Source organism: Gymnoscopelus braueri (assembly GCF_963280865.1).
Source record: "Gymnoscopelus braueri genome assembly, chromosome: 8".
Lineage (NCBI taxonomy): Eukaryota > Metazoa > Chordata > Actinopteri > Myctophiformes > Myctophidae > Gymnoscopelus > Gymnoscopelus braueri.
Genome location: NC_137609.1, coordinates 29,965,838 through 30,254,195, shown reverse-complemented (window position 1 = coordinate 30,254,195; position 288,358 = coordinate 29,965,838). Strand labels below are relative to the sequence as shown.

Genomic DNA, 288,358 nt, shown 5'->3' with positions numbered 1-288,358 from the left:
GAATGCCCTGTCACCTTCCGTCACAAGGTTTGTCTGGGGGGGGACAAGTAAAAGTTTGTGTGCTGATCTAAGATTGCAGGTGGGTTTGTGGGGAGACAGGAGGTCAAAAATATAAATAGGAGCAAGTCCGTTCAGTGCTTTAAAAACAAACAATGAAATTTTAAAAACAATTCTGAACGCCACTGGTAGCCAGTGCAGTGAAGCAAGAACAGGGGTGATGTGGTCATACCTCCTGGTTCTTGTAAGAACTCTAGCTGCTGTGTTCTGAATTAGTTGAAGGCGATTGATTGACTTTTTGGGGAGTCCAGAAAAAAGTGAATTACAGTAGTCCAAGTGGTTAGTGACAAAGGCATGAATAATGGTTTGTGCGTCGCTAAATGAGATAAAATATCTGATTTTTGAAATATTCCTAATTTGGAAAATGGCTGTTTTTGCAATGTTGGAAAAATGCTTTGTGAAGTTTAGGTCTGAGTCAAATAGGACTCCCAGGTTCCTTGCTTCATGGGTGCACTGTAACCCCTGTGTGTAATAACTGCGTTACCATGTCTCTACGGGTTTTTGGTCCAAACACAATAATTTCTGTTTTGTCATTGTTTAGCATAAGATAGTTATTTGACATCCAGGATTTTATGGCAGAAAGACAGGCAATCAAAGGGGAGACAAGAGAAACCAGAGAAACTGTGGCAGGGTCTGATGGGTCTAAGGAAAAATAAATTTGTGTGTCGTCAGCATAAAAATGGAAGGAGACGTTAAAATTGCGAATGACTAGGCCTAAAGGAAGAAGATAAATACAAAATAATAACGGACCAAGGATTGACCCTTGGGGGACGCCACAAGTGACATCTGCATGGCTAGAGGACGCATCGCCAACTGAGACCGTGAAGGTTCTGTCGCTCAGGTAGGACCTAAACCAGTCCAGTGCAGACCCAGTCACACCCACCCAGTTTTCTAGTCTGTCCAGTAGGATATTGTGGTCTATCGTGTCGAAAGCAGCGGAAAGGTCAAGTAACATCAACACAGTACAGCAGCCAGCATCTGTTCATCCTGATGTCACTTAAAACTTTCAGAAGTGCAGTCTCTGTACTATGGTGTGTTCTAAAACCAGACTGAAACATTTCAAAGAGTGAGTTGTCGTTTAAAAAAGTTAAAAGTTGAGAATAAACCACTTTCTCTAGTGCTTTGGAGAGAAAGGGTAATTTCGAAATTGGTCTGAAATTGTTAAAATTGGAGGTGTCAAGGTTTGATTTTTTCAACAGGGGTTTTACTACAGCTGACTTGAAGATAGAAGGAATAACACCGGAGGATAGTGATTTATTGAATATTGCTAAAATGTCTGGAGATAAAAAGAGGGAAACCTCTTTTAAAAATGTGGTGGGTAGAGCGTCTGCAGGGGTGGAAGAGGGTTTCATGCTATTAATAATGTTCAAAAGGTCAGGCTGGGAAACTAAATCGAAGGAATTTATGTATTGAGATACCTCCCTGTGTGGTAGAATGCACAAAGAAGGTACAATTTGGGTTCTAATGTTTGAGACCTTGTCTAAGAAGAAGGCCTGAAAGGCTTCACATCTCTCAGTGGATATAATTTCACTGGAGTCGGAGGGACGACGTGTAAGAGAATTAATGGTGCTAAAGAGAAGTTTGGGGTTATGGGGGTTCGAAGCAATTAGATGGGAGAAATATTTTGATCGTTCCTCTCTCATTGTGCTGTTTAATTCTTTTAAAAGTGTCTTCATGGCATTGTGATTAGAAAGATCTTTAGAAGCTTTCCATTTACGTTCTGCCTGTCTACATGCCCTTCTTATGGACCGGACTCTGTCATTTACCCAAGGAGGTTGTAATGTTGACAAGAGTGAGGGTTTAGATAGTTTAGTCCTTAGTAGTGGGGTAGATGGTGTACACACCACTCTCTGTGGAGACTTTTTTGTAGATTTCCTCACAGTCCAGAACCAGGTTGAGTTCACCACGAGGAGCAGAGTGGACTGTTACAGCCAGAAACAGAACTGCCACAACAAGTATCATCTTGAAGTCTTTGAGTTGTAGCTCGTTGTTCAGATCAAAGGACTTCTGAGTGTGTTGAGTGTATGTTCAGCTCCAGTAGAAAGGTCAATGCATTCTGAGTTTGAGAACCTTCTTTTATAGTTAAGAATGATGACGTAATGATACTGAAGAGATCGTATGATAGCTTAAAGTAATCTGCCACCAGACCAGTCTGAGCATTGTGGCTGCCAATACATTTTAGTTACATAAGTACACACACACACACGCACGCATAAACGCACAAACACAGGCGCGCACGCACGCACGCACGCACGCACGCACGCACGCACGCACGCACGCACGCACGCACGCACGCACGCACGCACGCACGCACGCACGCACGCACGCACGCACTGCTCCCCGAGACACTGCCCTCTAGTGTCCACTGCTCCTGTCACTAAGGATGGGTTAAATGCAGAAATTGTTTTTAAAAATATCCAGTGACAAATACCACAAAGGTTTGTGAACTACATTATTATTATTATCAGACGCGTTGCTACAGTAGGTCTCTACTAGGTTGGGGGCTTAGCGGATTTGGGAACTTTTCCCACCCGTTTTTTGTTACTTTATTTAGGCTTTAGGGGTAGGGTTAGGTTAGGGTTATAGATATGATTAAAAAAAATAATATATATATATATATTTTTTTTTTGTATTGGTGGCTTTGGATAAAACATTGGTGGTTATAGCCACCGAAGCCCCCGCGTAACGACGGGGGCAGTACCCCACTTGTACCATCAGTTCTTTTTCTTTTTTACTGAACACACCAATTATGTTCGTATAGAGAGACTCTGGACAAAGCTGGATGTACCGCGGTGGATTCGAACCCACAACTGGGATCTTTAAGTGAGCTAGGGTTGATGTGTGGATGTACTCAGATTCTCCCTCAGATGTCTCTGCTACAACAGGGAATGACGACACTTTTTAGATATTGTCACTCACTGATAGTATTGCTGTTCTGATGTGGTTCTAGAAATTAAACATGGCAAATATGTATATTCATTATATGACATTAAGATAAAACATTATTACAATAAACAAAAAATCATTCCCACAATAGGAATGAAGTAGCTGTATACTATTGACCCTGTGCCTGTGGTGTAAAGTAACTAAGTACATGTACTCAAGTACTGTGCTTAAGTACACTTTTGAGGAATGTTTACTTAAATGTTTACTGGAGTATTTACCATTTTCAGTACTTTGACTTCTCAGAGGCAAATATTGTACTTTTACTCCACTACAATTATTTGAAAACTTTAGTTACCAGTTACTTTGCAGATATAAATGATTACATTATAAAACATACATTAACCACTTTAGCCCTATTTTATACATAGGCTATTTTCAAATATTTTAGTACTTTTACTTTTGGTACTTTAAGTACATTTTGACACCAATACTTTTTACTTTTACTCAAGTACATTTTGAGTACTTTTTCCACCACTGCCCTGTGCATATTTGTAACAGCAAGCTTATTCTGTAAAGGAGTCTCTCTGCATCACATACACTCTAAACACTTAGACCCTCTACTTATAAAACAAGCTACAATACAAAAGTATGGTAGTTATAATATGCTGTTCTTCTAAGCATAATAATGTAATTTGACCAACACGGAAAATACTTCATAAACCTTGTTATAAGTTGTTATGTATCGTTATGAACATGTATAACGAGTGTTATGAAGCCTTATAATGCATTGTAAATGTGATTATAATGAATTATAGACCCGACCTTTAAGTAAAGCATTACACAATACACCTTGCTTTGTCTTTGCATGCATCTCTTTATTCATGACGATGTTTACAACATCTTGGATTATGTATTCATTTAAAAGCCTTGACAGGTCACCACTGTAATAATATGTGATACAATACAGATATCTACTGTATGAGTTTAGGATTAAACAGAGTCCCAAAGAGAGAAAAACCCAAATTAAAAGCATGAAAAAGAGTAAATATTGCATCATGCCTTTTATACCACGGCTGTGCTTTTCTAAAATATATGCATGCGAACCTAAACATGTTTAAGAAACACGTCTGATCTTCATCGCTACAGCCTTCAGGGAGTATTGACTACGCTTCCATTGATGCCAGACTACACCTGTTGCATAATGAGTCGTCTTTCCCCAAAGGTAAGCACCATTGAGGTTAGCCCGGAGACACTTCTTGTACCAAAATGCACCGTACTTTTCACTTGCACAGTTCTTGCCCCACTTGTCCTGATCTTTGTCAAAGGTTGAGAATTTCATTCCATTGCTATAGGTCAGTGCGTTTCCTGCTCCCCCATTCTTGAAGCCAGCAACGTGCAGCTTGTAGCCAACAGCCTCAGAACCCACAGAGAAAGAGGAGTAAGAGGCAAACGCTGTGTTTCCCTTAAAGTCTTCCATGTCCACCCTCAGCTCATACTGTTTGTTCGCAGTAAGGAGATGCATGTTCTCCAGTCCCAGCCAGTACTCGCCTGATGCGTCTCCAAACCCAGCTCGGTACTCTGCCCAGGGTCTGTAGAAGTTCACAGTGCCGTCCACTCTTCTCTGGATGACTGTCCACTTCCCTCCATCTGTGTCCATTTCACAGTAGACCTTGGCAGGTGGAGTAGTGGGGTAGATGGTGTACACACCACTCGCTGTGGAGACTCTTTTGTAGATTTCGTCACAGTCCAGAACCAGTTCGTGATCACCATGATCACCATTGTTGTCGATTTCCACACAGTCCGGATCCAGGTTGAGTTCACAACTAGGAGCAGAGTGGACTGTTACAGCCAGAAACAGAACTGCAGCAACAAGTATCATCTTGAAGTCTTTGAGTTGTAGCTTGTTGTTCAGATCAAAGGACGTCTATGTTCAGCTCCAGTAGAAGGTTCAATGCAGTCTGAGTGTGAGACCCTTCTCTTATAGTTAAGAATGGTGACGTATTGAGTATTGACACCAAAGAGATCGTATGATAGATAAAGGTACTCTGTCACCAGACCAGTCTGAGCTGCCTATACATTTTAGTTACATAGTACACACACACACACACACACACACACACACACACACACACACACACACACACACACACACACACACACACACACACACACACACACACACACACACACACACACACACACACACACCAACCAACCAACCACATTATTCAAAGCATGCACTTCTCAAGGTGCGGCCATAGTTGAATGATTAGAGAGCCCGCCTTGGAACCCAGAGGTCCCAGGTTCAATTCCAGGCCCTGCAGCAATGTGTCAAACGGTGCGTTTTAACAGCGGGCGATCAGGATAGTATTTTCCGGAAGTGCTTTATATGTCTATGAGAGCCGGCAACTACTGGCGATAGGGCGAAGTGGGCGGGGGGGGGCGATGAAAGATGGATTTTCTTTATCTTTTGGACGATGTCGCCCGGGGATCGCCCGAGAGTCGCCCGCTGTTAAAACGTACTGTAAGTGTCCCTGAGTAAGATACTTGACCCCCAACTGCTCCCCGAGACACTGCCCCCTAGTGCCCACTGCTCCTGTCACTAAGGATGGGTTAAATGCAGATACTGGTGTTTTCCAAAATATCCAGTGACAAATACCTCAAAGGTGTGTAGACTACATTATTAGTATTATCATTATTGTTCTGAATAAACATAAAAATGCATGACCGTCTGTCTAGGATTCTGTGTAAACAGTCTGTCAGTAATAAAGCTATGCACGATTATGCATTATGTGAATTCATATTTTGAATAAGAGCTTGGTGAAAAGAAAAACATTGCTCAACTCGTTAAAACCGGATAAGCATCTGTGTCATTTTAACGATTTTATCGTTGGCTATTACAAAATAGCAGATATACAAGCTCACAGCTTGTATATCTGCTATTATTGAACATTTTTTAAATTTTGATATATATTTTTTAACACAAATCTTCTCTTCTGGTGGTCCCTGGCACAAAACATTTTCAGATGGGGGGTCCACGTCCAAATACATATAATTATGGGGGTCCTTGGCACGAACATGTTGGAGATTGGCACAAACATGTTTGAGAACTATAGGGTTAATAGTTCCTGGCAACACAACATATTTACTATATTTAATGAACGTCCTTACTGGAAACTAGCTGCTGTGTTTGGAATGTGAACTGACAGAGGATTCCTGTAGACTGACAGTAAACAGTAAACAGTTCTGCATCATTATAAACATTTATAACGAGTGTTATGAAGCCTCATAATGCATTGTAAATGTGATTATAATGAATTATACAGCCAACCTTTAAGTAAAGCGTTAAAAAACTACACCTTGCTTTGTCTTTGCATAAATCTCTTTATTCATTCAACAGCTTGGATTATGTATCCATTTAAGAGCCCTGACAGGTCACCACTGTAATAATATGGGATGGGATACATATATCTACTGTATGAGTTTAGGATTAAATCAAACCATGAAAGAGAGTAAATATTGCATCATGCCTTTTATACCGCGGCTGTGCTTTTCTAAAATATATGCATGCGAACCTAAACATGTTTAAGGAACACGTCTGATCTTCATCGCTACAGCCTTCAGGGAGTAATGATTACCCTTCCAGTTGTACCAGTTTACACATACCAGTAAACACTTGCACAGTTCTTGCTGTGAGTGTCCTGATCTTTGTCAAAGGTTGAGAATTTCATTCCATTGTGCTGGGCCAGTGAGTTTCCTGCTCCTCCATTCTTGAAGCCAGCAACCTGCAAGTTGTAGCCATCAGCCTCAGAACCCACATGAGAAAGAGGAGTAAGAGGCAAACGCTGTGTTTCCCTCAAAGTCTTCCATGTCGACCCTCAGCTGATACTTTTTGTCCTTGGTAAGGAGATGCATGTTCTCCAGTCCCAGCCAGTACTCGCCTGATGCGTCTCCAAACCCAGCTTGGTACTGAGCCCAGGGTCTGTAGAAGTTCACAGTGCCGTCCACTCTTCTCTGGATGACTGTCCACTTCCCTCCATCTGTGTCCATTTCACAGTAGACCTTGGCAGGTGGAGTAATAATATAATAATAATAAACTTTATTTATATAGCACTTTTCAAAAACAGGTTTACAAAGTGCTTAACAATACAAATACAATACATACACAGGGAATATAAAGGCAATTCAATGATGGAAAATGTAAAAACAAAGGAACCATACAAAAATAATAAGACCAAAAATAAGAGTGAAAGCAGAGAAATAGCTGACTATTCCTTCTAGCTATAGGCCATTCTAAAGTAATGAGTTTTTAAAAGGTTTTTAAAAGTGGACACCGAAGTGGCCTGTCTAATTTGCAGGGGGAGTTGGTTCCACAGAAATGGAGTCCTAGCAGCGAATGCCCTGTCACCTTCCGTCACAAGGTTTGTCTGGGGGGGGACAAGTAAAAGTTTGTGTGCTGATCTAAGATTGCAGGTGGGTTTGTGGGGAGACAGGAGGTCAAAAATATAAATAGGAGCAAGTCCGTTCAGTGCTTTAAAAACAAACAATGAAATTTTAAAAACAATTCTGAACGCCACTGGTAGCCAGTGCAGTGAAGCAAGAACAGGGGTGATGTGGTCATACCTCCTGGTTCTTGTAAGAACTCTAGCTGCTGTGTTCTGAATTAGTTGAAGGCGATTGATTGACTTTTTGGGGAGTCCAGAAAAAAGTGAATTACAGTAGTCCAAGTGGTTAGTGACAAAGGCATGAATAATGGTTTGTGCGTCGCTAAATGAGATAAAAGATCTGATTTTTGAAATATTCCTAATTTGGAAAATGGCTGTTTTTGCAATGTTGGAAAAATGCTTTGTGAAGTTTAGGTCTGAGTCAAATAGGACTCCCAGGTTCCTTGCTTCATGGGTGCACTGTAACCCCTGTGTGTAATAACTGCGTTACCATGTCTCTACGAGTTTTTGGTCCAAACACAATAATTTCTGTTTTGTCATTGTTTAGCATAAGATAGTTATTTGACATCCAGGATTTTATGGCAGAAAGACAGGCAATCAAAGGGGAGACAAGAGAAACCAGAGAAACTGTGGCAGGGTCTGATGGGTCTAAGGAAAAATAAATTTGTGTGTCGTCAGCATAAAAATGGAAGGAGACGTTAAAATTGCGAATGACTAGGCCTAAAGGAAGAAGAAAAATACAAAATAATAACGGACCAAGGATTGACCCTTGGGGGACGCCACAAGTGACATCTGCATGGCTAGAGGACGCATCGCCAACTGAGACCGTGAAGGTTCTGTCGCTCAGGTAGGACCTAAACCAGTCCAGTGCAGACCCAGTCACACCCACCCAGTTTTCTAGTCTGTCCAGTAGGATATTGTGGTCTATCGTGTCGAAAGCAGCGGAAAGGTCAAGTAACATCAACACAGTACAGCAGCCAGCATCTGTGTTCATCCTGATGTCACTTAAAACTTTCAGAAGTGCAGTCTCTGTACTATGGTGTGTTCTAAAACCAGACTGAAACATTTCAAAGAGTGAGTTGTCGTTTAAAAAAGTTAAAAGTTGAGAATAAACCACTTTCTCTAGTGCTTTGGAGAGAAAGGGTAATTTCGAAATTGGTCTGAAATTGTTAAAATTGGAGATGTCAAGGTTTGATTTTTTCAACAGGGGTTTTACTACAGCTGACTTGAAGATAGAAGGAATAACACCGGAGGATAGTGATTTATTGAATATTGCTAAAATGTCTGGAGATAAAAAGAGGGAAACCTCTTTTAAAAATGTGGTGTGTAGAGCGTCTGCAGGGGTGGAAGAGGGTTTCATGCTATTAATAATGTTCAAAAGGTCAGGCTGGGAAACTAAATCGAAGGAATTTAAGTATTGAGATACCTCCCTGTGTGGTAGAATGCACAAAGAAGGTACAATTTGGGTTCTAATGTTTGAGACCTTGTCTAAGAAGAAGGCCTGAAAGGCTTCACATCTCTCAGTGGATATAATTTCACTGGAGTCGGAGGGACGACGTGTAAGAGAATGAATGGTGCTAAAGAGAAGTTTGGGGTTATGGGGGTTCGAAGCAATTAGATGGTAGAAATATTTTGATCGTTCCTCTCTCATTGTGCTGTTTAATTCTTTTAAAAGTGTCTTCATGGCATTGTGATTAGAAAGATCTTTAGAAGCTTTCCATTTACGTTCTGCCTGTCTACATGCCCTTCTTATGGACCGGACTCTGTCATTTACCCAAGGAGGTTGTAATGTTGACAAGAGTGAGGGTTTAGATAGTTTAGTCCTTAGTAGTGGGGTAGATGGTGTACACACCACTCTCTGTGGAGACTTTTTTGTAGATTTCCTCACAGTCCAGAACCAGGTTGAGTTCACCACGAGGAGCAGAGTGGACTGTTACAGCCAGAAACAGAACTGCAGCAACAAGTATCATCTTGAAGTCTTTGAGTTGTAGCTTGTTGTTCAGATCAAAGGACGTCTATGTTCAGCTCCAGTAGAAGGTTCAATGCAGTCTGAGTGTGAGACCCTTCTCTTATAGTTAAGAATGGTGACGTATTGACACCAAAGAGATCGTATGATAGATAAAGGTACTCTGTCACCAGACCAGTCTGAGCTGCCTATACATTTTAGTTACATAGTACAAACACACACACACACACACACACACACACACACACACACACACACACACACACACACACACACACACACGCACACACGCACACACACACACACACACATACACACACACACACACACACACACACACACACACACACACCAACCACATTATTCAAAGCATGCACTGCTCAAGGTGCGGCCATAGTTGAATGATTAGAGAGCCCGCCTTGGAACCCAGAGGTCCCAGGTTCAATTCCAGGCCCTGCAGCAATGTGTCAAACGGTGCGTTTTAACAGCGGGCGATCAGGATAGTATTTTCCGGAAGTGCTTTATATGTCTATGAGAGCCGGCAACTACTGGCGATAGGGCGAAGTGGGCGGGGGGGGGCGATGAAAGATGGATTTTCTTTATCTTTTGGACGATGTCGCCCGGGGATCGCCCGAGAGTCGCCCGCTGTTAAAACGTACTGTAAGTGTCCCTGAGTAAGATACTTGACCCCCAACTGCTCCCCGAGACACTGCCCCCTAGTGCCCACTGCTCCTGTCACTAAGGATGGGTTAAATGCAGATACTGGTGTTTTCCAAAATATCCAGTGACAAATACCTCAAAGGTGTGTAGACTACATTAATATTATTATCATTATTGTTCTGAATAAACATAAAAATGCATGACCGTCTGTCTAGGATTCTGTGTAAACAGTCTGTCAGTAATAAAGCTATGCACGATTATGCATTATGTGAATTCATATTTTGAATAAGAGCTTGGTGAAAAGAAAAACATCGCTCAACTCGTTAAAACCGGATAAGCATCTGTGTCATTTTAACGATTTTATCATTGGCTATTACAAAATAGCAGATATACAAGCTCACAGCTTGTATATCTGCTATTATTGAACATTTTTGAAATGTTGATATATATTTTTTAACACAAATCTTCTCTTCTGGTGGTCCCTGGCACAAAACATTTTCAGATGGGGGGTCCACGTCCAAATACATATAATTATGGGGGTCCTTGGCACGAACATGTTTGAGATTGGCACAAACATGTTTGAGAACTATAGGGTTAATAGTTCCTGGCAACACAACATATTTACTATATTTAATGAACGTCCTTACTGGAAACTAGCTGCTGTGTTTGGAATGTGAACTGACAGAGGATTCCTGTAGACTGACAGTAAACAGTAAACAGTTCTGCATCATTATAAACATTTATAACGAGTGTTATGAAGCCTCATAATGCATTGTAAATGTGATTATAATGAATTATACAGCCAACCTTTAAGTAAAGCGTTAAAAAACTACACCTTGCTTTGTCTTTGCATAAATCTCTTTATTCATTCAACAGCTTGGATTATGTATCCATTTAAGAGCCCTGACAGGTCACCACTGTAATAATATGGGATGGGATACATATATCTACTGTATGAGTTTAGGATTAAATCAAACCATGAAAGAGAGTAAATATTGCATCATGCCTTTTATACCGCGGCTGTGCTTTTCTAAAATATATGCATGCGAACCTAAACATGTTTAAGGAACACGTCTGATCTTCATCGCTACAGCCTTCAGGGAGTAATGATTACCCTTCCAGTTGTACCAGTTTACACATACCAGTAAACACTTGCACAGTTCTTGCTGTGAGTGTCCTGATCTTTGTCAAAGGTTGAGAATTTCATTCCATTGTGCTGGGCCAGTGAGTTTCCTGCTCCTCCATTCTTGAAGCCAGCAACCTGCAAGTTGTAGCCATCAGCCTCAGAACCCACATGAGAAAGAGGAGTAAGAGGCAAACGCTGTGTTTCCCTCAAAGTCTTCCATGTCGACCCTCAGCTGATACTTTTTGTCCTTGGTAAGGAGATGCATGTTCTCCAGTCCCAGCCAGTACTCGCCTGATGCGTCTCCAAACCCAGCTTGGTACTGAGCCCAGGGTCTGTAGAAGTTCACAGTGCCGTCCACTCTTCTCTGGATGACTGTCCACTTCCCTCCATCTGTGTCCATTTCACAGTAGACCTTGGCAGGTGGAGTAATAATATAATAATAATAAACTTTATTTATATAGCACTTTTCAAAAACAGGTTTACAAAGTGCTTAACAATACAAATACAATACATACACAGGGAATATAAAGGCAATTCAATGATGGAAAATGTAAAAACAAAGGAACCATACAAAAATAATAAGACCAAAAATAAGAGTGAAAGCAGAGAAATAGCTGACTATTCCTTCTAGCTATAGGCCATTCTAAAGTAATGAGTTTTTAAAAGGTTTTTAAAAGTGGACACCGAAGTGGCCTGTCTAATTTGCAGGGGGAGTTGGTTCCACAGAAATGGAGTCCTAGCAGCGAATGCCCTGTCACCTTCCGTCACAAGGTTTGTCTGGGGGGGGACAAGTAAAAGTTTGTGTGCTGATCTAAGATTGCAGGTGGGTTTGTGGGGAGACAGGAGGTCAAAAATATAAATAGGAGCAAGTCCGTTCAGTGCTTTAAAAACAAACAATGAAATTTTAAAAACAATTCTGAACGCCACTGGTAGCCAGTGCAGTGAAGCAAGAACAGGGGTGATGTGGTCATACCTCCTGGTTCTTGTAAGAACTCTAGCTGCTGTGTTCTGAATTAGTTGAAGGCGATTGATTGACTTTTTGGGGAGTCCAGAAAAAAGTGAATTACAGTAGTCCAAGTGGTTAGTGACAAAGGCATGAATAATGGTTTGTGCGTCGCTAAATGAGATAAAAGATCTGATTTTTGAAATATTCCTAATTTGGAAAATGGCTGTTTTTGCAATGTTGGAAAAATGCTTTGTGAAGTTTAGGTCTGAGTCAAATAGGACTCCCAGGTTCCTTGCTTCATGGGTGCACTGTAACCCCTGTGTGTAATAACTGCGTTACCATGTCTCTACGAGTTTTTGGTCCAAACACAATAATTTCTGTTTTGTCATTGTTTAGCATAAGATAGTTATTTGACATCCAGGATTTTATGGCAGAAAGACAGGCAATCAAAGGGGAGACAAGAGAAACCAGAGAAACTGTGGCAGGGTCTGATGGGTCTAAGGAAAAATAAATTTGTGTGTCGTCAGCATAAAAATGGAAGGAGACGTTAAAATTGCGAATGACTAGGCCTAAAGGAAGAAGAAAAATACAAAATAATAACGGACCAAGGATTGACCCTTGGGGGACGCCACAAGTGACATCTGCATGGCTAGAGGACGCATCGCCAACTGAGACCGTGAAGGTTCTGTCGCTCAGGTAGGACCTAAACCAGTCCAGTGCAGACCCAGTCACACCCACCCAGTTTTCTAGTCTGTCCAGTAGGATATTGTGGTCTATCGTGTCGAAAGCAGCGGAAAGGTCAAGTAACATCAACACAGTACAGCAGCCAGCATCTGTGTTCATCCTGATGTCACTTAAAACTTTCAGAAGTGCAGTCTCTGTACTATGGTGTGTTCTAAAACCAGACTGAAACATTTCAAAGAGTGAGTTGTCGTTTAAAAAAGTTAAAAGTTGAGAATAAACCACTTTCTCTAGTGCTTTGGAGAGAAAGGGTAATTTCGAAATTGGTCTGAAATTGTTAAAATTGGAGATGTCAAGGTTTGATTTTTTCAACAGGGGTTTTACTACAGCTGACTTGAAGATAGAAGGAATAACACCGGAGGATAGTGATTTATTGAATATTGCTAAAATGTCTGGAGATAAAAAGAGGGAAACCTCTTTTAAAAATGTGGTGTGTAGAGCGTCTGCAGGGGTGGAAGAGGGTTTCATGCTATTAATAATGTTCAAAAGGTCAGGCTGGGAAACTAAATCGAAGGAATTTAAGTATTGAGATACCTCCCTGTGTGGTAGAATGCACAAAGAAGGTACAATTTGGGTTCTAATGTTTGAGACCTTGTCTAAGAAGAAGGCCTGAAAGGCTTCACATCTCTCAGTGGATATAATTTCACTGGAGTCGGAGGGACGACGTGTAAGAGAATGAATGGTGCTAAAGAGAAGTTTGGGGTTATGGGGGTTCGAAGCAATTAGATGGTAGAAATATTTTGATCGTTCCTCTCTCATTGTGCTGTTTAATTCTTTTAAAAGTGTCTTCATGGCATTGTGATTAGAAAGATCTTTAGAAGCTTTCCATTTACGTTCTGCCTGTCTACATGCCCTTCTTATGGACCGGACTCTGTCATTTACCCAAGGAGGTTGTAATGTTGACAAGAGTGAGGGTTTAGATAGTTTAGTCCTTAGTAGTGGGGTAGATGGTGTACACACCACTCTCTGTGGAGACTTTTTTGTAGATTTCCTCACAGTCCAGAACCAGGTTGAGTTCACCACGAGGAGCAGAGTGGACTGTTACAGCCAGAAACAGAACTGCAGCAACAAGTATCATCTTGAAGTCTTTGAGTTGTAGCTTGTTGTTCAGATCAAAGGACGTCTATGTTCAGCTCCAGTAGAAGGTTCAATGCAGTCTGAGTGTGAGACCCTTCTCTTATAGTTAAGAATGGTGACGTATTGACACCAAAGAGATCGTATGATAGATAAAGGTACTCTGTCACCAGACCAGTCTGAGCTGCCTATACATTTTAGTTACATAGTACAACACACACACACACACACACACACACACACACACACACACACACACACACACACACACACACACACACACACACACGCACACACGCACACACACACACACACACACACACACACACACACACACACACACACACACACACACACACACACACCAACCACATTATTCAAAGCATGCACTGCTCAAGGTGCGGCCATAGTTGAATGATTAGAGAGCCCGCCTTGGAACCCAGAGGTCCCAGGTTCAATTCCAGGCCCTGCAGCAATGTGTCAAACGGTGCGTTTTAACAGCGGGCGATCAGGATAGTATTTTCCGGAAGTGCTTTATATGTCTATGAGAGCCGGCAACTACTGGCGATAGGGCGAAGTGGGCGGGGGGGGGCGATGAAAGATGGATTTTCTTTATCTTTTGGACGATGTCGCCCGGGGATCGCCCGAGAGTCGCCCGCTGTTAAAACGTACTGTAAGTGTCCCTGAGTAAGATACTTGACCCCCAACTGCTCCCCGAGACACTGCCCCCTAGTGCCCACTGCTCCTGTCACTAAGGATGGGTTAAATGCAGATACTGGTGTTTTCCAAAATATCCAGTGACAAATACCTCAAAGGTGTGTAGACTACATTAATATTATTATCATTATTGTTCTGAATAAACATAAAAATGCATGACCGTCTGTCTAGGATTCTGTGTAAACAGTCTGTCAGTAATAAAGCTATGCACGATTATGCATTATGTGAATTCATATTTTGAATAAGAGCTTGGTGAAAAGAAAAACATCGCTCAACTCGTTAAAACCGGATAAGCATCTGTGTCATTTTAACGATTTTATCATTGGCTATTACAAAATAGCAGATATACAAGCTCACAGCTTGTATATCTGCTATTATTGAACATTTTTGAAATGTTGATATATATTTTTTAACACAAATCTTCTCTTCTGGTGGTCCCTGGCACAAAACATTTTCAGATGGGGGGTCCACGTCCAAATACATATAATTATGGGGGTCCTTGGCACGAACATGTTTGAGATTGGCACAAACATGTTTGAGAACTATAGGGTTAATAGTTCCTGGCAACACAACATATTTACTATATTTAATGAACGTCCTTACTGGAAACTAGCTGCTGTGTTTGGAATGTGAACTGACAGAGGATTCCTGTAGACTGACAGTAAACAGTAAACAGTTCTGCATCATTATAAACATTTATAACGAGTGTTATGAAGCCTCATAATGCATTGTAAATGTGATTATAATGAATTATACAGCCAACCTTTAAGTAAAGCGTTAAAAAACTACACCTTGCTTTGTCTTTGCATAAATCTCTTTATTCATTCAACAGCTTGGATTATGTATCCATTAAAGAGCCCTGACAGGTCACCACTGTAATAATATGGGATGGGATACATATATCTACTGTATGAGTTTAGGATTAAATCAAACCATGAAAGAGAGTAAATATTGCATCATGCCTTTTATACCACGGCTGTGCTTTTCTAAAATATATGCATGCGAACCTAAACATGTTTAAGGAACACGTCTGATCTTCATCGCTACAGCCTTCAGGGAGTAATGATTACCCTTCCAGTTGTACCAGTTTACACATACCAGTAAACACTTGCACAGTTCTTGCTGTGAGTGTCCTGATCTTTGTCAAAGGTTGAGAATTTCATTCCATTGTGCTGGGCCAGTGAGTTTCCTGCTCCTCCATTCTTGAAGCCAGCAACCTGCAAGTTGTAGCCATCAGCCTCAGAACCCACATGAGAAAGAGGAGTAAGAGGCAAACGCTGTGTTTCCCTCAAAGTCTTCCATGTCGACCCTCAGCTGATACTTTTTGTCCTTGGTAAGGAGATGCATGTTCTCCAGTCCCAGCCAGTACTCGCCTGATGCGTCTCCAAACCCAGCTTGGTACTGAGCCCAGGGTCTGTAGAAGTTCACAGTGCCGTCCACTCTTCTCTGGATGACTGTCCACTTCCCTCCATCTGCGTCCATTTCACAGTAGACCTTGGCAGGTGGAGTAATAATATAATAATAATAAACTTTATTTATATAGCACTTTTCAAAAACAGGTTTACAAAGTGCTTAACAATACAAATACAATACATACACAGGGAATATAAAGGCAATTCAATGATGGAAAATGTAAAAACAAAGGAACCATACAAAAATGATAAGACCAAAAATAAGAGTGAAAGCAGAGAAATAGCTGACTATGATGATGTGGTCATACCTCCTGGTTCTTGTAAGAACTCTAGCTGCTGTGTTCTGAATTAGTTGAAGGCGATTGATTGACTTTTTGGGGAGTCCAGAAAAAAGTGAATTACAGTAGTCCAAGTGGTTAGTGACAAAGGCATGAATAATGGTTTGTGCGTCGCTAAATGAGATAAAATATCTGATTTTTGAAATATTCCTAATTTGGAAAATGGCTGTTTTTGCAATGTTGGAAAAATGCTTTGTGAAGTTTAGGTCTGAGTCAAATAGGACTCCCAGGTTCCTTGCTTCATGGGTGCACTGTAACCCCTGATCACTGGTTCTCAACCTTTTTGGTGCTGATGTACGTACGTACACCGATCGAAACGGCAAAAGAAATCCCACCACAAATTAGCAAGTGCTTGCAAATTTCATACATCTTACAAGCAATTATTGATTGCATGTAAATGTCATGTGAACCTTACACCATTACACAAGAGTAGAATGATCAAGCAGTTAACTCTTTGGTATATTCTTTGTTTTCTTTAACTTTAACTTACTGTACTCTGTACTGTAAATGCTCGGCTCAAGGCCTGTTCATTATAAGCAATGTACTTTTGTTTGCGAATGCAAATATTTCCACGCCAAGAACCCCCAGATAGCCATAGACAGACATGGCATTGCCCAATCTGGCTAAAACAAAAAATAATTATGCTATGTGCTCTTAACCCTATAATCACAGTGTATAGATCAGGGTTCCCCAATAGGCGGCCCGCGGGCCATTTAAAAAAAAAAATCTGTATTACTGTTCAAGCAGACTGTAACAAACACATCTGGAAGTAAATTGTTGATTCTGGATTTATTTAGATTTTCAGTATGTACAACTGGCTGTTGTTAATCTGACTGTAACAACCAAATATTTTAAGCGAATGGTTCGTTCTCAACTTATTTTGTTTCCAGAGTGCACAATGCCCCTGGCCCTCAGCTTGGTACCCAAACATAATTTGGCCCTTGGGGAAAACTAATTGGGGAACCCTGGTATAGATAGATACTGACTACCCCTAATGTGTGCACCTTCTAGTACCACAGACAGCAGCGCTTGTCAGGAAAGCTCTCTGCCCCAACAAGCAGATACACAAAACAAAACAAAACAAACACCTGAGTTCAACAGTGGCCCACACACTGTAAAATCATGGGTGTTAATTTGAGTAATTCTGCCTTAAGGGTCTGTGATAGAGTTAATCTCGTTATCTTAATTATCATAATGTGTCTAGGGTCCATAAACCTGCTTAAAATGTCAATTTAATATAATGGTTTCATATTGGCCTAAATCAGTCATGTTAAATGTTGCTTCTGTATTCCCAGTCTCTCTGTCTATGCAAGGTCAAACTAGCTACAGGCTTTCTGTGGCTATCTGTTGTTTTGAGAACACTTCCTATCGGTGTTCTTTTCTACGCTAACCCTTCCTTCAGAGTCACGAAATCACCACTGACCAGTGACGGGTCAGAGCCGAGGTCAACGTGTTGACCCAGACATGTGGACGCTGTTTGTCCAAAGATAAACTGTCACACCATCATCATCATCTTCATCATCTACCATCATCATCCTCATCTGACGACGACGTAATCATCACTCTCATCCAATCCAAGAAGTCCACCTTCGCCCGGAAACTCATCTATGTCACATCCTATGATGTCATATGTTTATGTTAACGGACGCTGTTAAAGTTCAGTGCTTTCTCTGTTAAACTGGAGAGAGACGACGACCGATGATGCCTACCACACTGTAACCTTCCATTCTCTCTCTGTCTGAATACAAGATATTTCATTATACCCAATGGCTGCCTGTGTTCGGAGTCTGGTTTTTCTTTGTCGCCTCTTTATGAAAGTGTCTGGTACTTTGTGTGGCTGATAAGGAAAAACAGCTCCATCAGTCTGTGTTAAATTGTTACTCAGGATTTGCATCAGTAACCCTAGAACATCCTATCGTACTATTAAATTAACAAAACTCTTGTTAGGCTGTCATCCTCTATCCCATAGGCCATGGCATCTGCGGTCACGGTCCTATAGCCCAGATGGACAGTGGGTGGAAATGGTGGGAGGAAGGCGGGTAGGCCTGTGTGATTCTAAATGAGAGATACTGTAGAGAGATGGAGTGAAAGAAAGAAAGAAAGAAAGACATGATATGAATGAATGAATTGGATACCAAAAAAAGTTTTGTTAAAAAGTTAAAGGTGAGCTTGAACTTAAAGGGATTGTTGGCAACATTAAGCCTAAATTTGAAAAATATCTCTATATATATATTTTGCATTTTTTCCCCTCTATCAGCCACTATATAATGATTTTGGGGTGTTTTCCTGCATTGAAACACAGTCCTCTTTCTGAAATCCGTATTTCCCTACTGTTTATGTTTGTGTCGGGCCGTAAATTAACGCACGCATGTGCGCATCCGTGCGTGTCCGTGTCCGTGTGAACTTTTTACTTTCGGTTTGAAAACGCTCTCAAACTTCGTTTTTGAGGCACATAATTTACTTTTCAGATAGCGTTTGGATAGAATTTAGTTGTTTAACTTCATATATGTGGTCAATTTGTCATGAAAGAGCCTATTTAAAAATAAAAATTCAGAGAACCGGCAGGGGCGGGCAGTTCCGCGAATTGTATCCGAATAAAGCAACCTATATTCGGCATGGCCCGTTTAGAAGTCCCCTTAACTCTATGGAAGTCCTCCCACTGTCACCCCCTGGTGGTCGGGGAAACGAACTGCTGGAGTTTTTTTCTTTGTTTATCTCTGAATCGCCTACAATCCCTTTAACAACTCTGTGTCCCACGGAAACAAAATGACCACCGGGGCAATGGCCTTCAAATGGACGAAAATAGTGGTGGACATGGGTTATTGATAGACGTGTGTGTGTGTGTGTGTGTGTGTGTGTGTGTGTGTGTGTGTGTGTGTGTGTGTGTGTGTGTGTGTGTGTGTGTGTGTGTGTGTGTGTGTGCATCCGTCCGTGCGGTCATGCGCGTGTGCGTGTGTTGCACGCATGCGGAAGTACAGGTGAATGATGAACTCGTCCTGCTCTGTTTCATTTGATATGGACACAGCCCGCCCCTGGCTAGGACACATGCATACACAGACACACATGCATGCCTGCGTGTACACACACACACACACCAGGTTGAAAGTGAATGAGAGGGGTGGGATGACATGCTAAATGAGCAGGTCGAGATGAAGGAGAAAGAAGTGAAGGAGAACGTGTTGCATTGCGATGCCATTATTTGCAGCTCTGAGATCCAGTGTGTAGACACTTAACCACGTGTCGTAAACCCTCGTAAACTGGACCTGAGTTGGCTCTATACTTGGACCGTCTACAGCAAATCTCTTCATCAAAAATGTATTTTTGGCTAATGTTCCCCCTAGAATATAAATGCTGCGGTTCAAGTCGTCTGAATTATACTTAGTTGCGCAACATGGCACACGACCAAGTATAAATCAGTCATTATTATCCGTCATTACATCTTGTGAGCACTCAATCTGTACTAATAACAGTATAACAGCTGACACACTGACATCTAGGATACTGTACATAAACATGGACACACATACCGTACATACACAGACACACTGGTATGCACAGATACATGCACATCATACACGTGCGCAATAGATATAGAAAACCCAAGAGACGAGATGAGATGAGAGAGATGAGATACACTTTATTAATCCCAGAGGGTATTACAGCAGCATAAATCAAATAGGCAAAGGACAGTACAAGAAATACAATACCCACACCACTCGACAAACACCATCACAACCATACACACACACATACTCACAACCACAAACAAACACACATCAAAGACCCACGGACTCACCCCCACGTGCGTGAGCAATGCCACCACACGCATTGTTTGTTTAAACAACTAGTGTCTTTATAATCCTGTTGAGCTTGTGCAGCTCCCAAGAGGCCTTAATGCCTTCTCCTCAACATGCCACAGCATAGAACAGTGTGCTGGCTACCACAGACTGATAGAACACCCGCAGTAGCCTACAACATACATTAAAGGATTTAAGCCTCCTCAGGAGACACGCACATTGGCAGGCATGTGCATGGTCATACTGTGCTGAGATGCTAGTCTACAAGCTCACAACTTGTCGTATCACGAAATTCTATTTTCAGAAACCTTGAAACAAATTTGAAGAAATGTTGAAATTTTTCAACATTTACCAACACATATCTTGTATGGGTGTCGTCCCTGGCACAACATATTTTCAGATAGGGGTCTGTGGCCAAATACATTAATTTGGGGGTCCTTGACGCGTTATTATGGATCCCACTCTAGCTCTTGGCAAACCCCGCTGTGATTGGTCAGTAGTCGCTGTGATTGACAGTTCTCGTTTTTGCAACTATGCCTAAACCTAACCTTAACCCTAACCCTAACCTCAGTAAAACTATGCCTAAACCTAACCTTAACCCTAACCCTAACCTCAGTAAGACTATGCCTAAACCTAACCTTAACCCTAACCCTAACCTCAGTAAAACTATGCCTGCCATGGAGCCAATCAGACAGGTAAGGCGGGTCTAAATCCTGGAGCGTTGGTGGGATCCATAATCAGGCGTCCTTGACATACTGTAGAGACATTTGAGAACCTATAACGCATCTTCTGCCACAGTCTGAAAACTCACTTGGAGACCTTTTGGAATGCATGCCCCTTCAGTTATGCAATATCCGTTATACCGGTTGTCAGAGTAGGCTACTTTGTGCAGTAAAGCCATTACCATAGCACTTTGAGGCCAGTCCATGACGTCAGTACTATGATGATGCCCGTCAGAATGCATGCCCCTTTGGTTATGCAATACCTGTTGTGAACGTTGTCAGAGTACTTAGAGGCCAGTATAGGACGTCACTATAACATAAAGTAAATACATAATGATGACATCAGAGATCTCCAAGTATGGGGATTTGTAGATATTTTTGGAGAATCGCTGATCTGACCCGACTTCATTCTGGGCACCGCACTCCCTCGGGTCCTCTGCAATACACTCGCCCCATTTGAAGTCGATCGGTCGGACAGTTCTCAAGATACGCAAAGGACAGATACACACGCATGCGCTGAATCTCTGAATCTCGCTGGTTGTTCGGAATATCGATAAACAAACAACAAATCTCCATATCATATGGGTTCAATTCCGAATGAATGCTTTGGGTCATGTAAACAAGGAATACTTTTATTCAGGTTCCATGTAAACAGTTGGGTATGAATCTCTGTTTGGAATGAGTTAATTCTGAATGAATAAATATTGTCCATGAAACGCAGCCAATTGTGAGTTTATTTCTGCTATGAATACAGGTAGGTGCCTTTTGATTCTAATTTGCCCGCCCATTGGTGTACATTGGGCGGTGTAGACAACCACATGCATACTCTGATCCTCTGATGCACATGAGTCACCAAACACCTGGCAGTGAAGAGTTAAAAAAAATTAATACAAAATAAAATGTATACTGTATATTTTGTTATAATCATGTTAACAGCAACAGAATAATGTTCACCTCTTTGAGGGAGGGAAATAAAAAGAAACATAAAAAGGTGACGCTTTGATTTAACAGTGTTATCATTGCTCCCTCTTTTCGTCTCTTCCAGCTGAGAAATCTCCTCACACTTCTGTCCTTTTCCTTCTTTTCAAGTGCAACTCATTAAAGCTCTGCTTCATCATCTACCTCATCATTAAAGCTCTGCTTTACATTGCGTCCATCTTTCTTTTCATCATCCGATTCATTTTTGTTGCTGTTTTTGATGAGATCCAGCTGGTATTCGAGGTGTCCATTCTGTGATGCACAGTAAAAGTAACAGACCCGTCTGTCCTAGCCATCTGAAGTTGCAGACTTCAGGTATGCTACAAGATCATCACGCTCCTTCTTCTTTTTGATGCCAGCAAAGATCATTTTCGTTCCTGGAATGTATTTCTTGGGGTTCTCCAGGTAAACATTAAGTGTTTCCTCTTCCCAGACAACACCTTTGCTTTTGTTGGCAGCGGTGTAAGCATACCCTTTGGCCTGCCCTGACGAGCGTCCAAACAGGCCCCACAGGTTTGGCCCGACCTTGTGCTTTCCATCCTTCTCTACAGTATGGCACTGGGCACACTTCTTGATGAATGTTTGCTTTCCTTTGTCAATGTCACCAGGCATGGTTTCCGAGTGATAGCTGGTTAAGGGATGCGTTATAATACGATGGTTCTCATCGATGTTAACGCACAAAGTGTTGTGATTCTGTCTTTTATACTTGTCACGTGTCACTCTGACACATTGTAAAGAATCTTGATCACATCACCTCAAATCCCTGTGAGTGGCTGTTGTTTTCAGCCAGAGTTGATTCAGCCAATGAGCTTGTTGCAGTTCAGGCCAGTCTATGAAGTCAGTACTATGACGTCATACTGATGGCAGACCCGTTGTACGCGTCTGTCTGTGTCCCTTTTATGCCCATATATGGTGATCTCTGTATCTTTCTGTCTGTGTCCTTTTATGTCCATATCTGGAGTTCTGTGTAAGCCATGCCCGGCCAACTATGGAATGCAGGTCAGTCTATGATGTCAGTACTATGATGTCATATTGATGACATTATGGTACTCCATATATGGGGATTTGCGGATGTATCATTATTCTTCGGACAACTGCCGATCCAACCGACTTCCCACTCGCCACATCACGCCTATCACTTGCCCTGGTGTCCACATATATGGGGGCAAGTGTTTCAAGAGACCTGTGTTGGAGACCCTTTGTCTCCAGTCTATGACGTCACTGACGTACCAACTATGGAGATTTCCATATATGGGCTTTTCAACAGGAATCTCTTGTCTGTGTCCCTTTATGCCCATATATGGAGATACCTGAGCTTTCTCAACCTAATCAGCGTAGGCCGGTTTGGGGATAACTATGAATATATTTGATCTTGTAGGCCTAAGTGTGGGGGTGGTGTCTTACTGCTGGCAGAGTAAAGACTTCTGGTGATTAGTAGTTTTCGTTCCCTACCTATGTTGAATACACTTATTGTAAGTCGCTTTGGATAAAAGCGTCTGCTAAATGACTGTAATGTAATAGTACAACAGGAGGCGACATTATAAATGACCTGGATGTACTTTTTAAACCGTCCGAGCCAGCAGAATCATTGGCGCCGTCGCCTGTTTAATTAAAAGATACTTGGTCCCCATATGATTCACTCCGGTCCCATTGTGGGGAATGTATAAATCATTGCATATTGGCTGGCTGCTCAGACCTGTGTCACTCGAGTTGCTTCTTTTTAAGGGAAATTGCTATTACAGATATCTTATCTTCAATGCACAATATTGACTTTCTCATCAATTAATATTCACATTTTGATATTCCGTTCAATGATTGATTGATTGATTTGGTTTGTATTGACATTTGACATAAAAAAGTATACACATGACCATATATTTTCACATATCTGATGTGATGACAGAATTATCTGTCATCAATTGTTAGGTATAATTTTGTCTGTGAGATTTTGTTAAGATTTGGGAGTCTAAAAAATGTCGTACTGGATCAAAGACCGAGCTGTCTGCTGTCTGCAGTGCACTCTGCAGTGGTCTGCACTCTTGAGAACTGCGCAAGCAATTCACGGCTCGCTCCCGCGATACTCACTAGTTCATGTTCATTCTAGCCGGCACAGAGAATTGGTGTATCTTTCATCCTTCCCAGTCAACTTTGTAAAATGTTTTAAAACCACTGGTAACCGACCAAACGACAGGTAAAAAAAACAGATTATAAAGAAAAAAAAGTCATCAAAAGAAAGGGAGAGTGACAGGCAGTATTACGAGTGGATAACAGAGAGAAAGTTTCAACCACAATAAACATGAAACGAAGTACTGGATGACACGCTTGGTGTTCACAGTCTTTCCAGCACCGGATTCTCCACTGGTTATTAATGCAGAGAGAAATGCAGTTAGTGAATTCTATAACAATGTTTGTTTTTGTTTTTAAATGCCTAGTAGATGAGAAACTTACGTGACACAACAGACTGGTTCTCCCTATCTGTTTACATTATTCTGACCATACTGTACATACCATAAGCATGAACTGAGGCGTTGTCAGAGCCAGAGAAGATGTGGGGTGGAGCCTCCACACGCTTCTTGCCTCTGTAGGCATTTACAACCTCCTGACCAACACTGGGAGCCACTTTTAGGGGTTCACAGTTGCACAAAACAGGCCAGAGTAGGTCTGAAGGGGACAGGGAGAGAACATTATATCAACATACAACATTAACAGTGAGCACAACACACATCTGGGACAACAGATCACTATATCTGGGAATACTGTCACAGATTACAGGTGGCATCAAATAATGAGAATCTTAACTTCAGCACCATGAGCTTTTAAAGTGTGTGTCCCCTATGAGGCAAACCTTCTAGAAATATGTGTCACATTTTGTGAATTCATAATGTCAAAGCCATTATCCCGCCATTTAGTTATTTTTGCCAGACCCATGGGGTCGGCCTACATGAGGCTTTGTCGGTCGGTCTGTCCCTCTTTTCCTCTCCTCTGTCCCTCTTTTCCTTCCTGTCCCTCTTTTCCTCTGCACACACGTCATGCGAAGTCCGGCCATTCAGATTTCAACCACTAGGGGTCTGGCAGTACCAGGTGTCCTGGTTCCCTTGTTTTCTTTGGTATTGACAAGTCAGACCAGAATACTGTACTGTGCTCAGAAGGCAGAAAATCTTACATAGATCATCCATGCTGCATAACGTTCTTTGAGGTTATACAGGACAGTGGCTTCATTGAGGTGGGTCATCATGGCCATGTCCTCAATTTTGTTTTACTTGGAAGGGTTCTTGGGGTTAATATCGGACTCCTTTACAGTTCCTTCCTAAAAGTTCAAAACACAACTAGATTAGAAATGTCTTTCAATCACAGTTGTACTAAGTAAGTGTTACTATTTGATTTCAGTTACACATCAGCCTACCTCCTTTTAGTCCTGTAGCAAGCCCTCAAAAAAGGCCTTAGTTTTTGAGATACCCCCACCCGAGTTAGAACAAAACACAACCATGTTTTTTCTCATCTTTAGGGTCTCCCATTAATGAAATGGATTGTTGTGAAATTTTATTTTGGGGCAAAATTTGTTTTTTTGGCTATTCTTTAGAACTACCTCAATCTCTGAAAAAGGCAAATCCGAATAGGGCAAAGGTGACCAAAAATGCTATAACTTGAGAATGCTCACTCTTATCTTCATCAAATTTGCTGAGGTATGAACCAGGTGTCTACCCTACATCACCAAAGAGTCAGAATGTGATTTACCTAAAGAAATACTGAAATATAGTCCTTTAAACATACTTTTAGTTTAGGCGGAAATGGTACTTTTGTAGTGTGGACTCCTCTACTTTCCCTCATTTAGAAAAAAAACATATATTTATGTCAAATAAGCTGTTACTGCATAGCCTAAGATGCTATTAAACAATTACCAGTGGTTGTGTGGAGAGATCTAGTACAGTGTTATTGCAAATGAGACTTTAGACATACCCCTAATCACAGTATTCCATTTGTGTAATGCTTCTCTGTATTGAGGCCTGCAATTCTCAACAAAATGTATTAATCTATGCACCTTTGGTTTGGATGTGTATATAAAAAAGTTCTTACTACTGAAATCATAAAATCATATTTCCATTAATTAATGACATGGCTTCATGTTGCCCCTGCCACACACAGCAATCATGTGTGAGTGTGATTGAATATGGTGATGTACTTTGCTCACATACATAATTGCCTCAACATTGCCCCAAAATCACAACAATAGATATTCAGGGAGGGTTAAACAATGCCAACTGAGAAGGAATTTGACTTTTAATGTGGTTTGGACTTTTATTTGGTATATATAAAGTACAAAAAGTAAAGTGTTATTCCAACATAAAAATAATAGGCGGGTGCATATATGAAAAAAAGCACCGTACCCTAAAAAATTGGAACAAAAGGTTTCTCAACTGTTTTTTGTAGTATTAGGTGTCCTGAATAACACACTAAAAGTTTTCCAAAGTTTGACCACTTTTAAGGTGTTATTTTCAAGATGGCGTCCAAGATGTCCAAAAAAACATTAAAATAGCTTAATTCCTTTATTATCTATCCTACACAACTACGTTTTGTGTCTAATCCCATGTTTTGGGGGCCTGGGAATCCATTGGACTTGTCCAAATTGCAGAGATACAATTAGATAATTGTGAAATCCAATATTTTGTTTGTGACTCTATTAAAACACTCTGAAATGGTCACCCATTTAACTAATTATATAATAAATGTCCAACTACTTATATTTCTTTTTTACTGGGCTTCAAGATATCCTCAAAACACAACAAAACTAATAGTCACAATTTGCAGTAATTCAGAAGGTGGTGGCAGAGAATATTGTCAGTTGATAGATAGTATTGTTTTCAATATTGAAAGGTTTTGGATAGCTCTGTGGATCAAATTTAGCCCAAACTAAATTCACCTTTGACTATACACCCCACCCCCAAAAAAAATCTTGCATTGTGAACCAATCTCTCTGCACCCCTCCCCTTACCCACAGACACAAGATTTTGAAAAACATTAAATAGATGTTTTAACACATTAGGAAGGCAATCAGTGAGTGTGCAAAGAGGGGTGGGGGTGGTTATGGAGGTTAGTGTAGAGCTGTCAGAAACGTGTATCTACTGGGTGCCTACAGGGGAGTATGGGGGGTGGGTCTGGTCTAGAGTTTAGTGGGCCTAGGGTTCCCCTCAGGTGGGTAGAGGGGAGTATGGAGGTCACTGGATTGCTCCCTGGGCACTTGGAGCGCAGAAGAGCAAAGTTAGGAGCCAAGGAGACCCTGAGCTTCTCCTCTCCCCCACGTCCGACGTGCAAAACCTCCAACAGAAATTATACGCCATTTCAACGAAGACAGTTTTGCAAACAATACATGAAAGATAAACTTGTATCTTTGCCAGATCTCACTCCAAGTGGCTTAGGGAGCCTGCGCTCTCCTTGTTCTCAGCTCCTCCAAAAGCAAATTAGCATTTGGGATACAAACAATTTCTAAGTCACGGCACGCTGGAGGACGGAGTGAGGAGGAGGCAGAAATTAAGGTATTGGAATTTAGCTAATGCGTGAGGCTGAGAGGAGTGTCCCTATGTTGCCTGGCTCACTGGATAGTCCCACTGGTCCCAAGTGGACCTCCACGCTGGCTCCAGAGATAGGCACTCCCGAGATAGGCTCTCTTGAGTTAGCATAGGTAGTGAGGACAGTCCCCAGTGGTGGTGGTTGTAAAACCTCCACATGTTGCAAGATTGTGTCATATACAAATGTATGTATGCTGGCCCCAAATGGACCTCCTGGCGGGACCTCCTGGCGGGTCTGGCTGGCTCCTATGCCCGAGATAGGCGCTCGTGAGTGGGCATAGGCGTTCGTGAGGAGGGTCGGCCCCCCTCCATAGTGGTGGTTGTAAGACCTCCACGTGGTGATGCATGACTGTGTGTCAGGCAGACAAGGGTGTATGTCGGACTGGCTCACAGGAGAGTCGGTGGTAGCTGACCATTAATATTCCCAGGGGCCCCCAGTGACTTATCATTATGGCTCAGAGCGTCCTCTCCCCTCTCCAGAACAGCTCCAGAACAAAAACTTGGTGTTTGGCGAAAGCAATGCTTGTTTGTTGGATAGCAGCAGAGACACAGCCCCTTATGGGCGTGGAGGTTGGTTAGATTGGGATTCTATGGGGAGACTGGAGCCCAGGGTGTCATGGGCTGTTCCCTATACGTACCTTCTTGCTGTTAAAATTATCCAGAAAAAAAGATCAAGGTTCAAGCTTATTGCCAGCAGTACCAATCTCAAAATAAAGACTAATAGCGCTGTCGCCTCACAGCTAGAAGGTCCTGGGTTCGATTCCCGCCGGGGACGCTGTGGGCGTGTCTTCTCCTCCGCGTCATCAGCGCCCATACCCTAGGTGGGGTTGGCGAAAGGGCCTACTCTGTGTGGAGTTTGCATGTTCTCCCCTTGTCTCCAAGGGTAGTTAATACCCTCACAAAAACATGTAGTAATCCTGGTCACTATACCGCCTCCCCCATGACAGCCGGGGTGCCTGATGGAGGGGAAGGGAACTGGTTGGAATAACGTGATCCTTCCACGCGCTATGTCCAACAAGGGAAACTCCCCCCTGTCAGGTGACAAGAAGGTCAGTTGGCTCTCATGCCTGAAGGAAGCATGAGCTCGGCCCTGGCCTCCCTACTGTGGGGGACTGGTGTAATGCTGGTGTAGGGCTGGTGTAGCGCCCAGGATCACTTAGGAAATTGGCACCGGGTGAAAAAAATGGGTTACAAAAATCGCGGGATAAAAAATTAAAAAAAGAAATATATATAAAGACTAATGTTGCACTAAAACCTCACACAACTACTAGTCTCAGAAATAAGGCGATGTTTGTGACAAGCACAGCTGCACCTTATCCACGCCACACTCCTCCACCACCCCTGCCTAGACATTCAGACACTAGATACATGTTGTGATAGCTCTGTACTGACTTGCACACCCTCTCTAGGCCCATAAGGGGCCATTTCTCTCCACTGTATCACCACTGAGGAGTCCATCTTCCCCATAGGGGAGATACAGTAATATTGAGTCTTAAGAGTAATTAAATTGTAACTTTAGAAATGTGCAGATACCCTGTATACACTTATACTGTATGTTGGTTTGTTTACTGTTGAGTGAGAAAACAATGTTGCACATCAAGCTAACCATCTGGGGACCCCCCAAAATCATTTGGGGGACCCCCAGTTTGGGAACCAGACACCTTTACAAACAAATTGGTGAAGACATTTCTCTGTAAGGAATTTCTTCCAAGATTTGTGTAATATTCCCAGTCTATCACATTGGCAGCCATGTTTTTACAAATGTCACAGTACACCCAGTAATAATTAATTTATCCCTTATTGGTATCAAAAGAAATCTTGAAAGCTTCAACAGAATGTGAATTACATGAGATGAATTCACCAAGCCTGGGCATTATGGCATGTAGAAAAGGGAGAAATGTCAAATTACATTGTTAAATATGCTTATAACCAATTGCTTTAATATATAATTGTACTTATAATCACTTGACTATAATTTATATATGCTAATTGGATTCCTAGATCACCAAAACATGGGGTTAGGCACCAAAATTACTTGTGTAGGGCAAATAATGAAGGAGTAATGGTCTTTTAAGGAACTGGTGGTGGCCATCTTGGAAATTTTACATTTCTAATGATCAGATTTTGGTAAACTTTTGATATGTTATTAAGTACACCTGATACATTTTGCATTAGGTGAGAAACCTTTCGTTCTACTTATTTTTCGGTCAAACCATATTTGCACCCGCCTATAATGTTTTATTTCCAGAGAAGGGGTATGTCTAAAGAAGTCTCATTTGCAATAAAACTGTACTAGATCTCTCCACACAACCACTGGTTATTGTTTAATAGCATCTTAGGCTATGCAGTAACAGCTTATTTGACATAAATATACGTTGTTTTTCTAAATGAGGGAAAGTAGAGGAGTCCACACTACAAAAGTACAATTTCCGCCTAAACTAAAGGTATGTTTACAGGACTATATTTCAGTATTTCTTTAGGTAAATTACATTCTGACTCTTTGGTGATGTAGGGTAGACACCTGGTTCACACCTCAGCAAATTTGATGAAGATAAGAGTGAGCATTCTCAAGTTATAGCATTTTTGGTCACCTTTGCCCTATTCGAATTTGCCTTTTTCAGAGATTGGAGTAGTTCTAAAGAATAGCCAAAAAAACTAATTTTGCCCCAAAATAAAATTTCACAACAATCCATTTCATTAATGGGAGACCCTAAAGATAAGAAAAAACATGGTTGTGTTTTGTTCTAACTCGGGTGGGGGTATCTCAAAATCTGAGGGCCTCTGCTACAGGACTATTTGTGTCAAGCAGTTCCACAGTGACTTTGCCACCATCCTTCTTTAGAAGTGTACACTTGAGGTACAGCACCTTAGCATCAGCCACATATGCTGCAGTTTTGGCATCAAAGGGTGCACTTTGAGACTCAAGTCTCTCCCTCTCTGGCTTACGGAGATAAATGGCAGCCTTGCCATAAAGCTCCATCTCTGCGTCTGTACTCATGGTGGCGGCTTTCTGTAGACAGACAAATAGATGTGTTGGTGCCTTTGCTGACTTCAGATTTGAGCAGAGAACTGTATGACTCTGTAGGACTATTCTGACATTGTGAAAAATAATGAGCACCTACTTTTTCCCACTATACGCAGTAACTGTGGAACCTTTCAGAAGTGCAACCCCTAATTGTGGAATAAAACACATCATGTTGATGACTTACATGAGTTGAATGATAGTTTTCAATACACTTATTCATATACATGAATTAATATTAGATTATATAACATTCTAATAAATTAGGCAATGTTAATTATTGAACACCACTTGGTAATGGAGAGAAAAAAACATCTCTCAATAGTTCCACATCTCAGTCGTGATCCATTTTAGTATGTATTTGCCGTGAAATGTAATTACTATTATTGGTTGGTCAGTTAGTCATACCGCCCCCAAACTTATCCTTAACATTTTTGTATTTCTTCTTATATATACACAATTCATATTCTATTCTGAATTAAGGTCATTATTTGTTTGTCGAAGACACATTTGCAGTATTTAAACTATGAAAGGCAGCTTGAAGTCACTGACCACTGAATGGAACTCTAGAATCCTCTTTACTCAACCATGTCACCGTAAGCCCCCTTTATGTGCGTGCGGGGGCACGGTCCCAAAATAATCAGGTCCACCTAATCTTTTGTAATGCGAAGAAGGGAAGCTGAGCTGACATTATGTGGGTGAGATAAAAGAGAGAGACTGCAAACTCATTGTAAAAACTAAACTAAATTGTACTTTATAGCACGTCCGCAAAGTCCTACAGTATATATAAAATGAATTTATGAGGTCAGATTAACCCGGAATGTCATAAATGTATATTTCTGCTTGTAATTTCATAGACAACTGTTCGTCTACTAAAACCTATAAACATAGTTTTACTATTGAGGGAGTCATTCCACTGTGTTCACCAACATCTTGGTGCTGGTGCACGCGTGTGCACACACACACACACGTGCGTGTATGACATGTGTCCATACACTTAATTTATTGTTTGATTACAGCTAAAACAATAATATGACAATGTTTTTACTGTACAGGATGCTGCAAGGCATTTGTTCATCAGCTCATTAAAAATGTCTTGTCCCCCTCTGAGCCAGAAACCACCACAATATTTATTAAAACAGATGAACAAATCCAAACCATATGACTTAGGCCTACTTGAGCATAAATACAAGTCAATGTAATAGTAATCACTGTTAATAAAAACCACACAAGGATCTATTAATTATGTCAAAATGCCACGCCCGTAGAATCAACCCCTCAGTAATATGCCAATATGCCACACCCCTGGAATCAACATGCAGAACCCTGCCCCGCCCCCACCCCAAAAAAATAAAAAAAAATAAATTTTTTTTTAAAAATAAATTAAAAATAAATTAAAAATAAATTAAAAATAAATTAAAAATAAATTAAAAATAAATTAAAAATAAATTAAAATGAAAGTCTCCCCTCACACATCACTAGTATCACTATGGCAAGAGGAAATCTTAGATGAACCAGGGCGGAGCATTTTTCCTTTAATTTTTAATGTATCATGTATGTTTAATATAATTGGAATTTCTAAGTTATATAAATGGCTAATATAAATGCAAATAATTATAGTAACCTAGTTTTGCCATAAATGTAGGCAATGGTAGAATAAAGGTTAATGATGCAAAGCCTGCAGAGCTAGTTCAGACAGACAACTCAAAGGAGTGCCTGATCAGCTGATCAGTCACATGCTCTCCATCTGATGGGGCGGGCTATTTAAACCTCCCTGCTCACAGCTCATTCTTCCTGCTGCTGCTCTGCCATCTTGCTGCTCTGCCATGCTGCTGCTCTGCTGCTGCTGCTTTGTGCTCTGCTCTATGAAGTTTTTTGTGCTCCCACCACCACCCCAGCATCTACCTGTGGCCTCTGTTTCCATGATTCCATTATGGGGGTCTATTTCATTCCATTCCCTGTGAAATCTAGTTGGCAAATCACTTATTATAATTCATGCTTAGGGACAGGTCGATTTTTAAAGAAGGGTACCCCTGGAGAAAATGTATGTGCCCTGATCTAAAATGCCATGACCCTCCCCAAGTGATTAAAAAAAAAGATTAACCCTCCCCGCCTAGGAGTGTCACGATATATTGTCCGACGATATAGCCTATCCTGACATTAAAATGTGACGATAGGTATTGTCATGATGTCATACTGTATCGTAATATATATATATATATATATATATATATATATATATATATATATTTTATAAATAGGAGTTCTTAGTTACTGTATGATGTATGAAATGTAAGCATAATCACAGTAATTATTAATCATGTCTTCCATCATATTCATAGTATTTTGGAGAGAAATGTAACAGACTCCAGTCACTTTCAGATTAAAGCACTGCAGAGGGGAGGTGTTGTGTGTCAGCTGATGCTCGTTGACGCTCGTTAATGTGACATGCATCAGAGCAATTAAATTAAAAAGTCCAGATGACAAAAATATGAGGTTTGTGGAATTTATAGTTATGCAGTGTTATATTATATTATATTTGTTATATTAGTGTCTATCTGTCCTCTGAAACAATGGGTTTATAGTTAGTGAGAACTTCACTTCTCCCTTAAGCTTGCACAAATGTATTTATTTGTGTGTACAAAGCACTTTGTAATTGTTTTTTAAAGTGCTTTATAAAGTTATTTTAAACTAAAGATGATGGCCAATGTTGATGATACATGAGAAAAGAACATTAATAATGTATCATATCGATATCATATGCCCAACATCATGTATCGTATCGTGACATCTTACATCTTGACACCCTAACCCTCCCCATCAAATACAACAACATGACATTTAAAACTGATTATGTGACACGTCTCCTGATTTTCTCCTGGATTATGTATCAAACTCCCAAAACTAGATTCATAGAAATTTGTATTATTAAGATTCAAGCATATCTTGACACTATTTTAGGGCAAAAAGTGAAAGAAACTGAGCCAAGAATGTTCAGATTACATCTATATTTGTCATTTTACTAAATACTTGTGTGCGTCAGTCATTGATCATTCTAAATATGTTCCTCGTTGACTTACATTATACGGTGAAACAGCTCTCAAAGTCACTCTTTTAGCATGTAAACGAACGTAAACAAAGTTGATTCAGACAATATAGAGCATCACCAAACCCAGTACTGTTTGTTTTTTTAATAAAAAATGATAACTTCCTGTTGATTTTGCTATTTTTATTAGGAAGAGAGGGCAAAAAAGGAAGTATACTATTTTTCCTGTTAGACAGACGACCCCCCCCCCCTTTTGTACTATAGCTTTATTATTATTTTTTCCCTGCTTCTTTTATTTTTTGTTTGTACGTAGTGCTATCTTTTTCTGTATTTTTGTATTGATATTTGAACTGTGGTGCCACTATATATGACTATGAATTGAATACCAGGGACCCTCATTGGAAACAAGAACGCAAAGACTTTTTTGAACAGACCTTTTAGACAAAGTATTTTAAATGTAACTGTGCTCTTTTACATTTTTGCCTAATAAAATATTCAACCAATCAATCAATCAATGACCTGCTACAACAATATCATGTGCCCAGCAGGACCCTAAGGTCAGCCATCCAGAGTCTATTGGTCATTCGCTCCCGGTTGTTTTTAGGATTGATTTTAAAATAATTGTACTTGTTTATAAAGCTCTCAATGGTCTGGCACCTTCCTACCTCTATGACCTCCTCCCTAAATACGTTCCAAACCGCCCCCTCAGGTCTTCTAGTGCAGGCCTACTCGAAGTGCCTGAAATGTCATATAAAAAACACGGCGAAGCAGCATTCTGCTTCTACGGTCCGACGGCTTGGAATAAACTCCCATTACACATAAGACAGGCACCCTCTGTGGACAGTTTTAAAGCACAGCTCAAGACGTATTTCTTCACTCTTGCTTTAGTTGATTTTTCCTCTTCTAAATCTCTGTGTTGTTATTCATGTCTTTACTGTTTTGCTTACTGCCTCACTGCCTGTTATGTATTGTTTTAGCCATTAATTTTATGCCACTGTTTTATTGTGTATTTTATACATTTTTATTTGTGTTTGTTTTTGTTTTGTTCTGTAAAGCACTTTGCGCTGCATTTGTGTCATGAAAGGTGCTATATAAATAAAGTTTATTATTATTATTCTTCGTACCAGGTTGGCGGCCATATTCGAATGGTTAGAGAGCCCGCCTGGGAAGCCTAAGGTTCGAAGTGTCCCTGAACAAGACACTCAAGCCCTAACTGCTTCCCCCTCCACATTCCCCCACAAGATGAAGAAAGATAATAAAAAAGAAAGTAAAATGTATGGAATGTCCTTCCACAGGTCTTGAGAGCTGGAACGAAAAAAGGTCAGCCTTTTTTTAGAGCCACTTACAAACATTACTGTTTAAACACGCATTTGTGGAATATCTTATATTTTCCCCCGCGGGACGAAAAAAGGTCAAGGTCAAAAACTAAAATGTATGGAATGCCCTTCTACAGGTCTTGAGAGCTGCAGCCTCTGGACATTTTTAAGAACTACTTGTGGAATGTCTTAGATTTGTTTGTGTGTGTTTTTGTTGTTTTGAATGTTTCATGCTGTGTTTTTATTTCTGTTGTATGTTAAGCACTTTGTGAGTTCTCTCTGTGAGAAGTGTTATATATACTGTACAAATATAATGTACATACTTACTTACTTCACCTCACCACACGTTCAGAAGAGTTGTTGAACATGTTTCACCAGGCAGGTCATGTCATTTGTTAATGAGGTAATCAAACGTGCACTGCACTGGCTATGACGACATTAGAGACTATGGATGATGATGGTGCTGTTGTTCCGCAAATGGAAGGAACGTTTTAAGCCTAGCCTGCTCTTAAACGAACAGTGTCTGCCTCCTGGACCAAACCTCGAAGATGGTTTCAACAGGAGAGCAGCCTGATAGTTGAAAGTTCTCTCTAGGTTGAGATTCTAGGAGCCACAAAGTAAGCCTTCATAGCCTACTGGGAATGCAAGGACGCAGACGTGTGCACTCACACTCACACACACGCACACGCACGCACACACACACACACACACACACACACACACACACACACACACACACACACACACACACACACACACACACACACACACACACACACACACGCAATCTTTAAATACACACTCCAAGGATTATGAGAAAATAGTCGTCAAGAAAACTATCAACAAGTATTTAGTAAAAAGACAAATAGGCATAGATGTAATCTGAACATTGTTGGCTCAGTTTTTTTTTTAATGCCCAAAATAGTCAAGATATGCTTAAGAATACCAATTTTAATACATTCCTCGAGTCCAAATTGTATAGAATATGTGTTTTTTTGTACTGTATGTTGAATACTTCCAGATATTTGCTATGTTTCCCTTTTTGGGTGTAACATACTGTAGGGTTAAAAATTAACCCTGTGGGACATTATTTCAGTCTGGTACATGGCAGAATTTTAAATACACACGTCAAGGATTAAGAAAATGCAGTTGGTAAGAACTATTTAGTAAAAACAGAAATATATGATATGAACATTTTCAGCTCAGTTTTTTTTGTGCTGTTTTTGTCCTGTAGCCTAATATAGAGTCAAGATGTGCTTGAATCGTAATAATAACCACTTTATTCCTTGGGTCCAAATTGTATGGGATTTATTTTATCTTGTCTCCGGATGTTTCCTTCAAAAGTTATGGGCGTGTGGCTCCTGGATTCTGACAGTCCAATGTTGGCAGCCCTGCAATTATGGGCCTGATGATTCTGGTTTTACTTATGGATCTAGGCTGGCATCTATCCACAAGTTTCCCAGGGCGTTGTGGGCATCACTTCCTGTCGATTTCATTGGATATCATTGGATTCATTGGATCAAATCGACAGGAAGTGATGCCCACAACGCCCTAGGAAACTTGTGGATACACAACTGTCCATATAGGTCCAAATTAATCACATGCACAGAATTACTTCAAATGATTATGAATATCCAGTTATAAATTGGTCATTGTAACCTACCTGGTGTATGTAATTCTATGAGCAACAAAAACACACTTGAAAGAGGATATCTCTGTGTTGGAAATTGGGATAATGCATCTCTCCAATATGCCTAATGCCTTGATTTGAATTCTTTGTATCCTTTGAAATAGAGAGGGGTCATTGACCACTGTTCTGCTGTACTTAAAAGGTATATAAAAAACGGACTATTTTATCAATTCAAAATTGCATGACCCTCCCTTTGATTCAAAGTCAAATTAGCTGACCCTCCCTTGGACTAAAATTAGAAAGCCATGACCCTCCCCTATTTTCCTCCAGGGACCCCCTTCTGTAAATTTCGACTGGTCCCTTACAGGGATTTAATTAAATGAGACAGAGCCGTGACGTCAAATATGCTTGAATATTTATGCTCAATAAATATTTTATTCAATCCAAGAGTTGTCTGTCTGAAATAGAATGATAACAGTGTGCGTCTGTATTGAAACATTATGAGAAGAGAGGAAGGCTAAACGTTACGCTGTCATATACGTTGTGGTAAATCGGCTGTGTTTACCATGGGACACCGTCGTACAAAGCATAAATCAGGCACCAGTACACAGCACTAGAAGCAATAAAATTGTCTTTCCACTCTCTTCTCCTCTGTGTCTATTACTGTCATATATAATATGATGTATATTTAACAACCGCATACTCTTTCACAGATATTGTTATATCTGCTGCTCTTTTTAGTGAGATTTTTGTTCAACCGTGCGCCTACATCTGCTGCTATTTTAACTGCCATTTTAACCACGCACCATGTACAGTATGTATATCATGTACACTGCCCATATTGACATCTGACCTGTTTTTTCTGTTTCTTCCTTTCTCTAATCGATTGAATCGATTAGTTTGATTAAGTGTTGCGTCCTTAAGAGAGAGTTTAATCAGTGCTCCTTCTTCCCATCACCTACTGTAGTCCACTGGATCTCAACGTCGGGTCCGGGGACCACCAGGGGTCCGAATGGACCCTTACGGGTCTGTAACTCAGATAGTGTACAAATAGAACCAAATGGAACATTTGATTGAATTAACACTAAGGCTTGTACCATGTAGATTGAGGTTCCAGTAGAGTTTAGTTCAATGATTGTCAACCTTTTTTTCTTTTTCATTTCAAGGACCCCCAGTTTGAAATACAAAGCCCCTGTTTGATGCAAATCTTTATCTCTGGGACCCACACTTACACAGTAAAATCATCAGTGTTAATGTAACTGAGAGTTACCCATAAGGGTCCATTTGGACCCGTGCTGGTCGCCGGACCCCACGTTGAGAACCAGTGACCTAGTCTGCCACACCCCATCTAACACTACTCTGTTGCCTCCACAGGGAGGGCCAAGTGTAGACCCATTCACAACCAGAGGAAACAATGCAATGTCAGAGAATCCAAAACAAACACAACACGGGAAATAAAAGTCCACACGCACGCACGCACGCGCACACAGACATACACACACAGACGCTCTCTTTTTCAGACGAAGGAGAAGGGTGGAGAACAGCTGTGCAGTCACAGAGTGTGTGTGTGTGTGTGTGTGTGTGTGTGTGTGTGTGTGTGTGTGTGTGTGTGTGTGTGTGTGTGTGTGTGTGTGTGTGTGTGTGTGTGTGTGTGTGTGTGTGTGTGTGTGTGTATACCAACAGCTAGTGTTTAGTATTGTCTAGTATTGTATGTCATCAACATACAGTAGCTCAAATCAAAATACACCACTTGCCAAATGTTTATTCCAGTATACTGCACACAAACATGACAGCATGCCTTATACCAATACACCCCCTCCTCCTCCTCCCTCTCTCTCTCTCTCTCTCTCTCTCTCTCTCTCTCTCTCTCTCTCTCTCTCTCTCTCTCTCTCTCTCTCTCTCTCTCTCTCTCTCTCTCTCTCTCTCTACATCAGCTGTTGAGAATGGCCTGTTGTTCCTGTCTTCCACAGAATAATCTTTCTAATTTGTTGGTGCTTTCTCAGACCAGCTCTAATAAAACATTGTTCCATCATGCTTTTGCTCTCTTTCATTGAGGTTTTTTTTGTATTATCCTTCTGCACTGTAATTTCTACTCTTATTTTTCAGTCAGTATTCTCACTATTTTATTATATTGTGTTTTTTGCTCTGTGTCCTGAATAGGGGTTTTCTATAAGAGATAAAGGAGATTTTTCGTTCTTTTTACTGAATTCAAATGTTATGTTTTGTGAAAGCACATAGAATTGCTTTGTTGTCGAAATGTAAATACATTGCCTTTGTTATGTGTGTGATTTTTTTTTGCCTGGCCTACTTGTTGTTAACTAGTTGTACGAACGCTTGTTTTATTGTTGTATTGTTTTATTGGATCTTGTTTAGTCGATACACTTATTTGTTTTAGCTCCTGCTCATTTGATTTTGCTATTTTGTCTCATCTGTTTAAGGAAATAGGTAGCTGACTAACTTTTACCTTAGCGCTAGGTATACTCTTGGTTGCTTGTTTTTGCAGAAAATGCACTTAAGACTTCTGGTGATTAGTAGTTTTCGTTCCCTACCTATGTTGAATGCACTTATTGTAAGTCGCTTTGGATAAAAGCGTCTGCTAAATGACTGTAATGTAATGTAATAGAATTGTTTTATTTTTTATTTTGTTGTGTACTTTTCACTTGTGTACTTTTCACGAGTCGCAGCCGACTTGACAAAGATGGTTCAGAGGCACGTTTGACCACACCAGAACCGAGGAAAACCGTGACAACCATATCTAGAACATAGATAAGGTTGTCATGATATGGTTTATTTTATAAACGCTGCAAACAGTGTAATCCACTGTTTTAAATGCACCTGTAACACTTAACAACTTTGAACTTGCCATCTCGGGCATAAGCAACATTTTTCAAAAAGTTTCAAGCTCACAACAGGTTGCATGGCAATGTGATGTGAGCTTCTAAAGAGGCTACTTTCACTGTGTCCTGTTGTATGCTTGAGGTAGGAAATAGAGCTTAAGGCATTAACATAGTCTCTGCATTTTAAAATGCACAGCTGTTCTTCCGCTCCAACATATCACATTGTTTAGTCTAGTTGCCACTAGACTGTATGCCATATACTGCCAACTAGACATCAATGGTTACATATGTATTACTGTAGCTGTCATGTACTGGTGTATTACTCAATTAACACAGCACTCATGTGGCAGCCCTGCAGTTGCCTTCCTCATTTCTGCACAGCCCTGTGCTGTGCTTTAGTTCTGCACCGGTGCGTTCGGCCCCCATAGCACCCATTTTGCACTTTTGCACTCCCCGTTGAGAGGCTTCTCACACCTCTTCACGTGAAGGTTTAATACACAGCAAAATCCTCAGTGTTCGTTTAACTGTGCAAGAGCAGAAATGGACCTGTTAAGGGACCGTAGCGACTTGTGAGGGTAATTTTCACACCTTCAGTGTTAAACGGACACTCTGGATTGTGTGTGTATGTGTGTGTGTGTGTGTGTGTGTGTGTGTGTGTGTGTGTGTGTGTGTGTGTGTGTGTGTGTGTGTGTGTGTGTGTGTGTGTGTGTGTGTGTGTGTGTGTGTGTGTGTCTGTGTGTGTGATTATATACACGCACACAACTTGACTTCAGTTCTAGAAGCTGTAGTTTCAAAACTATTCACTCAATCTTATTAACCAATATATCATTATTTTGCTATGATTCCCTGCTCTCATATGACATGAAAATGCCAGATGACTCCCAGTCAAATGTGGTCATATATATAAAGACTTATTTTTGTCAAGTTCAATTTAAATTTCAACTTTATTGTGACATCACAAGTTAAGATATAAAAGACTGGGTGAAATTACTTCGTGCATGCTTCCCACAGATTGCAGTTAAATAAAGTGTGTGTATAAGAGTAAAGTATCACATATGAAAAACAAACTAGAAAAAGTGCTCCTTGGAGCACAGGTCTCCGCCAGGTCAGGTACTTATTGTGGCCTCCTGGTGGCGCTATAATAGGCCAATGTGAAAAGCGTGGCATTTCTTCTTAGGCCTTTCACGGCAATCGGACACTGCATTCATGATTTGACAGACAATTGTTCAAGTCGCTCCGGTCCGAGTCCAAGTCGAGTCCCAAGTCATTTGGTCCCAAGTCCAAGTCGAGTCCCAAGTCGTTTGGTCCCAAGTCCAAGTCGAGTCCCAAGTCATTTGGTCCCAAGTCCAAGTCGAGTCCCAAGTCAATCCAACCCTCAGGTCCGAGTCCCAAGTCGAGTCCCAAGTCATTTGGTCCCAAGTCCAAGTCGAGTCCCAAGTCAATCCAACCCTCCGGTCCGAGTCCAAGTCGAGTCCCAAGTCATTTGGTCCCAAGTCCAAGTCGAGTCCCAAGTCTTTCTGTTGTGGGCAAGTCAATAATGCATTTAACTTGAAGGTTAAGGATGATTGTATTTTAATATATTATAAGAATAGTATAACTATCTGTGAAATATAACCCATTTATTTCACAAAATAATGTGTTGGCAAATGACCAATATTTAGTTATATAGGTCTCAATATGTCAGATTCAGCCCTGGACTTCACTGACTGAAGTAGGGCTCACATTAATCACATTAGATTCACAGAATGAATTTTACCCACAAGTTATTTTTATTCAAATGAAATGTGAATGAACTTGCTCTAATATTGACTTTAGTTGATGTGTCAGTCTTTAAAATATAGTATTTCTTAATTATTAAATAATTACAGCTTGTAGATTGGCTATTTTCACGATTTCAAATTGTTTTTAAATAATAATGAAAAAGGAACATACAAGATTTCCACCCGACAGCCATAATAAATAGCCAATATATGGTTCTGTATCAGTATATGAGTCCGTTTTTGCAGATTTCATTCTAATTGGCTACTATGCCTGCATATGAATTTCATGAGCCTGGGTAGGTCACCCTGGCTTGGCGGAGATATGCCCTGTAGGTAGCGCACACTCTGCACAGCAGCAGCAGGTGAAAGCAATTCACTTAAACGAGGGTTGTGTTGCGCACCAAAAACGGACTAAGACTTTATTGCTGTTACCATGGATAAAGTCAATTCGACAGTGGTGAGTGACTTTCATGTTTACAAGTAGGCTACGTATATCTCGCTGGCTGGTGCTACTGTTGTTGTTGGGGTGGCTGGGGTCATAAACAAAACACGAACTAGTTGCATCGCCAGGCGTTGTGAGCTTGTAGATCTGCTATTTTCGCTTGACTCGCTTCTTTTGGGCTGGTTTTCCTAGACCTGGTTGCTTGTTTTTCCTCACAACACTGGCACTGATGATAACTAGACGGCAGCCGTCATAGAATCAAAATGACCCCGCTGGGAGCGGTGGTGGCGTTTGTGGTAGAGTGAGCATGGATTTGTATGAAGAGAGATTGCGCATTTGCGGTAGAGTGAGCATGGGTTTATATAAAGAGAGAGAGCACATTTGCGGTAGAGTGAGCATGGGGTTGTATTAAGAGAGATAGCGCATTTGCGGTAGAGTGAGCATGTGTTTATATAAAGAGAGAGAGCACATTTGCGGTAGAGTGAGCATGGGGTTGTATGAAGAGAGAGAGGCATTTGCGGTAGAGTGAGCGCATTTCACACACAGATCATTCATAGGGGAAAAAACAAAACGAGTCATTAGAGTCATCTTGCCTCGAGTCGAGTCGAGTCGGGAGTCATTGGCTAGCAAGTCCGAGTCGAGTCTCAAGTCTCGTTGGTCTTTTACCTTCCAAGTCCGAGTCGAGTCGCAAGTCTTTACCTTCAAAGTCCGAGTCGAGTCGCAAGTCATCAAATATGCGACTCGAGTCAGACTCGAGTCGAGTCACTATGACTCGAGTCCAATTGTCTGTGATTTGAAGCATTTTGTTCCAAAAATGTGTTTTGCTAAATTAGACCTGCTGGTGGCGCTATAACAGGCCAATGGGAAAAGGGTGGCATTTCTTCCTCGGCCTAGTGGGAATGTGCGTGTGAAATTTCACGGAAATCGCAAGCTGCGTTCATGATTTCAGGCATTTTGTTCAAAACGGACCAATCCTACAAACTTTGGTAGCCAACCTTAGCCAATCAGGATAGAATCTGGGAAATTGGACAGATCCGGGTTGATCACATGACTATAGAGATACTGTGTACCGATTTGCATGACGTTTGGATAAAATCTGTAGGAGTAGTATTAAAAAATGGGTTTTGCACAAATCGGCCTCCTGGTGGCGCTATAACAGGCCCATGTGGAAAAAAAAATTGCAGCGGCCGGGCCAACGGTGCCGGAGATTAGCTGCTCACAGACAGATGGACAGACGGACGGACGGACGGACGGACACACGGACAGGGGGTAAAACATACTCTCTTGCCATGCCGAAAGCCATGCCTTTAGGCCTGGCGGAGACAATAATGTCAAGTCTCATGTCTCGTGTCAAATACACATAAAATGTAAATGAGTGCATTTAAGACTGACATGGCCATCTAGTGGCCACACTGAATAACAGAACAGGTCCATGGTCAAACGTGCAGCAGGGAGGTCAGACATACTATACAAAGTATAGGGGAGAAAAGGTCCAGACATGTGAGGCAGGACTCAGAGCCTGTATGTTCAACAGCCTGATGGCCTAGCTGTGGAAGACCTTAGTCTGTTTGTGCAGCTGTGTGGTGGTGAGTTTCTTTGATGATCCCCTTAGCCATGGCTACATACTGTACCACTAACCACTTGGCTTTACTGCATGTCCTGGAGGGAGGGAAGCTCACATCTGATTATGCGCTGGGCCATCTGCACCACCCTCTGCTGCGCTCTGCGACCTTCAGGATGCTCGTGATGGTGCTTTTGCGGAACGTCCTGTAGATCGGCTATTTTCAAATAGCCTAGGGATAAAATAGGGCTAAAGTGGTTAATGTATGTTTTATAATGTAATCATTTATATCTGCAAAGTAACTAGTAACTAAAGTTTTTTTTTTAAATTAGTGGAGTAAAAGTACGATATTTGTCTCTGAGATGCAGTGGAGTAGAAGTAAAAGTATAGACAATTGGAAATACTCCAGTAAAGTAAAAGTGTCTCAAATGTGTACTTCAGTACAGTACTTGAGTAAATGTACTTAGTTACTTTAGTTTACACCACTGGAGGTACGTACATTGTTAGGCCCTTTTGACCACGTGCGTGGTGTGTGTGGCCCATTTGAGGTCCTCGGAGATGTGTACGCCGAGTAACGTGAAGTTATTCATCCTCTCCACTGCGACGCCGTCGATGGAGATGGGGGCATGCTCTCTTCTCTGCTTCCCGAAGTTGACGATCAGCTCGACCTAAAGAATGTGGATTGTTGAATGCAGAACGCTGTGCAATGTGCACTACTTGGATAGGTACTGACTGTACACGGTGCATCACGGTGTTTCAAGACGGTATCTCAGGTAGGCAGGGCTCCTGTGGCAGAGTTAAACCAAGTGCAGACTTGCCTTCCTCTCAACAATCAAGATAATCAAGAATCAAGAGGGGTTTATTTGTCACTCACTCACTCAGACAGGTACAAGCAGTGAAATGTTGGAAACACAGAGTCTGAGACACCAGAGGTGGTCAGATCCTCAGCAAGATTTCAACCCTCCCTCCCTCCCTCCCTCCCCCTCTCTCTCTCTCTCTCTCGCCCTCATTTTCTCCTCTCGCTCCTGTCTTCTGACGGGCTTGCAAATGACTTCCTTTCTCTTCCCTTCCTCTCACTCCATCACTCACCACTATACACACTCTCTCCCTCGCTCTCCCCCTTGAGATCTCTCCCCTTGCATATGCTTGGGGCATAGGGGGTCTCGCTCTAACTACGGCCCTTCACCTCTCTCATCCCTTTCTATCAATCTCTTCCCCGTTTTCCACGGCAGGGGGTATCTAGGTCTCCTCTCTCTCTCATTCTCTCTATCTTACATCTCTGTCATGTTTCGAGCTTGTATATCTGGCAGGGGGTATTTAGCTTGTATATCTGCTACTTTTAATGCATTTGTTGCTGTAGTATGATCAAGTAGGGCATTAATTTACGAAAAAACACAAAAGGTTAGAATATGGAAATGAGAGGTTTTCGCCCAACAGCAACGTTATGCTTCAGGCACGTACAGAGACCCCATACTGAGACCCAAGCAAGCCCACCAACCTTCCCTCCCTTGCACAAACGCACACCCTCACTCCTGCATTTCCATCCCTCCTCTTTCCTCCAACCACCCTCCATCCCAAGGGTTTTGCATTTTTCATATTTTTTTTTCTTTCATTTTGACTTTTTGAGGGTTCGAGGCCTATAGGCTCGAAGCCTCTTTGCATCTCTTGGCTTTCACTATGCTTCCGCCGTTTTTTCTGTCCTGGCCTAACCGTGTGGTCACTTTTACGAAAATCAGCAAAATGGTAGAGGGCTATGCCAAACGGCCAATGCACAAAACTCACAACCATTGGCCAAAGGGTGGCGCTGTAGCACTCAGTTGAAAATGCCAACTTTGAATAGGTACAACTCATGCCCTGTTTGACCTACAGCCATGAAACTTTTGACCTCTGACCTTTAGATCTCCCACCATTTTGAATTATATGAAAAGCAGTTAAAAATCAAACTCCTCCTGGGATTTTTGAGCAATCTGCACGAAACTGTCTACACATGTACTTTGGACCTATGCCGACAAAAACATGGCGGGATTTTTTCTAAGTGAAAACATTAAGCTTTTATGAGCCAATTAATATTGCAGTTTTATGAACATTATTCGTCTGCCCTTAACACATACATGCAGACTCACATTAAACAAACACATTTTGTTTGAAACTTTGCAGTAATGTAGAAGGTCAAATATCACTGAAACCAATTGGTCAAAGGGGGGCGCTATAGCAATTTTTTGAAAATGCAAACTTTAAACAGACAAAAGTCATGCCTCGTATGGCCGACAGCCATGAAACTTGCTTACACATGTGCCTTGACTCATGAGGAACACATCTATCACTTTGACCAGTAAGCTCCGCCCTTAGATTGTCCGCAATTTTGAGCAGTTTGAAAAACACTTAAACCCAGGATTTCTGAGCAATTTGCGTGAAACTGTGTCATCTGTGTGAGCTCCTTTTTCACCAGTTCAGATCTGTTGGTCCAATGGTTGATTGCTAAACCATATGCCTTGCAACCATAGGGACGTCGGTTCAAGTCCCACCTCATGCAGACTTCATTTCAATTGCATTGCACACAACATGACTGTATCAATGAATAAATGTGTAATTGTTAAATCTAACGCTTATTTGAGAGTAGTTATTTTCAATGTATGACGTACTTCATTCCCCCTTTTGTTTTGTTGGATTCTCCTTTTTCACTGACCAAGGCTGTGGATTGAATAGCTTGATCAGTAAAGCCTTAGCCTCATCTTTCGAAGGTCCCCGGTTCAAACCCCACTCATTACAGTTTACATTTAAATTTCATTGTACAAAACATGACCCTGTTAATTCAGACATGTGCAATTTTTAAGAAGAACATGAAAGCCAAGGAACGCAATAAGGCTTTGAGCCTTACAGGCCTCGAAACCTTAATAAGATAAATGCTATTTCATCTTCAGGATATCAAGTATGTAGGTCATTGAAGAAAAACCCACGATCATGAAGGCAGCATTTATAACAACAGCCTATAAATGGTTCATATCACATATATATTAATTTTTCTACTAAATACTTCTTCTTATCAACTGCATTTTCTTAATCCTTGAATATATATATATATATATATATATATATATATATATATATATATATATATATATATATATATATATATATATATATATATATATATATACACACGATATATGTATATATATATATATATATATATATATATATATATATATATATATATATATATATATATATATATATATATATATATATATATATATATATATATGTATATATATATGTATATATATACGATATATGTATATATGTATATATATATATTGTATGTATGTATGTGTGTGTATATATATATATATATATATATATATATATATATATATATATATATATATATATATATATATATATATATAATGTTACAGGACGATTGAAGAACCAGGACGATTGAAGAAAGCGCGCTCGTTTTTACCACCCAACCAGCAATTCTGTAGAAAAAGCACTAGAGGGAGCCACGAGCCAGGCTTTCCAACTAAAGTGCACACACACGCACACACAGTCCACACACACACACACACGCACACGCACGCGCAAGCCAGGATTTTTTCTTCAATTTGGTTTATTGAAAGCATGACTGTTAAGATACTTTATTGTGTTCTGGCTTTTGTTTTAGTTTCTCCCTGACACACACACACACACACAGACACACACACGCGCACACACACACGCACGCACGCACACACACACACACACACACACACACACACACACACACACACACACACACACACACACACACACACACACACACACACACACACACACACACACACACACACACACACACACACACACACACACACACAATGATCCATGAAAAGAACTATTCTGTCCCTATCGGTTCACAACTCGGACGGCGCTGATTCGACTCATCAGAGCATCGGCCGGTCAGCGCGGGCACTCGCGCCTGGAGGCGCGAGGGCGCGCCTCCTCGGCCTCAAGCTCTGATGAGTCGGCGCGCCTCCGTCATGGACAATAACTATTATCACGTGCGTGTGAACGCGTGTTCAGCGTTCCCCTAGCGTAGCTTCCTGGTTGCTACGTGGGGGGGAACAACAACAGACAGGTCCGCGTCGCATCAAAGCCCCGCCTCGCCCCGAAACCCCGTGCCTAAAAACGAGCGCTCTGTCTTCAATCGTCCTGGTTCTTCAATCGTCCTGTGACATATATATACATATACTTTTACTAGGCTTGCAGGCTAGGCTTAAAACTTTCCTTCCATTTGGGGAACGTCAGCCCCATCATCATCATCATCATCCATAGTCTCTAATTTTTTCTAAGTGAAAACATTAAGCTTTTATGAGCCAATTAATATTGCAGTTTTATGAACATTATTCGTCTGCCCTTAACACATACATGCAGACTCACATTAAACAAACACATTTTGTTTGAAACTTTGCAGTAATGTAGAAGGTCAAATATCACTGAAACCAATCTTACTCCAATTGGTCAAAGGGGGGCGCTATAGCAATTTTTTGAAAATGCAAACTTTAAACAGACAAAAGTCATGCCTCGTATGGCCGACAGCCATGAAACTTGCTTACACATGTGCCTTGACTCATGAGGAACACATCTATCACTTTGACCAGTAAGCTCCGCCCTTAGATTGTCCGCAATTTTGAGCAGTTTGAAAAACACTTAAACCCAGGATTTCTGAGCAATTTGCGTGAAACTGTGTCATCTGTGTGAGCTCCTTTTTCACCAGTTCAGATCTGTTGGTCCAATGGTTGATTGCTAAACCATATGCCTTGCAACCATAGGGACGTCGGTTCAAGTCCCACCTCATGCAGACTTCATTTCAATTGCATTGCACACAACATGACTGTATCAATGAATAAATGTGTAATTGTTAAATCTAACGCTTATTTGAGAGTAGTTATTTTCAATGTATGACGTACTTCATTCCCCCTTTTGTTTTGTTGGATTCTCCTTTTTCACTGACCAAGGCTGTGGATTGAATAGCTTGATCAGTAAAGCGTTAGCCTCATCTTTCGAAGGTCCCCGGTTCAAACCCCACTCATTACAGTTTACATTTAAATTTCATTGTACAAAACATGACCCTGTTAATTCAGACATGTGCAATTTTTAAGAAGAACATGAAAGCCAAGGAACGCAATAAGGCTTTGAGCCTTACAGGCCTCGAAACCTTAATAAGATAAATGCTATTTCATCTTCAGGATATCAAGTATGTAGGTCATTGAAGAAAAACCCACGATCATGAAGGCAGCATTTATAACAACAGCCTATAAATGGTTCATATCACATATATATGAATTTTTCTACTAAATACTTCTTCTTATCAACTGCATTTTCTTAATCCTTGAATATATATATATATATATATATATATATATATATATATATATATATATATATATATACACGATATATGTATATATATATATATATATATATATATATATATATATATATATATATATATATGTATATATATATATATATATATATATATATACGATATATGTATATATATATATATATATATATATATATATATATATATATATATATATATATATGTATATATATATGTATATATATACGATATATGTATATATGTATATATATATATTGTATGTATGTATGTATGTATGTATGTATGTATGTATGTGTATATATATATATATATATATATATATATATATATATATATATATATATATATATATATATATATATATATATATATATATATAATGTTACAGGACGATTGAAGAACCAGGACGATTGAAGAAAGCGCGCTCGTTTTTACCACCCAACCAGCAATCCTGTAGAAAAAGCACTAGAGGGAGCCACGAGCCAGGCTTTCCAACTAAAGTGCACACACACAGTCCACACAGTCCACACACACACACGCACACGCACGCGCAAGCCAGGATTTTTTCTTCAATTTGGTTTATTGAAAGCATGACTGTTAAGATACTTTATTGTGTTCTGGCTTTTGTTTTAGTTTCTCCCTGACACACACACACACACAGACACACACACGCGCACACACACACACGCACGCACACACACACACACACACACACACACACACACACACACACACACACACACACACACACACACACACACACACACACACACACACACACACACACACACACACAATGATCCATGAAAAGAACTATTCTGTCCCTATCGGTTCACAACTCGGACGGCGCTGATTCGACTCATCAGAGCATCGGCCGGTCAGCGCGGGCACTCGCGCCTGGAGGCGCGAGGGCGCGCCTCCTCGGCCTCAAGCTCTGATGAGTCGGCGCGCCTCCGTCATGGACAATAACTATTATCACGTGCGTGTGAACGCGTGTTCAGCGTTCCCCTAGCGTAGCTTCCTGGTTGCTACGTGGGGGGGAACAACAACAGACAGGTCCGCGTCGCATCAAAGCCCCGCCTCGCCCCGAAACCCCGTGCCTAAAAACGAGCGCTCTGTCTTCAATCGTCCTGGTTCTTCAATCGTCCTGTGACATATATATACATATACTTTTACTAGGCTTGCAGGCTAGGCTTAAAACTTTCCTTCCATTTGGGGAACGTCAGCCCCATCATCATCATCATCATCCATAGTCTCTAATGTCATCATAGCCAGTGCAGTGCCACGTTTGATTACCTCATTAACAAATGACATGACCTGCCTGGTGAAACATGTTCAACAACTCTTATGAACGTGTAGTGTGGTGAAGTAAGTAAATACGTACATTATATTTGTATAGCACTTCTGACAGAGATAACTCACAAAGTGCTTAACAGCAACAGCATGAAACATTCAAATGGAAAACAAATTAAAGGGGAAATCCACCCATTTTCAATATTTAACTATGTCATTAATATAGCATAAAGGAGTTGTGTGGAAATAAGAAAAAATTTAAAAAAAAATTAACATTGCAAAAAAATTTAACATTGCAAAAAAATTAACATTGCAAATTACACCATGATGAGTCATCACAGTGTAATTTGCAATGTTAATTTTTTTGCAATGTTAAATTTTTTTGCAATGTTAATTTTTTTTTAAAATTTTTCTTATTTCCACACAACTCCTTTATGCTATATTAATGACATAGTTAAATATTGAAAATGGGTGGATATCCCCTTTAAGAGAAAAAAAAAAAGACATTCCACAAATACTTGTTTAAACAGTATTTTTTAAGTGGTTCTTAAAAATATCCACATAGGCTTCAGCTCTCAAGACCTGTGGAGGGGCATTCCATTCCTTTATGTTTTTGACCTTCTTCAGTTTTAAACTTCACCCAGCTGAGTGCTGCCCACAGAGGAGTGTGGAGGTGGAACCGGTTAGACAAGTTTACACTTAAAGGGATATTTCACTTTAAAAAAACTTTGGGTCATTGTATCGTCTACTCAGGCTTTTGTGAGCCCCCCAGACCAGAGTTGCTTGATTCAGTATTTATATATTTGATATTAATTTTATCAGACACGCCCCTTCCTATACAAACCCATTATAACTTCAAACTCCATTTTTAACATGTTAGATTAATCAAAAACACCCGTCCTTGGTTCTGGTGACTCACCCTGCCCTCCTAATACGCGAGTGGGCCGTTTTTTTTTCGATTACCTTTTTCATTTATTTTATATATTTTTTTTTATTGTATTTCATTTTTTTCATTTTCTCCAAAAAATATTAAAAATAAATGAAAAAAGTTATCGAAAAAACACGGCCCCCTCGCGTATTAGGAGGGCAAGGTGAGTCACCAGAACAAAACACGGGTGTTTTTGATTAATCTAACATGCTAAGTTTGAAGTTATAATGGGTTTGCATAGGAAGGGGGCATGTCTGATAAAATGAATATCAAATATCTAAATACTGAATCAAGCAACTTAAACACTGTCTGGGGTGCTCACAAAAGCCTGAGTAGATGATAAAATGACCCAAAGTGAAATATCCCTTTAAGCCCTATTTTTTTTTTTAATTGAAAATAGAAGATCTACAAGCTCACAACGCATCACTGTGAGCTTGTTGAGCTGCTTCACCATTGTTTATTATTTTATTTAAATATCTGAAAAATCTTTTCTTTTGTTAAGTGTCTACATTTAAATACAGCATACTTTGATATCAAAAAATAAAATGTGCCTTTGAATACTTTTTAAAAGCACCTACTCCAATACTTAAACTCGAAACTAATTTGATTGAGCAACTTTCATTTGTAGTTGAGTAAAGTTTTACCAGGAGTATCTATACTTTGACTAAAGCACTGGGGTTGAGTACTTTGGTGCACCACTGCTGCCAGTAGAGCCTCATTTTGAAACGTATAGTGATGTCCAATTGTCCAGGACCCTTCACTGACCTGCTACAACAATATTATGTGCCCAGCAGGACCCTAAGGTCAGCTGTCCAGAGTCTATTGGCCATTCCTCGTACCAGGTTGGGCGGCCATAGTTGAGAAGCCTAAGGTTCGAAGTATCCAGTGGTGGAAAAAGTACTCAAATATCTTACTTAAGTAAAAGTATCAATACTGCAATGTAGAAGTACTCTGTTACAAGTAAAAGTCCGGAATTCAAAATTGACTTGTAAAAGTACAAAAATATTGGCATCAAAATGTACTTAAAGTACCAAAAGTAAAAGTACTAAAATATTTGAAAATAGCAGATCTACAAGCTCACAACGTGTCGTGATGCGATGCGATGCGATGCGCACGCACACACACACACACACACACACACACACACACACACACACACACACACACACACACACACACACACACACACACACACACTCTCACTCTCTCTCTCTCTCTCTCTCTCTCTCTCTCTCTCTCTCTTATCTCTCTCTCTCTCTCTCTCTCTCTCTCTCTCTCTCTCTCTCTCTCTCTCTCTCTCTCTCTCTCTCTCTGACCTGTATTTATTTTTTCAAGTTAGATATTCTCAGTTAAAAAGTTACTTTTATAAATAGTAGTCAATGTCATTTGTCTCTGTCTTGAAGGTAAATCCAAACTTCATATAATTCTCTTCATATTGTCGGATCTTGTCTCGTTTTGGGTCTTGTCTCTTGGTTAGGCTAATACTGCGATTACGCAAAAAAAGGAGGAAGAATAAAACCTACAATAACAAGAAGGTCCAGGGGCCTGTTCCTCAAGAGGTGAATTAGAGCTAAAGCCTGGCTTTACCACCTATCCTGGCTTAATTTAGCCAGGATTAGAGCTGAGTCGGTTCCTCAAAAGGTGAATTATCTTGAAGATTAGTTTAGCCAGTTCACCCTGGCTAAGTTTAGCCTTATCCGATTCCTCAAAAGAGAATTGAAGCAAGCCTAGCTTAGTTACCATGGCAATTTAGCTGTGAAGTTAGCATGGTCAGGAGCAGGCTAACAGCCAAGCTTACTTAATCCAGTGTCTTTGTTCATCAAGTTTTTCCACAGTTAATTCAACACATGTGTTTGTATATGGACTCATTTATTTGAATGACCCTGCATTCAAATAAAATGAAATCAATACAATAAGATATAATCAATGTAATTATATTACTGAAATAGTGTGTGACCATGAATCATAATTGTTTCACAATAACTCATGTGATATGTCATTGTCACTCTGTTAACACTATAGTTCATATTGTTGTTATAGATGTTTGATAATATATTACAATTTTTTTTAAATATTATAAAAAATGTCTAACACATACATACACACACACATATATATATATATATATATATATATATATATATATATATATATATATATATATATATATATATATATATATATATATATATATATGTATTTAAATATATATATATACATTATTAGTTACGGGTTTAAAGGAGCCTCTTTGTAAGTCAATAAGGAGCATATTTTAAATTATCAATTTCTAGTCAATGGAGTTTTTTTTTCTTTTTCTTGTCCACCTTTGGAGTTACATCATGATGGCAAGGTAACTACACAAGAGCTCTTCACCAATTGAGTCCTGGCAACTGTCCCCTCCTGTATCACAGAGTTCTTGATGCAGTGTATTTCTCTGTTCTTGTTTTTTCCAAATGTTGTTTGTGTTTCTATTTTGTTACTACATATTTATATGTCTTAGAGCCTCCCAGTAACATGCATTTTTTTGTATAGTGTCATTGCACTGTTTAAATACAAATATGAACAATGAAATGATATGTGCACCAGTTCACTGGCACACTATAGCAGTGTGTCGGTCAGTATTGGGTATTTTTCCACTACACCCATATTGATTGGTTGATTGAGGACACGCCCATGTAAAGAGCACACCTTTGTCCCAGTCCCTATAAAAGTGATGTATGCACTCATTCCCTGTTAAACCCTGAGGAAGACTGTATAGGTCGAAACGTTGGTTTCATTTCATCCATATTAAAACTTTCTGCATCGTGGCTAAGAGCTGTGCTGTGCAGCATCCTTGTCAACATTATTATCTGCCGTGGCCAGCACCTCATCAACACAGGTGTGCGCTCCTCACTCTGTGTTTTCCTTACTAAGGTAACTACACAACCCAAATTTCTACCAAAGTGGTCTTGCAAATTTGGGGTTATTGCGTGTCTCGTCCCGTCCCCCGCTCATCCCGTCGCGGTCAACCCCCCCGTCCCCCCCCCCCTCCCGTCCCGTCCCCCCCCCCCTCCCGTCCCGTCCCGTCCCGTCCCGTCCCGTCCCGTCCCGTCCCGTCGTCCTGTTGCCCGTCCGTCGCAAACACACACACACACACACACACACACACACACACACACACACACACACACACACACACACACACACACACACACACACACACACACACTGTGTGTGCTTGCAATACTTTGCCACGCTTTCTCCCTGGATCTATTTATTGCGGTCGCGTTTCCTTTTCTGTTGATAACATGTTTCACTTCCTCATATGCTTGCATGAGCTGCTGCTGTTCGGCCACAGAGAAAAACGCTGCTCGAGTTTTGTTCCCCGCTGCCATGATTGGTCAAGTTCAAGGAATCTGCGCTCGAGTTCATGGTCTTTTATAGAAATACGTCGCCGGTGAATCGCCGCCCATTCAGCCTGGCTTCATTATCCTTGCTGGACACAGCCTGGCTTGACATAGCCTAGCTCGACAAAGTTGCTCCTTTTCAGCCTGGCTTGGCGTCTGAGGAACGGAATAAACTAGGCTTTTCGGACCCGACTTTGTCAAGCCTGGATTTGGCTTAAGGCCAGGCTTTTTTAATTCACCTTTTGAGGAACAGGCCCCAGGTCAAGCACAACTGGGCTTGTCTCACGGCACCACTGTTTGGAGACCACTGCTTTACACCAAACTGTTGTTCTATTCAATGGGCACTGCTTATCAACACATGCAACCTACTTTGGGCATGTCATTATACTGTAGAAAAAAAACATTTCATTTAAATTAAAACAAACTATATGGCCATCACATAATTTTGTCAGACGATCTGAATTGGTTCAAATTGTCATGAAAATTTAAAACACATTCTACTAGAAACTTACTGCAGCGGTAATCAGATCCAGTCATGATCCAGTCAAAAAAAGATTAAAAATAAATGAAAAAAGTAATTGAAAAAACACGGTCTCCTCACGTAATAGAAGGACAATATATCAGTTACCAGAACCAAGGACGGGTGTTTCCGATGAATCTAACATGGTTAAAATGGAGTTTGAAGTTATAATGGGTTTGTATAGGAAGGGGGCGTGTCTGATAAAATGAACATCAAATATCTAAATACTGAATCAAGCAACTTAAAAACTGTCCGGGGTGCTGAGTGAAAAGTGAAATATCTCTTTAACCCCTAACTGCTCCCCCCTCCGTGTTCCCCCACGAGATGAAGAAAGGTAACATTTGTGGAATGTCTTATATATATTTTTTTTGTTGCTGTTGTTTTTAAGCTGGAGGAGGCGAAGGAGGCGGAGGAGGCGGAGGAGGAGGCGGAGGAGGAGTTCCCCCGCGGGACGAAAAAAGGTCAAAGACATAAAGGTATGGAATGCCCCTCCACAGGTCTTGAAAGCTTAATAGTTCAGCAGACGTTTTTGAGAACCACTTAGATTTGACAAAATTTCAGCCAATCAGCAGAGAATACCCATTTATCAGCTTCATTTTGATAGTGATCCAGTTCCATTTTTGTCTGCTCATGTATTTGTGTCATCAATTCCAATTTCACTAATCTGTATCCTGACTGAGTTCTCTATCCTGATTGGATAATATTGGTATCCCGACCTGAAAATGTATTTTCTGAAATGCACACTCTTAGCTATTTAACACTTATTTTAGCCAAAGAAAATCACTTGCCCTATACCTTTAATTCACTCAGAGAGACAATTATGTTTACTTCTATTGGACAAGCACTTTATATTTTACACATTTCAATTACATTCTGATTATTTAAACAATAACTGAGATCTTATGAAGTAACTCAGTAGTTGAGAAGACTTTTCACTAGACACTTACAAGAGTAAGAAAGTGTCTACTCTAATTATTTTTTATATATGAAGACTACTTTTAAGTCATTATTCTTTTGATAATAATAACGACTAGAAATGTGCGTGATTGTTGTGTAAAACAAACCGATGAAAGAATGGATTATAAGTAGTGGGCTCGCTCAAGCTCACTTTTTTACAATGTGGAAACCATGCACTGTGGAAGTTCTGATTGGATCTTTGCAGTAGCCTAGTGATGACTGGTGAGCCTTTATATTTACGGTCCATTCATGGATGTGTTTACGTTTCAGGCCGGTTGAGAACTCTAAATGGTGACATGTTCTATTGTATTGATTTATTATGAAGTTATATTGTCATCTAGGAGGGCGTTTGGCTGTGGATGATATCCTCAGAAACAGCTATTTTAACGCAACAAAATTAATTACCACCATTGCAGTTAATTCTTTATTAAAAAAGTGACATCTGTGGTGTTAAGGGTCAAATATGATCCGACAGAGAAGTGTGGCTCAATTCCCCCAAAATTGTCAATATTCAATGTTTACATGTTTGAGAGTGAGATATACTTGTCCTCAATTTGCATTTGCTATTAGGAGTAAAATAAAGTTTGTGTTTATGAAAAATAAATGACTTTTTACCTTCTATGGTATGCAGCTAAATTTTTACCCTTTTGACCCCACAGATGTCACTGTTCTATTGTATTGATTTATTATGAAGTTATATTGTCATCTAGGAGGGTATGCGGCTAAATTTTTACCCTTTTGACCCCACAGATGTCACTGTTCTATTGTATTGATTTATTATGAAGTTATATTGTCATCTAGGAGGGCGTTTGGCTGTGGAGTGACGGTCGCCCAATGAAATTCACTGACTGGGCCAACGGAGAACCTAAAAACCATGGGGGAAAGCAGCACTGCATGATGATGAACCATGGAACCATGGAGGTAAGTCTCAACAATCTGAATTCAATAAAATAATAATAATTACAAAATAAATAAATATATATATATATATATATATATATATATATATATATATATATATATATATATATATATATATATATATATATATAAATAATGCAAAAAAGTTCTGAATTAATTAATTAATTCTTTTTTGTATACATGTTGAATAGCTCTATAATCTGATGGCTATCATTGCTTTAGAGCAGGGGTTCTCAAACCTTTTTATACCACGACCCCATATTATGAGGGAATGTTTTTGGCGACCCCATCAACCTTAACCTTTAACCCCTCCGTTGTGTTAGGGTAATTTTTTACCCGTTTTCAAGTTTAAATAGGTAAAAAGTACCCTTTACATTTCTTTATTGGAACAAGGCTTCATGATATCCTCAGAAACAGCTATTTTAACGCAACAAAATTAATTACCACCATTGCAGTTAATTCTGATGGTCTTTATTAAAAAAGTGACATCTGTGGTGTTAAGGGTCAAATATGATCCGACAGAGAAGTGTGGCTCAATTCCCCCAAAATTGTCAATATTCAATGTTTACATGTTTGAGAGTGAGATATACTTGTCCTCAATTTGCATTTGCTATTAGGAGTAAAATAAAGTTTGTGTTTATGAAAAATAAATGACTTTTTACCTTCTATGGTATGCGGCTAAATTTTTACCCTTTTGACCCCACAGATGTCACTATTTTTAATAATATTTAAAAAATGTAAAGTCAAAAAACCTAAAACAAGTATTTTTTTTAAGTGTGTTCTAATATTAGTCTATTATAGCTAGATAACATCATTATCCATTGTCTTCATTATGGGAAACGTGAGTGAATTTTAACATTGTTATGATTGAAAACTATATTGAAAGATACCTAACCCTAACCAAAAATAATATTTTAAAACGTGTTTACATGGATATGAATGCATAACAAGTCAGCTAAGAATATTTTTTTGAGTATTTTGGGCTGAGTTAAATCACAGGTAAAATTGTACCCGCTAACACCAAAAGTGTATGCAGGTTTCTAAAACAATGCAAGGGTTAACCTTTCAACAAAACAATTTCATATCACTAATAACGCCTTTAACAACTCAATATAATACTTAATGTGTCTGTAAACAATTTAATGCTCAACTTTATCTTTGCATTTATATAACAGCTGATACCTTTGGGACGATGGAGATTGTGATTTAAGAGCTGCCTCCGTCTGCAAAAAACAAGCTGGAGCCCAGTGAATAACATGGAGATTACACACATGCATGCACAATTACACACTATTACACATTATTGCATGTCTGTCTGTCTGTCTCTCTATGTGTGTGTGTGTGTGTGTGTGTGTGTGTGTGTGTGTGTGTGTGTGTGTGTGTGTGTGTGTGTGTGTGTGTGTGTGTGTGTGTGTGTGTGTGTGTGTGTCGCGTATGTGTGTGACTCCTATATCTAAAAATATACTCATGTCCAATATACTGCTTTGCTATCGCTGTAACGCTACTGAAGGAATGAAGAGACAAGTGACATTAACAGGTGTTGTGGTGACATTAACAGTGACATCAGCTCTTGTGGTAATACTGAAAGGAACATGAATGGAACAGATGGTTTGATTTAAGCTGCTTATAACTTCAATGTCTTTACTTGCATCAATAAAAGAATAAAAAAGAGTCATTCATAGTGAATCTACAATGTTGATGTCCTGTAAATTTTTGTACTGGATTCTGCTAGAAGGTCTATTCCAGTGTTTTTAAAGTCAAGGACCCCTTGTTTGGTATACACAATGGTGGAAAAAGTACTCAAATGTTTTACTTAAGTAAAAGTATCAATACTGCAATGTAGAAGTACTCCGTTACAAGTAAAAGTCCGGAATTCAAAATGTACTTGAGTAAAAGTACAAAAGTATCTTAAAGTACCAAAAGTAAAAGTACTAAAATGTTTAAAATAGCCGATCTACAAGCTCACAACGCGTCGCGATGCGACGTGTTGTGAGCTTGTAGATCTGCTATTTTCAAATAGCCTATGTGTAAAATAGGGATAAAGTGGTTAATGTACATTTATAATGTAATAATTTATATCTGAAAAGTAACTCGTAACTAAAGTTTTCAAATAATTGTAGTGGAGTAAAAGTACAATATTTGCCTCTGAGATGTAGTGGAGTAGAAGTAAAAGTATAGACAATTGGACATACTCCAGCAAAGTAAAAGTACCTCAAAATTGTACTTAAGTACAGTACTTGAGTAAATGTACTTAGTTACTTTACACCACTGGGTATACATTAGGCCACAGACCCCCATAACTCTCAAGGTGCATTCCCACCAAAATATGAAATATCTTTGTAGTCGCTTCATCACTCCACTTTAGTCAGTGAGAGGATCTGGCAACCCTGACGTAGCCCTGACGGTAAGCGTGTTACGTCACTTCCTATACTGTCTGAGCTAGCGAGACGTGTATCGTTTAGCTGCGCAAGATACTAACGTTGATATTATTGTATTGTTGTGATTTAAACACACACTGCCACTGCTAACTACTACCCTATTTCTCTACTGTGTGGCGACTTTATCGCTGCTTGAGCTGATTGTCTAGCTAAGGGACTAACTTTACCGTTGGCTGTTGGCTTTACAATTATCCTAGCTTTAGCTTTAGCTTAGCGGCTACCCTTGGCTGCTGGGCTATGGCTTCCCACTCCTCCCCCCCCCCAGTTCCCGTCTCGCTCTCATCCTCTCCACTGTGCTGTTTGCCACATGTATAGTTACAACTCCGACAGCTTTGAATGTACGGATGTATGTAACAAGTGCTGTGTGTTTGCAGCGCTGGAGGAGAGGCTCTGGCGGCTAGAGGAAACCATAGCTAGCGGTGCTCACTTTAGCCTAGCCTCTGCTCCCGTGCAACAGGGAACAGGGGGACATTACCAGTCACGGTCACCGATCGTGACTGATCATAGTCCCCACACGCACCCTACGACCCAAGATGGTTGGGTGACTGATCCTGGTCGGAAGCGTAGTAATAAACAAAAGCACACGGGACACCAACCACTTCACGTTTCAAACAGATTTTCCCCACTCGCTGCTACACCCGTTGAGTTTAGCAGTGAGACGTTAGCCCCACTCTGTGACACGCCAGAGTGGGTTGTATTCTCAGTGTGTCACTGAGAATACAACTCTGGTTATTGGTAGTTCTATATTGAGAAACGTGAAGTTAGTGACACCAGGGACCAAAGTCAAATGCATCCCCGGGGCCAGAGCGGGCGACATCGAATCAGATTTAAAAATGCTGGCTAAAAGTAAACATAAACGTTATGATACAATTGTAATCCACTGCGGTGGCAATGACACACGACTTAAGAGATCAGAGATCACGAAGATAAATATTGAGTCTGTGTGCACATACGCAAAGACAATGTCGGACTCCGTAGTTTTCTCTGGTCCCCTGCCAAATATGTTTGGTGATGAGATGTACAGCCGTATGTCTTCATTCAACCGCTGGTTATCAAGGTGGTGTCCAGATAATAACGTGGGCTTTATAAATCATTGGCAAACTTTCGAGGGGAAAACTGGTCTGATGGGGAGAGACTGCATACATCCAACTTGGGATGGTGCGGCGCTCATCTCTAGAAATATAGACGAGTTTATCAATAAACAATGACCACCCAGAGTTGGGATCAGGAAGCAGAGTTGCAGTCCTACACGCTTCTCTGTGCTTCCACCAGAGCAGCCACCTACCCTACAAATCAGAACAATTGAAACTACTCGACCCCCTAGGTATGCGAAACCAAGGGTTCGAGGAGCTGTGCATAAAAACTTGGCACATATCAAAATTAATGCAGTAGTGCCACAAAACAAAATGATTAAATGTGGACTCCTGAACATTAGATCTCTACGCTCTAAAGGTGTATTGGTAAATGAAATCATATCAGACAACCATCTTGATCTACTTTGTCTTACCGAAACATGGCTGGGTGAGCAAGAATACGTCAGTCTAAATACAGCCACCCCACCAAGTCACACAAATGCTCATATTCCCCGAGACACAGGCCAGATTGGAGGTGGAGTTGCAGCCATTTTCAACTCAAGCTTAATAATCAGCCCCAGACCCAGGCTGACTTACAAAACGTTTGAAAGTCTAGTTCTCACTCTTTCGCACCCAAGCTGGAAATCATTACAGCCTTTATTATTTGTTACAGTGTACCGCCCTCCTGGGGCCTACACTGAATTTCTATCTGAATTCTCAGAGTTTCTATCACGCCTAGTCCTAGACTCTGATAAAATCATTTTGGCTGCCGACATGAACATCCACGTGGATGTAGTAACCAATAGCTTCAGTAAAGCGTTTATTACATTAATTGAGTCAATCGGTTTCTCTCAGTGTGTAGATAAACCTACTCACAAATTCAACCATACCCTCGACCTTGTTTTGGTCTATGGTATTGAAATTGAACATCTCATAGTTTTCCCATATAATGAGAACCTCTCCGACCACTATTTAATAACCTTTGATTTTACATTAATTGATTACTCACCATTGGACAAAAATGTATTTGGTAGAAATCTATCCGATAGTGCTGTGGGCAAATTTAAGGAAGCAATACCATCAGCCATCAACTCAGTATATTCCAACACAATTGAAGATCTCTATACTTATAGCCCCTCTCAGGTCGATCACCTTGTTAATAGTGTCACAGGCTCCCTTCAGACAACGCTTGACTCTGTTGCTCCTTTAAGAAAGAGGGTAATAAAGCAACAGAGGCTAGCCCCATGGTATAACTCTGGAACTAAAAATCTCAAGCGAACGTCACGTAAGCTTGAAAGAATATGGCGTTCAACCAAACAGAAAGAATCCTGTATAGCCTGGCAGAACAGCCTTAAAATATATAGGAAGGCTCTCTGCAATGCCAGAGCCACCTATTATTCATCTTTAATAGAGGAAAACAAAAACAACCATAGGTTCCTTTTTGACACTCTAGCCAAATTGACAAAAAGTCATGACTCTACTGATCCGCGTATTCCTATATCCCTTAGCAGCAATGATTTCATGAATTTTTTCAATGGTAAAATCAATACTATCAGAGATAATATTGATAACCTACTGCTCTCGGCCCCTGCTGGACCACCCTCCGATGTGGTATCCTCAGAAGTGGCTGTGCGACACAGTGTATATTTGGACAGTTTCTCTCCGGTCGAGCTCTCCGAATTCACTTTAATGATCACATCTTCCAAACCAACGACCTGTCTCTTGGATCCAGTCCCAACTAAATTACTTAAAGAGGTCCTGACCCCGGTTGGTGCATCCCTACTCAATATAATCAATATGTCTCTGGTGACGGGCTACGTACCACAGTCCTTTAAGGTAGCTGTCATCAAACCTCTCCTCAAGAAGCCTACTCTCGACTCAGGCATTTTGGCTAACTATAGACCTATATCGAACCTTCCATTTCTCTCTAAAATCCTTGAGAAAGCAGTCGCCAAGCAGTTATGTGACTTTTTACATAACAATAAGCTATTTGAAGCTTTTCAGTCAGGATTCAGAGCACACCATAGCACTGAGACGGCATTGGTGAAGGTCACAAATGACCTCCTGATTGCATCCGATAACAACCTTCTCTCTGTACTGGTTTTGTTGGACCTCAGTGCTGCATTTGATACTATTGATCACCATATTTTGCTACAGAGACTAGAGCATTTGGTTGGCATTAAGGGTGCTGCATTGAACTGGTTTGAGTCCTATCTGTCTGACAGATTTCAATTTGTAAACGTTAACGATACACCCTCATTACGCGAAAAGGTTAAATACGGAGTCCCACAAGGCTCTGTACTTGGACCAATACTATTTACTCTATATATGCTTCCTTTAGGTGAGATAATTAGGAAACACTATAAATTTCCACTGTTATGCAGATGATACACAATTATATCTATCGATGAAGCCAGATGAAACAGATCAACTGGCTAAACTTCAAGCATGCCTTATAGACATCAAGAGTTGGATGACCCGTAATTACCTACTCCTCAACTCGGACAAAACTGAAGTTATTGTACTTGGCCCTAAGCACCTCAGAGATAAATTAGCTGATAAGAATTTTACCCTAGATGGTATTACCTTGACCTCCAGGGCCACTGTAAAGAATCTGGGAGTCACGTTTGACCAAGATATGTCCTTTCAGTCCCACATAAAACAAATTTCAAGAAATGCCTTTTTTCACCTGCGTAATATTGCAAAAGTTAGGCACATTCTGTCCCAAAATGATGCAGAAAAACTTGTTCACGCATTTGTTACTTCTAGGCTGGACTATTGCAACGCTTTATTATCAGGCTGCCCAAGTAAGTCCCTAAATAGCCTGCAGCTAGTCCAAAATGCCGCTGCGCGCATACTGACAGGAACCAGAAGAAGAGATCATATCACTCCTTCATTGGCCTCTTTGCACTGGCTCCCGGTTAAATACAGAATAGAGTTTAAAGTTCTCCTCCTCACATACAAGGCTCTCAATGGACAGGCACCAGTATATCTCAAAGAACTCATCGAGCCCTATAAACCAGCCAGAACACCATTGCGTCCACAGTATGAAAAAATGCTTATGGCTCCAGGAAACCCCCAAAAAATTAGAACAGGAGGCAGAGCATTTAAGTTTCAGGCACCTCAGCTGTGGAACCTTCTCCCAGTCTCAGTCCGTGAAGCAGACACACTCTGTATATTTAAGACTAGACTAAAAACCTTTCTCTATGATAAAGCCTATAGCCGAAGTGTATAGACTCAGTCACCCTATAGTCTCCCCCCCCCTCCCCCCCCCCCCTTTCCTCTCTCCTCTCGTCCTCTCCTTTCTCGTCCTCGCTTTGGTTGTGTGGGTTTGTGTCCCATTGGTACAATCGTAATTAACCCTGTACGGATTCACGCTCTAGTAAGGCCTGCCACTAATTCTACAACCGGGGACCCGCTCCCCGGAGTTTCTTTTATTTCCCACGTCGCAGGTCCATGGACCCCCCAGCTGCGGCTCAATACTGTGACTGCGGACCGGGCCTCTCCATGGAGCACGACCGTGGATTTCTACAACATTACACTATACCACTACACTATACTGTATATTATCTTAACATTATTTTATTATACCATTATATACTGCATACACACTATTGCTGTACTATATTATATTATCATATACTATCTTACACTATTATATTTGCTACTATTGTTATTGTTACTACTTGCACTGTATCTCTTTCTGTCTCTCCTCTGTCTGTCTCTCCCTCTCTCTCTCTTCTTTCCCCCGACACGGTCGAGGCAGAAGGCCGCCACCCTAGAGCCTAGGGTCTGCCTGACGTTTCTTCCAGTTAAGAGGGAGTTTTTCGTTGCCACTGTCGCAAAATTGCTTGCTCAGGGTGGGATGTAGGGTCTCTTCTCTACATGTAAAGTGTCTTGAGACAACTTGTTGTGATTTGACACTATAATAAAATTGAATTGAATTGAAATAGTCACGCTGGTCAGCGTTGGAGGGGGGGGGGGGGGGAGTGAATGTCACCTCAGTTGGGATTTTACATCTGGAGCGAAGTTACCATTATAACAAGGCTGTTATGCAACGTAGCACCAAGTGACTTTGTTGCATTGACTCTGTATGTAATTGTGCCGCTCGAACAAATATTGTATCTTTCTGTGGGAACGCGCCTTCAGAGTTACACAGTGGTGGAAAGTAACTAAGTACATTTACTTAAGTACTGTACTTAAGTACAATTTTGAGGTAATTGTACTTTACTTGAGTATTTCCAGTTTCCAATACTTTTACTTCTACTCCACAACATCTCAGAGGAAAATATTGTACTTTTACTCCACTACATTTATTTGAAAACTTTAGTTACTAGTTACTTTTCAGATATAAATTATTACATTATAAAACATACATTAACCACTTCAGCCCTATTTTATAGGCTATTTGAAAATAGCCGATCTACAAGCTCACAATGCATCGCATCGCATTGTATCTGCTATTTTCAAATATTTAGTACTTTTACTTTTGATACCTTAAGTACATTTTGATGCCAATACTTTTGTACTTTTACTCAAGTAAATGTTGAATTCTGGACTTTTACTTGTAACAGAGTATTTTTATATTGCAGTATTGGTACTTTTACTTAAGTAAAGAATTTGAGTACTTTTCCACCACTGGAGTTACAGACCTGTAAGTGTCCATTTGGTTCCATTTATACACTCTCAGAGTAACTAACTATCAATAATTTAGCTGGAGACCCCCTGGACCCCCTCAAGGACCCCTGGGGGGGTTCCCAGGCCCCATGTTGAGAACCACAGGTCTATGTCTTATCTAAATGAAACTTGTGACAATGACATCCTAAATGTTGACGTTCATGAGTCAATCAGAGTAAGCTTGTACCCACTGTCCTTGAAAAGGTCCAGTTAAAAATATCTAAGACAGTGGTTGCAGAACGCAAACCCAATAATATAGCTGCAAGCAGCAACAAGCGGTTTCGAGAGAGAGGGAGAGAGGGAGAAGGAGAGAGAGAGAGAGAGAGAGAGAGAGAGAGAGAGAGAGAGAGAGAGAGAGAGAGAGAGAGAGAGAGAGAGAGAATTGAATTTGAAAATACCTTTATTAACTTACTGCAGAGTACAATAAAACAGCAAAGATAGGTTACCATGCCTGATATTAATGACAATATACAATCTTACACAAACCACAAACCATTAAAAAGAAATAATTAGTTCTCCATGCTCTCCCACCATACACAAAACCCGTCCCACAGCCCATATTGATTCGAACAGTTCAAGATTGTCCACTGTTGTGTAATAGGCGTGCTCAACCCTAAGGCGGGCCGCCGCCAGTCCTTGCACAACTTGCACAGGGTCTACAGACCCCACCCCCCGGGTTTTGTTTTTCCTGGTTATCCAGATAGCCAACTTAGCCACCCCGGACATAAAGTTCATCAAAACATGGACATCTTTCTTCTTTACAGAGTATTTTGGACCAAAAACAAATAAATCAGAAGAAAAACCCTCCCCCAACCCTAGAAACCAAAACTCCAACTAGAAAAAGTGCTCCTCGGAGCACAGGTCTCCGCCAGGTCAGGTAGGTTATTGTGGGCCAGCAATGTTCAGAATTTGCCCATCAGGATGGAATATAAGAAATCGGATGGAACCATCTTGATCACTTGACTATAGAGATAATGTGAACTGATTTGCATGATGTTTGGACAAAATATGTAGGAGTAATATAAAAAATAAGAACCGGCCTCCTGGTGGCGCTATAATAGGGCAATGTGAAAAGGGTGGCGTTTGTTCTTCAACGTAGTGCGAATGTGCGTGCAAAGTTCCACCACAATCGGACGCTGCGTTCATGATTTGCGGCATTTTGTTCAAAACGGGCCACTCCTGCAAACTTTAGATGTCAATGTTAGCCAATCAGGATGGAATATGAAAAATCAAATAGACCCATCTTGATCACATGACTATAGAGATCATGTGTACCAATTTGCGTGAAATTTGGATAAAATATGAAAGCTTAATCTCAAAATATGCGTTTTACATAAGTCGGCCTCCTGGTGGCGCTATAAAAGGCTAATGTGAAAAATGCAGGGCAGATGTTTTTCCTTGGCCTCTAGGGAGTATGCGTGCAAAGTTTCACGCAGATCGGTGCAGTTATAGTTAAAAATGCTAATTGGCCTTTTATAGCGCCACCATGAGGCTGATTTGAAAACGTTCAAGTGGCATTTGTTCCTCGGCCTAGTGGGAATGTGCGTGTGAAATTTCACGGAAATCTCAAGCTGCGTTCATGATTTGAGGCATTTTGTTCAAAATGGACCAATCCTGCAAACTTTGGAAGCCAACCTTGGCCAATCAGGATGGAATGTGGAAAATCAGACAGATCCGTCTTGATCACATGACTATAGAGATACTGTGTACCGATTTGTGTGATGTTTGGATAAAATCTGTAGGAGTAATACAAAAAAATGTGTTTTGCACAAATCGGCCTCCTGGTGGCGCTATAACAGGCCCATGTGAAATATTTGGGGCAGAGGTTCTGAATTGGCATCCAGGGAGTGTGTGTGCACAGTTTCGCAGCGACCGGGCCAACGGTGCCTGAGATTAGCTGTTCACAGACAGATGGACGGACGGACACACGGACACACGGACACACAAACGGACACACGGACACACGGACGGACAGGGGGTAAAACATACTCTCTCGCCATGCCTTCGGCCTGGCGGAGACAATAATCTAAATATCTCCCCTAACCTAGTACACTGCAAAACCAGATGTGCTAAGGTTTCCTCCTGAGCGCAAAAAACACACCCCACCCCATGACTAGTATCAAGGTGTGCTATGTGTCTATTTGTAGCTATCGCTCCATTTACTATCCTCCACTGGAGGTCAGCTGCCCGTTTTTCAATAGGCAGCTTGTACAGCACCCGCCAGCAGTCCTTCGGGGACTTATCTGGGCCAAAAAACTCAGACCACCTCGACACTTTCATCAATTCCAAGGACCGTACTTGACACACTTTGACACAGACCTGGTATGCTGCCTTTTTCCCCATGGTAAATGGTAAATGGTAATTGGTGCATTTATATAGTGCTTCTATCCGAAGCGCTTTACATTGATTGTGCCATTAACCCATTCACACACATACACCGATGGCGGAGGAAACCATGCAAGGCACCAACCTGCTCATCGGGAGCAATTAGGGGTTCAGCGTCTTGCTCAAGGACACTTCGACACTAACTCTAGGGGAGCGCCCCAGCCCGGGATCGAACTGGGAACCTTGCGGTTTTCCAGTTCACTCTACCCGGCCACTCTACCCCTGAGCCACTGCCGCCCCATCTCCTCGAACTCCCCAAGCTGCGGAACTGCAAAAGAGAGGAACTTATCCTCCCACTCTCCTACAGCAGGGCCAACGGTCAGAGACGGGAACCTGTACTCCCCTTCCTCATCCCAATGTTCAGAAGGCGTACTGTTCTCCACAAATCTTCCGGGAGAGAAGAACAGTCCTCCTCTACCACTCTGGCCAGCAGTCTAGAAGACCTGATCCTTGCCATTTGTCCCAAGACCTCCACCGATGTTTCTGTGGCCTTCAGCAAATGTCCTAGTTTCACACAGCCTGCCTCCCGCAGGGCTGACCGTAGACTTGCAGAAGACAACGTCTGTGCCTCAATGAAACCGTTGAAGAAAAGTGGCTCCTCAAACAGCCACATTCCTGGTGTTTCTTCGCGGTCTCTGGTAGCCTCCAGGACCTGCCAAGCTTGTAGTACTGAGCTGTAAAACGGAGTTAGTCCATTAAGATCCACTTCATTGAGTCTCATTAAGAATAACTGTTTACTGTACCTCAACCGGCCAGCTCTCCTTAGTAGCAACTCAGTGGTTTCCTGCCATCTTGCTCCGCAGTGATAGAGCAACCTTTGCGCTGCCGCAAGTCTGAAGGCCAGTATCCTAGACTGAATGTCAATTAGGCCTTGTCCGCCCTCCCCAACTGGAAGGTACAAGGCGGCAGCGCGTATCCAGTGCTGCCCGGACCAGAAGAAGTCCACCAACGTTTTCTGCACTTCCTCCATCAGCCTCCTTGGAGGAGGCAGAACAACCAGGCTGTGCCATAGTGTCGAGGCAATCAAGTTATTGGCAACCAGAACCCGTCCCCTATATGACAACTGGGGTAGCAACCATTTCCATTTAGACAACTTTGCACACACTTTCTCCACTACACCCTCCCAGTTCTGCTTCTGAAAATCCTCTGTGCTTAAGTAAACCCCTAACACTCTCATACCATTCCTACCCCACTGAAGACCCCCAGGCAGACAGGGCACTGTTCTTCCTCTCCACTTCCCCACCTGCAAGGCCTCACTCTTAGCCCAGTTTACTTTTGCTGATGAGGCCTTTTCATACAGTGCCAGACTGTCCACTAGGACCTGTACATCCCCCTGATCTTTGATACAAATATTTACATCGTCCGCATAAGCGGTCATAGTCAAAGGAGGACTCATCTGCATCCCTGGTAGGGCAAGTCCTTTAATCCTGCTCCTCAGCCTACTTACTAATGGTTCTATGGCTAAACTGTAAAGCTGTTCCGAAAGCGTGCAGCCCTGCCTTATCCCTCTCTGCACTGTAATGGGTCGACTAAGCCCCCCACCCAACTTGACCATACAAGTTGCCCCACTATACAATAGTCCCAACCATGACCTGAACCCTTCCCCAAAACCAAAAGCCTTAAGAACAGAAAACAAATAACTGTGGTCCAAGCGGTCGAAAGCTTTCTCCTGGTCTAGCGATAATACCCCAAGGTCCAAGTCATAAACATCACATACATTTAAAATGTCTCTCATGAGGAAAATATTATCCATAATTGTCCTGCCTGGGACACAATAGGTTTGGTCCATGTGCACCACCATTCCTAGATAATCTTTTAACCTGTTAGACAGTGCTCTAGACAGCAATTTATAGTCGGCGCACAATAAAGCCACCGGTCTCCAATTTTTAAATAAAGCCAGATCTCCTTTCTTCGGCAACAACGAAAGTACTGCCCTCCGACATGAGACCGGCAGTAGACCTTTTTTGAGACAGTCCAGGAAAACCTCATGCAGATCAGATCCAATGATATCCCAAAAGCGCTTAAAAAAGTCAATGGGCAATCCATCCAGGCCCGGAGCACGGCCAGAGACCATCTGGCCCACAGCTGTAGTCAGCTCCTCCAAGCTAAGGCCCCTATCCATTATTTTCTTCTCATTAGGACTGAGCTGAGGAAGCCCCTCCAGGAGCTCTGTGGCACAATGTTCATAGCAGTCCTCTGCCCCAAAAAGCCCACTGTAGAACTCCACAGCATGCTTCCTCATTTCCCCTGGGTCTGTAGTTACTCTGCCTCCCGGGAGCTTAAGGCAGGTCATAGATTTTCTTCTCGCCTCCTTTTTCTCCAAATTAAAGAAAAAAGACGTTGGTGCATCCATATCCTTTATACTGAGGAACCGGGAACGCAACAGCGCCCCCTTCACCCTCTCCTGCAAAAAGGCGCTCAGCTCCTTTCTCTTCCTCCCCAGTGTACTGTCACTACCAGGGCTGTCATTAGTTCCCAACCCCCGCTCAATGTCCTTAATGTGAGATCTGACATCATTTTCAATGTGTACCCAAAATTGGAGAACAACTCCACGGAATCGGTCTGGATAAAAATCACCTATCTCACGCTAAACCCCTGATAATTGGCGCAATCTACAGGCCCCCAGATCAAAATGAGTTTTATGATTTAATAAAGGAGCACATGGCAATCATTGGAAATTCGGAATTGATTTTGATTGGCGACTACAATACGGATGTACTCCGGAAAGACGCCGCCATATTTAAATCTTTCAGTAAATTCTGTGACATGCATAGCCTCACCCAAATGATAAAAAATATCACGAGGGTAGGCCCCACTTCTCAGACCATCATTGACCTCATTTTGACATAAGACCAGTCGAGGATTCCTTTAAGTGGGGTCATTGAGTGCAGTCTAAGCGACCATAACATCATTTTCTGCACACGTAAGCTTCACAGATCTGTAGTTGATTGTCATAGCACGGTCAGCTGCAGAGCTATGAAAACGTACTCATCAGAAGCTCTCACAACAGCTCTTGAGAAAATGGATTGGTCAAATGTACTCAGTGGCTCCTCGGCTGAGGAGTCTTGGACTGGTTTCAAAACTGCTTTTGTGTCTGTTATTGATAGCCTAGCGCCCAAGAAGGTGGTGAGAGTCAGAGCCCGTACACAACCCTGGATGAATGGAGACATCCTAAATGCCATCAAACTCAGAAACAAAATGTACTCTGAGTTCAGGAAATGCAAAAATGTGCAACTACTTGAAAGATGCAGAAATCAACGAAATGTAGTAAACAAATTGGTCAAAACTGCCAAAAAGAATTTCTTAAATGAAAGCATTGAGGCAAACAAAAGCCACCCACAAAAGCTGTGGGAAGCGCTACAGAAATTGGGCTGTAACAACAAAATTCAAACTACAAACAACAGCATTATTTCAAGTGGCGTGCTCATTACCGACAAGCAAGCGGTAGCAAACTGTTTTAACAGCTTTTTTACCACCATTTCAACCCAGTTGGTAAGCAAACTTCCTCAGCATTCAGGTTTGTACGGCTCTGACCACATCCATGCTCACTATGTCAAACTAGGGGCTAAAAAAGACTCCTTTTCATTCAAACCAGTAAATGCTGATGATGTGCAGAAAAAACTACTCGCCCTCCAGCCAAACAAGGCCACCGGCCTTGACAATATCCCCACCAGATTCCTCAGAGACGCAGCTACTGCTATTGCCCCCATAGTAGCCCAAATCACAAACCTATCCATCAGCCAGTGTCACGTCCCACAGGATTTCAAGTTGGCAAGAGTAATCCCTCTGCATAAAAAAGGAAGCAAATTAGAACCTGGCAACTATAGGCCTGTTTCCATCCTTTGTTCCATCTCAAAGGTTGTAGAGCGATTAATTCAAGAACAAATCAACAGCTACCTCAGCGAGCATAAACTGTTGTTTGAATTCCAATCGGGCTTCAGAACTGACACATGCCTACTGTATCTGACCGACTACATCAAACGTGAGGTAGACGCGGGCAAATACTGCGGCATGGTCATGTTGGACCTCCAAAAAGCGTTCGACACTGTAAACCATTCAATTTTACTTGATAAGCTGAGGGCGATTGGTTTTGACTGCACATCACTAAACTGGATGAGATCTTACCTGGAGGGAAGAGAACAAGTGGTTGACATCAACGGTACCATGTCCTCATCCCTCCCGGTGAGCTGTGGGGTTCCTCAGGGCAGCATTCTAGGACCATTACTGTTTCTTCTATACATTAACGACATGAATGCTGCCTGTAACTGCAAATTGTTCCTGTTCGCTGATGACTCGGCACTCCTGATCTCGGGAGAGGACAAGTTGCAAGTTGAGGAGGCGCTCAGCTCCGAACTCTCAAAAATCCGTACTTGGCTTACCGATAACAAACTGTCACTACACCTTGGGAAAACTGAATCCATTCTCTTTGGGACCAAACATTCCCTCAGACAGATGGATGTAAATGATTTCAAGGTCAAAGTCGATGACACAATTATCTCTAGCAAAGAAGAGATTACCTATTTGGGTTGTATTCTTGACAAATACCTGACAGGTGAAAGCATGGCTACAAAGGTGGTCAAAAGAGTAAACCAGAGAACCAAATTTATGGGCAGAGTTTCCTCTTTTGTCAACCCTCAGGCCCTCAGGACCCTCTCTGGGGCCCTGATTCAACCACTTTTTGACTATGCTTGCACCTCCTGGTACTCCAACACCTCAGTGTCACTGAAGACTAAGCTTCAAACCTCCCAAAACAAACTGATTCGGCTACCCCTCGGATTGGGGCCCATGACCCACCTTTCTCCCACCCATTTTGCCAGCCTAGGCTGGCTCAGGGTGGAAGACAGGGTTAAACAACTAAAAATGGGACTGGCCTTCAAAATTGTAAATGCAAATTTGCCCGATATGCCCCGTATTCCCGCATATCTGAGTAAATACCTCCAAAAGGTTAGCGACACCCACAGTCACAATACCAGAGGGTGCGTTAACAACAATTTGGTACCACCCACCCATAAAACAAACATGGGCACATTCTCCTTCTACAGCACTGCCACCCAGGATTGGAATAGTCTAACTCCATCCCTCAAAAAATGCAGTTCGCTGGGCTCATTTAAAAGAGCCTTAAAAAAATCACCTTTCAGGAGGCCAAAAGAGGAGGTAGTACCATTTTGCCGTTAGACAGCAGACCCCCCCCCCCCCCCCCCCCTGTTCTTGTACATATTTTTATTTTTTTTGTTGTAGCCTACATAGTGTTATTGTTTTGCTGTTTTTTTTTTGTAATGATATTCGAACTGTGGTGCCACTATATATGTCTATGAATTGAATACGGAAACAAGTCCGCAAGGACTTTTATGAACGGACCTGTTAGACAAAGTATTTTAAATGTAACTGTGCTGTTTTACATTTTTTGCCTAATAAAATATTCAATCAATCAATCAAAAATGTCTTTTTCCAGTTGCTGGACTGCTACTTTCACCTTCGCTGTGGAGAAAGCTGTGTGTTGCTGGCAGAAAAGTCTGACCTGAGCTTTACCAACCTCCCACCACTGACTCAAGGACTCAAACTCACCCTTCCTGCCCCTCCACTCTCCCCAGAAGAGCTCGAAACTCTGACAAAATTCATTGTCCTGAAGTAATTTATTGTTAAAATGCCAGTAGGATTTAAATCTTGTTCCAGGAGTAAGACATACATTTACCATAGTAAGATGGTGGTCTGTGAACCCTACTGGACAAATGGAACTGCTAGTCAGTCTAGATCTCAAGCTCTGAGAAAGATAAATCCTATCTAACCTTGCCACACTAATTCTATTATCATTCGCTCTAACCCAGGTATACTGTCTAACATCTGGATGCTTAATCCTCCATGCATCCACAAGGTCTAACTGTATAATTAGCCTCCCCAATGTACTGGAAGATTGTGGGTGTGGTTCCTCATTCATACGGTCCTTTGTAAACTGAAGCGTGCAATTCCAGTCCCCACCCATAAAGGTCAAGTCTAGGTTAAGCTGCCCCACCTCTTCTTTCAACTGTCTAAAAAACAATAATCTATCAGAGCCCTGATTAGGAGCATAAACATTAATAAAAGCAATCTCAGATCCCTCAATCTGTGCCTCTACCAATAACGCCCTCCCCTTCACTAACTCCTTTGATGAAAGGATATTTACATCCAAACCTGCAGCAAAGAGTATTGCTACCTGTTACGGCCCCTTTAAACTTGGCTCGATCACTCAAGGGACCACACCATAATAAAGGAAATAGTCAGGTTTTCACACAAGTTTGGGAAGTTTATTTTACAAAACGGCCTGCAACAACAAGTGTGTAATATTTTATGCACCTTGAAATACAGCTTTGTGAAGTAAGATAAATAATCATGATCCAAAACAAAAACCTAACTAAAATCCTAACAAACTAAAGTGATGGGCTGGCCAAGCTAAAAAGTGGGGAGTCTGGTGAGCCAGGCACTATGTGCCCGTCGCCTCACCAGACTCCCATAAACTACCAAAATATACTAAAACTAAACTAACCAGTAACGGAAAATCGTACCAAATAATACTTACAGCCAGCCCATTGGAACTGAAATAAGGAAACACACACATAATAAGCAAGGGAACAAATCTACTGTTGTGCTCTGCTGGGGTGCTGGGAAGATCATGGGAGCTGGCAACAGCTCCTCTTATAGCCTACTCCCTAATCACACATGAAGCACAGCTGGTACAAGGGAGGGGCACTCCCAAGTGAGTGACAGGTGTCTAGCCAGACCAGGGCAGCAGAGCCAGCAAGGCAGGGTAGACACTACACACAGGACAAATAAGCATTAGTTAACACATCAACATAAAAAGACTATAGACTGAGGTGTGAATATGTGCTAGCACATAACACTACCCCCCCACTGAAATTAGTTCCATGACTTAGAATGTGTGACCCCTCCCACCATAAACCCCAATCTACTTCATTGTCTTGATCACTATGCGTTTCCTGAAGTAGAATTACATCCAACTTTTTCTGTTGGACAACCTCTTTAACCAAGCCTCTCCTTAGCCTATCTCTCCCACCTTTAATGTTTAGAGAACCCACTCTTAGTCCCTGCATTGAAATGGAAAAAAAGAAGAAAATAGATACCAACTAGAAAAAGTGCTCCTCGGGGCACAAGTCTCCGCCAGGTCAGGTAGGTTATTATGGCCTCCTGGTGGCGCTATAATAGGCCAATGTGAAAAGGGTGCCATTTCTTCTTAGGCCTTTCACAGAAATCGGACACTGCATTCATGATTTTGTTCCAAAAATGTGGTTTGCTAAATTAGACCTGCTGGTGGCGCTATAACAGGCCAATGTGAAAAGGGGGCATTTTTTCCTCTGCCTAGTGGGAATGTGCGTACAAAATTTCACGGAAATCGCACACTGCGTTCATGATTTGAGGAATTTTGTTCAAAACGGACCTATTCTGCAAACTCTGAAAGCCAATGTTAGGCAAGTAGGATGGAATATGAAATATCGGAGAAATCCATCTTGATCACATGACTATAGAGATAGTGGCCCTCATTTATCAACGGAGCGTATAAACAAACCGGCGTATATTTTTCCATATATTCGGCCGTACACCAACGTCGAAGTCACATTTATCAACGAATCCTACACAGCCGATCCGAGCGTACATTTGGTCCCAGCCTTGATAAATGTCACGGCTGAAACCGAGCGTCATTTAAATAACACGCCCTTAAATATTCTGGAAACACCCCGATTTTACGACATGAAGAACCGAAAAGAAAGAGTTTCGCCGGCTCGCCTCGCCTCGCTGCCTGTCAAGTCACACACACGCACACAGTATAGCAGATCTACAACGCATCGCGATGCGACCCGTTGTGAGCTTGCAGATCTGCTATTTTAAAATAGCCAATGCAGCCAGATCTGAAAGCCTAACCGAATGACTGTTAAAGCAGTTTGTTTAAATTACTTTATAAAATGTTATATTTTCACAGGGATTATTTATTAGTGTAGATATACATTTAGGAGTGGATTATGTGTCCAGATGCCTGTCAGACAGTCAGACAATGCTGCTCCGCAGGTCTACAATGGAATAAACGGGCGCAGCCAAAGTCAACAACTGCTCTCTACCAGACGTGAGATCTCAGCTTATGGTAGGATGAATCCAACGTCAGGATATATTGATAAATGCCGAAAGTTGCGGTGATCTCGCCGTACGCCCATTATTTGGTCTGCACCGCATTGATAAATGAGGGCCACTGTGTACCGATTTGCGTGTTTTTTGGACAGAATCTGAAGGAGTAAGAGGATAATGGGTAGCACTTATAAAAGCATTTATAAATGTTTATAAGCAGTTTGTAGACTATTAACAAATCATTAACAACCTGTTTGTTGACATTTGTAAATGATTACTAAAACCTTTATAACTATGGTTACGAATCATTTATAAGGTATTAGTAAGTAATAAACTTCATTTATAAGCCATTTATATACATCTGTAAATGATTATTAAATCATTTGTAATGACCCATTATAAAGCATTTATAAACGTTTATAAGCAGTTTGTAGACTATTAACAAATCATTAACAACCTGTTTGTTGACATTTGTAAATGATTACTAAAACCTTTATAACTACGGTTACAAATCATTTATAAGGTATTAGTAAGTAGTAAAACTATTAATGAATAAGCCATGTATAATACATCTGTAAATGATTATTAAATCATTTGTAACTGATGTTATATAATATATACAAGCTATTTGTAGATAAAGAACTAATCATAGACAAACTATTTATATACATTGGTTAATAATTATTAAATCATTTATAATAACATTGTAGAATATTTAAGAATCATTTAATCATTATTTAAGACACATTAAAACATTATTAATAATCAAGTTTGTTCATCATTAAATAATGTCATTTAAATTGTAGGAAATCATTTGTAAATGATTTATAAAGTGGTATAAATTGAGTTTTTTCGTGGTTATAGGACATCTCTTTAAACATGTATTAAGACTTCATAAATCATGTGTTAAATCTTTGTTCTAGCCCGAGGCATGAACAACAAACCATTTCTAAGCAATTATTACATATTTTCTAAATGTACAAATGAAACATTAAAAAATTATCTGCAGATCATTATTTCCACATGATCAATTTTACTTGTTGGTAATTTGGGAAATGTGTTTGTTCATGTTTAACATATGCTTTTAAAAACATTCCTAAAATAACTATAAATCCTTAGTACATGTTATTATGTGCCCTATAGTAAAGTGAAGACAGTTCATCATTTACAACTGTCTGTTAATGTGTTTGTTCATGTTTAACATATGCTTTGTAAAACATTCCTAAAATATATATAAATCCTTAGTACATGCTAAGACAGTTCATCATTTACAACTGTCTGTTAATGTGTTTGTTCATGTTTAACATATGCTTTGTAAAACATTCCTAAAATATCTATAAATCCTTATTACATGTTATTATGTGCCCTATAGTAAAGTGAAGACAGTTCATCATTTACAACTGTCTGTTAATGTGACTTTCTCCTTACCTGTTGCAAACTACCTGGCTTTCATGAATGCAGACACCAAACAATTACTAGAATTATCTTTCATGTTTAATAAATGATTCGTAAAACATTCGTAAAGAGTATGTAGACCATTTGCAAACGTTATCATGGGCCTTGTTGTAAAGTGAAGACTATGCATTATTCATGTTTAACAATGATTAGTAAAACATGTGACATCAAAAAGTGGCAGAAGTAACGTTATAGAGTATAAACGTATAAAACTATTTATTAAGATATAAAATGTAGCAACTCTTGGACACAGCACACACACTGACATTTAAACAAAGAAATTCATCACAACAGAATCACAGAGTAGCAGCTTGGAGCCTCTGCAGTCACCACCTCCCAGTGCAAGTTAGCTTTAGCTGCTAAGCTAAACTGCGCTAAGCATGGAGGACATTACTAGCCTACACATTAAAACAAACATTGTGGATACAAACGGCCACCATCAAAATACCCCCTGGTCATAATGCTACTTCATGTGTGTAAGATTAGCCATTTTATGTTACCTCGATCACCGGCAACAAAGACTGTTAAAACACATAAAACATGAATTAGACACATTTCTGTCCAGTCTGCAACTGCATCACTGTTCACTTCCTCCCTAGTAGGCTACTGCAGGTGTAATGCAGGTAATCAGTGTGTTGCCAGATTTTGCAAAAGAAACAAGCGGCCAGGTCTATGAAAACAAGCCCAAAAGAAGAAACTAGGCTCAGGCCCATGATAACGTCTGCAAATGGTTTACATACTCTTTACGAATGTCTTACGCATCATTTGCTAAACATGAAAAAAACTCCCTAAAAAACTAAATTTATACCACTAAATGAATCATTTACAAATAATTTCCTACACATTAAATACATTATTTAATGATGAACAAAATCGAGTATAAATAATGTTTTAATGTGTTTTAAATAATGTTTAAATGATTCTTAAATGTTCTACAATGTTATTATAAATGATTTCATAATCATTAACCAATGTATATAAATAGTTTGTCTATGATTAGTTCTTTATCTACAAATAGCTTGTATCGTCAGTGTCCAGCCGGGACCAGCTAACTCCATTTTCAGTTTTTTTTTTTTTTTTTTCATAAATCAACGCTATTGAACATCTGTGTAATTTTTTTTTAAAATTATAACTGTCCGTCAAAAACAAACAACTCCCCCCTCCTCTCAGGCTCTCAGAGAAGCTCTGCTCTGTATGAGGCAGACAGGGAGAAGATTTTTCAATGCTTTTGGGAGAATATAAACTGGGAAGAGAAGAGAATGTATGTGCAAGGTTTGATAGATGTCACCCCAGTAAAGAGGAGAAGGGTGTCTTCACAAAGGTCATCTGCTCGTGTTTTCTTTTTAAATGTTAATGGAAAGAGAATGCCTGTGTGCAGGAGTTTGTTTCAAACATCTCCAAGAGCTCAAGGAGATCATGCCAAAAGACTTTCACAGCTTTTATGACAATCTGAAGCACTAAGAAACACCCACCACACACACGCAACACACAACAGTGTGATAATAAAATGTTGATAGGTACAGTATATGATAGGTAAATTCAACTGTGGTTGTTATTGTTAATGCAGTAGGCTAGCTACAGATTTGATAGGCTACAGATTCTATTTTTCATGAATGTATTTTGTATTTATATGCCATTTATTTATTGTTGGTGTGCCATGATTGCTTTTGTTAAAAACATGATTGAGTATTGAGGCAGAATTGTTTGTTGAACTCAACTGTAGAAGAACAACAGTGGTAACAGTTAGATCCATGGTTGTTTACAATGCATGTTAAAATAAAAGTTGTTTAAGTACAGAATTCAGCTTGATCTATACTTAGTATATGAGGATGGCGCTCACCATAAATAGCTGATCTCCAAGCTCACAATGCGTTGTGATTGTGAGCTTTGAGATCCATTGCCAGCTGTTCTTATCAATGATGGACAAACCCTCCTAACTCCACTTGCGCTGGATTTGTGTTTGGACAAAACTCCTAACTCCACTTGAGCTGGATTTGGGTAAAGTGGTGATAATATAATGACACATGCAAGTATATATATATATATATATATAAAGTCACAATACCAAGTTTGATGAGGCAGTATTGTATTTAGCTGGTTCCGGCCGGACAGCAGAGATATTATATGACGTCAGTTACAAATGATTTAATAATCATTTACAGATGTATATACATGGCTTATTCATGAATAGTTCACTACTTACTAATACCTTATAAATTATTTGTAACTGTAGTTATAAAGGTTTTAGTAATCATTTACAAATGTCAACAAACAGGTTGTTAATGATTTGTTAATAGTCTACAAACTGCTTATAAACGTTTATAAATGCTTTATAACGGGTCATTATTGTAAAGTGCTACCGAGAACATTTGTTTTACAAAAGTCAGCCTCCTGGTGGCGCTCTAACAGGCAGATGTGAAAAATGCAGGACAAAGGTTTTTCCTTGGCCTCTAGGGAGTGTGCGTGCAAAGTTTCACGCAGATGGGTGCAGTTATAGGTAAAAACGTGAATCGACCTGTTATAGCACCACCATGAGGCTGATGTGAACGTTTTCAAGTGGTATTTCTTCCTGGGCCAAGTGGGAATCTACGTGGATAATTTCACGGAAATCGCATGCTGCGTTCATGATTTGAGGCATTTTGTTCAAAACAAACCAATCCTGCATACTTTGGAAGCCAATCTTAGCCAATCAAGATGGAATATGGAAAATCGGACAGATCTGTGTTGATCACATGAATATAGAGATACTGTATACCGATTTGTGTGTTGTTTGGACAAAATCTGTAGGAGTAATATCCAAAAATGTGTTTTGCAAAAGTCGGCCTCATGGTGGCGCTATGACAGGCTGATCTGAAAAATGCTGGGCAGAGGTTCTGCTGTGGCATCCAGGGAGTGTGTGTGTGCAGTTTCACAGCGACTGGGCCAACGGTGGCGGAGATTAGCTGCTCGCAGACAGAAGGACGGACGGACGGACGGACGGACGGACGGACGGACGGACGGACGGACGGACGGACAGGGGGCAAAACATACTCTCTCGCCATGCCTTTCGGCCTGGTGGAGACAACAAACTGGTGTTATATAGCTGGTGGAAAAGAGACGTAAACTGGCTCTGATAATAAAAAATGGTGAAGGTATGAGGAAGAGTATCAAAAACACACACACACACAGACGACATCATAGTCATTGAAACCTATATTAGGACTGTACTATAAATCTATGGATATTTCATTATAAATACCAAGTATTTTCTTATATAGTATACATTGTCTATTTTGAAATGTATGGATATACTCCAAAGAAATGTCTAAGTACCATGATGTTCTTTCCTGGTACAACATGTTATCATAATAACTGTATTTTAATACGTAAGCAGGTGCAGCAGCAAAATAAATATCTGCTTTATTAACAACCACTGCTGGAAATGGACATAATTTAGACTACCGTGTGGTATGTGGAATAGATTTGTTTATATACTTATTTATGATCTAGTACTCAAGCTGTTTTTCTATAGCTGTTGTCCTGTACCTCCATGCGTGACAAGGAAAAAAAGACTTACCTAAATAAAATAAAATAAATTCCCCTCTCTCTCTTTCTCGTTCCAGTGAACATGGCATTAACCATTTAAACCCTCTATACTTGGTTGACCGGAGTCCCCCAGGGGTCTGTAGTTTGTATCATCGCCGAAACATTGACGTTCTACTGCACATGCTTTTTTGCTACAGCTGTTGTCCTGTACCTCCATCAAATAAAATTAAATGAAATAAAACAAAGTGGAGTTAAATAGCTGGTGGAAAAGAGACGTGAACTGGCTCTAATAATAACAAATCACACCCAGTGTGAAGTGGGCGGTGTGGTCATCACAGTGGTCATCATAGTGATGGAAGCTCACTTAAAAAAAAAATATTTTTTTGAAGTACATAATCTTATTTATAGGTTATTAATGTCATCATGTGTCTCGCTAGCCAATCACAGTGCTGAATAGAGTCAGCCAATAGAGTCAGCCAATCACAGTACAGCTAGGGGTGTACTAATGAGCCAATCACAGTACAGCTAATGAGGTGTCCCAACCCCACTTATAGGGGCGGCTACACCGCCCAAAAATGGTGAAGGTATGAGGAAGCGTATCAAACTGATGGTGGAGGTTGAATGAGAAGGAAACTAATTTGCAAAATATAAATGTCTCTATTTATCAACTGAACATCATGTTGAATAGCCAGGTTGCGTGACAAGGAAACAAATACATTTGCCAAAAGTTGTACATTTTTAAAAGAGGTTTCCCTCTTTTTATCTCCAGACATTTTAGCAATATTCAATAAATCACTATCCTCCGGTGTTATTCCTTCTATCTTCAAGTCAGCTGTAGTAAAACCCCTGTTGAAAAAATCAAACCTTGACATCTCCAATTTTAACAATTTCAGACCAATTTCGAAATTACCCTTTCTCTCCAAAGCACTAGAGAAAGTGGTTTATTCTCAACTTTTAACTTTTTTAAACGACAACTCACTCTTTGAAATGTTTCAGTCTGGTTTTAGAACACACCATAGTACAGAGACTGCACTTCTGAAAGTTTTAAGTGACATCAGGATGAACACAGATGCTGGCTAATGTACTGTGTTGATGTTACCTTTCCGCTGCTTTCGACACGATAGACCACAATATCCTACTGGACAGACTAGAAAACTGGGTGGGTGTGACTGGGTCTGCACTGGACTGGTTTAGGTCCTACCTGAGCGACAGAACCTTTACGGTCTCAGTTGGCGATGCGTCCTCTAGCCATGCAGATGTCACTTGTGGCGTCCCCCAAGGGTCAATCCTTGGTCCGTTATTATTTTGTATTTATCTTCTTCCTTTAGGCCTAGTCATTCGCAATTTTAACGTCTCCTTCCATTTTTATGCTGACGACACACAAATTTATTTTTCCTTAGACCCATCAGACCCTGCCACAGTTTCTCCGGTTTCTCTTGTCTCCCCTTTGATTGCCAGTCTTTCTGCCATAAAATCCTGGATGTCAAATAACTATCTTATGCTAAACAATGACAAAACAGAAATTATTGTGTTTGGCAGTTATTACACACACACAGGGGTTACAGTGCACCCATGAAGCAAGGAACCTGGGAGTCCTATTGACTCAGACCTAAACTTAACAAAGCATTTTTCCAACATTGCAAAAACAGCCATTTTCCAAATTAGGAATATTTCGAAAATCTGATCTTTTATCTCATTTAGCAACGCACAAACCATTATTCATGCCTTTGTCACTAACCACTTGGACTACTGTAATTCACTTTTTTTTGGACTCCCCAAAAAGTCAATCAATCGCCTTCAACTAATTCAGAACACAGCAGCTAGAGTTCTTACAAGAACCAGGAGGTATGACCACATCACCCCTGTTCTTGCTTCACTGCACTGGCTACCAGTGGCGTTCAGAATTGATTTTAAAATGTCATTGTTTGTTTTTAAAGCACTGAACGGACTTGCTCCTATTTATATTTTTGACCTCCTGTCTCCCCACAAACCCACCTGCAATCTTAGATCAGCACACAAACTTTTACTTGTCCCCCCCCAGACAAACCTTGTGACGGAAGGTGACAGGGCATTCGCTGCTAGGGCTCCATTTCTGTGGAACCAACTCCCGCTGCAAATTAGACAGGCCACTTCGGTGTCCACTTTTAAAAACCTTTTAAAAACTCATTACTTTAGAATGGCCTTTAGCTAGAAGGAATAGTCAGCTATTTCTCTGCTTTCACTCTTATTTTTGGTCTTATTATTTTTGTATGGTTCCTTTGTTTTTACATTTTCCATCATTGAATTGCCTTTATATTCCCTGTGTATGTATTGTATTTGTATTGTTAAGCACTTTGTAAACCTGTTTTTGAAAAGTGCTATATAAATAAAGTTTATTATTATTATATTATTACTCCACCTGCCAAGGTCTACTGTGGAATGGACACAGATGGAGGGAAGTGGACAGTCATCCAGAGAAGAGTGGACGGCACTGTGAACTTCTACAGACCCTGGGCTCAGTACCAAGCTGGGTTTGGAGACGCATCAGGCGAGTACTGGCTGGGACTGGAGAACATGCATCTCCTTACCAAGGACAATCAGCTGAGGGTCGACATGGAAGACTTTGAGGGAAACACAGCGTTTGCCTCTTACTCCTCTTTCTCATGTGGGTTCTGAGGCTGATGGCTACAACTTGCAGGTTGCTGGCTTCAAGAATGGAGGAGCAGGAAACTCACTGGCCCAGCACAATGGAATGAAATTCTCAACCTTTGACAAAGATCAGGACACTCACAGCAAGAACTTTGCAAGGTGTAAACTGGTACAACTGGAAGGGTAATCATTACTCCCTGAAGGCTGTAGCGATGAAGATCAGACGTGTTCCTTAAACATGTTTAGGTTCGCATGCATATATTTTAGAAAAGCACAGCCGCGGTATAAAAGGCATGATGCAATATTTACTCTCTTTCATGGTTTGATTTAATCTTAAACTCATACAGTAGATATATGTATTGTATCCCATATTATTACAGTGGTGACCTGTCAGGGCTCTATAATCCAAGCTGTTGAATGAATAAAGAGATTTATGCAAAGACAAAGCAAGGTGTAGTTTTTTAACGCTTTACTTAAAGGTTAGCTGTATAATTCATTATAATCACATTTACAATGCATTATGAGGCTTCATAACACTCGTTATAAATGTTTATAATGATGCAGAACTGTTTACTGTTTACTGTCAGTCTACAGGAATCCTCTGTCAGTTCACATTCCAAACACAGCAGCTAGTTTCCAGTAAGGACGTTCATTAAATATAGTAAATTATGTTGTATTGCCAGGAACTATTAACCCTATAGTTCTCAAACATGTTTGTGCCAATCTCAAACATGTTCGTGCCAAGGACCCCCATAATTATATGTATTTGGACGTGGACCCCCCATCTGAAAATGTTTTGTGCCAGGGACCACCAGAAGAGAAGATTTGTGTTAAAAAATATATATCAAAATTTCAAAAATGTTCAATAATAGCAGATATACAAGCTGTGAGCTTGTATATCTGCTATTTTGTAATAGCCAACGATAAAATCGTTAAAATGACACAGACGCTTATCCGGTTTTAACGAGTTGAGCGATGTTTTTCTTTTCACCAAGCTCTTATTCAAAATATGAATTCACATAATGCATAATCGTGCATAGCTTTATTACTGACAGACTGTTTTCACAGAATCCTAGACAGACGGTCATGCATTTTTATGTTTATTCAGAACAATAATGATAATAATAATAATGTAGTCTACACACCTTTGAGGTATTTGTCACTGGATATTTTGGAAAACACCAGTATCTGCATTTAACCCATCCTTAGTGACAGGAGCAGTGGGCACTAGGGGGCAGTGTCTCGGGGAGCAGTTGGGGGTCAAGTATCTTACTCAGGGACACTTACAGTACGTTTTAACAGCGGGCAACTCTCGGGCGATCCCCGGGCGACATCGTCCAAAAGATAAAGAAAATCCATCTTTCATCGCCCCCCCCCCCGCCCACTTCGCCCTATCACCAGTAGTTGCCGGCTCTCATAGACATATAAAGCCCTTCCGGAAAATACTATCCTGATCGCCCGCTGTTAAAACGCACCGTTTGACACATTGCTTTAGGGCCTGGAATTGAACCTGGGACCTCTGGGTTCCAAGGCGGGCTCTCTAATCATTCAACTATGGCCGCACCTTGAGCAGTGCATGCTTTGAATAATGTGGTTGGTTGGTGTGTGTGTGTGTGTGTGTGTGTGTGTGTGTGTGTGTGTGTGTGTGTGTGTGTGTGTGTGTGTGTGTGTGTGTGTGTGTGTGTGTGTGTGTGTGTGTGTGTGTGTGTGTGTGTGTGTGTGTGTGTGTGTGTGTGTGTGTGTGTACTATGTAACTAAAATGTATAGGTAGCTCAGACTGGTCTGGTGACAGAGTACCTTTATCTATCATACGATCTCTTTGGTGTCAATACGTCACCATTCTTAACTATAAGAGAAGGGTCTCACACTCAGACTGCATTGAACCTTCTACTGGAGCTGAACATAGACGTCCTTTGATCTGAACAACAAGCTACAACTCAAAGACTTCAAGATGATACTTGTTGTGGCAGTTCTGTTTCTGGCTGTAACAGTCCACTCTGCTCCTCGTGGTGAACTCAACCTGGTTCTGGACTGTGAGGAAATCTACAAAAAAGTCTCCACAGAGAGTGGTGTGTACACCATCTACCCCACTACTAAGGACTAAACTATCTAAACCCTCACTCTTGTCAACATTACAACCTCCTTGGGTAAATGACAGAGTCCGGTCCATAAGAAGGGCATGTAGACAGGCAGAACGTAAATGGAAAGCTTCTAAAGATCTTTCTAATCACAATGCCATGAAGACACTTTTAAAATAATTAAACAGCACAATGAGAGAGGAACGATCAAAATATTTCTACCATCTAATTGCTTCGAACCCCCATAACCCCAAACTTCTCTTTAGCACCATTCATTCTCTTACACGTCGTCCCTCCGACTCCAGTGAAATGATATCCACTGAGAGATGTGAAGCCTTTCAGGCCTTCTTCTTAGACAAGGTCTCAAACATTAGAACCCAAATTGTACCTTCTTTGTGCATTCTACCACACAGGGAGGTATCTCAATACATAAATTCCTTCGATTTAGTTTCCCAGCCTGACCTTTTGAACATTATTAATAGCATGAAACCCTCTTCCACCCCTGCAGACGCTCTACCCACCACATTTTTAAAAGAGGTTTCCCTCTTTTTATCTCCAGACATTTTAGCAATATTCAATAAATCACTATCCTCCGGTGTTATTCCTTCTATCTTCAAGTCAGCTGTAGTAAAACCCCTGTTGAAAAAAATCAAACCTTGACATCTCCAATTTTAACAATTTCAGACCAATTTCGAAATTACCCTTTCTCTCCAAAGCACTAGAGAAAGTGGTTTATTCTCAACTTTTAACTTTTTTAAACGACAACTCACTCTTTGAAATGTTTCAGTCTGGTTTTAGAACACACCATAGTACAGAGACTGCACTTCTGAAAGTTTTAAGTGACATCAGGATGAACACAGATGCTGGCTGCTGTACTGTGTTGATGTTACTTGATCTTTCCGCTGCTTTCGACACGATAGACCACAATATCCTACTGGACAGACTAGAAAACTGGGTGGGTGTGACTGGGTCTGCACTGGACTGGTTTAGGTCCTACCTGAGCGACAGAACCTTCACGGTCTCAGTTGGCGATGCGTCCTCTAGCCATGCAGATGTCACTTGTGGCGTCCCCCAAGGGTCAATCCTTGGTCCGTTATTATTTTGTATTTATCTTCTTCCTTTAGGCCTAGTCATTCGCAATTTTAACGTCTCCTTCCATTTTTATGCTGACGACACACACATTTATTTTTCCTTAGACCCATCAGACCCTGCCACAGTTTCTCCGGTTTCTCTTGTCTCCCCTTTGATTGCCTGTCTTTCTGCCATAAAATCCTGGATGTCAAATAACTATCTTATGCTAAACAATGACAAAACAGAAATTATTGTGTTTGGACCAAAAACCTGTAGAGACATGGTAACGCAGTTATTACACACACAGGGGTTACAGTGCACCCATGAAGCAAGGAACCTGGGAGTCCTATTTGACTCAGACCTAAACTTCACAAAGCATTTTTCCAACATTGCAAAAACAGCCATTTTCCAAATTAGGAATATTTCAAAAATCAGATCTTTTATCTCATTTAGCGACGCACAAACCATTATTCATGCCTTTGTCACTAACCACTTGGACTACTGTAATTCACTTTTTTCTGGACTCCCCAAAAAGTCAATCAATCGCCTTCAACTAATTCAGAACACAGCAGCTATAGAGTTCTTACAAGAACCAGGAGGTATGACCACATCACCCCTGTCTTGCTTCACTGCACTGGCTACCAGTGGCGTTCAGAATTGATTTTAAAATGTCATTGTTTGTTTTTAAAGCACTGAACGGACTTGCTCCTATTTATATTTTTGACCTCCTGTCTCCCCACAAACTCACCTGCAATCTTAGATCAGCACACAAACTTTTACTTGTCCCCCCCCAGACAAACCTTGTGACGGAAGGTGACAGGGCATTCGCTGCTAGGGCTCCATTTCTGTGGAACCAACTCCCGCTGCAAATTAGACAGGCCACTTTCGGTGTCCACTTTTAAAAACCTTTTAAAAACTCATTACTTTAGAATGGCCTTTAGCTAGAAGGAATAGTCAGCTATTTCTCTGCTTTCACTCTTATTTTTGGTCTTATTATTTTTGTATGGTTCCTTTGTTTTTACATTTTCCATCATTGAATTGCCTTTATATTCCCTGTGTATGTATTGTATTTGTATTGTTAAGCACTTTGTAAACCTGTTTTTGAAAAGTGCTATATAAATAAAGTTTATTATTATTATATTATTACTCCACCTGCCAAGGTCTACTGTGGAATGGACACAGATGGAGGGAAGTGGACAGTCATCCAGAGAAGAGTGGACGGCACTGTGAACTTCTACAGACCCTGGGCTCAGTACCAAGCTGGGTTTGGAGACGCATCAGGCGAGTACTGGCTGGGACTGGAGAACATGCATCTCCTTACCAAGGACAATCAGCTGAGGGTCGACATGGAAGACTTTGAGGGAAACACAGCGTTTGCCTCTTACTCCTCTTTCTCATGTGGGTTCTGAGGCTGATGGCTACAACTTGCAGGTTGCTGGCTTCAAGAATGGAGGAGCAGGAAACTCACTGGCCCAGCACAATGGAATGAAATTCTCAACCTTTGACAAAGATCAGGACACTCACAGCAAGAACTGTGCAAGGTGTAAACTGGTACAACTGGAAGGGTAATCATTACTCCCTGAAGGCTGTAGCGATGAAGATCAGACGTGTTCCTTAAACATGTTTAGGTTCGCATGCATATATTTTAGAAAAGCACAGCCGCGGTATAAAAGGCATGATGCAATATTTACTCTCTTTCATGGTTTGATTTAATCCTAAACTCATACAGTAGATATATGTATTGTATCCCATATTATTACAGTGGTGACCTGTCAGGGCTCTTAAATGAATACATAATCCAAGCTGTTGAATGAATAAAGAGATTTATGCAAAGACAAAGCAAGGTGTAGTTTTTTAACGCTTTACTTAAAGGTTGGCTGTATAATTCATTATAATCACATTTACAATGCATTATGAGGCTTCATAACACTCGTTATAAATGTTTATAATGATGCAGAACTGTTTACTGTTTACTGTCAGTCTACAGGAATCCTCTGTCAGTTCACATTCCAAACACAGCAGCTAGTTTCCAGTAAGGACGTTCATTAAATATAGTAAATATGTTGTGTTGCCAGGAACTATTAACCCTATAGTTCTCAAACATGTTTGTGCCAATCTCAAACATGTTCGTGCCAAGGACCCCCATAATTATATGTATTTGGACGTGGACCCCCCATCTGAAAATGTTTTGTGCCAGGGACCACCAGAAGAGAAGATTTGTGTTAAAAAATATATATCAAAATTTCAAAAATGTTCAATAATAGCAGATATACAAGCTGTGAGCTTGTATATCTGCTATTTTGTAATAGCCAACGATAAAATCGTTAAAATTACACAGATGCTTATCCGGTTTTAACGAGTTGAGCGATGTTTTTCTTTTCACCAAGCTCTTATTCAAAATATGAATTCACATAATGCATAATCGTGCATAGCTTTATTACTGACAGACTGTTTACACAGAATCCTAGACAGACGGTCATGCATTTTTATGTTTATTCAGAACAATAATGATAATAATAATAATGTAGTCTACACACCTTTGAGGTATTTGTCACTGGATATTTTGGAAAACACCAGTATCTGCATTTAACCCATCCTTAGTGACAGGAGCAGTGGGCACTAGGGGGCAGTGTCTCGGGGTGCAGTTGGGGGTCAAGTACCTTACTCAGGGACACTTACAGTACGTTTTAACAGCGGGCGACTCTCGGGCGATCCCCGGGCGACATCGTCCAAAAGATAAAGAAAATCCATCTTTCATCGCCCCCCCCGCCCACTTCGCCCTATCGCCAGTAGTTGCCGGCTCTCATAGACATATAAAGCACTTCCGGAAAATACTATCCTGATCGCCCGCTGTTAAAACGCACCGTTTGACACATTGCTGCAGGGCCTGGAATTGAACCTGGGACCTCTGGGTTCCAAGGCGGGCTCTCTAATCATTCAACTATGGCCGCACCTTGAGCAGTGCATGCTTTGAATAATGTGGTTGGTTGGTGTGTGTGTGTGTGTGTGTGTGTGTGTGTGTGTGTGTGTGTGTGTGTGTGTGTGTGTGTGTGTGTGTGTGTGTGTGTGTGTGTGTGTGTGTGTGTGTACTATGTAACTAAAATGTATAGGCAGCTCAGACTGGTCTGGTGACAGAGTACCTTTATCTATCATACGATCTCTTTGGTGTCAATACGTCACCATTCTTAACTATAAGAAAAGGGTCTCACACTCAGACTGCATTGAACCTTCTACTGGAGCTGAACATAGACGTCCTTTGATCTGAACAACAAGCTACAACTCAAAGACTTCAAGATGATACTTGTTGTGGCAGTTCTGTTTCTGGCTGTAACAGTCCGCTCTGCTCCTCGTGGTGAACTCAACCTGGTTCTGGACTGTGAGGAAATCTACAAAAAAGTCTCCACAGAGAGTGGTGTGTACACCATCTACCGCACTACTAAGGACTAAACTATCTAAACCCTCACTCTTGTCAACATTACAACCTCCTTGGGTAAATGACAGAGTCCGGTCCATAAGAAGGGCATGTAGACAGGCAGAACGTAAATGGAAAGCTTCTAAAGATCTTTCTAATCACAATGCCATGAAGACACTTTTAAAAGAATTAAACAGCACAATGAGAGAGGAACGATCAAAATATTTCTCCCATCTAATTGCTTCGAACCCCCATAACCCCAAACTTCTCTTTAGCACCATTAATTCTCTTACACGTCGTCCCTCCGACTCCAGTGAAATTATATCCACTGAGATATGTGAAGCCTTTCAGGCCTTCTTCTTAGACAAGGTCTGAAACATTAGAACCCAAATTGTACCTTCTACCACACAGGGAGGTATCTCAATACTTAAATTCCTTCGATTTAGTTTCCCAGCCTGACCTTTTGAACATTATTAATAGCATGAAACCCTCTTCCACCCCTGCAGACGCTCTACCCACCACATTTTTAAAAGAGGTTTCCCTCTTTTTATCTCCAGACATTTTAGCAATATTCAATAAATCACTATCCTCCGGTGTTATTCCTTCTATCTTCAAGTCAGCTGTAGTAAAACCCCTGTTGAAAAAATCAAACCTTGACATCTCCAATTTTAACAATTTCAGACCAATTTCGAAATTACCCTTTCTCTCCAAAGCACTAGAGAAAGTGGTTTATTCTCAACTTTTAACTTTTTTAAACGACAACTCACTCTTTGAAATGTTTCAGTCTGGTTTTAGAACACACCATAGTACAGAGACTGCACTTCTGAAAGTTTTAAGTGACATCAGGATGAACACAGATGCTGGCTGCTGTACTGTGTTGATGTTACTTGACCTTTCCGCTGCTTTCGACACGATAGACCACAATATCCTACTGGACAGACTAGAAAACTGGGTGGGTGTGACTGGGTCTGCACTGGACTGGTTTAGGTCCTACCTGAGCGACAGAACCTTCACGGTCTCAGTTGGCGATGCGTCCTCTAGCCATGCAGATGTCACTTGTGGCGTCCCCCAAGGGTCAATCCTTGGTCCGTTATTATTTTGTATTTATCTTCTTCCTTTAGGCCTAGTCATTCGCAATTTTAACGTCTCCTTCCATTTTTATGCTGACGACACACAAATTTATTTTTCCTTAGACCCATCAGACCCTGCCACAGTTTCTCCGGTTTCTCTTGTCTCCCCTTTGATTGCCTGTCTTTCTGCCATAAAATCCTGGATGTCAAATAACTATCTTATGCTAAACAATGACAAAACAGAAATTATTGTGTTTGGACCAAAAACCTGTAGAGACATGGTAACGCAGTTATTACACACACAGGGGTTACAGTGCACCCATGAAGCAAGGAACCTGGGAGTCCTATTTGACTCAGACCTAAACTTCACAAAGCATTTTTCCAACATTGCAAAAACAGCCATTTTCCAAATTAGGAATATTTCAAAAATCTGATCTTTTATCTCATTTAGCGACGCACAAACCATTATTCATGCCTTTGTCACTAACCATTTGGACTACTGTAATTCACTTTTTTCTGGACTCCCCAAAAGGTCAATCAATCGCCTTCAACTAATTCAGAACACAGCAGCTAGAGTTCTTACAAGAACCAGGAGGTATGACCACATCACCCCTGTTCTTGCTTCACTGCACTGGCTACCAGTGGCGTTCAGAATTGATTTTAAAATGTCATTGTTTGTTTTTAAAGCACTGAACGGACTTGCTCCTATTTATATTTTTGACCTCCTGTCTCCCCACAAACCCACCTGCAATCTTAGATCAGCACACAAACTTTTACTTGTCCCCCCCCAGACAAACCTTGTGACGGAAGGTGACAGGGCATTCGCTGCTAGGGCTCCATTTCTGTGGAACCAACACCCGCTGCAAATTAGACAGGCCACTTCGGTGTCCACTTTTAAAAACCTTTTAAAAACTCATTACTTTAGAATGGCTGGCTTCTCTGCTTTCACTCTTATTTTTGGTCTTATTATTTTTGTATGGTTCCTTTGTTTTTACATTTTCCATCATTGAATTGCCTTTATATTCCCTGTGTATGTATTGTATTTGTATTGTTAAGCACTTTGTAAACCTGTTTTTGAAAAGTGATATATAAATAAAGTTTATTATTATTATATTATTACTCCACCTGCCAAGGTCTACTGTGAAATGGACACAGCTGGAGGGAAGTGGACAGTCATCCAGAGAAGAGTGGACGGCACTGTGAACTTCTACAGACCCTGGGCTCAGTACCAAGCTGGGTTTGGAGACGCATCAGGCGAGTACTGGCTGGGACTGGAGAACATGCATCTCCTTACCAAGGACAAAAAGTATCAGCTGAGGGTCGACATGGAAGACTTTGAGGGAAACACAGCGTTTGCCTCTTACTCCTCTTTCTCATGTGGGTTCTGAGGCTGATGGCTACAACTTGCAGGTTGCTGGCTTCAAGAATGGAGGAGCAGGAAACTCACTGGCCCAGCACAATGGAATGAAATTCTCAACCTTTGACAAAGATCAGGACACTCACAGCAAGAACTGTGCAAGGTGTAAACTGGTACAACTGGAAGGGTAATCATTACTCCCTGAAGGCTGTAGCGATGAAGATCAGACGTGTTCCTTAAACATGTTTAGGTTCGCATGCATATATTTTAGAAAAGCACAGCCGTGGTATAAAAGGCATGATGCAATATTTACTCTCTTTCATGGTTTGATTTAATCCTAAACTCATACAGTAGATATATGTATTGTATCCCATATTATTACAGTGATGACCTGTCAGGGCTCTATAATCCAAGCTGTTGAATGAATAAAGAGATTTATGCAAAGACAAAGCAAGGTGTAGTTTTTTAACGCTTTACTTAAAGGTTGGCTGTATAATTCATTATAATCACATTTACAATGCATTATGAGGCTTCATAACACTCGTTATAAATGTTTATAATGATGCAGAACTGTTTACTGTTTACTGTCAGTCTACAGGAATCCTCTGTCAGTTCACATTCCAAACACAGCAGCTAGTTTCCAGTAAGGACGTTCATTAAATATAGTAAATTATGTTGTATTGCCAGGAACTATTAACCCTATAGTTCTCAAACATGTTTGTGCCAATCTCAAACATGTTCGTGCCAAGGACCCCCATAATTATATGTATTTGGACGTGGACCCCCCATCTGAAAATGTTTTGTGCCAGGGACCACCAGAAGAGAAGATTTGTGTTAAAAAATATATATCAAAATTTCAAAAATGTTCAATAATAGCAGATATACAAGCTGTGAGCTTGTATATCTGCTATTTTGTAATAGCCAACGATAAAATCGTTAAAATGACACAGACGCTTATCCGGTTTTAACGAGTTGAGCGATGTTTTTCTTTTCACCAAGCTCTTATTCAAAATATGAATTCACATAATGCATAATCGTGCATAGCTTTATTACTGACAGACTGTTTTCACAGAATCCTAGACAGACGGTCATACATTTTTATGTTTATTCAGAACAATAATGATAATAATAATAATGTAGTCTACACACCTTTGAGGTATTTGTCACTGGATATTTTGGAAAACACCAGTATCTGCATTTAACCCATCCTTAGTGACAGGAGCAGTGGGCACTAGGGGGCAGTGTCTCGGGGTGCAGTTGGGGGTCAAGTACCTTACTCAGGGACACTTACAGTACGTTTTAACAGCGGGCGACTCTCGGGCGATCCCCGGGCGACATCGTCCAAAAGATAAAGAAAATCCATCTTTCATCGCCCCCCCCGCCCACTTCGCCCTATCGCCAGTAGTTGCCGGCTCTCATAGACATATAAAGCACTTCCGGAAAACACTATCCTGATCGCCCGCTGTTAAAACGCACCGTTTGACACATTGCTGCAGGGCCTGGAATTGAACCTGGGACCTCTGGGTTCCAAGGCGGGCTCTCTAATCATTCAACTATGGCCGCACCTTGAGCAGTGCATGCTTTGAATAATGTGGTTGGTTGGTGTGTGTGTGTGTGTGTGTGTGTGTGTGTGTGTGTGTGTGTGTGTGTGTGTGTGTGTGTGTGTGTGTGTGTGTGTGTGTGTGTGTGTGTGTGTGTGTGTGTGTGTGTGTGTGTGTGTGTGTACTATGTAACTAAAATGTATAGGCAGCTCAGACTGGTCTGGTGACTGGTCTGGTGACAGAGTACCTTTATCTATCATACGATCTCTTTGGTGTCAATACTCAATACGTCACCATTCTTAACTATAAGAGAAGGGTCTCACACTCAGACTGCATTGAACCTTCTACTGGAGCTGAACATAGACGTCCTTTGATCTGAACAACAAGCTACAACTCAAAGACTTCAAGATGATACTTGTTGCTGCAGTTCTGTTTCTGGCTGTAACAGTCCACTCTGCTCCTCGTTGTGAACTCAACCTGGATCCGGACTGTGTGGAAATCGACAACAATGGTGATCAGAGTGATCACGACCTGGTTCTGGACTGTGACGAAATCTACAAAAGAGTCTCCACAGCGAGTGGTGTGTACACCATCTACCCCACTACTCCACCTGCCAAGGTCTACTGTGAAATGGACACAGATGGAGGGAAGTGGACAGTCATCCAGAGAAGAGTGGACGGCACTGTGAACTTCTACAGACCCTGGGCAGAGTACCGAGCTGGGTTTGGAGACGCATCAGGCGAGTACTGGCTGGGACTGGAGAACATGCATCTCCTTACTACGAACAAACAGTATGAGCTGAGGGTGGACATGGAAGACTTTAAGGGAAACACAGCGTTTGCCTCTTACTCCTCTTTCTCTGTGGGTTCTGAGGCTGTTGGCTACAAGCTGCACGTTGCTGGCTTCAAGAATGGGGGAGCAGGAAACGCACTGACCTATAGCAATGGAATGAAATTCTCAACCTTTGACAAAGATCAGGACAAGTGGGGCAAGAACTGTGCAAGTGAAAAGTACGGTGCATTTTGGTACAAGAAGTGTCTCCGGGCTAACCTCAATGGTGCTTACCTTTGGGGAAAGACGACTCATTATGCAACAGGTGTAGTCTGGCATCAATGGAAGCGTAGTCAATACTCCCTGAAGGCTGTAGCGATGAAGATCAGACGTGTTTCTTAAACATGTTTAGGTTCGCATGCATATATTTTAGAAAAGCACAGCCGTGGTATAAAAGGCATGATGCAATATTTACTCTTTTTCATGCTTTTAATTTGGGTTTTTCTCTCTTTGGGACTCTGTTTAATCCTAAACTCATACAGTAGATATCTGTATTGTATCACATATTATTACAGTGGTGACCTGTCAAGGCTTTTAAATGAATACATAATCCAAGATGTTGTAAACATCGTCATGAATAAAGAGATGCATGCAAAGACAAAGCAAGGTGTATTGTGTAATGCTTTACTTAAAGGTCGGGTCTATAATTCATTATAATCACATTTACAATGCATTATAAGGCTTCATAACACTCGTTATACATGTTCATAACGATACATAACAACTTATAACAAGGTTTATGAAGTATTTTCCGTGTTGGTCAAATTACATTATTATGCTTAGAAGAACAGCATATTATAACTACCATACTTTTGTATTGTAGCTTGTTTTATAAGTAGAGGGTCTAAGTGTTTAGAGTGTATGTGATGCAGAGAGACTCCTTTACAGAATAAGCTTGCTGTTACAAATATGCACAGGGCAGTGGTGGAAAAAGTACTCAAAATTTACTTGAGTAAAAGTAAAAAGTATTGGTGTCAAAATGTACTTAAAGTACCAAAAGTAAAGTACTAAAATATTTGAAAATAGCCTATGTATAAAATAGGGCTAAAGTGGTTAATGTATGTCTTATAATGTAATCATTTATATCTGCAAAGTAACTGGTAACTAAAGTTTTCAAATAATTGTAGTGGAGTAAAAGTACAATATTTGCCTCTGAGAAGTCAAAGTACTGAAAATGGTTAATACTCCAGTAAACATTTAAGTAAACATTCCTCAAAAGTGTACTTAAGCACAGTACTTGAGTACATGTACTTAGTTACTTTACACCACAGGCACAGGGTCAATAGTATACAGCTACTTCATTCCTATTGTGGGAATGATTTTTTGTTTATTGTAATAATGCTTTATCTTAATGTCATATAATGAATATACATATTTGCCATGTTTAATTTCTAGAACCACATCAGAACAGCAATACTATCAGTGAGTGACAATATCTAAAGAGTGTCGTCATTCCCTGTTGTAGCAGAGACATCTGAGGGAGAATCTGAGTACATCCACACATCAACCCTAGCTCACTTAAAGATCCCAGTTGTGGGTTCGAATCCACCGCGGTACATCCAGCTTTGTCCAGAGTCTCTCTATACGAACATAATTGGTGTGTTCAGTAAAAAAGACAAAGAACTGATGGTACATGTGGGGTACTGCCCCCGTCGTTACGCGGGGGCTTCGGTGGCTATAGCCACCAATGTTTTATCCAAAGCCACCAATACAAAAAAAAAATATATATATATATATATATATATTTTTTTTAATCATATCTATAACCCTAACCTAACCCTACCCCTAAAGCCGAAATAAAGTAACAAAAAACGGGTGGAAAAAGTTCCCAAATCCGCTAAGCCCCCAACCTAGTAGAGACCTACTGTAGCAACGCGTCTGATAATAATAATAATGTAGTTCACAAACCTTTGTGGTATTTGTCACTGGATATTTTAAAAACAATTTCTGCATTTAACCCATCCTTAGTGACAGGAGCAGTGGACACTAGAGGGCAGTGTCTCGGGGAGCAGTGCGTGCGTGCGTGCGTGCGTGCGTGCGTGCGTGCGTGCGTGCGTGCGTGCGTGCGTGCGTGCGTGCGTGCGTCCGTGCGCGCGTCCGTGCGCGCCTGTGTTTGTGCGTTTATGCGTGCGTGTGTGTGTGTGTACTTATGTAACTAAAATGTATTGGCAGCCACAATGCTCAGACTGGTCTGGTGGCAGATTACTTTTAGCTATCATACGATCTCTTCAGTATCATTACGTCATCATTCTTAACTATAAAAGAAGGTTCTCAAAATCAGAATGCATTGACCTTTCTACTGGAGCTGAACATACACTCAACACACTCAGAAGTCCTTTGATCTGAACAACAAGCTACAACTCAAAGACTTCAAGATGATACTTGTTGTGGCAGTTCTGTTTCTGGCTGTAACAGTCCACTCTGCTCCTCGTGGTGAACTCAACCTGGTTCTGGACTGTGAGGAAATCTACAAAAAAGTCTCCACAGAGAGTGGTGTGTACACCATCTACCCCACTACTAAGGACTAAACTATCTAAACCCTCACTCTTGTCAACATTACAACCTCCTTGGGTAAATGACAGAGTCCGGTCCATAAGAAGGGCATGTAGACAGGCAGAACGTAAATGGAAAGCTTCTAAAGATCTTTCTAATCACAATGCCATGAAGACACTTTTAAAAGAATTAAACAGCACAATGATAGAGGAACGATCAAAATATTTCTCCCATCTAATTGCTTCGAACCCCCATAACCCCAAACTTCTCTTTAGCACCATTAATTCTCTTACACGTCGTCCCTCCGACTCCAGTGAAATTATATCCACTGAGAGATGTGAAGCCTTTCAGGCCTTCTTCTTAGACAAGGTCTCAAACATTAGAACCCAAATTGTACCTTCTTTGTGCATTCTACCACACAGGGAGGTATCTCAATACATAAATTCCTTCGATTTAGTTTCCCAGCCTGACCTTTTGAACATTATTAATAGCATGAAACCCTCTTCCACCCCTGCAGACGCTCTACCCACCAGATTTTTAAAAGAGGTTTCCCTCTTTTTATCTCCAGACATTTTAGCAATATTCAATAAATCACTATCCTCCGGTGTTATTCCTTCTATCTTCAAGTCAGCTGTAGTAAAACCCCTGTTGAAAAAATCAAACCTTGACATCTCCAATTTTAACAATTTCAGACCAATTTCGAAATTACCCTTTCTCTCCAAAGCACTAGAGAAAGTGGTTTATTCTCAACTTTTAACTTTTTTAAACGACAACTCACTCTTTGAAATGTTTCAGTCTGGTTTTAGAACACACCATAGTACAGAGACTGCACTTCTGAAAGTTTTAAGTGACATCAGGATGAACACAGATGCTGGCTGCTGTACTGTGTTGATGTTACTTGACCTTTCCGCTGCTTTCGACACGATAGACCACAATATCCTACTGGACAGACTAGAAAACTGGGTGGGTGTGACTGGGTCTGCACTGGACTGGTTTAGGTCCTACCTGAGCGACAGAACCTTCACGGTCTCAGTTGGCGATGCGTCCTCTAGCCATGCAGATGTCACTTGTGGCGTCCCCCAAGGGTCAATCCTTGGTCCGTTATTATTTTGTATTTATCTTCTTCCTTTAGGCCTAGTCATTCGCAATTTTAACGTCTCCTTCCATTTTTATGCTGACGACACACACATTTATTTTTCCTTAGACCCATCAGACCCTGCCACAGTTTCTCCGGTTTCTCTTGTCTCCCCTTTGATTGCCTGTCTTTCTGCCATAAAATCCTGGATGTCAAATAACTATCTTATGCTAAACAATGACAAAACAGAAATTATTGTGTTTGGACCAAAAACTCGTAGAGACATGGTAACGCAGTTATTACACACACAGGGGTTACAGTGCACCCATGAAGCAAGGAACCTGGGAGTCCTATTTGACTCAGACCTAAACTTCACAAAGCATTTTTCCAACATTGCAAAAACAGCCATTTTCCAAATTAGGAATATTTCAAAAATCAGATCTTTTATCTCATTTAGCGACGCACAAACCATTATTCATGCCTTTGTCACTAACCATTTGGACTACTGTAATTCACTTTTTTCTGGACTCCCCAAAAAGTCAATCAATCGCCTTCAACTAATTCAGAACACAGCAGCTAGAGTTCTTACAAGAACCAGGAGGTATGACCACATCACCCCTGTTCTTGCTTCACTGCACTGGCTACCAGTGGCGTTCAGAATTGATTTTAAAATGTCATTGTTTGTTTTTAAAGCACTGAACGGACTTGCTCCTATTTATATTTTTGACCTCCTGTCTCCCCCCACCTGCAATCTTAGATCAGCACACAAACTTTTACTTGTCCCCCCCCAGACAAACCTTGTGACGGAAGGTGACAGGGCATTCGCTGCTAGGGCTCCATTTCTGTGGAACCAACACCCGCTGCAAATTAGACAGGCCACTTCGGTGTCCACTTTTAAAAACCTTTTAAAAACTCATTACTTTAGAATGGCTGGCTTCTCTGCTTTCACTCTTATTTTTGGTCTTATTATTTTTGTATGGTTCCTTTGTTTTTACATTTTCCATCATTGAATTGCCTTTATATTCCCTGTGTATGTATTGTATTTGTATTGTTAAGCACTTTGTAAACCTGTTTTTGAAAAGTGATATATAAATAAAGTTTATTATTATTATATTATTACTCCACCTGCCAAGGTCTACTGTGAAATGGACACAGATGGAGGGAAGTGGACAGTCATCCAGAGAAGAGTGGACGGCTCTGTGAACTTCTACAGACCCTGGGCTCAGTACCAAGCTGGGTTTGGAGACGCATCAGGCGAGTACTGCCTGGGACTGGAGAACATGCATCTCCTTACCAAGGACAAAAAGTATCAGCTGAGGGTCGACATGGAAGACTTTGAGGGAAACACAGCGTTTGCCTCTTACTCCTCTTTCTCATGTGGGTTCTGAGGCTGATGGCTACAACTTGCAGGTTGCTGGCTTCAAGAATGGAGGAGCAGGAAACTCACTGGCCCAGCACAATGGAATGAAATTCTCAACCTTTGACAAAGATCAGGACACTCACAGCAAGAACTGTGCAAGGTGTAAACTGGTACAACTGGAAGGGTAATCATTACTCCCTGAAGGCTGTAGCGATGAAGATCAGACGTGTTCCTTAAACATGTTTAGGTTCGCATGCATATATTTTAGAAAAGCACAGCCGTGGTATAAAAGGCATGATGCAATATTTACTCTCTTTCATGGTTTGATTTAATCCTAAACTCATACAGTAGATATATGTATTGTATCCCATATTATTACAGTGGTGACCTGTCAGGGCTCTTAAATGAATACATAATCCAAGCTGTTGAATGAATAAAGAGATTTATGCAAAGACAAAGCAAGGTGTAGTTTTTTAACGCTTTACTTAAAGGTTGGCTGTATAATTCATTATAATCACATTTACAATGCATTATGAGGCTTCATAACACTCGTTATAAATGTTTATAATGACGCAGAACTGTTTACTGTTTACTGTCAGTCTACAGGAATCCTCTGCCAGTTCACATTCCAAACACAGCAGCTAGTTTCCAGTAAGGACGTTCATTAAATATAGTAAATATGTTGTGTTGCCAGGAACTATTAACCCTATAGTTCTCAAACATGTTTGTGCCAATCTCAAACATGTTCGTGCCAAGGACCCCCATAATTATATGTATTTGGACGTGGACCCCCCATCTGAAAATGTTTTGTGCCAGGGACCACCAGAAGAGAAGATTTGTGTTAAAAAATATATATCAAAATTTAAAAAATGTTCAATAATAGCAGATATACAAGCTGTGAGCTTGTATATCTGCTATTTTGTAATAGCCAACGATAAAATCGTTAAAATGACACAGATGCTTATCCGGTTTTAACGAGTTGAGCGATGTTTTTCTTTTCACCAAGCTCTTATTCAAAATATGAATTCACATAATGCATAATCGTGCATAGCTTTATTACTGACAGACTGTTTACACAGAATCCTAGACAGACGGTCATGCATTTTTATGTTTATTCAGAACAATAATGATAATAATAATAATGTAGTCTACACACCTTTTAGGTATTTGTCACTGGATATTTTGGAAAACACCAGTATCTGCATTTAACCCATCCTTAGTGACAAGAGCAGTGGGCACTAGGGGGCAGTGTCTCGGGGAGCAGTTGGGGGTCAAGTATCTTACTCAGGGACACTTACAGTACGTTTTAACAGCGGGCGACTCTCGGGCGATCCCCGGGCGACATCGTCCAAAAGATAAAGAAAATCCATCTTTCATCGCCCCCCCCGCCCACTTCGCCCTATCGCCAGTAGTTGCCGGCTCTCATAGACATATAAAGCACTTCCGGAAAATACTATCCTGATCGCCCGCTGTTAAAACGCACCGTTTGACACATTGCTGCAGGGCCTGGAATTGAACCTGGGACCTCTGGGTTCCAAGGCGGGCTCTCTAATCATTCAACTATGGCCGCACCTTGAGCAGTGCATGCTTTGAATAATGTGGTTGGTTGGTGTGTGTGTGTGTGTGTGTGTGTGTGTGTGTGTGTGTGTGTGTGTGTGTGTGTGTGTGTGTGTGTGTGTGTGTGTGTGTGTGTGTGTGTGTGTGTGTGTGTGTGTGTGTGTGTGTGTGTGTGTGTGTGTGTGTGTGTGTGTACTATGTAACTAAAATGTATAGGCAGCTCAGACTGGTCTGGTGACAGAATACCTTTATCTATCATACGATCTCTTTGGTGTCAATACGTCACCATTCTTAACTATAAGAGAAGGGTCTCACACTCAGACTGCATTGAACCTTCTACTGGAGCTGAACATAGACGTCCTTTGATCTGAACAACAAGCTACAACTCAAAGACTTCAAGATGATACTACTTGTTGTGGCAGTTCTGTTTCTGGCTGTAACAGTCCACTCTGCTCCTCGTGGTGAACTCAACCTGGTTCTGGACTGTGAGGAAATCTACAAAAAAGTCTCCACAGAGAGTGGTGTGTACACCATCTACCGCACTACTAAGGACTAAACTATCTAAACCCTCACTCTTGTCAACATTACAACCTCCTTGGGTAAATGACAGAGTCCGGTCCATAAGAAGGGCATGTAGACAGGCAGAACGTAAATGGAAAGCTTCTAAAGATCTTTCTAATCACAATGCCATGAAGACACTTTTAAAATAATTAAACAGCACAATGAGAGAGGAACGATCAAAATATTTCTCCCATCTAATTGCTTCGAACCCCCATAACCCCAAACTTCTCTTTAGCACCATTAATTCTCTTACACGTCGTCCCTCCGACTCCAGTGAAATTATATCCACTGAGAGATGTGAAGCCTTTCAGGCCTTCTTCTTAGACAAGGTCTCAAACATTAGAACCCAAATTGCACCTTCTACCACACAGGGAGGTATCTCAATACTTAAATTCCTTCGATTTAGTTTCCCAGGCTGACCTTTTGAACATTATTAATAGCATGAAACCCTCTTCCACCCCTGCAGATGCTCTACCCACCACATTTTTAAAAGAGGTTTCCCTCTTTTTATCTCCAGACATTTTAGCAATATTCAATAAATCACTATCCTCCGGTGTTATTCCTTCTATCTTCAAGTCAGCTTTAGTAAAACCCCTGTTGAAAAAATCAAACCTTGACATCTCCAATTTTAACAATTTCAGACCAATTTCGAAATTACCCTTTCTCTCCAAAGCACTAGAGAAAGTGGTTTATTCTCAACTTTTAACTTTTTTAAACGACAACTCACTCTTTGAAATGTTTCAGTCTGGTTTTAGAACACACCATAGTACAGAGACTGCACTTCTGAAAGTTTTAAGTGACATCAGGATGAACACAGATGCTGGCTGCTGTACTGTGTTGATTTTACTTGACCTTTCCGCTGCTTTCGACACGATAGACCACAATATCCTACTGGACAGACTAGAAAACTGGGTGGGTGTGACTGGGTCTGCACTGGACTGGTTTAGGTCCTACCTGAGCGACAGAACCTTCACGGTCTCAGTTGGCGATGCGTCCTCTAGCCATGCAGATGTCACTTGTGGCGTCCCCCAAGGGTCAATCCTTGGTCCGTTATTATTTTGTATTTATCTTCTTCCTTTAGGCCTAGTCATTCGCAATTTTAACGTCTCCTTCCATTTTTATGCTGACGACACACACATTTATTTTTCCTTAGACCCATCAGACCCTGCCACAGTTTCTCCGGTTTCTCTTGTCTCCCCTTTGTTTGCCTGTCTTTCTGCCATAAAATCCTGGATGTCAAATAACTATCTTATGCTAAACAATGACAAAACAGAAATTATTGTGTTTGGACCAAAAACTCGTAGAGACATGGTAACGCAGTTATTACACACACAGGGGTTACAGTGCACCTGTTGGGAAGGACCCCTTGAACCACTGTGTGGTTAGTCTGGTTACTGGTTAGGTGGGTTGTGTTCGCCCTTGTGCATTTATTAGACACAGATGACAATGGTGGAGAGCGAGGTCCATTTATTTTCCTTATTGAACAGGTGATAGTACACAGCAGGGTTGTGTGTGGTTTCTGTAATAAGCAGAATATAACAGGGGAAGGATGCCCTTGTAAGTTGTGCATCATAACAGTCACATGTACAGTATAGACAGGTCTCATTTAACATCTTAGACCAAATGCATAATGGCCTCTCTCTGAAAAGGGCCTCTAAACTTCACAGTTTAGCTTAGCTGCTCAAATTACATTCATACAGTATATATGGCACCTGTATCTGCCCAACTGGGGTTAGAAGCACAAATTCAGCTTATATTATAAGTAGTAGTTACCCAAACGTATCACACTGATCATTCTAAGAAACAAGTGCAGCGACATTACTCTTCCTCATCAACATAGGGAATGTGTAAGTGCATACAGTAACAGTACAATGATACAAACGAACCATCGATAGCATTTCTCTGACTGTCGGTCACTATTACAGAGTGACGAGGCAGTTAGCTGCTAGTTAGCATTAGCAGGTATTTAGCTTACAAGACCCGTAACGGGACAACAGGTTATATATCGACTTCATGAGAACTTACGTTTATCATACACGCACATAGGCACTCTGGTGTGTAGCAGACATGTAAACTAGACTTAATATGTCTAAATAGTGCAAACGTTGTCTTTACAAACGGAGCGTCTCTTGCTTCGGACGTTCAGCTCTTTGTTCTTTAGTTCTCGCGAGATGAGGGCCAGTCTTAGCCGGGCTCGCTGTAGTCTCGCGAGGGGCGGAACGGTCTCTCGGGCAGAAAGGGGGGGGGGGGGGAGAGAGGGAGGGAGAGAGAGAGAGAGAGAGAGAGAGAGGGCGCAGTCTTTCTAACAGCACCCATGAAGCAAGGAACCTGGGAGTCCTATTTGACTCAGACCTAAACTTCACAAAGCATTTTTCCAACATTGCAAAAACAGCCATTTTCCAAATTAGGAATATTTCGAAAATCTGATCTTTTATCTCATTTAGCGACGCACAAACCATTATTCATGCCTTTGTCACTAACCACTTGGACTACTGTAATTCACTTTTTTCTGGACTTCTGGACTCTGGACCAAAAAGTCAATCAATCGCCTTCAACTAATTCAGAACACAGCAGCTAGAGTTCTTACAAGAACCAGGAGGTATGACCACATCACCCCTGTTCTTGCTTCACTGCACTGGCTACCAGTGGCGTTCAGAATTGATTTTAAAATGTCATTGTTTGTTTTTAAAGCACTGAACGGACTTGCTCCTATTTATATTTTTGACCTCCTGTCTCCCCCCACCTGCAATCTTAGATCAGCACACAAACTTTTACTTGTCCCCCCCCAGACAAACCTTGTGACGGAAGGTGACAGGGCATTCGCTGCTAGGGCTCCATTTCTGTGGAACCAACACCCGCTGCAAATTAGACAGGCCACTTCGGTGTCCACTTTTAAAAACCTTTTAAAAACTCATTACTTTAGAATGGCTGGCTTCTCTGCTTTCACTCTTATTTTTGGTCTTATTATTTTTGTATGGTTCCTTTGTTTTTACATTTTCCATCATTGAATTGCCTTTATATTCCCTGTGTATGTATTGTATTTGTATTGTTAAGCACTTTGTAAACCTGTTTTTGAAAAGTGATATATAAATAAAGTTTATTATTATTATATTATTACTCCACCTGCCAAGGTCTACTGTGAAATGGACACAGATGGAGGGAAGTGGACAGTCATCCAGAGAAGAGTGGACGGCTCTGTGAACTTCTACAGACCCTGGGCTCAGTACCAAGCTGGGTTTGGAGACGCATCAGGCGAGTACTGGCTGGGACTGGAGAACATGCATCTCCTTACCAAGGACAAAAAGTATCAGCTGAGGGTCGACATGGAAGACTTTGAGGGAAACACAGCGTTTGCCTCTTACTCCTCTTTCTCATGTGGGTTCTGAGGCTGATGGCTACAACTTGCAGGTTGCTGGCTTCAAGAATGGAGGAGCAGGAAACTCACTGGCCCAGCACAATGGAATGAAATTCTCAACCTTTGACAAAGATCAGGACACTCACAGCAAGAACTGTGCAAGGTGTAAACTGGTACAACTGGAAGGGTAATCATTACTCCCTGAAGGCTGTAGCGATGAAGATCAGACGTGTTCCTTAAACATGTTTAGGTTCGCATGCATATATTTTAGAAAAGCACAGCCGTGGTATAAAAGGCATGATGCAATATTTACTCTCTTTCATGGTTTGATTTAATCCTAAACTCATACAGTAGATATATGTATTGTATCCCATATTATTACAGTGGTGACCTGTCAGGGCTCTTAAATGAATACATAATCCAAGCTGTTGAATGAATAAAGAGATTTATGCAAAGACAAAGCAAGGTGTAGTTTTTTAACGCTTTACTTAAAGGTTGGCTGTATAATTCATTATAATCACATTTACAATGCATTATGAGGCTTCATAACACTCGTTATAAATGTTTATAATGATGCAGAACTGTTTACTGTTTACTGTCAGTCTACAGGAATCCTCTGTCAGTTCACATTCCAAACACAGCAGCTAGTTTCCAGTAAGGACGTTCATTAAATATAGTAAATATGTTGTGTTGCCAGGAACTATTAACCCTATAGTTCTCAAACATGTTTGTGCCAATCTCAAACATGTTCATGCCAAGGACCCCCATAATTATATGTATTTGGACGTGGACCCCCCATCTGAAAATGTTTTGTGCCAGGGACCACCAGAAGAGAAGATTTGTGTTAAAAAATATATATCAAAATTTCAAAAATGTTCAATAATAGCAGATATATAAGCTGTGAGCTTGTATATTTGCTATTTTGTAATAGCCAACGATAAAATCATTAAAATGACACAGATGCTTATCCGGTTTTAACGAGTTGAGCGATGTTTTTCTTTTCACCAAGCTCTTATTCAAAATATGAATTCACATAATGCATAATCGTGCATAGCTTTATTACTGACAGACTGTTTACACAGAATCCTAGACAGACGGTCATGCATTTTTATGTTTATTCAGAACAATAATGATAATAATAATAATGTAGTCTACACACCTTTGAGGTATTTGTCACTGGATATTTTGGAAAACACCAGTATCTGCATTTAACCCATCCTTAGTGACAGGAGCAGTGGGCACTAGGGGGCAGTGTCTCGGGGAGCAGTTGGGGGTCAAGTATCTTACTCAGGGACACTTACAGTACGTTTTAACAGCGGGCGACTCTCGGGCGATCCCCGGGCGACATCGTCCAAAAGATAAAGAAAATCCATCTTTCATCGCCCCCCCCGCCCACTTCGCCCTATCGCCAGTAGTTGCCGGCTCTCATAGACATATAAAGCACTTCCGGAAAATACTATCTTGATCGCCCGCTGTTAAAACGCACCGTTTGACACATTGCTGCAGGGCCTGGAATTGAACCTGGGACCTCTGGGTTCCAAGGCGGGCTCTCTAATCATTCAACTATGGCCGCACCTTGAGCAGTGCATGCTTTGAATAATGTGGTTGGTTGGTGTGTGTGTGTGTGTGTGTGTGTGTGTGTGTGTGTGTGTGTGTGTGTGTGTGTGTGTGTGTGTGTGTGTGTGTGTGTGTGTGTGTGTGTGTGTGTGTGTGTGTGTGTGTGTGTGTGTGTGTGTGTACTATGTAACTAAAATGTATAGGCAGCTCAGACTGGTCTGGTGACAGAGTACCTTTATCTATCATACGATCTCTTTGGTGTCAATACTCAATACGTCACCATTCTTAACTATAAGAGAAGGGTCTCACACTCAGACTGCATTGAACCTTCTACTGGAGCTGAACATAGACGTCCTTTGATCTGAACAACAAGCTACAACTCAAAGACTTCAAGATGATACTACTTGTTGTGGCAGTTCTGTTTCTGGCTGTAACAGTCCACTCTGCTCCTCGTGGTGAACTCAACCTGGTTCTGGACTGTGAGGAAATCTACAAAAAAGTCTCCACAGAGAGTGGTGTGTACACCATCTACCGCACTACTAAGGACTAAACTATCTAAACCCTCACTCTTGTCAACATTACAACCTCCTTGGGTAAATGACAGAGTCCGGTCCATAAGAAGGGCATGTAGACAGGCAGAACGTAAATGGAAAGCTTCTAAAGATCTTTCTAATCACAATGCCATGAAGACACTTTTAAAAGAATTAAACAGCACAATGAGAGAGGAACGATCAAAATATTCTAATTGCTTCGAACCCCCATAACCCCAAACTTCTCTTTAGCACCATTCATTCTCTTACACGTCGTCCCTCCGACTCCAGTGAAATTATATCCACTGAGAGATGTGAAGCCTTTCAGGCCTTCTTCTTAGACAAGGTCTCAAACATTAGAACCCAAATTGCACCTTCTACCACACAGGGAGGTATCTCAATACTTACATTCCTTCGATTTAGTTTCCCAGGCTGACCTTTTGAACATTATTAATAGCATGAAACCCTCTTCCACCCCTGCAGATGCTCTACCCACCACATTTTTAAAAGAGGTTTCCCTCTTTTTATCTCCAGACATTTTAGCAATATTCAATAAATCACTATCCTCCGGTGTTATTCCTTCTATCTTCAAGTCAGCTTTAGTAAAACCCCTGTTGAAAAAATCAAACCTTGACATCTCCAATTTTAACAATTTCAGACCAATTTCGAAATTACCCTTTCTCTCCAAAGCACTAGAGAAAGTGGTTTATTCTCAACTTTTAACTTTTTTAAACGACAACTCACTCTTTGAAATGTTTCAGTCTGGTTTTAGAACACACCATAGTACAGAGACTGCACTTCTGAAAGTTTTAAGTGACATCAGGATGAACACAGATGCTGGCTGCTGTACTGTGTTGATTTTACTTGACCTTTCCGCTGCTTTCGACACGATAGACCACAATATCCTACTGGACAGACTAGAAAACTGGGTGGGTGTGACTGGGTCTGCACTGGACTGGTTTAGGTCCTACCTGAGCGACAGAACCTTCACGGTCTCAGTTGGCGATGCGTCCTCTAGCCATGCAGATGTCACTTGTGGCGTCCCCCAAGGGTCAATCCTTGGTCCGTTATTATTTTGTATTTATCTTCTTCCTTTAGGCCTAGTCATTCGCAATTTTAACGTCTCCTTCCATTTTTATGCTGACGACACACACATTTATTTTTCCTTAGACCCATCAGACCCTGCCACAGTTTCTCCGGTTTCTCTTGTCTCCCCTTTGTTTGCCTGTCTTTCTGCCATAAAATCCTGGATGTCAAATAACTATCTTATGCTAAACAATGACAAAACAGAAATTATTGTGTTTGGACCAAAAACTCGTAGAGACATGGTAACGCAGTTATTACACACACAGGGGTTACAGTGCACCTGTTGGGAAGGACCCCTTGAACCACTGTGTGGTTAGTCTGGTTACTGGTTAGGTGGGTTGTGTTCGCCCTTGTGCATTTATTAGACACAGATGACAATGGTGGAGAGCGAGGTCCATTTATTTTCCTTATTGAACAGGTGATAGTACACAGCAGGGTTGTGTGTGGTTTCTGTAATAAGCAGAATATAACAGGGGAAGGATGCCCTTGTAAGTTGTGCATCATAACAGTCACATGTACAGTATAGACAGGTCTCATTTAACATCTTAGACCAAATGCATAATGGCCTCTCTCTGAAAAGGGCCTCTAAACTTCACAGTTTAGCTTAGCTGCTCAAATTACATTCATACAGTATATATGGCACCTGTATCTGCCCAACTGGGGTTAGAAGCACAAATTCAGCTTATATTATAAGTAGTAGTTACCCAAACGTATCACACTGATCATTCTAAGAAACAAGTGCAGCGACATTACTCTTCCTCATCAACATAGGGAATGTGTAAGTACATACAGTAACAGTACAATGATACAAACGAACCATCGATAGCATTTCTCTGACTGTCGGTCACTATTACAGAGTGACGAGGCAGTTAGCTGCTAGTTAGCATTAGCAGGTATTTAGCTTACAAGACCCGTAACGGGACAACAGGTTATATATCGACTTCATGAGAACTTACGTTTATCATACACGCACACAGGCACTCTGGTGTGTAGCAGACATGTAAACTAGACTTAATATGTCTAAATAGTGCAAACGTTGTCTTTACAAACGGAGCGTCTCTTGCTTCGGACGTTCAGCTCTTTGTTCTTTAGTTCTCGCGAGATGAGGGCCAGTCTTAGCCGGGCTCGCTGTAGTCTCGCGAGGGGCGGAACGGTCTCTCGGGCAGAAAGGGGGGGGGGGGGGGGGGAGAGGGAGGGAGAGAGAGAGAGAGAGAGAGAGAGAGGGCGCAGTCTTTCTAACAGCACCCATGAAGCAAGGAACCTGGGAGTCCTATTTGACTCAGACCTAAACTTCACAAAGCATTTTTCCAACATTGCAAAAACAGCCATTTTCCAAATTAGGAATATTTCAAAAATCTGATCTTTTATCTCATTTAGCGACGCACAAACCATTATTCATGCCTTTGTCACTAACCACTTGGACTACTGTAATTCACTTTTTTCTGGACTTCTGGACTCTGGACCAAAAAGTCAATCAATCGCCTTCAACTAATTCAGAACACAGCAGCTAGAGTTCTTACAAGAACCAGGAGGTATGACCACATCACCCCTGTTCTTGCTTCACTGCACTGGCTACCAGTGGCGTTCAGAATTGATTTTAAAATGTCATTGTTTGTTTTTAAAGCACTGAACGGACTTGCTCCTATTTATATTTTTGACCTCCTGTCTCCCCACAAACCCACCTGCAATCTTAGATCAGCACACAAACTTTTACTTGTCCCCCCCCAGACAAACCTTGTGACGGAAGGTGACAGGGCATTCGCTGCTAGAGCTCCATTTCTGTGGAACCAACTCCCGCTGCAAATTAGACAGGCCACTTCGGTGTCCACTTTTAAAAACCTTTTAAAAACTCATTACTTTAGAATGGCTGGCTTCTCTGCTTTCACTCTTATTTTTGGTCTTATTATTTTTGTATGGTTCCTTTGTTTTTACATTTTCCATCATTGAATTGCCTTTATATTCCCTGTGTATGTATTGTATTTGTATTGTTAAGCCCTTTGTAAACCTGTTTTTGAAAAGTGATATATAAATAAAGTTTATTATTATTATATTATTAGTCCACCTGCCAAGGTCTACTGTGAAATGGACACAGATGGAGGGAAGTGGAGAGTCATCCAGAGAAGAGTGGACGGCACTGTGAACTTCTACAGACCCTGTGCTCAGTACCAAGCTGGGTTTGGAGACGCATCAGGCGAGTACTGCCTGGGACTGGAGAACATGCATCTCCTTACCAAGGACAAAAAGTATCAGCTGAGGGTCGACATGGAAGACTTTGAGGGAAACACAGCGTTTGCCTCTTACTCCTCTTTCTCATGTGGGTTCTGAGGCTGATGGCTACAACTTGCAGGTTGCTGGCTTCAATAATGGAGGAGCAGGAAACTCACTGGCCCAGCACAATGGAATGAAATTCTCAACCTTTGACAAAGATCAGGACACTCACAGCAAGAACTGTGCAAGGTGTAAACTGGTACAACTGGAAGGGTAATCATTACTCCCTGAAGGCTGTAGCGATGAAGATCAGACGTGTTCCTTAAACATGTTTAGGTTCGCATGCATATATTTTAGAAAAGCACAGCCGTGGTATAAAAGGCATGATGCAATATTTACTCTCTTTCATGGTTTGATTTAATCCTAAACTCATACAGTAGATATATGTATTGTATCCCATATTATTACAGTGGTGACCTGTCAGGGCTCTTAAATGAATACATAATCCAAGCTGTTGAATGAATAAAGAGATTTATGCAAAGACAAAGCAAGGTGTAGTTTTTTAACGCTTTACTTAAAGGTTGGCTGTATAATTCATTATAATCACATTTACAATGCATTATGAGGCTTCATAACACTCGTTATAAATGTTTATAATGATGCAGAACTGTTTACTGTTTACTGTCAGTCTACAGGAATCCTCTGTCAGTTCACATTCCAAACACAGCAGCTAGTTTCCAGTAAGGACGTTCATTAAATATAGTAAATATGTTGTGTTGCCAGGAACTATTAACCCTATAGTTCTCAAACATGTTTGTGCCAATCTCAAACATGTTCATGCCAAGGACCCCCATAATTATATGTATTTGGACGTGGACCCCCCATCTGAAAATGTTTTGTGCCAGGGACCACCAGAAGAGAAGATTTGTGTTAAAAAATATATATCAAAATTTCAAAAATGTTCAATAATAGCAGATATATAAGCTGTGAGCTTGTATATTTGCTATTTTGTAATAGCCAACGATAAAATCATTAAAATGACACAGATGCTTATCCGGTTTTAACGAGTTGAGCGATGTTTTTCTTTTCACCAAGCTCTTATTCAAAATATGAATTCACATAATGCATAATCGTGCATAGCTTTATTACTGACAGACTGTTTACACAGAATCCTAGACAGACGGTCATGCATTTTTATGTTTATTCAGAACAATAATGATAATAATAATAATGTAGTCTACACACCTTTGAGGTATTTGTCACTGGATATTTTGGAAAACACCAGTATCTGCATTTAACCCATCCTTAGTGACAGGAGCAGTGGGCACTAGGGGGCAGTGTCTCGGGGAGCAGTTGGGGGTCAAGTACCTTACTCAGGGACACTTACAGTACGTTTTAACAGCGGGCGACTCTCGGGCGATCCCCGGGCGACATCGTCCAAAAGATAAAGAAAATCCATCTTTCATCGCCCCCCCCCGCCCACTTCGCCCTATCGCCAGTAGTTGCCGGCTCTCATAGACATATAAAGCACTTCCGGAAAATACTATCTTGATTGCCCGCTGTTAAAACGCACCGTTTGACACATTGCTGCAGGGCCTGGAATTGAACCTGGGACCTCTGGGTTCCAAGGCGGGCTCTCTAATCATTCAACTATGGCCGCACCTTGAGCAGTGCATGCTTTGAATAATGTGGTTGGTTGGTGTGTGTGTGTGTGTGTGTGTGTGTGTGTGTGTGTGTGTGTGTGTGTGTGTGTGTGTGTGTGTGTGTGTGTGTGTGTGTGTGTGTGTGTGTGTGTGTGTGTGTGTGTGTGTGTGTGTGTGTGTGTACTATGTAACTAAAATGTATAGGCAGCTCAGACTGGTCTGGTGACAGAGTACCTTTATCTATCATACGATCTCTTTGGTGTCAATACTCAATACGTCACCATTCTTAACTATAAGAGAAGGGTCTCACACTCAGACTGCATTGAACCTTCTACTGGAGCTGAACATAGACGTCCTTTGATCTGAACAACAAGCTACAACTCAAAGACTTCAAGATGATACTTGTTGCTGCAGTTCTGTTTCTGGCTGTAACAGTCCACTCTGCTCCTCGTTGTGAACTCAACCTGGATCCGGACTGTGTGGAAATCGACAACAATGGTGATGATGGTGATCACCAACTGGTTCTGGACTGTGACGAAATCTACAAAAGAGTCTCCACAGCGAGTGGTGTGTACACCATCTACCCCACTACTCCACCTGCCAAGGTCTACTGTGAAATGGACACAGATGGAGGGAAGTGGACAGTCATCCAGAGAAGAGTGGACGGCACTGTGAACTTCTACAGACCCTGGGCAGAGTACCGAGCTGGGTTTGGAGACGCATCAGGCGAGTACTGGCTGGGACTGGAGAACATGCATCTCCTTACTACGAACAAACAGTATGAGCTGAGGGTGGACATGGAAGACTTTAAGGGAAACACAGCGTTTGCCTCTTACTCCTCTTTCTCTGTGGGTTCTGAGGCTGTTGGCTACAAGCTGCACGTTGCTGGCTTCAAGAATGGGGGAGCAGGAAACGCACTGACCTATAGCAATGGAATGAAATTCTCAACCTTTGACAAAGATCAGGACAAGTGGGTCAAGAACTGTGCAAGTGAAAAGTACGGTGCATTTTGGTACAAGAAGTGTCTCCGGGCTAACCTCAATGGTGCTTACCTTTGGGGAAAGACGACTCATTATGCAACAGGTGTAGTCTGGCATCAATGGAAGCGTAGTCAATACTCCCTGAAGGCTGTAGCGATGAAGATCAGACGTGTTTCTTAAACATGTTTAGGTTCGCATGCATATATTTTAGAAAAGCACAGCCGTGGTATAAAAGGCATGATGCAATATTTACTCTTTTTCATGCTTTTAATTTGGGTTTTTCTCTCTTTGGGACTCTGTTTAATCCTAAACTCATACAGTAGATATCTGTATTGTATCACATATTATTACAGTGGTGACCTGTCAAGGCTTTTAAATGAATACATAATCCAAGATGTTGTAAACATCGTCATGAATAAAGAGATGCATGCAAAGACAAAGCAAGGTGTATTGTGTAATGCTTTACTTAAAGGTCGGGTCTATAATTCATTATAATCACATTTACAATGCATTATAAGGCTTCATAACACTCGTTATACATGTTCATAACGATACATAACAACTTATAACAAGGTTTATGAAGTATTTTCCGTGTTGGTCAAATTACATTATTATGCTTAGAAGAACAGCATATTATAACTACCATACTTTTGTATTGTAGCTTGTTTTATAAGTAGAGGGTCTAAGTGTTTAGAGTGTATGTGATGCAGAGAGACTCCTTTACAGAATAAGCTTGCTGTTACAAATATGCACAGGGCAGTGGTGGAAAAAGTACTCAAAATTGACTTGAGTAAAAGTAAAAAGTATTGGTGTCAAAATGTACTTAAAGTACCAAAAGTAAAGTACTAAAATATTTGAAAATAGCCTATGTATAAAATAGGGCTAAAGTGGTTAATGTATGTCTTATAATGTAATCATTTATATCTGCAAAGTAACTGGTAACTAAAGTTTTCAAATAATTGTAGTGGAGTAAAAGTACAATATTTGCCTCTGAGAAGTCAAAGTACTGAAAATGGTTAATACTCCAGTAAACATTTAAGTAAACATTCCTCAAAAGTGTACTTAAGCACAGTACTTGAGTACATGTACTTAGTTACTTTACACCACAGGCACAGGGTCAATAGTATACAGCTACTTCATTCCTATTGTGGGAATGATTTTTTGTTTATTGTAATAATGTTTTATCTTAATGTCATATAATGAATATACATATTTGCCATGTTTAATTTCTAGAACCACATCAGAACAGCAATACTATCAGTGAGTGACAATATCTAAAGAGTGTCGTCATTCCCTGTTGTAGCAGAGACATCTGAGGGAGAATCTGAGTACATCCACACATCAACCCTAGCTCACTTAAAGATCCCAGTTGTGGGTTCGAATCCACCGCGGTACATCCAGCTTTGTCCAGAGTCTCTCTATACGAACATAATTGGTGTGTTCAGTAAAAAAGAAAAAGAACTGATGGTACAAGTGAGGTACTGCCCCCGTCGTTTCGCGGGGGCTTCGGTGGCTATAGCCACCAATGTTTTATCCAAAGCCACCAATACAAAAATATATATATATATATATATTTTTTTAATCATATCTATAACCCTAACCTAACCCTACCCCTAAAGCCGAAATAAAGTAACAAAAAACGGGTGGGAAAAGTTCCCAAATCCGCTAAGCCCCCAACCTAGTAGAGACCTACTGTAGCAATGCGTCTGATAATAATAATAATGTAGTTCACAAACCTTTGTGGTATTTGTCACTGGATATTTTTAAAAACAATTTCTGCATTTAACCCATCCTTAGTGACAGGAGCAGTGGACACTAGAGGGCAGTGTCTCGGGGAGCAGTGCGTGCGTGCGTGCGTGCGTGCGTGCGTGCGTGCGTGCGTGCGTGCGTGCGTGCGTGCGTGCGTGCGTGCGTGCGTGCGTGCGTGCGTGCGTGCGTGCGCGCCTGTGTTTGTGCGTTTATGCGTGCGTGTGTGTGTGTGTGTGTGTGTGTACTTATGTAACTAAAATGTATTGGCAGCCACAATGCTCAGACTGGTCTGGTGGCAGATTACTTTTAGCTATCATACGATCTCTTCAGTATCATTACGTCATCATTCTTAACTATAAAAGAAGGTTCTCAAACTCAGAATGCATTGACCTTTCTACTGGAGCTGAACATACACTCAACACACTCAGAAGTCCTTTGATCTGAACAACAAGCTACAACTCAAAGACTTCAAGATGATACTTGTTGTGGCAGTTCTGTTTCTGGCTGTAACAGTCCACTCTGCTCCTCGTGGTGAACTCAACCTGGTTCTGGACTGTGAGGAAATCTACAAAAAAGTCTCCACAGAGAGTGGTGTGTACACCATCTACCCCACTACTAAGGACTAAACTATCTAAACCCTCACTCTTGTCAACATTACAACCTCCTTGGGTAAATGACAGAGTCCGGTCCATAAGAAGGGCATGTAGACAGGCAGAACGTAAATGGAAAGCTTCTAAAGATCTTTCTAATCACAATGCCATGAAGACACTTTTAAAATAATTAAACAGCACAATGAGAGAGGAACGATCAAAATATTTCTACCATCTAATTGCTTCGAACCCCCATAACCCCAAACTTCTCTTTAGCACTATTCATTCTCTTACACGTCGTCCCTCCGACTCCAGTGAAATTATATCCACTGAGAGATGTGAAGCCTTTCAGGCCTTCTTCTTAGACAAGGTCTCAAACATTAGAACCCAAATTGTACCTTCTTTGTGCATTCTACCACACAGGGAGGTATCTCAATACATAAATTCCTTCGATTTAGTTTCCCAGCCTGACCTTTTGAACATTATTAATAGCATGAAACCCTCTTCCACCCCTGCAGACGCTCTACCCACCACATTTTTAAAAGAGGTTTCCCTCTTTTTATCTCCAGACATTTTAGCAATATTCAATAAATCACTATCCTCCGGTGTTATTCTTCAAGTCAGCTGTAGTAAAACCCCTGTTGAAAAAAATCAAACCTTGACATCTCCAATTTTAACAATTTCAGACCAATTTCAAAATGACCCTTTCTCTCCAAAGCACTAGAGAAAGTGGTTTATTCTCAACTTTTAACTTTTTTAAACGACAACTCACTCTTTGAAATGTTTCAGTCTGGTTTTAGAACACACCATAGTACAGAGACTGCACTTCTGAAAGTTTTAAGTGACATCAGGATGAACACAGATGCTGGCTGCTGTACTGTGTTGATGTTACTTGACCTTTCCGCTGCTTTCGACACGATAGACCACAATATCCTACTGGACAGACTAGAAAACTGGGTGGGTGTGACTGGGTCTGCACTGGACTGGTTTAGGTCCTACCTGAGCGACAGAACCTTCACGGTCTCAGTTGGCGATGCGTCCTCTAGCCATGCAGATGTCACTTGTGGCGTCCCCCAAGGGTCAATCCTTGGTCCGTTATTATTTTGTATTTATCTTCTTCCTTTAGGCCTAGTCATTCGCAATTTTAACGTCTCCTTCCATTTTTATGCTGACGACACACAAATTTATTTTTCCTTAGACCCATCAGACCCTGCCACAGTTTCTCCGGTTTCTCTTGTCTCCCCTTTGATTGCCTGTCTTTCTGCCATAAAATCCTGGATGTCAAATAACTATCTTATGCTAAACAATGACAAAACAGAAATTATTGTGTTTGGACCAAAAACCTGTAGAGACATGGTAACGCAGTTATTACACACACAGGGGTTACAGTGCACCCATGAAGCAAGGAACCTGGGAGTCCTATTTGACTCAGACCTAAACTTCACAAAGCATTTTTCCAACATTGCAAAAACAGCCATTTTCCAAATTAGGAATATTTCAAAAATCAGATCTTTTATCTCATTTAGCGACGCACAAACCATTATTCATGCCTTTGTCACTAACCATTTGGACTACTGTAATTCACTTTTTTCTGGACTCCCCAAAAAGTCAATCAATCGCCTTCAACTAATTCAGAACACAGCAGCTAGAGTTCTTACAAGAACCAGGAGGTATGACCACATCACCCCTGTTCTTGCTTCACTGCACTGGCTACCAGTGGCGTTCAGAATTGATTTTAAAATGTCATTGTTTGTTTTTAAAGCACTGAACGGACTTGCTCCTATTTATATTTTTGACCTCCTGTCTCCCCACAAACCCACCTGCAATCTTAGATCAGCACACAAACTTTTACTTGTCCCCCCCCAGACAAACCTTGTGACAGAAGGTGACAGGGCATTCGCTGCTAGGGCTCCATTTCTGTGGAACCAACACCCGCTGCAAATTAGACAGGCCACTTCGGTGTCCACTTTTAAAAACCTTTTAAAAACTCATTACTTTAGAATGGCTGGCTTCTCTGCTTTCACTCTTATTTTTGGTCTTATTATTTTTGTATGGTTCCTTTGTTTTTACATTTTCCATCATTGAATTGCCTTTATATTCCCTGTGTATGTATTGTATTTGTATTGTTAAGCACTTTGTAAACCTGTTTTTGAAAAGTGATATATAAATAAAGTTTATTATTATTATATTATTACTCCACCTGCCAAGGTCTACTGTGAAATGGACACAGCTGGAGGGAAGTGGACAGTCATCCAGAGAAGAGTGGACGGCACTGTGAACTTCTACAGACCCTGGGCTCAGTACCAAGCTGGGTTTGGAGACGCATCAGGCGAGTACTGGCTGGGACTGGAGAACATGCATCTCCTTACCAAGGACAAAAAGTATCAGCTGAGGGTCGACATGGAAGACTTTGAGGGAAACACAGCGTTTGCCTCTTACTCCTCTTTCTCATGTGGGTTCTGAGGCTGATGGCTACAACTTGCAGGTTGCTGGCTTCAAGAATGGAGGAGCAGGAAACTCACTGGCCCAGCACAATGGAATGAAATTCTCAACCTTTGACAAAGATCAGGACACTCACAGCAAGAACTGTGCAAGGTGTAAACTGGTACAACTGGAAGGGTAATCATTACTCCCTGAAGGCTGTAGCGATGAAGATCAGACGTGTTCCTTAAACATGTTTAGGTTCGCATGCATATATTTTAGAAAAGCACAGCCGTGGTATAAAAGGCATGATGCAATATTTACTCTCTTTCATGGTTTGATTTAATCCTAAACTCATACAGTAGATATATGTATTGTATCCCATATTATTACAGTGATGACCTGTCAGGGCTCTATAATCCAAGCTGTTGAATGAATAAAGAGATTTATGCAAAGACAAAGCAAGGTGTAGTTTTTTAACGCTTTACTTAAAGGTTGGCTGTATAATTCATTATAATCACATTTACAATGCATTATGAGGCTTCATAACACTCGTTATAAATGTTTATAATGATGCAGAACTGTTTACTGTTTACTGTCAGTCTACAGGAATCCTCTGTCAGTTCACATTCCAAACACAGCAGCTAGTTTCCAGTAAGGACGTTCATTAAATATAGTAAATATGTTGTGTTGCCAGGAACTATTAACCCTATAGTTCTCAAACATGTTTGTGCCAATCTCAAACATGTTCGTGCCAAGGACCCCCATAATTATATGTATTTGGACGTGGACCCCCCATCTGAAAATGTTTTGTGCCAGGGACCACCAGAAGAGAAGATTTGTGTTAAAAAATATATATCAAAATTTCAAAAATGTTCAATAATAGCAGATATACAAGCTGTGAGCTTGTATATCTGCTATTTTGTAATAGCCAACGATAAAATCATTAAAATTACACAGATGCTTATCCGGTTTTAACGAGTTGAGCGATGTTTTTCTTTTCACCAAGCTCTTATTCAAAATATGAATTCACATAATGCATAATCGTGCATAGCTTTATTACTGACAGACTGTTTACACAGAATCCTAGACAGACGGTCATGCATTTTTATGTTTATTCAGAACAATAATGATAATAATAATAATGTAGTCTACACACCTTTGAGGTATTTGTCACTGGATATTTTGGAAAACACCAGTATCTGCATTTAACCCATCCTTAGTGACAGGAGCAGTGGGCACTAGGGGGCAGTGTCTCGGGGTGCAGTTGGGGGTCAAGTACCTTACTCAGGGACACTTACAGTACGTTTTAACAGCGGGCGACTCTCGGGCGATCCCCGGGCGACATCGTCCAAAAGATAAAGAAAATCCATCTTTCATCGCCCCCCCCGCCCACTTCGCCCTATCGCCAGTAGTTGCCGGCTCTCATAGACATATAAAGCACTTCCGGAAAATACTATCCTGATCGCCCGCTGTTAAAACGCACCGTTTGACACATTGCTGCAGGGCCTGGAATTGAACCTGGGACCTCTGGGTTCCAAGGCGGGCTCTCTAATCATTCAACTATGGCCGCACCTTGAGCAGTGCATGCTTTGAATAATGTGGTTGGTGTGTGTGTGTGTGTGTGTGTGTGTGTGTTCGTGTGTGTGTGTGTGTGTGTGTGTGTGCGTGTGTGTGTGTGTGTGTGTGTGTGTGTGTGTGTGTGTGTGTGTGTGTGTGTGTGTGTGTGTGTGTGTGTGTGTGTGTGTGTGTGTGTGTGTGTGTGTGTGTACTATGTAACTAAAATGTATAGGCAGCTCAGACTGGTCTGGTGACAGAGTACCTTTATCTATCATACGATCTCTTTGGTGTCAATACGTCACCATTCTTAACTATAAGAAAAAGGTCTCACACTCAGACTGCATTGAACCTTCTACTGGAGCTGAACATAGACGTCCTTTGATCTGAACAACAAGCTACAACTCAAAGACTTCAAGATGATACTACTTGTTGTGGCAGTTCTGTTTCTGGCTGTAACAGTCCGCTCTGCTCCTCGTGGTGAACTCAACCTGGTTCTGGACTGTGAGGAAATCTACAAAAAAGTCTCCACAGAGAGTGGTGTGTACACCATCTACCGCACTACTAAGGACTAAACTATCTAAACCCTCACTCTTGTCAACATTACAACCTCCTTGGGTAAATGACAGAGTCCGGTCCATAAGAAGGGCATGTAGACAGGCAGAACGTAAATGGAAAGCTTCTAAAGATCTTTCTAATCACAATGCCATGAAGACACTTTTAAAAGAATTAAACAGCACAATGAGAGAGGAACGATCAAAATATTTCTCCCATCTAATTGCTTCGAACCCCCATAACCCCAAACTTCTCTTTAGCACCATTAATTCTCTTACACGTCGTCCCTCCGACTCCAGTGAAATTATATCCACTGAGATATGTGAAGCCTTTCAGGCCTTCTTCTTAGACAAGGTCTGAAACATTAGAACCCAAATTGTACCTTCTACCACACAGGGAGGTATCTCAATACTTAAATTCCTTCGATTTAGTTTCCCAGCCTGACCTTTTGAACATTATTAATAGCAGGAAACCCTCTTCCACCCCTGCAGACGCTCTACCCACCACATTTTTAAAAGAGGTTTCCCTCTTTTTATCTCCAGACATTTTAGCAATATTCAATAAATCACTATCCTCCGGTGTTATTCCTTCTATCTTCAAGTCAGCTGTAGTAAAACCCCTGTTGAAAAAATCAAACCTTGACATCTCCAATTTTAACAATTTCAGACCAATTTCGAAATTACCCTTTCTCTCCAAAGCACTAGAGAAAGTGGTTTATTCTCAACTTTTAACTTTTTTAAACGACAACTCACTCTTTGAAATGTTTCAGTCTGGTTTTAGAACACACCATAGTACAGAGACTGCACTTCTGAAAGTTTTAAGTGACATCAGGATGAACACAGATGCTGGCTGCTGTACTGTGTTGATGTTACTTGACCTTTCCGCTGCTTTCGACACGATAGACCACAATATCCTACTGGACAGACTAGAAAACTGGGTGGGTGTGACTGGGTCTGCACTGGACTGGTTTAGGTCCTACCTGAGCGACAGAACCTTCACGGTCTCAGTTGGCGATGCGTCCTCTAGCCATGCAGATGTCACTTGTGGCGTCCCCCAAGGGTCAATCCTTGGTCCGTTATTATTTTGTATTTATCTTCTTCCTTTAGGCCTAGTCATTCGCAATTTTAACGTCTCCTTCCATTTTTATGCTGACGACACACACATTTATTTTTCCTTAGACCCATCAGACCCTGCCACAGTTTCTCCGGTTTCTCTTGTCTCCCCTTTGATTGCCTGTCTTTCTGCCATAAAATCCTGGATGTCAAATAACTATCTTATGCTAAACAATGACAAAACAGAAATTATTGTGTTTGGACCAAAAACCTGTAGAGACATGGTAACGCAGTTATTACACACACAGGGGTTACAGTGCACCCATGAAGCAAGGAACCTGGGATTCCTATTTGACTCAGACCTAAACTTCACAAAGCATTTTTCCAACATTGCAAAAACAGCCATTTTCCAAATTAGGAATATTTCAAAAATCAGATCTTTTATCTCATTTAGCGACGCACAAACCATTATTCATGCCTTTGTCACTAACCATTTGGACTACTGTAATTCACTTTTTTCTGGACTCCCCAAAAAGTCAATCAATCGCCTTCAACTAATTCAGAACACAGCAGCTAGAGTTCTTACAAGAACCAGGAGGTATGACCACATCACCCCTGTTCTTGCTTCACTGCACTGGCTACCAGTGGCGTTCAGAATTGATTTTAAAATGTCATTGTTTGTTTTTAAAGCACTGAACGGACTTGCTCCTATTTATATTTTTGACCTCCTGTCTCCCCACAAACCCACCTGCAATCTTAGATCAGCACACAAACTTTTACTTGTCCCCCCCCAGACAAACCTTGTGACGGAAGGTGACAGGGCATTCGCTGCTAGGGCTCCATTTCTGTGGAACCAACACCCGCTGCAAATTAGACAGGCCACTTCGGTGTCCACTTTTAAAAACCTTTTAAAAACTCATTACTTTAGAATGGCTGGCTTCTCTGCTTTCACTCTTATTTTTGGTCTTATTATTTTTGTATGGTTCCTTTGTTTTTACATTTTCCATCATTGAATTGCCTTTATATTCCCTGTGTATGTATTGTATTTGTATTGTTAAGCACTTTGTAAACCTGTTTTTGAAAAGTGATATATAAATAAAGTTTATTATTATTATATTATTACTCCACCTGCCAAGGTCTACTGTGAAATGGACACAGCTGGAGGGAAGTGGACAGTCATCCAGAGAAGAGTGGACGGCACTGTGAACTTCTACAGACCCTGGGCTCAGTACCAAGCTGGGTTTGGAGACGCATCAGGCGAGTACTGGCTGGGACTGGAGAACATGCATCTCCTTACCAAGGACAATCAGCTGAGGGTCGACATGGAAGACTTTGAGGGAAACACAGCGTTTGCCTCTTACTCCTCTTTCTCATGTGGGTTCTGAGGCTGATGGCTACAACTTGCAGGTTGCTGGCTTCAAGAATGGAGGAGCAGGAAACTCACTGGCCCAGCACAATGGAATGAAATTCTCAACCTTTGACAAAGATCAGGACACTCACAGCAAGAACTGTGCAAGGTGTAAACTGGTACAACTGGAAGGGTAATCATTACTCCCTGAAGGCTGTAGCGATGAAGATCAGACGTGTTCCTTAAACATGTTTAGGTTCGCATGCATATATTTTAGAAAAGCACAGCCGTGGTATAAAAGGCATGATGCAATATTTACTCTCTTTCATGGTTTGATTTAATCCTAAACTCATACAGTAGATATATGTATTGTATCCCATATTATTACAGTGATGACCTGTCAGGGCTCTATAATCCAAGCTGTTGAATGAATAAAGAGATTTATGCAAAGACAAAGCAAGGTGTAGTTTTTTAACGCTTTACTTAAAGGTTGGCTGTATAATTCATTATAATCACATTTACAATGCATTATGAGGCTTCATAACACTCGTTATAAATGTTTATAATGATGCAGAACTGTTTACTGTTTACTGTCAGTCTACAGGAATCCTCTGTCAGTTCACATTCGAAACACAGCAGCTAGTTTCCAGTAAGGACGTTCATTAAATATAGTAAATTATGTTGTATTGCCAGGAACTATTAACCCTATAGTTCTCAAACATGTTTGTGCCAATCTCAAACATGTTCGTGCCAAGGACCCCCATAATTATATGTATTTGGACGTGGACCCCCCATCTGAAAATGTTTTGTGCCAGGGACCACCAGAAGAGAAGATTTGTGTTAAAAAATATATATCAAAATTTCAAAAATGTTCAATAATAGCAGATATACAAGCTGTGAGCTTGTATATCTGCTATTTTGTAATAGCCAACGATAAAATCGTTAAAATGACACAGACGCTTATCCGGTTTTAACGAGTTGAGCGATGTTTTTCTTTTCACCAAGCTCTTATTCAAAATATGAATTCACATAATGCATAATCGTGCATAGCTTTATTACTGACAGACTGTTTTCACAGAATCCTAGACAGACGGTCATGCATTTTTATGTTTATTCAGAACAATAATGATAATAATAATAATGTAGTCTACACACCTTTGAGGTATTTGTCACTGGATATTTTGGAAAACACCAGTATCTGCATTTAACCCATCCTTAGTGACAGGAGCAGTGGGCACTAGGGGGCAGTGTCTCGGGGAGCAGTTGGGGGTCAAGTACCTTACTCAGGGACACTTACAGTACGTTTTAACAGCGGGCGACTCTCGGGCGATCCCCGGGCGACATCGTCCAAAAGATAAAGAAAATCCATCTTTCATCGCCCCCCCCCGCCCACTTCGCCCTATCGCCAGTAGTTGCCGGCTCTCATAGACATATAAAGCACTTCCGTAAAATACTATCCTGATCGCCCGCTGTTAAAACGCACCGTTTGACACATTGCTGCAGGGCCTGGAATTGAACCTGGGACCTCTGGGTTCCAAGGCGGGCTCTCTAATCATTCAACTATGGCCGCACCTTGAGCAGTGCATGCTTTGAATAATGTGGTTGGTTGGTGTGTGTGTGTGTGTGTGTGTATGTTTGTGTGTGTGTGTGTGTGTGTGTGTGTGTGTGTGTGTGTGTGTGTGTGTGTGTGTGTGTGTGTGTGTGTGTGTGTGTGTGTGTGTGTGTGTGTGTGTGTGTGTGTGTGTGTACTATGTAACTAAAATGTATAGGCAGCTCAGACTGGTCTGGTGACTGGTCTGGTGACAGAGTACCTTTATCTATCATACGATCTCTTTGGTGTCAATACTCAATACGTCACCATTCTTAACTATAAGAGAAGGGTCTCACACTCAGACTGCATTGAACCTTCTACTGGAGCTGAACATAGACGTCCTTTGATCTGAACAACAAGCTACAACTCAAAGACTTCAAGATGATACTTGTTGCTGCAGTTCTGTTTCTGGCTGTAACAGTCCACTCTGCTCCTCGTTGTGAACTCAACCTGGATCCGGACTGTGTGGAAATCGACAACAATGGTGATCAGAGTGATCACGACCTGGTTCTGGACTGTGACGAAATCTACAAAAGAGTCTCCACAGCGAGTGGTGTGTACACCATCTACCCCACTACTCCACCTGCCAAGGTCTACTGTGAAATGGACACAGATGGAGGGAAGTGGACAGTCATCCAGAGAAGAGTGGACGGCACTGTGAACTTCTACAGACCCTGGGCAGAGTACCGAGCTGGGTTTGGAGACGCATCAGGCGAGTACTGGCTGGGACTGGAGAACATGCATCTCCTTACTACGAACAAACAGTATGAGCTGAGGGTGGACATGGAAGACTTTAAGGGAAACACAGCGTTTGCCTCTTACTCCTCTTTCTCTGTGGGTTCTGAGGCTGTTGGCTACAAGCTGCACGTTGCTGGCTTCAAGAATGGGGGAGCAGGAAACGCACTGACCTATAGCAATGGAATGAAATTCTCAACCTTTGACAAAGATCAGGACAAGTGGGTCAAGAACTGTGCAAGTGAAAAGTACGGTGCATTTTGGTACAAGAAGTGTCTCCGGGCTAACCTCAATGGTGCTTACCTTTGGGGAAAGACGACTCATTATGCAACAGGTGTAGTCTGGCATCAATGGAAGCGTAGTCAATACTCCCTGAAGGCTGTAGCGATGAAGATCAGACGTGTTTCTTAAACATGTTTAGGTTCGCATGCATATATTTTAGAAAAGCACAGCCGTGGTATAAAAGGCATGATGCAATATTTACTCTTTTTCATGCTTTTAATTTGGGTTTTTCTCTCTTTGGGACTCTGTTTAATCCTAAACTCATACAGTAGATATCTGTATTGTATCACATATTATTACAGTGGTGACCTGTCAAGGCTTTTAAATGAATACATAATCCAAGATGTTGTAAACATCGTCATGAATAAAGAGATGCATGCAAAGACAAAGCAAGGTGTATTGTGTAATGCTTTACTTAAAGGTCGGGTCTATAATTCATTATAATCACATTTACAATGCATTATAAGGCTTCATAACACTCGTTATACATGTTCATAACGATACATAACAACTTATAACAAGGTTTATGAAGTATTTTCCGTGTTGGTCAAATTACATTATTATGCTTAGAAGAACAGCATATTATAACTACCATACTTTTGTATTGTAGCTTGTTTTATAAGTAGAGGGTCTAAGTGTTTAGAGTGTATGTGATGCAGAGAGACTCCTTTACAGAATAAGCTTGCTGTTACAAATATGCACAGGGCAGTGATGGAAAAAGTACTCAAAATTGACTTGAGTAAAAGTAAAAAGTATTGGTGTCAAAATGTACTTAAAGTACCAAAAGTAAAGTACTAAAATATTTGAAAATAGCCTATGTATAAAATAGGGCTAAAGTGGTTAATGTATGTCTTATAATGTAATCATTTATATCTGCAAAGTAACTGGTAACTAAAGTTTTCAAATAATTGTAGTGGAGTAAAAGTACAATATTTGCCTCTGAGAAGTCAAAGTACTGAAAATGGTTAATACTCCAGTAAACATTTAAGTAAACATTCCTCAAAAGTGTACTTAAGCACAGTACTTGAGTACATGTACTTAGTTACTTTACACCACAGGCACAGGGTCAATAGTATACAGCTACTTCATTCCTATTGTGGGAATGATTTTTTGTTTATTGTAATAATGTTTTATCTTAATGTCATATAATGAATATACATATTTGCCATGTTTAATTTCTAGAACCACATCAGAACAGCAATACTATCAGTGAGTGACAATATCTAAAGAGTGTCGTCATTCCCTGTTGTAGCAGAGACATCTGAGGGAGAATCTGAGTACATCCACACATCAACCCTAGCTCACTTAAAGATCCCAGTTGTGGGTTCGAATCCACCGCGGTACATCCAGCTTTGTCCAGAGTCTCTCTATACGAACATAATTGGTGTGTTCAGTAAAAAAGAAAAAGAACTGATGGTACAAGTGAGGTACTGCCCCCGTCGTTTCGCGGGGGCTTCGGTGGCTATAGCCACCAATGTTTTATCCAAAGCCACCAATACAAAAAAAAAATATATATATATATATATATATATTTTTTTTTTAATCATATCTATAACCCTAACCTAACCCCTAAAGCCGAAATAAAGTAACAAAAAACGGGTGGGAAAAGTTCCCAAATCCGCTAAGCCCCCAACCTAGTAGAGACCTACTGTAGCAATGCGTCTGATAATAATAATAATGTAGTTCACAAACCTTTGTGGTATTTGTCACTGGATATTTTTAAAAACAATTTCTGCATTTAACCCATCCTTAGTGACAGGAGCAGTGGACACTAGAGGGCAGTGTCTCGGGGAGCAGTGCGTGCGTGCGTGCGTGCGTGCGTGCGTGCGTGCTTGCGTGCGTGCGCGCCTGTGTTTGTGCGTTTATGCGTGCGTGTGTGTGTGTGTGTGTGTACTTATGTAACTAAAATGTATTGGCAGCCACAATGCTCAGACTGGTCTGGTGGCAGATTACTTTTAGCTATCATACGATCTCTTCAGTATCATTACGTCATCATTCTTAACTATAAAAGAAGGTTCTCAAAATCAGAATGCATTGACCTTTCTACTGGAGCTGAACATACACTCAACACACTCAGAAGTCCTTTGATCTGAACAACAAGCTACAACTCAAAGACTTCAAGATGATACTTGTTGTGGCAGTTCTGTTTCTGGCTGTAACAGTCCACTCTGCTCCTCGTGGTGAACTCAACCTGGTTCTGGACTGTGAGGAAATCTACAAAAAAGTCTCCACAGAGAGTGGTGTGTACACCATCTACCCCACTACTAAGGACTAAACTATCTAAACCCTCACTCTTGTCAACATTACAACCTCCTTGGGTAAATGACAGAGTCCGGTCCATAAGAAGGGCATGTAGACAGGCAGAACGTAAATGGAAAGCTTCTAAAGATTTTTCTAATCACAATGCCATGAAGACACTTTTAAAATAATTAAACAGCACAATGAGAGAGGAACGATCAAAATATTTCTACCATCTAATTGCTTCGAACCCCCATAACCCCAAACTTCTCTTTAGCACCATTCATTCTCTTACACGTCGTCCCTCCGACTCCAGTGAAATTATATCCACTGAGAGATGTGAAGCCTTTCAGGCCTTCTTCTTAGACAAGGTCTCAAACATTAGAACCCAAATTGTACCTTCTTTGTGCATTCTACCACACAGGGAGGTATCTCAATACATAAATTCCTTCGATTTAGTTTCCCAGCCTGACCTTTTGAACATTATTAATAGCATGAAACCCTCTTCCACCCCTGCAGACGCTCTACCCACCACATTTTTAAAAGAGGTTTCCCTCTTTTTATCTCCAGACATTTTAGCAATATTCAATAAATCACTATCCTCCGGTGTTATTCCTTCTATCTTCAAGTCAGCTGTAGTAAAACCCCTGTTGAAAAAAATCAAACCTTGACATCTCCAATTTTAACAATTTCAGACCAATTTCGAAATTACCCTTTCTCTCCAAAGCACTAGAGAAAGTGGTTTATTCTCAACTTTTAACTTTTTTAAACGACAACTCACTCTTTGAAATGTTTCAGTCTGGTTTTAGAACACACCATAGTACAGAGACTGCACTTCTGAAAGTTTTAAGTGACATCAGGATGAACACAGATGCTGGCTGCTGTACTGTGTTGATGTTACTTGACCTTTTCGCTGCTTTCGACACGATACCACAATATCCTACTGGACAGACTAGAAAACTGGGTGGGTGTGACTGGGTCTGCACTGGACTGGTTTAGGTCCTACCTGAGCGACAGAACCTTCACGGTCTCAGTTGGCGATGCGTCCTCTAGCCATGCAGATGTCACTTGTGGCGTCCCCCAAGGGTCAATCCTTGGTCCGTTATTATTTTGTATTTATCTTCTTCCTTTAGGCCTAGTCATTCGCAATTTTAACGTCTCCTTCCATTTTTATGCTGACGACACACACATTTATTTTTCCTTAGACCCATCAGACCCTGCCACAGTTTCTCTGGTTTCTCTTGTCTCCCCTTTGATTGCCTGTCTTTCTGCCATAAAATCCTGGATGTCAAATAACTATCTTATGCTAAACAATGACAAAACAGAAATTATTGTGTTTGGACCAAAAACTCGTAGAGACATGGTAACGCAGTTATTACACACACAGGGGTTACAGTGCACCCATGAAGCAAGGAACCTGGGAGTCCTATTTGACTCAGACCTAAACTTCACAAAGCATTTTTCCAACATTGCAAAAACAGCCATTTTCCAAATTAGGAATATTTCAAAAATCAGATCTTTTATCTCATTTAGCGACGCACAAACCATTATTCATGCCTTTGTCACTAACCATTTGGACTACTGTAATTCACTTTTTTCTGGACTCCCCAAAAAGTCAATCAATCGCCTTCAACTAATTCAGAACACAGCAGCTAGAGTTCTTACAAGAACCAGGAGGTATGACCACATCACCCCTGTTCTTGCTTCACTGCACTGGCTACCAGTGGCGTTCAGAATTGATTTTAAAATGTCATTGTTTGTTTTTAAAGCACTGAACGGACTTGCTCCTATTTATATTTTTGACCTCCTGTCTCCCCACAAACCCACCTGCAATCTTAGATCAGCACACAAACTTTTACTTGTCCCCCCCCAGACAAACCTTGTGACAGGGCATTCGCTGCTAGGGCTCCATTTCTGTGGAACCAACACCCGCTGCAAATTAGACAGGCCACTTCGGTGTCCACTTTTAAAAACCTTTTAAAAACTCATTACTTTAGAATGGCTGGCTTCTCTGCTTTCACTCTTATTTTTGGTCTTATTATTTTTGTATGGTTCCTTTGTTTTTACATTTTCCATCATTGAATTGCCTTTATATTCCCTGTGTATGTATTGTATTTGTATTGTTAAGCACTTTGTAAACCTGTTTTTGAAAAGTGATATATAAATAAAGTTTATTATTATTATATTATTACTCCACCTGCCAAGGTCTACTGTGAAATGGACACAGCTGGAGGGAAGTGGACAGTCATCCAGAGAAGAGTGGACGGCACTGTGAACTTCTACAGACCCTGGGCTCAGTACCAAGCTGGGTTTGGAGACGCATCAGGCGAGTACTGGCTGGGACTGGAGAACATGCATCTCCTTACCAAGGACAAAAAGTCAGCTGAGGGTCGACATGGAAGACTTTGAGGGAAACACAGCGTTTGCCTCTTACTCCTCTTTCTCATGTGGGTTCTGAGGCTGATGGCTACAACTTGCAGGTTGCTGGCTTCAAGAATGGAGGAGCAGGAAACTCACTGGCCCAGCACAATGGAATGAAATTCTCAACCTTTGACAAAGATCAGGACACTCACAGCAAGAACTGTGCAAGGTGTAAACTGGTACAACTGGAAGGGTAATCATTACTCCCTGAAGGCTGTAGCGATGAAGATCAGACGTGTTCCTTAAACATGTTTAGGTTCGCATGCATATATTTTAGAAAAGCACAGCCGTGGTATAAAAGGCATGATGCAATATTTACTCTCTTTCATGGTTTGATTTAATCCTAAACTCATACAGTAGATATATGTATTGTATCCCATATTATTACAGTGGTGACCTGTCAGGGCTCTATAATCCAAGCTGTTGAATGAATAAAGAGATTTATGCAAAGACAAAGCAAGGTGTAGTTTTTTAACGCTTTACTTAAAGGTTGGCTGTATAATTCATTATAATCACATTTACAATGCATTATGAGGCTTCATAACACTCGTTATAAATGTTTATAATGATGCAGAACTGTTTACTGTTTACTGTCAGTCTACAGGAATCCTCTGTCAGTTCACATTCCAAACACAGCAGCTAGTTTCCAGTAAGGACGTTCATTAAATATAGTAAATTATGTTGTATTGCCAGGAACTATTAACCCTATAGTTCTCAAACATGTTTGTGCCAATCTCAAACATGTTCGTGCCAAGGACCCCCATAATTATATGTATTTGGACGTGGACCCCCCATCTGAAAATGTTTTGTGCCAGGGACCACCAGAAGAGAAGATTTGTGTTAAAAAATATATATCAAAATTTCAAAAATGTTCAATAATAGCAGATATACAACCTGTGAGCTTGTATATCTGCTATTTTGTAATAGCCAACGATAAAATCGTTAAAATGACACAGACGCTTATCCGGTTTTAACGAGTTGAGCGATGTTTTTCTTTTCACCAAGCTCTTATTCAAAATATGAATTCACATAATGCATAATCGTGCATAGCTTTATTACTGACAGACTGTTTTCACAGAATCCTAGACAGACGGTCATGCATTTTTATGTTTATTCAGAACAATAATGATAATAATAATAATGTAGTCTACACACCTTTGAGGTATTTGTCACTGGATATTTTGGAAAACACCAGTATCTGCATTTAACCCATCCTTAGTGACAGGAGCAGTGGGCACTAGGGGGCAGTGTCTCGGGGAGCAGTTGGGGGTCAAGTACCTTACTCAAGGACACTTACAGTACGTTTTAACAGCGGGCGACTCTCGGGCGATCCCCGGGCGACATCGTCCAAAAGATAAAGAAAATCCATCTTTCATCGCCCCCCCCCCGCCCACTTCGCCCTATCGCCAGTAGTTGCCGGCTCTCATAGACATATAAAGCACTTCCGGAAAATACTATCCTGATCGCCCGCTGTTAAAACGCACCGTTTGACACATTGCTGCAGGGCCTGGAATTGAACCTGGGACCTCTGGGTTCCAAGGCGGGCTCTCTAATCATTCAACTATGGCCGCACCTTGAGCAGTGCATGCTTTGAATAATGTGGTTGGTTGGTGTGTGTGTGTGTGTGTGTGTGTGTGTGTGTGTGTGTGTGTGTGTGTGTGTGTGTGTGTGTGTGTGTGTGTGTGTGTGTGTGTGTGTGTGTGTGTGTGTGTGTGTGAGTGTGTGTGTGTGTGTGTGTGTGTGTGTGTGTGTGTGTGTGTGTGTGTGTGTGTGTGTGTGTGTGTGTGTGTGTGTGTACTATGTAACTAAAATGTATAGGCAGCTCAGACTGGTCTGGTGACTGGTCTGGTGACAGAGTACCTTTATCTATCATACGATCTCTTTGGTGTCAATACTCAATACGTCACCATTCTTAACTATAAGAGAAGGGTCTCACACTCAGACTGCATTGAACCTTCTACTGGAGCTGAACATAGACGTCCTTTGATCTGAACAACAAGCTACAACTCAAAGACTTCAAGATGATACTTGTTGCTGCAGTTCTGTTTCTGGCTGTAACAGTCCACTCTGCTCCTCGTTGTGAACTCAACCTGGATCCGGACTGTGTGGAAATCGACAACAATGGTGATCAGAGTGATCACGACCTGGTTCTGGACTGTGACGAAATCTACAAAAGAGTCTCCACAGCGAGTGGTGTGTACACCATCTACCCCACTACTCCACCTGCCAAGGTCTACTGTGAAATGGACACAGATGGAGGGAAGTGGACAGTCATCCAGAGAAGAGTGGACGGCACTGTGAACTTCTACAGACCCTGGGCAGAGTACCGAGCTGGGTTTGGAGACGCATCAGGCGAGTACTGGCTGGGACTGGAGAACATGCATCTCCTTACTACGAACAAACAGTATGAGCTGAGGGTGGACATGGAAGACTTTAAGGGAAACACAGCGTTTGCCTCTTACTCCTCTTTCTCTGTGGGTTCTGAGGCTGTTGGCTACAAGCTGCACGTTGCTGGCTTCAAGAATGGGGGAGCAGGAAACGCACTGACCTATAGCAATGGAATGAAATTCTCAACCTTTGACAAAGATCAGGACAAGTGGGTCAAGAACTGTGCAAGTGAAAAGTACGGTGCATTTTGGTACAAGAAGTGTCTCCGGGCTAACCTCAATGGTGCTTACCTTTGGGGAAAGACGACTCATTATGCAACAGGTGTAGTCTGGCATCAATGGAAGCGTAGTCAATACTCCCTGAAGGCTGTAGCGATGAAGATCAGACGTGTTTCTTAAACATGTTTAGGTTCGCATGCATATATTTTAGAAAAGCACAGCCGTGGTATAAAAGGCATGATGCAATATTTACTCTTTTTCATGCTTTTAATTTGGGTTTTTCTCTCTTTGGGACTCTGTTTAATCCTAAACTCATACAGTAGATATCTGTATTGTATCACATATTATTACAGTGGTGACCTGTCAAGGCTTTTAAATGAATACATAATCCAAGATGTTGTAAACATCGTCATGAATAAAGAGATGCATGCAAAGACAAAGCAAGGTGTATTGTGTAATGCTTTACTTAAAGGTCGGGTCTATAATTCATTATAATCACATTTACAATGCATTATAAGGCTTCATAACACTCGTTATACATGTTCATAACGATACATAACAACTTATAACAAGGTTTATGAAGTATTTTCCGTGTTGGTCAAATTACATTATTATGCTTAGAAGAACAGCATATTATAACTACCATACTTTTGTATTGTAGCTTGTTTTATAAGTAGAGGGTCTAAGTGTTTAGAGTGTATGTGATGCAGAGAGACTCCTTTACAGAATAAGCTTGCTGTTACAAATATGCACAGGGCAGTGGTGGAAAAAGTACTCAAAATTTACTTGAGTAAAAGTAAAAAGTATTGGTGTCAAAATGTACTTAAAGTACCAAAAGTAAAGTACTAAAATATTTGAAAATAGCCTATGTATAAAATAGGGCTAAAGTGGTTAATGTATGTCTTATAATGTAATCATTTATATCTGCAAAGTAACTGGTAACTAAAGTTTTCAAATAATTGTAGTGGAGTAAAAGTACAATATTTGCCTCTGAGAAGTCAAAGTACTGAAAATGGTAAATACTCCAGTAAACATTTAAGTAAACATTCCTCAAAAGTGTACTTAAGCACAGTACTTGAGTACATGTACTTAGTTACTTTACACCACAGGCACAGGGTCAATAGTATACAGCTACTTCATTCCTATTGTGGGAATGATTTTTTGTTTATTGTAATAATGTTTTATCTTAATGTCATATAATGAATATACATATTTGCCATGTTTAATTTCTAGAACCACATCAGAACAGCAATACTATCAGTGAGTGACAATATCTAAAGAGTGTCGTCATTCCCTGTTGTAGCAGAGACATCTGAGGGAGAATCTGAGTACATCCACACATCAACCCTAGCTCACTTAAAGATCCCAGTTGTGGGTTCGAATCCACCGCGGTACATCCAGCTTTGTCCAGAGTCTCTCTATACGAACATAATTGGTGTGTTCAGTAAAAAAGACAAAGAACTGATGGTACATGTGGGGTACTGCCCCCGTCGTTACGCGGGGGCTTCGGTGGCTATAGCCACCAATGTTTTATCCAAAGCCACCAATACAAAAAAAAAATATATATATATATATATATATATATATTTTTTTTAATCATATCTATAACCCTAACCTAACCCTACCCCTAAAGCCGAAATAAAGTAACAAAAAACGGGTGGAAAAAGTTCCCAAATCCGCTAAGCCCCCAACCTAGTAGAGACCTACTGTAGCAACGCGTCTGATAATAATAATAATGTAGTTCACAAACCTTTGTGGTATTTGTCACTGGATATTTTTAAAAACAATTTCTGCATTTAACCCATCCTTAGTGACAGGAGCAGTGGACACTAGAGGGCAGTGTCTCGGGGAGCAGTGCGTGCGTGCGTGCGTGCGTGCGTGCGTGCGTGCGTGCGTGCGTGCGTGCGTGCGTGCGTGCGTGCGTGCGTGCGTGCGTCCGTGCGCGCGTCCGTGCGCGCCTGTGTTTGTGCGTTTATGCGTGCGTGTGTGTGTGTGTACTTATGTAACTAAAATGTATTGGCAGCCACAATGCTCAGACTGGTCTGGTGGCAGATTACTTTTAGCTATCATACGATCTCTTCAGTATCATTACGTCATCATTCTTAACTATAAAAGAAGGTTCTCAAAATCAGAATGCATTGACCTTTCTACTGGAGCTGAACATACACTCAACACACTCAGAAGTCCTTTGATCTGAACAACAAGCTACAACTCAAAGACTTCAAGATGATACTTGTTGTGGCAGTTCTGTTTCTGGCTGTAACAGTCCACTCTGCTCCTCGTGGTGAACTCAACCTGGTTCTGGACTGTGAGGAAATCTACAAAAAAGGCTCCACAGAGAGTGGTGTGTACACCATCTACCCCACTACTAAGGACTAAACTATCTAAACCCTCACTCTTGTCAACATTACAACCTCCTTGGGTAAATGACAGAGTCCGGTCCATAAGAAGGGCATGTAGACAGGCAGAACGTAAATGGAAAGCTTCTAAAGATCTTTCTAATCACAATGCCATGAAGACACTTTTAAAAGAATTAAATAGCACAATGAGAGAGGAACGATCAAAATATTTCTCCCATCTAATTGCTTCGAACCCCCATAACCCCAAACTTCTCTTTAGCACCATTAATTCTCTTACACGTCGTCCCTCCGACTCCAGTGAAATTATATCCACTGAGAGATGTGAAGCCTTTCAGGCCTTCTTCTTAGACAAGGTCTCAAACATTAGAACCCAAATTGTACCTTCTTTGTGCATTCTACCACACAGGGAGGTATCTCAATACATAAATTCCTTCGATTTAGTTTCCCAGCCTGACCTTTTGAACATTATTAATAGCATGAAACCCTCTTCCACCCCTGCAGACGCTCTACCCACCAGATTTTTAAAAGAGGTTTCCCTCTTTTTATCTCAAGACATTTTAGCAATATTCAATAAATCACTATCCTCCGGTGTTATTCCTTCTATCTTCAAGTCAGCTGTAGTAAAACCCCTGTTGAAAAAATCTAACCTTGACATCTCCAATTTTAACAATTTCAGACCAATTTCGAAATTACCCTTTCTCTCCAAAGCACTAGAGAAAGTGGTTTATTCTCAACTTTTAACTTTTTTAAACGACAACTCCCTCTTTGAAATGTTTCAGTCTGGTTTTAGAACACACCATAGTACAGAGACTGCACTTCTGAAAGTTTTAAGTGACATCACAAACCCACCTGCAATCTTAGATCAGCACACAAACTTTTACTTGTCCCCCCCCCAGACAAACCTTGTGACGGAAGGTGACAGGGCATTCGCTGCTAGGGCTCCATTTCTGTGGAACCAACTCCCGCTGTAAATTAGACAGGCCACTTTGGTGTCCACTTTTAAAAACCTTTTAAAAACTCATTACTTTAGAATGGCTGGCTTCTCTGCTTTCACTCTTATTTTTGGTCTTATTATTTTTGTATGGCTCCTTTGTTTTCACATTTTCCATCATTGAATTGCCTTTATATTCCCTGTGTATGTATTGTATTTGTATTGTTAAGCCCTTTGTAAACCTGTTTTTGAAAAGTGATATATAAATAAAGTTTATTATTATTATATTATTAGTCCACCTGCCAAGGTCTACTGTGAAATGGACACAGATGGAGGGAAGTGGAGAGTCATCCAGAGAAGAGTGGACGGCACTGTGAACTTCTACAGACCCTGTGCTCAGTACCAAGCTGGGTTTGGAGACGCATCAGGCGAGTACTGCCTGGGACTGGAGAACATGCATCTCCTTACCAAGGACAAAAAGTCAAAAATCAGCTGAGGGTCGACATGGAAGACTTTGAGGGAAACACAGCGTTTGCCTCTTACTCCTCTTTCTCATGTGGGTTCTGAGGCTGATGGCTACAACTTGCAGGTTGCTGGCTTCAATAATGGAGGAGCAGGAAACTCACTGGCCCAGCACAATGGAATGAAATTCTCAACCTTTGACAAAGATCAGGACACTCACAGCAAGAACTGTGCAAGGTGTAAACTGGTACAACTGGAAGGGTAATCATTACTCCCTGAAGGCTGTAGCGATGAAGATCAGACGTGTTCCTTAAACATGTTTAGGTTCGCATGCATATATTTTAGAAAAGCACAGCCGTGGTATAAAAGGCATGATGCAATATTTACTCTCTTTCATGGTTTGATTTAATCATAAACTCATACAGTAGATATATGTATTGTATCCCATATTATTACAGTGGTGACCTGTCAGGGCTCTTAAATGAATACATAATCCAAGCTGTTGAATGAATAAAGAGATTTATGCAAAGACAAAGCAAGGTGTAGTTTTTTAACGCTTTACTTAAAGGTTGGCTGTATAATTCATTATAATCACATTTACAATGCATTATGAGGCTTCATAACACTCGTTATAAATGTTTATAATGATGCAGAACTGTTTACTGTTTACTGTCAGTCTACAGGAATCCTCTGTCAGTTCACATTCCAAACACAGCAGCTAGTTTCCAGTAAGGACGTTCATTAAATATAGTAAATATGTTGTGTTGCCAGGAACTATTAACCCTATAGTTCTCAAACATGTTTGTGCCAATCTCAAACATGTTCATGCCAAGGACCCCCATAATTATATGTATTTGGACGTGGACCCCCCATCTGAAAATGTTTTGTGCCAGGGACCACCAGAAGAGAAGATTTGTGTTAAAAAAAATTCAAAAATGTTCAATAATAGCAGATATATAAGCTGTGAGCTTGTATATTTGCTATTTTGTAATAGCCAACGATAAAATCATTAAAATGACACAGATGCTTATCCGGTTTTAACGAGTTGAGCGATGTTTTTCTTTTCACCAAGCTCTTATTCAAAATATGAATTCACATAATGCATAATCGTGCATAGCTTTATTACTGACAGACTGTTTACACAGAATCCTAGACAGACGGTCATGCATTTTTATGTTTATTCAGAACAATAATGATAATAATAATAATGTAGTCTACACACCTTTGAGGTATTTGTCACTGGATATTTTGGAAAACACCAGTATCTGCATTTAACCCATCCTTAGTGACAGGAGCAGTGGGCACTAGGGGGCAGTGTCTCGGGGAGCAGTTGGGGGTCAAGTACCTTACTCAGGGACACTTACAGTACGTTTTAACAGCGGGCGACTCTCGGGCGATCCCCGGGCGACATCGTCCAAAAGATAAAGAAAATCCATCTTTCATCGCCCCCCCCGCCCACTTCGCCCTATCGCCAGTAGTTGCCGGCTCTCATAGACATATAAAGCACTTCCGGAAAATACTATCTTGATCGCCCGCTGTTAAAACGCACCGTTTGACACATTGCTGCAGGGCCTGGAATTGAACCTGGGACCTCTGGGTTCCAAGGCGGGCTCTCTAATCATTCAACTATGGCCGCACCTTGAGCAGTGCATGCTTTGAATAATGTGGTTGGTTGGTGTGTGTGTGTGTGTGTGTGTGTGTGTGTGTGTGTGTGTGTGTGTGTGTGTGTGTGTGTGTGTGTGTGTGTGTGTGTGTGTGTGTGTGTGTGTGTGTGTGTGTGTGTGTGTGTGTGTGTGTGTGTGTACTATGTAACTAAAATGTATAGGCAGCTCAGACTGGTCTGGTGACAGAGTACCTTTATCTATCATACGATCTCAGTGTGACAGAGTCACACTGAGATCATAATGCATTGTAAATGTGATTATAATGAATTATACAGCCAACCTTTAAGTAAAGCGTTAAAAAACTACACCTTGCTTTGTCTTTGCATAAATCTCTTTATTCATTCAACAGCTTGGATTATGTATTCATTTAAGAGCCCTGACAGGTCACCACTGTAATAATATGGGATACAATACATATATCTACTGTATGAGTTTATGATTAAATCAAACCATGAAAGAGAGTAAATATTGCATCATGCCTTTTATACCACGGCTGTGCTTTTCTAAAATATATGCACACACACACACACTGACTGGTCTGGTGACAGAGTACCTTTATCTATCATACGATCTCACTGTGAACTTCTACAGACCCTGGGCAGAGTACCGAGCTGGGTTTGGAGACGCATCAGGCGAGTACTGGCTGGGACTGGAGAACATGCATCTCCTTACTACGAACAAACAGTATGAGCTGAGGGTGGACATGGAAGACTTTAAGGGAAACACAGCGTTTGCCTCTTACTCCTCTTTCTCTGTGGGTTCTGAGGCTGTTGGCTACAAGCTGCACGTTGCTGGCTTCAAGAATGGGGGAGCAGGAAACGCACTGACCTATAGCAATGGAATGAAATTCTCAACCTTTGACAAAGATCAGGACAAGTGGGTCAAGAACTGTGCAAGTGAAAAGTACGGTGCATTTTGGTACAAGAAGTGTCTCCGGGCTAACCTCAATGGTGCTTACCTTTGGGGAAAGACGACTCATTATGCAACAGGTGTAGTCTGGCATCAATGGAAGCGTAGTCAATACTCCCTGAAGGCTGTAGCGATGAAGATCAGACGTGTTTCTTAAACATGTTTAGGTTCGCATGCATATATTTTAGAAAAGCACAGCCGTGGTATAAAAGGCATGATGCAATATTTACTCTTTTTCATGCTTTTAATTTGGGTTTTTCTCTCTTTGGGACTCTGTTTAATCCTAAACTCATACAGTAGATATCTGTATTGTATCACATATTATTACAGTGGTGACCTGTCAAGGCTTTTAAATGAATACATAATCCAAGATGTTGTAAACATCGTCATGAATAAAGAGATGCATGCAAAGACAAAGCAAGGTGTATTGTGTAATGCTTTACTTAAAGGTCGGGTCTATAATTCATTATAATCACATTTACAATGCATTATAAGGCTTCATAACACTCGTTATACATGTTCATAACGATACATAACAACTTATAACAAGGTTTATGAAGTATTTTCCGTGTTGGTCAAATTACATTATTATGCTTAGAAGAACAGCATATTATAACTACCATACTTTTGTATTGTAGCTTGTTTTATAAGTAGAGGGTCTAAGTGTTTAGAGTGTATGTGATGCAGAGAGACTCCTTTACAGAATAAGCTTGCTGTTACAAATATGCACAGGGCAGTGGTGGAAAAAGTACTCAAAATTTACTTGAGTAAAAGTAAAAAGTATTGGTGTCAAAATGTACTTAAAGTACCAAAAGTAAAGTACTAAAATATTTGAAAATAGCCTATGTATAAAATAGGGCTAAAGTGGTTAATGTATGTCTTATAATGTAATCATTTATATCTGCAAAGTAACTGGTAACTAAAGTTTTCAAATAATTGTAGTGGAGTAAAAGTACAATATTTGCCTCTGAGAAGTCAAAGTACTGAAAATGGTTAATACTCCAGTAAACATTTAAGTAAACATTCCTCAAAAGTGTACTTAAGCACAGTACTTGAGTACATGTACTTAGTTACTTTACACCACAGGCACAGGGTCAATAGTATACAGCTACTTCATTCCTATTGTGGGAATGATTTTTTGTTTATTGTAATAATGTTTTATCTTAATGTCATATAATGAATATACATATTTGCCATGTTTAATTTCTAGAACCACATCAGAACAGCAATACTATCAGTGAGTGACAATATCTAAAGAGTGTCGTCATTCCCTGTTGTAGCAGAGACATCTGAGGGAGAATCTGAGTACATCCACACATCAACCCTAGCTCACTTAAAGATCCCAGTTGTGGGTTCGAATCCACCGCGGTACATCCAGCTTTGTCCAGAGTCTCTCTATACGAACATAATTGGTGTGTTCAGTAAAAAAGAAAAAGAACTGATGGTACAAGTGAGGTACTACCCCCGTCGTTTCGCGGGGGCTTCGGTGGCTATAGCCACCAATGTTTTATCCAAAGCCACCAATACAAAAAAATATATATATATATATATATATTTTTTTTTTTAATCATATCTATAACCCTAACCTAACCCTACCCCTAAAGCCGAAATAAAGTAACAAAAAACGTGTGGGAAAAGTTCCCAAATCCGCTAAGCCCCCAACCTAGTAGAGACCTACTGTAGCAATGCGTCTGATAATAATAATAATGTAGTTCACAAACCTTTGTGGTATTTGTCACTGGATATTTTTAAAAATAATTTCTGCATTTAACCCATCCTTAGTGACAGGAGCAGTGGACACTAGAGGGCAGTGTCTCGGGGAGCAGTGCGTGCGTGCGTGCGTGCGTGCGTGCGTGCGTGCGTGCGTGCGTGCGTGCGTGCGTGCGTGCGTGCGTGCGTGCGTGCGTGCGTGCGTGCGTGCGTGCGTGCGTGCGTGCGTGCGCGCCTGTGTTTGTGCGTTTATGCGTGCGTGTGTGTGTGTGTGTGTGTGTGTACTTATGTAACTAAAATGTATTGGCAGCCACAATGCTCAGACTGGTCTGGTGGCAGATTACTTTTAGCTATCATACGATCTCTTCAGTATCATTACGTCATCATTCTTAACTATAAAAGAAGGTTCTCAAACTCAGAATGCATTGACCTTTCTACTGGAGCTGAACATACACTCAACACACTCAGAAGTCCTTTGATCTGAACAACAAGCTACAACTCAAAGACTTCAAGATGATACTTGTTGTGGCAGTTCTGTTTCTGGCTGTAACAGTCCACTCTGCTCCTCGTGGTGAACTCAACCTGGTTCTGGACTGTGAGGAAATCTACAAAAAAGTCTCCACAGAGAGTGGTGTGTACACCATCTACCCCACTACTAAGGACTAAACTATCTAAACCCTCACTCTTGTCAACATTACAACCTCCTTGGGTAAATGACAGAGTCCGGTCCATAAGAAGGGCATGTAGACAGGCAGAACGTAAATGGAAAGCTTCTAAAGATCTTTCTAATCACAATGCCATGAAGACACTTTTAAAATAATTAAACAGCACAATGAGAGAGGAACGATCAAAATATTTCTACCATCTAATTGCTTCGAACCCCCATAACCCCAAACTTCTCTTTAGCACCATTCATTCTCTTACACGTCGTCCCTCCGACTCCAGTGAAATTATATCCACTGAGAGATGTGAAGCCTTTCAGGCCTTCTTCTTAGACAAGGTCTCAAACATTAGAACCCAAATTGTACCTTCTTTGTGCATTCTACCACACAGGGAGGTATCTCAATACATAAATTCCTTCGATTTAGTTTCCCAGCCTGACCTTTTGAACATTATTAATAGCATGAAACCCTCTTCCACCCCTGCAGACGCTCTACCCACCACATTTTTAAAAGAGGTTTCCCTCTTTTTATCTCCAGACATTTTAGCAATATTCAATAAATCCCTATCCTCCGGTGTTATTCCTTCTATCTTCAAGTCAGCTGTAGTAAAACCCCTGTTGAAAAAAATCAAACCTTGACATCTCCAATTTTAACAATTTCAGACCAATTTCGAAATTACCCTTTCTCTCCAAAGCACTAGAGAAAGTGGTTTATTCTCAACTTTTAACTTTTTTAAACGACAACTCACTCTTTGAAATGTTTCAGTCTGGTTTTAGAACACACCATAGTACAGAGACTGCACTTCTGAAAGTTTTAAGTGACATCAGGATGAACACAGATGCTGGCTGCTGTACTGTGTTGATGTTACTTGACCTTTCCGCTGCTTTCGACACGATAGACCACAATATCCTACTGGACAGACTAGAAAACTGGGTGGGTGTGACTGGGTCTGCACTGGACTGGTTTAGGTCCTACCTGAGCGACAGAACCTTCACGGTCTCAGTTGGCGATGCGTCCTCTAGCCATGCAGATGTCACTTGTGGCGTCCCCCAAGGGTCAATCCTTGGTCCGTTATTATTTTGTATTTATCTTCTTCCTTTAGGCCTAGTCATTCGCAATTTTAACGTCTCCTTCCATTTTTATGCTGACGACACACAAATTAATTTTTCCTTAGACCCATCAGACCCTGCCACAGTTTCTCCGGTTTCTCTTGTCTCCCCTTTGATTGCCTGTCTTTCTGCCATAAAATCCTGGATGTCAAATAACTATCTTATGCTAAACAATGACAAAACAGAAATTATTGTGTTTGGACCAAAAACCTGTAGAGACATGGTAACGCAGTTATTACACACACAGGGGTTACAGTGCACCCATGAAGCAAGGAACCTGGGAGTCCTATTTGACTCAGACCTAAACTTCACAAAGCATTTTTCCAACATTGCAAAAACAGCCATTTTCCAAATTAGGAATATTTCAAAAATCAGATCTTTTATCTCATTTAGCGACGCACAAACCATTATTCATGCCTTTGTCACTAACCATTTGGACTACTGTAATTCACTTTTTTCTGGACTCCCCAAAAAGTCAATCAATCGCCTTCAACTAATTCAGAACACAGCAGCTAGAGTTCTTACAAGAACCAGGAGGTATGACCACATCACCCCTGTTCTTGCTTCACTGCACTGGCTACCAGTGGCGTTCAGAATTGATTTTAAAATGTCATTGTTTGTTTTTAAAGCACTGAACGGACTTGCTCCTATTTATATTTTTGACCTCCTGTCTCCCCACAAACCCACCTGCAATCTTAGATCAGCACACAAACTTTTACTTGTCCCCCCCCAGACAAACCTTGTGACAGAAGGTGACAGGGCATTCGCTGCTAGGGCTCCATTTCTGTGGAACCAACACCCGCTGCAAATTAGACAGGCCACTTCGGTGTCCACTTTTAAAAACCTTTTAAAAACTCATTACTTTAGAATGGCTGGCTTCTCTGCTTTCACTCTTATTTTTGGTCTTATTATTTTTGTATGGTTCCTTTGTTTTTACATTTTCCATCATTGAATTGCCTTTATATTCCCTGTGTATGTATTGTATTTGTATTGTTAAGCACTTTGTAAACCTGTTTTTGAAAAGTGATATATAAATAAAGTTTATTATTATTATATTATTACTCCACCTGCCAAGGTCTACTGTGAAATGGACACAGCTGGAGGGAAGTGGACAGTCATCCAGAGAAGAGTGGACGGCACTGTGAACTTCTACAGACCCTGGGCTCAGTACCAAGCTGGGTTTGGAGACGCATCAGGCGAGTACTGGCTGGGACTGGAGAACATGCATCTCCTTACCAAGGACAAAAAGTATCAGCTGAGGGTCGACATGGAAGACTTTGAGGGAAACACAGCGTTTGCCTCTTACTCCTCTTTCTCATGTGGGTTCTGAGGCTGATGGCTACAACTTGCAGGTTGCTGGCTTCAAGAATGGAGGAGCAGGAAACTCACTGGCCCAGCACAATGGAATGAAATTCTCAACCTTTGACAAAGATCAGGACACTCACAGCAAGAACTGTGCAAGGTGTAAACTGGTACAACTGGAAGGGTAATCATTACTCCCTGAAGGCTGTAGCGATGAAGATCAGACGTGTTCCTTAAACATGTTTAGGTTCGCATGCATATATTTTAGAAAAGCACAGCCGTGGTATAAAAGGCATGATGCAATATTTACTCTCTTTCATGGTTTGATTTAATCCTAAACTCATACAGTAGATATATGTATTGTATCCCATATTATTACAGTGGTGACCTGTCAGGGCTCTATAATCCAAGCTGTTGAATGAATAAAGAGATTTATGCAAAGACAAAGCAAGGTGTAGTTTTTTAACGCTTTACTTAAAGGTTGGCTGTATAATTCATTATAATCACATTTACAATGCATTATGAGGCTTCATAACACTCGTTATAAATGTTTATAATGATGCAGAACTGTTTACTGTTTACTGTCAGTCTACAGGAATCCTCTGTCAGTTCACATTCCAAACACAGCAGCTAGTTTCCAGTAAGGACGTTCATTAAATATAGTAAATTATGTTGTATTGCCAGGAACTATTAACCCTATAGTTCTCAAACATGTTTGTGCCAATCTCAAACATGTTCGTGCCAAGGACCCCCATAATTATATGTATTTGGACGTGGACCCCCCATCTGAAAATGTTTTGTGCCAGGGACCACCAGAAGAGAAGATTTGTGTTAAAAAATATATATCAAAATTTCAAAAATGTTCAATAATAGCAGATATACAAGCTGTGAGCTTGTATATCTGCTATTTTGTAATAGCCAACGATAAAATCGTTAAAATGACACAGACGCTTATCCGGTTTTAACGAGTTGAGCGATGTTTTTCTTTTCACCAAGCTCTTATTCAAAATATGAATTCACATAATGCATAATCGTGCATAGCTTTATTACTGACAGACTGTTTTCACAGAATCCTAGACAGACGGTCATGCATTTTTATGTTTATTCAGAACAATAATGATAATAATAATAATGTAGTCTACACACCTTTGAGGTATTTGTCACTGGATATTTTGGAAAACACCAGTATCTGCATTTAACCCATCCTTAGTGACAGGAGCAGTGGGCACTAGGGGGCAGTGTCTCGGGGAGCAGTTGGGGGTCAAGTACCTTACTCAGGGACACTTACAGTACGTTTTAACAGCGGGCGACTCTCGGGCGATCCCCGGGCGACATCGTCCAAAAGATAAAGAAAATCCATCTTTCATCGCCCCCCCCCGCCCACTTCGCCCTATCGCCAGTAGTTGCCGGCTCTCATAGACATATAAAGCACTTCCGGAAAATACTATCCTGATCGCCCGCTGTTAAAACGCACCGTTTGACACATTGCTGCAGGGCCTGGAATTGAACCTGGGACCTCTGGGTTCCAAGGCGGACTCTCTAATCATTCAACTATGGCCGCACCTTGAGCAGTGCATGCTTTGAATAATGTGGTTGGTTGGTGTGTGTGTGTGTGTGTGTGTGTGTGTGTGTGTGTGTGTGTGTGTGTGTGTGTGTGTGTGTGTGTGTGTGTGTGTGTGTGTGTGTGTGTGTGTGTGTGTGTGTGTGTGTGTGTGTGTGTGTGTGTGTGTGTGTGTGTGTGTGTGTGTACTATGTAACTAAAATGTATAGGCAGCTCAGACTGGTCTGGTGACTGGTCTGGTGACAGAGTACCTTTATCTATCATACGATCTCTTTGGTGTCAATACGTCACCATTCTTAACTATAAGAGAAGGGTCTCACACTCAGACTGCATTGAACCTTCTACTGGAGCTGAACATAGACGTCCTTTGATCTGAACAACAAGCTACAACTCAAAGACTTCAAGATGATACTTGTTGCTGCAGTTCTGTTTCTGGCTGTAACAGTCCACTCTGCTCCTCGTTGTGAACTCAACCTGGATCCGGACTGTGTGGAAATCGACAACAATGGTGATCAGAGTGATCACGACCTGGTTCTGGACTGTGACGAAATCTACAAAAGAGTCTCCACAGCGAGTGGTGTGTACACCATCTACCCCACTACTCCACCTGCCAAGGTCTACTGTGAAATGGACACAGATGGAGGGAAGTGGACAGTCATCCAGAGAAGAGTGGACGGCACTGTGAACTTCTACAGACCCTGGGCAGAGTACCGAGCTGGGTTTGGAGACGCATCAGGCGAGTACTGGCTGGGACTGGAGAACATGCATCTCCTTACTACGAACAAACAGTATGAGCTGAGGGTGGACATGGAAGACTTTAAGGGAAACACAGCGTTTGCCTCTTACTCCTCTTTCTCTGTGGGTTCTGAGGCTGTTGGCTACAAGCTGCACGTTGCTGGCTTCAAGAATGGGGGAGCAGGAAACGCACTGACCTATAGCAATGGAATGAAATTCTCAACCTTTGACAAAGATCAGGACAAGTGGGTCAAGAACTGTGCAAGTGAAAAGTACGGTGCATTTTGGTACAAGAAGTGTCTCCGGGCTAACCTCAATGGTGCTTACCTTTGGGGAAAGACGACTCATTATGCAACAGGTGTAGTCTGGCATCAATGGAAGCGTAGTCAATACTCCCTGAAGGCTGTAGCGATGAAGATCAGACGTGTTTCTTAAACATGTTTAGGTTCGCATGCATATATTTTAGAAAAGCACAGCCGTGGTATAAAAGGCATGATGCAATATTTACTCTTTTTCATGCTTTTAATTTGGGTTTTTCTCTCTTTGGGACTCTGTTTAATCCTAAACTCATACAGTAGATATCTGTATTGTATCACATATTATTACAGTGGTGACATGTCAAGGCTTTTAAATGAATACATAATCCAAGATGTTGTAAACATCGTCATGAATAAAGAGATGCATGCAAAGACAAAGCAAGGTGTATTGTGTAATGCTTTACTTAAAGGTCGGGTCTATAATTCATTATAATCACATTTACAATGCATTATAAGGCTTCATAACACTCGTTATACATGTTCATAACGATACATAACAACTTATAACAAGGTTTATGAAGTATTTTCCGTGTTGGTCAAATTACATTATTATGCTTAGAAGAACAGCATATTATAACTACCATACTTTTGTATTGTAGCTTGTTTTATAAGTAGAGGGTCTAAGTGTTTAGAGTGTATGTGATGCAGAGAGACTCCTTTACAGAATAAGCTTGCTGTTACAAATATGCACAGGGCAGTGGTGGAAAAAGTACTCAAAATTTACTTGAGTAAAAGTAAAAAGTATTGGTGTCAAAATGTACTTAAAGTACCAAAAGTAAAGTACTAAAATATTTGAAAATAGCCTATGTATAAAATAGGGCTAAAGTGGTTAATGTATGTCTTATAATGTAATCATTTATATCTGCAAAGTAACTGGTAACTAAAGTTTTCAAATAATTGTAGTGGAGTAAAAGTACAATATTTGCCTCTGAGAAGTCAAAGTACTGAAAATGGTTAATACTCCAGTAAACATTTAAGTAAACATTCCTCAAAAGTGTACTTAAGCACAGTACTTGAGTACATGTACTTAGTTACTTTACACCACAGGCACAGGGTCAATAGTATACAGCTACTTCATTCCTATTGTGGGAATGATTTTTTGTTTATTGTAATAATGTTTTATCTTAATGTCATATAATGAATATACATATTTGCCATGTTTAATTTCTAGAACCACATCAGAACAGCAATACTATCAGTGAGTGACAATATCTAAAGAGTGTCGTCATTCCCTGTTGTAGCAGAGACATCTGAGGGAGAATCTGAGTACATCCACACATCAACCCTAGCTCACTTAAAGATCCCAGTTGTGGGTTCGAATCCACCGCGGTACATCCAGCTTTGTCCAGAGTCTCTCTATACGAACATAATTGGTGTGTTCAGTAAAAAAGAAAAAGAACTGATGGTACAAGTGAGGTACTGCCCCCGTCGTTTCGCGGGGGCTTCGGTGGCTATAGCCACCAATGTTTTATCCAAAGCCACCAATACAAAAAAAAAAATATATATATATATATATATATATTTTTTAATCATATCTATAACCCTAACCTAACCCTACCCCTAAAGCCGAAATAAAGTAACAAAAAACGGGTGGGAAAAGTTCCCAAATCCGCTAAGCCCCCAACCTAGTAGAGACCTACTGTAGCAATGCGTCTGATAATAATAATAATGTAGTTCACAAACCTTTGTGGTATTTGTCACTGGATATTTTTAAAAACAATTTCTGCATTTAACCCATCCTTAGTGACGGGAGCAGTGGACACTAGAGGGCAGTGTCTCGGGGAGCAGTGCGTGCGTGCGTGCGTGCGTGCGTGCGTGCGTGCGTGCGTGCGTGCGTGCGCGCCTGTGTTTGTGCGTTTATGCGTGCGTGTGTGTGTGTGTGTGTGTGTGTACTTATGTAACTAAAATGTATTGGCAGCCACAATGCTCAGACTGGTCTGGTGGCAGATTACTTTTAGCTATCATACGATCTCTTCAGTATCATTACGTCATCATTCTTAACTATAAAAGAAGGTTCTCAAACTCAGAATGCATTGACCTTTCTACTGGAGCTGAACATACACTCAACACACTCAGAAGTCCTTTGATCTGAACAACAAGCTACAACTCAAAGACTTCAAGATGATACTTGTTGTGGCAGTTCTGTTTCTGGCTGTAACAGTCCACTCTGCTCCTCGTGGTGAACTCAACCTGGTTCTGGACTGTGAGGAAATCTACAAAAAAGTCTCCACAGAGAGTGGTGTGTACACCATCTACCCCACTACTAAGGACTAAACTATCTAAACCCTCACTCTTGTCAACATTACAACCTCCTTGGGTAAATGACAGAGTCCGGTCCATAAGAAGGGCATGTAGACAGGCAGAACGTAAATGGAAAGCTTCTAAAGATCTTTCTAATCACAATGCCATGAAGACACTTTTAAAATAATTAAACAGCACAATGAGAGAGGAACGATCAAAATATTTCTACCATCTAATTGCTTCGAACCCCCATAACCCCAAACTTCTCTTTAGCACCATTCATTCTCTTACACGTCGTCCCTCCGACTCCAGTGAAATTATATCCACTGAGAGATGTGAAGCCTTTCAGGCCTTCTTCTTAGACAAGGTCTCAAACATTAGAACCCAAATTGTACCTTCTTTGTGCATTCTACCACACAGGGAGGTATCTCAATACATAAATTCCTTCGATTTAGTTTCCCAGCCTGACCTTTTGAACATTATTAATAGCATGAAACCCTCTTCCACCCCTGCAGACGCTCTACCCACCACATTTTTAAAAGAGGTTTCCCTCTTTTTATCTCCAGACATTTTAGCAATATTCAATAAATCACTATCCTCCGGTGTTATTCCTTCTATCTTCAAGTCAGCTGTAGTAAAACCCCTGTTGAAAAAAATCAAACCTTGACATCTCCAATTTTAACAATTTCAGACCAATTTCGAAATTACCCTTTCTCTCCAAAGCACTAGAGAAAGTGGTTTATTCTCAACTTTTAACTTTTTTAAACGACAACTCACTCTTTGAAATGTTTCAGTCTGGTTTTAGAACACACCATAGTACAGAGACTGCACTTCTGAAAGTTTTAAGTGACATCAGGATGAACACAGATGCTGGCTAATGTACTGTGTTGATGTTACTTGACCTTTCCGCTGCTTTCGACACGATAGACCACAATATCCTACTGGACAGACTAGAAAACTGGGTGGGTGTGACTGGGTCTGCACTGGACTGGTTTAGGTCCTACCTGAGCGACAGAACCTTCACGGTCTCAGTTGGCGATGCGTCCTCTAGCCATGCAGATGTCACTTGTGGCGTCCCCCAAGGGTCAATCCTTGGTCCGTTATTATTTTGTATTTATCTTCTTCCTTTAGGCCTAGTCATTCGCAATTTTAACGTCTCCTTCCATTTTTATGCTGACGACACACAAATTTATTTTTCCTTAGACCCATCAGACCCTGCCACAGTTTCTCCGGTTTCTCTTGTCTCCCCTTTGATTGCCTGTCTTTCTGCCATAAAATCCTGGATGTCAAATAACTATCTTATGCTAAACAATGACAAAACAGAAATTATTGTGTTTGGACCAAAAACCTGTAGAGACATGGTAACGCAGTTATTACACACACAGGGGTTACAGTGCACCCATGAAGCAAGGAACCTGGGAGTCCTATTTGACTCAGACCTAAACTTCACAAAGCATTTTTCCAACATTGCAAAAACAGCCATTTTCCAAATTAGGAATATTTCAAAAATCTGATCTTTTATCTCATTTAGCGACGCACAAACCATTATTCATGCCTTTGTCACTAACCATTTGGACTACTGTAATTCACTTTTTTCTGGACTCCCCAAAAAGTCAATCAATCGCCTTCAACTAATTCAGAACACAGCAGCTAGAGTTCTTACAAGAACCAGGAGGTATGACCACATCACCCCTGTTCTTGCTTCACTGCACTGGCTACCAGTGGCGTTCAGAATTGATTTTAAAATGTCATTGTTTGTTTTTAAAGCACTGAACGGACTTGCTCCTATTTATATTTTTGACCTCCTGTCTCCCCACAAACCCACCTGCAATCTTAGATCAGCACACAAACTTTTACTTGTCCCCCCCCAGACAAACCTTGTGACGGAAGGTGACAGGGCATTCGCTGCTAGGGCTCCATTTCTGTGGAACCAACACCCGCTGCAAATTAGACAGGCCACTTCGGTGTCCACTTTTAAAAACCTTTTAAAAACTCATTACTTTAGAATGGCTGGCTTCTCTGCTTTCACTCTTATTTTTGGTCTTATTATTTTTGTATGGTTCCTTTGTTTTTACATTTTCCATCATTGAATTGCCTTTATATTCCCTGTGTATGTATTGTATTTGTATTGTTAAGCACTTTGTAAACCTGTTTTTGAAAAGTGATATATAAATAAAGTTTATTATTATTATATTATTACTCCACCTGCCAAGGTCTACTGTGAAATGGACACAGCTGGAGGGAAGTGGACAGTCATCCAGAGAAGAGTGGACGGCACTGTGAACTTCTACAGACCCTGGGCTCAGTACCAAGCTGGGTTTGGAGACGCATCAGGCGAGTACTGGCTGGGACTGGAGAACATGCATCTCCTTACCAAGGACAAAAAGTATCAGCTGAGGGTCGACATGGAAGACTTTGAGGGAAACACAGCGTTTGCCTCTTACTCCTCTTTCTCATGTGGGTTCTGAGGCTGATGGCTACAACTTGCAGGTTGCTGGCTTCAAGAATGGAGGAGCAGGAAACTCACTGGCCCAGCACAATGGAATGAAATTCTCAACCTTTGACAAAGATCAGGACACTCACAGCAAGAACTGTGCAAGGTGTAAACTGGTACAACTGGAAGGGTAATCATTACTCCCTGAAGGCTGTAGCGATGAAGATCAGACGTGTTCCTTAAACATGTTTAGGTTCGCATGCATATATTTTAGAAAAGCACAGCCGTGGTATAAAAGGCATGATGCAATATTTACTCTCTTTCATGGTTTGATTTAATCCTAAACTCATACAGTAGATATATGTATTGTATCCCATATTATTACAGTGATGACCTGTCAGGGCTCTATAATCCAAGCTGTTGAATGAATAAAGAGATTTATGCAAAGACAAAGCAAGGTGTAGTTTTTTAACGCTTTACTTAAAGGTTGGCTGTATAATTCATTATAATCACATTTACAATGCATTATGAGGCTTCATAACACTCGTTATAAATGTTTATAATGATGCAGAACTGTTTACTGTTTACTGTCAGTCTACAGGAATCCTCTGTCAGTTCACATTCCAAACACAGCAGCTAGTTTCCAGTAAGGACGTTCATTAAATATAGTAAATTATGTTGTATTGCCAGGAACTATTAACCCTATAGTTCTCAAACATGTTTGTGCCAATCTCAAACATGTTCGTGCCAAGGACCCCCATAATTATATGTATTTGGACGTGGACCCCCCATCTGAAAATGTTTTGTGCCAGGGACCACCAGAAGAGAAGATTTGTGTTAAAAAATATATATCAAAATTTCAAAAATGTTCAATAATAGCAGATATACAAGCTGTGAGCTTGTATATCTGCTATTTTGTAATAGCCAACGATAAAATCGTTAAAATGACACAGACGCTTATCCGGTTTTAACGAGTTGAGCGATGTTTTTCTTTTCACCAAGCTCTTATTCAAAATATGAATTCACATAATGCATAATCGTGCATAGCTTTATTACTGACAGACTGTTTTCACAGAATCCTAGACAGACGGTCATGCATTTTTATGTTTATTCAGAACAATAATGATAATAATAATAATGTAGTCTACACACCTTTGAGGTATTTGTCACTGGATATTTTGGAAAACACCAGTATCTGCATTTAACCCATCCTTAGTGACAGGAGCAGTGGGCACTAGGGGGCAGTGTCTCGGGGAGCAGTTGGGGGTCAAGTACCTTACTCAGGGACACTTACAGTACGTTTTAACAGCGGGCGACTCTCGGGCGATCCCCGGGCGACATCGTCCAAAAGATAAAGAAAATCCATCTTTCATCGCCCCCCCCCCGCCCACTTCGCCCTATCGCCAGTAGTTGCCGGCTCTCATAGACATATAAAGCACTTCCGGAAAATACTATCCTGATCGCCCGCTGTTAAAACGCACCGTTTGACACATTGCTGCAGGGCCTGGAATTGAACCTGGGACCTCTGGGTTCCAAGGCGGGCTCTCTAATCATTCAACTATGGCCGCACCTTGAGCAGTGCATGCTTTGAATAATGTGGTTGGTTGGTGTGTGTGTGTGTGTGTGTGTGTGTGTGTGTGTGTGTGTGTGTGTGTGTGTGTGTGTGTGTGTGTGTGTGTGTGTGTGTGTGTGTGTGTGTGTGTGTGTGTGTGTGTGTGTGTGTGTGTGTGTGTGTGTGTGTGTGTGTGTGTGTGTGTGTGTGTGTGTGTGTGTGTACTATGTAACTAAAATGTATAGGCAGCTCAGACTGGTCTGGTGACTGGTCTGGTGACAGAGTACCTTTATCTATCATACGATCTCTTTGGTGTCAATACTCAATACGTCACCATTCTTAACTATAAGAGAAGGGTCTCACACTCAGACTGCATTGAACCTTCTACTGGAGCTGAACATAGACGTCCTTTGATCTGAACAACAAGCTACAACTCAAAGACTTCAAGATGATACTTGTTGCTGCAGTTCTGTTTCTGGCTGTAACAGTCCACTCTGCTCCTCGTTGTGAACTCAACCTGGATCCGGACTGTGTGGAAATCGACAACAATGGTGATCAGAGTGATCACGACCTGGTTCTGGACTGTGACGAAATCTACAAAAGAGTCTCCACAGCGAGTGGTGTGTACACCATCTACCCCACTACTCCACCTGCCAAGGTCTACTGTGAAATGGACACAGATGGAGGGAAGTGGACAGTCATCCAGAGAAGAGTGGACGGCACTGTGAACTTCTACAGACCCTGGGCAGAGTACCGAGCTGGGTTTGGAGACGCATCAGGCGAGTACTGGCTGGGACTGGAGAACATGCATCTCCTTACTACGAACAAACAGTATGAGCTGAGGGTGGACATGGAAGACTTTAAGGGAAACACAGCGTTTGCCTCTTACTCCTCTTTCTCTGTGGGTTCTGAGGCTGTTGGCTACAAGCTGCACGTTGCTGGCTTCAAGAATGGGGGAGCAGGAAACGCACTGACCTATAGCAATGGAATGAAATTCTCAACCTTTGACAAAGATCAGGACAAGTGGGTCAAGAACTGTGCAAGTGAAAAGTACGGTGCATTTTGGTACAAGAAGTGTCTCCGGGCTAACCTCAATGGTGCTTACCTTTGGGGAAAGACGACTCATTATGCAACAGGTGTAGTCTGGCATCAATGGAAGCGTAGTCAATACTCCCTGAAGGCTGTAGCGATGAAGATCAGACGTGTTTCTTAAACATGTTTAGGTTCGCATGCATATATTTTAGAAAAGCACAGCCGTGGTATAAAAGGCATGATGCAATATTTACTCTTTTTCATGCTTTTAATTTGGGTTTTTCTCTCTTTGGGACTCTGTTTAATCCTAAACTCATACAGTAGATATCTGTATTGTATCACATATTATTACAGTGGTGACCTGTCAAGGCTTTTAAATGAATACATAATCCAAGATGTTGTAAACATCGTCATGAATAAAGAGATGCATGCAAAGACAAAGCAAGGTGTATTGTGTAATGCTTTACTTAAAGGTCGGGTCTATAATTCATTATAATCACATTTACAATGCATTATAAGGCTTCATAACACTCGTTATACATGTTCATAACGATACATAACAACTTATAACAAGGTTTATGAAGTATTTTCCGTGTTGGTCAAATTACATTATTATGCTTAGAAGAACAGCATATTATAACTACCATACTTTTGTATTGTAGCTTGTTTTATAAGTAGAGGGTCTAAGTGTTTAGAGTGTATGTCAGGGGTGGACTGGCCATTTGGCGTACCGGGCAAATGCCCGGTGGGCCGCGGGCCAGTGGGCCGCTGGGCCACCCAAAAAAAAAAAAAAAAAAAAAAAAAAAGTTTTTTTTTTTTTTTTTTTTTTTTTTTTAAATCAAATATTTTTGCTCCGGTTTTAGGATTATTACGGTCATTTCAGGGTCGTGTGGCCCAATTATTAGTTACGTTAATGTTTGGGCTGGGATGCTTTCCAGCAGGGGCCTCAGTGCGGCTGCAGAGTTCATGTGCAGGGCTGGGCTGAAACAGTGAAACGCCCCCCCCCGTTGACAAAACGGTCCGGGGGGTGGTGGGCCGGTCCGGACCAAAATGCCAGGGCTGAATTTTGGTCCCAGTCCGGCCCTGGTGTATGTGATGCAGAGAGACTCCTTTACAGAATAAGCTTGCTGTTACAAATATGCACAGGGCAGTGGTGGAAAAAGTACTCAAAATTTACTTGAGTAAAAGTAAAAAGTATTGGTGTCAAAATGTACTTAAAGTACCAAAAGTAAAGTACTAAAATATTTGAAAATAGCCTATGTATAAAATAGGGCTAAAGTGGTTAATGTATGTCTTATAATGTAATCATTTATATCTGCAAAGTAACTGGTAACTAAAGTTTTCAAATAATTGTAGTGGAGTAAAAGTACAATATTTGCCTCTGAGAAGTCAAAGTACTGAAAATGGTTAATACTCCAGTAAACATTTAAGTAAACATTCCTCAAAAGTGTACTTAAGCACAGTACTTGAGTACATGTACTTAGTTACTTTACACCACAGGCACAGGGTCAATAGTATACAGCTACTTCATTCCTATTGTGGGAATGATTTTTTGTTTATTGTAATAATGCTTTATCTTAATGTCATATAATGAATATACATATTTGCCATGTTTAATTTCTAGAACCACATCAGAACAGCAATACTATCAGTGAGTGACAATATCTAAAGAGTGTCGTCATTCCCTGTTGTAGCAGAGACATCTGAGGGAGAATCTGAGTACATCCACACATCAACCCTAGCTCACTTAAAGATCCCAGTTGTGGGTTCGAATCCACCGCGGTACATCCAGCTTTGTCCAGAGTCTCTCTATACGAACATAATTGGTGTGTTCAGTAAAAAAGAAAAATAACTGATGGTACAAGTGAGGTACTGCCCCCGTCGTTTCGCGGGGGCTTCGGTGGCTATAGCCACCAATGTTTTATCCAAAGCCACCAATACAAAAAAAAAATATATATATATATATATTTTTTTTTAATCATATCTATAACCCTAACCTAACCCTACCCCTAAAGCCGAAATAAAGTAACAAAAAACGGGTGGGAAAAGTTCCCAAATCCGCTAAGCCCCCAACCTAGTAGAGACCTACTGTAGCAATGCGTCTGATAATAATAATAATGTAGTTCACAAACCTTTGTGGTATTTGTCACTGGATATTTTTAAAAACAATTTCTGCATTTAACCCATCCTTAGTGACAGGAGCAGTGGACACTAGAGGGCAGTGTCTCGGGGAGCAGTGCGTGCGTGCGTGCGTGCGTGCGTGCGTGCGTGTGTGCGTGCGTGCGTGCGTGCGTGCGTGCGTGCGTGCGTGCGTGCGTGCGCGCCTGTGTTTGTGCGTTTATGCGTGCGTGTGTGTGTGTGTGTGTGTGTACTTATGTAACTAAAATGTATTGGCAGCCACAATGCTCAGACTGGTCTGGTGGCAGATTACTTTTAGCTATCATACGATCTCTTCAGTATCATTACGTCATCATTCTTAACTATAAAAGAAGGTTCTCAAACTCAGAATGCATTGACCTTTCTACTGGAGCTGAACATACACTCAACACACTCAGACGTCCTTTGATCTGAACAACAAGCTACAACTCAAAGACTTCAAGATGATACTTGTTGTGGCAGTTCTGTTTCTGGCTGTAACAGTAAGTAACGTAAATGGAAAGCTTCTAAAGATCTTTCTAATCACAATGCCATGAAGACACTTTTAAAATAATTAAACAGCACAATGAGAGAGGAACGATCAAAATATTTCTACCATCTAATTGCTTCGAACCCCCATAACCCCAAACTTCTCTTTAGCACCATTCATTCTCTTACACGTCGTCCCTCCGACTCCAGTGAAATTATATTATAACTGAGAGATGTGAAGCCTTTCAGGCCTTCTTCTTAGACAAGGTCTCAAACATTAGAACCCAAATTGTACCTTCTTTGTGCATTCTACCACACAGGGAGGTATCTCAATACATAAATTCCTTCGATTTAGTTTCCCAGCCTGACCTTTTGAACATTATTAATAGCATGAAACCCTCTTCCACCCCTGCAGACGCTCTACCCACCACATTTTTAAAAGAGGTTTCCCTCTTTTTATCTCCAGACATTTTAGCAATATTCAATAAATCACTATCCTCCGGTGTTATTCCTTCTATCTTCAAGTCAGCTGTAGTAAAACCCCTGTTGAAAAAAATCAAACCTTGACATCTCCAATTTTAACAATTTCAGACCAATTTCGAAATTACCCTTTCTCTCCAAAGCACTAGAGAAAGTGGTTTATTCTCAACTTTTAACTTTTTTAAACGACAACTCACTCTTTGAAATGTTTCAGTCTGGTTTTAGAACACACCATAGTACAGAGACTGCACTTCTGAAAGTTTTAAGTGACATCAGGATGAACACAGATGCTGGCTGCTGTACTGTGTTGATGTTACTTGACCTTTCCGCTGCTTTCGACACGATAGACCACAATATCCTACTGGACAGACTAGAAAACTGGGTGGGTGTGACTGGGTCTGCACTGGACTGGTTTAGGTCCTACCTGAGCGACAGAACCTTCACGGTCTCAGTTGGCGATGCGTCCTCTAGCCATGCAGATGTCACTTGTGGCGTCCCCCAAGGGTCAATCCTTGGTCCGTTATTATTTTGTATTTATCTTCTTCCTTTAGGCCTAGTCATTCGCAATTTTAACGTCTCCTTCCATTTTTATGCTGACGACACACAAATTTATTTTTCCTTAGACCCATCAGACCCTGCCACAGTTTCTCCGGTTTCTCTTGTCTCCCCTTTGATTGCCTGTCTTTCTGCCATAAAATCCTGGATGTCAAATAACTATCTTATGCTAAACAATGACAAAACAGAAATTATTGTGTTTGGACCAAAAACCTGTAGAGACATGGTAACGCAGTTATTACACACACAGGGGTTACAGTGCACCCATGAAGCAAGGAACCTGGGAGTCCTATTTGACTCAGACCTAAACTTCACAAAGCATTTTTACAACATTGCAAAAACAGCCATTTTCCAAATTAGGAATATTTCAAAAATCAGATCTTTTATCTCATTTAGCGACGCACAAACCATTATTCATGCCTTTGTCACTAACCATTTGGACTACTGTAATTCACTTTTTTCTGGACTCCCCAAAAAGTCAATCAATCGCCTTCAACTAATTCAGAACACAGCAGCTAGAGTTCTTACAAGAACCAGGAGGTATGACCACATCACCCCTGTTCTTGCTTCACTGCACTGGCTACCAGTGGCGTTCAGAATTGATTTTAAAATGTCATTGTTTGTTTTTAAAGCACTGAACGGACTTGCTCCTATTTATATTTTTGACCTCCTGTCTCCCCACAAACCCACCTGCAATCTTAGATCAGCACACAAACTTTTACTTGTCCCCCCCCCAGACAAACCTTGTGACGGAAGGTGACAGGGCATTCGCTGCTAGGGCTCCATTTCTGTGGAACCAACACCCGCTGCAAATTAGACAGGCCACTTCGGTGTCCACTTTTAAAAACCTTTTAAAAACTCATTACTTTAGAATGGCTGGCTTCTCTGCTTTCACTCTTATTTTTGGTCTTATTATTTTTGTATGGTTCCTTTGTTTTTACATTTTCCATCATTGAATTGCCTTTATATTCCCTGTGTATGTATTGTATTTGTATTGTTAAGCACTTTGTAAACCTGTTTTTGAAAAGTGATATATAAATAAAGTTTATTATTATTATATTATTACTCCACCTGCCAAGGTCTACTGTGAAATGGACACAGCTGGAGGGAAGTGGACAGTCATCCAGAGAAGAGTGGACGGCACTGTGAACTTCTACAGACCCTGGGCTCAGTACCAAGCTGGGTTTGGAGACGCATCAGGCGAGTACTGGCTGGGACTGGAGAACATGCATCTCCTTACCAAGGACAAAAAGTATCAGCTGAGGGTCGACATGGAAGACTTTGAGGGAAACACAGCGTTTGCCTCTTACTCCTCTTTCTCATGTGGGTTCTGAGGCTGATGGCTACAACTTGCAGGTTGCTGGCTTCAAGAATGGAGGAGCAGGAAACTCACTGGCCCAGCACAATGGAATGAAATTCTCAACCTTTGACAAAGATCAGGACACTCACAGCAAGAACTGTGCAAGGTGTAAACTGGTACAACTGGAAGGGTAATCATTACTCCCTGAAGGCTGTAGCGATGAAGATCAGACGTGTTCCTTAAACATGTTTAGGTTCGCATGCATATATTTTAGAAAAGCACAGCCGTGGTATAAAAGGCATGATGCAATATTTACTCTCTTTCATGGTTTGATTTAATCCTAAACTCATACAGTAGATATATGTATTGTATCCCATATTATTACAGTGGTGACCTGTCAGGGCTCTTAAATGAATACATAATCCAAGCTGTTGAATGAATAAAGAGATTTATGCAAAGACAAAGCAAGGTGTAGTTTTTTAACGCTTTACTTAAAGGTTGGCTGTATAATTCATTATAATCACATTTACAATGCATTATGAGGCTTCATAACACTCGTTATAAATGTTTATAATGATGCAGAACTGTTTACTGTTTACTGTCAGTCTACAGGAATCCTCTGTCAGTTCACATTCCAAACACAGCAGCTAGTTTCCAGTAAGGACGTTCATTAAATATAGTAAATATGTTGTGTTGCCAGGAACTATTAACCCTATAGTTCTCAAACATGTTTGTGCCAATCTCAAACATGTTCGTGCCAAGGACCCCCATAATTATATGTATTTGGACGTGGACCCCCCATCTGAAAATGTTTTGTGCCAGGGACCACCAGAAGAGAAGATTTGTGTTAAAAAATATATATCAAAATTTAAAAAATGTTCAATAATAGCAGATATACAAGCTGTGAGCTTGTATATCTGCTATTTTGTAATAGCCAACGATAAAATCATTAAAATTACACAGATGCTTATCCGGTTTTAACGAGTTGAGCGATGTTTTTCTTTTCACCAAGCTCTTATTCAAAATATGAATTCACATAATGCATAATCGTGCATAGCTTTATTACTGACAGACTGTTTACACAGAATCCTAGACAGACGGTCATGCATTTTTATGTTTATTCAGAACAATAATGATAATAATAATAATGTAGTCTACACACCTTTGAGGTATTTGTCACTGGATATTTTGGAAAACACCAGTATCTGCATTTAACCCATCCTTAGTGACAGGAGCAGTGGGCACTAGGGGGCAGTGTCTCGGGGTGCAGTTGGGGGTCAAGTACCTTACTCAGGGACACTTACAGTACGTTTTAACAGCGGGCGACTCTCGGGCGATCCCCGGGCGACATCGTCCAAAAGATAAAGAAAATCCATCTTTCATCGCCCCCCCCGCCCACTTCGCCCTATCGCCAGTAGTTGCCGGCTCTCATAGACATATAAAGCACTTCCGGAAAATACTATCCTGATCGCCCGCTGTTAAAACGCACCGTTTGACACATTGCTGCAGGGCCTGGAATTGAACCTGGGACCTCTGGGTTCCAAGGCGGGCTCTCTAATCATTCAACTATGGCCGCACCTTGAGCAGTGCATGCTTTGAATAATGTGGTTGGTTGGTGTGTGTGTGTGTGTGTGTGTGTGTGTGTGTGTGTGTGTGTGTGTGTGTGTGTGTGTGTGTGTGTGTGTGTGTGTGTGTGTGTGTGTGTGTGTGTGTGTGTGTGTGTGTGTGTGTGTGTGTGTACTATGTAACTAAAATGTATAGGCAGCTCAGACTGGTCTGGTGACAGAGTACCTTTATCTATCATACGATCTCTTTGGTGTCAATACGTCACCATTCTTAACTATAAGAAAAAGGTCTCACACTCAGACTGCATTGAACCTTCTACTGGAGCTGAACATAGACGTCCTTTGATCTGAACAACAAGCTACAACTCAAAGACTTCAAGATGATACTACTTGTTGTGGCAGTTCTGTTTCTGGCTGTAACAGTCCGCTCTGCTCCTCGTGGTGAACTCAACCTGGTTCTGGACTGTGAGGAAATCTACAAAAAAGTCTCCACAGAGAGTGGTGTGTACACCATCTACCGCACTACTAAGGACTAAACTATCTAAACCCTCACTCTTGTCAACATTACAACCTCCTTGGGTAAATGACAGAGTCCGGTCCATAAGAAGGGCATGTAGACAGGCAGAACGTAAATGGAAAGCTTCTAAAGATCTTTCTAATCACAATGCCATGAAGACACTTTTAAAAGAATTAAACAGCACAATGAGAGAGGAACGATCAAAATATTTCTCCCATCTAATTGCTTCGAACCCCCATAACCCCAAACTTCTCTTTAGCACCATTAATTCTCTTACACGTCGTCCCTCCGACTCCAGTGAAATTATATCCACTGAGATATGTGAAGCCTTTCAGGCCTTCTTCTTAGACAAGGTCTGAAACATTAGAACCCAAATTGTACCTTCTACCACACAGGGAGGTATCTCAATACTTAAATTCCTTCGATTTAGTTTCCCAGCCTGACCTTTTGAACATTATTAATAGCATGAAACCCTCTTCCACCCCTGCAGACGCTCTACCCACCACATTTTTAAAAGAGGTTTCCCTCTTTTTATCTCCAGACATTTTAGCAATATTCAATAAATCACTATCCTCCGGTGTTATTCCTTCTATCTTCAAGTCAGCTGTAGTAAAACCCCTGTTGAAAAAATCAAACCTTGACATCTCCAATTTTAACAATTTCAGACCAATTTCGAAATTACCCTTTCTCTCCAAAGCACTAGAGAAAGTGGTTTATTCTCAACTTTTAACTTTTTTAAACGACAACTCACTCTTTGAAATGTTTCAGTCTGGTTTTAGAACACACCATAGTACAGAGACTGCACTTCTGAAAGTTTTAAGTGACATCAGGATGAACACAGATGCTGGCTGCTGTACTGTGTTGATGTTACTTGACCTTTCCGCTGCTTTCGACACGATAGACCACAATATCCTACTGGACAGACTAGAAAACTGGGTGGGTGTGACTGGGTCTGCACTGGACTGGTTTAGGTCCTACCTGAGCGACAGAACCTTCACGGTCTCAGTTGGCGATGCGTCCTCTAGCCATGCAGATGTCACTTGTGGCGTCCCCCAAGGGTCAATCCTTGGTCCGTTATTATTTTGTATTTATCTTCTTCCTTTAGGCCTAGTCATTCGCAATTTTAACGTCTCCTTCCATTTTTATGCTGACGACACACAAATTTATTTTTCCTTAGACCCATCAGACCCTGCCACAGTTTCTCCGGTTTCTCTTGTCTCCCCTTTGATTGCCTGTCTTTCTGCCATAAAATCCTGGATGTCAAATAACTATCTTATGCTAAACAATGACAAAACAGAAATTATTGTGTTTGGACCAAAAACCTGTAGAGACATGGTAACGCAGTTATTACACACACAGGGGTTACAGTGCACCCATGAAGCAAGGAACCTGGGAGTCCTATTTGACTCAGACCTAAACTTCACAAAGCATTTTTCCAACATTGCAAAAACAGCCATTTTCCAAATTAGGAATATTTCAAAAATCTGATCTTTTATCTCATTTAGCGACGCACAAACCATTATTCATGCCTTTGTCACTAACCATTTGGACTACTGTAATTCACTTTTTTCTGGACTCCCCAAAAGGTCAATCAATCGCCTTCAACTAATTCAGAACACAGCAGCTAGAGTTCTTACAAGAACCAGGAGGTATGACCACATCACCCCTGTTCTTGCTTCACTGCACTGGCTACCAGTGGCGTTCAGAATTGATTTTAAAATGTCATTGTTTGTTTTTAAAGCACTGAACGGACTTGCTCCTATTTATATTTTTGACCTCCTGTCTCCCCACAAACCCACCTGCAATCTTAGATCAGCACACAAACTTTTACTTGTCCCCCCCCAGACAAACCTTGTGACGGAAGGTGACAGGGCATTCGCTGCTAGGGCTCCATTTCTGTGGAACCAACACCCGCTGCAAATTAGACAGGCCACTTCGGTGTCCACTTTTAAAAACCTTTTAAAAACTCATTACTTTAGAATGGCTGGCTTCTCTGCTTTCACTCTTATTTTTGGTCTTATTATTTTTGTATGGTTCCTTTGTTTTTACATTTTCCATCATTGAATTGCCTTTATATTCCCTGTGTATGTATTGTATTTGTATTGTTAAGCACTTTGTAAACCTGTTTTTGAAAAGTGATATATAAATAAAGTTTATTATTATTATATTATTACTCCACCTGCCAAGGTCTACTGTGAAATGGACACAGCTGGAGGGAAGTGGACAGTCATCCAGAGAAGAGTGGACGGCACTGTGAACTTCTACAGACCCTGGGCTCAGTACCAAGCTGGGTTTGGAGACGCATCAGGCGAGTACTGGCTGGGACTGGAGAACATGCATCTCCTTACCAAGGACAAAAAGTATCAGCTGAGGGTCGACATGGAAGACTTTGAGGGAAACACAGCGTTTGCCTCTTACTCCTCTTTCTCATGTGGGTTCTGAGGCTGATGGCTACAACTTGCAGGTTGCTGGCTTCAAGAATGGAGGAGCAGGAAACTCACTGGCCCAGCACAATGGAATGAAATTCTCAACCTTTGACAAAGATCAGGACACTCACAGCAAGAACTGTGCAAGGTGTAAACTGGTACAACTGGAAGGGTAATCATTACTCCCTGAAGGCTGTAGCGATGAAGATCAGACGTGTTCCTTAAACATGTTTAGGTTCGCATGCATATATTTTAGAAAAGCACAGCCGTGGTATAAAAGGCATGATGCAATATTTACTCTCTTTCATGGTTTGATTTAATCCTAAACTCATACAGTAGATATATGTATTGTATCCCATATTATTACAGTGATGACCTGTCAGGGCTCTATAATCCAAGCTGTTGAATGAATAAAGAGATTTATGCAAAGACAAAGCAAGGTGTAGTTTTTTAACGCTTTACTTAAAGGTTGGCTGTATAATTCATTATAATCACATTTACAATGCATTATGAGGCTTCATAACACTCGTTATAAATGTTTATAATGATGCAGAACTGTTTACTGTTTACTGTCAGTCTACAGGAATCCTCTGTCAGTTCACATTCCAAACACAGCAGCTAGTTTCCAGTAAGGACGTTCATTAAATATAGTAAATTATGTTGTATTGCCAGGAACTATTAACCCTATAGTTCTCAAACATGTTTGTGCCAATCTCAAACATGTTCGTGCCAAGGACCCCCATAATTATATGTATTTGGACGTGGACCCCCCATCTGAAAATGTTTTGTGCCAGGGACCACCAGAAGAGAAGATTTGTGTTAAAAAATATATATCAAAATTTCAAAAATGTTCAATAATAGCAGATATACAAGCTGTGAGCTTGTATATCTGCTATTTTGTAATAGCCAACGATAAAATCGTTAAAATGACACAGACGCTTATCCGGTTTTAACGAGTTGAGCGATGTTTTTCTTTTCACCAAGCTCTTATTCAAAATATGAATTCACATAATGCATAATCGTGCATAGCTTTATTACTGACAGACTGTTTTCACAGAATCCTAGACAGACGGTCATACATTTTTATGTTTATTCAGAACAATAATGATAATAATAATAATGTAGTCTACACACCTTTGAGGTATTTGTCACTGGATATTTTGGAAAACACCAGTATCTGCATTTAACCCATCCTTAGTGACAGGAGCAGTGGGCACTAGGGGGCAGTGTCTCGGGGTGCAGTTGGGGGTCAAGTACCTTACTCAGGGACACTTACAGTACGTTTTAACAGCGGGCGACTCTCGGGCGATCCCCGGGCGACATCGTCCAAAAGATAAAGAAAATCCATCTTTCATCGCCCCCCCCGCCCACTTCGCCCTATCGCCAGTAGTTGCCGGCTCTCATAGACATATAAAGCACTTCCGGAAAACACTATCCTGATCGCCCGCTGTTAAAACGCACCGTTTGACACATTGCTGCAGGGCCTGGAATTGAACCTGGGACCTCTGGGTTCCAAGGCGGGCTCTCTAATCATTCAACTATGGCCGCACCTTGAGCAGTGCATGCTTTGAATAATGTGGTTGGTTGGTGTGTGTGTGTGTGTGTGTGTGTGTGTGTGTGTGTGTGTGTGTGTGTGTGTGTGTGTGTGTGTGTGTGTGTGTGTGTGTGTGTGTGTGTGTGTGTGTGTGTGTGTGTGTGTACTATGTAACTAAAATGTATAGGCAGCTCAGACTGGTCTGGTGACTGGTCTGGTGACAGAGTACCTTTATCTATCATACGATCTCTTTGGTGTCAATACTCAATACGTCACCATTCTTAACTATAAGAGAAGGGTCTCACACTCAGACTGCATTGAACCTTCTACTGGAGCTGAACATAGACGTCCTTTGATCTGAACAACAAGCTACAACTCAAAGACTTCAAGATGATACTTGTTGCTGCAGTTCTGTTTCTGGCTGTAACAGTCCACTCTGCTCCTCGTTGTGAACTCAACCTGGATCCGGACTGTGTGGAAATCGACAACAATGGTGATCAGAGTGATCACGACCTGGTTCTGGACTGTGACGAAATCTACAAAAGAGTCTCCACAGCGAGTGGTGTGTACACCATCTACCCCACTACTCCACCTGCCAAGGTCTACTGTGAAATGGACACAGATGGAGGGAAGTGGACAGTCATCCAGAGAAGAGTGGACGGCACTGTGAACTTCTACAGACCCTGGGCAGAGTACCGAGCTGGGTTTGGAGACGCATCAGGCGAGTACTGGCTGGGACTGGAGAACATGCATCTCCTTACTACGAACAAACAGTATGAGCTGAGGGTGGACATGGAAGACTTTAAGGGAAACACAGCGTTTGCCTCTTACTCCTCTTTCTCTGTGGGTTCTGAGGCTGTTGGCTACAAGCTGCACGTTGCTGGCTTCAAGAATGGGGGAGCAGGAAACGCACTGACCTATAGCAATGGAATGAAATTCTCAACCTTTGACAAAGATCAGGACAAGTGGGGCAAGAACTGTGCAAGTGAAAAGTACGGTGCATTTTGGTACAAGAAGTGTCTCCGGGCTAACCTCAATGGTGCTTACCTTTGGGGAAAGACGACTCATTATGCAACAGGTGTAGTCTGGCATCAATGGAAGCGTAGTCAATACTCCCTGAAGGCTGTAGCGATGAAGATCAGACGTGTTTCTTAAACATGTTTAGGTTCGCATGCATATATTTTAGAAAAGCACAGCCGTGGTATAAAAGGCATGATGCAATATTTACTCTTTTTCATGCTTTTAATTTGGGTTTTTCTCTCTTTGGGACTCTGTTTAATCCTAAACTCATACAGTAGATATCTGTATTGTATCACATATTATTACAGTGGTGACCTGTCAAGGCTTTTAAATGAATACATAATCCAAGATGTTGTAAACATCGTCATGAATAAAGAGATGCATGCAAAGACAAAGCAAGGTGTATTGTGTAATGCTTTACTTAAAGGTCGGGTCTATAATTCATTATAATCACATTTACAATGCATTATAAGGCTTCATAACACTCGTTATACATGTTCATAACGATACATAACAACTTATAACAAGGTTTATGAAGTATTTTCCGTGTTGGTCAAATTACATTATTATGCTTAGAAGAACAGCATATTATAACTACCATACTTTTGTATTGTAGCTTGTTTTATAAGTAGAGGGTCTAAGTGTTTAGAGTGTATGTGATGCAGAGAGACTCCTTTACAGAATAAGCTTGCTGTTACAAATATGCACAGGGCAGTGGTGGAAAAAGTACTCAAAATTTACTTGAGTAAAAGTAAAAAGTATTGGTGTCAAAATGTACTTAAAGTACCAAAAGTAAAGTACTAAAATATTTGAAAATAGCCTATGTATAAAATAGGGCTAAAGTGGTTAATGTATGTCTTATAATGTAATCATTTATATCTGCAAAGTAACTGGTAACTAAAGTTTTCAAATAATTGTAGTGGAGTAAAAGTACAATATTTGCCTCTGAGAAGTCAAAGTACTGAAAATGGTTAATACTCCAGTAAACATTCCTCAAAAGTGTACTTAAGCACAGTACTTGAGTACATGTACTTAGTTACTTTACACCACAGGCACAGGGTCAATAGTATACAGCTACTTCATTCCTATTGTGGGAATGATTTTTTGTTTATTGTAATAATGCTTTATCTTAATGTCATATAATGAATATACATATTTGCCATGTTTAATTTCTAGAACCACATCAGAACAGCAATACTATCAGTGAGTGACAATATCTAAAGAGTGTCGTCATTCCCTGTTGTAGCAGAGACATCTGAGGGAGAATCTGAGTACATCCACACATCAACCCTAGCTCACTTAAAGATCCCAGTTGTGGGTTCGAATCCACCGCGGTACATCCAGCTTTGTCCAGAGTCTCTCTATACGAACATAATTGGTGTGTTCAGTAAAAAAGAAAAATAACTGATGGTACAAGTGAGGTACTGCCCCCGTCGTTTCGCGGGGGCTTCGGTGGCTATAGCCACCAATGTTTTATCCAAAGCCACCAATACAAAAAAAAAATATATATATATATATATTTTTTTTTAATCATATCTATAACCCTAACCTAACCCTACCCCTAAAGCCGAAATAAAGTAACAAAAAACGGGTGGGAAAAGTTCCCAAATCCGCTAAGCCCCCAACCTAGTAGAGACCTACTGTAGCAATGCGTCTGATAATAATAATAATGTAGTTCACAAACCTTTGTGGTATTTGTCACTGGATATTTTTAAAAACAATTTCTGCATTTAACCCATCCTTAGTGACAGGAGCAGTGGACACTAGAGGGCAGTGTCTCGGGGAGCAGTGCGTGCGTGCGTGCGTGCGTGCGTGCGTGCGTGCGTGCGTGCGTGCGTGCGTGCGTGCGTGCGCGCCTGTGTTTGTGCGTTTATGCGTGCGTGTGTGTGTGTGTGTGTGTGTACTTATGTAACTAAAATGTATTGGCAGCCACAATGCTCAGACTGGTCTGGTGGCAGATTACTTTTAGCTATCATACGATCTCTTCAGTATCATTACGTCATCATTCTTAACTATAAAAGAAGGTTCTCAAACTCAGAATGCATTGACCTTTCTACTGGAGCTGAACATACACTCAACACACTCAGACGTCCTTTGATCTGAACAACAAGCTACAACTCAAAGACTTCAAGATGATACTTGTTGTGGCAGTTCTGTTTCTGGCTGTAACAGTCCACTCTGCTCCTCGTGGTGAACTCAACCTGGTTCTGGACTGTGAGGAAATCTACAAAAAAGTCTCCACAGAGAGTGGTGTGTACACCATCTACCCCACTACTAAGGACTAAACTATCTAAACCCTCACTCTTGTCAACATTACAACCTCCTTGGGTAAATGACAGAGTCCGGTCCATAAGAAGGGCATGTAGACAGGCAGAACGTAAATGGAAAGCTTCTAAAGATCTTTCTAATCACAATGCCATGAAGACACTTTTAAAATAATTAAACAGCACAATGAGAGAGGAACGATCAAAATATTTCTACCATCTAATTGCTTCGAACCCCCATAACCCCAAACTTCTCTTTAGCACCATTCATTCTCTTACACGTCGTCCCTCCGACTCCAGTGAAATTATATTATAACTGAGAGATGTGAAGCCTTTCAGGCCTTCTTCTTAGACAAGGTCTCAAACATTAGAACCCAAATTGTACCTTCTTTGTGCATTCTACCACACAGGGAGGTATCTCAATACATAAATTCCTTCGATTTAGTTTCCCAGCCTGACCTTTTGAACATTATTAATAGCATGAAACCCTCTTCCACCCCTGCAGACGCTCTACCCACCACATTTTTAAAAGAGGTTTCCCTCTTTTTATCTCCAGACATTTTAGCAATATTCAATAAATCACTATCCTCCGGTGTTATTCCTTCTATCTTCAAGTCAGCTGTAGTAAAACCCCTGTTGAAAAAAATCAAACCTTGACATCTCCAATTTTAACAATTTCAGACCAATTTCGAAATTACCCTTTCTCTCCAAAGCACTAGAGAAAGTGGTTTATTCTCAACTTTTAACTTTTTTAAACGACAACTCACTCTTTGAAATGTTTCAGTCTGGTTTTAGAACACACCATAGTACAGAGACTGCACTTCTGAAAGTTTTAAGTGACATCAGGATGAACACAGATGCTGGCTGCTGTACTGTGTTGATGTTACTTGACCTTTCCGCTGCTTTCGACACGATAGACCACAATATCCTACTGGACAGACTAGAAAACTGGGTGGGTGTGACTGGGTCTGCACTGGACTGGTTTAGGTCCTACCTGAGCGACAGAACCTTCACGGTCTCAGTTGGCGATGCGTCCTCTAGCCATGCAGATGTCACTTGTGGCGTCCCCCAAGGGTCAATCCTTGGTCCGTTATTATTTTGTATTTATCTTCTTCCTTTAGGCCTAGTCATTCGCAATTTTAACGTCTCCTTCCATTTTTATGCTGACGACACACAAATTTATTTTTCCTTAGACCCATCAGACCCTGCCACAGTTTCTCCGGTTTCTCTTGTCTCCCCTTTGATTGCCTGTCTTTCTGCCATAAAATCCTGGATGTCAAATAACTATCTTATGCTAAACAATGACAAAACAGAAATTATTGTGTTTGGACCAAAAACCTGTAGAGACATGGTAACGCAGTTATTACACACACAGGGGTTACAGTGCACCCATGAAGCAAGGAACCTGGGAGTCCTATTTGACTCAGACCTAAACTTCACAAAGCATTTTTCCAACATTGCAAAAACAGCCATTTTCCAAATTAGGAATATTTCAAAAATCAGATCTTTTATCTCATTTAGCGACGCACAAACCATTATTCATGCCTTTGTCACTAACCATTTGGACTACTGTAATTCACTTTTTTCTGGACTCCCCAAAAAGTCAATCAATCGCCTTCAACTAATTCAGAACACAGCAGCTAGAGTTCTTACAAGAACCAGGAGGTATGACCACATCACCCCTGTTCTTGCTTCACTGCACTGGCTACCAGTGGCGTTCAGAATTGATTTTAAAATGTCATTGTTTGTTTTTAAAGCACTGAACGGACTTGCTCCTATTTATATTTTTGACCTCCTGTCTCCCCACAAACCCACCTGCAATCTTAGATCAGCACACAAACTTTTACTTGTCCCCCCCCCAGACAAACCTTGTGACGGAAGGTGACAGGGCATTCGCTGCTAGGGCTCCATTTCTGTGGAACCAACACCCGCTGCAAATTAGACAGGCCACTTCGGTGTCCACTTTTAAAAACCTTTTAAAAACTCATTACTTTAGAATGGCTGGCTTCTCTGCTTTCACTCTTATTTTTGGTCTTATTATTTTTGTATGGTTCCTTTGTTTTTACATTTTCCATCATTGAATTGCCTTTATATTCCCTGTGTATGTATTGTATTTGTATTGTTAAGCACTTTGTAAACCTGTTTTTGAAAAGTGATATATAAATAAAGTTTATTATTATTATATTATTACTCCACCTGCCAAGGTCTACTGTGAAATGGACACAGCTGGAGGGAAGTGGACAGTCATCCAGAGAAGAGTGGACGGCACTGTGAACTTCTACAGACCCTGGGCTCAGTACCAAGCTGGGTTTGGAGACGCATCAGGCGAGTACTGGCTGGGACTGGAGAACATGCATCTCCTTACCAAGGACAAAAAGTATCAGCTGAGGGTCGACATGGAAGACTTTGAGGGAAACACAGCGTTTGCCTCTTACTCCTCTTTCTCATGTGGGTTCTGAGGCTGATGGCTACAACTTGCAGGTTGCTGGCTTCAAGAATGGAGGAGCAGGAAACTCACTGGCCCAGCACAATGGAATGAAATTCTCAACCTTTGACAAAGATCAGGACACTCACAGCAAGAACTGTGCAAGGTGTAAACTGGTACAACTGGAAGGGTAATCATTACTCCCTGAAGGCTGTAGCGATGAAGATCAGACGTGTTCCTTAAACATGTTTAGGTTCGCATGCATATATTTTAGAAAAGCACAGCCGTGGTATAAAAGGCATGATGCAATATTTACTCTCTTTCATGGTTTGATTTAATCTTAAACTCATACAGTAGATATATGTATTGTATCCCATATTATTACAGTGATGACCTGTCAGGGCTCTATAATCCAAGCTGTTGAATGAATAAAGAGATTTATGCAAAGACAAAGCAAGGTGTAGTTTTTTAACGCTTTACTTAAAGGTTGGCTGTATAATTCATTATAATCACATTTACAATGCATTATGAGGCTTCATAACACTCGTTATAAATGTTTATAATGATGCAGAACTGTTTACTGTTTACTGTCAGTCTACAGGAATCCTCTGTCAGTTCACATTCCAAACACAGCAGCTAGTTTCCAGTAAGGACGTTCATTAAATATAGTAAATTATGTTGTATTGCCAGGAACTATTAACCCTATAGTTCTCAAACATGTTTGTGCCAATCTCAAACATGTTCGTGCCAAGGACCCCCATAATTATATGTATTTGGACGTGGACCCCCCATCTGAAAATGTTTTGTGCCAGGGACCACCAGAAGAGAAGATTTGTGTTAAAAAATATATATCAAAATTTCAAAAATGTTCAATAATAGCAGATATACAAGCTGTGAGCTTGTATATCTGCTATTTTGTAATAGCCAACGATAAAATCGTTAAAATGACACAGACGCTTATCCGGTTTTAACGAGTTGAGCGATGTTTTTCTTTTCACCAAGCTCTTATTCAAAATATGAATTCACATAATGCATAATCGTGCATAGCTTTATTACTGACAGACTGTTTTCACAGAATCCTAGACAGACGGTCATGCATTTTTATGTTTATTCAGAACAATAATGATAATAATAATAATGTAGTCTACACACCTTTGAGGTATTTGTCACTGGATATTTTGGAAAACACCAGTATCTGCATTTAACCCATCCTTAGTGACAGGAGCAGTGGGCACTAGGGGGCAGTGTCTCGGGGTGCAGTTGGGGGTCAAGTACCTTACTCAGGGACACTTACAGTACGTTTTAACAGCGGGCGACTCTCGGGCGATCCCCGGGCGACATCGTCCAAAAGATAAAGAAAATCCATCTTTCATCGCCCCCCCCGCCCACTTCGCCCTATCGCCAGTAGTTGCCGGCTCTCATAGACATATAAAGCACTTCCGGAAAACACTATCCTGATCGCCCGCTGTTAAAACGCACCGTTTGACACATTGCTGCAGGGCCTGGAATTGAACCTGGGACCTCTGGGTTCCAAGGCGGGCTCTCTAATCATTCAACTATGGCCGCACCTTGAGCAGTGCATGCTTTGAATAATGTGGTTGGTTGGTGTGTGTGTGTGTGTGTGTGTGTGTGTGTGTGTGTGTGTGTGTGTGTGTGTGTGTGTGTGTGTGTGTGTGTGTGTGTGTGTGTGTGTGTGTGTGTGTGTGTGTGTGTGTGTGTGTGTGTGTGTGTGTGTGTGTGTGTGTGTGTGTGTGTGTGTGTGTGTACTATGTAACTAAAATGTATAGGCAGCTCAGACTGGTCTGGTGACAGAGTACCTTTATCTATCATACGATCTCTTTGGTGTCAATACTCAATACGTCACCATTCTTAACTATAAGAGAAGGGTCTCACACTCAGACTGCATTGAACCTTCTACTGGAGCTGAACATAGACGTCCTTTGATCTGAACAACAAGCTACAACTCAAAGACTTCAAGATGATACTTGTTGCTGCAGTTCTGTTTCTGGCTGTAACAGTCCACTCTGCTCCTCGTTGTGAACTCAACCTGGATCCGGACTGTGTGGAAATCGACAACAATGGTGATCAGAGTGATCACGACCTGGTTCTGGACTGTGACGAAATCTACAAAAGAGTCTCCACAGCGAGTGGTGTGTACACCATCTACCCCACTACTCCACCTGCCAAGGTCTACTGTGAAATGGACACAGATGGAGGGAAGTGGACAGTCATCCAGAGAAGAGTGGACGGCACTGTGAACTTCTACAGACCCTGGGCAGAGTACCGAGCTGGGTTTGGAGACGCATCAGGCGAGTACTGGCTGGGACTGGAGAACATGCATCTCCTTACTACGAACAAACAGTATGAGCTGAGGGTGGACATGGAAGACTTTAAGGGAAACACAGCGTTTGCCTCTTACTCCTCTTTCTCTGTGGGTTCTGAGGCTGTTGGCTACAAGCTGCACGTTGCTGGCTTCAAGAATGGGGGAGCAGGAAACGCACTGACCTATAGCAATGGAATGAAATTCTCAACCTTTGACAAAGATCAGGACAAGTGGGTCAAGAACTGTGCAAGTGAAAAGTACGGTGCATTTTGGTACAAGAAGTGTCTCCGGGCTAACCTCAATGGTGCTTACCTTTGGGGAAAGACGACTCATTATGCAACAGGTGTAGTCTGGCATCAATGGAAGCGTAGTCAATACTCCCTGAAGGCTGTAGCGATGAAGATCAGACGTGTTTCTTAAACATGTTTAGGTTCGCATGCATATATTTTAGAAAAGCACAGCCGTGGTATAAAAGGCATGATGCAATATTTACTCTTTTTCATGCTTTTAATTTGGGTTTTTCTCTCTTTGGGACTCTGTTTAATCCTAAACTCATACAGTAGATATCTGTATTGTATCACATATTATTACAGTGGTGACCTGTCAAGGCTTTTAAATGAATACATAATCCAAGATGTTGTAAACATCGTCATGAATAAAGAGATGCATGCAAAGACAAAGCAAGGTGTATTGTGTAATGCTTTACTTAAAGGTCGGGTCTATAATTCATTATAATCACATTTACAATGCATTATAAGGCTTCATAACACTCGTTATACATGTTCATAACGATACATAACAACTTATAACAAGGTTTATGAAGTATTTTCCGTGTTGGTCAAATTACATTATTATGCTTAGAAGAACAGCATATTATAACTACCATACTTTTGTATTGTAGCTTGTTTTATAAGTAGAGGGTCTAAGTGTTTAGAGTGTATGTGATGCAGAGAGACTCCTTTACAGAATAAGCTTGCTGTTACAAATATGCACAGGGCAGTGGTGGAAAAAGTACTCAAAATTTACTTGAGTAAAAGTAAAAAGTATTGGTGTCAAAATGTACTTAAAGTACCAAAAGTAAAGTACTAAAATATTTGAAAATAGCCTATGTATAAAATAGGGCTAAAGTGGTTAATGTATGTCTTATAATGTAATCATTTATATCTGCAAAGTAACTGGTAACTAAAGTTTTCAAATAATTGTAGTGGAGTAAAAGTACAATATTTGCCTCTGAGAAGTCAAAGTACTGAAAATGGTTAATACTCCAGTAAACATTTAAGTAAACATTCCTCAAAAGTGTACTTAAGCACAGTACTTGAGTACATGTACTTAGTTACTTTACACCACAGGCACAGGGTCAATAGTATACAGCTACTTCATTCCTATTGTGGGAATGATTTTTTGTTTATTGTAATAATGCTTTATCTTAATGTCATATAATGAATATACATATTTGCCATGTTTAATTTCTAGAACCACATCAGAACAGCAATACTATCAGTGAGTGACAATATCTAAAGAGTGTCGTCATTCCCTGTTGTAGCAGAGACATCTGAGGGAGAATCTGAGTACATCCACACATCAACCCTAGCTCACTTAAAGATCCCAGTTGTGGGTTCGAATCCACCGCGGTACATCCAGCTTTGTCCAGAGTCTCTCTATACGAACATAATTGGTGTGTTCAGTAAAAAAGACAAAGAACTGATGGTACATGTGGGGTACTGCCCCCGTCGTTACGCGGGGGCTTCGGTGGCTATAGCCACCAATGTTTTATCCAAAGCCACCAATACAAAAAAAAAATATATATATATATATATATATTTTTTTTTTAATCATATCTATAACCCTAACCTAACCCTACCCCTAAAGCCGAAATAAAGTAACAAAAAACGGGTGGAAAAAGTTCCCAAATCCGCTAAGCCCCCAACCTAGTAGAGACCTACTGTAGCAACGCGTCTGATAATAATAATAATGTAGTTCACAAACCTTTGTGGTATTTGTCACTGGATATTTTAAAAACAATTTCTGCATTTAACCCATCCTTAGTGACAGGAGCAGTGGACACTAGAGGGCAGTGTCTCGGGGAGCAGTGCGTGCGTGCGTGCGTGCGTGCGTGCGTGCGTGCGTGCGTGCGTGCGTGCGTGCGTGCGTGCGTGCGTGCGTCCGTGCGCGCGTCCGTGCGTCCGTGCGCGCCTGTGTTTGTGCGTTTATGCGTGCGTGTGTGTGTGTGTACTTATGTAACTAAAATGTATTGGCAGCCACAATGCTCAGACTGGTCTGGTGGCAGATTACTTTTAGCTATCATACGATCTCTTCAGTATCATTACGTCATCATTCTTAACTATAAAAGAAGGTTCTCAAAATCAGAATGCATTGACCTTTCTACTGGAGCTGAACATACACTCAACACACTCAGAAGTCCTTTGATCTGAACAACAAGCTACAACTCAAAGACTTCAAGATGATACTTGTTGTGGCAGTTCTGTTTCTGGCTGTAACAGTCCACTCTGCTCCTCGTGGTGAACTCAACCTGGTTCTGGACTGTGAGGAAATCTACAAAAAAGTCTCCACAGAGAGTGGTGTGTACACCATCTACCCCACTACTAAGGACTAAACTATCTAAACCCTCACTCTTGTCAACATTACAACCTCCTTGGGTAAATGACAGAGTCCGGTCCATAAGAAGGGCATGTAGACAGGCAGAACGTAAATGGAAAGCTTCTAAAGATCTTTCTAATCACAATGCCATGAAGACACTTTTAAAAGAATTAAACAGCACAATGATAGAGGAACGATCAAAATATTTCTCCCATCTAATTGCTTCGAACCCCCATAACCCCAAACTTCTCTTTAGCACCATTAATTCTCTTACACGTCGTCCCTCCGACTCCAGTGAAATTATATCCACTGAGAGATGTGAAGCCTTTCAGGCCTTCTTCTTAGACAAGGTCTCAAACATTAGAACCCAAATTGTACCTTCTTTGTGCATTCTACCACACAGGGAGGTATCTCAATACATAAATTCCTTCGATTTAGTTTCCCAGCCTGACCTTTTGAACATTATTAATAGCATGAAACCCTCTTCCACCCCTGCAGACGCTCTACCCACCAGATTTTTAAAAGAGGTTTCCCTCTTTTTATCTCCAGACATTTTAGCAATATTCAATAAATCACTATCCTCCGGTGTTATTCCTTCTATCTTCAAGTCAGCTGTAGTAAAACCCCTGTTGAAAAAATCAAACCTTGACATCTCCAATTTTAACAATTTCAGACCAATTTCGAAATTACCCTTTCTCTCCAAAGCACTAGAGAAAGTGGTTTATTCTCAACTTTTAACTTTTTTAAACGACAACTCACTCTTTGAAATGTTTCAGTCTGGTTTTAGAACACACCATAGTACAGAGACTGCACTTCTGAAAGTTTTAAGTGACATCAGGATGAACACAGATGCTGGCTGCTGTACTGTGTTGATGTTACTTGACCTTTCCGCTGCTTTCGACACGATAGACCACAATATCCTACTGGACAGACTAGAAAACTGGGTGGGTGTGACTGGGTCTGCACTGGACTGGTTTAGGTCCTACCTGAGCGACAGAACCTTCACGGTCTCAGTTGGCGATGCGTCCTCTAGCCATGCAGATGTCACTTGTGGCGTCCCCCAAGGGTCAATCCTTGGTCCGTTATTATTTTGTATTTATCTTCTTCCTTTAGGCCTAGTCATTCGCAATTTTAACGTCTCCTTCCATTTTTATGCTGACGACACACACATTTATTTTTCCTTAGACCCATCAGACCCTGCCACAGTTTCTCCGGTTTCTCTTGTCTCCCCTTTGATTGCCTGTCTTTCTGCCATAAAATCCTGGATGTCAAATAACTATCTTATGCTAAACAATGACAAAACAGAAATTATTGTGTTTGGACCAAAAACTCGTAGAGACATGGTAACGCAGTTATTACACACACAGGGGTTACAGTGCACCCATGAAGCAAGGAACCTGGGAGTCCTATTTGACTCAGACCTAAACTTCACAAAGCATTTTTCCAACATTGCAAAAACAGCCATTTTCCAAATTAGGAATATTTCAAAAATCAGATCTTTTATCTCATTTAGCGACGCACAAACCATTATTCATGCCTTTGTCACTAACCATTTGGACTACTGTAATTCACTTTTTTCTGGACTCCCCAAAAAGTCAATCAATCGCCTTCAACTAATTCAGAACACAGCAGCTAGAGTTCTTACAAGAACCAGGAGGTATGACCACATCACCCCTGTTCTTGCTTCACTGCACTGGCTACCAGTGGCGTTCAGAATTGATTTTAAAATGTCATTGATTGTTTTTAAAGCACTGAACGGACTTGCTCCTATTTATATTTTTGACCTCCTGTCTCCCCCCACCTGCAATCTTAGATCAGCACACAAACTTTTACTTGTCCCCCCCCAGACAAACCTTGTGACGGAAGGTGACAGGGCATTCGCTGCTAGGGCTCCATTTCTGTGGAACCAACACCCGCTGCAAATTAGACAGGCCACTTCGGTGTCCACTTTTAAAAACCTTTTAAAAACTCATTACTTTAGAATGGCTGGCTTCTCTGCTTTCACTCTTATTTTTGGTCTTATTATTTTTGTATGGTTCCTTTGTTTTTACATTTTCCATCATTGAATTGCCTTTATATTCCCTGTGTATGTATTGTATTTGTATTGTTAAGCACTTTGTAAACCTGTTTTTGAAAAGTGATATATAAATAAAGTTTATTATTATTATATTATTACTCCACCTGCCAAGGTCTACTGTGAAATGGACACAGATGGAGGGAAGTGGACAGTCATCCAGAGAAGAGTGGACGGCTCTGTGAACTTCTACAGACCCTGGGCTCAGTACCAAGCTGGGTTTGGAGACGCATCAGGCGAGTACTGCCTGGGACTGGAGAACATGCATCTCCTTACCAAGGACAAAAAGTATCAGCTGAGGGTCGACATGGAAGACTTTGAGGGAAACACAGCGTTTGCCTCTTACTCCTCTTTCTCATGTGGGTTCTGAGGCTGATGGCTACAACTTGCAGGTTGCTGGCTTCAAGAATGGAGGAGCAGGAAACTCACTGGCCCAGCACAATGGAATGAAATTCTCAACCTTTGACAAAGATCAGGACACTCACAGCAAGAACTGTGCAAGGTGTAAACTGGTACAACTGGAAGGGTAATCATTACTCCCTGAAGGCTGTAGCGATGAAGATCAGACGTGTTCCTTAAACATGTTTAGGTTCGCATGCATATATTTTAGAAAAGCACAGCCGTGGTATAAAAGGCATGATGCAATATTTACTCTCTTTCATGGTTTGATTTAATCCTAAACTCATACAGTAGATATATGTATTGTATCCCATATTATTACAGTGGTGACCTGTCAGGGCTCTTAAATGAATACATAATCCAAGCTGTTGAATGAATAAAGAGATTTATGCAAAGACAAAGCAAGGTGTAGTTTTTTAACGCTTTACTTAAAGGTTGGCTGTATAATTCATTATAATCACATTTACAATGCATTATGAGGCTTCATAACACTCGTTATAAATGTTTATAATGACGCAGAACTGTTTACTGTTTACTGTCAGTCTACAGGAATCCTCTGCCAGTTCACATTCCAAACACAGCAGCTAGTTTCCAGTAAGGACGTTCATTAAATATAGTAAATATGTTGTGTTGCCAGGAACTATTAACCCTATAGTTCTCAAACATGTTTGTGCCAATCTCAAACATGTTCGTGCCAAGGACCCCCATAATTATATGTATTTGGACGTGGACCCCCCATCTGAAAATGTTTTGTGCCAGGGACCACCAGAAGAGAAGATTTGTGTTAAAAAATATATATCAAAATTTAAAAAATGTTCAATAATAGCAGATATACAAGCTGTGAGCTTGTATATCTGCTATTTTGTAATAGCCAACGATAAAATCGTTAAAATGACACAGATGCTTATCCGGTTTTAACGAGTTGAGCGATGTTTTTCTTTTCACCAAGCTCTTATTCAAAATATGAATTCACATAATGCATAATCGTGCATAGCTTTATTACTGACAGACTGTTTACACAGAATCCTAGACAGACGGTCATGCATTTTTATGTTTATTCAGAACAATAATGATAATAATAATAATGTAGTCTACACACCTTTTAGGTATTTGTCACTGGATATTTTGGAAAACACCAGTATCTGCATTTAACCCATCCTTAGTGACAAGAGCAGTGGGCACTAGGGGGCAGTGTCTCGGGGAGCAGTTGGGGGTCAAGTATCTTACTCAGGGACACTTACAGTACGTTTTAACAGCGGGCGACTCTCGGGCGATCCCCGGGCGACATCGTCCAAAAGATAAAGAAAATCCATCTTTCATCGCCCCCCCCGCCCACTTCGCCCTATCGCCAGTAGTTGCCGGCTCTCATAGACATATAAAGCACTTCCGGAAAATACTATCCTGATCGCCCGCTGTTAAAACGCACCGTTTGACACATTGCTGCAGGGCCTGGAATTGAACCTGGGACCTCTGGGTTCCAAGGCGGGCTCTCTAATCATTCAACTATGGCCGCACCTTGAGCAGTGCATGCTTTGAATAATGTGGTTGGTTGGTGTGTGTGTGTGTGTGTGTGTGTGTGTGTGTGTGTGTGTGTGTGTGTGTGTGTGTGTGTGTGTGTGTGTGTGTGTGTGTGTGTGTGTGTGTGTGTGTGTGTGTGTGTGTGTGTGTGTGTGTGTGTGTACTATGTAACTAAAATGTATAGGCAGCTCAGACTGGTCTGGTGACAGAATACCTTTATCTATCATACGATCTCTTTGGTGTCAATACGTCACCATTCTTAACTATAAGAGAAGGGTCTCACACTCAGACTGCATTGAACCTTCTACTGGAGCTGAACATAGACGTCCTTTGATCTGAACAACAAGCTACAACTCAAAGACTTCAAGATGATACTACTTGTTGTGGCAGTTCTGTTTCTGGCTGTAACAGTCCACTCTGCTCCTCGTGGTGAACTCAACCTGGTTCTGGACTGTGAGGAAATCTACAAAAAAGTCTCCACAGAGAGTGGTGTGTACACCATCTACCGCACTACTAAGGACTAAACTATCTAAACCCTCACTCTTGTCAACATTACAACCTCCTTGGGTAAATGACAGAGTCCGGTCCATAAGAAGGGCATGTAGACAGGCAGAACGTAAATGGAAAGCTTCTAAAGATCTTTCTAATCACAATGCCATGAAGACACTTTTAAAATAATTAAACAGCACAATGAGAGAGGAACGATCAAAATATTTCTCCCATCTAATTGCTTCGAACCCCCATAACCCCAAACTTCTCTTTAGCACCATTAATTCTCTTACACGTCGTCCCTCCGACTCCAGTGAAATTATATCCACTGAGAGATGTGAAGCCTTTCAGGCCTTCTTCTTAGACAAGGTCTCAAACATTAGAACCCAAATTGCACCTTCTACCACACAGGGAGGTATCTCAATACTTAAATTCCTTCGATTTAGTTTCCCAGGCTGACCTTTTGAACATTATTAATAGCATGAAACCCTCTTCCACCCCTGCAGATGCTCTACCCACCACATTTTTAAAAGAGGTTTCCCTCTTTTTATCTCCAGACATTTTAGCAATATTCAATAAATCACTATCCTCCGGTGTTATTCCTTCTATCTTCAAGTCAGCTTTAGTAAAACCCCTGTTGAAAAAATCAAACCTTGACATCTCCAATTTTAACAATTTCAGACCAATTTCGAAATTACCCTTTCTCTCCAAAGCACTAGAGAAAGTGGTTTATTCTCAACTTTTAACTTTTTTAAACGACAACTCACTCTTTGAAATGTTTCAGTCTGGTTTTAGAACACACCATAGTACAGAGACTGCACTTCTGAAAGTTTTAAGTGACATCAGGATGAACACAGATGCTGGCTGCTGTACTGTGTTGATTTTACTTGACCTTTCCGCTGCTTTCGACACGATAGACCACAATATCCTACTGGACAGACTAGAAAACTGGGTGGGTGTGACTGGGTCTGCACTGGACTGGTTTAGGTCCTACCTGAGCGACAGAACCTTCACGGTCTCAGTTGGCGATGCGTCCTCTAGCCATGCAGATGTCACTTGTGGCGTCCCCCAAGGGTCAATCCTTGGTCCGTTATTATTTTGTATTTATCTTCTTCCTTTAGGCCTAGTCATTCGCAATTTTAACGTCTCCTTCCATTTTTATGCTGACGACACACACATTTATTTTTCCTTAGACCCATCAGACCCTGCCACAGTTTCTCCGGTTTCTCTTGTCTCCCCTTTGTTTGCCTGTCTTTCTGCCATAAAATCCTGGATGTCAAATAACTATCTTATGCTAAACAATGACAAAACAGAAATTATTGTGTTTGGACCAAAAACTCGTAGAGACATGGTAACGCAGTTATTACACACACAGGGGTTACAGTGCACCTGTTGGGAAGGACCCCTTGAACCACTGTGTGGTTAGTCTGGTTACTGGTTAGGTGGGTTGTGTTCGCCCTTGTGCATTTATTAGACACAGATGACAATGGTGGAGAGCGAGGTCCATTTATTTTCCTTATTGAACAGGTGATAGTACACAGCAGGGTTGTGTGTGGTTTCTGTAATAAGCAGAATATAACAGGGGAAGGATGCCCTTGTAAGTTGTGCATCATAACAGTCACATGTACAGTATAGACAGGTCTCATTTAACATCTTAGACCAAATGCATAATGGCCTCTCTCTGAAAAGGGCCTCTAAACTTCACAGTTTAGCTTAGCTGCTCAAATTACATTCATACAGTATATATGGCACCTGTATCTGCCCAACTGGGGTTAGAAGCACAAATTCAGCTTATATTATAAGTAGTAGTTACCCAAACGTATCACACTGATCATTCTAAGAAACAAGTGCAGCGACATTACTCTTCCTCATCAACATAGGGAATGTGTAAGTGCATACAGTAACAGTACAATGATACAAACGAACCATCGATAGCATTTCTCTGACTGTCGGTCACTATTACAGAGTGACGAGGCAGTTAGCTGCTAGTTAGCATTAGCAGGTATTTAGCTTACAAGACCCGTAACGGGACAACAGGTTATATATCGACTTCATGAGAACTTACGTTTATCATACACGCACATAGGCACTCTGGTGTGTAGCAGACATGTAAACTAGACTTAATATGTCTAAATAGTGCAAACGTTGTCTTTACAAACGGAGCGTCTCTTGCTTCGGACGTTCAGCTCTTTGTTCTTTAGTTCTCGCGAGATGAGGGCCAGTCTTAGCCGGGCTCGCTGTAGTCTCGCGAGGGGCGGAACGGTCTCTCGGGCAGAAAGGGGGGGGGGGGGGAGAGAGGGAGGGAGAGAGAGAGAGAGAGAGAGAGAGAGGGCGCAGTCTTTCTAACAGCACCCATGAAGCAAGGAACCTGGGAGTCCTATTTGACTCAGACCTAAACTTCACAAAGCATTTTTCCAACATTGCAAAAACAGCCATTTTCCAAATTAGGAATATTTCGAAAATCTGATCTTTTATCTCATTTAGCGACGCACAAACCATTATTCATGCCTTTGTCACTAACCACTTGGACTACTGTAATTCACTTTTTTCTGGACTTCTGGACTCTGGACCAAAAAGTCAATCAATCGCCTTCAACTAATTCAGAACACAGCAGCTAGAGTTCTTACAAGAACCAGGAGGTATGACCACATCACCCCTGTTCTTGCTTCACTGCACTGGCTACCAGTGGCGTTCAGAATTGATTTTAAAATGTCATTGTTTGTTTTTAAAGCACTGAACGGACTTGCTCCTATTTATATTTTTGACCTCCTGTCTCCCCCCACCTGCAATCTTAGATCAGCACACAAACTTTTACTTGTCCCCCCCCAGACAAACCTTGTGACGGAAGGTGACAGGGCATTCGCTGCTAGGGCTCCATTTCTGTGGAACCAACACCCGCTGCAAATTAGACAGGCCACTTCGGTGTCCACTTTTAAAAACCTTTTAAAAACTCATTACTTTAGAATGGCTGGCTTCTCTGCTTTCACTCTTATTTTTGGTCTTATTATTTTTGTATGGTTCCTTTGTTTTTACATTTTCCATCATTGAATTGCCTTTATATTCCCTGTGTATGTATTGTATTTGTATTGTTAAGCACTTTGTAAACCTGTTTTTGAAAAGTGATATATAAATAAAGTTTATTATTATTATATTATTACTCCACCTGCCAAGGTCTACTGTGAAATGGACACAGATGGAGGGAAGTGGACAGTCATCCAGAGAAGAGTGGACGGCTCTGTGAACTTCTACAGACCCTGGGCTCAGTACCAAGCTGGGTTTGGAGACGCATCAGGCGAGTACTGGCTGGGACTGGAGAACATGCATCTCCTTACCAAGGACAAAAAGTATCAGCTGAGGGTCGACATGGAAGACTTTGAGGGAAACACAGCGTTTGCCTCTTACTCCTCTTTCTCATGTGGGTTCTGAGGCTGATGGCTACAACTTGCAGGTTGCTGGCTTCAAGAATGGAGGAGCAGGAAACTCACTGGCCCAGCACAATGGAATGAAATTCTCAACCTTTGACAAAGATCAGGACACTCACAGCAAGAACTGTGCAAGGTGTAAACTGGTACAACTGGAAGGGTAATCATTACTCCCTGAAGGCTGTAGCGATGAAGATCAGACGTGTTCCTTAAACATGTTTAGGTTCGCATGCATATATTTTAGAAAAGCACAGCCGTGGTATAAAAGGCATGATGCAATATTTACTCTCTTTCATGGTTTGATTTAATCCTAAACTCATACAGTAGATATATGTATTGTATCCCATATTATTACAGTGGTGACCTGTCAGGGCTCTTAAATGAATACATAATCCAAGCTGTTGAATGAATAAAGAGATTTATGCAAAGACAAAGCAAGGTGTAGTTTTTTAACGCTTTACTTAAAGGTTGGCTGTATAATTCATTATAATCACATTTACAATGCATTATGAGGCTTCATAACACTCGTTATAAATGTTTATAATGATGCAGAACTGTTTACTGTTTACTGTCAGTCTACAGGAATCCTCTGTCAGTTCACATTCCAAACACAGCAGCTAGTTTCCAGTAAGGACGTTCATTAAATATAGTAAATATGTTGTGTTGCCAGGAACTATTAACCCTATAGTTCTCAAACATGTTTGTGCCAATCTCAAACATGTTCATGCCAAGGACCCCCATAATTATATGTATTTGGACGTGGACCCCCCATCTGAAAATGTTTTGTGCCAGGGACCACCAGAAGAGAAGATTTGTGTTAAAAAATATATATCAAAATTTCAAAAATGTTCAATAATAGCAGATATATAAGCTGTGAGCTTGTATATTTGCTATTTTGTAATAGCCAACGATAAAATCATTAAAATGACACAGATGCTTATCCGGTTTTAACGAGTTGAGCGATGTTTTTCTTTTCACCAAGCTCTTATTCAAAATATGAATTCACATAATGCATAATCGTGCATAGCTTTATTACTGACAGACTGTTTACACAGAATCCTAGACAGACGGTCATGCATTTTTATGTTTATTCAGAACAATAATGATAATAATAATAATGTAGTCTACACACCTTTGAGGTATTTGTCACTGGATATTTTGGAAAACACCAGTATCTGCATTTAACCCATCCTTAGTGACAGGAGCAGTGGGCACTAGGGGGCAGTGTCTCGGGGAGCAGTTGGGGGTCAAGTATCTTACTCAGGGACACTTACAGTACGTTTTAACAGCGGGCGACTCTCGGGCGATCCCCGGGCGACATCGTCCAAAAGATAAAGAAAATCCATCTTTCATCGCCCCCCCCGCCCACTTCGCCCTATCGCCAGTAGTTGCCGGCTCTCATAGACATATAAAGCACTTCCGGAAAATACTATCTTGATCGCCCGCTGTTAAAACGCACCGTTTGACACATTGCTGCAGGGCCTGGAATTGAACCTGGGACCTCTGGGTTCCAAGGCGGGCTCTCTAATCATTCAACTATGGCCGCACCTTGAGCAGTGCATGCTTTGAATAATGTGGTTGGTTGGTGTGTGTGTGTGTGTGTGTGTGTGTGTGTGTGTGTGTGTGTGTGTGTGTGTGTGTGTGTGTGTGTGTGTGTGTGTGTGTGTGTGTGTGTGTGTGTGTGTGTGTGTGTGTGTGTGTGTGTGTGTGTACTATGTAACTAAAATGTATAGGCAGCTCAGACTGGTCTGGTGACAGAGTACCTTTATCTATCATACGATCTCTTTGGTGTCAATACTCAATACGTCACCATTCTTAACTATAAGAGAAGGGTCTCACACTCAGACTGCATTGAACCTTCTACTGGAGCTGAACATAGACGTCCTTTGATCTGAACAACAAGCTACAACTCAAAGACTTCAAGATGATACTACTTGTTGTGGCAGTTCTGTTTCTGGCTGTAACAGTCCACTCTGCTCCTCGTGGTGAACTCAACCTGGTTCTGGACTGTGAGGAAATCTACAAAAAAGTCTCCACAGAGAGTGGTGTGTACACCATCTACCGCACTACTAAGGACTAAACTATCTAAACCCTCACTCTTGTCAACATTACAACCTCCTTGGGTAAATGACAGAGTCCGGTCCATAAGAAGGGCATGTAGACAGGCAGAACGTAAATGGAAAGCTTCTAAAGATCTTTCTAATCACAATGCCATGAAGACACTTTTAAAAGAATTAAACAGCACAATGAGAGAGGAACGATCAAAATATTCTAATTGCTTCGAACCCCCATAACCCCAAACTTCTCTTTAGCACCATTCATTCTCTTACACGTCGTCCCTCCGACTCCAGTGAAATTATATCCACTGAGAGATGTGAAGCCTTTCAGGCCTTCTTCTTAGACAAGGTCTCAAACATTAGAACCCAAATTGCACCTTCTACCACACAGGGAGGTATCTCAATACTTACATTCCTTCGATTTAGTTTCCCAGGCTGACCTTTTGAACATTATTAATAGCATGAAACCCTCTTCCACCCCTGCAGATGCTCTACCCACCACATTTTTAAAAGAGGTTTCCCTCTTTTTATCTCCAGACATTTTAGCAATATTCAATAAATCACTATCCTCCGGTGTTATTCCTTCTATCTTCAAGTCAGCTTTAGTAAAACCCCTGTTGAAAAAATCAAACCTTGACATCTCCAATTTTAACAATTTCAGACCAATTTCGAAATTACCCTTTCTCTCCAAAGCACTAGAGAAAGTGGTTTATTCTCAACTTTTAACTTTTTTAAACGACAACTCACTCTTTGAAATGTTTCAGTCTGGTTTTAGAACACACCATAGTACAGAGACTGCACTTCTGAAAGTTTTAAGTGACATCAGGATGAACACAGATGCTGGCTGCTGTACTGTGTTGATTTTACTTGACCTTTCCGCTGCTTTCGACACGATAGACCACAATATCCTACTGGACAGACTAGAAAACTGGGTGGGTGTGACTGGGTCTGCACTGGACTGGTTTAGGTCCTACCTGAGCGACAGAACCTTCACGGTCTCAGTTGGCGATGCGTCCTCTAGCCATGCAGATGTCACTTGTGGCGTCCCCCAAGGGTCAATCCTTGGTCCGTTATTATTTTGTATTTATCTTCTTCCTTTAGGCCTAGTCATTCGCAATTTTAACGTCTCCTTCCATTTTTATGCTGACGACACACACATTTATTTTTCCTTAGACCCATCAGACCCTGCCACAGTTTCTCCGGTTTCTCTTGTCTCCCCTTTGTTTGCCTGTCTTTCTGCCATAAAATCCTGGATGTCAAATAACTATCTTATGCTAAACAATGACAAAACAGAAATTATTGTGTTTGGACCAAAAACTCGTAGAGACATGGTAACGCAGTTATTACACACACAGGGGTTACAGTGCACCTGTTGGGAAGGACCCCTTGAACCACTGTGTGGTTAGTCTGGTTACTGGTTAGGTGGGTTGTGTTCGCCCTTGTGCATTTATTAGACACAGATGACAATGGTGGAGAGCGAGGTCCATTTATTTTCCTTATTGAACAGGTGATAGTACACAGCAGGGTTGTGTGTGGTTTCTGTAATAAGCAGAATATAACAGGGGAAGGATGCCCTTGTAAGTTGTGCATCATAACAGTCACATGTACAGTATAGACAGGTCTCATTTAACATCTTAGACCAAATGCATAATGGCCTCTCTCTGAAAAGGGCCTCTAAACTTCACAGTTTAGCTTAGCTGCTCAAATTACATTCATACAGTATATATGGCACCTGTATCTGCCCAACTGGGGTTAGAAGCACAAATTCAGCTTATATTATAAGTAGTAGTTACCCAAACGTATCACACTGATCATTCTAAGAAACAAGTGCAGCGACATTACTCTTCCTCATCAACATAGGGAATGTGTAAGTACATACAGTAACAGTACAATGATACAAACGAACCATCGATAGCATTTCTCTGACTGTCGGTCACTATTACAGAGTGACGAGGCAGTTAGCTGCTAGTTAGCATTAGCAGGTATTTAGCTTACAAGACCCGTAACGGGACAACAGGTTATATATCGACTTCATGAGAACTTACGTTTATCATACACGCACACAGGCACTCTGGTGTGTAGCAGACATGTAAACTAGACTTAATATGTCTAAATAGTGCAAACGTTGTCTTTACAAACGGAGCGTCTCTTGCTTCGGACGTTCAGCTCTTTGTTCTTTAGTTCTCGCGAGATGAGGGCCAGTCTTAGCCGGGCTCGCTGTAGTCTCGCGAGGGGCGGAACGGTCTCTCGGGCAGAAAGGGGGGGGGGGGGGGGGGAGAGGGAGGGAGAGAGAGAGAGAGAGAGAGAGAGAGGGCGCAGTCTTTCTAACAGCACCCATGAAGCAAGGAACCTGGGAGTCCTATTTGACTCAGACCTAAACTTCACAAAGCATTTTTCCAACATTGCAAAAACAGCCATTTTCCAAATTAGGAATATTTCAAAAATCTGATCTTTTATCTCATTTAGCGACGCACAAACCATTATTCATGCCTTTGTCACTAACCACTTGGACTACTGTAATTCACTTTTTTCTGGACTTCTGGACTCTGGACCAAAAAGTCAATCAATCGCCTTCAACTAATTCAGAACACAGCAGCTAGAGTTCTTACAAGAACCAGGAGGTATGACCACATCACCCCTGTTCTTGCTTCACTGCACTGGCTACCAGTGGCGTTCAGAATTGATTTTAAAATGTCATTGTTTGTTTTTAAAGCACTGAACGGACTTGCTCCTATTTATATTTTTGACCTCCTGTCTCCCCACAAACCCACCTGCAATCTTAGATCAGCACACAAACTTTTACTTGTCCCCCCCCAGACAAACCTTGTGACGGAAGGTGACAGGGCATTCGCTGCTAGAGCTCCATTTCTGTGGAACCAACTCCCGCTGCAAATTAGACAGGCCACTTCGGTGTCCACTTTTAAAAACCTTTTAAAAACTCATTACTTTAGAATGGCTGGCTTCTCTGCTTTCACTCTTATTTTTGGTCTTATTATTTTTGTATGGTTCCTTTGTTTTTACATTTTCCATCATTGAATTGCCTTTATATTCCCTGTGTATGTATTGTATTTGTATTGTTAAGCCCTTTGTAAACCTGTTTTTGAAAAGTGATATATAAATAAAGTTTATTATTATTATATTATTAGTCCACCTGCCAAGGTCTACTGTGAAATGGACACAGATGGAGGGAAGTGGAGAGTCATCCAGAGAAGAGTGGACGGCACTGTGAACTTCTACAGACCCTGTGCTCAGTACCAAGCTGGGTTTGGAGACGCATCAGGCGAGTACTGCCTGGGACTGGAGAACATGCATCTCCTTACCAAGGACAAAAAGTATCAGCTGAGGGTCGACATGGAAGACTTTGAGGGAAACACAGCGTTTGCCTCTTACTCCTCTTTCTCATGTGGGTTCTGAGGCTGATGGCTACAACTTGCAGGTTGCTGGCTTCAATAATGGAGGAGCAGGAAACTCACTGGCCCAGCACAATGGAATGAAATTCTCAACCTTTGACAAAGATCAGGACACTCACAGCAAGAACTGTGCAAGGTGTAAACTGGTACAACTGGAAGGGTAATCATTACTCCCTGAAGGCTGTAGCGATGAAGATCAGACGTGTTCCTTAAACATGTTTAGGTTCGCATGCATATATTTTAGAAAAGCACAGCCGTGGTATAAAAGGCATGATGCAATATTTACTCTCTTTCATGGTTTGATTTAATCCTAAACTCATACAGTAGATATATGTATTGTATCCCATATTATTACAGTGGTGACCTGTCAGGGCTCTTAAATGAATACATAATCCAAGCTGTTGAATGAATAAAGAGATTTATGCAAAGACAAAGCAAGGTGTAGTTTTTTAACGCTTTACTTAAAGGTTGGCTGTATAATTCATTATAATCACATTTACAATGCATTATGAGGCTTCATAACACTCGTTATAAATGTTTATAATGATGCAGAACTGTTTACTGTTTACTGTCAGTCTACAGGAATCCTCTGTCAGTTCACATTCCAAACACAGCAGCTAGTTTCCAGTAAGGACGTTCATTAAATATAGTAAATATGTTGTGTTGCCAGGAACTATTAACCCTATAGTTCTCAAACATGTTTGTGCCAATCTCAAACATGTTCATGCCAAGGACCCCCATAATTATATGTATTTGGACGTGGACCCCCCATCTGAAAATGTTTTGTGCCAGGGACCACCAGAAGAGAAGATTTGTGTTAAAAAATATATATCAAAATTTCAAAAATGTTCAATAATAGCAGATATATAAGCTGTGAGCTTGTATATTTGCTATTTTGTAATAGCCAACGATAAAATCATTAAAATGACACAGATGCTTATCCGGTTTTAACGAGTTGAGCGATGTTTTTCTTTTCACCAAGCTCTTATTCAAAATATGAATTCACATAATGCATAATCGTGCATAGCTTTATTACTGACAGACTGTTTACACAGAATCCTAGACAGACGGTCATGCATTTTTATGTTTATTCAGAACAATAATGATAATAATAATAATGTAGTCTACACACCTTTGAGGTATTTGTCACTGGATATTTTGGAAAACACCAGTATCTGCATTTAACCCATCCTTAGTGACAGGAGCAGTGGGCACTAGGGGGCAGTGTCTCGGGGAGCAGTTGGGGGTCAAGTACCTTACTCAGGGACACTTACAGTACGTTTTAACAGCGGGCGACTCTCGGGCGATCCCCGGGCGACATCGTCCAAAAGATAAAGAAAATCCATCTTTCATCGCCCCCCCCCGCCCACTTCGCCCTATCGCCAGTAGTTGCCGGCTCTCATAGACATATAAAGCACTTCCGGAAAATACTATCTTGATTGCCCGCTGTTAAAATGCACCGTTTGACACATTGCTGCAGGGCCTGGAATTGAACCTGGGACCTCTGGGTTCCAAGGCGGGCTCTCTAATCATTCAACTATGGCCGCACCTTGAGCAGTGCATGCTTTGAATAATGTGGTTGGTTGTGTGTGTGTGTGTGTGTGTGTGTGTGTGTGTGTGTGTGTGTGTGTGTGTGTGTGTGTGTGTGTGTGTGTGTGTGTGTGTGTGTGTGTGTGTGTGTGTGTGTGTGTGTGTGTGTGTGTGTGTGTGTGTGTACTATGTAACTAAAATGTATAGGCAGCTCAGACTGGTCTGGTGACAGAGTACCTTTATCTATCATACGATCTCTTTGGTGTCAATACTCAATACGTCACCATTCTTAACTATAAGAGAAGGGTCTCACACTCAGACTGCATTGAACCTTCTACTGGAGCTGAACATAGACGTCCTTTGATCTGAACAACAAGCTACAACTCAAAGACTTCAAGATGATACTTGTTGCTGCAGTTCTGTTTCTGGCTGTAACAGTCCACTCTGCTCCTCGTTGTGAACTCAACCTGGATCCGGACTGTGTGGAAATCGACAACAATGGTGATGATGGTGATCACCAACTGGTTCTGGACTGTGACGAAATCTACAAAAGAGTCTCCACAGCGAGTGGTGTGTACACCATCTACCCCACTACTCCACCTGCCAAGGTCTACTGTGAAATGGACACAGATGGAGGGAAGTGGACAGTCATCCAGAGAAGAGTGGACGGCACTGTGAACTTCTACAGACCCTGGGCAGAGTACCGAGCTGGGTTTGGAGACGCATCAGGCGAGTACTGGCTGGGACTGGAGAACATGCATCTCCTTACTACGAACAAACAGTATGAGCTGAGGGTGGACATGGAAGACTTTAAGGGAAACACAGCGTTTGCCTCTTACTCCTCTTTCTCTGTGGGTTCTGAGGCTGTTGGCTACAAGCTGCACGTTGCTGGCTTCAAGAATGGGGGAGCAGGAAACGCACTGACCTATAGCAATGGAATGAAATTCTCAACCTTTGACAAAGATCAGGACAAGTGGGTCAAGAACTGTGCAAGTGAAAAGTACGGTGCATTTTGGTACAAGAAGTGTCTCCGGGCTAACCTCAATGGTGCTTACCTTTGGGGAAAGACGACTCATTATGCAACAGGTGTAGTCTGGCATCAATGGAAGCGTAGTCAATACTCCCTGAAGGCTGTAGCGATGAAGATCAGACGTGTTTCTTAAACATGTTTAGGTTCGCATGCATATATTTTAGAAAAGCACAGCCGTGGTATAAAAGGCATGATGCAATATTTACTCTTTTTCATGCTTTTAATTTGGGTTTTTCTCTCTTTGGGACTCTGTTTAATCCTAAACTCATACAGTAGATATCTGTATTGTATCACATATTATTACAGTGGTGACCTGTCAAGGCTTTTAAATGAATACATAATCCAAGATGTTGTAAACATCGTCATGAATAAAGAGATGCATGCAAAGACAAAGCAAGGTGTATTGTGTAATGCTTTACTTAAAGGTCGGGTCTATAATTCATTATAATCACATTTACAATGCATTATAAGGCTTCATAACACTCGTTATACATGTTCATAACGATACATAACAACTTATAACAAGGTTTATGAAGTATTTTCCGTGTTGGTCAAATTACATTATTATGCTTAGAAGAACAGCATATTATAACTACCATACTTTTGTATTGTAGCTTGTTTTATAAGTAGAGGGTCTAAGTGTTTAGAGTGTATGTGATGCAGAGAGACTCCTTTACAGAATAAGCTTGCTGTTACAAATATGCACAGGGCAGTGGTGGAAAAAGTACTCAAAATGTACTTGAGTAAAAGTAAAAAGTATTGGTGTCAAAATGTACTTAAAGTACCAAAAGTAAAGTACTAAAATATTTGAAAATAGCCTATGTATAAAATAGGGCTAAAGTGGTTAATGTATGTCTTATAATGTAATCATTTATATCTGCAAAGTAACTGGTAACTAAAGTTTTCAAATAATTGTAGTGGAGTAAAAGTACAATATTTGCCTCTGAGAAGTGAAAGTACTGAAAATGGTTAATACTCCAGTAAACATTTAAGTAAACATTCCTCAAAAGTGTACTTAAGCACAGTACTTGAGTACATGTACTTAGTTACTTTACACCACAGGCACAGGGTCAATAGTATACAGCTACTTCATTCCTATTGTGGGAATGATTTTTTGTTTATTGTAATAATGTTTTATCTTAATGTCATATAATGAATGTACATATTTGCCATGTTTAATTTCTAGAACCATATCAGAACAGCAATACTATCAGTGAGTGACAATATCTAAAGAGTGTCGTCATTCCCTGTTGTAGCAGAGACATCTGAGGGAGAATCTGAGTACATCCACACATCAACCCTAGCTCACTTAAAGATCCCAGTTGTGGGTTCGAATCCACCGCGGTACATCCAGCTTTGTCCAGAGTCTCTCTATACGAACATAATTGGTGTGTTCAGTAAAAAAGAAAAAGAACTGATGGTACAAGTGAGGTACTGCCCCCGTCGTTTCGCGGGGGCTTCGGTGGCTATAGCCACCAATGTTTTATCCAAAGCCACCAATACAAAAAAAATATATATATATATATATATTTTTTTTTTTAATCATATCTATAACCCTAACCTAACCCTAACCCTAAAGCCGAAATAAAGTAACAAAAAACGGGTGGGAAAAGTTCCCAAATCCGCTAAGCCCCCAACCTAGTAGAGACCTACTGTAGCAATGCGTCTGATAATAATAATAATGTAGTTCACAAACCTTTGTGGTATTTGTCACTGGATATTTTTAAAAACAATTTCTGCATTTAACCCATCCTTAGTGACAGGAGCAGTGGACACTAGAGGGCAGTGTCTCGGGGAGCAGTGCGTGCGTGCGTGCGTGCGTGCGTGCGTGCGTGCGTGCGTGCGTGCGTGCGTGCGTGCGTGCGTGCGTGCGTGCGTGCGTGCGTGCGTGCGTGCGTGCGTGCGCGCCTGTGTTTGTGCGTTTATGCGTGCGTGTGTGTGTGTGTGTGTGTGTACTTATGTAACTAAAATGTATTGGCAGCCACAATGCTCAGACTGGTCTGGTGGCAGATTACTTTTAGCTATCATACGATCTCTTCAGTATCATTACGTCATCATTCTTAACTATAAAAGAAGGTTCTCAAACTCAGAATGCATTGACCTTTCTACTGGAGCTGAACATACACTCAACACACTCAGAAGTCCTTTGATCTGAACAACAAGCTACAACTCAAAGACTTCAAGATGATACTTGTTGTGGCAGTTCTGTTTCTGGCTGTAACAGTCCACTCTGCTCCTCGTGGTGAACTCAACCTGGTTCTGGACTGTGAGGAAATCTACAAAAAAGTCTCCACAGAGAGTGGTGTGTACACCATCTACCCCACTACTAAGGACTAAACTATCTAAACCCTCACTCTTGTCAACATTACAACCTCCTTGGGTAAATGACAGAGTCCGGTCCATAAGAAGGGCATGTAGACAGGCAGAACGTAAATGGAAAGCTTCTAAAGATCTTTCTAATCACAATGCCATGAAGACACTTTTAAAATAATTAAACAGCACAATGAGAGAGGAACGATCAAAATATTTCTACCATCTAATTGCTTCGAACCCCCATAACCCCAAACTTCTCTTTAGCACCATTCATTCTCTTACACGTCGTCCCTCCGACTCCAGTGAAATTATATCCACTGAGAGATGTGAAGCCTTTCAGGCCTTCTTCTTAGACAAGGTCTCAAACATTAGAACCCAAATTGTACCTTCTTTGTGCATTCTACCACACAGGGAGGTATCTCAATACATAAATTCCTTCGATTTAGTTTCCCAGCCTGACCTTTTGAACATTATTAATAGCATGAAACCCTCTTCCACCCCTGCAGACGCTCTACCCACCACATTTTTAAAAGAGGTTTCCCTCTTTTTATCTCCAGACATTTTAGCAATATTCAATAAATCACTATCCTCCGGTGTTATTCCTTCTATCTTCAAGTCAGCTGTAGTAAAACCCCTGTTGAAAAAAATCAAACCTTGACATCTCCAATTTTAACAATTTCAGACCAATTTCGAAATTACCCTTTCTCTCCAAAGCACTAGAGAAAGTGGTTTATTCTCAACTTTTAACTTTTTTAAACGACAACTCACTCTTTGAAATGTTTCAGTCTGGTTTTAGAACACACCATAGTACAGAGACTGCACTTTTGAAAGTTTTAAGTGACATCAGGATGAACACAGATGCTGGCTGCTGTACTGTGTTGATGTTACTTGACCTTTCCGCTGCTTTCGACACGATAGACCACAATATCCTACTGGACAGACTAGAAAACTGGGTGGGTGTGACTGGGTCTGCACTGGACTGGTTTAGGTCCTACCTGAGCGACAGAACCTTCACGGTCTCAGTTGGCGATGCGTCCTCTAGCCATGCAGATGTCACTTGTGGCGTCCCCCAAGGGTCAATCCTTGGTCCGTTATTATTTTGTATTTATCTTCTTCCTTTAGGCCTAGTCATTCGCAATTTTAACGTCTCCTTCCATTTTTATGCTGACGACACACAAATTTATTTTTCCTTAGACCCATCAGACCCTGCCACAGTTTCTCCGGTTTCTCTTGTCTCCCCTTTGATTGCCTGTCTTTCTGCCATAAAATCCTGGATGTCAAATAACTATCTTATGCTAAACAATGACAAAACAGAAATTATTGTGTTTGGACCAAAAACCTGTAGAGACATGGTAACGCAGTTATTACACACACAGGGGTTACAGTGCACCCATGAAGCAAGGAACCTGGGAGTCCTATTTGACTCAGACCTAAACTTCACAAAGCATTTTTCCAACATTGCAAAAACAGCCATTTTCCAAATTAGGAATATTTCAAAAATCAGATCTTTTATCTCATTTAGCGACGCACAAACCATTATTCATGCCTTTGTCACTAACCATTTGGACTACTGTAATTCACTTTTTTCTGGACTCCCCAAAAAGTCAATCAATCGCCTTCAACTAATTCAGAACACAGCAGCTAGAGTTCTTACAAGAACCAGGAGGTATGACCACATCACCCCTGTTCTTGCTTCACTGCACTGGCTACCAGTGGCGTTCAGAATTGATTTTAAAATGTCATTGTTTGTTTTTAAAGCACTGAACGGACTTGCTCCTATTTATATTTTTGACCTCCTGTCTCCCCACAAACCCACCTGCAATCTTAGATCAGCACACAAACTTTTACTTGTCCCCCCCCAGACAAACCTTGTGACAGAAGGTGACAGGGCATTCGCTGCTAGGGCTCCATTTCTGTGGAACCAACACCCGCTGCAAATTAGACAGGCCACTTCGGTGTCCACTTTTAAAAACCTTTTAAAAACTCATTACTTTAGAATGGCTGGCTTCTCTGCTTTCACTCTTATTTTTGGTCTTATTATTTTTGTATGGTTCCTTTGTTTTTACATTTTCCATCATTGAATTGCCTTTATATTCCCTGTGTATGTATTGTATTTGTATTGTTAAGCACTTTGTAAACCTGTTTTTGAAAAGTGATATATAAATAAAGTTTATTATTATTATATTATTACTCCACCTGCCAAGGTCTACTGTGAAATGGACACAGCTGGAGGGAAGTGGACAGTCATCCAGAGAAGAGTGGACGGCACTGTGAACTTCTACAGACCCTGGGCTCAGTACCAAGCTGGGTTTGGAGACGCATCAGGCGAGTACTGGCTGGGACTGGAGAACATGCATCTCCTTACCAAGGACAAAAAGTATCAGCTGAGGGTCGACATGGAAGACTTTGAGGGAAACACAGCGTTTGCCTCTTACTCCTCTTTCTCATGTGGGTTCTGAGGCTGATGGCTACAACTTGCAGGTTGCTGGCTTCAAGAATGGAGGAGCAGGAAACTCACTGGCCCAGCACAATGGAATGAAATTCTCAACCTTTGACAAAGATCAGGACACTCACAGCAAGAACTGTGCAAGGTGTAAACTGGTACAACTGGAAGGGTAATCATTACTCCCTGAAGGCTGTAGCGATGAAGATCAGACGTGTTCCTTAAACATGTTTAGGTTCGCATGCATATATTTTAGAAAAGCACAGCCGTGGTATAAAAGGCATGATGCAATATTTACTCTCTTTCATGGTTTGATTTAATCCTAAACTCATACAGTAGATATATGTATTGTATCCCATATTATTACAGTGGTGACCTGTCAGGGCTCTTAAATGAATACATAATCCAAGCTGTTGAATGAATAAAGAGATTTATGCAAAGACAAAGCAAGGTGTAGTTTTTTAACGCTTTACTTAAAGGTTGGCTGTATAATTCATTATAATCACATTTACAATGCATTATGAGGCTTCATAACACTCGTTATAAATGTTTATAATGATGCAGAACTGTTTACTGTTTACTGTCAGTCTACAGGAATCCTCTGTCAGTTCACATTCCAAACACAGCAGCTAGTTTCCAGTAAGGACGTTCATTAAATATAGTAAATATGTTGTGTTGCCAGGAACTATTAACCCTATAGTTCTCAAACATGTTTGTGCCAATCTCAAACATGTTCGTGCCAAGGACCCCCATAATTATATGTATTTGGACGTGGACCCCCCATCTGAAAATGTTTTGTGCCAGGGACCACCAGAAGAGAAGATTTGTGTTAAAAAATATATATAAAAATTTCAAAAATGTTCAATAATAGCAGATATACAAGCTGTGAGCTTGTATATCTGCTATTTTGTAATAGCCAACGATAAAATCATTAAAATTACACAGATGCTTATCCGGTTTTAACGAGTTGAGCGATGTTTTTCTTTTCACCAAGCTCTTATTCAAAATATAAATTCACATAATGCATAATCGTGCATAGCTTTATTACTGACAGACTGTTTACACAGAATCCTAGACAGACGGTCATGCATTTTTATGTTTATTCAGAACAATAATGATAATAATAATAATAATGTAGTCTACACACCTTTGAGGTATTTGTCACTGGATATTTTGGAAAACACCAGTATCTGCATTTAACCCATCCTTAGTGACAGGAGCAGTGGGCACTAGGGGGCAGTGTCTCGGGGTGCAGTTGGGGGTCAAGTACCTTACTCAGGGACACTTACAGTACGTTTTAACAGCGGGCGACTCTCGGGCGATCCCCGGGCGACATCGTCCAAAAGATAAAGAAAATCCATCTTTCATCGCCCCCCCCGCCAGCTTCGCCCTATCGCCAGTAGTTGCCGGCTCTCATAGACATATAAAGCACTTCCGGAAAATACTATCCTGATCGCCCGCTGTTAAAACGCACCGTTTGACACATTGCTGCAGGGCCTGGAATTGAACCTGGGACCTCTGGGTTCCAAGGCGGGCTCTCTAATCATTCAACTATGGCCGCACCTTGAGCAGTGCATGCTTTGAATAATGTGGTTGGTTGGTGTGTGTGTGTGTGTGTGTGTGTGTGTGTGTGTGTGTGTGTGTGTGTGTGTGTGTGTGTGTGTGTGTGTGTGTGTGTGTGTGTGTGTGTGTGTGTGTGTGTGTGTGTGTGTGTGTGTGTGTGTGTGTGTGTGTGTGTGTGTGTGTGTACTATGTAACTAAAATGTATAGGCAGCTCAGACTGGTCTGGTGACAGAGTACCTTTATCTATCATACGATCTCTTTGGTGTCAATACGTCACCATTCTTAACTATAAGAAAAGGGTCTCACACTCAGACTGCATTGAACCTTCTACTGGAGCTGAACATAGACGTCCTTTGATCTGAACAACAAGCTACAACTCAAAGACTTCAAGATGATACTACTTGTTGTGGCAGTTCTGTTTCTGGCTGTAACAGTCCGCTCTGCTCCTCGTGGTGAACTCAACCTGGTTCTGGACTGTGAGGAAATCTACAAAAAAGTCTCCACAGAGAGTGGTGTGTACACATCAGAACACAGCAGCTAGAGTTCTTACAAGAACCAGGAGGTATGACCACATCACCCCTGTTCTTGCTTCACTGCACTGGCTACCAGTGGCGTTCAGAATTGATTTTAAAATGTCATTGTTTGTTTTTAAAGCACTGAACGGACTTGCTCCTATTTATATTTTTGACCTCCTGTCTCCCCACAAACCCACCTGCAATCTTAGATCAGCACACAAACTTTTACTTGTCCCCCCCCAGACAAACCTTGTGACGGAAGGTGACAGGGCATTCGCTGCTAGGGCTCCATTTCTGTGGAACCAACACCCGCTGCAAATTAGACAGGCCACTTCGGTGTCAACTTTTAAAAACCTTTTAAAAACTCATTACTTTAGAATGGCTGGCTTCTCTGCTTTCACTCTTATTTTTGGTCTTATTATTTTTGTATGGTTCCTTTGTTTTTACATTTTCCATCATTGAATTGCCTTTATATTCGCTGTGTATGTATTGTATTTGTATTGTTAAGCACTTTGTAAACCTGTTTTTGAAAAGTGATATATAAATAAAGTTTATTATTATTATATTATTACTCCACCTGCCAAGGTCTACTGTGAAATGGACACAGCTGGAGGGAAGTGGACAGTCATCCAGAGAAGAGTGGACGGCACTGTGAACTTCTACAGACAGTACCAAGCTGGGTTTGGAGACGCATCAGGCGAGTACTGGCTGGGACTGGAGAACATGCATCTCCTTACCAAGGACAATCAGCTGAGGGTCGACATGGAAGACTTTGAGGGAAACACAGCGTTTGCCTCTTACTCCTCTTTCTCATGTGGGTTCTGAGGCTGATGGCTACAACTTGCAGGTTGCTGGCTTCAAGAATGGAGGAGCAGGAAACTCACTGGCCCAGCACAATGGAATGAAATTCTCAACCTTTGACAAAGATCAGGACACTCACAGCAAGAACTGTGCAAGGTGTAAACTGGTACAACTGGAAGGGTAATCATTACTCCCTGAAGGCTGTAGCGATGAAGATCAGACGTGTTCCTTAAACATGTTTAGGTTCGCATGCATATATTTTAGAAAAGCACAGCCGTGGTATAAAAGGCATGATGCAATATTTACTCTCTTTCATGGTTTGATTTAATCCTAAACTCATACAGTAGATATATGTATTGTATCCCATATTATTACAGTGATGACCTGTCAGGGCTCTATAATCCAAGCTGTTGAATGAATAAAGAGATTTATGCAAAGACAAAGCAAGGTGTAGTTTTTTAACGCTTTACTTAAAGGTTGGCTGTATAATTCATTATAATCACATTTACAATGCATTATGAGGCTTCATAACACTCGTTATAAATGTTTATAATGATGCAGAACTGTTTACTGTTTACTGTCAGTCTACAGGAATCCTCTGTCAGTTCACATTCCAAACACAGCAGCTAGTTTCCAGTAAGGACGTTCATTAAATATAGTAAATTATGTTGTATTGCCAGGAACTATTAACCCTATAGTTCTCAAACATGTTTGTGCCAATCTCAAACATGTTCGTGCCAAGGACCCCCATAATTATATGTATTTGGACGTGGACCCCCCATCTGAAAATGTTTTGTGCCAGGGACCACCAGAAGAGAAGATTTGTGTTAAAAAATATATATCAAAATTTCAAAAATGTTCAATAATAGCAGATATACAAGCTGTGAGCTTGTATATCTGCTATTTTGTAATAGCCAACGATAAAATCGTTAAAATGACACAGACGCTTATCCGGTTTTAACGAGTTGAGCGATGTTTTTCTTTTCACCAAGCTCTTATTCAAAATATGAATTCACATAATGCATAATCGTGCATAGCTTTATTACTGACAGACTGTTTTCACAGAATCCTAGACAGACGGTCATGCATTTTTATGTTTATTCAGAACATAACATGCACAGTATACAATACATTGCTGCTATGCTCAGGCACCTTAGTTTAGTTTTTTTTTAGTTTTTATTATCTCAGGTAATTTGTAAATATGTAGATAACTTGTCTGGCCTTCTGTTGCTCTCTTGTTTTGATCTCCTTCCCACTTACCCCCCACCCTCTTCTTCTCCCCCCCCCTCTTCTTTCTATGGAAACTAACGTTGCGATGGGAACGATGTACAAAAAATAATTTCACCCACTGTTTTACCTTGTAAACCTGTGATGTGACAATAAAACTGATTCTGATTCTGATTCTGATTCTGAACAATAATGATAATAATAATAATGTAGTCTACACACCTTTGAGGTATTTGTCACTGGATATTTTGGAAAACACCAGTATCTGCATTTAACCCATCCTTAGTGACAGGAGCAGTGGGCACTAGGGGGCAGTGTCTCGGGGAGCAGTTGGGGGTCAAGTACCTTACTCAGGGACACTTACAGTACGTTTTAACAGCGGGCGACTCTCGGGCGATCCCCGGGCGACATCGTCCAAAAGATAAAGAAAATCCATCTTTCATCGCCCCCCCTCGCCCACTTCGCCCTATCGCCAGTAGTTGCCGGCTCTCATAGACATATAAAGCACTTCCGGAAAATACTATCCTGATCGCCCGCTGTTAAAACGCACCGTTTGACACATTGCTGCAGGGCCTGGAATTGAACCTGGGACCTCTGGGTTCCAAGGCGGGCTCTCTAATCATTCAACTATGGCCGCACCTTGAGCAGTGCATGCTTTGAATAATGTGGTTGGTTGGTTGGTGTGTGTGTGTGTGTGTGTGTGTGTGTGTGTGTGTGTGTGTGTGTGTGTGTGTGTGTGTGTGTGTGTGTGTGTGTGTGTGTGTGTGTGTGTGTGTGTGTGTGTGTGTGTGTGTGTGTGTGTGTGTGTGTGTACTATGTAACTAAAATGTATAGGCAGCTCAGACTGGTCTGGTGACTGGTCTGGTGACAGAGTACCTTTATCTATCATACGATCTCTTTGGTGTCAATACTCAATACGTCACCATTCTTAACTATAAGAGAAGGGTCTCACACTCAGACTGCATTGAACCTTCTACTGGAGCTGAACATAGACGTCCTTTGATCTGAACAACAAGCTACAACTCAAAGACTTCAAGATGATACTTGTTGCTGCAGTTCTGTTTCTGGCTGTAACAGTCCACTCTGCTCCTCGTTGTGAACTCAACCTGGATCCGGACTGTGTGGAAATCGACAACAATGGTGATCAGAGTGATCACGACCTGGTTCTGGACTGTGACGAAATCTACAAAAGAGTCTCCACAGCGAGTGGTGTGTACACCATCTACCCCACTACTCCACCTGCCAAGGTCTACTGTGAAATGGACACAGATGGAGGGAAGTGGACAGTCATCCAGAGAAGAGTGGACGGCACTGTGAACTTCTACAGACCCTGGGCAGAGTACCGAGCTGGGTTTGGAGACGCATCAGGCGAGTACTGGCTGGGACTGGAGAACATGCATCTCCTTACTACGAACAAACAGTATGAGCTGAGGGTGGACATGGAAGACTTTAAGGGAAACACAGCGTTTGCCTCTTACTCCTCTTTCTCTGTGGGTTCTGAGGCTGTTGGCTACAAGCTGCACGTTGCTGGCTTCAAGAATGGGGGAGCAGGAAACGCACTGACCTATAGCAATGGAATGAAATTCTCAACCTTTGACAAAGATCAGGACAAGTGGGTCAAGAACTGTGCAAGTGAAAAGTACGGTGCATTTTGGTACAAGAAGTGTCTCCGGGCTAACCTCAATGGTGCTTACCTTTGGGGAAAGACGACTCATTATGCAACAGGTGTAGTCTGGCATCAATGGAAGCGTAGTCAATACTCCCTGAAGGCTGTAGCGATGAAGATCAGACGTGTTTCTTAAACATGTTTAGGTTCGCATGCATATATTTTAGAAAAGCACAGCCGTGGTATAAAAGGCATGATGCAATATTTACTCTTTTTCATGCTTTTAATTTGGGTTTTTCTCTCTTTGGGACTCTGTTTAATCCTAAACTCATACAGTAGATATCTGTATTGTATCACATATTATTACAGTGGTGACCTGTCAAGGCTTTTAAATGAATACATAATCCAAGATGTTGTAAACATCGTCATGAATAAAGAGATGCATGCAAAGACAAAGCAAGGTGTATTGTGTAATGCTTTACTTAAAGGTCGGGTCTATAATTCATTATAATCACATTTACAATGCATTATAAGGCTTCATAACACTCGTTATACATGTTCATAACGATACATAACAACTTATAACAAGGTTTATGAAGTATTTTCCGTGTTGGTCAAATTACATTATTATGCTTAGAAGAACAGCATATTATAACTACCATACTTTTGTATTGTAGCTTGTTTTATAAGTAGAGGGTCTAAGTGTTTAGAGTGTATGTGATGCAGAGAGACTCCTTTACAGAATAAGCTTGCTGTTACAAATATGCACAGGGCAGTGGTGGAAAAAGTACTCAAAATTTACTTGAGTAAAAGTAAAAAGTATTGGTGTCAAAATGTACTTAAAGTACCAAAAGTAAAGTACTAAAATATTTGAAAATAGCCTATGTATAAAATAGGGCTAAAGTGGTTAATGTATGTCTTATAATGTAATCATTTATATCTGCAAAGTAACTGGTAACTAAAGTTTTCAAATAATTGTAGTGGAGTAAAGGCACAATATTTGCCTCTGAGAAGTCAAAGTACTGAAAATGGTTAATACTCCAGTAAACATTTAAGTAAACATTCCTCAAAAGTGTACTTAAGCACAGTACTTGAGTACATGTACTTAGTTACTTTACACCACAGGCACAGGGTCAATAGTATACAGCTACTTCATTCCTATTGTGGGAATGATTTTTTGTTTATTGTAATAATGTTTTATCTTAATGTCATATAATGAATATACATATTTGCCATGTTTAATTTCTAGAACCACATCAGAACAGCAATACTATCAGTGAGTGACAATATCTAAAGAGTGTCGTCATTCCCTGTTGTAGCAGAGACATCTGAGGGAGAATCTGAGTACATCCACACATCAACCCTAGCTCACTTAAAGATCCCAGTTGTGGGTTCGAATCCACCGCGGTACATCCAGCTTTGTCCAGAGTCTCTCTATACGAACATAATTGGTGTGTTCAGTAAAAAAGAAAAAGAACTGATGGTACAAGTGAGGTACTGCCCCCGTCGTTTCGCGGGGGCTTCGGTGGCTATAGCCACCAATGTTTTATCCAAAGCCACCAATACAAAAAAAAAATATATATATATATATATATATTTTTTTTTTAATCATATCTATAACCCTAACCTAACCCTACCCCTAAAGCCGAAATAAAGTAACAAAAAACGGGTGGGAAAAGTTCCCAAATCCGCTAAGCCCCCAACCTAGTAGAGACCTACTGTAGCAATGCGTCTGATAATAATAATAATGTAGTTCACAAACCTTTGTGGTATTTGTCACTGGATATTTTTAAAAACAATTTCTGCATTTAACCCATCCTTAGTGACAGGAGCAGTGGACACTAGAGGGCAGTGTCTCGGGGAGCAGTGCGTGCGTGCGTGCGTGCGTGCGTGCGTGCGTGCGTGCGTGCGTGCGTGCGTGCGTGCGTGCGTGCGCGCCTGTGTTTGTGCGTTTATGCGTGCGTGTGTGTGTGTGTGTGTGTGTGTGTACTTATGTAACTAAAATGTATTGGCAGCCACAATGCTCAGACTGGTCTGGTGGCAGATTACTTTTAGCTATCATACGATCTCTTCAGTATCATTACGTCATCATTCTTAACTATAAAAGAAGGTTCTCAAACTCAGAATGCATTGACCTTTCTACTGGAGCTGAACATACACTCAACACACTCAGAAGTCCTTTGATCTGAACAACAAGCTACAACTCAAAGACTTCAAGATGATACTTGTTGTGGCAGTTCTGTTTCTGGCTGTAACAGTCCACTCTGCTCCTCGTGGTGAACTCAACCTGGTTCTGGACTGTGAGGAAATCTACAAAAAAGTCTCCACAGAGAGTGGTGTGTACACCATCTACCCCACTACTAAGGACTAAACTATCTAAACCCTCACTCTTGTCAACATTACAACCTCCTTGGGTAAATGACAGAGTCCGGTCCATAAGAAGGGCATGTAGACAGGCAGAACGTAAATGGAAAGCTTCTAAAGATCTTTCTAATCACAATGCCATGAAGACACTTTTAAAATAATTAAACAGCACAATGAGAGAGGAACGATCAAAATATTTCTACCATCTAATTGCTTCGAACCCCCATAACCCCAAACTTCTCTTTAGCACCATTCATTCTCTTACACGTCGTCCCTCCGACTCCAGTGAAATTATATCCACTGAGAGATGTGAAGCCTTTCAGGCCTTCTTCTTAGACAAGGTCTCAAACATTAGAACCCAAATTGTACCTTCTTTGTGCATTCTACCACACAGGGAGGTATCTCAATACATAAATTCCTTCAATTTAGTTTCCCAGCCTGACCTTTTGAACATTATTAATAGCATGAAACCCTCTTCCACCCCTGCAGACGCTCTACCCACCACATTTTTAAAAGAGGTTTCCCTCTTTTTATCTCCAGACATTTTAGCAATATTCAATAAATCACTATCCTCCGGTGTTATTCCTTCTATCTTCAAGTCAGCTGTAGTAAAACCCCTGTTGAAAAAAATCAAACCTTGACATCTCCAATTTTAACAATTTCAGACCAATTTCGAAATTACCCTTTCTCTCCAAAGCACTAGAGAAAGTGGTTTATTCTCAACTTTTAACTTTTTTAAACGACAACTCACTCTTTGAAATGTTTCAGTCTGGTTTTAGAACACACCATAGTACAGAGACTGCACTTCTGAAAGTTTTAAGTGACATCAGGATGAACACAGATGCTGGCTGCTGTACTGTGTTGATGTTACTTGACCTTTCCGCTGCTTTCGACACGATAGACCACAATATCCTACTGGACAGACTAGAAAACTGGGTGGGTGTGACTGGGTCTGCACTGGACTGGTTTAGGTCCTACCTGAGCGACAGAACCTTCACGGTCTCAGTTGGCGATGCGTCCTCTAGCCATGCAGATGTCACTTGTGGCGTCCCCCAAGGGTCAATCCTTGGTCCGTTATTATTTTGTATTTATCTTCTTCCTTTAGGCCTAGTCATTCGCAATTTTAACGTCTCCTTCCATTTTTATGCTGACGACACACAAATTTATTTTTCCTTAGACCCATCAGACCCTGCCACAGTTTCTCCGGTTTCTCTTGTCTCCCCTTTGATTGCCTGTCTTTCTGCCATAAAATCCTGGATGTCAAATAACTATCTTATGCTAAACAATGACAAAACAGAAATTATTGTGTTTGGACCAAAAACTCGTAGAGACATGGTAACGCAGTTATTACACACACAGGGGTTACAGTGCACCCATGAAGCAAGGAACCTGGGAGTCCTATTTGACTCAGACCTAAACTTCACAAAGCATTTTTCCAACATTGCAAAAACTGCCATTTTCCAAATTAGGAATATTTCAAAAATCAGATCTTTTATCTCATTTAGCGACGCACAAACCATTATTCATGCCTTTGTCACTAACCATTTGGACTACTGTAATTCACTTTTTTCTGGACTCCCCAAAAAGTCAATCGATCGCCTTCAACTAATTCAGAACACAGCAGCTAGAGTTCTTACAAGAACCAGGAGGTATGACCACATCACCCCTGTTCTTGCTTCACTGCACTGGCTACCAGTGGCGTTCAGAATTGATTTTAAAATGTCATTGTTTGTTTTTAAAGCACTGAACGGACTTGCTCCTATTTATATTTTTGACCTCCTGTCTCCCCACAAACCCACCTGCAATCTTAGATCAGCACACAAACTTTTACTTGTCCCCCCCCAGACAAACCTTGTGACAGAAGGTGACAGGGCATTCGCTGCTAGGGCTCCATTTCTGTGGAACCAACACCCGCTGCAAATTAGACAGGCCACTTCGGTGTCCACTTTTAAAAACCTTTTAAAAACTCATTACTTTAGAATGGCTGGCTTCTCTGCTTTCACTCTTATTTTTGGTCTTATTATTTTTGTATGGTTCCTTTGTTTTTACATTTTCCATCATTGAATTGCCTTTATATTCCCTGTGTATGTATTGTATTTGTATTGTTAAGCACTTTGTAAACCTGTTTTTGAAAAGTGATATATAAATAAAGTTTATTATTATTATATTATTACTCCACCTGCCAAGGTCTACTGTGAAATGGACACAGCTGGAGGGAAGTGGACAGTCATCCAGAGAAGAGTGGACGGCACTGTGAACTTCTACAGACCCTGGGCTCAGTACCAAGCTGGGTTTGGAGACGCATCAGGCGAGTACTGGCTGGGACTGGAGAACATGCATCTCCTTACCAAGGACAAAAAGTATCAGCTGAGGGTCGACATGGAAGACTTTGAGGGAAACACAGCGTTTGCCTCTTACTCCTCTTTCTCATGTGGGTTCTGAGGCTGATGGCTACAACTTGCAGGTTGCTGGCTTCAAGAATGGAGGAGCAGGAAACTCACTGGCCCAGCACAATGGAATGAAATTCTCAACCTTTGACAAAGATCAGGACACTCACAGCAAGAACTGTGCAAGGTGTAAACTGGTACAACTGGAAGGGTAATCATTACTCCCTGAAGGCTGTAGCGATGAAGATCAGACGTGTTCCTTAAACATGTTTAGGTTCGCATGCGTATATTTTAGAAAAGCACAGCCGTGGTATAAAAGGCATGATGCAATATTTACTCTCTTTCATGGTTTGATTTAATCCTAAACTCATACAGTAGATATATGTATTGTATCCCATATTATTACAGTGGTGATCTGTCAGGGCTCTTAAATGAATACATAATCCAAGCTGTTGAATGAATAAAGAGATTTATGCAAAGACAAAGCAAGGTGTAGTTTTTTAACGCTTTACTTAAAGGTTGGCTGTATAATTCATTATAATCACATTTACAATGCATTATGAGGCTTCATAACACTCGTTATAAATGTTTATAATGATGCAGAACTGTTTACTGTTTACTGTCAGTCTACAGGAATCCTCTGTCAGTTCACATTCCAAACACAGCAGCTAGTTTCCAGTAAGGACGTTCATTAAATATAGTAAATATGTTGTGTTGCCAGGAACTATTAACCCTATAGTTCTCAAACATGTTTGTGCCAATCTCAAACATGTTCGTGCCAAGGACCCCCATAATTATATGTATTTGGACGTGGACCCCCCCATCTGAAAATGTTTTGTGCCAGGGACCACCAGAAGAGAAGATTTGTGTTAAAAAATATATATCAAAATTTCAAAAATGTTCAATAATAGCAGATATACAAGCTGTGAGCTTGTATATCTGCTATTTTGTAATAGCCAACGATAAAATCATTAAAATTACACAGATGCTTATCCGGTTTTAACGAGTTGAGCGATGTTTTTCTTTTCACCAAGCTCTTATTCAAAATATGAATTCACATAATGCATAATCGTGCATAGCTTTATTACTGACAGACTGTTTACACAGAATCCTAGACAGACGGTCATGCATTTTTATGTTTATTCAGAACAATAATGATAATAATAATAATGTAGTCTACACACCTTTGAGGTATTTGTCACTGGATATTTTGGAAAACACCAGTATCTGCATTTAACCCATCCTTAGTGACAGGAGCAGTGGGCACTAGGGGGCAGTGTCTCGGGGTGCAGTTGGGGGTCAAGTACCTTACTCAGGGACACTTACAGTACGTTTTAACAGCGGGCGACTCTCGGGCGATCCCCGGGCGACATCGTCCAAAAGATAAAGAAAATCCATCTTTCATCGCCCCCCCCGCCCACTTCGCCCTATCGCCAGTAGTTGCCGGCTCTCATAGACATATAAAGCACTTCCGGAAAATACTATCCTGATCGCCCGCTGTTAAAACGCACCGTTTGACACATTGCTGCAGGGCCTGGAATTGAACCTGGGACCTCTGGGTTCCAAGGCGGGCTCTCTAATCATTCAACTATGGCCGCACCTTGAGCAGTGCATGCTTTGAATAATGTGGTTGGTTGGTGTGTGTGTGTGTGTGTGTGTGTGTGTGTGTGTGTGTGTGTGTGTGTGTGTGTGTGTGTGTGTGTGTGTGTGTGTGTGTGTGTGTGTGTGTGTGTGTGTGTGTGTGTGTGTGTGTGTGTGTGTGTGTGTGTGTGTGTGTGTGTGTGTGTGTGTGTGTGTGTGTGTGTACTATGTAACTAAAATGTATAGGCAGCTCAGACTGGTCTGGTGACAGAGTACCTTTATCTATCATACGATCTCTTTGGTGTCAATACGTCACCATTCTTAACTATAAGAAAAGGGTCTCACACTCAGACTGCATTGAACCTTCTACTGGAGCTGAACATAGACGTCCTTTGATCTGAACAACAAGCTACAACTCAAAGACTTCAAGATGATACTACTTGTTGTGGCAGTTCTGTTTCTGGCTGTAACAGTCCGCTCTGCTCCTCGTGGTGAACTCAACCTGGTTCTGGACTGTGAGGAAATCTACAAAAAAGTCTCCACAGAGAGTGGTGTGTACACCATCTACCGCACTACTAAGGACTAAACTATCTAAACCCTCACTCTTGTCAACATTACAACCTCCTTGGGTAAATGACAGAGTCCGGTCCATAAGAAGGGCATGTAGACAGGCAGAACGTAAATGGAAAGCTTCTAAAGATCTTTCTAATCACAATGCCATGAAGACACTTTTAAAAGAATTAAACAGCACAATGAGAGAGGAACGATCAAAATATTTCTCCCATCTAATTGCTTCGAACCCCCATAACCCCAAACTTCTCTTTAGCACCATTAATTCTCTTACACGTCGTCCCTCCGACTCCAGTGAAATTATATCCACTGAGATATGTGAAGCCTTTCAGGCCTTCTTCTTAGACAAGGTCTGAAACATTAGAACCCAAATTGTACCTTCTACCACACAGGGAGGTATCTCAATACTTAAATTCCTTCGATTTAGTTTCCCAGCCTGACCTTTTGAACATTATTAATAGCATGAAACCCTCTTCCACCCCTGCAGACGCTCTACCCACCACATTTTTAAAAGAGGTTTCCCTCTTTTTATCTCCAGACATTTTAGCAATATTCAATAAATCACTATCCTCCGGTGTTATTCCTTCTATCTTCAAGTCAGCTGTAGTAAAACCCCTGTTGAAAAAATCAAACCTTGACATCTCCAATTTTAACAATTTCAGACCAATTTCGAAATTACCCTTTCTCTCCAAAGCACTAGAGAAAGTGGTTTATTCTCAACTTTTAACCTTTTTAAACGACAACTCACTCTTTGAAATGTTTCAGTCTGGTTTTAGAACACACCATAGTACAGAGACTGCACTTCTGAAAGTTTTAAGTGACATCAGGATGAACACAGATGCTGGCTGCTGTACTGTGTTGATGTTACTTGACCTTTCCGCTGCTTTCGACACGATAGACCACAATATCCTACTGGACAGACTAGAAAACTGGGTGGGTGTGACTGGGTCTGCACTGGACTGGTTTAGGTCCTACCTGAGCGACAGAACCTTCACGGTCTCAGTTGGCGATGCGTCCTCTAGCCATGCAGATGTCACTTGTGGCGTCCCCCAAGGGTCAATCCTTGGTCCGTTATTATTTTGTATTTATCTTCTTCCTTTAGGCCTAGTCATTCGCAATTTTAACGTCTCCTTCCATTTTTATGCTGACGACACACAAATTTATTTTTCCTTAGACCCATCAGACCCTGCCACAGTTTCTCCGGTTTCTCTTGTCTCCCCTTTGATTGCCTGTCTTTCTGCCATAAAATCCTGGATGTCAAATAACTATCTTATGCTAAACAATGACAAAACAGAAATTATTGTGTTTGGACCAAAAACTCGTAGAGACATGGTAACGCAGTTATTACACACACAGGGGTTACAGTGCACCCATGAAGCAAGGAACCTGGGAGTCCTATTTGACTCAGACCTAAACTTCACAAAGCATTTTTCCAACATTGCAAAAACAGCCATTTTCCAAATTAGGAATATTTCAAAAATCAGATCTTTTATCTCATTTAGCGACGCACAAACCATTATTCATGCCTTTGTCACTAACCATTTGGACTACTGTAATTCACTTTTTTCTGGACTCCCCAAAAAGTCAATCAATCGCCTTCAACTAATTCAGAACACAGCAGCTAGAGTTCTTACAAGAACCAGGAGGTATGACCACATCACCCCTGTTCTTGCTTCACTGCACTGGCTACCAGTGGCGTTCAGAATTGATTTTAAAATGTCATTGTTTGTTTTTAAAGCACTGAACGGACTTGCTCCTATTTATATTTTTGACCTCCTGTCTCCCCACAAACCCACCTGCAATCTTAGATCAGCACACAAACTTTTACTTGTCCCCCCCCATCAAACCTTGTGACAGAAGGTGACAGGGCATTCGCTGCTAGGGCTCCATTTCTGTGGAACCAACACCCGCTGCAAATTAGACAGGCCACTTCGGTGTCCACTTTTAAAAACCTTTTAAAAACTCATTACTTTAGAATGGCTGGCTTCTCTGCTTTCACTCTTATTTTTGGTCTTATTATTTTTGTATGGTTCCTTTGTTTTTACATTTTCCATCATTGAATTGCCTTTATATTCCCTGTGTATGTATTGTATTTGTATTGTTAAGCACTTTGTAAACCTGTTTTTGAAAAGTGATATATAAATAAAGTTTATTATTATTATATTATTACTCCACCTGCCAAGGTCTACTGTGAAATGGACACAGCTGGAGGGAAGTGGACAGTCATCCAGAGAAGAGTGGACGGCACTGTGAACTTCTACAGACCCTGGGCTCAGTACCAAGCTGGGTTTGGAGACGCATCAGGCGAGTACTGGCTGGGACTGGAGAACATGCATCTCCTTACCAAGGACAAAAAGTATCAGCTGAGGGTCGACATGGAAGACTTTGAGGGAAACACAGCGTTTGCCTCTTACTCCTCTTTCTCATGTGGGTTCTGAGGCTGATGGCTACAACTTGCAGGTTGCTGGCTTCAAGAATGGAGGAGCAGGAAACTCACTGGCCCAGCACAATGGAATGAAATTCTCAACCTTTGACAAAGATCAGGACACTCACAGCAAGAACTGTGCAAGGTGTAAACTGGTACAACTGGAAGGGTAATCATTACTCCCTGAAGGCTGTAGCGATGAAGATCAGACGTGTTCCTTAAACATGTTTAGGTTCGCATGCATATATTTTAGAAAAGCACAGCCGTGGTATAAAAGGCATGATGCAATATTTACTCTCTTTCATGGTTTGATTTAATCCTAAACTCATACAGTAGATATATGTATTGTATCCCATATTATTACAGTGGTGACCTGTCAGGGCTCTATAATCCAAGCTGTTGAATGAATAAAGAGATTTATGCAAAGACAAAGCAAGGTGTAGTTTTTTAACGCTTTACTTAAAGGTTGGCTGTATAATTCATTATAATCACATTTACAATGCATTATGAGGCTTCATAACACTCGTTATAAATGTTTATAATGATGCAGAACTGTTTACTGTTTACTGTCAGTCTACAGGAATCCTCTGTCAGTTCACATTCCAAACACAGCAGCTAGTTTCCAGTAAGGACGTTCATTAAATATAGTAAATTATGTTGTATTGCCAGGAACTATTAACCCTATAGTTCTCAAACATGTTTGTGCCAATCTCAAACATGTTCGTGCCAAGGACCCCCATAATTATATGTATTTGGACGTGGACCCCCCATCTGAAAATGTTTTGTGCCAGGGACCACCAGAAGAGAAGATTTGTGTTAAAAAATATATATCAAAATTTCAAAAATGTTCAATAATAGCAGATATACAAGCTGTGAGCTTGTATATCTGCTATTTTGTAATAGCCAACGATAAAATCGTTAAAATGACACAGACGCTTATCCGGTTTTAACGAGTTGAGCGATGTTTTTCTTTTCACCAAGCTCTTATTCAAAATATGAATTCACATAATGCATAATCGTGCATAGCTTTATTACTGACAGACTGTTTTCACAGAATCCTAGACAGACGGTCATGCATTTTTATGTTTATTCAGAACAATAATGATAATAATAATAATGTAGTCTACACACCTTTGAGGTATTTGTCACTGGATATTTTGGAAAACACCAGTATCTGCATTTAACCCATCCTTAGTGACAGGAGCAGTGGGCACTAGGGGGCAGTGTCTCGGGGAGCAGTTGGGGGTCAAGTACCTTACTCAGGGACACTTACAGTACGTTTTAACAGCGGGCGACTCTCGGGCGATCCCCGGGCGACATCGTCCAAAAGATAAAGAAAATCCATCTTTCATCCCCCCCCCCCCCCGCCCACTTCGCCCTATCGCCAGTAGTTGCCGGCTCTCATAGACATATAAAGCACTTCCGGAAAATACTATCCTGATCGCCCGCTGTTAAAACGCACCGTTTGACACATTGCTGCAGGGCCTGGAATTGAACCTGGGACCTCTGGGTTCCAAGGCGGGCTCTCTAATCATTCAACTATGGCCGCACCTTGAGCAGTGCATGCTTTGAATAATGTGGTTGGTTGGTGTGTGTGTGTGTGTGTGTGTGTGTGTGTGTGTGTGTGTGTGTGTGTGTGTGTGTGTGTGTGTGTGTGTGTGTGTGTGTGTGTGTGTGTGTGTGTGTGTGTGTGTGTGTGTGTGTGTGTGTGTGTGTGTGTGTGTGTGTACTATGTAACTAAAATGTATAGGCAGCTCAGACTGGTCTGGTGACTGGTCTGGTGACAGAGTACCTTTATCTATCATACGATCTCTTTGGTGTCAATACTCAATACGTCACCATTCTTAACTATAAGAGAAGGGTCTCACACTCAGACTGCATTGAACCTTCTACTGGAGCTGAACATAGACATCCTTTGATCTGAACAACAAGCTACAACTCAAAGACTTCAAGATGATACTTGTTGCTGCAGTTCTGTTTCTGGCTGTAACAGTCCACTCTGCTCCTCGTTGTGAACTCAACCTGGATCCGGACTGTGTGGAAATCGACAACAATGGTGATCAGAGTGATCACGACCTGGTTCTGGACTGTGACGAAATCTACAAAAGAGTCTCCACAGCGAGTGGTGTGTACACCATCTACCCCACTACTCCACCTGCCAAGGTCTACTGTGAAATGGACACAGATGGAGGGAAGTGGACAGTCATCCAGAGAAGAGTGGACGGCACTGTGAACTTCTACAGACCCTGGGCAGAGTACCGAGCTGGGTTTGGAGACGCATCAGGCGAGTACTGGCTGGGACTGGAGAACATGCATCTCCTTACTACGAACAAACAGTATGAGCTGAGGGTGGACATGGAAGACTTTAAGGGAAACACAGCGTTTGCCTCTTACTCCTCTTTCTCTGTGGGTTCTGAGGCTGTTGGCTACAAGCTGCACGTTGCTGGCTTCAAGAATGGGGGAGCAGGAAACGCACTGACCTATAGCAATGGAATGAAATTCTCAACCTTTGACAAAGATCAGGACAAGTGGGTCAAGAACTGTGCAAGTGAAAAGTACGGTGCATTTTGGTACAAGAAGTGTCTCCGGGCTAACCTCAATGGTGCTTACCTTTGGGGAAAGACGACTCATTATGCAACAGGTGTAGTCTGGCATCAATGGAAGCGTAGTCAATACTCCCTGAAGGCTGTAGCGATGAAGATCAGACGTGTTTCTTAAACATGTTTAGGTTCGCATGCATATATTTTAGAAAAGCACAGCCGTGGTATAAAAGGCATGATGCAATATTTACTCTTTTTCATGCTTTTAATTTGGGTTTTTCTCTCTTTGGGACTCTGTTTAATCCTAAACTCATACAGTAGATATCTGTATTGTATCACATATTATTACAGTGGTGACCTGTCAAGGCTTTTAAATGAATACATAATCCAAGATGTTGTAAACATCGTCATGAATAAAGAGATGCATGCAAAGACAAAGCAAGGTGTATTGTGTAATGCTTTACTTAAAGGTCGGGTCTATAATTCATTATAATCACATTTACAATGCATTATAAGGCTTCATAACACTCGTTATACATGTTCATAACGATACATAACAACTTATAACAAGGTTTATGAAGTATTTTCCGTGTTGGTCAAATTACATTATTATGCTTAGAAGAACAGCATATTATAACTACCATACTTTTGTATTGTAGCTTGTTTTATAAGTAGAGGGTCTAAGTGTTTAGAGTGTATGTGATGCAGAGAGACTCCTTTACAGAATAAGCTTGCTGTTACAAATATGCACAGGGCAGTGGTGGAAAAAGTACTCAAAATTTACTTGAGTAAAAGTAAAAAGTATTGGTGTCAAAATGTACTTAAAGTACCAAAAGTAAAGTACTAAAATATTTGAAAATAGCCTATGTATAAAATAGGGCTAAAGTGGTTAATGTATGTCTTATAATGTAATCATTTATACCTGCAAAGTAACTGGTAACTAAAGTTTTCAAATAATTGTAGTGGAGTAAAAGTACAATATTTGCCTCTGAGAAGTCAAAGTACTGAAAATGGTTAATACTCCAGTAAACATTTAAGTAAACATTCCTCAAAAGTGTACTTAAGCACAGTACTTGAGTACATGTACTTAGTTACTTTACACCACAGGCACAGGGTCAATAGTATACAGCTACTTCATTCCTATTGTGGGAATGATTTTTTGTTTATTGTAATAATGTTTTATCTTAATGTCATATAATGAATATACATATTTGCCATGTTTAATTTCTAGAACCACATCAGAACAGCAATACTATCAGTGAGTGACAATATCTAAAGAGTGTCGTCATTCCCTGTTGTAGCAGAGACATCTGAGGGAGAATCTGAGTACATCCACACATCAACCCTAGCTCACTTAAAGATCCCAGTTGTGGGTTCGAATCCACCGCGGTACATCCAGCTTTGTCCAGAGTCTCTCTATACGAACATAATTGGTGTGTTCAGTAAAAAAGAAAAAGAACTGATGGTACAAGTGAGGTACTGCCCCCGTCGTTTCGCGGGGGCTTCGGTGGCTATAGCCACCAATGTTTTATCCAAAGCCACCAATACAAAAAAAAATATATATATATATATATATTTTTTTTTTTAATCATATCTATAACCCTAACCTAACCCTACCCCTAAAGCCGAAATAAAGTAACAAAAAACGGGTGGGAAAAGTTCCCAAATCCGCTAAGCCCCCAACCTAGTAGAGACCTACTGTAGCAATGCGTCTGATAATAATAATAATGTAGTTCACAAACCTTTGTGGTATTTGTCACTGGATATTTTTAAAAACAATTTCTGCATTTAACCCATCCTTAGTGACAGGAGCAGTGGACACTAGAGGGCAGTGTCTCGGGGAGCAGTGCGTGCGTGCGTGCGTGCGTGCGTGCGTGCGTGCGTGCGTGCGTGCGTGCGTGCGTGCGCGCCTGTGTTTGTGCGTTTATGCGTGCGTGTGTGTGTGTGTGTGTGTGTACTTATGTAACTAAAATGTATTGGCAGCCACAATGCTCAGACTGGTCTGGTGGCAGATTACTTTTAGCTATCATACGATCTCTTCAGTATCATTACGTCATCATTCTTAACTATAAAAGAAGGTTCTCAAACTCAGAATGCATTGACCTTTCTACTGGAGCTGAACATACACTCAACACACTCAGAAGTCCTTTGATCTGAACAACAAGCTACAACTCAAAGACTTCAAGATGATACTTGTTGTGGCAGTTCTGTTTCTGGCTGTAACAGTCCACTCTGCTCCTCGTGGTGAACTCAACCTGGTTCTGGACTGTGAGGAAATCTACAAAAAAGTCTCCACAGAGAGTGGTGTGTACACCATCTACCCCACTACTAAGGACTAAACTATCTAAACCCTCACTCTTGTCAACATTACAACCTCCTTGGGTAAATGACAGAGTCCGGTCCATAAGAAGGGCATGTAGACAGGCAGAACGTAAATGGAAAGCTTCTAAAGATCTTTCTAATCACAATGCCATGAAGACACTTTTAAAATAATTAAACAGCACAATGAGAGAGGAACGATCAAAATATTTCTACCATCTAATTGCTTCGAACCCCCATAACCCCAAACTTCTCTTTAGCACCATTCATTCTCTTACACGTCGTCCCTCCGACTCCAGTGAAATTATATCCACTGAGAGATGTGAAGCCTTTCAGGCCTTCTTCTTAGACAAGGTCTCAAACATTAGAACCCAAATTGTACCTTCTTTGTGCATTCTACCACACAGGGAGGTATCTCAATACATAAATTCCTTCGATTTAGTTTCCCAGCCTGACCTTTTGAACATTATTAATAGCATGAAACCCTCTTCCACCCCTGCAGACGCTCTACCCACCACATTTTTAAAAGAGGTTTCCCTCTTTTTATCTCCAGACATTTTAGCAATATTCAATAAATCACTATCCTCCGGTGTTATTCCTTCTATCTTCAAGTCAGCTGTAGTAAAACCCCTGTTGAAAAAAATCAAACCTTGACATCTCCAATTTTAACAATTTCAGACCAATTTCGAAATTACCCTTTCTCTCCAAAGCACTAGAGAAAGTGGTTTATTCTCAACTTTTAACTTTTTTAAACGACAACTCACTCTTTGAAATGTTTCAGTCTGGTTTTAGAACACACCATAGTACAGAGACTGCACTTCTGAAAGTTTTAAGTGACATCAGGATGAACACAGATGCTGGCTGCTGTACTGTGTTGATGTTACTTGACCTTTCCGCTGCTTTCGACACGATAGACCACAATATCCTACTGGACAGACTAGAAAACTGGGTGGGTGTGACTGGGTCTGCACTGGACTGGTTTAGGTCCTACCTGAGCGACAGAACCTTCACGGTCTCAGTTGGCGATGCGTCCTCTAGCCATGCAGATGTCACTTGTGGCGTCCCCCAAGGGTCAATCCTTGGTCCGTTATTATTTTGTATTTATCTTCTTCCTTTAGGCCTAGTCATTCGCAATTTTAACGTCTCCTTCCATTTTTATGCTGACGACACACAAATTTATTTTTCCTTAGACCCATCAGACCCTGCCACAGTTTCTCCGGTTTCTCTTGTCTCCCCTTTGATTGCCTGTCTTTCTGCCATAAAATCCTGGATGTCAAATAACTATCTTATGCTAAACAATGACAAAACAGAAATTATTGTGTTTGGACCAAAAACCTGTAGAGACATGGTAACGCAGTTATTACACACACAGGGGTTACAGTGCACCCATGAAGCAAGGAACCTGGGAGTCCTATTTGACTCAGACCTAAACTTCACAAAGCATTTTTCCAACATTGCAAAAACAGCCATTTTCCAAATTAGGAATATTTCAAAAATCTGATCTTTTATCTCATTTAGCGACGCACAAACCATTATTCATGCCTTTGTCACTAACCATTTGGACTACTGTAATTCACTTTTTTCTGGACTCCCCAAAAAGTCAATCAATCGCCTTCAACTAATTCAGAACACAGCAGCTAGAGTTCTTACAAGAACCAGGAGGTATGACCACATCACCGCTGTTCTTGCTTCACTGCACTGGCTACCAGTGGCGTTCAGAATTGATTTTAAAATGTCATTGTTTGTTTTTAAAGCACTGAACGGACTTGCTCCTATTTATATTTTTGACCTCCTGTCTCCCCACAAACCCACCTGCAATCTTAGATCAGCACACAAACTTTTACTTGTCCCCCCCCAGACAAACCTTGTGACAGAAGGTGACAGGGCATTCGCTGCTAGGGCTCCATTTCTGTGGAACCAACACCCGCTGCAAATTAGACAGGCCACTTCGGTGTCCACTTTTAAAAACCTTTTAAAAACTCATTACTTTAGAATGGCTGGCTTCTCTGCTTTCACTCTTATTTTTGGTCTTATTATTTTTGTATGGTTCCTTTGTTTTTACATTTTCCATCATTGAATTGCCTTTATATTCCCTGTGTATGTATTGTATTTGTATTGTTAAGCACTTTGTAAACCTGTTTTTGAAAAGTGATATATAAATAAAGTTTATTATTATTATATTATTACTCCACCTGCCAAGGTCTACTGTGAAATGGACACAGCTGGAGGGAAGTGGACAGTCATCCAGAGAAGAGTGGACGGCACTGTGAACTTCTACAGACCCTGGGCTCAGTACCAAGCTGGGTTTGGAGACGCATCAGGCGAGTACTGGCTGGGACTGGAGAACATGCATCTCCTTACCAAGGACAAAAAGTATCAGCTGAGGGTCGACATGGAAGACTTTGAGGGAAACACAGCGTTTGCCTCTTACTCCTCTTTCTCATGTGGGTTCTGAGGCTGATGGCTACAACTTGCAGGTTGCTGGCTTCAAGAATGGAGGAGCAGGAAACTCACTGGCCCAGCACAATGGAATGAAATTCTCAACCTTTGACAAAGATCAGGACACTCACAGCAAGAACTGTGCAAGGTGTAAACTGGTACAACTGGAAGGGTAATCATTACTCCCTGAAGGCTGTAGCGATGAAGATCAGACGTGTTCCTTAAACATGTTTAGGTTCGCATGCATATATTTTAGAAAAGCACAGCCGTGGTATAAAAGGCATGATGCAATATTTACTCTCTTTCATGGTTTGATTTAATCCTAAACTCATACAGTAGATATATGTATTGTATCCCATATTATTACAGTGGTGACCTGTCAGGGCTCTTAAATGAATACATAATCCAAGCTGTTGAATGAATAAAGAGATTTATGCAAAGACAAAGCAAGGTGTAGTTTTTTAACGCTTTACTTAAAGGTTGGCTGTATAATTCATTATAATCACATTTACAATGCATTATGAGGCTTCATAACACTCGTTATAAATGTTTATAATGATGCAGAACTGTTTACTGTTTACTGTCAGTCTACAGGAATCCTCTGTCAGTTCACATTCCAAACACAGCAGCTAGTTTCCAGTAAGGACGTTCATTAAATATAGTAAATATGTTGTGTTGCCAGGAACTATTAACCCTATAGTTCTCAAACATGTTTGTGCCAATCTCAAACATGTTCGTGCCAAGGACCCCCATAATTATATGTATTTGGACGTGGACCCCCCATCTGAAAATGTTTTGTGCCAGGGACCACCAGAAGAGAAGATTTGTGTTAAAAAATATATATCAAAATTTCAAAAATGTTCAATAATAGCAGATATACAAGCTGTGAGCTTGTATATCTGCTATTTTGTAATAGCCAACGATAAAATCATTAAAATTACACAGATGCTTATCCGGTTTTAACGAGTTGAGCGATGTTTTTCTTTTCACCAAGCTCTTATTCAAAATATGAATTCACATAATGCATAATCGTGCATAGCTTTATTACTGACAGACTGTTTACACAGAATCCTAGACAGACGGTCATGCATTTTTATGTTTATTCAGAACAATAATGATAATAATAATAATGTAGTCTACACACCTTTGAGGTATTTGTCACTGGATATTTTGGAAAACACCAGTATCTGCATTTAACCCATCCTTAGTGACAGGAGCAGTGGGCACTAGGGGGCAGTGTCTCGGGGTGCAGTTGGGGGTCAAGTACCTTACTCAGGGACACTTACAGTACGTTTTAACAGCGGGCGACTCTCGGGCGATCCCCGGGCGACATCGTCCAAAAGATAAAGAAAATCCATCTTTCATCGCCCCCCCCGCCCACTTCGCCCTATCGCCAGTAGTTGCCAGCTCTCATAGACATATAAAGCACTTCCGGAAAATACTATCCTGATCGCCCGCTGTTAAAACGCACCGTTTGACACATTGCTGCAGGGCCTGGAATTGAACCTGGGACCTCTGGGTTCCAAGGCGGGCTCTCTAATCATTCAACTATGGCCGCACCTTGAGCAGTGCATGCTTCGAATAATGTGGTTGGTTGGTGTGTGTGTGTGTGTGTGTGTGTGTGTGTGTGTGTGTGTGTGTGTGTGTGTGTGTGTGTGTGTGTGTGTGTGTGTGTGTGTGTGTGTGTGTGTGTGTGTGTGTGTGTGTGTGTGTGTGTGTGTGTGTGTGTGTGTGTGTGTGTGTGTGTGTGTGTGTGTGTGTGTGTGTACTATGTAACTAAAATGTATAGGCAGCTCAGACTTTATTCTTTATTCTTTATTCGGATCCCCATTAGGGGTCCACATAAAACATCACAACATAAAACAACATACAATATACATACAAACAACAACTGACACTCGTCAGTCCAAAACTAAGCTACATTAAAATGCCAATGATATAGACACTACAGGAACATTGGTTAAACATCATGTACAAAAACATATTGATCATTCTAATTGTGTGATCTCTCTCATTAATATCTGTTTAATAGATTTTTTGAATATTGCTCTTAATTTGTTTAATATTTGCGGATAATGAGTTCCATTGTTGGGTGGCTCTATAAATAACTGTTTTTTTAAGTACTTCTGACTTTGGTTTTGGAAGTTCCAAATACCCTGAGCTTACCTGTCTTGTTTGATATCTATGTTTTAGACCTGCATTAAGTAATTGATCTCTGAAGAAATCTGGCTTCCCCTCAATAATTGCATTTCTGGAAAGTTTTATAAGACTTGATGTTAACTTAGCCTCAACAGTTAACCATGCCAAACTGTGGTGCATCCTTGTAACATTAGTTCTAAAAGAGCAATACAGTGCTAATCTTGCAGCTCTATTTTGTGCTAGCTGGAGTTTTCTTATATCCATTTTAGCAGCAGAGGACCACACAACCATACAGTACTCCAAATGTGAAAGGACTAATGCCTGTGTTACCTCCTTTCTAATTATTGGTGTAATATAGGGAGAACATCTGCGTGTAACTGCAATACCCTGCCCCATTTTCACAACAATACTATCAATATGATCCGACCATGTCAAGCGCTCATCAATTGTGACACCAAGTAACTTTATTTTATTAACTTGCTGTATTGGGGTCCCCGCCATATATAAACTCAGTTGGGAGTCCCTAGCCAGCATATTTCTAGTGCCCAAGACAATGCACTTTGTCTTGGACACATTCAAGATCAATTTGTTTTCTTTTACCCAATTTGACACCAATTTTAATTCATTTAACAATACTTAATTTAGTGTATTGCTCGTTGTTGCAGCGCTAAACATGGTCGAATCATCCGCATACATCACCATATTTGCTTGATCCAAAACACAAGGCATATCATTAGTAAAAATTGAAAATAAAAGTGGGCCTAAACAACTACCCTGAGGGACTCCACATATGACATCCTTACTCTCAGATAGACTTCCATTAAAAAATACTCTTTGCTTCCTCCCGGACAGATAACTATCCATCCAAGAGAGAGCTGATGATAAAAAAACATATGCCTTCAGTTTTGATCTTAGCAGTTCATGATCAATGACATCAAACGCTGCACTGAAATCTAGCATCACTGTTCCAACCATTTTCTTATTGTCCAATTCATTCAACCATTTGTCAGTCATATGCACAATAGCAGAGTTAGTTGAGTGACCAGCTCTGTATGCATGTTGAAATTTAGTAATTAACTCATTATTTAAAAAATAATGTTGTATTTGATCAAAAACTATCCTCTCCAACATTTTACTGAGCACCGGTAGTAGACTTATAGGCCTACTATTAGCCCCAGAAAATGCAGCTTTTTTATCTTTTGGTAGTGGTATTATTTTCGCTTCTTTCCATAGAGTAGGACACACAGAACTGGCCAAACATCTGTTAAAAATATTACATATAGGAATAGATAATTCTCTAGCTGCCACCTTGAGAAATTTACCATCCATATTGTCAATACCAGGAGATGTATCATCAGAAAGTTGCAACAACATTTTCTCAACCATAGAGACATCAACAAGCCTAAACTCAAAAGTACAGTGTTTCTCCTTCATAATGATGTTTTTAATTAAATTATCTGACATAGAACTAGTTGTTGGAGCCATGTTCTCTCTTAATTTTATTATTTTATTGGTGAAAAAAGTATTAAAATAATTTGCAATGTCAAGAGGTTTTGTGATATAAATACCTTCACATTCTACATAATTGGAGACTAAGTTTGATTTCCTTCCCATAATTTCATTTAATGTTTTCCATATTTTCTTACTGTCATTTTTAGCATTACTTATTTTCTGTTGATAATATTCTCTTTTGGTATTTTTATTCAATTTAGTGACCTTATTTCTTAATTTACAGTATTGTTCCCTATCTTGTAAACATCCAGACTGATTAAGAGCCTTCTTAGCATTATCACGCTGTATCATTAGAGCCTTCAACTCATCATTTAACCATGGAGCACTGTTATGCTTTACAGAATGTTTCCTCAAGGGGGCATGCTTGTCAACCAGTCTATTTAATTTAAACATGAACCTATTTAGAGCAATTTCTGGATCTTTTTCTAAGCATACATCTGACCACTGCTCATTACCAACATCTATCATAAATAGATCTTGATTAAACCTCTTAAAGGACCTACGGAATATAACCTTATTTCCAGCTTTTGGTACATTAATTTGCCTCGTTATAGAAACCAAATTGTGATCACTACAACCCATAGGTAAAGATTTTGATTTTGAACAGTGCTCAGGAACATTTGTAAAGATGTGGTCTATGCAGGTTGATGACCTGCCACCAGCTTTACTAATGAACACTCTAGACTGGTCTGGTGACAGAGTACCTTTATCTATCATACGATCTCTTTGGTGTCAATACGTCACCATTCTTAACTATAAGAAAAAGGTCTCACACTCAGACTGCATTGAACCTTCTACTGGAGCTGAACATAGACGTCCTTTGATCTGAACAACAAGCTACAACTCAAAGACTTCAAGATGATACTACTTGTTGTGGCAGTTCTGTTTCTGGCTGTAACAGTCCGCTCTGCTCCTCGTGGTGAACTCAACCTGGTTCTGGACTGTGAGGAAATCTACAAAAAAGTCTCCACAGAGAGTGGTGTGTACACCATCTACCGCACTACTAAGGACTAAACTATCTAAACCCTCACTCTTGTCAACATTACAACCTCCTTGGGTAAATGACAGAGTCCGGTCCATAAGAAGGGCATGTAGACAGGCAGAACGTAAATGGAAAGCTTCTAAAGATCTTTCTAATCACAATGCCATGAAGACACTTTTAAAAGAATTAAACAGCACAATGAGAGAGGAACGATCAAAATATTTCTCCCATCTAATTGCTTCGAACCCCCATAACCCCAAACTTCTCTTTAGCACCATTAATTCTCTTACACGTCGTCCCTCCGACTCCAGTGAAATTATATCCACTGAGATATGTGAAGCCTTTCAGGCCTTCTTCTTAGACAAGGTCTGAAACATTAGAACCCAAATTGTACCTTCTACCACACAGGGAGGTATCTCAATACATAAATTCCTTCGATTTAGTTTCCCAGCCTGACCTTTTGAACATTATTAATAGCATGAAACCCTCTTCCACCCCTGCAGACGCTCTACCCACCACATTTTTAAAAGAGGTTTCCCTCTTTTTATCTCCAGACATTTTAGCAATATTCAATAAATCACTATCCTCCGGTGTTATTCCTTCTATCTTCAAGTCAGCTGTAGTAAAACCCCTGTTGAAAAAATCAAACCTTGACATCTCCAATTTTAACAATTTCAGACCAATTTCGAAATTACCCTTTCTCTCCAAAGCACTAGAGAAAGTGGTTTATTCTCAACTTTTAACTTTTTTAAACGACAACTCACTCTTTGAAATGTTTCAGTCTGGTTTTAGAACACACCATAGTACAGAGACTGCACTTCTGAAAGTTTTAAGTGACATCAGGATGAACACAGATGCTGGCTGCTGTACTGTGTTGATGTTACTTGACCTTTCCGCTGCTTTCGACACGATAGACCACAATATCCTACTGGACAGACTAGAAAACTGGGTGGGTGTGACTGGGTCTGCACTGGACTGGTTTAGGTCCTACCTGAGCGACAGAACCTTCACGGTCTCAGTTGGCGATGCGTCCTCTAGCCATGCAGATGTCACTTGTGGCGTCCCCCAAGGGTCAATCCTTGGTCCATTATTATTTTGTATTTATCTTCTTCCTTTAGGCCTAGTCATTCGCAATTTTAACGTCTCCTTCCATTTTTATGCTGACGACACACACATTTATTTTTCCTTAGACCCATCAGACCCTGCCACAGTTTCTCCGGTTTCTCTTGTCTCCCCTTTGATTGCCTGTCTTTCTGCCATAAAATCCTGGATGTCAAATAACTATCTTATGCTAAACAATGACAAAACAGAAATTATTGTGTTTGGACCAAAAACCTGTAGAGACATGGTAACGCAGTTATTACACACACAGGGGTTACAGTGCACCCATGAAGCAAGGAACCTGGGAGTCCTATTTGACTCAGACCTAAACTTCACAAAGCATTTTTCCAACATTGCAAAAACAGCCATTTTCCAAATTAGGAATATTTCAAAAATCAGATCTTTTATCTCATTTAGCGACGCACAAACCATTATTCATGCCTTTGTCACTAACCATTTGGACTACTGTAATTCACTTTTTTCTGGACTCCCCAAAAAGTCAATCAATCGCCTTCAACTAATTCAGAACACAGCAGCTAGAGTTCTTACAAGAACCAGGAGGTATGACCACATCACCCCTGTTCTTGCTTCACTGCACTGGCTACCAGTGGCGTTCAGAATTGATTTTAAAATGTCATTGTTTGTTTTTAAAGCACTGAACGGACTTGCTCCTATTTATATTTTTGACCTCCTGTCTCCCCACAAACCCACCTGCAATCTTAGATCAGCACACAAACTTTTACTTGTCCCCCCCCAGACAAACCTTGTGACGGAAGGTGACAGGGCATTCGCTGCTAGGGCTCCATTTCTGTGGAACCAACACCCGCTGCAAATTAGACAGGCCACTTCGGTGTCCACTTTTAAAAACCTTTTAAAAACTCATTACTTTAGAATGGCTGGCTTCTCTGCTTTCACTCTTATTTTTGGTCTTATTATTTTTGTATGGTTCCTTTGTTTTTACATTTTCCATCATTGAATTGCCTTTATATTCCCTGTGTATGTATTGTATTTGTATTGTTAAGCACTTTGTAAACCTGTTTTTGAAAAGTGATATATAAATAAAGTTTATTATTATTATATTATTACTCCACCTGCCAAGGTCTACTGTGAAATGGACACAGCTGGAGGGAAGTGGACAGTCATCCAGAGAAGAGTGGACGGCACTGTGAACTTCTACAGACCCTGGGCTCAGTACCAAGCTGGGTTTGGAGACGCATCAGGCGAGTACTGGCTGGGACTGGAGAACATGCATCTCCTTACCAAGGACAATCAGCTGAGGGTCGACATGGAAGACTTTGAGGGAAACACAGCGTTTGCCTCTTACTCCTCTTTCTCATGTGGGTTCTGAGGCTGATGGCTACAACTTGCAGGTTGCTGGCTTCAAGAATGGAGGAGCAGGAAACTCACTGGCCCAGCACAATGGAATGAAATTCTCAACCTTTGACAAAGATCAGGACACTCACAGCAAGAACTGTGCAAGGTGTAAACTGGTACAACTGGAAGGGTAATCATTACTCCCTGAAGGCTGTAGCGATGAAGATCAGACGTGTTCCTTAAACATGTTTAGGTTCGCATGCATATATTTTAGAAAAGCACAGCCGTGGTATAAAAGGCATGATGCAATATTTACTCTCTTTCATGGTTTGATTTAATCCTAAACTCATACAGTAGATATATGTATTGTATCCCATATTATTACAGTGATGACCTGTCAGGGCTCTATAATCCAAGCTGTTGAATGAATAAAGAGATTTATGCAAAGACAAAGCAAGGTGTAGTTTTTTAACGCTTTACTTAAAGGTTGGCTGTATAATTCATTATAATCACATTTACAATGCATTATGAGGCTTCATAACACTCGTTATAAATGTTTATAATGATGCAGAACTGTTTACTGTTTACTGTCAGTCTACAGGAATCCTCTGTCAGTTCACATTCCAAACACAGCAGCTAGTTTCCAGTAAGGACGTTCATTAAATATAGTAAATTATGTTGTATTGCCAGGAACTATTAACCCTATAGTTCTCAAACATGTTTGTGCCAATCTCAAACATGTTCGTGCCAAGGACCCCCATAATTATATGTATTTGGACGTGGACCCCCCATCTGAAAATGTTTTGTGCCAGGGACCACCAGAAGAGAAGATTTGTGTTAAAAAATATATATCAAAATTTCAAAAATGTTCAATAATAGCAGATATACAAGCTGTGAGCTTGTATATCTGCTATTTTGTAATAGCCAACGATAAAATCGTTAAAATGACACAGACGCTTATCCGGTTTTAACGAGTTGAGCGATGTTTTTCTTTTCACCAAGCTCTTATTCAAAATATGAATTCACATAATGCATAATCGTGCATAGCTTCATTACTGACAGACTGTTTTCACAGAATCCTAGACAGACGGTCATGCATTTTTTAGTTTATTCAGAACAATAATGATAATAATAATAATGTAGTCTACACACCTTTGAGGTATTTGTCACTGGATATTTTGGAAAACACCAGTATCTGCATTTAACCCATCCTTAGTGACAGGAGCAGTGGGCACTAGGGGGCAGTGTCTCGGGGAGCAGTTGGGGGTCAAGTACCTTACTCAGGGACACTTACAGTACGTTTTAACAGCGGGCGACTCTCGGGCGATCCCCGGGCGACATCGTCCAAAAGATAAAGAAAATCCATCTTTCATCGCCCCCCCCCCGCCCACTTCGCCCTATCGCCAGTAGTTGCCGGCTCTCATAGACATATAAAGCACTTCCGGAAAATACTATCCTGATCGCCCGCTGTTAAAACGCACCGTTTGACACATTGCTGCAGGGCCTGGAATTGAACCTGGGACCTCTGGGTTCCAAGGCGGGCTCTCTAATCATTCAACTATGGCCGCACCTTGAGCAGTGCATGCTTTGAATAATGTGGTTGGTTGGTGTGTGTGTGTGTGTGTGTGTGTGTGTGTGTGTGTGTGTGTGTGTGTGTGTGTGTGTGTGTGTGTGTGTGTGTGTGTGTGTGTGTGTGTGTGTGTGTGTGTGTGTGTGTGTGTGTGTGTGTGTGTGTGTGTGTGTGTGTGTGTGTGTGTGTGTGTGTACTATGTAACTAAAATGTATAGGCAGCTCAGACTGGTCTGGTGACTGGTCTGGTGACAGAGTACCTTTATCTATCATACGATCTCTTTGGTGTCAATACTCAATACGTCACCATTCTTAACTATAAGAGAAGGGTCTCACACTCAGACTATTGTGGGAATGATTTTTTGTTTATTGTAATAATGTTTTATCTTAATGTCATATAATGAATATACATATTTGCCATGTTTAATTTCTAGAACCACATCAGAACAGCAATACTATCAGTGAGTGACAATATCTAAAGAGTGTCGTCATTCCCTGTTGTAGCAGAGACATCTGAGGGAGAATCTGAGTACATCCACATATCAACCCTAGCTCACTTAAAGATCCCAGTTGTGGGTTCGAATCCACCGCGGTACATCCAGCTTTGTCCAGAGTCTCTCTATATTGTGTCTCACACTCAGACTGCATTGAACCTTCTACCGGAGCTGAACATAGACGTCCTTTGATCTGAACAACAAGCTACAACTCAAAGACTTCAAGATGATACTTGTTGCTGCAGTTCTGTTTCTGGCTGTAACAGTCCACTCTGCTCCTCGTTGTGAACTCAACCTGGATCCGGACTGTGTGGAAATCGACAACAATGGTGATGATGGTGATCACCAACTGGTTCTGGACTGTGACGAAATCTACAAAAGAGTCTCCACAGCGAGTGGTGTGTACACCATCTACCCCACTACTCCACCTGCCAAGGTCTACTGTGAAATGGACACAGATGGAGGGAAGTGGACAGTCATCCAGAGAAGAGTGGACGGCACTGTGAACTTCTACAGACCCTGGGCAGAGTACCGAGCTGGGTTTGGAGACGCATCAGGCGAGTACTGGCTGGGACTGGAGAACATGCATCTCCTTACTACGAACAAACAGTATGAGCTGAGGGTGGACATGGAAGACTTTAAGGGAAACACAGCGTTTGCCTCTTACTCCTCTTTCTCTGTGGGTTCTGAGGCTGTTGGCTACAAGCTGCACGTTGCTGGCTTCAAGAATGGGGGAGCAGGAAACGCACTGACCTATAGCAATGGAATGAAATTCTCAACCTTTGACAAAGATCAGGACAAGTGGGTCAAGAACTGTGCAAGTGAAAAGTACGGTGCATTTTGGTACAAGAAGTGTCTCCGGGCTAACCTCAATGGTGCTTACCTTTGGGGAAAGACGACTCATTATGCAACAGGTGTAGTCTGGCATCAATGGAAGCGTAGTCAATACTCCCTGAAGGCTGTAGCGATGAAGATCAGACGTGTTTCTTAAACATGTTTAGGTTCGCATGCATATATTTTAGAAAAGCACAGCCGTGGTATAAAAGGCATGATGCAATATTTACTCTTTTTCATGCTTTTAATTTGGGTTTTTCTCTCTTTGGGACTCTGTTTAATCCTAAACTCATACAGTAGATATCTGTATTGTATCACATATTATTACAGTGGTGACCTGTCAAGGCTTTTAAATGAATACATAATCCAAGATGTTGTAAACATCGTCATGAATAAAGAGATGCATGCAAAGACAAAGCAAGGTGTATTGTGTAATGCTTTACTTAAAGGTCGGGTCTATAATTCATTATAATCACATTTACAATGCATTATAAGGCTTCATAACACTCGTTATACATGTTCATAACGATACATAACAACTTATAACAAGGTTTATGAAGTATTTTCCGTGTTGGTCAAATTACATTATTATGCTTAGAAGAACAGCATATTATAACTACCATACTTTTGTATTGTAGCTTGTTTTATAAGTAGAGGGTCTAAGTGTTTAGAGTGTATGTGATGCAGAGAGACTCCTTTACAGAATAAGCTTGCTGTTACAAATATGCACAGGGCAGTGGTGGAAAAAGTACTCAAAATTTACTTGAGTAAAAGTAAAAAGTATTGGTGTCAAAATGTACTTAAAGTACCAAAAGTAAAAGTACTAAAATATTTGAAAATAGCCTATGTATAAAATAGGGCTAAAGTGGTTAATGTATGTTTTATAATGTAATCATTTATATCTGCAAAGTAACTGGTAACTAAAGTTTTCAAATAATTGTAGTGGAGTAAAAGTACAATATTTGCCTCTGAGAAGTCAAAGTACTGAAAATGGTAAATACTCCAGTAAACATTTAAGTAAACATTCCTCAAAAGTGTACTTAAGCACAGTACTTGAGTACATGTACTTAGTTACTTTACACCACAGGCACAGGGTCAATAGTATACAGCTACTTCATTCCTATTGTGGGAATGATTTTTTTTTTATTGTAATAATGTTTTATCTTAATGTCATATAATGAATATACATATTTGCCATGTTTAATTTCTAGAACCACATCAGAACAGCAATACTATCAGTGAGTGACAATATCTAAAGAGTGTCGTCATTCCCTGTTGTAGCAGAGACATCTGAGGGAGAATCTGAGTACATCCACACATCAACCCTAGCTCACTTAAAGATCCCAGTTGTGGGTTCGAATCCACCGCGGTACATCCAGCTTTGTCCAGAGTCTCTCTATACGAACATAATTGGTGTGTTCAGTAAAAAAGACAAAGAACTGATGGTACATGTGGGGTACTGCCCCCGTCGTTACGCGGGGGCTTCGGTGGCTATAGCCACCAATGTTTTATCCAAAGCCACCAATACAAAAAAATATATATATATATATATATTTTTTTTTTTAATCATATCTATAACCCTAACCTAACCCTACCCCTAAAGCCGAAATAAAGTAACAAAAAACGGGTGGGAAAAGTTCCCAAATCCGCTAAGCCCCCAACCTAGTAGAGACCTACTGTAGCAACGCGTCTGATAATAATAATAATGTAGTTCACAAACCTTTGTGGTATTTGTCACTGGATATTTTTAAAAACAATTTCTGCATTTAACCCATCCTTAGTGACAGGAGCAGTGGACACTAGAGGGCAGTGTCTCGGGGAGCAGTGCGTGCGTGCGTGCGTGCGTGCGTGCGTGCGTGCGTGCGTGCGTGCGTGCGTGCGTGTGTGTACTTATGTAACTAAAATGTATTGGCAGCCACAATGCTCAGACTGGTCTGGTGGCAGATTACTTTTAGCTATCATACGATCTCTTCAGTATCATTACGTCATCATTCTTAACTATAAAAGAAGGTTCTCAAACTCAGAATGCATTGACCTTTCTACTGGAGCTGAACATACACTCAACACACTCAGAAGTCCTTTGATCTGAACAACAAGCTACAACTCAAAGACTTCAAGATGATACTTGTTGTGGCAGTTCTGTTTCTGGCTGTAACAGTCCACTCTGCTCCTCGTGGTGAACTCAACCTGGTTCTGGACTGTGAGGAAATCTACAAAAAAGTCTCCACAGAGAGTGGTGTGTACACCATCTACCCCACTACTAAGGACTAAACTATCTAAACCCTCACTCTTGTCAACATTACAACCTCCTTGGGTAAATGACAGAGTCCGGTCCATAAGAAGGGCATGTAGACAGGCAGAACGTAAATGGAAAGCTTCTAAAGATCTTTCTAATCACAATGCCATGAAGACACTTTTAAAATAGTTAAACAGCACAATGAGAGAGGAACGATCAAAATATTTCTACCATCTAATTGCTTCGAACCCCCATAACCCCAAACTTCTCTTTAGCACCATTCATTCTCTTACACGTCGTCCCTCCGACTCCAGTGAAATTATATCCACTGAGAGATGTGAAGCCTTTCAGGCCTTCTTCTTAGACAAGGTCTCAAACATTAGAACCCAAATTGTACCTTCTTTGTGCATTCTACCACACAGGGAGGTATCTCAATACATAAATTCCTTCGATTTAGTTTCCCAGCCTGACCTTTTGAACATTATTAATAGCATGAAACCCTCTTCCACCCCTGCAGACGCTCTACCCACCACATTTTTAAAAGAGGTTTCCCTCTTTTTATCTCCAGACATTTTAGCAATATTCAATAAATCACTATCCTCCGGTGTTATTCCTTCTATCTTCAAGTCAGCTGTAGTAAAACCCCTGTTGAAAAAATCAAACCTTGACATCTCCAATTTTAACAATTTCAGACCAATTTCGAAATTACCCTTTCTCTCCAAAGCACTAGAGAAAGTGGTTTATTCTCAACTTTTAACTTTTTTAAACGACAACTCACTCTTTGAAATGTTTCAGTCTGGTTTTAGAACACACCATAGTACAGAGACTGCACTTCTGAAAGTTTTAAGTGACATCAGGATGAACACAGATGCTGGCTGCTGTACTGTGTTGATGTTACTTGACCTTTCCGCTGCTTTCGACACGATAGACCACAATATCCTACTGGACAGACTAGAAAACTGGGTGGGTGTGACTGGGTCTGCACTGGACTGGTTTAGGTCCTACCTGAGCGACAGAACCTTCACGGTCTCAGTTGGCGATGCGTCCTCTAGCCATGCAGATGTCACTTGTGGCGTCCCCCAAGGGTCAATCCTTGGTCCGTTATTATTTTGTATTTATCTTCTTCCTTTAGGCCTAGTCATTCGCAATTTTAACGTCTCCTTCCATTTTTATGCTGACGACACACACATTTATTTTTCCTTAGACCCATCAGACCCTGCCACAGTTTCTCCGGTTTCTCTTGTCTCCCCTTTGATTGCCTGTCTTTCTGCCATAAAATCCTGGATGTCAAATAACTATCTTATGCTAAACAATGACAAAACAGAAATTATTGTGTTTGGACCAAAAACTCGTAGAGACATGGTAACGCAGTTATTACACACACAGGGGTTACAGTGCACCCATGAAGCAAGGAACCTGGGAGTCCTATTTGACTATTTGACTTCACAAAGCATTTTTCCAACATTGCAAAAACAGCCATTTTCCAAATTAGGAATATTTCAAAAATCAGATCTTTTATCTCATTTAGCGACGCACAAACCATTATTCATGCCTTTGTCACTAACCATTTGGACTACTGTAATTCACTTTTTTCTGGACTCCCCAAAAAGTCAATCAATCGCCTTCAACTAATTCAGAACACAGCAGCTAGAGTTCTTACAAGAACCAGGAGGTATGACCACATCACCCCTGTTCTTGCTTCACTGCACTGGCTACCAGTGGCGTTCAGAATTGATTTTAAAATGTCATTGTTTGTTTTTAAAGCACTGAACGGACTTGCTCCTATTTATATTTTTGACCTCCTGTCTCCCCACAAACCCATCTGCAATCTTAGATCAGCACACAAACTTTTACTTGTCCCCCCCCAGACAAACCTTGTGACGGAAGGTGACAGGGCATTCGCTGCTAGGGCTCCATTTCTGTGGAACCAACACCCGCTGCAAATTAGACAGGCCACTTCGGTGTCCACTTTTAAAAACCTTTTAAAAACTCATTACTTTAGAATGGCTGGCTTCTCTGCTTTCACTCTTATTTTTGGTCTTATTATTTTTGTATGGTTCCTTTGTTTTTACATTTTCCATCATTGAATTGCCTTTATATTCCCTGTGTATGTATTGTATTTGTATTGTTAAGCACTTTGTAAACCTGTTTTTGAAAAGTGATATATAAATAAAGTTTATTCTTATTATATTATTACTCCACCTGCCAAGGTCTACTGTGAAATGGACACAGATGGAGGGAAGTGGACAGTCATCCAGAGAAGAGTGGACGGCACTGTGAACTTCTACAGACCCTGGGCTCAGTACCAAGCTGGGTTTGGAGACGCATCAGGCGAGTACTGGCTGGGACTGGAGAACATGCATCTCCTTACCAAGGACAAAAAGTATCAGCTGAGGGTCGACATGGAAGACTTTGAGGGAAACACAGCGTTTGCCTCTTACTCCTCTTTCTCATGTGGGTTCTGAGGCTGATGGCTACAACTTGCAGGTTGCTGGCTTCAAGAATGGAGGAGCAGGAAACTCACTGGCCCAGCACAATGGAATGAAATTCTCAACCTTTGACAAAGATCAGGACACTCACAGCAAGAACTGTGCAAGGTGTAAACTGGTACAACTGGAAGGGTAATCATTACTCCCTGAAGGCTGTAGCGATGAAGATCAGACGTGTTCCTTAAACATGTTTAGGTTCGCATGCATATATTTTAGAAAAGCACAGCCGTGGTATAAAAGGCATGATGCAATATTTACTCTCTTTCATGGTTTGATTTAATCCTAAACTCATACAGTAGATATATGTATTGTATCCCATATTATTACAGTGGTGACCTGTCAGGGCTCTTAAATGAATACATAATCCAAGCTGTTGAATGAATAAAGAGATTTATGCAAAGACAAAGCAAGGTGTAGTTTTTTAACGCTTTACTTAAAGGTTGGCTGTATAATTCATTATAATCACATTTACAATGCATTATGAGGCTTCATAACACTCGTTATAAATGTTTATAATGATGCAGAACTGTTTACTGTTTACTGTCAGTCTACAGGAATCCTCTGTCAGTTCACATTCCAAACACAGCAGCTAGTTTCCAGTAAGGACGTTCATTAAATATAGTAAATATGTTGTGTTGCCAGGAACTATTAACCCTATAGTTCTCAAACATGTTTGTGCCAATCTCAAACATGTTCGTGCCAAGGACCCCCATAATTATATGTATTTGGACGTGGACCCCCCATCTGAAAATGTTTTGTGCCAGGGACCACCAGAAGAGAAGATCTGTGTTAACAAATATATATCAAAATTTCAAAAATGTTCAATAATAGCAGATATACAAGCTGTGAGCTTGTATATCTGCTATTTTGTAATAGCCAATGTTAAAATCGTTAAAATGACACAGATGCTTATCCGGTTTTAACGAGTTGAGCGATGTTTTTCTTTTCACCAAGCTCTTATTCAAAATATGAATTCACATAATGCATAATCGTGCATAGCTTTATTACTGACAGACTGTTTACACAGAATCCTAGACAGACGGTCATGCATTTTTATGTTTATTCAGAACAATAATGATAATAATAATAATGTAGTCTACACACCTTTGAGGTATTTGTCACTGGATATTTTGGAAAACACCAGTATCTGCATTTAACCCATCCTTAGTGACAGGAGCAGTGGGCACTAGGGGGCAGTGTCTCGGGGAGCAGTTCGGGGTCAAGTATCTTACTCAGGGACACTTACAGTACGTTTTAACAGCGGGCGACTCTCGGGCGATCCCCGGGCAACATCGTCCAAAAGATAAAGAAAATCCATCTTTCATCGCCCCCCCCCCGCCCACTTCGCCCTATTGCCAGTAGTTGCCGGCTCTCATAGACATATAAAGCACTTCCGGAAAATACTATCCTGATCGCCCGCTGTTAAAACGCACCGTTTGACACATTGCTGCAGGGCCTGGAATTGAACCTGGGACCTCTGGGTTCCAAGGCGGGCTCTCTAATCATTCAACTATGGCCGCACCTTGAGCAGTGCATGCTTTGAATAATGTGGTTGGTTGGTGTGTGTGTGTGTGTGTGTGTGTGTGTGTGTGTGTGTGTGTGTGTGTGTGTGTGTGTGTGTGTGTGTGTGTGTGTGTGTGTGTGTGTGTGTGTGTGTGTGTGTGTGTGTGTGTGTGTGTGTGTGTGTGTGTGTGTGTGTGTGTGTGTGTGTGTGTGTGTGTGTGTGTGTGTGTGTACTATGTAACTAAAATGTATAGGCAGCTCAGACTGGTCTGGTGACAGAGTACCTTTATCTATCATACGATCTCTTTGGTGTCAATACGTCACCATTCTTAACTATAAGAAAAGGGTCTCACACTCAGACTGCATTGAACCTTCTACTGGAGCTGAACATAGACGTCCTTTGATCTGAACAACAAGCTACAACTCAAAGACTTCAAGATGATACTACTTGTTGTGGCAGTTCTGTTTCTGGCTGTAACAGTCCGCTCTGCTCCTCGTGGTGAACTCAACCTGGTTCTGGACTGTGAGGAAATCTACAAAAAAGTCTCCACAGAGAGTGGTGTGTACACCATCTACCGCACTACTAAGGACTAAACTATCTAAACCCTCACTCTTGTCAACATTACAACCTCCTTGGGTAAATGACAGAGTCCGGTCCATAAGAAGGGCATGTAGACAGGCAGAACGTAAATGGAAAGCTTCTAAAGATCTTTCTAATCACAATGCCATGAAGACACTTTTAAAAGAATTAAACAGCACAATGAGAGAGGAACGATCAAAATATTTCTCCCATCTAATTGCTTCGAACCCCCATAACCCCAAACTTCTCTTTAGCACCATTAATTCTCTTACACGTCGTCCCTCCGACTCCAGTGAAATTATATCCACTGAGATATGTGAAGCCTTTCAGGCCTTCTTCTTAGACAAGGTCTGAAACATTAGAACCCAAATTGTACCTTCTACCACACAGGGAGGTATCTCAATACTTAAATTCCTTCGATTTAGTTTCCCAGCCTGACCTTTTGAACATTATTAATAGCATGAAACCCTCTTCCACCCCTGCAGACGCTCTACCCACCACATTTTTAAAAGAGGTTTCCCTCTTTTTATCTCCAGACATTTTAGCAATATTCAATAAATCACTATCCTCCGGTGTTATTCCTTCTATCTTCAAGTCAGCTGTAGTAAAACCCCTGTTGAAAAAATCAAACCTTGACATCTCCAATTTTAACAATTTCAGACCAATTTCGAAATTACCCTTTCTCTCCAAAGCACTAGAGAAAGTGGTTTATTCTCAACTTTTAACTTTTTTAAACGACAACTCACTCTTTGAAATGTTTCAGTCTGGTTTTAGAACACACCATAGTACAGAGACTGCACTTCTGAAAGTTTTAAGTGACATCAGGATGAACACAGATGCTGGCTGCTGTACTGTGTTGATGTTACTTGACCTTTCCGCTGCTTTCGACACGATAGACCACAATATCCTACTGGACAGACTAGAAAACTGGGTGGGTGTGACTGGGTCTGCACTGGACTGGTTTAGGTCCTACCTGAGCGACAGAACCTTCACGGTCTCAGTTGGCGATGCGTCCTCTAGCCATGCAGATGTCACTTGTGGCGTCCCCCAAGGGTCAATCCTTGGTCCGTTATTATTTTGTATTTATCTTCTTCCTTTAGGCCTAGTCATTCGCAATTTTAACGTCTCCTTCCATTTTTATGCTGACGACACACACATTTATTTTTCCTTAGACCCATCAGACCCTGCCACAGTTTCTCCGGTTTCTCTTGTCTCCCCTTTGATTGCCTGTCTTTCTGCCATAAAATCCTGGATGTCAAATAACTATCTTATGCTAAACAATGACAAAACAGAAATTATTGTGTTTGGACCAAAAACCTGTAGAGACATGGTAACGCAGTTATTACACACACAGGGGTTACAGTGCACCCATGAAGCAAGGAACCTGGGAGTCCTATTTGACTCAGACCTAAACTTCACAAAGCATCCAACATTGCAAAAACAGCCATTTTCCAAATTAGGAATATTTCAAAAATCAGATCTTTTATCTCATTTAGCGACGCACAAACCATTATTCATGCCTTTGTCACTAACCATTTGGACTACTGTAATTCACTTTTTTCTGGACTCCCCAAAAAGTCAATCAATCGCCTTCAACTAATTCAGAACACAGCAGCTAGAGTTCTTACAAGAACCAGGAGGTATGACCACATCACCCCTGTTCTTGCTTCACTGCACTGGCTACCAGTGGCGTTCAGAATTGATTTTAAAATGTCATTGTTTGTTTTTAAAGCACTGAACGGACTTGCTCCTATTTATATTTTTGACCTCCTGTCTCCCCACAAACCCACCTGCAATCTTAGATCAGCACACAAACTTTTACTTGTCCCCCCGCAGACAAACCTTGTGACGGAAGGTGACAGGGCATTCGCTGCTAGGGCTCCATTTCTGTGGAACCAACACCCGCTGCAAATTCGACAGGCCACTTCGGTGTCCACTTTTAAAAACCTTTTAAAAACTCATTACTTTAGAATGGCTGGCTTCTCTGCTTTCACTCTTATTTTTGGTCTTATTATTTTTGTATGGTTCCTTTGTTTTTACATTTTCCATCATTGAATTGCCTTTATATTCCCTGTGTATGTATTGTATTTGTATTGTTAAGCACTTTGTAAACCTGTTTTTGAAAAGTGATATATAAATAAAGTTTATTATTATTATATTATTACTCCACCTGCCAAGGTCTACTGTGAAATGGACACAGCTGGAGGGAAGTGGACAGTCATCCAGAGAAGAGTGGACGGCACTGTGAACTTCTACAGACCCTGGGCTCAGTACCAAGCTGGGTTTGGAGACGCATCAGGCGAGTACTGGCTGGGACTGGAGAACATGCATCTCCTTACCAAGGACAAAAAGTATCAGCTGAGGGTCGACATGGAAGACTTTGAGGGAAACACAGCGTTTGCCTCTTACTCCTCTTTCTCATGTGGGTTCTGAGGCTGATGGCTACAACTTGCAGGTTGCTGGCTTCAAGAATGGAGGAGCAGGAAACTCACTGGCCCAGCACAATGGAATGAAATTCTCAACCTTTGACAAAGATCAGGACACTCACAGCAAGAACTGTGCAAGGTGTAAACTGGTACAACTGGAAGGGTAATCATTACTCCCTGAAGGCTGTAGCGATGAAGATCAGACGTGTTCCTTAAACATGTTTAGGTTCGCATGCATATATTTTAGAAAAGCACAGCCGTGGTATAAAAGGCATGATGCAATATTTACTCTCTTTCATGGTTTGATTTAATCCTAAACTCATACAGTAGATATATGTATTGTATCCCATATTATTACAGTGGTGACCTGTCAGGGCTCTTAAATGAATACATAATCCAAGCTGTTGAATGAATAAAGAGATTTATGCAAAGACAAAGCAAGGTGTAGTTTTTTAACGCTTTACTTAAAGGTTGGCTGTATAATTCATTATAATCACATTTACAATGCATTATGAGGCTTCATAACACTCGTTATAAATGTTTATAATGATGCAGAACTGTTTACTGTTTACTGTCAGTCTACAGGAATCCTCTGTCAGTTCACATTCCAAACACAGCAGCTAGTTTCCAGTAAGGACGTTCATTAAATATAGTAAATATGTTGTGTTGCCAGGAACTATTAACCCTATAGTTCTCAAACATGTTTGTGCCAATCTCAAACATGTTCGTGCCAAGGACCCCCATAATTATATGTATTTGGACGTGGACCCCCCATCTGAAAATGTTTTGTGCCAGGGACCACCAGAAGAGAAGATTTGTGTTAAAAAATATATATCAAAATTTCAAAAATGTTCAATAATAGCAGATATACAAGCTGTGAGCTTGTATATCTGCTATTTTGTAATAGCCAACGATAAAATCATTAAAATTACACAGAGTCTTATCCGGTTTTAACGAGTTGAGCAATGTTTTTCTTTTCACCAAGCTCTTATTCAAAATATGAATTCACATAATGCATAATCGTGCATAGCTTTATTACTGACAGACTGTTTACACAGAATCCTAGACAGACGGTCATGCATTTTTATGTTTATTCAGAACAATAATGATAATAATAATAATGTAGTCTACACACCTTTGAGGTATTTGTCACTGGATATTTTGGAAAACACCAGTATCTGCATTTAACCCATCCTTAGTGACAGGAGCAGTGGGCACTAGGGGGCAGTGTCTCGGGGTGCAGTTGGGGGTCAAGTACCTTACTCAGGGACACTTACAGTACGTTTTAACAGCGGGCGACTCTCGGGCGATCCCCGGGCGACATCGTCCAAAAGATAAAGAAAATCCATCTTTCATCGCCCCCCCCGCCCACTTCGCCCTATCGCCAGTAGTTGCCGGCTCTCATAGACATATAAAGCACTTCCGGAAAATACTATCCTGATCGCCCGCTGTTAAAACGCACCGTTTGACACATTGCTGCAGGGCCTGGAATTGAACCTGGGACCTCTGGGTTCCAAGGCGGGCTCTCTAATCATTCAACTATGGCCGCACCTTGAGCAGTGCATGCTTTGAATAATGTGGTTGGTTGGTGTGTGTGTGTGTGTGTGTGTGTGTGTGTGTGTGTGTGTGTGTGTGTGTGTGTGTGTGTGTGTGTGTGTGTGTGTGTGTGTGTGTGTGTGTGTGTGTGTGTGTGTGTGTGTGTGTGTGTGTGTGTGTGTGTGTGTGTGTGTGTGTGTGTGTGTGTGTGTGTGTGTGTGTGTGTACTATGTAACTAAAATGTATAGGCAGCTCAGACTGGTCTGGTGACAGAGTACCTTTATCTATCATACGATCTCTTTGGTGTCAATACTCAATACGTCACCATTCTTAACTATAAGAGAAGGGTCTCACACTCAGACTGCATTGAACCTTCTACTGGAGCTGAACATAGACGTCCTTTGATCTGAACAACAAGCTACAACTCAAAGACTTCAAGATGATACTTGTTGCTGCAGTTCTGTTTCTGGCTGTAACAGTCCACTCTGCTCCTCGTTGTGAACTCAACCTGGATCCGGACTGTGTGGAAATCGACAACAATGGTGATGATGGTGATCACCAACTGGTTCTGGACTGTGACGAAATCTACAAAAGAGTCTCCACAGCGAGTGGTGTGTACACCATCTACCCCACTACTCCACCTGCCAAGGTCTACTGTGAAATGGACACAGATGGAGGGAAGTGGACAGTCATCCAGAGAAGAGTGGACGGCACTGTGAACTTCTACAGACCCTGGGCAGAGTACCGAGCTGGGTTTGGAGACGCATCAGGCGAGTACTGGCTGGGACTGGAGAACATGCATCTCCTTACTACGAACAAACAGTATGAGCTGAGGGTGGACATGGAAGACTTTAAGGGAAACACAGCGTTTGCCTCTTACTCCTCTTTCTCTGTGGGTTCTGAGGCTGTTGGCTACAAGCTGCACGTTGCTGGCTTCAAGAATGGGGGAGCAGGAAACGCACTGACCTATAGCAATGGAATGAAATTCTCAACCTTTGACAAAGATCAGGACAAGTGGGTCAAGAACTGTGCAAGTGAAAAGTACGGTGCATTTTGGTACAAGAAGTGTCTCCGGGCTAACCTCAATGGTGCTTACCTTTGGGGAAAGACGACTCATTATGCAACAGGTGTAGTCTGGCATCAATGGAAGCGTAGTCAATACTCCCTGAAGGCTGTAGCGATGAAGATCAGACGTGTTTCTTAAACATGTTTAGGTTCGCATGCATATATTTTAGAAAAGCACAGCCGTGGTATAAAAGGCATGATGCAATATTTACTCTTTTTCATGCTTTTAATTTGGGTTTTTCTCTCTTTGGGACTCTGTTTAATCCTAAACTCATACAGTAGATATCTGTATTGTATCACATATTATTACAGTGGTGACCTGTCAAGGCTTTTAAATGAATACATAATCCAAGATGTTGTAAACATCGTCATGAATAAAGAGATGCATGCAAAGACAAAGCAAGGTGTATTGTGTAATGCTTTACTTAAAGGTCGGGTCTATAATTCATTATAATCACATTTACAATGCATTATAAGGCTTCATAACACTCGTTATACATGTTCATAACGATACATAACAACTTATAACAAGGTTTATGAAGTATTTTCCGTGTTGGTCAAATTACATTATTATGCTTAGAAGAACAGCATATTATAACTACCATACTTTTGTATTGTAGCTTGTTTTATAAGTAGAGGGTCTAAGTGTTTAGAGTGTATGTGATGCAGAGAGACTCCTTTACAGAATAAGCTTGCTGTTACAAATATGCACAGGGCAGTGGTGGAAAAAGTACTCAAAATTTACTTGAGTAAAAGTAAAAAGTATTGGTGTCAAAATGTACTTAAAGTACCAAAAGTAAAGTACTAAAATATTTGAAAATAGCCTATGTATAAAATAGGGCTAAAGTGGTTAATGTATGTCTTATAATGTAATCATTTATATCTGCAAAGTAACTGGTAACTAAAGTTTTCAAATAATTGTAGTGGAGTAAAAGTACAATATTTGCCTCTGAGAAGTCAAAGTACTGAAAATGGTTAATACTCCAGTAAACATTTAAGTAAACATTCCTCAAAAGTGTACTTAAGCACAGTACTTGAGTACATGTACTTAGTTACTTTACACCACAGGCACAGGGTCAATAGTATACAGCTACTTCATTCCTATTGTGGGAATGATTTTTTGTTTATTGTAATAATGTTTTATCTTAATGTCATATAATGAATATACATATTTGCCATGTTTAATTTCTAGAACCACATCAGAACAGCAATACTATCAGTGAGTGACAATATCTAAAGAGTGTCGTCATTCCCTGTTGTAGCAGAGACATCTGAGGGAGAATCTGAGTACATCCACACATCAACCCTAGCTCACTTAAAGATCCCAGTTGTGGGTTCGAATCCACCGCGGTACATCCAGCTTTGTCCAGAGTCTCTCTATACGAACATAATTGGTGTGTTCAATAAAAAAGAAAAAGAACTGATGGTACAAGTGAGGTACTGCCCCCGTCGTTTCGCGGGGGCTTCGGTGGCTATAGCCACCAATGTTTTATCCAAAGCCACCAATACAAAAAAAAAATATATATATATATATATTATTATTTTTTAATCATATCTATAACCCTAACCTAACCCTACCCCTAAAGCCGAAATAAAGTAACAAAAAACGGGTGGGAAAAGTTCCCAAATCCGCTAAGCCCCCAACCTAGTAGAGACCTACTGTAGCAATGCGTCTGATAATAATAATAATGTAGTTCACAAACCTTTGTGGTATTTGTCACTGGATATTTTTAAAAACAATTTCTGCATTTAACCCATCCTTAGTGACAGGAGCAGTGGACACTAGAGGGCAGTGTCTCGGGGAGCAGTGCGTGCGTGCGTGCGTGCGTGCGTGCGTGCGTGCGTGCGTGCGTGCGTGCGTGCGTGCGTGCGTGCGTGCGTGCGTGCGCGCCTGTGTTTGTGCGTTTATGCGTGCGTGTGTGTGTGTGTGTGTGTGTGTACTTATGTAACTAAAATGTATTGGCAGCCACAATGCTCAGACTGGTCTGGTGGCAGATTACTTTTAGCTATCATACGATCTCTTCAGTATCATTACGTCATCATTCTTAACTATAAAAGAAGGTTCTCAAACTCAGAATGCATTGACCTTTCTACTGGAGCTGAACATACACTCAACACACTCAGAAGTCCTTTGATCTGAACAACAAGCTACAACTCAAAGACTTCAAGATGATACTTGTTGTGGCAGTTCTGTTTCTGGCTGTAACAGTCCACTCTGCTCCTCGTGGTGAACTCAACCTGGTTCTGGACTGTGAGGAAATCTACAAAAAAGTCTCCACAGAGAGTGGTGTGTACACCATCTACCCCACTACTAAGGACTAAACTATCTAAACCCTCACTCTTGTCAACATTACAACCTCCTTGGGTAAATGACAGAGTCCGGTCCATAAGAAGGGCATGTAGACAGGCAGAACGTAAATGGAAAGCTTCTAAAGATCTTTCTAATCACAATGCCATGAAGACACTTTTAAAATAATTAAACAGCACAATGAGAGAGGAACGATCAAAATATTTCTACCATCTAATTGCTTCGAACCCCCATAACCCCAAACTTCTCTTTAGCACCATTCATTCTCTTACACGTCGTCCCTCCGACTCCAGTGAAATTATATCCACTGAGAGATGTGAAGCCTTTCAGGCCTTCTTCTTAGACAAGGTCTCAAACATTAGAACCCAAATTGTACCTTCTTTGTGCATTCTACCACACAGGGAGGTATCTCAATACATAAATTCCTTCGATTTAGTTTCCCAGCCTGACCTTTTGAACATTATTAATAGCATGAAACCCTCTTCCACCCCTGCAGACGCTCTACCCACCACATTTTTAAAAGAGGTTTCCCTCTTTTTATCTCCAGACATTTTAGCAATATTCAATAAATCACTATCCTCCGGTGTTATTCCTTCTATCTTCAAGTCAGCTGTAGTAAAACCCCTGTTGAAAAAAATCAAACCTTGACATCTCCAATTTTAACAATTTCAGACCAATTTCGAAATTACCCTTTCTCTCCAAAGCACTAGAGAAAGTGGTTTATTCTCAACTTTTAACTTTTTTAAACGACAACTCACTCTTTGAAATGTTTCAGTCTGATTTTAGAACACACCATAGTACAGAGACTGCACTTCTGAAAGTTTTAAGTGACATCAGGATGAACACAGATGCTGGCTGCTGTACTGTGTTGATGTTACTTGACCTTTCCGCTGCTTTCGACACGATAGACCACAATATCCTACTGGACAGACTAGAAAACTGGGTGGGTGTGACTGGGTCTGCACTGGACTGGTTTAGGTCCTACCTGAGCGACAGAACCTTCACGGTCTCAGTTGGCGATGCGTCCTCTAGCCATGCAGATGTCACTTGTGGCGTCCCCCAAGGGTCAATCCTTGGTCCGTTATTATTTTGTATTTATCTTCTTCCTTTAGGCCTAGTCATTCGCAATTTTAACGTCTCCTTCCATTTTTATGCTGACGACACACAAATTTATTTTTCCTTAGACCCATCAGACCCTGCCACAGTTTCTCCGGTTTCTCTTGTCTCCCCTTTGATTGCCTGTCTTTCTGCCATAAAATCCTGGATGTCAAATAACTATCTTATGCTAAACAATGACAAAACAGAAATTATTGTGTTTGGACCAAAAACCTGTAGAGACATGGTAACGCAGTTATTACACACACAGGGGTTACAGTGCACCCATGAAGCAAGGAACCTGGGAGTCCTATTTGACTCAGACCTAAACTTCACAAAGCATTTTTCCAACATTGCAAAAACAGCCATTTTCCAAATTAGGAATATTTCAAAAATCAGATCTTTTATCTCATTTAGCGACGCACAAACCATTATTCATGCCTTTGTCACTAACCATTTGGACTACTGTAATTCACTTTTTTCTGGACTCCCCAAAAAGTCAATCAATCGCCTTCAACTAATTCAGAACACAGCAGCTAGAGTTCTTACAAGAACCAGGAGGTATGACCACATCACCCCTGTTCTTGCTTCACTGCACTGGCTACCAGTGGCGTTCAGAATTGATTTTAAAATGTCATTGTTTGTTTTTAAAGCACTGAACGGACTTGCTCCTATTTATATTTTTGACCTCCTGTCTCCCCACAAACCCACCTGCAATCTTAGATCAGCACACAAACTTTTACTTGTCCCCCCCCAGACAAACCTTGTGACAGAAGGTGACAGGGCATTCGCTGCTAGGGCTCCATTTCTGTGTAACCAACACCCGCTGCAAATTAGACAGGCCACTTCGGTGTCCACTTTTAAAAACCTTTTAAAAACTCATTACTTTAGAATGGCTGGCTTCTCTGCTTTCACTCTTATTTTTGGTCTTATTATTTTTGTATGGTTCCTTTGTTTTTACATTTTCCATCATTGAATTGCCTTTATATTCCCTGTGTATGTATTGTATTTGTATTGTTAAGCACTTTGTAAACCTGTTTTTGAAAAGTGATATATAAATAAAGTTTATTATTATTATATTATTACTCCACCTGCCAAGGTCTACTGTGAAATGGACACAGCTGGAGGGAAGTGGACAGTCATCCAGAGAAGAGTGGACGGCACTGTGAACTTCTACAGACCCTGGGCTCAGTACCAAGCTGGGTTTGGAGACGCATCAGGCGAGTACTGGCTGGGACTGGAGAACATGCATCTCCTTACCAAGGACAAAAAGTATCAGCTGAGGGTCGACATGGAAGACTTTGAGGGAAACACAGCGTTTGCCTCTTACTCCTCTTTCTCATGTGGGTTCTGAGGCTGCAGGGCTACAACTTGCAGGTTGCTGGCTTCAAGAATGGAGGAGCAGGAAACTCACTGGCCCAGCACAATGGAATGAAATTCTCAACCTTTGACAAAGATCAGGACACTCACAGCAAGAACTGTGCAAGGTGTAAACTGGTACAACTGGAAGGGTAATCATTACTCCCTGAAGGCTGTAGCGATGAAGATCAGACGTGTTCCTTAAACATGTTTAGGTTCGCATGCATATATTTTAGAAAAGCACAGCCGTGGTATAAAAGGCATGATGCAATATTTACTCTCTTTCATGGTTTGATTTAATCCTAAACTCATACAGTAGATATATGTATTGTATCCCATATTATTACAGTGGTGACCTGTCAGGGCTCTTAAATGAATACATAATCCAAGCTGTTGAATGAATAAAGAGATTTATGCAAAGACAAAGCAAGGTGTAGTTTTTTAACGCTTTACTTAAAGGTTGGCTGTATCATTCATTATAATCACATTTACAATGCATTATGAGGCTTCATAACACTCGTTATAAATGTTTATAATGATGCAGAACTGTTTACTGTTTACTGTCAGTCTACAGGAATCCTCTGTCAGTTCACATTCCAAACACAGCAGCTAGTTTCCAGTAAGGACGTTCATTAAATATAGTAAATATGTTGTGTTGCCAGGAACTATTAACCCTATAGTTCTCAAACATGTTTGTGCCAATCTCAAACATGTTCGTGCCAAGGACCCCCATAATTATATGTATTTGGACGTGGACCCCCCATCTGAAAATGTTTTGTGCCAGGGACCACCAGAAGAGAAGATTTGTGTTAAAAAATATATATTAAAATTTCAAAAATTTTCAATAATAGCAGATATACAAGCTGTGAGCTTGTATATCTGCTATTTTGTAATAGCCAACGATAAAATCATTAAAATTACACAGATGCTTATCCGGTTTTAACGAGTTGAGCGATGTTTTTCTTTTCACCAAGCTCTTATTCAAAATATGAATTCACATAATGCATAATCGTGCATAGCTTTATTACTGACAGACTGTTTACACAGAATCCTAGACAGACGGTCATGCATTTTTATGTTTATTCAGAACAATAATGATAATAATAATAATGTAGTCTACACACCTTTGAGGTATTTGTCACTGGATATTTTGGAAAACACCAGTATCTGCATTTAACCCATCCTTAGTGACAGGAGCAGTGGGCACTAGGGGGCAGTGTCTCGGGGTGCAGTTGGGGGTCAAGTACCTTACTCAGGGACACTTACAGTACGTTTTAACAGCGGGCGACTCTCGGGCGATCCCCGGGCGACATCGTCCAAAAGATAAAGAAAATCCATCTTTCATCGCCCCCCCCGCCCACTTCGCCCTATCGCCAGTAGTTGCCGGCTCTCATAGACATATAAAGCACTTCCGGAAAATACTATCCTGATCGCCCGCTGTTAAAACGCACCGTTTGACACATTGCTGCAGGGCCTGGAATTGAACCTGGGACCTCTGGGTTCCAAGGCGGGCTCTCTAATCATTCAACTATGGCCGCACCTTGAGCAGTGCATGCTTTGAATAATGTGGTTGGTTGGTGTGTGTGTGTGTGTGTGTGTGTGTGTGTGTGTGTGTGTGTGTGTGTGTGTGTGTGTGTGTGTGTGTGTGTGTGTGTGTGTGTGTGTGTGTGTGTGTGTGTGTGTGTGTGTGTGTGTGTGTGTGTGTGTGTGTGTGTGTGTGTGTACTATGTAACTAAAATGTATAGGCAGCTCAGACTGGTCTGGTGACAGAGTACCTTTATCTATCATACGATCTCTTTGGTGTCAATACGTCACCATTCTTAACTATAAGAAAAGGGTCTCACACTCAGACTGCATTGAACCTTCTACTGGAGCTGAACATAGACGTCCTTTGATCTGAACAACAAGCTACAACTCAAAGACTTCAAGATGATACTACTTGTTGTGGCAGTTCTGTTTCTGGCTGTAACAGTCCGCTCTGCTCCTCGTGGTGAACTCAACCTGGTTCTGGACTGTGAGGAAATCTACAAAAAAGTCTCCACAGAGAGTGGTGTGTACACCATCTACCGCACTACTAAGGACTAAACTATCTAAACCCTCACTCTTGTCAACATTACAACCTCCTTGGGTAAATGACAGAGTCCGGTCCATAAGAAGGGCATGTAGACAGGCAGAACGTAAATGGAAAGCTTCTAAAGATCTTTCTAATCACAATGCCATGAAGACACTTTTAAAAGAATTAAACAGCACAATGAGAGAGGAACGATCAAAATATTTCTCCCATCTAATTGCTTCGAACCCCCATAACCCCAAACTTCTCTTTAGCACCATTAATTCTCTTACACGTCGTCCCTCCGACTCCAGTGAAATTATATCCACTGAGATATGTGAAGCCTTTCAGGCCTTCTTCTTAGACAAGGTCTGAAACATTAGAACCCAAATTGTACCTTCTACCACACAGGGAGGTATCTCAATACTTAAATTCCTTCGATTTAGTTTCCCAGCCTGACCTTTTGAACATTATTAATAGCATGAAACCCTCTTCCACCCCTGCAGACGCTCTACCCACCACATTTTTAAAAGAGGTTTCCCTCTTTTTATCTCCAGACATTTTAGCAATATTCAATAAATCACTATCCTCCGGTGTTATTCCTTCTATCTTCAAGTCAGCTGTAGTAACACCCCTGTTGAAAAAATCAAACCTTGACATCTCCAATTTTAACAATTTCAGACCAATTTCGAAATTACCCTTTCTCTCCAAAGCACTAGAGAAAGTGGTTTATTCTCAACTTTTAACTTTTTTAAACGACAACTCACTCTTTGAAATGTTTCAGTCTGGTTTTAGAACACACCATAGTACAGAGACTGCACTTCTGAAAGTTTTAAGTGACATCAGGATGAACACAGATGCTGGCTGCTGTACTGTGTTGATGTTACTTGACCTTTCCGCTGCTTTCGACACGATAGACCACAATATCCTACTGGACAGACTAGAAAACTGGGTGGGTGTGACTGGGTCTGCACTGGACTGGTTTAGGTCCTACCTGAGCGACAGAACCTTCACGGTCTCAGTTGGCGATGCGTCCTCTAGCCATGCAGATGTCACTTGTGGCGTCCCCCAAGGGTCAATCCTTGGTCCGTTATTATTTTGTATTTATCTTCTTCCTTTAGGCCTAGTCATTCGCAATTTTAACGTCTCCTTCCATTTTTATGCTGACGACACACAAATTTATTTTTCCTTAGACCCATCAGACCCTGCCACAGTTTCTCCGGTTTCTCTTGTCTCCCCTTTGATTGCCTGTCTTTCTGCCATAAAATCCTGGATGTCAAATAACTATCTTATGCTAAACAATGACAAAACAGAAATGATTGTGTTTGGACCAAAAACCTGTAGAGACATGGTAACGCAGTTATTACACACACAGGGGTTACAGTGCACCCATGAAGCAAGGAACCTGGGAGTCCTATTTGACTCAGACCTAAACTTCACAAAGCATTTTTCCAACATTGCAAAAACAGCCATTTTCCAAATTAGGAATATTTCAAAAATCAGATCTTTTATCTCATTTAGCGACGCACAAACCATTATTCATGCCTTTGTCACTAACCATTTGGACTACTGTAATTCACTTTTTTCTGGACTCCCCAAAAAGTCAATCAATCGCCTTCAACTAATTCAGAACACAGCAGCTAGAGTTCTTACAAGAACCAGGAGGTATGACCACATCACCCCTGTTCTTGCTTCACTGCACTGGCTACCAGTGGCGTTCAGAATTGATTTTAAAATGTCATTGTTTGTTTTTAAAGCACTGAACGGACTTGCTCCTATTTATATTTTTGACCTCCTGTCTCCCCACAAACCCACCTGCAATCTTAGATCAGCACACAAACTTTTACTTGTCCCCCCCCAGACAAACCTTGTGACGGAAGGTGACAGGGCATTCGCTGCTAGGGCTCCATTTCTATGGAACCAACACCCGCTGCAAATTAGACAGGCCACTTCGGTGTCCACTTTTAAAAACCTTTTAAAAACTCATTACTTTAGAATGGCTGGCTTCTCTGCTTTCACTCTTATTTTTGGTCTTATTATTTTTGTATGGTTCCTTTGTTTTTACATTTTCCATCATTGAATTGCCTTTATATTCCCTGTGTATGTATTGTATTTGTATTGTTAAGCACTTTGTAAACCTGTTTTTGAAAAGTGATATATAAATAAAGTTTATTATTATTATATTATTACTCCACCTGCCAAGGTCTACTGTGAAATGGACACAGCTGGAGGGAAGTGGACAGTCATCCAGAGAAGAGTGGACGGCACTGTGAACTTCTACAGACCCTGGGCTCAGTACCAAGCTGGGTTTGGAGACGCATCAGGCGAGTACTGGCTGGGACTGGAGAACATGCATCTCCTTACCAAGGACAAAAAGTATCAGCTGAGGGTCGACATGGAAGACTTTGAGGGAAACACAGCGTTTGCCTCTTACTCCTCTTTCTCATGTGGGTTCTGAGGCTGATGGCTACAACTTGCAGGTTGCTGGCTTCAAGAATGGAGGAGCAGGAAACTCACTGGCCCAGCACAATGGAATGAAATTCTCAACCTTTGACAAAGATCAGGACACTCACAGCAAGAACTGTGCAAGGTGTAAACTGGTACAACTGGAAGGGTAATCATTACTCCCTGAAGGCTGTAGCGATGAAGATCAGACGTGTTCCTTAAACATGTTTAGGTTCGCATGCATATATTTTAGAAAAGCACAGCCGTGGTATAAAAGGCATGATGCAATATTTACTCTCTTTCATGGTTTGATTTAATCCTAAACTCATACAGTAGATATATGTATTGTATCCCATATTATTACAGTGGTGACCTGTCAGGGCTCTATAATCCAAGCTGTTGAATGAATAAAGAGATTTATGCAAAGACAAAGCAAGGTGTAGTTTTTTAACGCTTTACTTAAAGGTTGGCTGTATAATTCATTATAATCACATTTACAATGCATTATGAGGCTTCATAACACTCGTTATAAATGTTTATAATGATGCAGAACTGTTTACTGTTTACTGTCAGTCTACAGGAATCCTCTGTCAGTTCACATTCCAAACACAGCAGCTAGTTTCCAGTAAGGACGTTCATTAAATATAGTAAATTATGTTGTATTGCCAGGAACTATTAACCCTATAGTTCTCAAACATGTTTGTGCCAATCTCAAACATGTTCGTGCCAAGGACCCCCATAATTATATGTATTTGGACGTGGACCCCCCATCTGAAAATGTTTTGTGCCAGGGACCACCAGAAGAGAAGATTTGTGTTAAAAAATATATATCAAAATTTCAAAAATGTTCAATAATAGCAGATATACAAGCTGTGAGCTTGTATATCTGCTATTTTGTAATAGCCAACGATAAAATCGTTAAAATGACACAGACGCTTATCCGGTTTTAACGAGTTGAGCGATGTTTTTCTTTTCACCAAGCTCTTATTCAAAATATGAATTCACATAATGCATAATCGTGCATAGCTTTATTACTGACAGACTGTTTTCACAGAATCCTAGACAGACGGTCATGCATTTTTATGTTTATTCAGAACAATAATGATAATAATAATAATGTAGTCTACACACCTTTGAGGTATTTGTCACTGGATATTTTGGAAAACACCAGTATCTGCATTTAACCCATCCTTAGTGACAGGAGCAGTGGGCACTAGGGGGCAGTGTCTCGGGGAGCAGTTGGGGGTCAAGTACCTTACTCAGGGACACTTACAGTACGTTTTAACAGCGGGCGACTCTCGGGCGATCCCCGGGCGACATCGTCCAAAAGATAAAGAAAATCCATCTTTCATCGCCCCCCCCCCCGCCCACTTCGCCCTATCGCCAGTAGTTGCCGGCTCTCATAGACATATAAAGCACTTCCGGAAAATACTATCCTGATCGCCCGCTGTTAAAACGCACCGTTTGACACATTGCTGCAGGGCCTGGAATTGAACCTGGGACCTCTGGGTTCCAAGGCGGGCTCTCTAATCATTCAACTATGGCCGCACCTTGAGCAGTGCATGCTTTGAATAATGTGGTTGGTAACTAAAATGTATAGGCAGCTCAGACTGGTCTGGTGACTGGTCTGGTGACAGAGTACCTTTATCTATCATACGATCTCTTTGGTGTCAATACTCAATACGTCACCATTCTTAACTATAAGAGAAGGGTCTCACACTCAGACTGCATTGAACCTTCTACTGGAGCTGAACATAGACGTCCTTTGATCTGAACAACAAGCTACAACTCAAAGACTTCAAGATGATACTTGTTGCTGCAGTTCTGTTTCTGGCTGTAACAGTCCACTCTGCTCCTCGTTGTGAACTCAACCTGGATCCGGACTGTGTGGAAATCGACATCAATGGTGATCAGAGTGATCACGACCTGGTTCTGGACTGTGACGAAATCTACAAAAGAGTCTCCACAGCGAGTGGTGTGTACACCATCTACCCCACTACTCCACCTGCCAAGGTCTACTGTGAAATGGACACAGATGGAGGGAAGTGGACAGTCATCCAGAGAAGAGTGGACGGCACTGTGAACTTCTACAGACCCTGGGCAGAGTACCGAGCTGGGTTTGGAGACGCATCAGGCGAGTACTGGCTGGGACTGGAGAACATGCATCTCCTTACTACGAACAAACAGTATGAGCTGAGGGTGGACATGGAAGACTTTAAGGGAAACACAGCGTTTGCCTCTTACTCCTCTTTCTCTGTGGGTTCTGAGGCTGTTGGCTACAAGCTGCACGTTGCTGGCTTCAAGAATGGGGGAGCAGGAAACGCACTGACCTATAGCAATGGAATGAAATTCTCAACCTTTGACAAAGATCAGGACAAGTGGGTCAAGAACTGTGCAAGTGAAAAGTACGGTGCATTTTGGTACAAGAAGTGTCTCCGGGCTAACCTCAATGGTGCTTACCTTTGGGGAAAGACGACTCATTATGCAACAGGTGTAGTCTGGCATCAATGGAAGCGTAGTCAATACTCCCTGAAGGCTGTAGCGATGAAGATCAGACGTGTTTCTTAAACATGTTTAGGTTCGCATGCATATATTTTAGAAAAGCACAGCCGTGGTATAAAAGGCATGATGCAATATTTACTCTTTTTCATGCTTTTAATTTGGGTTTTTCTCTCTTTGGGACTCTGTTTAATCCTAAACTCATACAGTAGATATCTGTATTGTATCACATATTATTACAGTGGTGACCTGTCAAGGCTTTTAAATGAATACATAATCCAAGATGTTGTAAACATCGTCATGAATAAAGAGATGCATGCAAAGACAAAGCAAGGTGTATTGTGTAATGCTTTACTTAAAGGTCGGGTCTATAATTCATTATAATCACATTTACAATGCATTATAAGGCTTCATAACACTCGTTATACATGTTCATAACGATACATAACAACTTATAACAAGGTTTATGAAGTATTTTCCGTGTTGGTCAAATTACATTATTATGCTTAGAAGAACAGCATATTATAACTACCATACTTTTGTATTGTAGCTTGTTTTATAAGTAGAGGGTCTAAGTGTTTAGAGTGTATGTGATGCAGAGAGACTCCTTTACAGAATAAGCTTGCTGTTACAAATATGCACAGGGCAGTGGTGGAAAAAGTACTCAAAATTTACTTGAGTAAAAGTAAAAAGTATTGGTGTCAAAATGTACTTAAAGTACCAAAAGTAAAAGTACTAAAATATTTGAAAATAGCCTATGTATAAAATAGGGCTAAAGTGGTTAATGTATGTTTTATAATGTAATCATTTATATCTGCAAAGTAACTGGTAACTAAAGTTTTCAAATAATTGTAGTGGAGTAAAAGTACAATATTTGCCTCTGAGAAGTCAAAGTACTGAAAATGGTTAATACTCCAGTAAACATTTAAGTAAACATTCCTCAAAAGTGTACTTAAGCACAGTACTTGAGTACATGTACTTAGTTACTTTACACCACAGGCACAGGGTCAATAGTATACAGCTACTTCATTCCTATTGTGGGAATGATTTTTTGTTTATTGTAATAATGTTTTATCTTAATGTCATATAATGAATATACATATTTGCCATGTTTAATTTCTAGAACCACATCAGAACAGCAATACTATCAGTGAGTGACAATATCTAAAGAGTGTCGTCATTCCCTGTTGTAGCAGAGACATCTGAGGGAGAATCTGAGTACATCCACACATCAACCCTAGCTCACTTAAAGATCCCAGTTGTGGGTTCGAATCCACCGCGGTACATCCAGCTTTGTCCAGAGTCTCTCTATACGAACATAATTGGTGTGTTCAGTAAAAAAGAAAAAGAACTGATGGTACAAGTGAGGTACTGCCCCCGTCGTTTCGCGGGGGCTTCGGTGGCTATAGCCACCAATGTTTTATCCAAAGCCACCAATACAAAAAAATATATATATATATATTTTTTCTAATCATATCTATAACCCTAACCTAACCCTACCCCTAAAGCCGAAATAAAGTAACAAAAAACGGGTGGGAAAAGTTCCCAAATCCGCTAAGCCCCCAACCTAGTAGAGACCTACTGTAGCAATGCGTCTGATAATAATAATAATGTAGTTCACAAACCTTTGTGGTATTTGTCACTGGATATTTTTAAAAACAATTTCTGCATTTAACCCATCCTTAGTGACAGGAGCAGTGGACACTAGAGGGCAGTGTCTCGGGGAGCAGTGCGTGCGTGCGTGCGTGCGTGCGTGCGTGCGTGCGTGCGTGCGTGCGTGCGTGCGTGCGTGCGTGCGTGCGCGCCTGTGTTTGTGCATTTATGCGTGCGTGTGTGTGTGTGTGTGTGTGTGTGTGTGTACTTATGTAACTAAAATGTATTGGCAGCCACAATGCTCAGACTGGTCTGGTGGCAGATTACTTTTAGCTATCATACGATCTCTTCAGTATCATTACGTCATCATTCTTAACTATAAAAGAAGGTTCTCAAACTCAGAATGCATTGACCTTTCTACTGGAGCTGAACATACACTCAACACACTCAGAAGTCCTTTGATCTGAACAACAAGCTACAACTCAAAGACTTCAAGATGATACTTGTTGTGGCAGTTCTGTTTCTGGCTGTAACAGTCCACTCTGCTCCTCGTGGTGAACTCAACCTGGTTCTGGACTGTGAGGAAATCTACAAAAAAGTCTCCACAGAGAGTGGTGTGTACACCATCTACCCCACTACTAAGGACTAAACTATCTAAACCCTCACTCTTGTCAACATTACAACCTCCTTGGGTAAATGACAGAGTCCGGTCCATAAGAAGGGCATGTAGACAGGCAGAACGTAAATGGAAAGCTTCTAAAGATCTTTCTAATCACAATGCCATGAAGACACTTTTAAAATAATTAAACAGCACAATGAGAGAGGAACGATCAAAATATTTCTACCATCTAATTGCTTCGAACCCCCATAACCCCAAACTTCTCTTTAGCACCATTCATTCTCTTACACGTCGTCCCTCCGACTCCAGTGAAATTATATCCACTGAGAGATGTGAAGCCTTTCAGGCCTTCTTCTTAGACAAGGTCTCAAACATTAGAACCCAAATTGTACCTTCTTTGTGCATTCTACCACACAGGGAGGTATCTCAATACATAAATTCCTTCGATTTAGTTTCCCAGCCTGACCTTTTGAACATTATTAATAGCATGAAACCCTCTTCCACCCCTGCAGACGCTCTACCCACCACATTTTTAAAAGAGGTTTCCCTCTTTTTATCTCCAGACAGCTGTAGTAAAACCAAAAATCAAACCTTGACATCTCCAATTTTAACAATTTCAGACCAATTTCGAAATTACCCTTTCTCTCCAAAGCACTAGAGAAAGTGGTTTATTCTCAACTTTTAACTTTTTTAAACGACAACTCACTCTTTGAAATGTTTCAGTCTGGTTTTAGAACACACCATAGTACAGAGGCTGCACTTCTGAAAGTTTTAAGTGACATCAGGATGAACACAGATGCTGGCTGCTGTACTGTGTTGATGTTACTTGACCTTTCCGCTGCTTTCGACACGATAGACCACAATATCCTACTGGACAGACTAGAAAACTGGGTGGGTGTGACTGGGTCTGCACTGGACTGGTTTAGGTCCTACCTGAGCGACAGAACCTTTACGGTCTCAGTTGGCGATGCGTCCTCTAGCCATGCAGATGTCACTTGTGGCGTCCCCCAAGGGTCAATCCTTGGTCCGTTATTATTTTGTATTTATCTTCTTCCTTTAGGCCTAGTCATTCGCAATTTTAACGTCTCCTTCCATTTTTATGCTGACGACACACACATTTATTTTTCCTTAGACCCATCAGACCCTGCCACAGTTTCTCCGGTTTCTCTTGTCTCCCCTTTGATTGCCTGTCTTTCTGCCATAAAATCCTGGATGTCAAATAACTATCTTATGCTAAACAATGACAAAACAGAAATTATTGTGTTTGGACCAAAAACCCGTAGAGACATGGTAACGCAGTTATCACACTCTTGTGATATGTAATTATCACTCTGTTATAGTTAACACTATAGTTCATCTTGTTGTTAGATGTTTGATAATATATTACCATATTTTTTTAAATATTATAAAAAAATGTCTGACACATACATAAATTATCAATTTCTAGTCAATGGAGAAATTCTTGTCCACCTTTGGAGTTACATCATGATGGCAAGGTAACTACACAACCCAAACCTCTACCAAAGTGATCTTGCATATGTGGGGTTATTTATTGCGTGTCTCGTCCCATCCCGTCCCCCCCGCTCATCCCGTCACGGCCCCTGTCGCGGTCAACCCCGCCACACCCCCCCCGTCCCGTCCCGTTGCCCGTCCGTCTCAAACACACACACACACACACACACACACACACACACACACACACACACACTCTGTGTGTGCTTGCAATACTTTGCCACGCTTTCTCCCTGGATCTATTTATTGTGGTCGGGTTTCCTTTCTTGCTTAAATACATTTTACTTCCTTGTATGATTTCATGAGCTGCTGCAGTGCTGCTATTCAGCCACAGAGAAGAACGCTGCTCTGTTTTTGGACTCCGTGATTGGTCAAGTTCAAGGATTCTGCTATCGACTTTCATGGTCTTTTATAGAAATACGTGAAGCCTGGCTTCATTATCCTGGCTCGACACAGCCTGGCTTGACAAGGCCTAGCTCGACAAAGTCGCTCCTTTTCAGCCTGGCTTGGCGTTCCAGGAACCGAATAAACCAGGCTATACGGACCCGACTTTGTCAAGCCTGGATTTGACTTAAGGCCAGGCTTATTTAATTCACCTTTCGAGGAACAGGCCCCAGGAGACTTAATCAGAGCGTCCACTTTTGGAGGCTCTGATTAAGTCAGAGTTTTGTCCACTCTGCTATTGCAGCATTAAATAAACTGCCTCACTGCCTTGCTGACAATGTTGTGTGCTAGGATGTATGGATATATTTATCGAGATTCTATGTATTGTCTTATCTTTATGTTCTTGTGTTTACTGTATATCAGTGTATTCCTACAGTAGGCTGTGTAAACAAATCTCCCTCTGGTACAATACAATCTAATCTAAGTGCAAACATACCTAGCAGTAAAAAATCATTCAGATTCTGATCATACATTTTGAATGAACATAACTCTGGGGTATCAGAACATAGCGACTAGGGAACTGCACCGTTGTTTGTGCTTACCAGCTCCTGAGCACTAATTCATGGATTCATTGTTTTGTTGAACGGCCCCAAGCCTGAGCACTTTGATTTTAGTATTGAATAGCTGTAGATGTCTTGGTGGACACAGACACACACACACACACACACACACACACACACACACACACACACACACACACACACACACACACACACACACACACACACACACACACACACACACACACACACACACACACACACACACACACACACACACACACACACACACACACACAATGCACATGCACAAACTATGTACAAATACATATCCAAACACATCCACAACTACTACAGTATAAGCTCAGTGCACACACGCACACACGCACGCACGCACGCACAATTATACTATGTCCAAAACAGACATGACAAACAGAATCGTAATTAGAATGTGGTGTGTGCAGAATTTCAGTGGCTGCACTCTGCGGATCACTGGTTCTCAACCTTTTTGGTGCTGATGTACGTACGTACACCAATCGAAACGGCAAAAGAAATCCCACCACAAATTAGCAAGTGCTTGCAAATGTCATACATCTTACAAGCAATTATTGATTGCTTGTAAATGTCATGCGAACCTTACACCTTTACACATTACATTACATTACATTACATTACAGTCATTTAGCAGACGCTTTTATCCAAAGCGACTTACAATAAGTGTATTCAACATAGGTAGGGAACGAAAACTACTAATCACCAGAAGTCTTTAGTGCATTTTCTGCAAAAACAAGCAACCAAGAGTATACCTAGCGCTAAGGTAAAAGTGCAATATATCAGCTACCTATTTCCTTAAACAGATGAGACAAAATAGCTAAATCAAATGAGCATGAGCTAAAACAAATAAGTGTATCGACTAAACAAGATCCAATAAACAATCCAATAATCCAATAAACAATACAGCAATAGAAAACAAGCGTTCGTACAACTAGTTAACAACAAGTAGGTCAGGCAGAGAGGAAGGGTAGTGTTTCCTGAAGAGGTGAGTTTTCAGCCTGCGGCGAAATATGGGCAGTGACTCTGCTGTCCTAACATCAGTGGGAAGTTCATTCCACCACTGTGGGGCCAGAACAGAAAAGAGTCGTGACCGTGTGGATCGGCCAGAAGGACCCTTGAGTGACGAGGCAATCAGTCGCCCCGAGGTGGCAGACCGAAGTGGTCGGGCAGGGGTGTAGGCATCGACCATAGCCCGGAGGTAGGAAGGAGCTGTTCCTTTCACTGCCCTATAGGCTAGCACCAGGGTTTTGAACTGGATGCGAGCCGCTACGGGGAGCCAGTGTAGAGAGCGGAGAAGGATGGTTGTGTGGGAGAACTTGGGGCGGTTGAACACCAGGCGAGCCGCAGCTTTCTGAACAAGCTCCAGAGGTTTGATGGCAGATGCCGGAGTACCAGCAAGGAGGGAGTTGCAGTAGTCCAGGCGGGAGATGACGAGAGCCTGGATGAGCACCTGGGCTGCCTTCTCCGTGAGGAAGGGGCGAATCCTCCTGATGTTGTAGAGCAGGAATCTGCAGGACCTCGTCACTGATGCGATGTTTGCCGAGAACGTCAGTTGATCGTCCAGGGTCACACCCAGATTCTTCACAGTCCGAGTTGAGGTCACCACAGCATTATCAATGGTGATGGCCATGTCTCGGTGCGGACAGCCCTTCCCCGGGAGGAACATCAGCTCGGTCTTGTCCAGGTTGAGCTTCAGGTGGTTTGTCGACATCCACTCCGAGATGTCAGCCAGACAAGCAGCAATGCGTGTCTCCACCTGGGTATCAGAGGGGGGGAATGAGAGGATTAGCTGGGTGTCATCGGCATAGCAGTGGTAGGAAAAGCCATGGGAGTGGATGACAGCACCCAGAGATGTAGTGTAGAGAGAGAAAAGAAGAGGACCCAGAACCGAGCCTTGGGGAACCCCAGTTGTGAGCCTGTGTGGTTCTGACACAGACCCTCTCAGCATCACCTGGTAGGAGCGACCCGTCAGGTAGGATGCAAACAGGGAGAGTGCAGAGCCTGAGACACCCATCCCCTCGAGGGTGGAGAGGAGGATCTGATGGTTCACCGTGTCGAACGCTGCAGACAGGTCCAGGAGTATCAGAACGGAGGAGAGAGAGTTCGCTCTAGCGGCATGGAGCGACTCCGTCACTGCCAGGAGGGCAGTCTCTGTCGAGTGACCCACTTTGAACCCAGACTGGTTGGAGTCCAGGAGGTTGTTCTGGTGGAGATAGGAGGACAGTTGTACACAAGAGTAGAATGATCAAGCAGTTAACTCTTTGGTATATTCTTTGTTTTCTTTAACTTTAACTTACTGTACTGTAAATGCTCGGCTCAAGGCCTGTTCATTATAAGCAACGTACTTTTGTTTGCGAATGCAAATATTTCCATGCCAAGAACCCCCAGATAGCCATAGACAGACATGGCATTGCCCAATCTGGCTAAAACAAAAATGATGTTTCATTATGCTATGTGCTCGTTTTAAATACCATTTGGTGCCCACTGCGCTCTTATAACCCTATAATCACAGTGTATAGATCAGGGTTCCCCAATAGGCGGCCCGCAGGCCATTTAAACAAAATTATATGTATTACTGTTCAAGCAGACTGTAACAAACACATCTGGAAGTAAATTGTTGATTCTGGATATATTTAGATTTTCAGTATGTACAACTGGCTGCTGTTAATCTGACTGTAACAACCAAATATTTTAAGTAAATGGTTCGTTCTCAACTTATTTTGTCTCCAGAGTGCATTTTTTCCTTGTGTGGAAAACAAACACCTGAGTTCAACAGTGGCCCACACACTGTAAAATCATGGGCGTTAATTTGAGTAATTCTGTGTTAAATTGTTACTCAGGATTTGCATCAGTAACCCTAGAACATCCTATCGTACTATTAAATTAACAAAACTCTTGTTAGTCTGTCATCCTCTATCCCATAGGCCATGGCATCTGCGGTCACGGTCCTATAGCCCAGACGGACAGTGGGTGGAAATCATAGGTGGGAGGAAGGCGGGTAGGCCTGTGTGATTCTAAATGAGAGATACTGTAGAGAGATGGAGTGAAAGAAATAAAGAAAGAAAGAAAGACATGATATGAATGAATGAATTGGATACCAAAAAAAGTGTTGTTAAAAAGTTGAAGGTGAGCTTGAACTTAACAACTCTGTGTCCCACGGAAACAAAATGACCACCGGGGCAATGGCCTTCAAATGGACGAAAATTGTGGTGGACATGGGTTATTGATAGACGTGTGTGTGTGTGTGTGTGTGTGTGTGTGTGTGTGTGTGTGTGTGTGTGTGTGTGTGTGTGTGTGTGTGTGTGTGTGTGTGTGTGTGTGTGTGTGTGTGCGTCCGTCCGTCCGTCCGCGAGGTCATGCGCGTGTGCGTGTGTTGCACGCATGCGGAAGTACAGGTGAATGATGAACTCGTCCTGCTCTGTTTCATCTGATATGGACACAGCCCGCCCCTGGCTAGGACACATATACACAGACACACATGCATGCATGTGCGTACACACACACACACACCAGGTTGAAAGTGAATGAGAGGGGTGGGATGACATGCCAAATGAGCAGGTCGAGATGAAGGAGAAAGAAGTGTAGGAGAACGTGTTGCGTTGCGATGCCATTATTTGCAGCTCCGAGATCCAGTGTGTAGACACTTAACCACGTGTCGTAAACCCTCGTAAATTGGACCTGAGTTGGCTCTATACTTGGACCGTCTACAGCAAATCTCTTCATCAAAAATTTATTTTTGGCTAATGTTCCCCCTAGAATATAAATGCTGCGGTTCAAGTCGTTAAGCCTGAATTATACGTAGTTGCGCAACATGGCACACGACCAAGTATAAATCAGTCATTATTATCCGTCATTACATCATGTGAGCACTCAATCTGTACTAATAACAGTATAACAGCTGACACACTGACATCTAGGATACTGTACATAAACATGGACACACATACCGTACATACACAGACACACTGGTATGCACAGATACATGCACATCATACACGTGCGCAATAGATATAGAAAACCCAAGAGACGAGATGAGAGAGATGAGATACACTTTATTAATCCCAGAGGGGACATATAGGGTATTACAGCAGCATAAATCAAATAAGCAAAGGACAGTACAAGAAATAAAATACCCACACCACTCGACAAACACCATCACAACCATACACACACACATACTCACAACCACAAACAAACACACACATCCAGCACCCACGGACTCACCCCCACGTGCGTGAGCAATGCCACCACACGCATTGTTTGTTTAAACAACTAGTGTCTTTATAATCCTGTTGAGCTTGTACAGCTCCCAAGAGACCTTAATGCCTTCCCCTCAACATGCCACAGCATAGAACAGTGTGCTGGCTACCACAGACTGATAGAACACCCGCAGTAGCCTACTACATACATTAAAGGATTTAAGCCTCCTCAGGAGACACGCACACTGGCAGCAGGCATGTGCATGGTCATACTGTGCTGAGATGCTAGTCTACAAGCATCACGAAATTCTATTTTCAGAAACCTTGAAACAAATTTGAAGAAATGTTGAACATTTTCAACATTTACCAACACATATCTTGTATGGGTGTCGTCCCTGGCACAACATATTTTCAGATAGGGGTCTGTGGCCAAATACATTAATTTGGGGGTCCTTGACATACTGTAGAGACATTTGAGAACCTATAACGCATCTTCTGCCACAGTCTGAAAACTCGCTTGGAGACCTTTTGGAATGCATGCCCCTTCAGTTATGCAATATCCGTTATACCGGTTGTCAGAGTAGGCTACTTTGTGCAGTAAAACCATAGCACTTTGAGGCCAGTCCATGACGTCAGTACTATGACGATGCCCGTCAGAATGCATGCCCCTTTGGTTATGCAATACCTGTTGTGAACGTTGTCAGAGTACTTAGAGGCCAGTATAGGACGTCAGTAGTACTATAACATAAAGTAAATACATAATGATGACATCAGAGATCTCCAAGTATGGGGATTTGTAGATATTTTTGGAGAATCGCTGATCTGACCCCGACTTCACTCTGGGCACCGCACTCCCTCGGGTCCTCTGCAATACACTCGCCCCATTTGAAGTCGATCGGTCGGACAGTTCTCAAGATACGCAAAGGACAGATACACACGCATGCACTTAATCTCTGAATCTCGCTGGTTGATCGGAATATCGATAAACAAACAACAAATCTCCATATCATATGGGTTCAATTCCGAATGAATGCTTTGGGTCATGTAAACAAGGAATACTTTTATTCAGGTTCCATGTAAACAGTTGGGTATGAATCTCTGTTTGGAATGAGTTCATTCTGAATGAATAAATATTGTCCATGAAACGCAGCCAATTGTGAGTTTATTTCTGCTATGAATACAGGTAGGTGCCTTTTGATTCTAATTTGCCCGCCCATTGGTGTACATTGGGCGGTGTAGACAACCACATGCATACTATACTCTGATCCTCTGATGCACATGAGTCACCACACACCTGGCAGTGAAGAGTTAAAAAGAATTAATACAAAATAAAATGTATACTGTATATTTATTTATAATCATGTTAACAGCAACAGAATAGTGTTCACCTCTTTGAGGGAGGGAAATAAAAAAGAAACAAAAAAAGGTGACGCTTTGATTTAACAGTGTTTTGGTCCATCATTGCTCCCTCTATTCGTTTCTTCCAGCTGAGAAATCTCCTCACACCTGTGTCCTTTTCCTTCTTTTCAAGTGCAACTCATTAAAGCTCTGCTTCATCATCTACCTCATCATTAAAGCTCTGCTTTACATTGCGTCCATCTTTCTTTTCATCATTCGATTCATTTTTGTCGCTGTTTTTGATGAGATCCAGCTGGTATTCGAGGTGTCCATTCTGTGATGCACAGTAAAAGTAACAGACCGTCTGTCCTAGCCATCTGAAGTTGCAGACTTCAGGTATGCTACAAGATCATCACGCTCTTTCTTCTTTTTGATGCCAGCAAAGATCATTTTCGTTCCTGGAATGTATTTCTTGGGGTTCTCCAGGTAAACATTAAGTGTTTCCTCTTCCCAGACAACACCTTTGCTTTTGTTGGCATCGGTGTAAGCATACCCTTTGGCCTGCCCTGACGAGCGTCCAAACAGGCCCCACAGGTTTGGCCCGACCTTGTGCTTTCCATCCTTCTCTACTGTATGGCACTGGGCACACTTCTTGATGAATGTTTGCTTTCCTTTGTCAATGTCACCAGGCATGGTTTCTGAGTGATAGCTGGTTAAGGGGTGCGTTATAATACGATGGTTCTCGTCGATGTTAACGCAAAGTGTTGTGATTCTGTCTTTTATACTTAAGTTATGTCACTCTGACACATTGTAAAGAATCTTGATGACATCACCTCAAATCCCTGTGAGTGGCTGTTGTTTTCAGCCAGAGTTGATTCAGCCAATGAGCTTGTTGCAGTTCAGGCCAGTCTATGAAGTCAGTACTATGACGTCATACTGATGGCAGACCCGTTGTACGCGTCTGTCTGTGTCCCTTTTATGCCCATATATGGTGATCTCTGTATCTTTCTGTTGGTGTCCTTTTATGTCCATATCTGGAGTTCTGTGTAAGCCATGCCCGGCCAACTATGGAATGCTGGTCAGGCTATGATGTCAGTACTATGATGTCATATTGATGACATTATGGTACTCCATATATGGGGATTTGCGGATGTATCAATATTCTTCGGACAACTGCCGATCCAACCGACTTCCCACTCGCCACATCACGCTTATCACTTGCCCTGGTGTCCACATATATGGGGGCAAGTGTTTCAAGAGACCTGTGTTGGAGACCCTTTGTCTCCAGTCTATGACGTACCAACTATGGAGATTTCCATATATGGGCTTTTCAACAGGAATCTCTTGTCTGTGTCCCGTTATGCCCATATATGGAGATACCTGAGCTTTCTCAACCTAATCAGCTTAGGCAGGTTTGGGGATAACTATGAATATATTTGATCTTGTAGGCCTAAGTGTGGGGGTGGTGTCTTACTGCTGGCATAGTACAACAGGAGTCGACATTATAAATGGCCTAGATGTACTTTTTAAACCGTCCGAGCCAGCAGAATCATTGGCGCCGTCGCCTGTTTAATTAAAAGATACTTGGTCCCCCTATGATTCACTCCATTGTGGGGAATGTACAAATCATTGCATATTGGCTGGCTGCTCAGACCTGTGTCACTCGAGATGCTTGAGCGAGCACCGTCCGCGGGCCACTCGACACAAGTCGACAGACATCCACGACCCCGAATACACAGCCAACCACCTATTCAGATTTGTTTATTGGGAGGCGACCGACACTCCTCTGGGTTCAATTAACTACAATAAGCACGTGTGTTATGTGTAATGTGTTGTTTGAAACAACAGCTTTCTGGATAAAGACCACATTGTAAATGTAAAAGTAGTTTTATGTCTTTCTTTTTAAGGGAAATTGCTATTACAGATATCTTATCTTCAATGCACAATATTGACTTTCTCATCAATTAATATTCACATTTTGATATTCCGTTCAATTGATTGATTGATTGATTTGGTTTGTATTGACATTTGACAAAAAAAATTATACAGACCATATATTTTTACATATCTGATGTGATGACAGAATGATCTGTCATCAATTAGGGGCGGCCATAGCTGAGTGGTTAGTGAGCCCGCCTAGGGAGCCAGAGGCCCTGGTTGCCCCAGGTACGATTCCAGGCCACGCCAGCATATGTGTCGATGAAATGAAATTTGTCCCTGAGCAAGACTCTTAACCCCTAATTGCTCACAGGCCCTCATTGGAAACAAGCCCGCAAGGACTTTCATGAACGTCCTGTTAAAAGGAATTATCCTAATTGTTAGGTATAATTTTGTCTGTGAGATTTTGTTAAGATTTGGAGAGTCTAAAAAATGTCGTACTGGATCAAAGACCGAGCCGTCTGCTGTCTGCAGTGCACTCTGCAGCGGTCTGCAGTCTTGAGAACTGCGCAAGCAATTCACGGCTCGCTCCCTCACTCTGGGTGCTATGGTGAAGAGTATGTTGACTCATTTTACGAAAAACAGGGTGTACGCAAAGATGATTTTAAAATCTCCCCTGTGAAAACAGAAGAGGTGTTTAAAAGATTTAGTGCTCTTCATCAACACAGAGCCACAGGCCTCGACAATATCCCCCCCAAATTTCAAAAAGACTCAGCCGCCTCCATTGCTCCAATCATTACCCACATAATAAACCTCTCCATCATACAGGGACGGGTCCCTAACGATTTCAAAAAAGCAAGGGTGACCCCTCTGTACAAAAAAGGAAACAAATTAGACCCTGGCAACTACCTAAGTCATGGAAAAAATTGTCTATGAACAGGTCGATAAGTATCTTGCCGATAAAAACTAATCTACAAATTCCAATCTGGTTTCAGAACAAACCACTCCACTGACACATGCCTTCTCTATTTGAACGACTCTATCAAACAAGATGTCGACAAGGGCAAATATTGCGGCATGGTCATGCTGGACCTCCAGAAGGCCTTTGACACCGTTAATCACCCAATTATGATCAATAAGCTCAAAGCAATAGGTTTTGATGATACGTCAGTGAACTGGATGAGATCCTACCTGGAAGGGAGGGAGCAAGTGGTGGAAGTAAACGGCACCCAGTCCCCCCCCCCCCCTCCCTGTGACTTGTGGTGTTCCTCAAGGAAGTATACTAGGACCTTTACTGTTCCAGATATATGTGAATGATATGTCTTCAGCCTGCGACTGCAAACTGTTCCTGTTCGCAGATGACTCGGCCCTGCTAGTCTCGGACAGGGACATGCTGCAAGTTGAGAAAACTCTCAGCTCTGAACTGAACAAGATCTGCATCTGGCTCTCTGACAACAAACTTTCATTACACCTGGGTAAAACTGAATCCATCCTCTTTGGGTCCAGTCCTAACCTTAGCAAGGCAGAGAGTTTCACGATCAAAGTGGGTGATGATGTCATCAAAAGAAAGGATGAAATTACCTACCAGGGGCCTGTTCCTCAAAAGGTGAATTAGAGCTAAAGCCTGGCTTTACCACCTATCCTGGCTTAATTTAGCCAGGATTAGAGCTGAATCGGTTCCACAAAAGCTGAATTATCTTGAAGATTAGTTTAGCCAGTTCACCCTGGCTAAATTTAGCCTTATCCGATTCCACAAAAGAGAATTGAAGCAAGCCTAGCTTAGTTACCATGGCAATTTAGCTGTGAAGTTAGCCTGGTCAGGAGCAGGCTAACAGCCAAGCTTACTTAATCCAGTGTCTTTGTTCTTCAAGTTTTTCCACAGTTAATTCAACACATGTGTTTGTATATGGACTCATTTGAATGACCCTGCATTCAAATAAAATGAAATCAATACAATAAGATATAATCAATGTAATTATATTACTGAAATAGTGTGTGACCATGAATCATAATTGTTTCACAATGACTCAATGTGATATGTCATTGTCACTCTGTTAACACTATAGTTCATATTGTTGTTAGATGTTTGATAATATATTACCTTTTTTTTTTTATTATAAAAAATGTCTAACACATATATATATATATATATATATATATATATATATATATATATTTATATATATATATATATATATATAAATTATTAGTTACGGGTTTAAAGGAGCGTCTTTGTAAGTCAATAAGGAGCATATTTTATGCCGTATTTTATGCCGTCCCGTCCGTCCCGTGCGTCCCGTTGCGGCCCCCGTCGCAGTTCCCTTTTCTGTTGATAACATGTTTCACTTCCTCATATGCTTGCATGATCTGCTGCTGTTCGGCCACAGAGAAAAACGCTGCTCGAGTTTTGTTCCCCGCTGCCATGATTGGTCAAGTTCAAGGAATCTGCGCTCGAGTTCATGGTCTTTTATAGAAATACGTCGCCGGCGAATCGCCGCCCATTCAGCCTGGCTTCATTATCCTGGCTGGACACAGCCTGGCTTGACATAGCCTAGCTCGACAAAGTCGCTCCTTTTCAGCCTGGCTTGGCGTTCGAGGAACGGAATAAACGAGGCTTTTCGGACCCGACTTTGTCAAGCCTGGATTTGGCTTAAGGCCAGGCTTATTTAATTCACCTTTCGAGGAACAGGCCCCTGGGCTCCATCTTGGAGGCAAACCTCTCTGGTAACAAAAATGTCAACCAAACAACACGCTATTTGTGGAGGATTGATCGTCTAGTGAAGTCAGTAAGAATACTCTGAAGATTCTTGCAGGGGCCCTCATTCAAGGTCATTATGATTATGCATGCACTTCATGGTATCACAACACCTCCAAGGCCTAAAAAACAAGGCTCCAAACATCCCAAAACAAACTTGTAAGGCTACTTCTAGGCCTCAATCACAAAACCCATCTAACCCCTGCTCATTTTGCTAGGATTGGATGGCTTAGGGTTGAGGACAGAGTACAGCAACTTGCTATGGGCCTGCACTTCAAGATACACCACAACATTGGGATCCCCCTGTATTTGTCAAAATACTTCCAAAATGTTAATGAAGTCCATGATCATAACACCAGAGGCAGCTCCACAAATCATGTTCAACCCAGATTTGGCTCAACTAAGGGAATGAACTCGTTCTCATGCTATTCATCAAAAATGTGGAATGCCCTACCAAAAGGAGTAAAGGAGTGTAAAAACCCTACTCACTTTCAAAACTGCCCTAAAGATACACCTTCAGGAGGCTGCAATTCGAAAATGGCCCCTGTCTAAGTCTTAACCTACCACCCTCCCTACCCCCCCCTCTTTCATTTTCTTCTTTTGTATATATTCTTTTCACTCTTCATACCAGTAACCTGTAAGCTGATTGTATGACATTCTGTATAGTAGTGTGCATATCTGTCAGTCTCTTATATGTCATCATGATTTGTGTGCATGGGGTTCTCATCTTAAACAAGCTAAGTGCTTAATGAGTCTTCCAGTTTAGTAGACCTTGTATTGTGAATTTGTACTTCCATGTACTGATGTTCTCATGTCTTACTAAATAAAAGTACATCAGTCAATCAATCAAACCATGTCACCGTAAGCCCCCTTTATGTGCGTGTGGGGGCACGGTCCCAAAATAATCAGGTCCACCTAATCTCTTGTAATGAGAAGAAGGGAAGCTGAGCTGACATTATGTGGGTGAGATAAAAGAGAGAGACTGCAAACTCATTGTAAAAACTAAACTAAATTGTACTAGCACGTCCGCAAAGTCCTACAGTATATATAAAATGAATTTATGAGGTCAGATTAACCCGGAATGTCATAAATGTATATTTCTGCTTGTAATTTCATAGACAACTGTTCGTCTAATAAAACCTATAAACATAGTTTTACTATTGAGGGAGTCATTCCACTGTGTTCACCAACATCTTGGTGCTGGTGCACGCGTGTGCACACACATGTGCGTGTATGACATGTGTCCATACACTTAATTTATTGTTTGATTACAGCTAAAACAATAATATGACAATGTTTTTACTGTACAGGATGCTGCAAGGCATTTGTCAGCTCATTAAAAATGTCTTGTCCCCCTCTGAGCCAGAAACCACCACAATATTTATTAAAACAGATGAACAAATCCAAACCATATGACTTAGGCCTACTTGAGCATAAATACAAGTCAATGTAATAGTAATCACTGTTAATAAAAACCACACATGGATCTATTAATTATGTCAAAATGCCACGCCCGTAGAATCAACCCTCAGTAATATGCCAATATGCCACACCCCTGGAATCAACATGCAGAACCCTGATTGATTGACTGATGTACTTTTATTTAGTAAGACATGAGAACATCAGTACACAAAAAAAAAAAAAAAAAAAAAAAGTCTCCCCTCACACATCACTAGTATCACTATGGCAAGAGGAAATCTTAGCTGAACCAGGGCGGAGCATTTTTCCTTTAATTTTTAATGTATCATGTATGTTTATTATAATTGGAATTTCTAAGTTATATAAATGGCTAATGTAAATAATTATAGTAACTTAGTTTTGCCATAAATGTAGGCAATGGTAGAATAAAGGTTAATGACGCAAAGCCTGCAGAGCTAGTTCAGACAGACAACTCAAAGGAGTGCCTGATCAGCTGATCAGTCACATGCTCTCCATCTGATGGGGCGGGCTATTTAAACCTCCCTGCTCACAGCTCATTCTTCCTGCTGCTGCTCTGCCATCTTGCTGCTCTGCCATCTTGCTGCTCTGCCATCTTGCTGCTCTGCCATCTTGCTGCTCTGCCATGCTGCTGCTCTGCTGCTGCTGCTTTGTGCTCTGCTCTATGAAGTTTTTTGTGCTCCCACCACCACCCCAGCATCTACCTGTGGCCTCTGTTTCCATGATTCCATTATGGGGGTCTATTTTATTCCATTCCCTGTGAAATCTAGTTGGCAAATCATTTATTATAATTCATGCTTAGGGACAGGTCGATTTTTAAAGAAGGGTACCCCTGGAGAAAATGGATGTGCCCTGATCTAAAATGCCATGACCCTCCCCCAAGTGATTAAAAAAAAAAGAGTAACCCTCCCCGCCTAGGAGTGTCACGATATATTATCCGACGATATAGCCTATCGTGACATTAAAATGTGACGATAGGTATTGTCATGATGTCATACTGTATCGTAATATATATATATATTATTATTTTTATAAATAGGAGTTCTTAGTTACTGTATGATGTATGATATGAAATGTAAGCATAATCACAGTAATTATTAATCATGTCTTCCATCATATTCATAGTATTTTGGAGAGAAATGTAACAGACTCCGGTCACTTTCAGATTAAAGCAGTGCAGAGGTGTTGTGTGTCAGCTGATGCTCGTTGACGCTCGTTAATGTGACATGCATCAAAGCAATTAAATGAAAAAGTCCAGATGACAAAAATATGAGGTTTGTGGAATTTATAGTTATGCAGTGTTATATTATATTATATTTGTTATATTAGTGTCTATCTGTCCTCTGAAACAATGGGTTTATAGTTAGTGAGAACTTCACTTCTCCCTTAAGCTTGCACAAATTTATTTATTTGCGTGTACAAAGCACTTTGTAATTGTTTTTTAAAGTGCTTTATAAAGTTATTTTAAACTGAAGATGATGGCCAATGTTGATGAGAAAAGAACATTAATAATGTATCATATCGATATCATATGCCCAACATCATGTATCGTATCGTGACATCTTACATCTTGACACCCCTAACCCTCCCCATCAAATACAACAACATGACATTTAACAACATGAACAAGATCTGCATCTGGCTCTCTGACAACAAACTTTCATTACACCTGGGTAAAACTGAATCCATCCTCTTTGGGTCCAGTCCTAACCTTAGCAAGGCAGAGAGTTTCACGATCAAAGTGGGTGATGATGTCATCAAAAGAAAGGATGAAATTACCTACCAGGGGCCTGTTCCTCAAAAGGTGAATTAGAGCTAAAGCCTGGCTTTACCACCTATCCTGGCTTAATTTAGCCAGGATTAGAGCTGAATCGGTTCCACAAAAGCTGAATTATCTTGAAGATTAGTTTAGCCAGTTCACCCTGGCTAAATTTAGCCTTATCCGATTCCACAAAAGAGAATTGAAGCAAGCCTAGCTTAGTTACCATGGCAATTTAGCTGTGAAGTTAGCCTGGTCAGGAGCAGGCTAACAGCCAAGCTTACTTAATCCAGTGTCTTTGTTCTTCAAGTTTTTCCACAGTTAATTCAACACATGTGTTTGTATATGGACTCATTTGAATGACCCTGCATTCAAATAAAATGAAATCAATACAATAAGATATAATCAATGTAATTATATTACTGAAATAGTGTGTGACCATGAATCATAATTGTTTCACAATGACTCAATGTGATATGTCATTGTCACTCTGTTAACACTATAGTTCATATTGTTGTTAGATGTTTGATAATATATTACCTTTTTTTTTTTATTATAAAAAATGTCTAACACATATATATATATATATATATATATATATATATATATATATATATATATATATATATATATATATATAAATTATTAGTTACGGGTTTAAAGGAGCGTCTTTGTAAGTCAATAAGGAGCATATTTTATGCCGTATTTTATGCCGTCCCGTCCGTCCCGTGCGTCCCGTTGCGGCCCCCGTCGCAGTTCCCTTTTCTGTTGATAACATGTTTCACTTCCTCATATGCTTGCATGATCTGCTGCTGTTCGGCCACAGAGAAAAACGCTGCTCGAGTTTTGTTCCCCGCTGCCATGATTGGTCAAGTTCAAGGAATCTGCGCTCGAGTTCATGGTCTTTTATAGAAATACGTCGCCGGCGAATCGCCGCCCATTCAGCCTGGCTTCATTATCCTGGCTGGACACAGCCTGGCTTGACATAGCCTAGCTCGACAAAGTCGCTCCTTTTCAGCCTGGCTTGGCGTTCGAGGAACGGAATAAACGAGGCTTTTCGGACCCGACTTTGTCAAGCCTGGATTTGGCTTAAGGCCAGGCTTATTTAATTCACCTTTCGAGGAACAGGCCCCTGGGCTCCATCTTGGAGGCAAACCTCTCTGGTAACAAAAATGTCAACCAAACAACACGCTATTTGTGGAGGATTGATCGTCTAGTGAAGTCAGTAAGAATACTCTGAAGATTCTTGCAGGGGCCCTCATTCAAGGTCATTATGATTATGCATGCACTTCATGGTATCACAACACCTCCAAGGCCTAAAAAACAAGGCTCCAAACATCCCAAAACAAACTTGTAAGGCTACTTCTAGGCCTCAATCACAAAACCCATCTAACCCCTGCTCATTTTGCTAGGATTGGATGGCTTAGGGTTGAGGACAGAGTACAGCAACTTGCTATGGGCCTGCACTTCAAGATACACCACAACATTGGGATCCCCCTGTATTTGTCAAAATACTTCCAAAATGTTAATGAAGTCCATGATCATAACACCAGAGGCAGCTCCACAAATCATGTTCAACCCAGATTTGGCTCAACTAAGGGAATGAACTCGTTCTCATGCTATTCATCAAAAATGTGGAATGCCCTACCAAAAGGAGTAAAGGAGTGTAAAAACCCTACTCACTTTCAAAACTGCCCTAAAGATACACCTTCAGGAGGCTGCAATTCGAAAATGGCCCCTGTCTAAGTCTTAACCTACCACCCCCCCTACCCCCCCCCCTCTTTCATTTTCTTCTTTTGTATATATTCTTTTCACTCTTCATACCAGTAACCTGTAAGCTGATTGTATGACATTCTGTATAGTAGTGTGCATATCTGTCAGTCTCTTATATGTCATCATGATTTGTGTGCATGGGGTTCTCATCTTAAACAAGCTAAGTGCTTAATGAGTCTTCCAGTTTAGTAGACCTTGTATTGTGAATTTGTACTTCCATGTACTGATGTTCTCATGTCTTACTAAATAAAAGTACATCAGTCAATCAATCAAACCATGTCACCGTAAGCCCCCTTTATGTGCGTGTGGGGGCACGGTCCCAAAATAATCAGGTCCACCTAATCTCTTGTAATGAGAAGAAGGGAAGCTGAGCTGACATTATGTGGGTGAGATAAAAGAGAGAGACTGCAAACTCATTGTAAAAACTAAACTAAATTGTACTAGCACGTCCGCAAAGTCCTACAGTATATATAAAATGAATTTATGAGGTCAGATTAACCCGGAATGTCATAAATGTATATTTCTGCTTGTAATTTCATAGACAACTGTTCGTCTAATAAAACCTATAAACATAGTTTTACTATTGAGGGAGTCATTCCACTGTGTTCACCAACATCTTGGTGCTGGTGCACGCGTGTGCACACACACGTGCGTGTATGACATGTGTCCATACACTTAATTTATTGTTTGATTACAGCTAAAACAATAATATGACAATGTTTTTACTGTACAGGATGCTGCAAGGCATTTGTCAGCTCATTAAAAATGTCTTGTCCCCCTCTGAGCCAGAAACCACCACAATATTTATTAAAACAGATGAACAAATCCAAACCATATGACTTAGGCCTACTTGAGCATAAATACAAGTCAATGTAATAGTAATCACTGTTAATAAAAACCACACATGGATCTATTAATTATGTCAAAATGCCACGCCCGTAGAATCAACCCTCAGTAATATGCCAATATGCCACACCCCTGGAATCAACATGCAGAACCCTGATTGATTGACTGATGTACTTTTATTTAGTAAGACATGAGAACATCAGTACACAAAAAAAAAAAAAAAAAAAAAAAGTCTCCCCTCACACATCACTAGTATCACTATGGCAAGAGGAAATCTTAGCTGAACCAGGGCGGAGCATTTTTCCTTTAATTTTTAATGTATCATGTATGTTTATTATAATTGGAATTTCTAAGTTATATAAATGGCTAATGTAAATAATTATAGTAACTTAGTTTTGCCATAAATGTAGGCAATGGTAGAATAAAGGTTAATGACGCAAAGCCTGCAGAGCTAGTTCAGACAGACAACTCAAAGGAGTGCCTGATCAGCTGATCAGTCACATGCTCTCCATCTGATGGGGCGGGCTATTTAAACCTCCCTGCTCACAGCTCATTCTTCCTGCTGCTGCTCTGCCATCTTGCTGCTCTGCCATCTTGCTGCTCTGCCATCTTGCTGCTCTGCCATGCTGCTGCTCTGCTGCTGCTGCTTTGTGCTCTGCTCTATGAAGTTTTTTGTGCTCCCACCACCACCCCAGCATCTACCTGTGGCCTCTGTTTCCATGATTCCATTATGGGGGTCTATTTTATTCCATTCCCTGTGAAATCTAGTTGGCAAATCATTTATTATAATTCATGCTTAGGGACAGGTCGATTTTTAAAGAAGGGTACCCCTGGAGAAAATGGATGTGCCCTGATCTAAAATGCCATGACCCTCCCCCAAGTGATTAAAAAAAAAAGAGTAACCCTCCCCGCCTAGGAGTGTCACGATATATTATCCGACGATATAGCCTATCGTGACATTAAAATGTGACGATAGGTATTGTCATGATGTCATACTGTATCGTAATATATATATATATTATTATTTTTATAAATAGGAGTTCTTAGTTACTGTATGATGTATGATATGAAATGTAAGCATAATCACAGTAATTATTAATCATGTCTTCCATCATATTCATAGTATTTTGGAGAGAAATGTAACAGACTCCGGTCACTTTCAGATTAAAGCAGTGCAGAGGGGAGGTGTTGTGTGTCAGCTGATGCTCGTTGACGCTCGTTAATGTGACATGCATCAAAGCAATTAAATGAAAAAGTCCAGATGACAAAAATATGAGGTTTGTGGAATTTATAGTTATGCAGTGTTATATTATATTATATTTGTTATATTAGTGTCTATCTGTCCTCTGAAACAATGGGTTTATAGTTAGTGAGAACTTCACTTCTCCCTTAAGCTTGCACAAATTTATTTATTTGCGTGTACAAAGCACTTTGTAATTGTTTTTTAAAGTGCTTTATAAAGTTATTTTAAACTGAAGATGATGGCCAATGTTGATGAGAAAAGAACATTAATAATGTATCATATCGATATCATATGCCCAACATCATGTATCGTATCGTGACATCTTACATCTTGACACCCCTAACCCTCCCCATCAAATACAACAACATGACATTTAAAACTGATTATGTGACACGTCTCCTGATTTTCTCCTGGATTATGTATCAAACTCCCAAAACCAGAACACAGGAAATCCTACTATGTTAAGTTGCTGTGGAAGGACCCCCAGACCCCCCGCTTGGGGGGGGTGGTCAGTGCATGCCATCATACATAGTCTAGAAAGTGGGGTCCACGCGCATAGGGTGGATGTTTTCCGTCACTTGGTTTTTCTTCATCCTTGATGTGTGTATTTTAAGATTCTGTCAGGTATCAGGGTGAAATAATAATATAATATAAATAATAATAACCCTTTATTACACATATCCTGAACCCAAACCTGAAAATGGAAGAAATAGAAAAGACCACAACTTTTGAAGGACACAACTAGAGACAAATAAAACCCAAGGAATTAATTAAAGTGGTTATTATTAAGATTCAAGCACATCTTGACTCTAATTAGGCTACAGGACAAAAACAGCACCTAAAAAACGGAGCCAAAATGATCACCATGATGTACCAGACCATGATGTACCAGACTGAAATAATGTCCCACTGGTTAATTTTTTAACCCTATGTTAACACTTATCCTACCTAAACCCCAAAAAGGGAAACATAGCAAATATTTGGAAGTATACAACATACAAATTAACACAATTTCCATACAATTTGGACTCAAGGAATTCATAAAAATTGGTATTATTAAGATTCAAGCATATCTTGACACTATTTTAGGGCAAAAAGTGAAAGAAACTGAGCCAAGAATGTTCAGATTACATCTATATTTGTCATTTTACTAAATACTTGTGTGCGTCAGTCATTGATCATTCTAAATATGCTCCTCGTTGACTTACATTATTCGGTGAAACAGCTCTCAAAGTCACTCTTTTAGCATGTAAACAAACGTAAACAAAGTTGATTCAGACAATATAGAGCATCACCAAACCCAGTACTGTTTGTTTTTTTAATAAAAAATGTTAACTTCCTGTTGATTTCGCTATTTTTATTAGGAAGAGAGGCCAAAAAAGGAGGTATACTATTTTTCCTGTTAGACAGACGACCCCCCCCACTTTTTTGTACATACAGTATAGCTTTATTATTATTTTTTTCCCTGCTTCTTTTATTTTTTGTTTGTACGTAGTGCTATCTTTTTCTGTATTTTTGTATTGATATTTGAACTGTGGTGCCACTATATATGACTATGAATTGAATACCAAGGACCTCATTGGAAACAAGACCGCAAAGACTTTTTTTAACAGACCTTTTAGACAAAGTATATTTTAAATGTAACTGTGCTCTTTTACATTTTTGCCTAATTAAATATTCAACCAATCAATCAATCAATGACCTGCTACAACAATATCATGTGTCCAGCAGGACCCTAAGGTCAGCCGTCCAGAGTCTATTGGTCATTCGCTCCCGGTTGTTTTTAGGGTTGATTTTAAATGTATTTTACTTGTTTATAAAGCTCTCAATGGTCTGGCACCTTCCTATCTCTATGACCTCCTCCCTAAATACGTTCCAAACCGCCCCCTCAGGTCTTCTAGTGCAGGCCTACTCGAAGTGCCTGAAATGTCATATAAAAAACACGGCGAAGCAGCATTCTGCTTCTACGGTCCGACGGCTTGGAATAAACTCCCACTACACATAAGACAGGCACCCTCTGTGGACAGTTTTAAAGCACAGCTCAAGACGTATTTCTTCACTCTTGCTTTAGTTGATTTTTCCTCTTCTAAATCTCTGTGTTGTTATTCATGTCTTTACTGTTTTGCTTACTGCCTCACTGCCTGTTATGTATTGTTTTAGCCATTAATTTTATGCCACTGTTTTATTGTGTATTTTATACATTTTTATTTGTGTTTGTTTTTGTTTTGTTCTGTAAAGCACTTTGCGCTGCATTTGTGTCATGAAAGGTGCTATATAAATAAAGTTTATTATTATTATTCTTCGTACCAGGTTGGCGGCCATATTCGAATGGTTAGAGAGCCCGCCTGGGAAGCCTAAGGTTCGAAGTGTCCCTGAACAAGACACTCAAGCCCTAACTGCTTCCCCCTCCACATTCCCCCACAAGATGAAGAAAGATAATAAAAAAGAAAGTAAAATGTATGGAATGTCCTTCCACAGGTCTTGAGAGCTGGAACGAAAAAAGGTCAGCCTCTGTGGAATTTTTTAGAGCCACTTACAAACATTACTGTTTAAACACGCATTTGTGGAATATCTTATATTTTCCCCCGCGGGACGAAAAAAGGTCAAGGTCAAAAACTAAAATGTATGGAATGCCCTTCTACAGGTCTTGAGAGCTGCAGCCTCTGGACATTTTTAAGAACTACTTGTGGAATGTCTTAGATTTGTTTGTGTGTGTTTTTGTTGTTTTGAATGTTTCATGCTGTGTTTTTATTTCTGTTGTATGTCAAGCACTTTGTGAGTTCTCTCTGTGAGAAGTGTTATATATACTGTACAAATATAATGTACATACTTACTTACTTCACCTCACCACACGTTCAGAAGAGTTGTTGAACATGTTTCACCAGGCAGGTCATGTCATTTGTTAATGAGGTAATCAAACGTGCACTGCACTGGCTATGACGACATTAGAGACTATGGATGATGATGGTGCTGTTGTTCCCCAAATGGAAGGAACGTTTTAAGCCTAGCCTGCTCTTAAACTAACAGTGTCTGCCTCCTGGACCAAACCTCGAAGATGGTTTCAACAGGAGAGCAGCCTGATAGTTGAAAGTTCTCTCTAGGTTGAGATTCTAGGAGCCACAAAGTAAGCCTTCATAGCCTACTGGGAATGCAAGGACGCAGACGTGTGCACTCACACTCACACACACGCACACACACACACACACACACACACACACACACACACACACACACACACACACACACACACACACACACGCAATCTTTAAATACACACTCCAAGGATTATGAGAAAATAGTCGTCAAGAAAACTATCAACAAGTATTTAGTAAAAAGACAAATAGGCATAGATGTAATCTGAACATTGTTGGCTCAGTTTTTTTTTTAATGCCCAAAATAGTCAAGATATGCTTAAGAATACCAATTTTAATACATTCCTCGAGTCCAAATTGTATAGAATATGTGTTTTTTTTGTACTGTATGTTGTATACTTCCAGATATTTGCTATGTTTCCCTTTTTGGGTGTAACATACTGTAGGGTTAAAAATTAACCCTGTGGGACATTATTTCAGTCTGGTACATGGCAGAATTTTAAATACACACGTCAAGGATTAAGAAAATGCAGTTGGTAAGAACTATTTAGTAAAAACAGAAATATATGATATGAACATTTTCAGCTAAGTTTTTTTTGTGCTGTTTTTGTCCTGTAGCCTAATATAGAGTGAAGATGTGCTTGAATCTTAATAATAACCACTTTATTCCTTGGGTCCAAATTGTATGGGATTTATTTTATCTTGTCTCCGGATGTTTCCTTCAAAGGTTATGGGCGTGTGGCTCCTGGATTCTGACAGTCCAATGTTGGCAGCCCTGCAATTATGGCCTGATGATTCTGGTTTTACTTATGGATCTAGGCTGGCATCTATCCACAAGTTTCCTAGGGCGTTGTGGGCATCACTTCCTGTCGATTTCATTGGATATCATTGGATTTCATTGGATCAAATCGACAGGAAGTGATGCCCACAACGCCCTAGGAAACTTGTGGATACACAACTGTCCATATAGGTCCAAATTAATCACATGCACAGAATTACTTCAAATGATTATGAATATCCAGTTATAAATTGGTCATTGTAACCTACCTGGTGTATGTAATTCTATGAGCAACAAAAACACACTTGAAAGAGGATATCTCTGTGTTGGAAATTGGGATAATGCATCTCTCCAATATGCCTAATGCCTTGATTTGAATTCTTTGTATCCTTTGAAATAGAGAGGGGTCATTGACCACTGTTCTGCTGTACTTAAAAGGTATATAAAAAACGGACTATTTTATCAATTCAAAATTGCATGACCCTCCCTTTGATTCAAAGTCAAATTAGCTGACCCTCCCTTGGACTAAAATTAGAAAGCCATGACCCTCCCCTATTTTCCTCCAGGGACCCCCTTCTGTAAATTTCGACTGGTCCCTTACAGGGATTTAATTAAATGAGACAGAGCCGTGACGTCAAATATGCTTGAATATTTATGCTCAATAAATATTTTATTCAATCCAAGAGTTGTCTGTCTGAAATAGAATGATAACAGTGTGCGTCTGTATTGAAACATTATGAGAAGAGAGGAAGGCTAAACGTTACGCTGTCATATACGTTGTGGTAAATCGGCTGTGTTTACCATGGGACACCGTCGTACAAAGCATAAATCAGGCACCAGTACACAGCACTAGAAGCAATAAAATTGTCTTTCCACTCTCTTCTCATCTGTGTCTATTACTGTCATATATAATATGATGTACCATTTAACAACCGCATACTTTTTCACAGATATTGTTATATCTGCTGCTCTTTTTAGTGATATTTTTGTTCAACCGTGCGCCTACATCTGCTGCTATTTTAACTGCCATTTTAACCACGCACCATGTACAGTATGTATATCATGTACACTGCCCATATTGACATCTGACCTGTTTTTTCTGTTTCTTCCTTTCTCTAATCGATTGAATCGATTAGTTTGATTAAGTGTTGCGTCCTTAAGAGAGAGTTTAAATCAGTGCTCCTTCTTCCCATCACCTACTGTAGTCCACTGGATCTCAACGTCGGGTCCGGGGACCACAAGGGGTCCGAATGGACCCTTACGGGTCTGTAACTCAGATAGTGTACAAATAGAACCAAATGGAACATTTGATTGAATTAACACTAAGGCTTGTACCATGTAGATTGAGGTTCCAGTAGAGTTTAGTTCAGTGATTGTCAACCTTTTTTTCTTTTTCATTTCAAGGACCCCCAGTTTGAAACGTATAAAGCCCCTGTTTGATGCAAATCTTTATCTCTGGGACCCACATTTACACGGTAAAATCATCAGTGTTAATGTAACTGAGAGTTACCCATAAGGGTCCATTTGGACCCGTGCTGGTCGCCGGACCCCACGTTGAGAACCAGTGACCTAGTCTGCCACACCCCATCTAACACTACTCTGTTGCCTCCACAGGGAGGGCCAAGTGTAGACCCATTCACAACCAGAGGAAACAATGCAATGTCAGAGAATCCAAAACAAACACAACACGGGAAATAAAAGTGCACACGCACGCACACAGACGCTCTCTTTTTCAGACGAAGGAGAAGGGTGGAGAACAGCTGTGCAGTCACAGAGTGTGTGTGTGTGTGTGTGTGTGTGTGTGTGTGTGTGTGTGTGTGTGTGTGTGTGTGTGTGTGTGTGTGTGTGTGTGTGTGTGTGTGTGTGTGTGTGTGTGTGTGTGTGTGTGTGTGTGTGTGTGCGTGCGTGCGTGCGTGCGTGCGTGCGTGCGTGCGTGCGTGCGTGTGTGTGTGTGTGTGTACCAACAGCTAGTGTTTAGTATTGTCTAGTATTGTATGTCATCAACATACAGTAGCTCAAATCAAAATACACCACTTGCCAAATGTTTATTCCAGTATACTGCACACAAATATGACAGCATGAAAATGTGTCATGTTTGTTTTATGTCTAACTTTCCACTTTGCTTGTTATTATAGTGCCTTATACCAATACACCCCCTCCTCCTCTCTCTCTCTCTCTCTCTCTCTCTCTCTCTCTCTCTCTCTCTCTCTCTCTCTCTCTCTCTCTCTCTCTCTCTCTCTCTCTCTCTCTCTCTCTCTCTCGACCAGAGGGCTGAGAGGCTGACATCAGCTGTTGAGAATGGCCTGTTGTTCCTGTCTTCCACAGAATAATCTTTCTAATTTGTTGGTGCTTTCTCAGACCAGCTCTAATAAAACATTGTTCCATCATGCTTTTGCTCTCTTTCATTGAGTTTTTTTTTTATTATCCTTCTGCACTGTAATTTCTCATACTCATATTTTTCAGTCAGTATTCTCACTATTTTATTATATTGTGTTTTTTGTCCTGAATAGGTGTTTTCTATAAGGAGATAGGAGATTTAAAGGAGATTTTTCTTTTTACTGAATTCAAATGTTATGTTTTGTGAAAGCACATAGAATTGCTTTGTTGTTGAAATATATTGCTAAATACATTTGCCTTTGTTATGTGTGTGATTTTTTTTGCCTGGCCTACTTGTTTGTTGTTAACTAGTTGTACGAACACTTGTTTTATTGTTGTATTGTTTTATTGGATCTTGTTTAGTTGATACACTTATTTGTTTTAGCTCCTGCTCATTTGATTTTGCTATTTTGTCTCATCTGTTTAAGGAAATAGGTAGCTGATATATTGCACTTTTACCTTAGCGCTAGGTATACTCTTGGTTGCTTGTTTTTGCAGAAAATGCACTTAAGACTTCTGGTGATTAGTAGTTTTCGTTCCCTACCCATGTTGAATGCACTTATTGTAAGTCGCTTTGGATAAAAGTGTCTGCTAAATGACTGTAATGTAATGTAATAGAATTGTTTTATTTTTTATTTTGTTGTGTACTTTTCACTTGTGTACTTTTCACGAGTCGCAGCCGACTTGACAAACATGGTTCAGAGGCACGTTTGACCACACCAGAACCGAGGAAAACCGTGACAACCATATCTAGAACATAGATAAGGTTGTCATGATATGGTTTGTATTATAAACGCTGCAAACAGTGTAATCCACTGTTTTAAATGCACCTGTAACACTTAACCACTTTGAACTTGCCATCTCGGGCATAAGCAACATTTTTCAAAAAGTTTCAAGCTCACAACAGGTTGCATGGCAATGTGATGTGAGCTTGTAAAGAGGCTACTTTCACTGTGTCCTGTTGTATGCTTGCGGTAGGAAATAGAGCTTAAGGCATTAACATAGTCTCTGCATTTTAAAATGCACAGCTGTTCTTCCGCTCCAACATATCACATTGTTTAGTCTAGTTGCCACTAGACTGTATGCCATATAGTGCCAACTAGACATCAATGGTTACATATGTATTACAGTAGCTGTCATCTACTGGTGTATTACTCAATTAACACAGCACTCATGTGGCAGCCCTGCAGTTGCCTTCCTCATTTCTGCACAGCCCTGTGCTGTGCTTTAGTTCTGCACCGGTGCGTTCGGCCCCCATAGCACCCATTTTGCACTTTTGCACTCCCCGTTGAGAGGCTTCTCACACCTCTTCACGTGAAGGTTTAATACACAGCAAAATCCTCAGTGTTCGTTTAACTGTGCAAGAGCAGAAATGGACCTGTTAAGGGACCATAGCGACTTGTGAGGGTAATTTTCACACCTTCAGGGTTAAACGAACACTCTGGATTGTGTGTGTGTGTGTGTGTGTGTGTGTGTGTGTGTGTGTGTGTGTGTGTGTGTGTGTGTGTGTGTGTGTGTGTGTGTGTGTGTGTGTGTGTGTGTGTGTGTGTCTGTGTGTCTGTGTGTGTGTGTGTGTGTGTGACTGTGTGTGTGTGTGTGTGTGTGTGTGTGTGTGTGTGTGTGTGTGTGTGTGTGTGTGTGTGTGTGTGTGTGTGTGTGTGTGTGTGTGTGTGTGTGTGTGTGATTATATACACAGTCACACACACAACTTGACTTCAGTTCTAGAAGCTGTAGTTTCAAAACTATTCACTCAATCTTATTAACCAATATATCATTATTTTGCTATGATTCCCTGCTCTCATATGACATGAAAATGCCAGATGACTCCCAGTCAAATGTGGTCATATATATAAAGACTTATTTTTGTCAAGTTCAATTTAAATTTAAACTTTATTGTGACATCACAAGTTAAGGTATAAAAGACTGGGTGAAATTACTTCGTGCATGCTTCCCACAGATTGCAGTTAAATAAAGAGTAAGAGTGTAATATAAGAGTAAAGTATCACATATGAAAAACAAACTAGAAAAAGTGCTCATTGGAGCACAGGTCTCCGCCAGGTCAGGTACTTATTGTGGCCTCCTGGTGGCGCAATAATAGGCCAATGTGAAAAGCGTGGCATTTCTTCTTAGGCCTTTCACGGCAATCGGACACTGCATTCATGATTTGAAGCATTTTGTTCCAAAAATGTGTTTTGCTAAATTAGACCTGCTGGTGGCGCTATAACAGGCCAATGGGAAAAGGGTGGCATTTCTTCCTCGGCCTAGTGGGAATGTGCGTGTGAAATTTCACGGAAATCGCAAGCTGCGTTCATGATTTCAGGCATTTTGTTCAAAACGGACCAATCCTACAAACTTTGGTAGCCAACCTTAGCCAATCAGGATAGAATCTGGGAAATTGGACAGATCCGGGTTGATCACATGACTATAGAGATACTGTGTACCGATTTGCATGACGTTTGGATAAAATCTGTAGGAGTAGTATTAAAAAATGGGTTTTGCACAAATCGGCCTCCTGGTGGCGCTATAACAGGCCCATGTGAGAAAAAAAAATTGCAGCGGCCGGGCCAACGGTGCCGGAGATTAGCTGCTCACAGACAGATGGACGGACGGACGGACGGACACACGGACAGGGGGTAAAACATACTCTCTTGCCATGCCGAAAGCCATGCCTTTAGGCCTGGCGGAGACAATAATGTCAAGTCTCAAGTCTCTTGTCAAATACACATAAAATGTAAATGAGTGCATTTAAGACTGACATGGCCATCTAGTGGCCACACTGAATAACAGAACAGGTCCATGGTCAAACGTGCAGCAGGGAGGTCAGACATACTGTACAAAGTATAGGGGGGAAAAGGTCCAGACATGTGAGGCAGGACTCAGAGCCTGTATGTTCAACAGCCTGATGGCCTAGCTGTGGAAGACCTTAGTCTGTTTGTGCAGCTGTGTGGTGGTGAGTTTCTTTGATGATCCCCTTAGCCATGGCTACATACCACTAACCACTTGGCTTTACTGCATGTCCTGGAGGGAGGGAAGCTCACATCTGATTATGCGCTGGGCCATCTGCACCACCCTCTGCTGCGCTCTGCGACCTTCAGGATCATAGATATTAGAAACCTAGATACCTCATTGGCCTCTGCAGTTCATTGGGGCGACTTGTATCGCAATACACGGCGGCTCTTCCGTCTTCCGCAGGGAACCTGTCACTCAAAGTGACTACTGGCCAATCACAGCGCTCACAGTGCGTTGACTACTGGCCAATCACAGTGCGTCTTTTCCGGGACTTGTCAGTGCAATGGTTCTCAACCAGTGGTCCGGGAACCACCAGTGGTCCTTGAGGGGGTTCCAGGTGGTACCCAGCTAAATGATGGAGAGTTGATAACCAAATGGACCCTTATAGATCTTTAAATCTTGAGTATAACATTTCACACTGTCAAGAGTCAAATTGTTAAACATCTGCATTACTTACTAAACAAGTACACAATTAGAGAGCGTAAACAATTGTTATTTTGACAACAGCTTATCGAACGATAACATATTCTACGTTTTGGGTGTGAGAGGCTAAAGCTTATCAAACTGTGTTCCGTGACTCAAATGCTGAATAAATAATGGACCTTGATATGAAAAAGGACCAGTCTCTTATTTGAATTTCACAAATAGAGTGTGAAGTTTGCCAAGTTCCAACTAACTAGATGCTGCGCACAGCTGTCAGCTGCTGCCTCTCAAAGGGTTAAGAGCTGGGTTAAGAGCTGGGTTACAAAAAGACCCGCCCCCACCTGCCTCTGATTGGCCTACCGAACTTCCGCGTGTGTGACGCACACGGCAGCCCTGCGGAAGCAGGAAGCGCGCCCGAGATACAGACGCTTCAGAGCCGAATGAGGCGTCTACCTTTATATGTCTATGTTCAGGATGCTCTTGATGGTGCTTTTGCGGAACGTCCTGTAGATCGGCTATTTTCAAATAGCCTAGGGATAAAATAGGGCTAAAGTAGTTAATGTATGTTTTATAATGTAATCATTTATATCTGCAAAGTAACTAGTTACTAAAGTTTTTTTTTTTAATTAGTGGAGTAAAAGTACGATATTTGTCTCTGAGATGCAGTGGAGTAGAAGTAAAAGTATAGACAATTGGAAATACTCCAGTAAAGTAAAAGTGCCTCAAATTTGTACTTCAGTACAGTACTTGAGTAAATGTACTTAGTTACTTTAGTTTACACCACTGGAGGTACGTACATTGTTAGGCCCTTTTGACCACGTGCGTGGTGTGTGTGGCCCATTTGAGGTCCTCGGAGATGTGTACGCCGAGTAACGTGAAGTTATTCATACTCTCCACTGCGACGCCGTCGATGGAGATGGGGGCATGCTCTCTTCTCTGCTTCTCGAAGTTGACGATCAGCTCCTAAAGAATGTGGATTGTTGAATGCAGAACGCTGTGCAATGTGCACTACTTGGATAGGTACTGACTGTACACAGTGCATCACGGTGTTTCAAGACGGTATCTCAGGTAGGCAGGGCTCCTGTGGCAGAGTTAAACCAAAGTGCAGACTTGCCTTCATCTCAACAATCAAGATAATCAAGAATCAAGAGGGGTTTATTTGTCACTCACTCACTCAGACAGGTACAAGCAGTGAAATGTTGGAAACACTGAGTCTGAGACACCAGAGGTGGTCAGATCCTCAGCAAGATTTCAACCCTCCCTCCCTCCCTCTCTCGCCCTCATTTTCTCCTCTCACTCCTGTCTTCTGATGGGCTTGCAAATGACTTCCTTTCTCTTCCCTTCCTCTCACTCACACACTCTCTCCCTCGCTCTCCCTCTTGAGATCTCTCCCCTTGCATATGCTTGGGGCATAGGGGGTCTCGCACTAACTACGGCCCTTCACCTCTCTCATCCCTTTCTATCAATCTCTTCCCCGTTTTCCACGGCTAGGGGGTATCTAGGTCTCCTCTCTCTCTCATTCCCTCTATCTTACATCTCTGCCCCCCCCCCCACCCACCCACTACCCCCCAAGCCTCTCTTCCCACCGCTCTATCTTCCTCTACTCCACTGGTTCTAAATTATTCCAAAAATGTGTACATTTTTGGAATAATTTAGCTTTTTCCCTCAAATCTTCTCTTCTGGGGCCCCCTGGCACAAAACCCTTACAGATGCCTTTGTTAAACATTTTACTTGAGTAGAAATACAAAAGTATTGGCATCAAAATATACTTACAGTGAAAAAAATTGAAAAGTAAAAGTACTCACAGTTTTCAAAATTGATCAAACTGTAACAAAAATAGCAGATTTACAAGCTCACAGGAGCTTGTAGATCGGCTATTTTCAAATAAGGATAAAATAGCGCTTAACTGTATGTTTTGTAATAGTAGTAGGGCATTAATTTATGAAAAAACACAAAAAGTTAGAATATGGAAATAAGAGGTTTTCGCCCAACAGCAACGTTATGCTTCAGGCACGTACAGAGACCCCATACTGAGACCCAAGCAAGCCCACCAACCTTCCCTCCCTTGCACAAAAGCACACCTTCACTCCTGCATTTCCATCCCTCCTCTTTCCTCCAACCACCCTCCATCCCAAGGGTTTTGCATTTTTCATATATATTTTTTTTCATTTTGACTTTTTGAGGGTTCGAGGCCTATAGGCTCGAAGCCTCTTTGCATCTCTTGGCTTTCACTATTCTTCCGCCGTTTTTTCTGTCCTGGCCTAACCGTGTGGTCACTTTTTACGAAAATCAGCAAAATGGTAGAGGGCTATGCCAAACGGCCAAGGCACAAAACTCACAACCATTGGCCAAAGGGTGGCGCTGTAGCACTCAATTGAAAATGCCAACTTTGAATAGGTACAACTCATGCCCTGTTTGACCTACAGCCATGAAACTTTTGACCTCTGACCTTTAGATCTCCCACCATTTTGAATTATATGAAAAGCAGTTAAAATCAAACTCCTCCTGGGATTTTTGAGCAATCTGCACGAAACTGTCTACACATGTACTTTGGACCTATGCCGACAAAAACCTGGCGGGATTTTTTCTAAGTGAAAACATTAAGCTTTTATGAGCCAATTAATATTGCAGTTTTATGAAAATTATTCGTCTGCCCCTAACACATACATGCAGACTCATATTAAACAAACACATTTTGTTTGAAACTTTGCAGTAATGTAGAAGTTCAAATATCACTGAAACCAATCTTACTCCAATTGGTCAAAGGGGGGCGCTATAGCAATTTTTTGAAAATGCAAACTTTAAACAGACAAAAGTCATGCCTCGTTTGGCCGACAGCCATGAAACTTGCTTACACATGTGCCTTGACTCATGAGGAACACATCTATCACTTTGACCAGTAAGCTCCGCCCTTAGATTGTCCGCAATTTTGAGCAGTTTGAAAAACACTTAAACCCAGGATTTCTGAGCAATTTGCGTGAAACTGTGTCATCTGTGTGAGCTCCTTTTTCACCAGTTCAGGTCTGTTGGTCCAATGGTTGATTGCTAAACCATATGCCTTGCAACCACAGGGTCGTCGGTTCAAGTCCCACCTCATGCAGACTTAATTTCAATTGCATAGCACACAACATGACTGTATCAATGAATAAATGTGCAATTGTTAAATGAAACGCTTATTTGAGAGAAGTTATTTTCAATGTATGACGTACTTCATTCCCCCTTTTGTTTTGTTTTGTTGGATTCTCCTTTTTCACTGACCAAGGCTGTGGATTGAATAGCTTGATCAGTAAAGCGTTAGCCTCATCTTCCGAAGGTCCCCGGTTCAAACCCCACTCATTACAGTTTAAATTGCATTGTACAAAACATGACCCTGTTAATTCAGACATGTGCAATTTTTAAGAAGAACATGAAAGCCAAGGAACGCAATAAGGCTTCGAGCCTTACAGGCCTCGAAACCTTAATAAGAGAAATGCTATTTCATCTTCAGGATATCAAGTATGTAGGCTATGTCATTGAAGAAAAACCCACGATCATGAAGGCAGCATTTATAACAACAGCCTATAAATGGTTCATATCACATATATATTTATTTTTCTACTAAGTACTTCTTCTTATCAACTGCATTTTCTTAATCCTTGAATATATATATATATATATATATATATATATATATATATATATATATATATATATATATATATATATATATATATATATATATATATATGTATATATATATATATGTATGTATGTATGTATGTATGTATGTATGTATGTATGTATGTATGTATGTATGTATGTATGTATGTATGTATGTATGTATGTATGTATATATGTATATATGTATATATGTATATATATATACTTTTACTAGGCTTGCAGGCTAGGCTTAAAACTTTCCTTCCATTTGGGGAACGTCAGCCCCATCATCATCATCATCATCCATAGTCTCTAATGTCATCATAGCCAGTGCAGTGCCACGTTTGATTACCTCATTAACAAATGACATGACCTGCCTGGTGAAACATGTTCAACAACTCTTATGAACGTGTAGTGTGGTGAAGTAAGTAAGTACGTACATTATATTTGTATAGCACTTCTGACAGAGATAACTCACAAAGTGCTTAACAGCAACAGCATGAAACATTCAAATGGAAAAAAAGATCAGAGAAAAAAAATGACATTCCACAAATACTTGTTTAAACAGTATTTTTTAAGTGGTTCTTAAAAATGTCCAGGCTTCAGCTCTCAAGACCTGTGGAGGGGCATTCCATTCCTTTATGTTTTTGACCTTCTTCAGTTTTACTCCCAGCTGAGTGCTGCCCACAGAGGAGTGTGGAGGTGGAACCGGTTAGACAAGTTTACACTTAAAGGGATATTTCACTTTAAAAAAAACTTTGGGTCATTGTATTGTCTACTCAGGCTTTTGTGAGCCCCCCAGACCGTCTTTAAGTTGCTTGATTCAGTATTTATATATTTGATATTAATTTTATCAGACACGCCCCTTCCTATACAAACCCATTATAACTTCAAACTCCATTTTTAACATGTTAGATTCATCAAAAACACCCGTCCTTGGTTCTGGTGACTCACCCTGCCCTCCTAATACGCGAGTGGGCTGTGTTTTTTCGATTACCTTTTTCATTTATTTTATAATATTTTTTTATTGTATTCCATTTTTTTCATTTTCTCCAAAAAATATTAAAATAAATGAAAAAAGTTATAAAAAAAACACGGCCCCCTCGCGTATTAGGAGGGCAAGGTGAGTCACCAGAACAAAAGACGGGTGTTTTTGATTAATCTAACATGCTAAGTTTTAAGTTATAATGGGTTTGTATAGGAAGGGGGCATGTCTGATAAAATGAATATCAAATATCTAAATACTGAATCAAGCAACTTAAAAACTGTCTGGGGTGCTCACAAAAGCCTGAGTAGATGATAAAATGACCCAAAGTGAAATATCCCTTTGCATCACGGTGAGCTTGTTGAGCTGCTTCACTATTGTTTATTATTTTATTTAAATATCTGAAAAATCTTTTTTTTTTGTTAAGTGTCTACATTTAAATACAGCATGCTTTGATATTAAAAAATAAAATGTGCTTTTGAATACTTTTTAAAAGCACCTACTCCAATACTGGGGTTGAGTACTTTGGTGCACCACTGCTGCCAGTAGAGCCTCATTTTGAAGCGTATATTGATGTCCAATTGTCCAGGACCCTTCACTGACCTGCTACAACAATATTATGTGCCCAGCAGGACCCTAAGGTCAGCTGTCCAGAGTCTATTGGTCATTCCTCGTACCAGGTTGGGCGGCCATAGTTGAATGGTTAGAGAGACCGCCTGGGAAGCCTAAGGTTCGAAGTGTCCAGTGGTGGAAAAAGTACTCAAATATCTTACACTTAAGTAAAAGTATCAATACTGCAATGTAGAAGTACTCTGTTACAAGTAAAAGTCCGGAATTCAAAATTGACTTGTAAAAGTACAAAAGTATTGGCATCAAAATGTACTTAAAGTACCAAAAGTGAAAGTACTAAAATATTTGAAAATAGCAGATCTACAAGCTCACAACGTGTCGCGATGCGATGTGACGCGCGCGCGCACACACACACACACACACACACGCACACGCACACGCACACGCACACACACACACACACACACACTCTCTCTCTCTCTCTCTCTGACCTGTATTTATTTTTTCAAGTTAGATATTCTCAGTTAAAAAGGTACTTTTATAAATAGTAGTCAATGTCATTTGTCTCTGTCTTGAAGGTAAATCCAAACTTCATATAGATCTCTTCATATTGTCGGATCTTGTCTCGTTTTGGGTCTTGTCTCTTGGTTAGGCTAACTAATACTGCGATTACGCGAAAAAAAGGCGGAAGAATAAAACCTACAATAACAAGAAGGTCCAGGTCA

General features: G+C 41.0%; 4 protein-coding genes across 4 annotated transcripts; 2 read left to right on the top strand and 2 right to left on the bottom strand.

Moving 5' to 3' along the window:
- Positions 1-22,153: 22,153 nt before the first annotated feature.
- On the bottom strand, positions 22,154-22,477 carry LOC308090764 (cytochrome c-b-like; the record flags this gene model as incomplete). Its single annotated transcript, XM_080436028.1, has 1 exon — positions 22,154-22,477. One exon carries the CDS (start codon positions 22,475-22,477, stop codon positions 22,154-22,156), a length of 324 nt encoding a protein of 107 aa, XP_080292154.1.
- A 51,229-nt stretch (positions 22,478-73,706) lies between these two features.
- Positions 73,707-109,989, top strand: LOC308090763 (microfibril-associated glycoprotein 4-like; the record flags this gene model as incomplete). Its single annotated transcript, XM_080436027.1, has 3 exons — positions 73,707-73,743; positions 93,708-94,063; positions 109,843-109,989. The coding sequence occupies 3 exons, from the start codon at positions 73,707-73,709 to the stop codon at positions 109,987-109,989; spliced, it is 540 nt and encodes a 179-aa protein (XP_080292153.1).
- Positions 109,990-112,010: 2,021 nt separating this feature from the next.
- LOC308090762 (uncharacterized protein) lies at positions 112,011-261,410 on the top strand (the record flags this gene model as incomplete). Its single annotated transcript, XM_080436026.1, has 5 exons — positions 112,011-112,022; positions 112,376-112,505; positions 171,351-171,905; positions 200,122-200,676; positions 261,220-261,410. The coding sequence occupies 5 exons, from the start codon at positions 112,011-112,013 to the stop codon at positions 261,408-261,410; spliced, it is 1,443 nt and encodes a 480-aa protein (XP_080292152.1).
- Positions 261,411-261,439: 29 nt separating this feature from the next.
- LOC308090761 (cytochrome c-b-like) lies at positions 261,440-261,763 on the bottom strand (the record flags this gene model as incomplete). Its single annotated transcript, XM_080436025.1, has 1 exon — positions 261,440-261,763. The coding sequence occupies one exon, from the start codon at positions 261,761-261,763 to the stop codon at positions 261,440-261,442; it is 324 nt and encodes a 107-aa protein (XP_080292151.1).
- Positions 261,764-288,358: the final 26,595 nt, after the last annotated feature.